The sequence below is a fragment of the Equus quagga genome, unplaced genomic scaffold (assembly GCF_021613505.1).
Source record: "Equus quagga isolate Etosha38 unplaced genomic scaffold, UCLA_HA_Equagga_1.0 146_RagTag, whole genome shotgun sequence".
In the NCBI taxonomy this organism is placed as follows: domain Eukaryota; kingdom Metazoa; phylum Chordata; class Mammalia; order Perissodactyla; family Equidae; genus Equus; species Equus quagga.
The window spans coordinates 3142048-3384036 of record NW_025796728.1 but is presented as its reverse complement, the minus strand read 5'-3'; the positions used below and the strand labels follow the sequence as shown (position 1 = coordinate 3384036).

At 39.8% G+C, this 241989-nt stretch overlaps 2 protein-coding genes across 2 annotated transcripts; both read right to left on the bottom strand.

Moving 5' to 3' along the window:
• Positions 1-6701: 6701 nt before the first annotated feature.
• LOC124232908 (tyrosine-protein kinase TXK-like) lies at positions 6702-50619 on the bottom strand. The gene is made up of 14 exons (XM_046649819.1): positions 50466-50619; positions 49320-49422; positions 48190-48395; positions 45632-45697; positions 40632-40686; positions 32344-32423; positions 31271-31398; positions 26101-26175; positions 23428-23599; positions 17929-18145; positions 15254-15318; positions 13223-13341; positions 10103-10260; positions 6702-7667 (listed from the first exon to the last, which is right to left on the bottom strand). The coding sequence occupies exons 1-14, from the start codon at positions 50534-50536 to the stop codon at positions 7599-7601; spliced, it is 1584 nt and encodes a 527-aa protein (XP_046505775.1). The 5' UTR covers positions 50537-50619; the 3' UTR covers positions 6702-7598.
• Positions 50620-68807: 18188 nt separating this feature from the next.
• Positions 68808-191673, bottom strand: LOC124232998 (tyrosine-protein kinase Tec). The gene is made up of 18 exons (XM_046649997.1): positions 191595-191673; positions 152129-152314; positions 103374-103478; positions 98128-98209; positions 97324-97452; positions 95533-95573; positions 94428-94603; positions 90654-90719; positions 84901-84955; positions 82119-82198; positions 80668-80801; positions 77905-77979; positions 76987-77158; positions 76649-76865; positions 73659-73723; positions 70906-71024; positions 70665-70822; positions 68808-69474 (listed from the first exon to the last, which is right to left on the bottom strand). The coding sequence occupies exons 2-18, from the start codon at positions 152264-152266 to the stop codon at positions 69391-69393; spliced, it is 1896 nt and encodes a 631-aa protein (XP_046505953.1). The 5' UTR covers positions 152267-152314; positions 191595-191673; the 3' UTR covers positions 68808-69390.
• Between the last annotated feature and the right edge of the window lie 50316 nt (positions 191674-241989).

Below are 241989 nucleotides of genomic sequence, written 5' to 3'. Positions count from 1 at the left end.
AGTGAATCTCAGGACTGGTGGAAATGCTGGGTTGAAGATGTTTTCTCCCTTTGGATGGTATGGCATGTCAAGGTGAGGTATGTGGCTACAGCAGCCACTTTTCATCAAGGCGTGAGGAGACGAGGAAGGGGAGGCAGCCTGAGGACCAAGAAATGGAGCCGGAACTATGATAACAGGGTGAATTTCTGCCTCCCTGGACTCCACAGTCATGTGGTCCCTATTCAATCTCAGCACTATTGACATTTTAAACTGGATAATTCTTTGTTGTGGGAGGTGTGCTGTGTACTCTAGGACGCTTAGCAGCATCAATGGTCTCTATCCACTAGATGCCAGTAGCACCCTCCTACCAGTGGTGATGGTCAAAAATGCTAGTCCGAATTGGGTGTTCTCTGTCTTCTTGTTTTGGAAGCGTAATGGAGCCACCCTGGCCTCCGGAGAGGTTTGATTCACCCACTTTCTCTCCCTCCAACGATCCCGGTGTGAGAGCTCTGGAGGAAAAGAAAGGCTGAAATGCTCACCTGGAGCCAGACTCCAGGCAGATTGGAGGGGCTGAATGGCATCCAACCTCTCTCTGCTGCCAAACGTGGGAGCAACTGAGACTCTACTCATCACACCCAGGGTCCCACCACGGGGGCACAAGGCAGATGAAAAAGAGGACCTGCAAACCAGAACAGAGGACCAGCCTTAACAATGTATGGAAAGTGGGGAGGGAGATGGCTCTGAGATGAAAAGGGCCTGGACAGATATGCACAGTGGGGAATCAGCCCACAAGACTGGCCAAAATTAAATCCTCATGACACCTCTTTTAAGGCAGTGATAAGCAGCTGATCGGTTGTGTGTGGCCCAGCAGAGACCTTGCCAGATTCAGAAATTCTGTTTGATACAGAGGTTCTTAATTTTTTCATGCTACAGATCACTTTGGAAATCTGGGGAAGCGGTTACACCCCTTCTTGGAATGTTTTTAAATGCATAAAATAAAAATACATGGAACTAATAGGGTAGTCAATTATACTGCAAGAAAGTTATCAAAATATTTTAAAAACACATTTGCCTTATTAATATGTCTTTTTTATTGAGTTAAATGAGATCCAGTGGCAGTTCAAAAAGCTTTGTGACTTTGAAGTCGTGATGAATGCAAATTCTCTCTTAAGAAAACTGAAACAACTCCCACACGATATGAAAATAACAATTTTTCACATATGACAAAGTCAAAGGAACTGCTAATATAAGGTACTTTTGCCTACATTTAGAATTACAAGAAATGCTAAGTTTTAGTTAAAAGTTAGTAAAAATAAAGGTGTGAATCTTTTTTTTCCGTTCGGGTTAATGGATCTCTTTGATCCCAGGTCAAGAACATTCTGTAACTAGATCAGTGTGTCTTAACCAAGGGCGATTTTGCCCCTTATGGGACATTTGGCAATGTTCTAGAGACACTGTTGCTTGTCACCACTAGAGGGGATGGGCGTGCTACTGGCATCCGGTAAGTAGAGGCCAAGGATTCTGCTAAATATCCTACAAGGCACAGCACATCCCTCCACAACAAAGAATTATCCAGCCCAAAATGTCAATAGCACCAAGACTAAGAAGCCCTGAACTAGAGGAAGAACACTTGGGTCTGGAAAAATGGGAGTCAGGATGAAAAAGATTTTCTGAAGGGAGTTGGAAAGTCTGTCCCTTGCCCAAACCACACCCCTAGTCGTTAGGAAGCCTGATAAGCATATAGCCCCTTTACCCTGAATGCCGTTATGTTTGGAAGATACTTCCAAGGGAACATAGTTCAGGGCAGACACGAGGAAAGAGCAGAAGGACAATATTGACGGGCAAGGGTATAGGGTAAGTTATTAAAAGAAAAGCAATCAACTCGTGAAAAGGCCTTTGTGCTTTGATTTTGTTTTGGTTGGTTTTCTATAGGAACTTCATCGAGAAATCATAAAGTGTCTCCTTCTCCACTGTCATCCCAAAAGAAAGAGGCAGGACTGTGATTCTAAAGGTCTGTGCTCCTTAGGACACCTAAACTTCCAGGATGGAAATAAATAGCATTTGAGGTTTAGATTCAATGAGTGCAATTATGCTGGATGTCACAAAAAGAGAGAAGGTGGAGGTTGGCACTTAGAGAGGAAGTATAGAAATGGGCTGATCTGTGGGCGAGAGGCTGGCTTCCCTGAGACTGGCAGCTGGTGTGATGGGTAGTGACAGAGTCCCTCCTTGACGCAATCTTAGTCAGGTTCCTCTGAGCCCTCTTCTGATGGCTCAGCCTTTGGGCCTGTCCTTGGCCTGCCTTCAGCAAGAATTCCGTCAGGCCAGTTCAGCAAGGACCCTTCTACCCTTGATATCTCCTCTTAGCAGCTGTCCATCTACTGACCCACTCACTCTGGCTATCCACCCCCAGCTATCTTTGCAGCTGAGTTCAGTCTCTCTCCTCTATTGCAATCATCTTGAATAAAGTGTCCCTTACCGTTTTAACAAGTGTCAAATAATTTTTCTCTAAAAGTCAAGGCCCAAGTTCTGCAGTGCTGAGGATGGGGAAATGGCCACAGGATATGCAGGGAGGCTGAGCACTAGTGGAAATGGCCTTGTAGAGAAGAGTGGTGAGGCTTTCTGTGGCTGAGCCCCCTGTCAGCAGGGAGGACTCCTGAGAGGGGAATCTCTGCACCTGACAGAAGCAGAGGACCATGGCCAGCTGCATCCTAAAAGAGAAGGAGTCACAGAACACTTAGGGCCCAGGACAGCCCTCTCTCCACAGTCATCCCTCATCTCAATTTTCCATGGAGCACATAAGTCCAAGATTCTTATACCTCCTTGGGAATTTAGGCCTAGCATCTCCTTGCAAAAGGCATTTCTCACCAACCATAGAAAGGGAGAGACTCAGAACTCGATTTACTTTCATTCAGAAAAAGAGCGTTATTCTTCTTACACTGAGTGTTGGGCAGTGAATTTACACTTGCTGTGTGTGAGTGTGTATCTGTGTTATGTGGTTCTCTGGTTAACGTCCAATTCTTCTCTACAAAACAACTGAGAAACTCTTCTCCACTGTGGCTTGGGGAAGTAGCGCCAGCCTGGTCCTCATCTATGCTTTTCTTATTTCATTGTATCGTTGGCTGATGCTTGTCTGTTACACATTCTCTTCTGCATCTCATATCATTTATGTTTGGATTAAACTCCTTGATTCTCCTGGTTATCCAGGTTGCTGGGAAGTTGAGTATCTGTAACCCAGATGTTAGCTGAGCTTCTTCCTAGCCTCAAAATCAAGTTAAATTGGCTGGAACGACCTTCACCCCAACTTCAGTGTAGCAATTGCACAACTGATATATAACCAACGCTTTATCCCAGATTTAGACAAATTCTCAGGGGTCTTATGTGCTTAGAGCTTCTTCTGCTTCCCAGGCTTCCACACATTTCATATGGCTCTGCCCCATGCCATGTAGAACCAGAAGTGAAATACATACCGTCACTTCCCACACCCTATAAAACCCACTCAACCACGCATTCCTGAGTCTCACTGACCCTACTGAATAGCTGGGGGTAATGGGGATGGGGTGGTTACATCATGGACAACATAAGATAACAGACATTTATGCTCCCCTGGGTCTTTCACTGAATCAGGCAATGTCGTCCCTCCAGCTCTTTTATCTGCTTCTCTCCCCCGCTGCCCTTCTCTGGTTTCTCTACAGGTCAAGCAGTGCATCTGTCTCCAGTGCCAACCCCCAAACTTGTTTTGCCAAACCTATAAAATTTCTCATCAAGTCATGGCCTTCTGATTGATAAGACCCCCCCGTCCATGGAAAGAAATTAGAGATACAAATAGGAGGGGGGTGTGTGTGTGTGTGTGTGCATCTGTCCATCCCACAGATGACGGGAAACCCACATCTTTCATAATATCTCCAGATCCAAGTTCTTGTTTCTGTCAAATTCCCCCCTGCTCTGCATGACATCGCTAATATTTTCCTTTTGTATCACCCCAATCATTCAGTCTTCTCAAATGCTATCTAATTTAGGTTGTGCGTGTAGCATACTGCTATGCTGACAACAGAGTGGGGGACAGAGATTATATGGTAGCACCAGCTCCACAAACAACTTAAAATCAAATACGAGACACCCTTGTCCATAAAAACTCTTTAGTCATTGTAACGGCCAAGACGATTCCAAACGTTGTTGAGGATGTGAAGCAACTGGAACACTCATACTCTGCTGCTCGTTGTGGCCTTCGTTATACCCACTTAGGAAAACTGTTCGGCACTACTTACAAATGCTAAACATACACATAATTTTTGGCACCGCAATTCCACTCCTAAGCATACATGTAACAGAAATATATACATATTTTCGCCAAAAGATATGTAGAAAAATGTGCATGGCAGAGGCTAATAGGCAAAAATTGGTAACGACCCAAATATCCATCAAGAGTAGAAGAGATAAATAATCTGCGGTATAACTATACAGTGGAAGACCACACAGAAATGAGAAATAATGCAACATAGCTACACACAACATGGATGGATCACACAAACATATCAAGTGAAAGAAGCAAGGCACAAAAGAGTACATGCCATAGGATCCTATGTACAGAAAATTCAAAAGTAGCCCATACTAATTCATGGTGTTGGAAATCAGGATGTGGATTACTAATGGGTCAATGAGTTGAATAGGGAATGAGAATGGCTTTTGAAATTCTGAAATGTTCCATTTCTTGATCTGAGTGCTAGTTACACAGATATACTCACTTTGTGAAAATTAAGCTATGTACACATGATTTGTGTACTTCTATTTATGTATATGTGAGTAAAGGGTCAACAGCGGGCCTGTACTCTTTTTCTCTCAGACCTAGACCTGCCTTGGAGGGTTATAGTTTGCTTTCTCCCAGCACCAGTCCCTTGGATATGTCCCAAGTTAAGCTAAATTCGGAATGTTGAGTACCAGGGCCAGACACATGTTTCGTATGCTTTGAAATCTCTGGTCTGTGAGACAGCACATGGGCTGGGAGACCTGTGAACTGTACGCCTACATAACTGATGGGGAACCAAGGGAAAAGCTTCTTTGCATCAAGATCAACCCCATACACTATGGCCTTATCGCCAGCAATCATACACACTCTCCAGGCAGATGAGGAGGGACTCAAGCATCTATGCACATGGAGAATTGGAAGTCTTCCATTGAGACTGAAGGGCTGTGCATGCTTTCTTTCCTGTCCTGTAACCTTACAAAAAGCTAAGCAAACTTAGTGCTGGATTAAATGCTGTTGTGTCTTGTGAGTTTGATTGCCAGCCAAACATGGTGCCAATGCAACGGTGGAACCATGTATTGTACTTCAGTAAAAAGTTTACTAAAGAAAAACAATTCCTTTGGCTATTTTTGCCTTAAATGTTATTTATACTTATTGTATCTTCCCCTTGGCCTCCAAATTCTTCCCTTTTTTCTGAGCTTCCTTTCTCTCCTTTGATCTCCTGTCTTCTCTTTTTTGAGGGCTCTCACCCACAACTAACCCCTAAACTTCGTATTTATTTCTTATGCAGAGCTATTTATTGCAATGCCTCACCCCAGAGTAGTTAAGCTACTCACGGAGAGGTCACATCAATGACTAACATTAAGACTGGTTGCAAAACGTAGTTTCCTTCCGTAAGTTGTGTGGCTACCTCTTAAAGAAATGTTTTCTTTTGTTAGATGAGAGTGTTGAACTGCTGTCCATAATCATTCCACATTCACACATTATCTGGAGTCTTAGTTACTTATATGATAGCTCCAGTTATTCCTGTTCCTAATTTGGTATCTCAAACTTTCTTACATGTTAAAAGGAATAGAGCTCGCCTGCCACTGCCAATATATGCTCTTAGAGTGCCAACTGCTGCCATATAACCCCCAGGAACGACTTACATCTGGTATCACTCTGTGCTCTGTATTCTGTCTCCCTGCATTGCATCTCTAGACATGGGAGATGCTCTATAGTCAGTCCTAGCTTTTCAGTGTTTGGGTTTTGCTTTTTTCTTTTTGGGGGAGAGTAGGGACTTCCAAGCCTAGTAAAACCTGAGAAGGACACCTTACTGCATATATTGGTATTATTTTATTTCCTATGTAATAACATTACCTTCCCTCCCTTTGCTTTTGCTGTTAAATAGTCTCATGCCCTCTTGAGCTAGATTTTCACACATTTTACTTGAACTAAGGTCTCAGTCATAGGATCTCCTGTCTCACCTCCCCATAGCAGGAGTCATGAGGAAAAGGGGTGTCATAGTCTCAGACACAGCACAGTATCTCATACAAACATTTCTGAGACCACCACTTGAATCAGCAAGGTTGATAATTCTTGTGCCTGATGCTCATTATTTTAATGCACATTTATTGAATACCATTGATATCCAAAGATATCATTCTTGGAGTGGGGAAATATGATTTAAAAGTTACAACCACTGATGGCCAGCAACTTAGAATCTAATGAGAATCATAAAACATGTTCCCCCAGGACCATGATGCAGAGTGGGACAATATACAAACAGTAGGCTCCCATTTGTTGTTAAACTCCATGGCGATGACGCTGGTGCTTTCTGCAGCACCCTTCCTCCTGTGGTACTTCTGAAGCACTCAGAATGATAAAGATCAATTTCCAATCATTCCTACAAACAGTGCATGAGAAATTAAGATTTAATTATGATTACTAGTTATTTCACCTTGAATTCAAAACCCTGGACTATGGACATAACAGAGCTTTATGTAACATTTGGACATCTTGTTTTTGCTTCCTCTTGTTCTTGTGGAAAGACCAACTCATCCTCTAGAAATAAACAGGAGGTGCTTTTTATGACAAAATAAGGTTTCTTAAATTGTCCAATTTCACGTGTACAAAGTGTGAAATCTCAGAATTGAGACTCAGGTTCTGAATTGTCCCTGACAATGGATATCACTAGAAATAGAAATGTCACCAGGACCTATTCAAAGAAGAACTTTGATTATGTCCTAAAACAGTGTTTAAAACTGGAATACAAGAAACTGTCTGCAAACTAATGAGATATGTACAAAAACAATTTCTTAAATAACATGGGGAAGACTGTAAAAGACAGTTCCAGAATGCTCACATTCATGTCGTTTGTTAAGGTGCATTTTCTGTAAAGATCTGTACAGTTCAAAGGCATGAAATTCTACAGAGGAGTCTCCTTTATTCCATGAGTTGGCGGAATTCCTTTTCATCTTCTGTGCATGGAACACTCCCCTTCAGGAAATGTCACTCAGAATGTCACTCCCCTTCAGGAAAGAAATGTCCTCAGCCCTGGAAAGGGTCAGGTTGTCACATACCCTCAGGGGCTCTCAGGGCTATTCTCGTGAAGAGAGCCACTATGAAGACTGCTACAGAGCATTTTTTCCTTCTTCACATACGGGACATGAAGAATATCACAGAAAAATAAGAGTTCAGAAGTTCCTCTCAAATATACATGTAGAAAAACTGTCAGAATATTCTTAAATTTTAAAAAGTTTGAAAAGCCTGTGATCTTTGCGCTGTTTCCAAGCGTCAGCAACTCTAAAGGAAGATAGTCACTATCGGTGACCCTACACAGGATTTCCTTTTGTGACAGTTTTGCAAGATGATCCTCTGGGGTGCCATTCCATTCAGGTCACCAGGTTTCTGCAATCTCTGTGAGAACCTGCAGCAGCTCAGTGAACGTAGGGCGGCCTTTGGGTTTCTGGAAAAGGGAAACAGGTGGTCAGCCCAGCTTAAGACTCACTCAGACACCAGCTCTGGGACCTGCTGGGAGGGACTGGATCTAGGCTGGTTCTCCACAAACAGAAGAGAAAGCTATCTTGGCTGACGCACAGGGCGTGATTGGCAGCGGGGCAAGGCACGAGTGTGAAAATGTAAGAGAAGAGAGCCCTGCGAAGTTAAATGGCTAGAGCTGCAGACAGCCATATGTGGCTATTTAAATTTAAATTAGTTAAAATTAAATAAATGTTTAAATTCAGTTCTCTGTCACACCACCCACTTTTCAGGTCTTCAATGACCAGGTGTGGCTACCCAATTTGACAGCACAGACAAAGCACATTTCCATTCTCACAGAAAGTTCTATTGGACCTCACAGCCCTAGTGATTGACTTGGATGACTTGATATGTACAGGGAAAAGGAAGAGCTGGGAGAGACGGAGCATCGAGAGTATCAGACTCCCGGGCTCAGTCCCAGTTATTTACTCTACCTGATCCCCTGTGGGAAGAAGGATTTCAGCCAGAAAGCAAAATGCATGTTTTCATGAGGGACTTTGCAGGTCCTGGAGCACAGGCTGCTCTGTCCTAAGGCTCAGTCAACAAAAAATCTGGCCACGCAGCCAAGGACTGGAGCATTTTTCCTATTTCACTGTGGGATGTGGTTTGGCTTTGGCTCCATGAGGAAGAAGAGATGACCCTGTTGGCATCTTTGAAGTCCATGGGAAATAGAACTCCTCATGGGAGCCATAGTCTCATAAAGATCACTGGCAGCAGGGTTAGTGGGGAGACACCACACTTAGTGGCTTATCAACAAAGGACATCAATAAAAAGGACAGAACAGAAGAATTTGTGAGCACTCGTGAGAGTCCTTCCTGAGACCCCGAGGATCAGTTGTGGAGCTTTCTGCAGGGGCTAGGGTTCCGCAGGTAGCAGGGCCTGTGAAATGTGCGTGTCAATGCTAATATCACGTTTGAATCTAGAGATGCCTAAGCACTTGGGGCTTTTAGATTACATTAAAAATTGTAGGAAACATCAACTTTTGCAAACAAATAAATTAACATACCAAAACGTTTTAATCCACGTTCCCACTGCAGTTTGAGACTGACGTCATATATTTGGTCCTCTTGTCAGCATACTATTTACTCCTTTCTCTGTCTCCTCTTCACAGATATATAAAATCTCAATAGGTATTATATTATATGCACGTGCTTCATATACAATATGTATTCCTGAGCTATTTGTGTAATTATTGCAAAGATGCTCTTAAGACATCTATTTGCCACTGACCGCTTATTTAACCTTTTTTTATGTCTCAAGATTCCTTGCCGATTAGTTAACCATATGTAAAATATTTTCATACATTGGGGATATTTATAAAATTAATATTTGTCTGGAATATGAACAACCATATCGCTCTTAAAATATTGAATTTTCCAGTATTTGTGGGAATGAGAATCAAGTGATTTCATTTTCAGCCAGGAGGAAACTGCTCCCCCAGCTGTGGCTTTTCTGGGCTAAAACTGTCAGCTGGAAAGAGAGAGGAGCTGTCAAAATCACAGGGGCAGCTGCAGAGCCGGCCAGGGGCGGAGCAGTTAAGTTTGTGCACTCCACTTGGGCGGCCCAGGGTTCACCGATTTGGATCCATGCACCACTTATCACGCAATGCTGTGGCAGGCGTCCCACATATAAAATAGAGGAAGATGGGCACAGATGTTAGCTCAGAGCTAATCTTCCTCAAAAAAAAATCACAGGGGAGTCTGCTACGAAGGAGAGAGCTGTGCTGAGTCAGGGCCCAGAAAAGACAGAGGTGGAAGGTGAACCCCTCTGGCTTGGTTTTTAAGCCTGGCATTTCTAGAAAAAGAGAAACGGGGCTCCCAAGAGATAATTTCCCAAGTAGAATTTCCTGGCACACTTTCTGCCTTCATTGCTATTCTGGTTTCATCTCTCTATCAGGAGTCTTGAGTGCCACAAGAAAGATGAAACCCATTACTTTTAGACTTGGAAAAGCAAGACAAATTAGAGTGAAATAAACAAAAACAGCACCCTTCTCTTTCAGTGTGGAAGCTTAATAAACCTAACTCTACCCTTAGTTTCCTCCTACCAGTTCTTAAAAGGAGTAAACCATCTGATCGCTGAGGCTTTCATAACATCAAGAGTTTCTACAAGAACCAGAGAGATAAGACTTGGAAAATGCACTGAATTCCTCAGATGAAAGGCCATTGTTAGAAACAAAATGGATTAATGACTTTGTCATGGGAGTTTCAGACAGAAATGGTACTTCTGCTCGCTCTCAGGGATCATTACCAAAAAACAGACACGTTTTCCTGCCGTGATGGAGTCCTGGGGTAAGATTTGTGATAATCGGGTCTGTTCTCAGATGCCGGGACTACAAACCTTCACAGGAAAGTAAGGGACACTCACCTCATGCCAGCAGCTGTACATGACTTCGTATACGGACATTGGTGCCAGGCGAGGGCGGTATAGTCTGAAGCCATTAGAAATGGCTTCCACAACTTGCAAATTTGACTTATTTTCAAAAGGCATTTTTCCTTCTGTAAAAACTTCCCACATTAAGACTCCTGCAAATAATATGCATGAAAACAAAAGGTTAGAGAGAAATAGTTACTTGGAACTGAAAGAACTATTTCAAAATACAAGGCATTATTTTCCTCTTCCAGCTTTTGAGTTATAACCATCCAGAATCACAGCAGTTCCACCTAGGAAGCAGACCATGTGCAGCTTAGTTTCTGAGCAGGCCTGTAAGCTGAAAAACTTTCGAGGGAAACAATGCCTTTCTTTTTCCATTGGTCTTGACTGTCGCCCTACTGGAATAAAGTGCTGGCAGCATTTTCATTTCTATGTATGCTCATGTCCCCACACCCTGAAATCAACAAACCTTTCCGCCATTCAATAGAGAATGACAGAGGCAAAGCAATCCTGAGGAAAAAACAAAGCTCGAGGCATCACAATCTCTGACTTCAAAATAACTACAAAGCTATAGTAATCAAAACAGCATGGTACTGGCAGGAAAATCAGACACAGAGATCAATGGAACAGAATTGAGAGCCCAGAAATAAACACACACATATATGGACAGCTAATTTTCGACAAAGGAGATAAAAACACACAACGGAGAAATAGTGTTGGGAAAACTGGACAGCCACATGCAAAAGAATGAAAGTAGACCATTATCTTACACCATACACAAAAATTAACTCAAAGTGGATTACAGATTTAAATGTAAGACTGGAAACCATAAAACTCCTATGTCTATAAAACATAGACAGTATGCTCTTTGACATCAGTTCTTGCAGAATCTTTTTGAATATCCTATCTCCTTAAGCAAGAGAAACAAAAGAAAACATAAACAAATGGGACTACATCAAACTTAAAATCTTCTGCAGGGCAAAGGAAACCATCAACAAAATTAAAAGACAACCTACCAACTGGGAGAAAATATTTGCAATTCATATATCCAATAAGGGGTTAATATCCAAAATATATAAACAACTCATACAATTCAACAACAAAAAAACAAACAACCCAATCAATAAATGGGCAGAGGATATGAACAGACATTTTTCCAAAGAAAATATACAGATGGCCAACAGGCACATGAAAAGATGTTCAACATCACTAATTGTTAGGGAAATGCAAATCAAAACTACAATGAGATATCGCCTTACATCCATCAGAATGGCTATTATTGAAAAAACATGAAATAACCAGTATTGGAAAGGATGTGGAGAAAAGGGAACTATCACACACTGATGGTAGGAATGAAAACTGGTGCAGCCACTGTGAAAAATAGTATGGAGATTCCTCAATAAATTAAAAATAGAAATACCATATGATCCAGCTATTTCACTTCTGGATATTTATCCAAAGAACACTAATTCAAAAAGATATATGCACCCCTACGTTCATTGCAGCATTATTTACAATAGCCAACTCAAGTGCCCGTCACCAGAAGAATGGATAAAGAAGACGCAGTGTATATATAATGGAATACTACTCAGCCATAAAAAAGATGAGACCTTGCCATTTGTGACAACACAAATGGACCTTGAGAGTATTACACTAAGTGAAAGAAGTCAGATGAAGAAAGACAATTACTATATGACTTCATTCATATGTGCAAGATAAACAAACATAGATATAGAGAGCAAAGTGGAGGTTACCAGAGAAGAAGGGGGCAGAGGAGGGCGAAAGGAGTAAAGGGGCACATGTGTATGGTGACAGATGGCAACTAAACTTTTGCTGGTGAACACGATGCAGTCTATACAGAAGTAGAATTATAACGATTACACCCGAAATTCATATAATGTTATAAACCAATGGGACCTCAAGAAAATTTTTTAAAAAAAGGAAAATGGCAGAATTGTGTGAGCCTCTGCTGCTTGCCAAGGCCAAGAGTTTACCAGCCGGTAGATGGCATGTGTTCCCTTCCTCCCATTGAAAGATTAGACTGCCGAGTAGAGCCCCAGAATATCTAGCAGGGGCTCTCTACAGAAGTAGGTGTTCAATAATCATTGATTGATTGATTGATGACTGAAACTCTTTCAAGGCTCCCAATTTGAGTTCCTTTAATTATTCACTGATTCTACAAATATGTATTAGGTATTGATTAGAGGCTGGGCCTATGCTAGAGCCAAAGGATCCTTAAGAATGAGACCAGTTCATGTGCTCAAGAAGCTCACTGTCTAGTGGGGAAGCAAGACAAGTGGTCAAGCCAAGCTCAAGGAGTTCTCATTGTTCTGCAACCACTTGATGAGGTTCTTGTGTTGCAATCCACTGGTCTCATAACTCAACAGCTCTCTGGTAGAGCTTAAGATGTCGCTTGCCTAGACTACCACATGTCAGTGGAGAGCTAATGAGGTCAATGATACAAGTTTAACTTTACGTGGACAATAAAATTCACACCCTTCTGAGGGGGCGCAGCTGTCTGTCCAAACCCAAAAAGCCATCCAGGAAGGTCTGGGTGAAAGAAAATAGATTATGACACATTTATTGCCACTTTTTGAAAATCAACTCAAAGAAAAAACCCCAGTGGACATGGGTCTATAGTGTCTCTGTCTCCAAGAAGTACATTACCCAATATAAATGTCAATTGATGGATGCCAAGGATGCCTATGTCTAAATTCCACAAAATTTGAAGGTAATGAAGTGAATGAGGTGGTGCTAGTAGTTAGACAATGAAGTTTATTAATTACACTCAAAATTCAAGATTGTCATGTAATCAGTTTTCCTTGGAAATCTCTGTGGCGTGGAAAAGTTGGCCGAGTTTGTTTTCTAGATCAGTAGGCTCTTTGTTATGGTTTTATAGCAAGTGCTCAATGAGAAAGGAAAAGATCCAAAGGCACAGTTCTGTAAGAAGGTGTTTGACATCAGTTGCCAAAGACAGCCTGGATGTGTTTAGAATACCTAAGACAGAAGCACAGTTATAAGAAGACTTTTTTAAAATGCTACATCATATTAAGAATTCAAAGTTAAAAGAGAATGGCCTGTTTCATTAAATCAAGCTCCATCAAATTCACTCACCGAATGACCAGACGTCAGATTTGCTGCTGTACTTGTTGAAATGGAAAACTTCAGGAGGGGACCACTTGACTGGGAACTTGGCTCCAGAAGAACAGATATATTCATCATCCAAAACATACCTACAGTCATCAGATTCAAAGCACATTGTGTTCATTACCTCCAAGTTTTGTTTACTTCAAATTCCTTTAGTTAACTCCGAGATCGAACAAATTATTTTGGGCCAGAAAGGTTCTGTACACCTTCTCTTCTTGTTATTAAAGTGGGAAAGTATCCATTATAGTGTTTCTTCCCTAAACCAACCTTCAATTGTGTTTATTTTATCTGGGTCTCAGAAAACCATAGCAATTCTTCAGTCGAAAACATACTCTACCGATTACATTAATTATGACAAATTTTGAATTCTGCAAAGAAGCACGCTGAATGTTCTAACAACAAAAGTTATAAAAAGGAAATAAAAGAGAAATATATAATGGAAAAGAGTAAATTCAAAGTTGGATTCCTTATTTTTTTTCTTTATGCATATATTTTTCCGTGGGGCAGAAAGAGAGGGGAAATGAAAGTATTTGAACATAATACATTTTGATGTGAAAAATCTCCAATGCATTAGAATGGTCCTATATGGAAAGAAGTCAATAATAACCACCATCTCCTTTAAAAAATAATTTAAAAAATTAAACCCGCTCTCTTTTTTGAGAATTGTATGCAGGAACATCCAACTGTGGGAATCTGGAGAATAGAGATGATAGCCAACTTGTGCTATGTAGCCCCTTAAGGATGCAGTAGAGTATTTTTTAATTACTGATTAATGCTTCCCCACACTCCCACTTTTTTTTTCACATGCCCTACCTTACCCCATCTTTAAGCCCTTTATTGAGCCAGAGGTCATTCTACTAGGGGAAAGAAGGAGTAATAGAAAACAAAAGGCTTTTCCTTTTCCTCTTTTAGCCATTTTTCATAGCTTTTGAGTTTCAAAAAGCTTTCCAGAGAAGGACTGAGTTATTAACAAAATATTTGGGAGAACAGATCATGAATAAGACTGAGATCTCCCCATCACCACCACTGTCCATCCCTCTGGAAGATCCCGTGAGTTGGGATTGGAGGAAAATTGAAGGGAAAAGGAAGGCATATTAGAAATCAGTGGGTAGCTGAGGTAGGGTCCTGTACCCTGCACCCTACAAGGGTTGCCCAGGCAGAAAGATTCCAGAGAACAAATAGCCTGTGGATGTGCCTAGGTAAACAGGGCCTCAGATAGCTCCACGGAGTTTTCTAATCATGGAGAGTGTCCGATATGAAGGAATCTTGCAGGCAGAAATTTAAGATGAGTCAGCGGCCACCTGTGTGGATGGCCAACCAAGGACAAAACAGGAAAACGGTGGTTGCAAAGAAGCCAGTGTCAATGGATACCAACAAGGACCAGACAGGCCATCTCCCTACCAGTACCATGGCCCCATGATACACACGGAACTTAGATTTTGACCCTGAAGAGAGTCAGGGAGAAACCCCACATTCACTGGGATTAGATTTCTATCAACCTGAAGGAAAAGGGGCTCAAAACAGAAACTGCATCGAGTTCTAGAAAATAAGTTTAGATTTTCCACACTCTTGAGTTGTGGACTTAAAGTCAACCACTACACTTGATAATGGAAATGCATGACGATGACATAGAAAAGTCAGAACTAAGCAAACAAAGTTATACTTTTCTCTTTCAGAAATACACATATATCAGAAAAGCTTTTTTCTTAACCTTCCACATATGATGAATAGACTGAGAAATTCTTTTTAACTTTAAAATATGCCACGGTTTTCTTAATAATGGCCTGAGAGAAGACCAGAGGAAGAGCCCCCAGTACCCATTTACCGCACTGCTGGAACTGGCGCATGTCCTAAAGTTCAAAGTGGGTGAGCAGGCCATGTAATCACATTAACACCTCCCCCAGAGGAAAGAAGAGAGCAACGCGCTTAACATTTCAGTTTGTCAGTAGACAAATGTAAGATTCCCTCTTAGGAGTAAACAACAAAAAAATCATGTACCTTGTCATTCCAAAGTCCGAAATTTTTACTACACTTGTAGAACTGACCAAACAATTCCTTGCTGCCTATAGAAAGAAGAGAAGAGCCCAAGTTTGAACACAGGATTTTCTTTCAAGAGTTTCTACTCTCCTTTTCCTTAGTGTGCTAGGGCTCCTGCACTACTTCTCCGTGTAGGCGGCCAGGCTATTTTTATGGTGATGCCTGTCAATGCTATCCACGATTCAACGTGTCTGCCCTCACATGATGGATTTTCATGATTCTTCAAAGAAATTTAAAAATATAAAGAAATTTTAACGTTTTTTCCTTTTCAAAATTTTTAATCTTTCTCAAGAAATATCCTTGATAAATATGAGGATTAACTCAATCTAAGAGAAGATAAACTATGAATCTTGACATAGAAAAATAATGTGTATTTTAAAATTTATCATCATAAATAAAAAGTGAAAAGCCCACTATGCATGGAAAAGGGATAGTCATTACATATCTTTGGGATTTATAATTGCTAATAAAAATTAAGAAATTATATTTAAAAACTTTAAAAACTATACATTTCATTGAATATATTTATAATGACAATTTCACATTTCTTAAAATTACCACAGTGAACTAAATATGGTACTATACGATGCAGGGACAATCGATTTGATGCCAAAACAATCCATTTCCAGTCAGCTTAGTCAAGAGAATCATTGATTTGGGTACTTAACCTCACGTAGGTCAATGGTTTGATAGATTTTTCTCTTTTCAGCTAATTTATGGTTCAGTTAGTCCAGAAACAAAAGTAAGAAACTTGAAGCAGTAAACCAAAGGAACCAGTTTGGAAGATGTTGACAAGCACCAGCAATGATCCCAAAGCCGAACCACAAGGCAAGCTCTTGACAAGGAAAAGACTCATTGTTAGCTGATATATTTTAAGTAGCATGTAGGTGGATAAAACAGAACACTAAAGAAAGTGATCAAGGAAGAAACCAAGGATAGGAGGTTCTTCAAGAAGCCACCTGGAGCAAATAGAATGACCCAAACTGTCACCCTGTTGAGTTTTTAATTCTAATCCTTATTAAGAAAGACAAACCTGCAGAGCGCAGGAAAGTGAGCTAGGTGGAACAGATGCCATATCCATCCATTCAAAAATTTACTCATAGCTCCTGTGTGCTAGACACTGGAGAATGTGCATGAGGGATGCCAAACAATGGTCTAGCTATGTAATAACAATAGTTAGCATTGCTGAGCTCTTCTACGTGCCAGGCACCGTTTTATGTGCTTACACATATTAATTCATGCAATCCTCCCGACAAGTCCATATGAGGGGGGTGCAATAATTAATACCACTTTCCTAGTTAACTAGCTTGCCCAAAGTCACACAGTTAGTAAGAAACAGAGTCGAGATTTCAACCCAGGCCATCTAGCTCTAAAGTGGTTCTCAATCCTTTACTGCACACTGGGCTCACCAGGGAGATTTAAAAAAATACTGGTGGCTAGATTCCACTCCCAGAGATTCTGATTTAATCGGTCTGGAGTATGGTCTGGGTATTGTGATATTTTAAAAGCTCCCAGGTGATTCTAATGTACAGCTAAGTTTGAGAACCATTGCTCTGTAACCTGTGTTCTCATCACACTGTGCTGCAGCTCAGAAGTCTGGGCCTTGATATCAAGGAGTTTAGCATCGAATATTTATGTAAACAATGTAAACAATTAACTATTACAGGAAGTAGTAAATAACAAATGCCATGAGAACTCTAAGTCATGTGTAGGACAAGCAATGGTGTGTGTAATTACCAGGGGTCAATATAATTATCCTCCTTTCTCTCCCCAAAATATTCCAGCCTGAATCTTGAATAATATGGTCACCCTGGTCATGGGTGATGGAAGTACAGGATTATCTCTAGGTGACAGTCAGTATCAGGGACTTCTAATAGAATTCTCAAATCTCACTGGAGTTAATTTTTGGACTTAGAAATAAGACATGGAAGGACATAGAAGGAATAGTATGAATATCAGAAATAAATGTGGAGTGAATAGAAAATGTTTTTCAAGGGGAGGTAGCGAGGCAAGAAAGCAGAGCGATTAGCATTTGGGGCAAGACAAGCTTCAATCTTTTTTTTTTTTTTTTTTTTTTGGTAAGACTGTTGTGAGCGTTACAGAACAGAATGATTTAGGGTTTCTGATCCTTCTCAATAACGGCAGTAATGCTGCTGTGATACTGTTAGAACCAAACCACCTTCACAGGGGGCAGTTTCACCCTTGGGAGAGAACAAGGGGAGCTTGTTCTTCACTATTGTATCTCCAGAGCCTGGCAGAGTGGTTGGCATATACCAGGCACTCAATACATACACTGGGCACTTAATACATGTATGAGGTACTCAATACATATTTGATTATTGGGTGGAAGGAAGGAAAGAAGAGGAAAGAAGAGAGGGAAAGAAAATTAGTTCTAGTTAGTTGATTAGTGTGATGGTTAACTAGTTCAAGGCATATTTAGAGTAACACCTACCTGGCTACAGCGTCAATGGGCAATTAAAAATAAAGTTATATTTCACAACGAATTTCATGAATAGGAAAATGTTTAAAAATTAAGCCAAAGGATACATTATTCAAAGTATGGAAAGTTCTAAATTTTCATTCTTTCTGAAAGTAAGTATAATACATAAAATAACAGGAATTTGCACCATACTCACTAAATCCCTGTGAATAAAGCAGTTTCTCTCCAGATACTCCATTCCTTCACATATATCCTGGCACACACTCAGTAGCATTTCCTTCCTAAGCTTGCCTTTTCTCTCTCTGAGGTAGTTAAGCAGGCAGCCATTTTCCATAAATTCTGTCACAATGTAAAGAGGCTTCTGCTGTGTACATACGCCATAAAGCTGAACTAGCCTTGAATGAGATAATTTCCTGGTGAAGAAAAACATACAACGGTAAGCAGTATCATTTCTTCATTTTAAAGCATTTGGACCCAACTGGTGATATTTACCATCTCTATGTAATTTTTATCATCCAGATACGATAAAAATTAACCCAACCACAGAGAAATTAGAGAAGTTTCCTTTCCACTTTACGTGCTGAGAAAATGGGGTCAAGAGTTTAGGCAGTACTTCCTAAGTCGTTGTAGATACATGTCCCATGTGCTATTTTTTTCTGCTTCCCATTTGGAAGCCTTTTGCTTCCTCATTACTGCTACTCCTTGCCCAGGTCTTACAGAGTTTCTGTTCCTTGAATTTCAACCTTTCTAACTGCAGCCCCTCAGACAAAAAATTCTGCACAGACAGAAGCAAAGAAAGAGTGATTGATGCATATAAATAAGAAAATTAAATTCTAAAGAATAAAGGCATTTAAAAGGGAATTTTGGGATACAGTTGGAGGCTGAAAAACATTTACCAAAATGAAATCTCTGTATTTACTACACACACACACAGCTCCTTGAATGTTGCCTATTAAAACACACACAGAACTTCTTAGTCATCTAATTTATCATGTTTTATTGTTTCTTCCAGAATATACCATTCACTCCCTAAAGGCCTTTTATGCCAGCTAGATAATTTGAATATGGAAAAAAATTCAAATTAATGTTTGTGATTTTAGAAGATGTTTAACAAGCCAATTCTTTGTTAGTCGAAAGTATCTTGTAATGTTACCTCTTTTCATTCATAAAGATAAAATAAAATCAATGACTCAGGGAAATTATTTACCTTAAAACAATGTGTATGAGGGGTTAATTGACACATTACCATACAATTAGCTTTCAAAAACACTCCACTTAGTGGGGAAGAGAGGCCTTCAGAGAATCTATACACGATTTTAATTTTTAGCTATATATTATATATATATTTTTTGTCTAATTTGCCTTTCTAATTCATAAAGCATACTTTCAGTTAAGGGGTGTGGTTTACATGTATGTAGAATAATGGCAGGAAAGCAACTCCCGAAATGAAATATTAATTTGCCATGAGAAATCCACCAAGTCGATACCCACATGTAAGCATTTGAGAATTGGAACATTACACTGCATTTGCTTAGCAAGATCACTGGCAAAAATCTATCAGAAATAAGACAAAAACAAATAAATAAACCTTCATGTAAGTGGTTCACTTTAACAAACAAGACAAATATTTCCCAGGGGGATAGAAAGATGCAAACAGAAAACGTATCTTCTTGTTTGCTGTAACTTTACTACCTATTCATACAATTTTTTCTCAGTCTAGAAAAGTGTACATGACTCATCGTAGGGTAAATGTCATATTTATTTAAATTTGTTATTTAAATATTGTCACACTCAGCAGGCTTCTCCTCTCCTCCTCTTCTAATTATTCTCTTTCCCTAAGTGATCCCATTGAGTCTTGGGGTTTTAAATGTCATCTCTGGTGACCATACTGACCTCTTTCCTGAACTCCAGATTCATGTAATTACCTGACCTCTTGGTCACACTTGGCTATCTAAGAGGCTTCTCAAATTCAACATGCCCAAAGCAGAATTCTTGATTTTTCCTCCAAACCTGCTCCTCCACCAGTCTTCCTCCAGCTCAGTAAATGGTGCCACCCTCTGCCTAATAGCGCACGCCAAAACCCTGGTTTTGCACCTGTGTTTCCCTAGTTTTCTCCCATGAACTGCCACATCTACTGTATCAGCAAGTCCTGATGATACTGTCTCAAAAACGGATGCTGAAACTATTCTCTTCTGTCTCTCTCCACCCTCCTCCCCCCACCATCATCTTCTACCCAAACCATTGCAATAGTTTCCAACCTATCTGGCCACCCCCACTTTTGATTCCCAAAAATCATTCTCCACTTAGTCGCCAGCATGGCCTATTTAAAATATAAACCAGATCATTTTTCTGCTCAGAACACGTCAAATCTCCCTTGACCATCCAATCTAATTGAGGCTCCAACCCATCCTTGTGTCTCTATCACTTCATTCTGTTTTGTAGTCTTAGCCCTCACCTCTCTTTGAAATTATATTGTTCATGTATTTATTAGTTTGCTGTCTGTTTCCCTTCCCATCCTTCCACTAGAACATATTCGTAACACAAGCCCTTTAAGAATAGGAACCTTACCTGTCTTACTTATCATCGTATTTCTAGTACTTAGAACACTGCTTGGCACATAGCAATAGATAAGTGTTGAATAAATGAATGAATGAATATAAGAAAACTGAATGATGCCGTTGATTTTTAAACATATTTAATATTTGGAGGGCTCAATAATACTTCATTTATTATTAGAATATTAAACAAAAATTATTTAAATGAAATCATATTTAAATAATAACGCCTAGGAATCCAACTAAAAACTTTTATTATCAATATTAATTACCCCTGGAGAAAGACACTTTGAGAGGTGGAGGCGAGATAGGAGTGTTTTCCGTTTTTACTTTATTCATTTTTGTGTAATATGAATTTATAATGTTAAAGCTTTTCTTTCAAAATCTAAGATATTTTGGCATGAAGACATGATGTAGAAATGAATGAAATGAAATGAAATGAGATGCAAGTGAAAAGGTTCTTAGATAAATTAAAATTACTTACATATGTATATTTTTATTGTTATAAATATAATTACCTCACATAGCTCAGACATGCACTGCTGCTAATAAGCTACATCCACGGACAAACTCATAGTTCAACAATTACAATGAAGGATCCTTTAAAGGCAATGCAGTGTTGTAATACTTTAAAGAAAATGTAATACTCCTAGTCAAAAGAGCTGAATGCAAGTTTTTGTTTTATCTCCTATTGACTGCGTGACCAAGGGCAACTCATTCAAGATTTCTAAGCTTCAATCTTTTACATGTGAAATGGGGAGAATAGAACCTGTCCTTCTTCCTTCCAATGAACATTAAATGAGATCATGTACGTGAACATATTACAAAAAGTATACACCAAAGTTAAGATACAAAGATAAAATTTTAAAGTTTAGTAGGATTTTATGGGCTGAAGTTGTCTAAGAGGGAAAAGACTGTTGCCATTTTTTTCCATTCTTCTAAACAACCTTTAGCAGATGTTCTGGAAACCCCATGAGTACAGGTCTCTAATATAGGCAACACCCTTGAAATACAGTGATGAAGAGCACAGGAGAGATTTACAGTTGCTCCTCTACCGCACTGGGAACGCTACACAGAGTGACAACAATTTTGGTTAACAGTTACAGCCACTACTATAAGATCTGGCATATAATAGCTGCCCAAAAAATATGTGTTGATTATGGATGGACATATTACCTAAGACCATGGGCTTTGTGCCCAGACAGTTCACAGTTCTGATTTCCACTAGAAACTCTACCAATATTTTCTTGTGGGACTGTAGGCAAATTAGGTAAGTTTTCAACATTTCCTTTTTCTCATCTATTAAATTGGGATCTTAATAGAACCCATCTCATAGAATTGTGGTGAGGATTCATTAACTCATTCAATAACCCACAAATACTTTTTGAACCCCAACCACATGCTAGTCAACATTTTAGACACTCACCAAGTTTTAAGAGAACCAAATAAGGTCCTATTATTATGTTCTAGTGGGAGAGGAACAAAACAAATACACATGAAGCTTTGGAGTAGTGACAAGGGCTTTGATGGAACTAATACAAGGTGATACATAGAAAGCAATTGGGTTAGGAGTGCCAATTAAACAGGGTAGTTGGGGAAGACCTCCTGGAGGAGGTGACATTTAAACTACACACTTACAAAAAAGAAGGTAATATATACCAAGCTGTATATGTTTGGTAGATAAAGCACAATGTGTGTCAGCTATTTAATTTTTTAAAGATAAATGTATTTGCAACTGGACATTAGAATGCAACTTTTCCTGCCTCACTTTCAAAAGATCAGGAAAAAATTGACTATGTTCAAACCCAAAAACATATTAAGTCCATCTGAATTGACTTAAAAATAAGCCCTTAGCCTCATGCCTGCCTCCGTAAAATGCTAGGAACTCTCTCTTCCATTGTCCTCAAAATATTATCATCAGAGATCCTGACCCAAAATGCCCAATCAGGCTTGAACATTTCAAGAATCCCCTCATCATGATGGTAGACATCTCTAATTCTTTCTTGATAAGGATTCCAATACGACTTCAAATTCCCCTGAATCACGTCTCCCCTTCATTCTTTTCTTATTATGCCTATTTAATCCAACACCCAGGAATATAGATTTTATCTGGACATGAAAACATAGGAAATGAATATCACAGGAGATGAAGACATAGGAAAACCATGGTCTGATATAGGTAGTATCAGGGAGCAAAGGCCACTAGGGTAACCTAAGGAAACAAAAAATGTCTTTGGGAAGTTGATGTCACTAGAAAACTGTATTCACCATAACTTCTCTTGGAATTCATTTTATTATAAGTGGATGGAAAGAACATTTTGATAAGACACTTGGCGTATGGGTTGAAAGCCCCAAGGGACATCATTGCTCTGCCTTCAAAGGAGAATGGGTCCAGTTAGTCACTTCTGGGTTTTTTGTTTTTGTTTTTTCTCAATCGAGGTCCGCAAGTTTGGAAGAGAACCAAATTGCTTTGGTTAATAAAATAGAATCTAGAAAATGCCATCTGGAGTTTTCCTTCTTCACCACATTGCTGATCTCCTAAGTAAATGTTGAACAAATACTTAAAGAATGTTGATATGAATTCTGCCAAATTATTGGCCTGCCCTGGTCCAGCCCTGGTTCCAGACATAAACCAGCCACAGGTCAACTGAGTCAAAATGCTGATCTGGGAAATCACAGAAGTTAAGAGCAGAGTCCAATGGTATGCAAAGAGCAACTTCTGTAAAAGTTCATGATTCTTAAATTCTCTGAAAGCAAATTCTTTATCCTTATATTACTACCTAGACAAAATCAACAGTTTTGCTTCCAGGGAAAAGAAAAAAGTACACTTACTAAGCACTCATCATTAAGCTGAAAAGAACACACATGCTTTTGACTTTCATAGATTATCTCATTAAATTCACACATTGATCCAGAGAGGTAGGTATTGTTATCTCCATTTTTCAGGCGAGGAAACTGAGGCTTAGAAAGGTGAAACAACTCACCCAGGTCACACAGAGGTCAAATAATTTGCCGGAGTCACACAACTAGCTTGGGCAGAGTTGTGATACAAATCCAGGTGTAATGGACCCCCAAACCCAGGATCTTTCCAGGACATCAGTATATTGTATGATACTTATCTGGGTGTTCCTTATACTTACGTCATCACTTTGGCCTCTTCGATGAAATCCTCTTCAGACATGGAGCCTTCATTGATGGCCTTGATGGCCACCTGGATGTGTGATCGCCACTTGCCTAAATGCACCACCCCAAACTGACCACTTCCAATCTCCTCTACAAAAGCCAACTCAGACGGATCGATCTCCCACTTTTCTGCAAAAGTAAAACATCTGTGTTACAAGTAGGGAAAAGGATGTTAAAATTTTAGAGCAAGAAAAGATCTAGGAATTATCTGCACCTATCCTCTTCTTTTACAGAGAGGTTAAAAAATTTACAGATGAGTGGAGACGAGCTGTAACCATTTTTAATACTCTCACTGTGGCTTAAACGTGTAATTCCAGAATTCAAGTTTAAAAAGACAAACTTTACTTACTTGGAGAAGAATTATAGATATCAAAACATGCCTTCTTTTTCTAGAGAGACCGAGGATGAACCACAGTTCTGTACTTTTCTAAACTAAACCTACCAAAGGTAGACCTGTGACCCAACATACTCATGTTTCCAGTTTGTTTATGTCCTGGTGAGTAACTTTGTGAGGCAGGTAAAATTTGGGCTGCCCGGCTCCATTTCAGATCCTTCTGCTGCTCCTACACCCACTCCCAGCACTAAAGGGCTTTTCTGCCCTGGTCTGCTTAGGGAAAAGTCTAATCAATGCGTCTAATGAGTCCAATGTCAGGATTCTAACCCACATATATGTAATTGTATGTTTGAAGTGAACTTTGTGTTACTGTATATTTCTCATTCTATAGAATCAATCAGGAACAAAGAGCTCTTTTTAAAATAACACTCTCGAAAACTCTCACTCAGATCTGTTTTTACTATCTCCTTTTATATAACAATACCGCCCTCTGCTGGAAGTTCAGAATAATGCATTCGAAAGAATTGTAAGGGCTGATGGCCCCTTGTACCAGCTTTGCAAAGTACTCCGCCTCCCAATAGTAGGCGTCTTTTTAAAGTAGCATGGAAAATATATTCATGACCTTGGGATTGGCATAGATTTATTCAATAGAATATAACCATAAAGGAAAATATTGGTAAATTCATTAAAATCCTGCTCATCAAAAACACCTCATTAAGAGAGTGAAAAGGCAAGCACAGACTGGGAGAAGATATTTCTAAAACACAAAACCAACAAAGAATTCCTATTCAGAATATGAACAAGTCAATTAGAAAAAGGTAGATATCCGATTTTTTAAGGGTTAAAAGAACTCGAATAGTGTATTCTCTCACAAAAGAGCATACCCAAATGATCACTAAACCTATGAAAAGTCGACCAACGTAATTAGTCACCAGGGAAATGTGTATTTAATTCATAATGATATACCACTACACATTCACCAGATTGGCTAAAGTGGAAAAAAAAAAAAACCCACACACATACCAAATTTGGCAAGGGCAACTGTGTGGAGCAGCTGGAACACATATACACTGTTGATTGAAATGTAATTTGGTACAAGCTCTTCAGAAAAGTAACTAAATTTTGTTAACTCTTTGGAAAACTGACTAAATCTGTGTGTGTACATACCCCATGACCTGGCAATTTACTCTTCAGTATATATCCAACATTGCTGGAGCATAGATATGTACTAACTTCATTAAAAGACAGGCAAAAATATTCATAACAATATTATTTATAAGAGACAAAAATTCGTTACAACCCAAACGGTCATCTAAAGGATGGGTAAATCAATTGTAATACAGTCATGCAATGGAGCACTATGCCACAATGAAAATGAACCAACCACACCCAACCCCGTGGGTTATTTCACACGTGGAATGATGAGAGAAAGAAGCCAGACACAAAAGAATGCACAGCATCCAATTCCATTTATATAAAGTACTCAAAACTAGGCAAAATTAATAGAGCTATAGATTTTTGAATTGTGCACTGTTCTGGATGTTAAAAAATGGAAACGTTTATATTTTTTTAATTAAAGAGGTCTGTGTTTAACGTAGGTAAATTGTTAAGGGTAGAATTTTTATTATATATAGTACTTATAGGAAAGAGGAATAAGTCAGTCACCCATGCCCCCCGAAATCACCCTTCCATCCCGATTAACATAGAGACCCTGAGTCCTGGTTACTTATTACAAAATATAATTGTGTTATATATTTTTTTCTTTTAGTATATTTTGAATCCCACTAACGAGAGAAATTTAAGGAAATAAATTGTTACCAAATCAGAAAACAGGATTCTTTGACTCTTATTTATTCTCACAGATTTGTAAATACCACATTTGCTGGAAAATAATTCAAATCAAACTCTGTACAAGTTCTATTTGAAAAAGGTGAAGAGGACACTTTTAGCAGCTCATCTGAGCTGGTTCTCGTGGGGAGCAATCATTTCCCAGTCACCCACGTAACGAGAGAGCAACAACCCAAACACTCAAATAGAAAGAATTGTCGTGTGTCAAAGGGCTCCTAATAATGTATAATGAATTTAAAATAAAAGTGCAACATTTTTCCCCAAAGTTTAAATTGCCCCTATGAGATACATTTATTTAAATATCTCAGAAGGTGGATTTAAACTTTGAGAAGAAATATATCTAGATAGACATCTCAAAAGAGCTGAAAACTTGAGGAACGTTGAGGGAAGCTGAGGTGGATTCCTGAGTGGATCTGATACTCCACTTGAGCATGCATGCATACTCTACCATAGCTGAAACCAGCCGTGGCCGGCAAACAATTGCCCATCAGCCCAACTGGGTAGCGGAGACGCGTCATGAGACCTAGGGAGAAAGAGAAATCAGCATTTCAATCCTAGTTACAATATAAAAGAAAAAAAACGAATATACTAGAAGATAGCACCATTCTTTAAATAAATTAGTCAAAAAAGTATGGTACAAAAACCAGTCAAAAAAGTATTCTGTTTGCTTATTCTTCCCATTTGAAAAACATTTTTCATTGAACACAAATTAAAGAATCCAGGGAAATATAAAGATGAAATAAAGGTCTCTCACAAAATCTTAGCATCCAGAGACATATTGTTATCATTTTGGTGAACATCTTTACAAAAATCTCCATACGTGTATTTGAAAGCATGTACACATCCAATGTTTCACAAAAGCGTAAATATTTTGCTATAAGCTTTTTGCACTCAATATGTAATTGATATATGTCAATGACGATAAACAGATACTGAAGTTATTTCCAAGATTGCACTATTGTAAAATATACTGTATGCTCTTGAGCATACATTTGCATGCGCCTCTCAAATGATTGCCTCAGGATAAATTCCTTAAAATGTGATTTCCTGATCAAAGAATGTCTGGAAAGATTGCACTAATTCATTCAACCACCAACAGTTTATAAGCATAGAAATTTTGCCACTCTATTCTTTGAGAGCAGTTTATTTAAAAAAAAAAAAAGCATGATTTTTTTGTTTGGGTCAACATGTAGTATTCTACACAGTCAATTTCAGATTGGTTCAACAAGCATTTATTATTCATTTCTTCAGATAATATTTATTGAGGCCCTGGTATGTGTCAAGCATTATCTAGATGGTGGGAGATAGCAGTGAGTAAGACAGTGATGGCACCTGCTCTCATGGAGCTTACATTCTAGGGGGGGAAGAGAAAATAAACAAGTACATGCACACACAGGAAAAAGCAGGAGATGATGAGTGCAAGGCAGAGTAGATGGAATATAGCTGCTCTAGAGTGGGTGCTCAGGGAAGGCCCTTCTGACAAAATGACAGCAATGCTGGCATTGATGGACAAGGAGCCACCTTACAAAGATCACAAGGAAGAGCATTCCAGGCAGATGGAAGAGCATGTGCAAAGGCTAGAAGACAGAAACAAGCTTGGCCAGTAAAAGAACAGAAAGAAGCATTACTAAGTGCCTATTGTATGCAAGACGCTCTTCTAGGTAGTTCCCAAAGATCCCAGAGGATCCAAATATGAGTAAATGAGGACTCTGCACACAGGACCTCCATCTCGGTGAAGGAAGAGGCAGAGAGAGGCAATTCCAATATAAAAGGAATAAGTTCTGTGCTGGAGATACACAAGGTGCTCTGGGACACAGAGGAAGAGCACCTCACATATTGTTGGATTCAAAGAAGTCTTCTGGGAGGAAACGATACCTGAGATGAATCTGACCAATGGAATTAACCCATGAGGAGAATATATGAAGGACATTCTAGGCACAGGTAACGGCATGAGATGATACTTAGAGGTGTGAGGCAGGCAGGATGGGGGGTACTTGAGCAAAAAGCAAGAGGCAAGGAGGGGCAAGAAATTACTCTTGAGAGGTAGATAGTATTCTGGTTATGATGGGCCTTGTAAGCCATGCTAAGGAGCATTATGTCTTCATGCAGGTGAAAAGAAGCCATTGAAAGCTCCCAAACAAGGGAGTGGCATGACCAGACTTACATTTTCAATAGATCATTCTGGCATTAACATAAAGGATGGATTAACAGGAGGTCAACATCAGAGACAAGATGAGTTAAGAGGCCATTGCAATTGTCAAAGTGAGCAATGATTAAGGCAGCAGTACTGGACAGGGAGAGGCAGGGACATATACAAGACACACTTAGGATATGAAATTAATTGCATTTGATAATTAATCAGAAGTTAGACATTAAGAAGAATGGAAGCATCTATTGTGACTCCTGTATTTCCAGCCCCTGTAATTGGCAGAATGATGATACCATTATCTGAGACAGACAATAGGAAAAGGAGTCGGTGTGGAGGGAGAGCAATGGTATAAGATGAAGAGTTCCATTTTATCGTTGAAGTTCAGGGCCTGTGAGACTGCAAGTCCTGTGTCTATCAGGCAGAAGAATTATGCAAAGGGAAATGTCCAGGGGGAGAAGAGAAGTGATGATGGATGCCTGCAGAACACCAATGTTTAAAGGAAGAGTAGAAGTAGTACTCACTGGAAAGATCCATAAGGAAGGATCTGAGTTAGAGAAGAACAAGAAAGGGTGGTCTCAAAACATCTAGGGAGCAGGGAAGTTCAAGGCAACGCTATCAAATGTAGCAGAGTGGACTTGAAAATATGAGAACTAGAAAGCACCACCATATGGTGGTCACTTTGAAAAACAAATGGACAGTGACCAAATGGAGACAGTGGATGTGGGCACATTTTTCCAAAAGTGTGATTTAAAAGAGCAATACCTAAAGGAAAGAAGGCCCAAGGAGGGTTTTGGTTTTGTTTTTCGAGCGGGAAAGTCTTAAATGTGTTTACAGACTGAAGGGAGGCCAGAAGAAACGGAAAAGATACAAGAGAGAAAGGAAGAGTGGATGGTGGGTGGTCCCGATGGGAGAGGAGTGGTGGGAACAGGAGCACAGGCTTGGCCTTACCACTCCCAGGGGGAATGAGGTGAGGATGAGAGCATGACAGTAGGAGGACAAGATTGAGGTAGCTCATGCCTGGTGGCTTCAATTTTCTTAATGAATAGACAGTGAGGTGATGTGCTGGTAGGGCAGTGGATAATGTTGGGGAAAAGAGGAGAAGGGTAAAAGTTTAAACAGAGAACAGGAAAGGACGTTTACCAGTAACTCTGAAGACCTAGTTGAGGTTAGAGCTCTCATCTAGTTGAGTCTCTACAACACATAATCCAAATAAAGAACAAAAAAAAGAATTTCCTTAAGACCCTAACACTTTCCTCTGACTTCAAAGTTTTTATTTGTCAAATACTTTTAGTCTATGAATTGCTACCAATGGTTTAGTGATTGAAGTGATTTAGCAAAAGAAGTCTGTCACTCTCTTTGCATTATCCTTACTTCTGGTAAGGAGACAGATTGTCATGGGCTAAATTAAGCAAAGGTCAAAAAATATACAGGATAGTCAAAGTTCCAATTCACCGTCTCTTCTAAAACTGTACGCTCCAAAATATCCTCCAGTGACATGATTTGACTCTTTCTGGAGGAGAAAGCAGTAGTTGAATACAAGTAGTTGAATACTAGACTCTGGTTCCAGTATGTTCAACGGCTCCAATGGTTTCAAAGATTTCTGTGAGTTCAAATCTCAGTGCAGATATTTATTAACTGTGTAACCTTGAGCAAGTTACCTCAAAACTCATGCCTCAGTTTCCTCATTTGTACAATGGAGATATCAACAGCGCTTACCTCATAGGATTGCTCTGAAGATTAAACAAATAATATGCATAAAAGCACTCAGAACAGGTCTGGCTCAAAGTAAATCTACAACAAATATCAGCTATTTCTGGTCCCATGACTTTCCTCTTATCATCCTTCTTTCTTGTTGCCGTCTTTCTTTTCTACTTTCTTTCCTCTCTAATAAATAGTAGCCATAGTTATAAATTTTCAACCCCTGTTTTTTATTTCATTTTATTTTTTATTTCTAAATTTTTATTTTTTATTTTTATGTATTTTATTTATACATTTATTGTTTGATCCAATTTTTTATTTTAAAATTTGTCTATATGGTATTTTATACATTATAAGAATAATTTATGTAAGATAAAAAAATCAAAGCTTAAAGCAATCTGTAAAGTGGAAAATAAAAGCTGCCCGTACCCCCAGTTGCATTCCCCACACGTAAACATTAGCAGTTTGTAGTCTGTTATAATCTTATTAGTATTAAATCATTATCTAAAGTTTAACAGAGCTTTTCTATGCACACATATATGTGTGAACGTGTATTTTTTTTTATGAAGTGGGACTATACTCTAAATATACTGCTTTGCACTTCTGGTTTTTTTTTTTTTTACTAAACAACTTATCACTAACATCTTTTCATGTCAGCACATCCTGATCTACTTCGGTATTTTTTTTTAACCTCACCACCATAACAACTCTGTTTCTTAGATTTTTTTCTTTGAAGGAAGGGGAGAGAGGCGTGTGAAGGAGAAAACTCAGAACTCGTCTCCTGATTTGAAAGGTTTCTATCTCTGGCCACAAATTCATCCTGCCTGGCCCCACCTAGACGCATTGCCACTTTCTGTCTAACCAAACTCCCAGTGACCATCTGGAATATCCATGTGGACTCATTCCTTCTGTGGATAAAAATTTCCTTGGATTTATTTCTGATATTTAGAACCAACGTAATGGAAAAGTGGTCACTTTCCCAAAGGGATGTTTTATCAACACACTTTTCATGAGAGAAATCTAAAAAAGCACTGCCTGACAAGAAGTCAAAACAACTTGAAAAGTTACAATGGATTCCAAATTCTATAATGCTGAGGCAAGAAGATTCCCCCATGGGCTCAAAGAGGTCTGGCAGAGGTGGGGTGAGGGCTAAAGGCCAGAGCTGTGATTATAATTGTGGTGGAACTTTCTGGAATCCTACATCTTTCCATGGATGATAGGTTTGCAGAAATAGCAATTATTGCAAACCACTGCTGGGGAAGGGGGTTAAATATGCCTCTGGTATATTTTGGTCAAACTGTAATTGTGAAAGGCTGTATCCTGTGTAACTTTTTCTCTTCTTCAAACAAGAAAGAGCAGAGAATGAGAGATTTAAGAGTAATCTTCTATGGCAATTGTCTAAAGTAGGGAGCAAATTTATGGAGGCGAAGAGGAGGAAGCATCATTGTTTAGGGCATCTGAAGTCCTATTACATTTAGCCCTCTGTAAATTTCAAGAACAAATGCATAACGACTAAGTAGGCTCTTGCTTCCCAGTCATCTATCATTTTTCTAACCTGGCAGAAATGTAAAAAGTCAACCTACTTCTTGCCCCCTGACTAGAAAAACAAAGAAGCATCAACAAAGAGAATTGCTCAGACGACAGGTTTTATTTCAAGCTCGTAAACATTTCTACAGGGATATTTGCTCCTGTTAAGTATCTGAAACCAAAGATGCATTGCCTGTCTGAGGCCTGGCTCTCCAACTCTCCCAGCCTGAAGTTCCTGACTTACCGGCTGCATTGTGCTGGTGATACCAGATCAAATCAGGGATTGATTCAAAGAGGTGCCTTTCAGCCACGTACCACTGTCCAGAGTCATTCCTTTTAATCTGATAATGTTTGATGGTAGCCTCCATACTTCTACAATCAATAAAATGTGAATTCATAAACAAGTAAAAGATCACTTTGGAACTAAGTTAATTCATTAAACAAAAGGATCCCACCTCTAAAACTCTTATGCTAGCAACACGACATTCTGAAGAGTGGACTGGATTAAATTAAACAGATGCCTTACCACCCTGGGAAAATTCCTCAGCTACCTTACCGGGGCCTTAGATTCAACCACAACTTCAGCCTAAGTTGTCTAGGTGACAAGTCTAGTGTCCAAAAAGTAGAGCTCATAATGGACACTTACAGGTATTTATTGAATATCAGGCATCGTTGAATGAATGAACAAATGCACCATGAGGGGTGTGAGCAGATACGAGACAAAGGGAGGAAAACCAATATAAAGTGCATTGATGAGCAGGTTTGCCATGGGCGACTGGTTAATCCCGCTAGGAAGCTATGAGAAACTGTGGAACACACCTCAGAATTGTCTCACTACAGTGCAAAGGAGCTGAGGGACTTACCCTCCATTCCTCGTTAACAGAGGGTTGTGCCTAGGATACTAGCGCTGAGGCACTTCGGGTCTACCCATGGGGTACACGAGTTCCCACAGGGAGAGAACATCCCCAGGCAGAGAGATACCGGAAGGTTTCTGAGTGTGGGAGAACTCTGCAGGTAAACCCCAGGGTAAACCAAGGAATATGAGGAAAGCACCACTAGTATCTGCTATACCTAATCTAACCTCCTCACTTGATAGTTGAGAAAAGGAGATGAGAGACGTTAAGTAACTTATCCATTATCACACTCGGAGCTTGTTAGGGATACAGCTTGAACTGATTAGTTGTCCTAACTTCCAGGCCAGCAATCTGGCCTCTTACATTAGGCTCTTGCTTACATTTTCTATGTGATGGTGTCTCCATTAAAAAGACTGTCCCAGGGATTATTATTTCTAAAGTGATCAAAACCACCATTGCTTACCTTCTAGCTCTTATAAACACAGAAATTGTGTAGGATCCCAAATGCCTTGAATCTCTGACAATAAATGCTCCTTCTTTAGCCTGAAAAATCATTCATTCATTGTATAAGTTTATTCCTTATTAGGGAGAAAGACAAACCTACAGCTCAGTTATGATCACCAAGCTATACTGACTTACTATAAAAGGATGGGATTGTTTTTACACATACATACAATCTTATCTCCCTTACAGGTTTAGAAGTCATACCTGTAAAATAAAATATAATTGGGACAAGAATTTGTAATGTATGAGTATTTTAAAACTTTGCCCCTGATTCTTCTAAGAAAAATTCTGCATTTGACAACCTTGTACCCAACCATTTATTTTTGTTATGTTGATCAAGATAATAGATTAAAGTAGCTCACGAATAGGAAGAAATCTGAGACAGACTGAAAGGACTGTACTTTGGAAGGAAAGAGGGGCCGGCTCCGTGGCCTAGTGGTTAAGTTCGCGCGCTCCACTGCGGCAGCCCAGGGTTCGGATCCTGGCCACAGACATGGCACTGCTCGTCAGGCCACGTTGAGGTGGCATCCCCCATCCCACAACTAGAAGGACATGCAACTAAGATATACAACTGTGTACAGGGGGGGTTGGGGGAGATAAAGCAGAAAAAAAAAAAAGATTGGCAACAGTTGTTAGCCCAGGTGCCAATCTTTAAAAAAAAAAAAGAAAAGAAACAACATGGCAGGTGAGTGTGAGGGAGACAGGGAGAAATGCATCTAGAGAGGCTGGGAGTGGGAAAAGAGACCAGAGTTAGTGATAAAAATGGACAGAGAATAGATTTGGAGGAGTCTGGAGAGAAAAGCAAGAGGAGCCATTTTAGTTGCTGTAGGAGTACGGAAGAGAGGAAAAGAGAAATGGCAGGTAGAAGAATATTCTAAGCTGATGTTAGGTTATGAATTGGATCTTCATTGACATTCTTTGAGAAACTCCAATAAAGCTGTAAATTGCTTTCAAATAATCTTGAATGTTGGACTCTTTTATTTGGTTGGTTTATTCAATACTGCAAAAAGTTTCCGCTTGACTGAGTGTGCTTACACTTGTGAAGAGCCCAAGTGTAAATATCTCAGAATCTTGTCAAACCCATGAAAGTTTACGCTTAGGAATATCTGATGAGTTGCTCGAGAACTGCACAAGCAAAACAGTGTGGTCTGACCCTCAAGGCAAACAGGACACATTAAGCAAAGTCTTCTCCTGCTCCTTCTAGCTCACCAAGAGACAAGCTTCATTTTCTAGTTGAGTTTTTCAACCAAAGAATCTCTTATAGCCATCTAAAATGATAAAAATCTAGCTTTCATTGAATTCCTACTGTGTGCAAGGGTTGCATTACATACCATAGGAGACACAAGATGTAAAAAACAGAGATGTAAAAAGCAAAGAGGTATGTATGTAGTATATATACATATACATATATATAATATGCATATAATAAAGTTGTATATGTAGTGATCTCTTCTAAAGCTTCAGAGTAGAATGAATATAAACAACATTCATGACCACAAGCAATAGAACTAAAAATTAATAACAAACTCCAAAGTAAAAAGCCCCAACAACCTATAAATTTTTAAATTCTCTTTTGTAAAACTCAAGGAAATTCAAGTAAAAGTGCAAAATATCTAGAAAATAATAAGGCAACACTACGTATCAGAAACTTTGCTATATAATTCAAGCAGTACTCAGAAGTAAATTCAGTCTTATTACTTATCTCAATAAAGGAATACAAATAAGTATATCCAACTCAAGAAGTTAGAATAAGAACTATAAAGTAAACTCAAGTAAAGGAGAAGAAATTAATAGAGACAAAAGCAGAAAATAATAAATCTTTTATAATAATTTACATATTTTAATATGTATTACTATATGTATAATACTTTAATATTTTATAATCATTTAAATATTATTTACATAAAAATATAATATACTACAGTTAGTAATTAAACAAAATACAATACAGCTTGTAATTCAAAATCTGTCTAGGGAAAAACAATAAAATAGATAAACTACTAATTAACCTAATCAATAAATAATGAGAAAAATCAATCAAAAATAAGTTACAGGATCCAGAAAAAAATTAAGAATCTTCTTGACTCTATACAATAAATTTTAAAGCTTCGATGAAATGCATAATTAACTAGCAAAACATAACACTTATCAAAATGGATTCCAGAAGAGCTAGAAATCTTAATGGATCTACTGAACTGAAAAATGGATAGTTTTAAAACAGCTACAACATTAAAAAACATTACCGTACACGTTGTGATGTTGCCAAATCTTAAATTTAAGAAATGGTAGACAGGTTAATCAAGAGATTCCAGAGCAAATGAAAAGAAGAAAAACTTCTAAATTTCATACAAAGTGAGCTTAACATCAAGACCAACAATACAGCAAAGATCGTGGACAAAAGGGAAAACTACTAACCAGTCTTCAGTCATATCAATACAAAAATCCTAAATAAATATTAACAAACCACACCCAGTAGCACAATAAAGGAATAATGCACCTATCCCAAGAGGGATTGCACACATGAGGGCAAGAGTAATTCGATATTCGGGATTTCATTAATGTAATGAATCGTATTAATAGATCTGAGGAGAAAAACTCCAAGAACAACTCCATAAATGTTGAAAAGGCATTTGACAAATTTTAACTTCTAGTATCAATTTTTAGAAATTCTTGATAACGTACGAATATATAAGTACTTCCTCAACACAATAGCGCTTATTTACTTTATTCCCAAGTCCAGCATCATGCGTTAGGTGAAAATCGTTCCTTAGTTGGAAAAATCAGAAAGGCCCACTGCCAGTACTGGTATTTAACACTGTTCTGAGATAATAGCCAATGCAATTAAGTGAGAGGCAAAAACTAGAAATACTGTATTAAAATTATAAAACAGTGGGGCCGGCCCCGTGGCGCAGCGGTTAAATTCACACGTTCTGCTTCTCCGAGGCCTGGGGTTTGCCAGTTCGCATCCCGGGTGCAGACATGGCACCACTTGGCACGCCATGCTGTGGTAGGCGTCCCATGTATAAAGTAGAGGAAGATGGGCATGGATGTTAGCTCAGGGCCAGTCTTCCTCAGCAAAAAGAGGAGGATTGGCAGTAGTTAGCTCAGGGCTAATCTTCCTCAAAAAAAAAAATTATAAAAGAGGAGCTGAAATCATCACTATTTGCTGCTGATAAAATTATGTACTTGAAACCCAAGAGGCTCAACTGAAAAACTACTAAAAAAAAAATTGGAATTCCCCAAAATTGTCAGTTACAAAATTAATTCACAGAAATCAAGAGCTTTCATAAGTATAAACAATAAGATCTACCCATTTATAATAGGAACAGAAAGGAAAAAATACCTTAAAATAAACTTTAATATAAATGTGCAAGAGCTGTATGAAGAAAAAATGCTGCTGAAGAATACAAAAGTGTTCATTTTTCTCATTAGGCCTTTAATCCATCTAAAGTTTATTTTTACTTGAGATAGGGGTCTAATTTTAATTTTTTCTAGATGAATAATCAATATATGAGTCCCAAACAAATTAGTCCCAAACCCCACTGATTTGTGATGCCTGACAATTTTCCCTAAATCAATCGGTAAATTCAATGCAACCAACAGGAAGTTTTTTTAAACTAGGAGAAGTAATTCTGAAGTTCATATGGGCAAGAATATTTCTGAAACAGAAGCATGATGAGGAGGCTAGCCACACCAGATGAAGCGTCAGTATTTAAAGCGTCAGAATTTAACGGCAGCAGGTGAATGGACAAGCTGATCGATGAAACTAAGTAGAAAGTGCAGTATAGTTCAGACTATGAACGGTGTTTATGATGAGATTGGCATCTCAAATCAATACAGAAAAGATGGACACTTGGTAACCATCTAGAAAAGAACGAAGTCGGATCCATACTTCTCTCTTTACAGCTGGAAAAATTACAAATGCATCAAACATGCATATGTAAAAAATAAAAAATAAACTAAAGCAATCAAGAAACATAGGAGATTTTTTTTATACCCTTGGAGTGAGCAAGGCAATTCTAACCTGATAAACCCTAAGGCCTCATTTTGTCTGAAAAATTCAAATACATAACATTCAAATACTATTCATGGCAAAAAAAAAAAGTGTAAGATAATTAAAAAACTGGGAAAAGTATTGCCACATATCACAATGACTAATTTCCTTAATCTAGTTACATAGGTCCTAGAAATTGTGAGAAAAGCATCAAAAACCAAATAGTAAAACTTGCAAAGGATATGAACAGACAGCTCATAGAAAAGGAAACCAATATATAAAATTTAATATATAAAAAGATGTTTAACATTCCCAGAATAAGAGAATGCAAATTAAATCCACACTGAGATGGGATGTCAGACAGCAAAGTTCCAGATGTTTCATTAAAACAGATGTGGGAAAATAGGCATTTTTTACACTTCTAGTCAGTATATAAATGCACACAACTCTTAGAGGGCATTTTAACATCTATCAAAGTTAGAAATGTACATTCCCTTTGACCCAGAATTTCTACCTTTGGGGATTTATTCTACAAATGTACTCACATAAATAGGAAAAGAGGTGTGTGTAGGTTACCTACGGCAGCATTGTCTTAATGGCAAAAGAGTGTACACCACTTAACTGTCCATAATGAAAGATTGGTTAAACAAATCGTGACACATCCACACTAAGAAATACTATGCAGGTGTAAAACAAATGAGGACACTTTTTTTGTACTGATGTGAAAAGATTCCCAATATATATCAAGTGAAAAAACTACAGAAGAGTAATGTTACCATTTGTGCAAAAGCGACACGAGAAAATATATTTTACTGCTTGTGTATGTATTAAATATGTCTGAAAGGATGCAAAATAAACTAATAATAGTAGTTTGTCTCTAGAGAGAGGAATTGATGGCTTGGGGACAAGGGTGAAAGAAAACTTTTCAAAATCTTTTGATTTTTGAACCATGTGAACATACTGATTATTGAAATAGGAAATAAAAATTATAAGATACTTCCATGAATAATTTACGCAATAAATTTGAAAATAATATAAAATAGGCAATTCTCTAGGTAAATATAAATTATCAAACATCTCGAGAAAAAAAGAAAATTAAATCAGTAGTCGAATATCCATCTGTTTGAAAAAGCAGCAGGTCCAGACTATTTTACTAGAGATTTACCTAACCTTCAAAGAGCAAATAACTTCTAATATAAACTAGTCCAGAGATTGAAAAAAAGAGACAAAGCCCCACTTCTCGACTCATTTTATGATGCCTAGTATAACCTTTATAATAAAACCAGACAAAGAGGAGAGAACATTAGCAGCCAGGCTTATTTTGAACATAACAGGACAAATGTTAAATAAAATATTAGGAAACCCAAACCAGCAATATATATTTTTAATTCCTCATAACCAAGTAGGATTTAACCCAGGCATATTTTTAAAAATAAAAATTAGAAAATATGTAAATTATTAAAAAAATACTTTAAGATATACAGGAAAAATATGTATATTTTTAAAATAGACACACACTTCAGACAGATTAAAGATCAAAATGTGAAAAGCAAATCTTTAAGACATTTAAAGGAATATATAAAATCCCTTTATTACTTCAGGAGAGAGAAGAATTTCTTATAGTAAACAAACAAACAGAAAAATCGAGATTATAAAGCAAAATATTGAGAAATTTGACATTAACATTTTAAAAAATTCTATATGAGGAAAGAAAATAGCAAGTTTTTTAAAAAGCCAGAAACCAGAAGAATGTAGTAGTAACACATAACTGACAAAAGATTGGTATTCAGAATATATATATATATATATATATATATTTTTTTTTTTTTGCTGAGGAAGATTCACTCTGAGCTAACATCTGCACCAATCTTCCTCTATTTCATATGTGAGTCGCCACCACAGCATGGGCACTGACAGGTGGGGCAGGTCCGTGCCTAGGAACTGAGCCCAGGACACCAAAGCAGAGAGTGCCAAACTTAACCATTAGGCTACAGAGTTGGCCTCCAGAATATATTTTTAAAATATGTAGTAGTTACAAAAGCAAACACACTATAGACAAATGTGCAAAGGATATTAACAGGTATATAACAGCAGAGGAAGCACAACCAGCCCATAGACATATGAAAAGTTACTCAATCAAACTGTTTATCAAGGAAATGCACATTTTAAAATACATATATAGGTGCCAGCCTGGTGGTGTAGTGGTTGGGTTTGCGTGCACGAGTTCAGATCCCAGGTGCAGACCTACACACTGCTCATCAAGCCATGCTGTGGCTGTGTCCCAATATAAAGTGGAGGAAGATTGGCATGTATGTACGCTCAGGGAGCATCTTCCTCAAGCAAAAAAAAAAAAAAAAATGGGGGAGAAGATTGGCAACAGATGTTAGCTCAGGGCCAATCTTCCTCACACACACACACAAAAATATATGTATATATATATATATATAAAATTTCTCACACAATGACTTGAAAAAAGGTGTGAAACTACCAACTGCTGGGAAGAATGTAGGGAACCAGTCTTCTTATTCCCTGTAAGAGTATAAACTAGAACAAATACTTTGAGTCATGATTTGAAAATATCTAGTAATGTTAAATCTGCACATACCCTCTGACCACATCGTTCCATTTCTGGGTATAACCAAAAGAAACCCTTGCTCTTGTGGACAAGATGACATGTACAAGTTTTTAGTAGCACTGTTTGTAATAGTAATAAATTACGAACAATTTGAACATTTATCAGTAGTGAAATGGGTATGTTTTGGTATACTCATATAATGAAATGTTATACAACAGTTAAAGGAATGTGTTTCATCCATATCTACCCATATGAATGAAATCGAAAATATAATGTTTAATTAAAAAATCAATACATATGATCTCCTTTATGTCAAAAACTAAAACACAAAGTAACACCATAGGTTGTTTATCCACATATATACCATAAAAATATAAACACGGGGACAAAATGGGAACACGCCCATCTCTTATTGTGCTTGCCTCTGGGGAGTGGGGGAGGACAGGAAAGATGAGGGGATGGGCTTCACCTGTAACTGTAATGTTTTATTTCCTGAAAAATGTTATGGCCAAATGTCACCATTTGTGCTATCTGGCTTGTGGGTGTGCGGCATTTGTTATGCAAGTCCCTGTTCTAATCTCCGTAGGGAGGTCAGACCCTCGTTCTGTTCTGGCTTCCTCTCAGACGCAGAACCTCTCATGCTGAAGCTCAGAGTCCAGTGATTCTGGCTATGCTACCTGTGACCAACTTGCTTCCTGTGGCCCTACTCCTGGACTTTTCTTCTCTGGTCCTGCCTGCCTGTCATAACGTCATCTTTGTCCATTCTGGACCAACTACTGTCACTTTACAGATGGCCACCTGCTGATATCATACCAAGCAGATATCACGTTTGCTACCACGCTCCATTTCCTCATAGCCAGTGAAGCCAGGCCTGATCTCCAACCTCCATCCCCATGGCCACCTGAGGCTGGCTCTGCGTGCCTCATACTCTGCCCATCCCCGGCTATTAACTGGACCGTCCCTGTGTCCTGAGCCATTCCTGGCATTGAGTTTTCAGTTACAGAACTGATTCTTTCTCACTCTTTTATTTCTAGATTTCCTCAACATCCGACAGCAGCGCATAATGACATACGTACCTCTTACCTAGTTTCTAGTTTTGACTCTGCGTTTACCCACAGTTAATGTTTACCGTCAGTTGGAAAATTAAACTATATGCAGTTTTGTTTTGTTTTGACCTAAATGAGCAGTTTTGATCTGAGTTCGATATTTTGGCTACCCTTCTCTTCCCTGTGTTCTCAAAGAACAAGGAAAGTGCAGCATTGTATATTTTTCTATATTTGTGTTTTTTAATGAGCCTAAGCTAAGCTTATGCGGATAGAGTATATAATTGATTGGCATTGATGCAAAGGTAGATGAGCCATTCAAATACAGACTCCACTGGCAGAAGGCGCTTTGGAGAGAATGAAGAAGTTTTAGTATGTTAGAGTTGAAATCATTTGAGGAGAAACACATTTCTGAAATTATAATGAAAGGCTATGGAAAACAGGATCTGATACAAATACACCTAGTTTATGAGTTAGAAAATGTGTAGTAGAGATGAAACTGTAATAATATTTTAGAACTAAAAAGAACAGGAAATAACAAAACTTATTGGTTGTGTAAAACCTTTCTTTATAATATACGTCTCTCAGAAATTTTGAAAATATTCAGAGATTTATTCATGAATAAACTGAATTACCTCTTGTCTCAAAAGACGTTCTGCCTGATTTCTGGTAATGTTTCTATGGTACCACCTGCGAAAGCAATAAAAATAATTTTGAAATTTTATACTCCATTTTTTTCCAGAAAAAGCCTGCTCTACTTACTTCATTTTTAAGAACTTACTCCAGGACTGATCTTAGAAAATTGAATGTTTTTTAATTTAGCTAAACAATAATGTACTATTACATGTCAATTAATTTAGTTTAATAGCGTTTTATGAGTTGCAAGCCAATATCTAGTTTATTCTGTCATATCTCAATTCGACTTTCTGACGTACACTTAGTATATAATTTTAAACAATTTAACCTCCTGAAAATTTCCATGAAAGGTTTGTGGTTAAGAAGTCATCATCTTCAATAAACACTTTACTGAGATTTGGTAGACAAACTAAAAAATCCCCATTTCTTTGTCTCTTCTCAGGAACTTTCTATTGGCATACTTTTATAAGTGCTATGTTACCTTTCCAAAATCAAAACTCATTCTAACTTCTTTGACTCTCCAAAGTACATTAATGTGTAGTAAAGTCAGTAGTTTAGTAGAATAAATGGAACAACCAGCATGTAACCCCTGCTCCAGCAGCCCCTCCGGCCTCCTCTGTCTCCTCACTCTCTCCTCGCTCACTAAGCTTCAGCCACACTGGGATTCCTTCCTTCCTCACATTCACCAAGCCCTTTTCTGCCTCCAATCTTGCTGTTACTTCTGCGAAATACATGGCATTACACGTCGTGAGACTATCAGAACTACACACAGTAAACATAATTAAATAATATTGTAATATAAACATATAGTTAGCCACGACACTGACCTAGTCAGTAAGCAGACGTTGCACAGGAAAGAGAAAGGAAACAACAGAACAAAGGAGAGAGAAAGAAAAATGGAAAAGCTTTCATTTCAAAACAAGATTTTAAAAAGGAGTTAATCTAATATTACCAGAAACACTATTTTTGTGGACAGTGGAAGGAAGAATGCGTATGTCGCCGGGCATTGAGTCACAGTGGGTGGGCCAGATGGTGGCTAAATGAAACCCATACCTGACTTTGAGGATGGAACCTATCTTACCACGTGGATTTCCCCTAATCTTCAGTAGCAGGAAGCTGCCACTAAATTAGAATGGTCAAGTATTAAAAATACTAATGCCTTCAAACTGAAAATGAGCTTTTAAAAAGGTGAACCATAGAGAATAGGGAATGAGTACAGATGATTTTAGACAAAGTAATATGTCTACTTATCACTAGTGGGAACGAGAGTAACTGTGATGCTAAACTGTGAATATCATTCAGTACTTTTTAATGAATATTCATCTTAGGGAAGGGATTTTCAAGATGAGTCTGAGACTTCTTGTAGAAAGAAGAAATTCTTTCAAAATAAATGAGGCAGAGTTAAAGACACAGGGGACCGGTTAAAGGGGCCCCACTGGCTAACTTGTCAAATGAGGTTACTGAAAGGAGAATAATGATTATGGCTCACTAAAATATGTTGAAACTATGAAAAGCCAAGACTGCATAATGATCCTTCAAAAAAAGAGGTGTTAACCTAAATTGCGTTTTTTCTAAATAATGTTTTTTACCTATCCTATGGGTGTTAATTTTGTTCCTTGGTACCTATTTATTATAGTGACAAATAATATAAGTAAATACATTATTTTCATTTAAATAGAAATTAAAAATCCATCCATGTGTAGATGTTATTAGAACGACTTCAAAGCAGTAACTGAAGAGCCAGATAAAGGAATACGATGAAGTTAGGATCATTCAAAATAATACAGAATTCCATCAGGCGGGAAAGAGACTGGATGAATGCAATTTAGGGGAGGCTGAAGGCATAGGATTTCAGAATTTCATCTATTTAAGATGGTCAAAGTTAAAAGAGTTTAAAAAAAAATAAGTAAGCCTGTAACTCTTATACCTAGACAACACTGATTATAAAAATAATGCTTGATGATGTGGACACAGGACTTGGGGCAGGGCTTCTATTGACATTTTTTAAAAAGTCCAACATGTCCAGCTGTGGTTGAGTACAAACATCTTGTATGTAAATAAGCCTTGGGGCCCAGGGCCCAGTCTTAGATTTCTGATCACTAAGTAACAATACTGTGGTCTTGAGTTTTCAACCTAGAAACCTGAGAAGATTAGATCTGAAAAGGTAAATCTGCTTCTTAGTAAGTGACTTTCTAACCCTGAGAAGATTAAGCATGCAGTGTAAAGATAATGAGATAATCAGACTCATACTTCTGTAAAGTTCACAATAAGCAATATGTTAGATATTTAAAATATCTATCATTTTATGAGAATCTGGCATATTAGATTTTTGCCTCTGATTTAAAATTTATAATTTTAAATTTTAAATTTATTATTTGAAGTTTAAGGGAATTTGACTGATTTTTAAATATTTGTATGGTTAAGGAAACTTGACTTACCACATTTATAAGTTTAATTTATTAGATTTCCAGGGTCTTGAGAGGACTTACAAAGGGCTATTTAAGTTGCAAATTTGCCCTGTCAGGCATGTGAAATACTTAAACAGCAAATTGAATTTATTCAGTTTACTAAGGCAAGTTAAATGTTTCAGGAAATTTAATTAACTGAGCTTATAGATAGGACAGATTGTTTAAGGAGACAGTATGCCAAGTTTGAATTAAGGTGATTGTTCTTATTATTTTAGATTTACAAATGGTATATGAAGATTTACAAGTTAAATTTGAAGGCTTACTGAAAAGTAAGTTTTTACGTTGTAATGTTGATAATTTGGATATTAATTTAAAAACTAAAGTAGCCATAAATATTTCTATGTTTAAAAGTTCCCCTGAGATGTCTCAAGCCCACACTGACATAGCCTTTCTTCCCCCATCCACCCCCTGACTACCTCCCACCACCATTAGGCCTCACGTCACTTCCTCAGAAAGTTCTTCTCCAACTCAACACCCTCGTCCAAATTCTATCCCCATCCCTGTTGTTTTCTCCCAGTGTCTCATACTGTCCTTCATAACTCCACCATTTAAAATTATACATCTATTTGTGAATTTGGAGTTGTTTAATGTCTATTTTCCCGTGAAACTGTAACTTCCATTGAAGACGGGGGCTGCTTTTGTGTGTTCCACGTTGTGTCTCCAGTACCTAGAACAGCTGACATCTGTACATCGTAAGTGTGTAATAAATAAAGATTGAAAAAGGAAAGTGACTCAGGGGCTGAAGTCACCGTGGAATGTAGTAGACCTGTAACACTAGGTGAGGTGGGCCAGACCGTGAATGCCTTTGCTATTAGTTTCACAGTTCAAGGAAATTGCTAGAATTTACTATGTGCTGTATGAGACAGGTATTACTGTCCCCAGTTTTCAGATCATTCAGAGGTTTGGAGACATTAGTGACTTTGTCCAAAGCCAAAGCACTAGTCATTGGGGGTGCCAAGATTTGAACCTAGATTTCTCTGATTTCTAAGCCGACACTACAGTATTTCAACCTAGGGCAGTAATTTCTGTACAGTCATTAGAACAGGGTGTGGTACATACTTAGAAGTCAATAAATTTTAGTGTTTATATTGATAATTATTATATTTATCTTTTAATAAACCTTTTTAAAAAAGAAACAGCAATAAAATTTAAAAACTAGCCACCAGACACTGTGTTAAATTCCTTTCCATATATCTCCTTTAATCTCTTGGAAAATACGATGTGGGAAATAAAGTCTTATTTTTCTAATTTTTCTAGCAGCAGATTTCCAAACCAAACTTCCTCTGACCTGGCCTTCAGAGAGATGTTTGTTTTGGGTGGCTTCAGCTGGGGATAGTGGTGGGCTACCCATGAGGCATGCTTGAGTCACTGTAGACAGTTGTGGATCTGTTTTCTAAGGAAGGAAGGTTCAGCCACCTCGGGACTTTGTTTTACTGAGGGAAGATTGGAATTTCGGGGCAGAGCTAAATTACTTGGGTCAAGACAAGCTGAGAGAAGGGGGAGAGAAGTGAGAAGAGACCCTGTGATGAAGCTGAGGAGAGTGACTTTAGAGAGAGAACAGAAATAGCTAATAGAGAAGTCTGGTAAAGTTCCATAGGTGTCATGAATCCTGTGGCCATCTCCTTCTCCCCTCCAATAAAGTCTGCATTATTCACCAATGCTTTTAGAATGGGAATTGTTTTAGGGGAGGGGTATGCCGAGTCTGGCCTCCAGGTGGGCTTAAATTAGTAGCAAGGCCGACCAAGGTGGGTGCTTTCATTCAATTTATATCTGCTTCCTGGTTCTCAGAGAAGCACTTGTCTTATTGCCTCAACTCTCATCACCTACCGCCACCTGCTGGAAGCCTATGCAAATTGCAAAACCAGGATCTAAGTAGGGGGAGGGCACTGAAGAGCTAAATAGCAAACCCAAATTTACAAAACACTAGGGCCACTCCCAGCTCTGCCACTATCTGTAAATTAATCCCTCGCCCTTAGTTTCTGATCTGCAGAACGTGGGGCTAAGAAAGCAATTGCTGAGATCTCCTCCATCTTCCAAATCTCTAATTGTAACAAGAATAGATTTCTAAGCAGAACTCTAGTGAACATGGCAAAAGTTCTTCCAAACTACAGCATTAGCCAACTTCTCATCTTCAGCTAGTTCTAAAACATTTCAAACCATGAGCCAAAATATAACAATGTGTCTATATTAAGTCCAATTTAGCACTCGTTGAAAGATTAACATCATATTTTTAAAAATTACTTTTCCGTTGAGAACATATAGTAAAACAAGTGCCAGATGAGTGTTCGGTTTCATGCTGTCGCTGTTAAGACAAAAGAAGTGGCCATACAAAACCAAACAAAAATAAGTTTAAGAAAAGGAAGTTTCTGAATCAATCATTATAAAGATCAAAGATCTCCTAAGCTAAAGCTGTCAAGTGTATTACTTTCTTTTCCTTTTAGAGACCAAAAACGGTATCAATACGTACTATCTGCGCAACTGTACCTGATTTTCATAGATTAACCACAGGGAATATTTTGGAGAACACTTACTCATATATTTCTAAATTGGTTAATTTGTTTTCAGTCACGTAGTTGCTTGGGATTAAGCCTTCATTCCTACAACAAAAGACAAAGCAAAATCAAAATGTTTGGCACGTTTGTGACCTTATCGTGGCAACAATCTTTTTAAAACCTCAAGGATGTTGGGAAAAATCAAATTCATTTTACAAAATAAATTATTAAAAGAAGAAAAAAGTTTTTTCATTTTGATGTTCAACTAACATCTCTGAACGATGAATACGAAGATTCTGACTTTTAATGTGAGTTGTTTAAGATGTTTCATGACATCAAAATCTTTGCAAAGAGGAAAAAGGGCAACTTAAATAATCACTGGGATGTCATAGTGACTATATTAAAAACACAGTAATTGCAAAGATAGCAACTTAATTCTTTTTAATTGCTGCAGAGTAGTCCATAGAACATTCTAGTTTACCCATGCCCCTATTGCAGCAACGCTGTAAAGAAATACTTGAACATGACTTCTTGTGCACAAGTAAGAGTATTTCTCTAAGACAGATACTAAGTAGGGAAATTGCTAGGTCGCCAAATATGTGCATCTTTCAGTAGATACAGCAAATTGCCATTGAAGGAAAATATACCAATTTACACACCCCTCAGTAGGGTAGGAGTTTTCCTTTTCCTCTACATTCACTAACAAAATTTGAAATTATGAAAAGATCTCTAAGACACATTATTGAGAAATACAAGCAAGTTGCAGAGCAATGCATAAAGTGTGGTAAGACTTAGGTAAATTAAATCTGCAAACAATACCATATATTTCAATATGTGTATGAAAGGTGCTTTGAAAATGATCTGGAATAGTACTCACTAAATGAATAATGATGCTTGCTTTTGGGAAAGACTGAGTTTGGAGGTGTGGCAAAGCAGAATTTTAGCATGATCATGTTTGCATATTATAAACAAGTATATTAACTTATTAATTCTGAAGTTAAAAATTAATTGGATTTTTTTTAAGTTTGAGTCATGCCAATAGGCCACCTGCAGGAGTGGCTAATTACAGAGCCCCGAACCTAGTAACATCGCTTTTCCCACTGAAAAGTCTCCATTACATGATGAGTCTAAACAAGGACGGGTAGGAGAGCCAAATCATCAGGAAAATATAAAGAAAGAAGTATGTAATTTAGATACTTCTAATACTTAGATACTTATAATCTCCAAATCTTGACAAAGCTCAGAAATGCCAGCATTCTCTCCCAGGGAGCCAGATACTCCTTACAGCTTTCTCTACCCAGGACTCCAGTCAGGTATTAACGATCTATTGGCAACTGACGCCATGAAGTCTGTTTGCATCCCTTTTCTCTTTCCAATTTAATTCAGCAACTATTACAATGTTTACTTCCAAAACTAGTCCTTGTAGAAATACGAAAATGAGTAAGATACTATTTCTGTTCCTACCTTAGAGCTTAACTGGAAAAAAAAGTCAAAGTCCCAAAGAAAGTATAAATCAGAGTAAGAACCTATCTGGTAGGAATTATTATTCCCATTTTACAAATAAACAAATACTCGTTAAAAATAGAACTATCATATGATCCAGCAATTCTACTTCTGGGTATTTATCCAAAGAAAACAAAAAAGATATATGCACCCCATGTTCATTGCAGCACTGTTTACAATAGCCAAGATATGGAAATAAGCTAAGTGTCCATTTATGGATGAAAGGATAAAGAAAATGTGGTATATATATATATATATATATATATATACAATGGAATATTATTCACTTATTAAAAAAGAAAATGAAATCTTGCCATTTTCAACAACATGGATGAAACTTGAGGGCATTATGCCAAGAGAAATAAGTCAGAGAAAGACAAATACACTTACATCTCACTTATATGTGAAACCTAAAAAATAAATATATCAAGTTAAACAAAAGAACAAGCTAATAGATACAGAGAATAGATTAGTGGTTGCCAGAGATGGGGTGGGGAGGGGGAATGGGTGAAAGGGCTCAAAAGACATAAACTTCCAGTTACAAAATAAATAAGTCATGGAGATGCAATGTACAGTGTAGGCACTATAGTTAATAATACTGTATTGCATATTTGAAAGTTGCTACGAGAGTAAACCTTAAAGTTCTCTCACAAAAAAAAGTTCTCATCACAAGTAACTATTTACGGTAATGAATGTTAACTACACACATTGTGGTGGTCATTTTGTAATATATACAAACACCGAATCATTATGTTGTACACCTGAAGCTAATATATGTCAATTATATCTCAATTAAAAAAAAAGAAAGAAATGAAAACTCAGAGTTGGTAGGTGACTTGCCCAAGGACACACAGTAAGTGGCAGCTTCGGGATGTGAAGTCACGTGCATCTAATTCTGAGAGTCTATCTGAAATCACAGTGTTATGATGCTCTTTCATACGGATGAGGAGGTGTGGAGACAGGTGCTATTTCACGCAGAAGGGAGAGTTATAAACCTGGAGAAAATGAGCCACTAAGCCGTCTTCCTTATGCTTCAGACATCTTTAGAGGATAAAAGAGAAGGAAATTGATAAGGACCGGGCCACCAGTCTTACCCCAAACGGTCTCTTGCCTTCCACCAGTGAGGATTGTACTTCTCCAATATCAGGTATTCCTCTGCTCTCTTTAATGCTAAATCACAGGGCTCTCTGGGCAGAAAATCATACAGAGCTTTCACTTGGATCTTCTCTTCAGCAACCTCAGAGAGTGGGAGGGGAGGCAGCGGCTTGCGTTTTGACGGTTGCACGCGGCCCCTGTCGGACTGTGAAAACCAAGGAGTGAGCTGCTGTGCTATTGTTTCAGTAATCTGCACTAACAAAGAATAGGGATATAGCATATTTGCCCGCTGCCTCGCTTCTCCCGTCCAGCTGCACCAAAGCAGAAGCCAGGATGGGATAAACGTGGGAAACCACTAATTATAAAACAACTTTCAGATCCAGCAACATGCTCACCATTTTGTAAATTTTCAAGACCACAAATTCTCTTGCCAGTAACACATTGGATTTTTTTCACATCGCAATTCATTTTTTTTTTAATTTTTTTTTCCTTTTTCTCCCCAAAGCACCCCTGGTACATAGTTGTATATTTTCAGTTGTGGGTCCTTCTAGTTGTGGCATGTGGGATGCCGCCTCAGCATAGCTTGATGAGCAGTGCCATGTCCGTGCCCAGGATCGGAACCAGCGAAACCCTGGGCCGCCAAAGCAGAGCGGGAGAACTTAACCACTCGGCCACGGGGCCGGCCCCACACATCACAATTCTTAAAATTTGATTTCCTCCCCAACAGATTCACTTTAAGGATTTTTCTCTCTTGGAAAAAGAAAACCAGCCCTTCCCTTTCATGTGCTGTTAGCTTGTGTTTGGGTTTACCACACTTCCTAAGAACAGTTTCTCACAACACAGCACTGAAAATTAATCCTGGCCTCAAAATGGCAGTAGCCAGAATAAATTTTTTTCCTACTCACTGTCCAGTTTCCAATTCTGCCAAAACATAGCAGAGCAGACTATTTTAACTGGTCTTTTTTTCTTTTGCTTTCTTCTAGAACATTCATTCACTATATGTTTATTGGGCACTTATGTGCAAGCACGATTCGAGGTTCTGGGCATGGCAGCAAACAGGACCTCATGGAGCATAGAACCTAAAAAGGCAAGCTTCTTCCACCCTCCTCCCCATCAAAATGATACTCACTTGCTTCTTACTTGACAATTCACTGAACCACGGCCTGTGACGCTGAGGACATTTTTCTGAAAGTTCTTCATCTTTGCTTAGGCTTATTTGTGTTCTCACTTGCCTGACATTGAAAAACAATCATGTTATGAATGATTATTTGTATTCAGGTTATTTATAAATCCACCAGATTATCACAAAACTAGTAGAAAAATCCAGGTCTCTGCAAGTGCTTTTTTATTTAGAAGCCTTTCTAACTCCATTTCTTTGGGCAAGTTACTACCTCTTGGAACTTCATTTTTCTTATCTGGGAACTAGAGATGCTGGAACATATGGAGTTGTTATGAAATAAAATTGAGAAGACATATGTCACATGCCCAGTGTAGAGTCTGGTCCATATTAAGTGCATGAAATTATAATCAAGGTAATGAAAAACTCACTCTGTCCAGGCACAGTGTTTATCATTTCACACGCGTTACCTCATTTGCTGGTATCCATTGTTGTAAGTAGACATGGTATAGTATTAAGAACATGAGTTTGAATCCCATCTCTACCATTTCATGATGTGGCCTTGCATAAACAATGGAACCTCGCTAAGCCTCAATTTCCTCATCTGTAAAATGAGAATTATGAAAAACCAGAAGTGGCTTTGAGAGTTACTTGAGCTAATTAATGCAAACCTCTTAGCACAGTCTGACACATAGGACACTCCCATTAAATGTCAGCTCTTACAATCATCATGGTGTCTTGGATTTTATTGTTATACAACTATTTGCTGGGCACCGAAGTGTAAGACACACTGATAGTTTTGGGGAGATATTCAAATAAATAAGACAGAATTCTTGCCCCTAAAAGATAAAAATTACAGAGTGAAACACAGACATACAAACAGCGTACATGAAATAAATATTAAAAAGAGAATCAAGCCGCATGCTGTAGGAACACAATGGAAGGAGCAATTAAAGCCAAGAAGATCCAGGAAGGCTCACAGAAGACCTGATATTTGACCTAGGCCTTGAAATGAATGGGCTTTCAACAGGGAGACCATGGGAGAAGGGTTTCCCAGGCAAAGAGAACAGCAGATACAAAGAGACATGGAGACTCAATAGACAATAAAGAAATGGAATGAGTCAATTTCCGAGAAGTTACCCTCAGAAGTAGACTTACCGCTTCTGCACGGAACAGCAACAGCAGCAACAGAAAATCGACTGGATGGTATTATCTGAAAAGCAGATCATTCTCAACCATTAGAAAGCCATGAGACCATGATAGTGGATAGATGAGGCTGATGGTGCTATTCCAAAGGAGGAAATCCTCAAGGACAGGGGTGATGAGAATTATAAAGCATACGCAAAATCTTGACCATGCCCTCCTTCACTAGTGGAAGATAAAGAATGTCAGTAAAGCAAAAATAAGTTACTGGCACCCTGGCCAATGTGGTTTCCCTTCTCAGGCTCTTCTCCCCGGCTCTGGGTTACGCATTTCCTCCGTCTGCGATGATAAATGACCATTGTAGTCTACTCTATCTCGGGCAGGGCTAATGTCAGCTAACAAAATGTGCGAAAGAACATGATTCCAAAAAGAATGTTCTCCTAGGAAGTCTGTCAGCAGGGATTTTGAATTAGGTCCATCACATTTCTTTAAAAAACATATTTTTAATATATATATGTATATATTTATATAAAATTACATGTTATATTTAATATAATATATTGTATAGCAATATGATTTAATATATTTAGATATAAAATATTTTTCTATATTTATTTTACATGTAAATATATATATAATTTTTTGGTTCTCAATTTTTCTATGGATTAAGTCCAAATATAAGCTGCATGTTTAAAGAAAGAACTAGCTAGCTAGTAAATCTAGGTCATGCTTACCCTTTCATTGTCAAGCTTAATCTTTATTTGATTTAAGTTAGATAATTTGCCTTTTTTAAGACCATAAATAAATTTCAAACTTATCAGAAGGGTGTTTTGTGTTCATATAATCTGCATTTCACAGTCAGCTCTTTCTCATACTGACACCTGAAGATGGAGCAGTATTAAGGAAGCAAAGTACATTAGAGATGAGCATTCACTTTGAGGTTAGACAGACCTGAGTTTGAACGCTAGCTGTGGGACTGACTAGACCTTGGATAAGTGCCTTTACTTCTCCAAGTCTTTGTTTTCTTATCTGTAAAATGAGATAATCATACCTACCCCCTTTGAAAAGCCTTATAGGGCAGAGGTTAGCCTCTAACTTTGTCACTTTGGGCAAGTTACTTAACTATTCTCTGCTTCAGTTTCCTCATCAGTAAAATGGGAATAATAGGATACTTAGCATGTAAGGTTATTGTGAGGATTAATTGAGTTGATTTATGTAAAGCACCTAGAACAACGTCAGGTAAACAGTAAGAGAGTAATCAAGAAGACATTATTATTATAGCGTTGTTGAGCAGATTAAATTAGATACCATCTCTAAAGTCCTTGGAACATAGAAGAGGGGTGCAAACAGCAGACACTCAGTAAAGTCCAGCCCTCAGCGTCCACTCCATGTTCCCAGAACGGGAGACACAACAGAATCCCATCAGCTACCATATTATCACAAGGTGATGTCAATTTGGTCATAATTCCCCCTGAAACCTAGTATATTAACCACAAGCAAGAATCTTTAAGTAAGGTAGAGAAAGAAATGAGGAGAAAAGAAGAGTAACATAACACATGGGTGCTACAATGCCCACCTCTGTAGCTGTCCTGACTCCTAAGTTGATGATCATAGATGCTCTCTGTCACCATCCATTCCATGTTCCCCCCTGCCTCTGCCAACACTTTGGCTGAAGGAGGTGCTTTATCTGGTGGAATAACCCAAATGTTCATTCCTGTGGGATTTGGGTCTTTAGTAGGTCTTGTCTTTTAGGGTGACTACAGTTTTCCACTGACCAAGACTATCAAGAATATTAAGAAAGAAAGCTAGCAAATTTCCTGAGTTTCAAACTCCTTTTTGTCCTCATTGTGAAGCACCAATCTACTGCCTTCCTGGTGATCAGGACACTCATTTCAGCCACATTGACCCCCTTCTGTGCCTATCAATTCAGTGATAGAAAGAATCCCAAAATGTATAGAAGGCAGTCTCAACTTCCAATATTCCTTAAGAAAAGAATTCTTATTTGGGGCACTAGAATCTCCAAACCCATCAAACCCAAGGTCACAGGGAAAGAGAACAACAATATTCCAGTGGGTTGTTAGGTGAAATGGCGAGAGAGGCCACTCCAGTCTTCACTCCTCAGTTCCCAGACTCATGCCTCCTGGCTATGGGGAAACAACACCATATTTGCTGCTGATTTAAGACATTTATTCCATTCTATAGAACACCATTCCAATTTTGCAAGATATTGTCTCCCAGATATCACAGTAGTTGAATCTTCAGCAGGCCATTCATCTGTTATATCAAGCCAGATGCCTCTGAGTTATGGGACACGTGGTAAGAGTATTCAGAGAACCAGTGAGCAAACATCAGTGAAACTAAGAAAAGGCTACCTGACTCCAAAGAATGGATCATCTTATAGATCTCAGTTCTATCTTCCCATTCAGTCCCTTTCCAAGAGTTTCAACCACATTATTCTCCCCCAGATCTCCTTTCCACAAATCTCCCAATCCTGTTCTTTCAATGTTCCCAACTAGCAGGCCAATTTTTTTTCCATTGCCCATGAGTCCATGTAGATCAATGGCTCAGACTATCTCTCCCTAAGGAAGTGAATAACTGGCGTACTGCTTAAAGTTCTGGAAGGATTTTATTTTAATAGAGATTTCGAGACAAGGACTAACATGATCTGACCTAGGTTTTAAATTAATCACTCTGGCTGTTGTGCTGAGAATAAACCATAGGGAGTTAAGGGTAGAAGCAAGAAGTCAGGAGGCTGTTGGTATAATCCAGATGAGATGATGGTGGCTTAGACCAGGGCACTAGCAGAAGAGTGGGGAAAAGCAATAAGATTCAGTGTGTGTGTGTGTGTGTATTTAAGTTGTGGTGAAATACACATAACATAAAATTTACCATTTTAACCACTTGTAAATGTACAGTCCCGGGGCATTAAGTACATTCACATCTTGTACAACCATCATTACTATCCATCTTCAGAACTTTCTCACATCCCAAACTGAAACACTTGGATGTATTTTTAAGGCAGAGTCAGCATGCTTTCCTGACAGATTGGACTGAGGTGTGAGAGAGAGGAGTCGAAGATGACTCCTGGATTATTGACCTGAGCAACTGGAAACATGGAATTGCTACTGACTAGATGGAGAAGGATGGGTAGAGCAAGACTGAGTAGGAAGGAAGAGAAGGAGTTCAGATTTCTTCATTTTAATTTGAGGTGTCCTCTAGATATCCAAGTGGAGAATTCAAGAATGCATTTGAGTATGCAAGTCTGAAATTCATTAGAACTGGGCTAAAGGTGTACATTTGGGTGTCATCAGCAGATAGATGGTTTTTAAGACACAGGAAGGAATGAGATAATCAAGGGAATGGATGAGACAGAGAAAAGAAGAGAAGAGATCAAAAGCTTTGGGGCAGTCTTACGTTAGACCCAGTCGAACAGGTTAGGGAGGTAGAGGAGAGAGCAGAAAAGATGACTGAGAGGAAGGAACACCAGGAGCATGTGGTGTCGAATGCTACTGAGAGGTCAAGTAAGAGGAGGATTTGGAATTGACTGTTGGATATAGTGGTGCGTAAATCACTGGTGCCCCAACAAGAGCAGTTTTGGGGAAGTGGTAGGGACAAAAGCTTGATGGAATGAGTTAAGAGAAAATGGAAGGAGAAGAATTAGAGGCAGCAGGTAAAGACTACTCACTTCTAGATTTTACTTTAAATGGGGAACAAAGCTGATGGAGGAAATAAGATCAAGAGTAGTTTGTTTTGTTTTGTTTTTGATGGGTGAAGTAACAGCGTATCTAAGTGCAGATGAAAATGATCCAGTAGAGAGGGAAAAAAAGGTGATGTAGGAGAGGGAGGAAGTGTTGCAAAAATTTTGAATTTGAAAACCTCTCCGTGGGGCTTTGGCACAGCATTTTGCCACAATCTGCACCATACTCTGCCCCGCTTCAGTAGTTTATGTAACCTACATTTGACTTTGCATCCCTTGGCCTGGATAGATACAGATCTATATGGGGCTCTAAAACAACACTGGAATAAATTGGTAAGCATGTAAATTAGGCCCACTCCTGCCAAAGTAGACAGAGCCCTCAATGCTAATGTATCCTCTTTCTGAGGAAGGTTTTTGGCAATTTGCTCACGTAGACACCACCAGATGAAAATTGACAGTCAGAAGCAGCTGAAATCCAAAAACCTAATAATACGTAATGTAGTGTAGATTTTTGGGACTCATAATTTATTTTATTTAAGTCTCAAGAAATCAACCTTGAGATGGTCCTTAGAAAATGTATGGTTTCTGGGTGCAGGCAAAGGAAGAGAGAAAATTATTAAATCAGGGGTGAGTGGTGAAACACCTGTGGGAGCAAAGATGAGTCCTTGCCTGCGGTGGGACTAGAACTGTATCTCCACGGTAGAAATAAGAAGTTTACCCTGGATCACCAATGCGTCGGTAGCCCGAAGATTGAGCAATGGTAATGTCCCAAATCAGAGAAAGGCAAGTAAATAGTGCAGGAATCTAGGTTCAGAAGGTCAACTTCTGTGAAAGGAAAGGGAACTAATATATATTGATTACTATGCCTGATAACTCTACTCCTCTCCACCCTATTCTGTTCTAGAAGGATGACCTGTAGGGATTAAATGTGATAGCCAGCCTCTAAGACGGTTTAGTGAGCCCAGCCTCTTGGTATTCATTCTTCTCTACCTTGTAGTCTGACCTGGAAAAGTAATCTGTATGGTTTGGTTCAACATGCTTCCAAACATCTGGCTTCTGGCTGGATTATACCCTTGGGGACCCTGGAAGTTGTGGTGAGGTTGCCTTGAGTGAGCATGTCCCTCAAAAGCAGATCATATCTCCCATCCAAGTAGTCTCTGCTCCACTCGACTCTCTCCCTTTCCTGGTCCTTGTGGACCTAGGGATGGTGACAGTTCCACTACTACTGGACTCAGGTTCCTGCACATCCTATGTGGTTCCCATACCCCATCTACACCTTTGTAATTCGTCCCTTTGTAAATAAAACTTGAAAAAAATTATTCTAATTTAAGTATGTTGTGTTTCCTGTTGGAACCCTGAGTGATACAGAAATTCGTATCAGAAATGGCTCTAGGAAACAGAGTCAAAATTAGATCTAGAATTTGTTTAGTCATATATTTAAGGGTCCATGGATAGCTTCATTGCTGGGAGAAATAACAATTATTACTTGAAGTATCATTGATGGGAGCCTGGGATGAAGTGCAAAGGGAGGGCAAGATGCTGGCTGTATGGAGCTTCTGGAAAGTCCCAATATGAGAATCACAGCCTAAAGCCCCAGGAGTTTGGAGTATTGCCTTGACTCTGTGCTGATAACTATTTTCCATTTGAAAAGTAGGTCCTGGCTTGCTTTTGGTGAAGACTGAATGCTAGACCATGGATCACGAAATATTTATGTGATCCAAACTGCCTATCATGAGCTGAGCTATCTGATTCACTGAACCACAAAATTGGGAATGCACAGCAGTAATCCCTCATAATACGGTAGTGGTATATACGAAAGTGAGCCCCAGTAGATCCAGAAGGCTCAAGAAAACTTCATGAACAGATGACTTATATTCACGTAGTACCTATTCTTTCTGCTTCTCCTTCAACTTACACCAGAGGCCTTAAGGGGAGTTCCTCATCAGCTAATGGAGGAGGAAAGAGCTCAGGCTTGATTTACAGATAGATCTGAAAATTGAGCCCACACCAATGGGAAATAAACAGCCATTGTGCTACAGTCCCTTTCAGAGGTGGCCAGAAAGATAGTGTTAAATGGTTCCCCATTTCACTGAGAACTATAGCCAAATTTCTCACAATAGCCTATAAAAACCCCCCAGGATCTGGTCTCCTGTCGCCTCCCATCTTCTCTCCAATGCTTTTGCTCATTTCACCACAGCCACACTGCTCTCATGGCTGCTCCTGGAGCACACCGGGCCTGTTCTCACCATAGCTTCTTTGCTTTCGCTTTGCCTAGACAACTCTTCCCCCAGGTATCAACCTTCTTAACTCTCTCCACTCCTTCAAGTCTGCTGAAATCGCACCTTCTCAATGAAGAGCACCCCAATCGATTATCTTTGCCACCTGCGTCCCCTAATTTTTAGATTCCCTACTTTGCTCTACTTTTCTTTTCTTTTCTTCTTAATGGCATTTATCACCTTCTAGCATACTATGCAATTTGTTTATCTTTTTTTTTTACTGTCTGTCTCCCTACTAGAATGTTAACAGGGATCTTTCTCTATTTTGTTCAGTTATTTCCCAAGAGGCTAGAACAGTTTTTGACACATAATACTTATTCAAACATTTGTTGAGTGAATGAATATATGAATCAATTGGTTTGAAGCAGCCTCAAATTATAACCATTTCAGAACACCCACCTGTCTTGACCCAGTCCTTATGGGAAATAAAAATTGTATTTGGGGACAGAATAAGCAGGTACAATAGGAAGCAGTGAACAATAAGAGTGGGGATGTAGGATTAGATCATGAAAGTCCTTGAATTAAGGGAAAACAGTACTTTGAGTGCTTATGTAGTAGGAAAATTACTATCAGATACTGAAGAAGAAGAACAATTTGGCCACAGGCCAAAACAGAGTAAACTCTGTACTCAGCCTAGAAACCTCTGTAAGTTGGCCCAGCAAGGTGAGCGATGACCATCTACGACCTCATGTTTTAATATAAACTAAAACCATTTAATACCATCAAGGCCAAGATACATCTAATGGTCACATCACTCCTTGAACAGTCACTGGCATGTTATATTATTCTCTACATTTTTCCATATGCTTGAAATATTTCAAAACTAAAATTTGTAGATGAAAACATGAAATCCCCCAGAAAATCAGGTAGGCCTGTGGTTGGATAGTTAAGTGACTATTCTAGGATTGATAACTTTTTACAATATGTGATTTTTAGTGATAGATGCAAAAGGCTTTTATTTTTAACTCAGCCACTGTCTTATCTTTTATTCAACCAGAATTATCATCTTCCTTGCTAGCCCCAATAAGAAAACTATTCTATCAGTTCCCCTTTCCAATTTTCCCATGTCTGGGTATGAGTCCACCAAAGAAACCTTGGATTCTTCCTGAACTCCATCCTTTATATCCAATCTGCCATTAATCTGTTCAAATGGTTTGGTTTTTTACTTCTTATCTCCTCTGCTCCCAACCTAGTCCAAGCCCTCATCAGCCCACACCTGTATTTCTGCATTAATTCATTTAATCCTCACAATGACCCTATGAAGTAGGTGGCACTTTACAGCTGAGGAGTCTGAAACATACAGAGACTCCACCCTGCTGAGAGTCAAAGTGCTAGTGAGTGGACAGCCAGGGCTGGAAACCTGGCAGCTAACTCTAGAGACCCTGCTCTTAACCGTTGTGCAACCAGGGTTTATTCATGGACTGAATGAATTGGCCAAATGTCCTGCCTCTGAGTTCTCTCTCCTTCAATCCATTCTATCTATTCATTTCCCTAAAAGTCTGTCTCAACCAACTGCTCCACATCTTCAGCATCTAAAAAGACTCGACTACATATGATGTCAAAATTATATCTTGGGGGCCAGCTCCGTCGCCTAGTGGTTAAGTTCCACATGCTCCACTTCAGCAGCCCAGATTCAGTTCCCGAGTGCAGACCTACACCACTTGTTGGCAGCCATGTTTTGGTGGCGACCCACATGAAAACTAGAGGGAGATTGACACAGATGTTAGATCAGGGTGAATCTTCCTCAGCCAAAACAAAAAAAAATTATATTTTCCCAAGGCCTTTCATAATCTGGCCAACCTCCCTCCCCTCCCCCCCCAACTCTTAGTGTTCACCAGTTCCTTTTGCACTTGCTTCTTCCACTTGGTCTATCCTCACAGACACCTCACACACTTCTGCCTCTGGTCTGAAAAGGGCCTCCGTTGCAACCCACTCCCATCTAATCTTCTTTTGGGTTCCCAGAGCACATGTGAGCTGCCCTGCCCTGTGGTTCTTAATTCGGTACCACCTGAGATGGTCTTTTAAATTTTTGTGTGTAGGCTTCAGCATTCAGGGGGTTTCTCAGTTGCACCTCTAGTGACATTTTAGATTGAACAATTCTTTGTTGTGAAGGGCTGTCTTGTATTGCAGCATGTTTAGCAGCATCCCTGGCCTCTATGCACTAGGTGCCAGCAGCCACACCCCCTCACCCTTCTAACACCCACCTTCCCCTCCCAGTTGTGAAACCAAAACGTTTTCAGGCATTGTCAGAAGTCCCCTGGGGGCAAAATCACCCCCTAGTTGAGAACCACTGAGCTAGATTGCAAACTTTTCATTTCCAGGGACTGCATCTTCTACTTTTTGTCTTGTCCGTAGTGTCCAGCATCAGTGCCTGGCACACAGCAAGAACTCAATAAGAAGCTGTTAAGGCCGCACCAGTATCACACCATCACATTACATCAGGGCTCTACTTTTCAGTAACTCCTTCTACCACAGCATCTCAGCTCGATGCTGGCCGCAGAGAAAGCTAGGTTGACCACGACCTTTTGACTAAGTGGAAGAGCAAAGCTGAAGAACGCTGAGCTTCCGGAGCTTCAGCTAGCACTTGTAGTGGGTCCTAAGTCTAAACCTTTTGTTCTAGATATATTAAAAAAAAAAAAAACGCTTGTCCAAAATCAAGCATCAAACCATGAGATAACAAATGAGATGGCTAAAATCTCTCTCATTTTTTTCTGTATTAGGACAGCACATGAGTTGGGCAGGCTTTAGGGTCAGACTAACCAGAAGTCAAATCATGGCTCCACTTTCTTGTAGCAACAAGGAGGGGGATTCTGGGCAATTACATAGGAGCCTCATCTGGAAAATGTAGGAAATAAAATCTATCTTCTAGGAAAGGCAGTTCCCCACTCCTACCAACACAGCCCTCACCACACGCAGGCACTACACTACGATTCACCATACTACACTAACTTACTCCCTACACATTGAAATAGGCCCTATCACCATCTCCATTTTACAGATACAGAAACTGAGTAACAGAGAGGATCGATAATTTGTCCAAAGCCACAGAACTAAAAAGTTGTTGAACCAGAATTCAAGCCCAGAGAGTTTGGCTCAGAGTCCATGAGCATAATAACAAGATTATTCTTCTGGATGAGAAGGTTAAATAAGATAGCAGAGGCGAAATGCCTAGAACACAGCAGTTATTCATTTAATTTCCAACCTTTTCCCTCACCCGGTTTCCTAGGAGTCATTCAGCAGTTATTGTTTGGGTACTCGCAGGCTATATTTAAGGTAAACAGATAAAAGCAGATGTGGTTCTCCTTCTGAAGACAAAACAGGGGAAGAAGGCCAAGTAAGCCAAAGCTGATCTTTAGCCCCCAGCTCCTCTGTTTGAGCCCATTCTCTCTACCCCTGACTCAAAGGCAAATATTCCCTTCATTCAGGACTCTAATGGGCTCTCTGTCCACTATCAAAACAGCTTTCAGAAGAGGCTCTGAAAGTTATTCTTGGCAAGGTGTTAATGAAACAGTAAACAGATAGAATAGTAAGCCTGTATTCCAGTGCTTCTTTTAAAGGCATTTTCATGTTTGTAAGCATGACACTTGTATTAGGGTGAACAGAGAGATTTATTTTTAAGGAACTGGCTCACACAATTGTGGGGACTGGCAAGTCCAAACTTTGAGGGGGTGGGCTGGCAGAGTGGAGACTCAGAGAAGAGCTGCAGTTGGAGTCCAAAGGCACTCTATTAGCAGAATTCCTTCTTGCTCAGGGGAAGTCGGTCCTTGGTCTATGAAGACCTTCAACTGATCAGATAAGGCCCACCCACATATTGGAAAGTAATCTGTTTTAACTCAAAGTCCACCAAGTTAAACGTCAATCTTATCCTAAAAAACGCCTTCATAGAGGGGCTGGCCCCATGGCTGTGTGGTTAAGTTCGCGTGCTCCACTGCAGGCAGCCCAGTGTTTTGTTGGTTCAAATCCTGGGCACAGACATGGCATTGCTCATCAAACCACGCTGAGGCAGCGTCCCACATGCCACAACTAGAAGGACCCACAACGAAGAATATACAACTATGTACCGGGGGGATTTGGGGAGAAAAAGGAAAAAAATAAAATCTTTAAAAAAAGAAAAATAAAAAAAACGCCTTCATAGAAACATCCAGATAATGTTTAATCAAATATCTGGGCATCAAGGCCCAGTCAAGTTGAAAATTAACCACCATAGTATCTTAAATTTAAATACACAGAACTTTCTAAGAGAAATTGCTGGTATCAGTCAGCAGGCAGTGGTGATATCTGGGGACTAGGAAATGGCCTTCCCCTGTTCACGGAACTCACAATACAAGACTACACACCAGTAGAGTGGATTTTGAACCCAATGACATTTCCTTCATTACCTTTGCTCTCTTCCGCAGCCTGGAATTTAGGAGAAAGCCTTTTCAAAAGTACACATTTTTCCTGATTCAATAGCAAAGATAATTGCCTTCAAATAAAAGTATACAGATCTATGCCACCACTGCTTTAATTACAGTCAGTTTTTGTTCTCTCTCCCCTGAAGACGAAGAGCAGCTAGGAGCAGGAAAGCCAACTTCTGCCTTGTTTACGGTTCTACCCCTTCTGGCCAGCACAGTTGCTGCCTAATAAATCATTGTTAAGTGAGTGAAAGTAAATTGTGAAAGCTGAACAGCTCCCTGGTGTTCCTTTGTTTGGCATGACTTTCCAAGACACTAGGCATCATTAGTGGTAGACTGAAGAATGCACTTACTCCAAAGCAGGTAGCAATGATCATTAGATTCATGGTCACTTTCCATTCACAGCATCACACGTCTTCCAGGTGAGTGAATAAACGGAGAGTCACTTCCACAGGCATCCTGTCATTACAGAAAACATTCTTGGAATTGTTTTGCTGATTAATCTGCAGAGAGAAAGCTGTTCTGCACCTTCGGAAAATTCCCAGTTCAGGCAGAAACTCATATCAAGGGCCTTTGCCAGAAAAGACTAAAATGCCCCAGAGATGGCCAGTGACTATTTGCCCGCTGGAAGGATGCATTCAGGGTTGAGGATCATCACAGGAAGGAGCCAGAGCTTCCTCTCCCAAGTTCACATCTGCGCTGTTCTTTTCATCTGCTTATTCCCCAGCAAATATCTTTAATTATGTGTCATGTACCAACAAATCAGGAAAAGGGCATCGCATCCCGTCGTAATCTCTGTGACCTTTGGGAAGTCGTACGTCTCTCATTGGTTAGCGGTCGAACATCTCATTGTATTTGGTATTCAGGTTCTTCTGGGAAGGCTTGCCCCCCTTCTCTCATCGGTGCGAGACTCCTGTTAGCATTCCTTCCACCTCCGGACGTGTGTGGGCGGCCACAGCCGCGCTGCGTCTGGGAAGGGGTTTCCACCAGGGGGCACTGGAAGGGAGCGAATGTGAGAAGCGCCACTTCTGAGAACAGCTTCCAAGGCCAGCTTTCAGCACAACAAATAAACGTCAGATGAAAAGCTGGTGGCCGCTGCTGTCTGGAAAGCAAAACTGATGGCGTTCCTTCCGCTTCTAATGTTTTGAGGTTTACATCAGCGTAACCCCGCGTTCATCCCCTGGCATTTCCGATGTCAGAGTTTCGTTCTGAATCAGTGCCTCAAGTGAAATTCATTCCTACTGAATTTGGTCATAATAACTGGCAGATGGCTGGTGATTTTTATTTGAAAACATGAATAACTGGCTCAGTTTCAGGAGCTGCCCTGAACCAAAGACCCGGTTAGTCGCCCAACCCACGCGTTCCAGGTCGTGGGGTTAAGACAGGAATTCTGGGGCCAGCTGCGTTTGCAGCTGAAGGGCGGGGAGAGTGGGACACCCTTGAAAACCTGTGGCTTTGGAAAAATGGCTCTGGGTGATTAGAGCTGAGCCTCTAAGTTCACTACAAGATATGCCTTATTTTTTTTTCCAGAAATTTACAGAAAGGCCAAACTGCCTCATTACTGTCATGAATTCCCACCATTAGATCTGTTTCTTAAGGGCTTTTTGGAAACAGACACATTTTAAAGGACTTACCCCATGTTATCTAGGAGGTGTGACACATAGCTAGCTTTTCTTTAGCATGGATTTTTACCTCTGAAGAGGCATCAGAAAAGGCTTTCCAGATGCCAAAGTAGGAACTCACACCAATAAGGGAAAAGAAAGAGAGAAAACAAGAAGGAAAGAGAGAAAGGCGCTGAGTTTTTCATAGAAATTTTTTCAATTTAGAAAGCTATCTTTCATTCTGAGTTTAGGCTCTTTATATATTTGAGGGGTTAAACTATCCTTGTTTTCTGTGTGTGCCTCCTTTTGATATTAACTGGACACTCATAACAGGAATGCTAAAAGAACACTCCTGTGTATGTTTCCTTTTGATATTAAAATGTACATTCTTCTAAGAAATGATAGTCACCAGAGATGTTATCTTTTTTAATGTATTGACAAAATAAGTTAACAACCCTATGTTAGATCCCAAACTGGTTTTTTGACCTTCTCCTTGTCTGTGAAACCTTAAAGTAAGAGGAATACCTACACTGGGGTATTCATTGGTTACTCACAGACAAGAGATACCTAGCTCACCGGACAGTAAACTAATAGCTTTCGGTAGAAGATAAGAATGGTGCTTGGCCTGAAGAGGCGCTGTGTGTGGGGAAGGGGTGAGGAGATTGGAAGCCTGGATGGGGCACGGGGCACCAGGGGAGATGGTGTTTCAGGGAGTAAAGGGTGCTGAAAGGCAGTCTCCCTAAAGACTGCTCAGTCTGTTCACAGCTTCAGCCAGAGCAAACCCCAAGACACCAAGCATTCCACAGGCAGTCTTTAAGATGGCCCCCCATGATGCCCTTGTCTACACTATGCAGGAATTTTGATTTCTTCCCAGTAACCAGCTGATGTGAGGTGGACTTTGCAGTTATCTTGCACACAATTCCTCTCGGCTCCAAGGCCTCAGAGCAGCGTTTCCTAGAAGATCGTTCTCTGTGAGCTCAGTTCGTGACAAGCTCACAGGGAGCACACCTAAGACATCTGGCCAGCTTGTGATGTAAAGAAGTGTGTGGCCACAAGACCCACTGTTACAGCTGGCACTGTGTCAGAAGCTGTGCTGCCTGACCCTCAGTGGGCAGAAAGTGGACAGACGATTCTGGCCAGGTGGGTTTCACCAAGGAGCAAGAGGGGAACCTGCAGGTTAGCACATGAGAAGGCATGGAAGCCTTATAGACGTAGTTCGAAATGGTTATCATTATTGCTACAGACTTCCGGCAGTTGCAGGGGGATGAAAGTGTACTAATTTGGAAACAAAAGACACATGTACTAGTGTCCACTCAGTTAACACTGAGCCTATTTTTAAAAAAGGAGACCAACTCCCGCCTGAGGCAAAATGGTGGTGATAGCGGCCAAGTTTGTTTCTGGCCCATGGCTCTCCCTGCTTTTGCCACTGAATTAGTTATCTATTGTTGGAAACAAATTATCTCCAAACTTATAGGCTTTAAACATTTATCATCTCACAGTTGGTGTGGGCCAGGAGTCCAGGCACAGCTTAGCCGTGTGCCTCTGGCTCAAGGTTGGGAAGTTCACGAAGCTTACGAACTTATAGTTAAGCGGAGTTGGACTGAGCTGGAGAATTCACTTCGGAGTTCTCTCACACAGCTGTCGGCTGGCCTTGGTGCTGGGTTCCCCCTGATGAGGATTCTCCATAGGCTGCCTGAGACCCCTCACAGCATGGCAGCCGGTTATCCAAGAGACAGCGAGCCCAGGAGCTCTAAGACAGAAGCTCCAGTCTTTTTACAACCTAATGTCTGAGGTAACGCTCCATCCTCCTTACCAGAGTCTTGTCACAAGAAGTGAGTTACTAGGTCCAGCTCCTACTCAAGGAGAGGGATTGCACACGGGTGTGAATACCAAGAGGCGGACACCATGGGGGCCATCTTAGAGACTGCCTGTGCAGCTCCCCTCCTTATCTCCACATGCAGAATAATAATGGAAGGTAGAACTTAGTGGGGGTGGGTGTGGGAATCGAATACAATAAGGAATGAGAGGGCTTTGAAAACAGAGGCCCTAGAAAGGCAGTATGATCAAGGGGTCCTTACCTCACTCTCAGATCGAATTCTGGAGATGAGTCCAGAAACCTGCATTTTCACAGCGTCCCAGGCATGCTTCAGGCACACCAAGACTTAAGAACCGCTCATATAAATTATTATTAGTTTTCCTTCTACTTTATAAATTGGGATGAAAAGAAGGGCAGAGAAATTAAATGAAAATGAGGTGGAGGGGAGGTAAGAGGTGAGCTTTTCAAACCTCCAGCTCTTCTTCCTGGGCCCCGTCCTCTAAAATGACTCTCCTGGGCTGGGTCTGTTCTCAGGGCGACAGTGAGTTGGTAGAATGCTGGCAATACCAGTTACATTTCACCAACTGAACCTCACTGGGGCAGGGCCCTGATTCCTCACTCAGGCTCTCCCCATCCTTCAGAATGATTAATAGGTCAGCCTCCACAGTGATCTCCTCCTGCCCCACAGCAGCCTAGGAGGCCAGACTTCTACAACAGCTCTTCAAATGACAAATGTATTTGGCAAATGACTCTGGCCTGGCAAATACATACAAACATTTTTTGCTTAGCAGTAATACACCTTGAGGCCTCTCTCGACTTTCTCTTGTCAACAGTAAGCACTCACGGTTTTACCCACAAGAAAATGGTGCCACCTCGAGATACGGTTTATGGGAGAAATAAACAGGTGATTCTTACCATCAAGTCAAATGATTAGAAGCTGGAAGGGACAGTGAGAGGTCTGTCAAATCCACGCCTCTCCAGGCCAGACAGAATGATCCTCAAAGTATCTCCACCAATAGGTAGTCTCTTATTTAATCCCTTAGGCAATCTAATCCTTGTCTCAACTCTCACCACTATTTATTTTATATATAACGGAATCTTTCCTGTCATAATTTATAGCCTTTTCTCTAGTTCTGACCTCAGGAGAAATGAAGAACAGATGCTCACATAGCTTTTAATAAAAAAGTTCTTATTAAGTCACTACTCATCTTTGTCCTCCATTGTGGGAGGTGGGGACACAGGTTGCTGCTTCTTTGCTCTTTCTGCTTTGCTCTGCTTGGCCTGTATTTCTGATAACAGGTAGCCCCGTTTTTATCTACCAGTGGATCAAGACTGTACGTTACATTCAGGTCAGTACAACTGGAATAGCCTAGTTTATTTTTTACAGATTCTACCGACAAGCATTAGGTCCTAAGATGTGATTCGGCTTAAAAAGATGACATTTAAAAAGTGCAATCAGCTTCTCCTATTGACAGTTAAAAGTCAGAGATGTAAAAACTTTCTTAGCTGGCCTTTGATTGCTTTTATCTGATATGACTGAGTTCGTTACAGCTGGGTTCCGTAATCAACCAGAATTAAAATCAGATAGTGTTTTTCTTCTTTATTTTTTAATGACTTGCATGGTACGGCCTTTTGAGTGATAGAGCTAAATTATTAAGTACTTCCAAAAAATTGCACATGGGACTGACCAGTCTTCCAGAGCAACTCCAAAATTAAGTTCATGAAGGACCCGTCATTTTTATTTATTGTTTCTTTATGATATCTTGTTGGGAGGTGGGCAAAAAGAGAGTCCCATTTTACAGATGGGGACCTGATCTAAAGAAGTTGACCCCCCCCCCCCCAAAGGCTGCAGCAAATCCAGAACTAGAACTTGGTCTCCTAGCCTTCAGCCCGGAGTTCTTTACACTAAATATTATTCTAAAAAACAAACACTTTCCAAATTGCATTTCTACTCACACATACAGCTTTAAGGACACCATTTTCGTTTTGTTTTCTTTTGCATTCTCAATGCTGACATTTACTAAAATTACATCATCACAATGGTTATTTAAATAACAAACAAAACCCTGTCACGATATCTGGGGAAATCATCCTCAAAATTTCACAGGCCCCACGCCTTAGAGGAAACTTCCTCTCGTGTTCAAGAATAAGTAACATGTCCCAAAGAAGCCCTGAGGAGAAATGACAAAGCCATCTTACTTACAGGTGGAAAGAATCATGGCTACACCTCTGCAGGGAGTGTACAAAACAGTCCTGAGTTCTTCAGCGGTGCACCCGTCACAAAAACACATCTTTCAACTGAAATCATAGCTCACCCAATGCGTTTCTCACGGGCAAAGTTAACCCCACCTATTTTCCTGTTCTGAAAACCTCAGAGAAGTGTGTGAATGACAACCCAATGGCCTATCTAAGAAAGTTCAATAATCTGCATCCAGATCTCTGAGGGTGGTTGCTGTTAGTTCCTCATTCCCAACTGTGTAGGTGACTCCAGCAAACAACATTTTCAAGAAATCACAAGATTTTGGTAAAAGGAACCTTAAAAGTCACTAATTCAAACGACCTCTCTGGACAGAGAAGGAAATGGTGGCACAGATAGGATAAGGGACACAGTTAGTGGTACAGAATTAGATTCTAGGTTTTGAAGTACCAAGCCTAGAATGTTCTGTCTTCCCACTCTAATGACACTTCAGGGATCATTTGAGGAAACTTTATTTTTTGTTTGGGCGGGGAAGTCCATCCAATAACACACCTAAAAGGTGACTGGGGCGTGGCCAAGAAATATAAACACAACATCAACAATCAAAAATACACCTAGGAAAATATAACCAAAAATTCAAACTAAAAGGAACAACTCTAATGAAGACAGCATACTTGTGTTGCCCTTCCTATTTCCTGCCTTATAGATTAAGATCTCTTTGAGCATTCTGGGTGGATTCTTCTCATTTTACTTCACCTTTTGCCTTAGTTTTACATAAAAACTTTTTTTTAAGTTGCAGTGAAATATTTAAAGATTTTTGAAGAAAATGTTTCCCAATGTTGCCAAGTATTATCCATCTCGTTTTCCACATCAACAGTATACGGAACCCTTAGTGAAAGGACTATACTTTCTCCTCACTCTCTTCATTGCCATCTGGCACTTTGAATATAGCTCCTTAAGGTGAAAAGGGAAGGATGGGATGGGACAGGGAGGCAGGAGGAGTCAAGGTGAGGGAGGAAGGAAGGAGAAAAGATGTAGCTCGAGTATGACCAACGCCTTGAACACACTATAATTCAGTTAAAAGGTTTGTACATTTTTGTGATGGGGGTACAGTTAAACAGGAAGATGAGGAGGAAGATGACAAACAGACTATGACCAGACTTAGGATAAGTATTTTATTTTTTCCAGTATAAGGAGGATAAGGAAGAATAAGAGACAGCCTTCAGTGGATGGATGGACCAGAGGGAAAGAGATGATTCTCCAGGGTCACACTGAAGGTGCTGCTCAGAGCAGCTAACAATGCTGTGTGTTCACACAACGCTCTCACGTACAGTGGACACCACAGCAGTCCCAGAGCAGATGAACTCCTGAAGAAGGGCCTCGTGTCTTTCTCTGATTTCTACCCCCAATACCAAGAGCAGTGTGTGGGGCGATACACAGCCTCTGTTATCGATGATGGAGACTGTTTCTGTTACTTGGGCTCATGAGGAAAAAGGAAGGCTCTAACTCAGCTAATGTCTTAGTCAGAGACTGTAAGGGGTAGAAACCCACTCAAACAAACTTGATCGTGAGGTCTACTGTGAGGCTGTAATAGATAATCTTGCTGATCCAAGAACCCAAGTCCAACCAGGCCTCCTGAAAACCATCTGGGAGACAGCTCAATACACTGTGCTCTCCCTATTTCCTGGTCTCTCTGCCAGAATTTGAGCTCGCTCATGAGTCTTGCCGTTGTAGTGAACGTCACCTGATCCTTCTGCTGCAGAGCCTGGCACCTCCACTTACAGCATCTACGTCCTGGAGCATATTCTTAAGACATGGAAAACGACTGATTGCCCCTTGTTCAATTTTCCACCTAACTCTAATTAGCTGTGGATACCATGGGCAGGATCACTTAGCCCAAACACAGGCCCTGTCAGGACTTAAGCTGGACAGACACCCTCAAACAAGTCTACCCAAATGAGGAGGGGGCATTAGCGATAGAAGGGTCCAGCCTTTTCTCTCTTCAGTAAGGAATATTTGATCCCCAGGGGAAAAGGAGTTGACAGCTGTAAGGCACAGTCCCTAGTCGGAAGAAGGTTAGCTTCTATATTATAGAATTAAAAGTTTCGGGGGCTGGCGCCGTGGCCCAGTGGTTAAGTTCGCGCGCTCCGCTGCAGGCGGCCCAGTGTTTCGTTGGTTCGAATCCTGGGCGCGGACATGGCACTGCTCATGAAACCACACTGAGGCAGCATCCCACATGCCACAACTAGAAGGACCCACAACGAAGAATATACAACTATGTACCAGGGAGCTTTGGGGAGAAAAAGGAAAAAATAAAAAATCTTAAAAAAAAAAAAAACTAAAAAAAAAAAGTTTCAGTTAAAACACAATTCATGTTTCTTATAAAATATATAATTTTATATATTATATATATGTACAATATATACAGCATACAAATATTTTTAATGTAATACTAATGGCAGTCTTGAAAACAGATGTTTTCAAAACAGAAGATAGGTAGTTATCCAAGGTGGATTCCTGATTCATCCAGAACCCACATTCTAGACAATACTCCAGGCCCAGAATTCTGTAGAAGTCAAAAGGAAGAGGATGGTTGTTGGAACCTGGCCCTAATACCCTTCCCTTCCCAAATTCCCTGGCCTTCCACTGGCAACTAACATGGCCCTGTGTGCACCCTGAAAATGGGCAAACTCTGGGGCCTGGGCACAGTGCCTGGCACATAGTGGGTACTCAAGTACTTGTGTGAGTACTTTTAATAACCATCTCCAAGGCAACATTTCCATAATCCAGAAGATTCAGTCACAGAGCTAATGCTGGTCTAGAAGCAAACCCTTTAGGTGTTTCCTCTTTATAAGTAAAACAATCTACACGTCCAAGTGCTAAATAAATTAAAAGTTAGCACCAAGTGCCATTTCTTCCTCGTGCTTTGGAATGTGGAAGCCACTGGTCACAACACCACTTATCTTCCAAAAGTTTCTTCACTCTCGACTAGTTCATCTATCGCGCGAAGCAAATCTTCAAAGGAAGGCCTTCCCTCTGGTTTCTACAATTCAAAATCAAAGAGAAGCGGTGGGTTCCAGAATCCATTCCAAACATAATTTCTCACTGCTCAAAGTCAGATAACAGCGCGTACTAGTGCAAGGTGCTCATTGCTTTCGGACGGGAAAATGCAGGCGTCTCAAATGGCTCAGACCTTTCCTGCAGGCACTGCTGCCAGACTAACCTTTCTGCCACACTGCTTTCGTGTCCCTGTTCGAGACCCTAACAGAGCTCCTTACCGCCTGCAACATCCAGTTCTGCTAATCTGCAGTGCCCTCTATGACCTGCCCCCGCCCCGCTACCCAATTTCATTTCCCACAAAACCCTCACATGGCCTCTCTGCTCAATCAAACCAATCTCCAGCCTCACGTACACACACCATGGTCATTACCACCTCCTTACCCTTGCTCACGCTATCCTCTCTCCCCCAGCACCACTTCCTGACCAGAAGGCTCCGCCCATCCCAATGACTGCTCTTGGGAAGCGTTATAGCAAGTGACCGAGAGTATGGGCTTTCGAGTCAGACAGGACTCTGCTTCTCTGTAGCTACATGGCCTTGGGCAAGTATCAACTTCATGAGCCTTGGTACTCTCCTCCAAAGAGGGATCATAGTAGAAGTATCCACACCTCAAAGGGTTATTTTGAGAACTAAATCTAAAGCGCTTAGTATAATGCCAGGCACACAATACACGTTAACTAACATTATTATAATCTTTCAAAAATCATCTTGGTGTCTAATTGCTTCTACGAAGTGACATCTTAATACATAGGGAAGGAAAACTTCCAAAGGCTGTGAGTAAAGAGACCTGAGGAAGTTGAGGTTTGGAGATAAAAACCCTCTTTGGGGAAAGAGTAACACTTCAATAACACAAGAGCTCCACTGAGAGAAGAGCTACTTCTCCGGGTTTATTCCCTGAGTCCCTAACTCAGGCAACTGTGGCAGGATTCCCACTTGGGAGTGGGGTGGCAGTCTGAATTTATTATCTTAATTATCAGCATTTTCCACTTCTTCACATTCTTCTTCCCATTATTCAGAACTGAGTAGAGAGGGTTGGCTCCCCACCTAGAGTTTGAAATCATATAAACCATGCACCGACTCATTAGCCTATAAAGACTACACATTATTAAGCTACCAAGCCCAGATTTCTAAGTGTTTTAGATGATTCAAAAAGAAAGCACAAAAAAATTTTATACCTCCTGCCAACATCTCAGCATCAACTCATACACATATTTGCATGCCAATTTCGGCCGGTAGAGTCGGTGGCCACGAGTAACCATGGTTACCACTTCATAGTTGGTGTTTTTCTCAAAGGGCATTCTGCCTTCAGTGAATACTTCCCACATTAACACACCTGGAAAAGGATAAGGATTAGCAAATGATGTATTCACTTCCTCTTCAGAGCAGATTTGAGGAGAAATGGACCACGGGTCTTACCAAATGACCAGACATCTGATTTGCTGCTAAAGCGGCTGTAATTAAACACCTCAGGCGGACACCACTTCACAGGAAATTTAGCACCGGAAGAACTTGTGTATTGATCATCCAGAACGTACCTAGAGCAAGACACACCATAGGTTTACACCTCTGCATTACAATCTGTATTTTGTACACGTTGTTTCTCTTTTTTTTCCCCTCAGAATCAAAAACACAGTTGACTGAAGTCCAACAAGCATCCGGTTGAAGGTACATGTTTGCCTCAGTGGCCACGCCTGGTGATTTCCCATCTTCCTCTCAGCCTCATTTAAGTGCTGGAGATGGATGCATTGTAACATTAGTATCTGCACTTTGATTTTTCTGATTGTTTTTCTCCTTTATAAGGCAACAGAGGCAGAATAGAATAAAATAGTTGGCAAACTTTTTTTGAAAGCAATTTGTTCTTTAAACAAAATCTTACCCGAAAGCCCCACAAATAAAACATCTAAAGCAGAGCTGCTCTAAAGGAAGTGGTGCAAACTGTTTGGAGACACATGTGCTTTTAGCTCCCACAATTCCTCAGAGCACAATTTTAAACTACAGAAAATGAAAAAAGCAAATTGCAAAATGACATGCATAAATGGTAGAGTATAAATTTATATGCCATGACATCCCTCCCCCCCACACACACACACTCAAACCATATTATATAATTTTTCTATGGGAGCATACTTACGTCCTTCTAGAAGAACACACACAAACTGGTAACACTGGCTACCTCTGGGGAGGATCTTCAATTGGGCTGGTAAATATGGAGACTTCAGCCCTTTCTGTAATGTGTTCAGTGTGTATTTACAACAGGAATGTGTTTATGTATTATATGAACAAAAAAAGTTAATTTCTAAAAGCTGCATGAGAAAATATTCAAAGAACTGCACAAACTTCCTTTGCTGTATAGACAAAGATGGTGACAATACCACCATGGGCTGGGATCAACTTGTTTGTCAGTCAGGGGAGCCTGAATTTAGTGAATGATGAGTATTTTAGAGGGGTGGATGCAAAAGTACAGATTTTTCTGAAAGCCAAACGTGAAATCAGAGGACTGCCTGCCAGATACCAAACATTTTCATATAAAGCAAATACGGAGCAGTGGGTAATTAATGTCCTCACAGTCAGCTTTCTGACAGTAACAGCTCTCTAACCTCCCTGGGCCTGAGTTTCCTTAGGACCTAAACTTAGCCTGTACGACCTGGTCCTCACCTTCCTTTATAACTGTTCCTCGCACTGGCCATGGGCCAGCCACCCTGGCCCTCTTTCCATTCCTTGAACAGGCCAAGCTTGTCCCCGATTTCAAGTTTTTATACATGCCGTTCTTTCTACTTGGAATATTTTATCCTCAGATTTTCACCTACCTGGCTACTTCCTGCCTTTTTCATCTCTGTTCAAATATCCCAGTCTCAAAGGTCCTTCCAGAGCATCAGGTTTAAAGTAGCCACCATCACGCCGCCCCACACCATCACTCAACTCCCCCACAACCCACCTCAAGCTATCTCTATCATAGGGGTGGGCAAACTTTGTTCGTAAAGGGCCAGATAATGAATATTTTAGATTTTCAGGCCAGACTGTCTCTGTCACAAGTACTCAACTCAGTCTTTGTCATGTGAAAACAGCCACAGACAACACATAAGTGAATGAGCAAGGCTATGTCCCAATAATACTTTAAGAATGAATGTCTGGATGAAGGAACAAACAGACAGAAGAAGGAAAAGAACAAACTTAATAGTTTTTAAAGGTCTAACACTCTACTAAAACTACAAAAATTAAGAGAATAAAAACACTACAGGGCACCCGCCAGGTGGCGCAGTGGTTAAGTTCACACGTTCCGCTTCGGCAGCCTGGGGTTCGCCAGTTCGGATCCTGGGTGCGGACATGGCACTGCTTGGCAAATGCCATGCTGTGGTAGGCATCCCACATATAAAGGCGAGGAAGATGGGCACAGATGTTAGCTCAGGGCCAGTCTTCCTCAGCAAAAAGAGGAGAATTGGCAGCAGATGTTAGCTCAGGGCTAATCTTCCTCAAAAACAAACAAAACAAAAAACAAAAAAAAACCACTATAGATTTGGGTATTCTAACAACTTTACCCCCAAACACATTGCTGTGAAAACAAAAGATTCTAGAAACCTAATCCACAGCAGGGGAAAAAAGAAAGTAGCGTATTTAACAGGCTATACTACCACCTAGTGGAGAGAATTATTAACAGTAATTAACACAATGCATACTTGGTTATTTTAACCAATTTATTTATCTCAGAACAGCTAACAACATTCCCTTTTTGCTTCATCAGTGCAGATTGTTCCCATGCTTATTAATTCTACAAACTAATGTGCATATCACCGAAAGCTATATAATAAAGCATTAAGCAATCATAATTTCTCAACAGTTTACCTGAGAAAAAGCCAAAACTAATGGTAAAAAGACAAACTCACAAAGAAATCTTTCAAAATACAAATAATCTAATTTCTTTATGACCTTTTACCAAAAACACTAAGAAGAAGAAAAATCAATTTGTTCCCCTGTAAAAATGATGGGTACTACAAATATTTGCTAAAGGAACAAAAGATGTTTCAAAACAGCTCTTAAATAGGCTTCAGAGGAAGAAGTTGACAAACTGCAAAGAAAAAGTCAGGCTTTCTCTACTGTCCATGTAAAGGTCACGGTCTTACATTAATTTAATCCAAAATTTATAGAAAATGTTCACATATACTCAGCCTTACCTGGCCATTCCAAAATCAGATACTTTCACAATTCCTGCCTCATTTACGAGACAATTTCTGGCAGCCTGGAAAACATTATAATGGCATATTAGTTACAAAGTTCCACAATAAAAATAGAAAAATCTAAGTTCCTTTTATATTAAATTTAGTGTAACCCAGTCAACACTTGCAGAGGTGTCTCTACAAATTTTTTTTACCCCCTATAGAAATGTCTTCAACATATTATTTGAAAGAACAGAGAGAAAGATAGGTGGAAAGTCATATGTGCCATAAGACATTGTTACATAATCTTCACCAACTGCCATAGCTAAATGAGGACTTACAGAAGGGGCAATCAGCTTTTTTCCCTCCCATTTCTATTCTTATTAAACTATCTGATTTTCTTATTGATAGTGACAACATCTCTTGAAGTCCTTAATCCAGGTACTTAGTAGTGAGCTTAGCAACAACCAGCAAAGTGACGGGTGAACAATCTTTTACCCAGTGGCTTTGCTCAGTGATTGTTCGTCCCGATCCCAAGCAGTGACGGCAGCAGCCATGGTAACATAGTCTGCTTTGTCGTTTATCATGTTTCCAGTATATTATAACACGATATACTAAATTGCTCAAATACGATTCTGGATTATTTCATTTACATTTTCTTGCCCATTCCTTAAGGTTACAAGGTTCAAGAAAACAGTTTGGTAAAAAGACATAGTATTTCTCAGAAAGCTGACATGATAATAATCTTTTTAACACCATAACCCATGGACTAAGAAGTATTTTTCTTCCTGACATTTCAGAATTTTATTTTCTGTATGCGGCAATTCCACTGACAGGATGTTATTTCCTACTGAATGCATTTTAAGAGTCTCTTCTAAAATGACAGTTAATATCCATTCCCTGAAATGCCTCCATCTTTCTATGAAGATACCCTACAATGCTTTCACTTGATGGTCACCAGAATTCTTTGCCCAGGACACAGGAGCATCAGAATCTTCCCTTAAGGGGTGACACAAACCTACCAAAATAATGTCAACATCATGGGCACAAACATATCAAAATTGCTTTCACCAAGATATGGTCTGTATGGACAGGGGTAGTCTCCCATATTGATGTAGATATTCCATTTTCATCAGTTTTAAAAGTACAAAAAGAGGAAGGTGCTTAGTTCACAAGTTTCAACACGACAAAGAGATGTTCTTTGTTATCACCGAGCATAACAACAATAACTGAAGTTATACATAACACATCTTCTATTTTACAAAGTCCTTTGCCCCAGTCATATAATGCGAACTTTAAAACGGTCTTATGAAAAAAAAGCCCAGGACCACGTGGCTTCACTGGTGAATTCTACCAAACATTTAAAGAATTAACACCAAACCTGAGATCTCAAACTCTTCCTAAAAATAAAAGGAGGGAACACACTCAATCTCATTTTATTAGGTCAAAATTACCCTGACACCAAAGCCAGACAAGCACACTAACAAGAAAAGAAAATTATAGGCCAATATTCCTGAGGAACATAGATGCAAAAATCCTCAACAAAATATTAGCAAACAGAATTCAACAGCATATTAAAAGGATCAGGGGCTGGCCCCATGGCCAAGCAGTTAAGTTCCTTTGCCCCGCTTTGGCAGCCCAGGGTTTCACCGGTTTGGATTCTGGGTGCAGACATGGCACCACTCATCAAGCCATGCTGAGGCGGCGTCCCACACAGTATAACCAGAGGCACTCACAACTAGAATATATAACAATGTACTGGGGGGCTTTGGGGAGAAGAAGAAGAAGAAGGGGTAAAAAAAGAAGATTGGGAACAGATTTTAGCTCAGGTGCCAGTCTTTAAAAAAAAAAAAGATCATACACCATGATCCAGTCAGATTTATTCCCAGGATGCAAGGATGGTTAAACATATGCAAATCAATCAATGTGATACATCACTTTAACACAATGAAGGATAAAAATCATAAGATCATCTCAAAAGATGCAGAGAAAGCATTTGACAAAATTCAACATCCTTTCATGATTAAATACTCTCAATAAGTTAGGTACAGAAGGAATGTACCTCAACATGATAACAGTCATGTATGACAAGCCCACAGCCAACATCATACTCAATGATGAAAAGCTAAAAGCTTTTACTCTAAGATCATGATAAGAAAGTTAAAATGAAAATATGGAAGAGTCCCAGGTGAGAATCACATTCTTTTTGGTGAAAGAAACATCTTCGAGGTTTAACAGGGACTGATGGTTCTGCAAAAGCTGAAAGTAGACACATTTGGGAAGAACAGGCAGAGAAGAAAACGAGAAAGAAAAGAAGAATGGAGAGAGGGAGAAAAATAGAGTAAAAGAGAGGGAAAATTAAGAAGTGTCTCCATCATAATAATTTAGAACCAATAATAAAAGATTACTTTTTTCTATTTTCAGGAGTTAACAGGGGCCTCCATCTTTTCCCAGTGATTTGAGAGTAAAGAAAATGACCCAAAGGATTTCTGTTCTAGTTTCCGCTTACAGTGTATAAGGTAGAAAAGAGATTAGGATTTAGTCAAAGGATGAATCAACCCTTAACTTTCCCGTTTATCACCAAATGCAAGTCATTTCACTTCTCTGGAGCTAATGTTCTTATCTGTAAAACAATGATGGTCAGAAAAATCTGTTATGACTAGCTATCTCATGGAATTCTTATGGAGATCACACTTGATCTTAGCCAAAAGGCCGAGAAGCAATCTCTTATGGAGATCAAATAATTAATGCACGAAAACTTACTTGGAAATATCACCTATGTAATTATGTATTATTTATGCAGTTGCCTATATAATTATGTATTGATTGTATGCATAAAGATCTTTCTGTTAAAATTATGGGGCAAGTTAATCTTACCAAGTTTGAAAGTAATGGTGAAATATAGTTGAGAACAAAAATTGAGTATGAATATATCACTGCTCATTTCCTGACCCAATGTTACAAAGGAATTCAGCCAATGAATGGGAATATGGGTAGTTTATCATTACCAGATCTCTGTGGATGAAGCTGTTTCTCTCGAGGTATTCCATCCCTTCACACACATCTTGACACATGCTCAGCAGCACATCTCTACTAAAATGACCTTGTCTCTGTCGGAGGAAATTCAGAAGACAGCCCCTTTCCATGAACTCAGTAACAATGTAAATTGGTTTCTGCTGGGTGCATACACCATAAAGCTGCACTAATTTCGGGTGTGTCAGTTTCCTGGGAGGGAAGTCAAGCATACACATAGTCACTAAAGGAAAAGAAACCACGGCGGGTATTAGCTGGGGAGGGGCCACTTTTTAATACAAAAAGAGGAACCAGAAAGAACACAGTAACTTACATCATCACTTTAGCTTCTTCTATAAAGTCCTCCTCACACATGGCGCCTTCCCTAATGGCTTTGATTGCTACTTTGTACTGAGCTCGCCACTTGCCAAGCCTCACTACTCCGAACAGTCCGCTGCCCAATTCCCTCATAAAGGTCAGCTCTGAAGGGTTAATCTCCCATTTTTCTGCAAGACAGAGGGGGAGAGTGATAAAATTTAATAAGGAAAACGCAGCATGAACCAGTGGGAAACAAAGAATCTATAACCAAGGTCAATCTCAAAGTTACAGGATAATACAGTTTCCGCTAAGACACAGAGCAGACTTGCACCCTGCATCTAACCTGAAAAATGCAGCTTCCCACCCTCTGGGGAGGATGCACTCCTTCTAAGCTGTCACAGTACAAGCAAAGTGAACTGAAGAAGGCAAGAAGATGCTGCCTAATAGGCTAATGATAGTATAGCTTGAAAGTTAAAGGTATTTTTTAAAAAATTCCTCCTTTACCACTCTTGGCCCTTGGGGTTTTGTTGGTTTTTTTCAATTCCATCAACTTGGAAAGAATTTAACCTACTATTTAAAAGGCTTTTGCCGGAAGCAACAAAGACAATCAAGTTGGATGCCTTCTTGGTTACCTCCATCCTTATTTTCCTGTGAGTAACCAACAAAGCCGTGAGAACCAGGAAAGGCTTTGATTTATTTTAGATGTAATGTGGTAATGCTTATTTTTCACTGACAGACAGATTTCTGCTGAATTATGAATAATGACGAGAACAGAAAAACCATGGGTTACTACAGCTGTAAGTATAATTATTTAAAAACCCATACTACAGTTAAAAACAATTCCACTATGTGCAATTCTACACATCTAAATTGGTCTTGTGATAATGGATTCTTTTCAAGGAAAACTAGCCAATGTAACTACAAAATGAGTTACCGTAGCTGAATCCTGCAGTGGTTGGTGCATTCTTCTCCTTCGCACTAACTGGGTACCGCAGCCTTGTCACAAGTCCTAGAAATCAAAGTATTGCAGTCAAATTCATCCTTAATCATTCTGAATGGTGAAGCGCTAAACTAGAAACTCACTTATAAAATTCACTCATTTATTCACTTAGCGCTCATCCTCTGTGTGTATATGCAGGACTGTGCTATATGCTTGCAAAAAATAAAAAGAGAGGAAGGCAGGAAGGAAGAAGATGCCCCCACTCTGAGGTGACAATTTCATATTTTTATGAAACATGAAAAATTAAAATATATACAAGCTTTTATTCATTCTACATTTTCTTTTAAATACTACAGTGTTTATCAGGCATCATGCTGGCATATTCTCTTCTCAAACATTTTAAAGGATGTTATAAGGTTTCTAACAGTTACTATCAATCATTATTTCACATTCTTTTCCAATGAGAAAAGTATGAAAGGGAATTACAGGAGTCTACTAAAAATTAAAATGATTCACCAGACACAACTCAGGTTTGTTATGAGTTATAACTCATAGCAATGTTAGTATAAAAATCGGGCTTTAAAATATCAACAACTGGGAATACCAACTATTGGAAATCAGTGAGGTATGCTAAATCTTTTAATCTAAGTTGCTTACAGCACTAAATAGAAAGAAATGGCTGGTATTTCCTCTATAAACACCCACAGCACTCTGTACTTCTTCTATCTCATAGTAACTTAATATTGTTATTTTTTCTGTCTTTCCCGCCAAATGGTAAGATCTGAGAGAGACAAGATCACTGACTGTCTAGTCTACCACAGTCTCCCTAGAACCTGGCACAGTTCCTGGCACGCAGTAGGCACTTAGCACATGTTTGTTAAATGAATGAATTGAAATAATGGTGAAGAAGAAAATTTATGCAAGAACATCAAAGAAAGAAACAGGGGAATGTGAACAGTGAAAAAGAAGATAGACTAAGAGATAAGTAAAAGTTCTTTGGGGGTAAATCAATACGAAATTAGTTCCTCCAATGTTAAACAGAGAGTTACCAGATGACCCAGGAAAACCATTCCCAGGTCAGTACCCAGGAAAAATGAAACATGTTTCCATGCAAAAACTCGTACACAAATACTCATAGCAGCATTATTCATAATAGCCAGAATGTGGAAACAACCCAAATGTCCATCAACTGATGAATGATAACTAAATGGATAAACAAATCCAGACAGTGGATTATTATTCATCAATAAAAAGGAATGGAGTACTTATACATGCTACAACGTGGACGGATGTCAAAAACATTATGCTAAGTTAAAGGATTTAGTCACAACAGACCACATATTGTATGATTCCTTTCACATGAACTGTCCAAGAATAGGCAAATCTGTAGAGACAGAAAGTAGATTAGTGGTTGCCTAGGGCTGGGCTGGCAAAGGGGGTCTGTGTGGCATGACTGCTAATGGGTACAAGATTTTTTCTGAGATGATGAAAATGTTCTTAGATTATGGTAACAGTTGGCACAACTCTAAATATACTAATAACCACTGAATTGTACGCTTTAAATGGGTGAACTTTATGGTATGAAAATTATATGTAACTGTTCCTATCATTATCTGAGAACAGTGAACAGAGTCACAAATAACAACAGACTTTGCAAAACCTTTGATAAAACTTGAAAAATTAATTGTCATTAATTGGGTTAGACACAGCTATCTTCTGCTCAGTGACATCTTTAAGTAAAAAGCTAGAAATCTTTCTGTCTCATCCTGTGGAGTCTCAGTGGGCATAAATGTGGTTTCTGTTTTTGTTTTTGGTGTTTGGTTTGTTCCCCCTCTGCTGGTAAGTGTAGCAGAGACTCAGGAAGACGGAAAATTTGTCTAGGACATCATTATGCTAGTCTTTGCAAGTCTACAGGCCTAAACCCTGAGCTCAGCTGACAGCGTCTGTGATAACTCTGACATTGACAAATATCTTGGCTTTTAATTTAGTATTGTTAAGGGAAAAAAATATGCAATGACACTTTTAAAGATGGCACGGCAGACTATTTATTTAGGCCCATTGTGGTAGGTTTAGGGACCACTGTGATAGGATTCTAGAGTAGGGAAGAGAGATTGGGCTCAACTCTGAAGACAGCGTGGGCAAGTGGGAATTTACAGCCAAAGAGCAGGGTGGGGGTCAGTGGAAGTAAAACTACGAAGGAAACATTAGGGATAATGTAGAGGTGGGTTCTAGCTAAACCAATCTAACAGGATTCTTGCTGAAGATAATTCAGGGTGACCAGACATCAGCTGGGGGATGGTGGAGGATGAGCAAGTTGATCAGATATGGTGGGTGATCAGGTATCAGATTCTGAGGGTAGCAGATTCTGGTTAAACTGATAGCAGGGTTCTTGCTAAAACTGGATTTTACAAGAAAGTATACAGATGGGTCTAGGAGATAGTTCAGGAGCCTGACTAAAGTTTGGTCAAGCAAAGAATCTTTGTCAATGCCAAAGATATAAACCACAGAAATGTCAACATTTACTACATATGATAAGAAGAACTCATGTCCCAAGGTCAAGACAGAGTTTTTTATGAAACTTGGTATTACTTCTGATTTTTTTTTGTATACATCACTTCCTTAACGTACAATAATTTTAAATCAATCACATTCTATAATTACCTACAAAATAAAACTGCTCAAGGAAGAATTTATTACAATGTCTGATGATTTTAATCACTGCCTTATATTTGAAACAGGTTTCAACAGCTCACTTACCTGCCGCATTGTGCTTATGATATTCAATAATCTCAGGAATTGAACCAAATGCATGTTTTTCTGCCAGATAATATTTCTTTGGGGATGTTGTTGTTTCTTTTATATGATAATGCCTGAAACCTGATGAGCCTTCTCTAAAACAAAAATCAAAATGTGTTAGAACCAAGTTGGAACAATGTAACTTTACTCTTAAGATATTTTCTACCAGCTAACCACAGGGTCCCTACATATGGCCCCTTCGATTATCTGCACAAATTTCATTTTTCCCCCAAGTTCTTCTTAGCTTCGCCTTTCACATTAACAGGTGGAGTTTTTAAAGTGGCCGCTGATAACATACTTGGTCCCTTGCAGGAGATAACAAGAGAGAACATTTACAACTCCATTTACCAACAGTTAAGTCTAAAAATAGCTATGAGCTGCCTACTGCTTTGTGCCCCTGCTGTTGGTGTTAACCTGCAAATGTCTAGAGGACTCACATCTCTAAAATAAATGAAGAAACTAGACTTATAAAAAATGTACAAATTATATTTTAGCTATCATTCTACAATACGGATCTTTTCAAATCATCTCTTGCTAAAACCTTTCACGAGCACTCCCGCAGCTCTTAAAATAAAGCTCAGGCTCCTTGGCACTGACATAACCTGACCTCCACTTTCATCTCACAGGCCTCTCTCTCCTCCCTTCACCTCCCATTCTAAAATCCAGCTACAATACACTTTTGTCAGTTGCTCAAAATCACCACATCCTCCCTCATTTCTGAGTCCAGGCAGTTTCCTGGATCAGAAACACTCTTTCTCCTCCATACAACTTCCGCCGGTCTCACCTGTCAGATCTCAGCTTAGATGTCACTAGACAACATTAACGAGTAACCCAGATGTGTCTGGGCTGCGTACCCCGCCTCCCCCACACACACTGCCCTCCGAGCATAGCACTTATTCATATACCACCCTAACTGCCCGTCTGCTTGTCTGAAGCCGTCCCTAAGCTATCGGAGGGCAGGGTCTGGGTCTACTCTGCTCTCTGTGGTATGTTTAGGGCTTAGCGCACTTAGCAGTAATGATCTGTTGAATGTAGCTAAAGCTTCTATAGCCATTCTCAACAAAGATATATATATATGGAGAACTATGAGAAAAATCACTGAAATGTAAATATGAAAAATATTATAAGAATAACTAGCAGAACTTCCAACTAAAATATACAACTACGTACTGGGGCTTTGGGGAGAAAAAAAAGGAAGACTGGCAACAAATGTTAGCTCAGGGCCACTCTTCCTCACCAAAAAGCATACCTTAAAAAAAAGTATTGACTTTAGAAATCAAGTTCAGGGTTTCTTTTCTAATGCTGAAATGCAGCACATTTTTTGAAAATTAGGAATCCATACAAACTATACAGGAACTTTATTTAAAAAATTTAAATAAATTGGAGAAAAAAGAGAGAGTGGGATTACTTACCCTCCAAACTTTGTATACAGGGAGACTGTGTACATGCCTGGTTGACTGGAATCCCGTACCATAAAACCACCTTCTTTATCCTAAAATCCAAATTAAGAACATTTTTTCAGCCCGATAACAAATATCAATGCCATGGAAATGATTCAAGAACGCAGTCTTACAATTTTACGATTATTATGCTTTGCCTAGAGAAGGCTTTGGAGAAGCACAACTTAGCAACGGGGTGCATCCACATGACTTTCCACTTCATGTTACTGGGCAGTGAGATGAGTTAAAGAAAATACACTCACACTGCCTCACAATCACAAATCTTCACACACACCAGCAGGAGATATTTCAACAAAATAATCTCTCAGGGCCCTTCCGGAACGAACGAACAAGATTTTGCAATTCCTTTAAGTGCGGGACACGTGGGGAAACAGTTACTGAAAACCTATTTCTTAATGACTGGGTTTCATTTTATACATTTCTCATATTTGCTATAAGCTTTGAATCCTGACTCAATATCATCTTCTATCCACACAGCACTTTTCCTGTAAATATCTCAGTGCTCTTTATAAGAATCCTTTTGAAAACAAAATCCTTAATTCCCCTGGAAATTGATGTTAAATATCATCTTTTACAGAAGGAGAGATGGAGGCACAAGTAACTTCAGCAGAGAAAGCCAAAAGGCAGAAACAACGCTGAATGACTAAGGCATAAATCCTCATTAGTTTCCAAAACAGAGAGCAAGAAACAGAAGCTAGGGACCACGTCTCCACCAGTAACACCACAATCAGCCTCCAGCACTGAAACTGCTGTAAGACGAAAGTGTTTTTCACAGTTGAAAAATAAAATAAATTTTATTCTTATTCATAGGAAAGACAATGGAATTAAATACAGCCCCCCAAATAAATCTGATAAGAACAGTTAGGGACAATATTATAATAGTTAATCAATCAGTAAAAAGTATAATAGCTATGTTTATTGAGAACTTATTCTGTTTTAATATCTTCTAATACGTGGTTTACTTAATCCTCAAAGCGGTGTTATCCCCACTTTACTTCACAGGTAAGGAAATGGGGCACAGAATGGTTGAATAACTTGCCCTAGGTCACAGAGCTAGTAAGGAGCAGAGCCAGAATTTGGACCCCAGGCCTTCTGGCCACCCACTCCCCAAGAGCTGCCTCTCACCCTGGGGTCACCAAGGAGGCATTTGAGAATCCTGTGGCGGAAGAGGCATGGTTACCTATTACTTGAATCACACAAAGTCACCTGCTAGTCTCCTAAACCACAGAAACAAGTGCCCAAGGAAACCTTGACTGGGGTTAATAAGCAGGAGATAAAGTGAGAAAGCAAGGGTTTCAAAGATTGGGAACAATTACTAAATCGAATAACTAGGTCATAAATGCAGAGAATTGTAGCAATTATCTTCTGATCCAACCTCTTTATCTTACAGATGCGAAAAACACACTAGAAAAGTCACAGCTGGACTTGGGTCTCCTTACTCAGTCCACTGTAGTTTCCTCTACACAGTCATGCGCCGCTTAATGACGGGGCTACGTCTGAGAGAGGCAGCCTTGGGCGATTTTGTTGTGCGAACATCATAGCAATAGCGTATACTCACACAAACCTTGACGGTACGGCCTACTACACACCTAGATTATATGGTACTAATCTTATGGGACCACCATCATAGACGTGGTCTGTCGTTGACCAAAATGTCATTATACAGCACACAACAGGACTACATTTTATCCTGTTATTTCTTTCTAAAGTGTAAGAATTTCAGCACATTTATTTCTAAGGCAACTAAATATTTTATTAAAACTTCATTTATAAAAGATGTCACATATTGGGGGCTGGCCCTATGGCTGAGTGGTTAAAGTTCTGTGTGTTCTGCTTTGGTGGCCCATGTTCATGGGTTCAGATCCTGGGCAGGGACCTACTCCACTCATCAGCCATGCTGTGGAGGCATCCCACATACAAAATAGAGGGAGACTGGCAAAGATGTTAGCTCAGGGCTAATCTTACTCAAGCAAAAAAATAATAAAAAGAGGAAGGTTGGCAACAGATATTAGCTCAGGGCAAATCTTCCTCACTGAAAAAAAAAGATATCACATATTGATATACATTACTTTAAAACAAATAACTTCAAGCAAAAAGGAAAAACACATTTAAGTACTAAGAAGGTAACAAATGATAAATCCATAAGAAAAAGAGTAAAGAAACTGTTACCCATGTATAGCTATTACCTATTGTTATGGGTCTAATTCTTCCCCTCAAAAAAGATATGCTGGAGTCCCAACCCCCAGTGCTTCCAAGGTGACCTTCATTGGAGATTTACAGAAGGAACCAAGTTATAATGTGGTAACTAAGGCAGGCCCTAACCCAATAGGAATGGAGTCCTTAAAAATAGGAAATTTGGACACAGAGACAGACATGCACAGAGGGAAGAAACCCAGGGAGAAATGGAGGGAGGCTGGGAAGAGATCCTTCTCTACAGCCCTCAGAAGGAGCAAGCCTGCCGGCATCTTGATTGCAGACTTCTGACCTCTAGAACCATAAAACAATACATTTCTGCTGTTTAAGCCACTCAGTTTGTGGTCCTTTGTTACAGCAGCCCCAAGAAACTAATACACCAGCATTCACTTTTAAATGACTTAAAAAAACCCAAAACCCATACGTACATCATAGTATTTTTTAGGTTTTAGAAACAAAGGTACATGGAATTACTTATTAGAGATTCATTACAATTAATTGGTGCTGAAACCAAATCCATGAAACAAGTGCAAACACTTACTTCACTTCTGAGGAGTTGCTCTGCTTTGCTTCTGTTCATATTTCTGCAATACCATCTGAACAGAAAAAGATACTTTTAAGGCAGTTTTAAAAATTATTTTTTATTCTTTTTAAGAAAGTAATACTGGGGCCAGCCCCGTGGCATGGTGGTTAAGTTCAGCGTGCTCCACTTCAGCGCCCCAGGTTCACGGGTTCAGATCCCAGGGGTGGACCTACATCACGCGTCAGCCATGCTGTGGCAGCAACCCACATATAAAGTAGAGGAAGACTGGCACAGATGTTGGCTCAGGGCTAATCTTCCTCAAGCAAAACAAGAGGAAGATTGGCAACAGATGTTAGCTCAGGGCAAATCTTCCTCAGCACAAAAAAAAAGGGGAGGTAATATTGCTCATCAGTAACAAATACAATAAATATCACTCATAATTTCAATAATCAATAAGAGATCACTGATAATCTCAACAATATAGACAACCACTGGTAACATTTGGGTGTACATACTTTCATACTTTTTCTACCGATATTTTTATGAAAACATATATATATATGAATTCTTATTTTTTATTAAAGTGGAATAAAACTATACTTGCTATATCATAACCTGAATTTTTCATATAACAGTATATGATAGACATCTTTGCAAAGCAATATAGGCCTATGCATGATGGTATGGATGTGCCATAATTTACTCAAGTGATTCTTCATTATTCAACATAAAGCTCATTTCTAGTTTTTCACTGTTATAATAACAGCAAGAATGAATTTTACTCCACAGACTCAAACATGCAGGAAATGTCACTTTATATTATTGTCTTAATTAAAATTAAATCTTATCCCAAGCCCCCATCTGACCAATAGGCAGTAGATTCCATCTCAAGTCATTACAGAGGCTCCCACATTGAATTTCACAAAGGTCCCAAGAGTCAAAAGAAACAGCAAAACAGAAGAGTAGGCCCTGGGTCTTCCAGACTTACCAGTTCTAGTGCAGCCCCAAGCCCTGGTGGTCACCGAGGCTCTACTGTAGGAATCCCACCGCGGCCAGGCAGCAGCGCCCACCTCCCCATCAGGTCCCACCACCACTCTGTGCCACATCCCCCAGCCCCTGCAGATCTGTGCCCCTTCTTTCCCAAGGAAAGACGGATCCTGCCATCTCCCACCTCATCCTCAGAGGTACTCCCCTCTCCCTGCTTCCCCCAGCCCAGTCTCTCCAGAGATTATAAACCAGAGAATGTGAATTCAGCCTGTTTTCTTGGCCTTCAGTTTTAAACTTGGGTGTTTTTTTTTTGGTTTTTGTTTGTTTGTTTTAGATGCCCTTTAGTGGGTAGAGAGTCCTCCACCACAGTCATCTTTCCTGAGGCTTCCAATAGTATGAAACTAGCTTAGCCCATCTGGACATCTGAATTTTCCACCCCTAGCTCAGCCTCTTATAAAAAAATCCATCACCTGCTTTTGGCCCAGCAAACACCCTGAGACAGACGAACACAAAGGCCTTCTCTGACTGAGGAAGGGAAAAATACAAAGAAAAACTACAATGTAAGATCTTTTTTTGTCTGGATTCTTCTATGCAGTTGTAGTGGCCAAACACCAATTACAATCTCAATACAAGCTGATGAGTGTTATTTTATTTGTGGCCTGAGGTGATTAACCAGGCCTCAGAATTACGGGTACTAAGGTCTCATTGCTGTGGACCTCACTTCCTGAACTGAGACCAAGTCCAACAAAATTGCAGTTCTGATCTGAATCCAATTGAGAAATACAATAAACAAGAAGAACAGAATGGATTCTGTCTCAAAAGGGTTTCCAGTGATACAAGAAACATTTGGCAGGATGCCAAAAACAGTTATAAAAATTAATTAAGGAAAGGTAACTGGAGTTCTCATTATGCATTATAACCAGCAGGATCTGAAAGATTAAAAAAATTCTCTTTGGGGCCAGCCTAGCAGCACAGTGGTTAAGTTTGCACATTCCTTCAGTGGCCTAGGGTTCACGGGTTCAGATCCCAGGCGCGGACCTACACACCGCTCATCCAGCCATGCTGTGGTGGCATCCCACATACAAAAAAATAGAGGAAGACTGGCAACAGATGTTAGCTCAGGGCCAATCTTCCTCACACACACACAAAAATTCTCTTTATTAATAACAGAAGATCCAACCCCACATCTTCACAGTAAGAGTAAGCAACAGAGGTTTAGTCTCACGTTCAGATGCAAGAAATCAGTAGAGCTAAACTGTAGCTCTCAAGAGGAAATTAGGTATGAAATACTCAGAGAAAGAAAGAGGTCTTTTAGTCACCTGGTATACACAAGCTCCCTTGGAAGGGATAAAGGAAATAAGGAAAGAAAAGGAATCCACTGCACAAAGGGCAGGCTCTTCAAAATCCTGTTCCCAGGGGTCATTTTTATGGCATTTGCAGATTCTCCAGACAGAATGTTTTCCCTCCTTAGTATATAAACTCAGACCTTTCAGAGTATGTTGAAGGAAGAAAGGAGGAAGGAGTGATGAACAAATAAACCGATGAATCAACTCGTGGTGAGTATTTCCTAACAGTTCTTTGTGGCTTCTGTCCCTTTTCTATGACGCCCAGCACCAGGCGAGAAGGGAAAGACAGTAGTGGCTCTGCTGAGTTCATCCCGTCAGGAAGGACCACACACATGGGTAAAATGTGAAGGAGCCCACATGGTGGGCAGGGGAGCACCGCCACACAGATGCCAGCCCATGGACATCTCTCACAAGCCCATCACAGAAATGCTCTGTTAGAGGCTGGTTAGCTCCTCTGGATGAAGGAACTACCTATCTAGGAAGAATGCCCAGGATGTGTGAGTAACTTGTCATTCCATTCTTAGATATCAAAACTCTAATGTGAATGAGGTTTTCAGATTGGCTAGTCACTTCAAAACACTCCAGAGGAATAGGACTTCACAGTGGTGTCTGAACAGAGGGTAAAAAAGATTTGGGGACACACAGTCCTGTCTGGAAAGGTTGGATCCTGGCCAAGTTTCCTGGGGAGTGTGGGTTGGACAAATCATAAAAAGAAGACAAGGGGTAAAAATGAAGGAAAAATAGAAACCAACCAACCGAGAAACCAGCTATAAGTCTTTTCAATTCTCTAATTTGGCCCTCGCCTCCTATGCCACCCACTCAAAGCCTTATGCTAGACTTTTTCTGCTCTAAACACCCTTTCATTTCTGTCACCTTCTTCCTTTAACATCTTTCCAGCAAGAACATCTTATTGACCATCACAATGAACACTTTTCTTTCCTGCAGCACTTCCTCTGATCCTCTCCTCCCCAAACTGTTACGTGGGTGCGGAGGTCAGAACTAGGTTACTGATAGCCCCCGGAGCTGCGGGCCTGGCAACCCTGTGTCCGGCCCAGTGCGCCGTCTGTTGCCTGGGACGACTCCTAGGCCCAAACAAACAGAAGAGCTCTTGATTCAACAAAAGGCTTTTTAACTCTTGGGATACTTAAGATGTGTCACAGGATGAGCTGTAGCAAACAACAGCACACACCACGGAGTGGGAAGACAGCAGGAGCCGAGGGGCACTCTGACTGTCCACCCTGAGAACAGGTTTCCCCTTTCTCACCTAGCACAATGCCATCGGGAATCCCTGACTGCTGGGCAGATGGCTGAGGGGACTCCCGGCCCGGAGACTGTACATAGCAGGTGAATTCACTTAGTCACGCAGAGGAGGAGAAAAAATTTCACCTATCCAAAAAACTCATGGCAATGAATCATAAACTTCTTAAGATTCTTATCTGTAATCCCATGAGTCGTAAGGGGAGTTCTCACATTCAGATAAGGATTATCTGGTTTCCAAGAACATCCCTCCCCAAATTATCATCTAGTTCTCAGATCACTTTAAAATCAGGTCCAAGTTTTCACCTTTTAGTATCTTCCCTAATTCTAAGGATTTTGCTATATTTTCCTAAAATTTATTTAAGAACAGAAATACTATTTTATTTACATATTTTTTATACCATCACCTACTTCTAAAACAACTTTGAGGGATCACACCACTGAGTGCTGTGACTTTTGAACCTATTAATCCTTTTCTAGATTTGAAGGTATACTCACATTACAGGGACTGACATGGACAGTTTTTTGGTGTTTTTTTGGCTAGTGGTGGTGGTGGTGTTTTGAAAGAAGTGAATGAAGTATCAACACACCACCTCCGAAGGACTACAAAAGAGTATTTGGTATATATGAGCCTCTCATTAAAACCTGGCCTTGTACTGCTAGTGGGCATATAAATAGTATGCCCATTATGTTCTCTGGAAAGCAATGTGATGGCATGCATTAGGAGTCTTAACAAGTTCATTCCTAGTCTTTAGCCCAGCAGATTCTTAGAGATATAGTATAACCACAGGCTCTCTAGGACCAGTTCAACTGACCCCATCTTTTATCAACAGAGTGATTAAGAATTGTCTTTCAGAAAATGTGCAAAGTCTCGTAGCCAGAGCATGCGCAGAGGAAGAAGTCTTGACCTGAAATGACTGCAGAACCAAAGATGTGGAACCAAAGACAAGGACACGACTGGAATTTAAAAGTAGGACTCTTCTCAGAAGCAAGGGGTCCCTCATTCAGGAAGACTCGGTGTTAAAATTCCTTCCCCACCTCATTGAAAATGTTTAGAACCCTATCATAAAAGTTGAGAACCTCATCATAAGTGTTTAGAACCCTGTCATAAATATTTAAAACTTTACCATAAAGGCTTGAAGCCCACCAATCAAAACCTGTCCCGCCAGCATTTCCACATGCCAGCCTGTTCTCCCTAACCTCTTAAATTTCACCCCAAATCCTGAATCGGGGAGGCAGACCTGAGGGCATGTGCCCCCTGTCTCCCTGTAGGTCAATCTCACAGAGTAAAGCTGATCTCTTTTCCCACAGGCTGATGCCGTAATTAACGGGCCACTTATGCACATCAGGCAAGAGAACTCCAATTTTGTGCAGTAACACTAGTTTAAGACTAGATAAAGCAGGAAGAAGTCCCAGTTATTTTTACATAGCAAAGTTGCCTAAACAACATAATGCCACACAAGTAAGTAAATGATTATATAAATTATTGCACATCCATGTGCCATATGCCTGGTTATACAGTTCCTGATACATGCTAAGACCTCGGTAAATATTTGATGAATTTATGACTGAATGAAATATAATGCACTTATGAAAATGTTTTCAAAGAATACACAATGGTATAAAGAAATACACTCGTAGTACTGTTAAGTGGAACAAATAGGATATAAAACAGCATATACAGCATGACCTTATTTTTTTAAAAAAAGAGTAAAAAGATTGAAAGAAAATATACTAATGTTGACAGAGGCCAACTCTAGTTGACTCATGAGTAATTTTTCTTATTAACATTTTTCATACTTTCAAACAATTTTAAAACAATAATCATATATTATTATAATTAAAAAAAATAAATGTTTTTCTAAAGGCCACACTGGGAAACTGAATTCTGATTTGTTGAATAAATGAACAGTGATCGATATTTCAAAGTCAGCTAAGATGTGATTTGTTTTAAATCAATTGCTTGTGTATCTCCATATATAGTACCCTCGGGTAAAGTGTATTACAGAAACTAATTCTCACAACGTCGTTTACCACCCTAGACAACTGAGTTAAGACTGTGTCAGTGCCACCTTCTAAAGATAATGAAAGATATCCACTAATCTCCAAAATGCCTTACATAATTAGGAAAATGAAAACATTTTCTCATTTTTCAAATTCACAAAATAACCATTTACTTACTCATACTGATCTAAGTTGTTTGATTTCTTTCCCGTTACATAATTACTTGGGATATATCCTTCACTCCTAGAAATAAGAGAAATACTTTAGGTAAGCTGAAATTATCTTAGTGAGAGGTTATTAAAAGAAAAATTATTGCCTTTCTCAAATAATTAGAGCATAATATTTCCTAAATCTTATAAGAAAGACTAGGTGACCCCCAATAATTCAATGTATCTATAGCATTTGATGCTTTACAAAATACTTCCTCATTTGATCCTCACAAAAATTCTGAGGTAGACAGGCATTACTGTACTGACCTTCTTGTGAGGAAACCAAGGCTTAGAAAGATTAACAGACTTTCTCAAGGTCCCAAAGCTAGCCAGCAACAGGGCCAGAAGTGGAACTCTGAACTGGTGACTAGGTTCAGAGCATTCCTGATACCCCAAGATGCTTCTCTTAAATTCACAATTTCTTGGGATGCTTTAAGGAAACCACTACTTCAGAAAAGTTAAAGTCTTGGATAAAAACACCCGTCACTCCAATACCTCATGTAGAGGCTTGTTTCACAGAGGGTAGTCCCTGACGTCTACATCAGTAGCATCTGGGTCGCTTGTTAAAAAGGCAAATTCTTGCATCATATCCCAAAAGACTTGAATTGAGAAGGTCTCTTTGGGGCCAAGCAATCTTCAGTTTTACCCCAGATGACTCTTAGGTACATTGCAGTTTAAGAAGCACTCAGAGCAGGCAGAATTTGGTAGGAGCCAAGATTTTCAGCATAAGATAAAAGAGATACACGTATAAAATTTAAAAATTGAGTTAAAACCTTGTAATCTTAAGTTTGAACTTGAACTATGAGTAAGAACTCACAAAACACAACACACACACATGAGTGTATATAGGTAGCTGTGTTGAACTGAGAAAGGCCTAGAAGCAATGACAATCCGGTAACAATTAGAATCCTAGCACCCCAACTGTTGTCTCTAAATACTATTTGTGACTAAAAGGAGCCAGCACATCTTGGAAAAATGGCAAATTGAAGGTTTGTCCAGGAAAAACACAAGATGAACTTAAGCCATTTTATTTTACCCAGAAAGCAAGGAAGCTAAGACTAAAGGGGTCCCCAACCAAAACAGCTACCACTGACCTAAGATGGGACAATTCAAGCCAAATGAATAATGACTGCAATGATTAAAACCAAATATATAAGCACCCATAATAACACTAAAAAAATTATTGGTTACCATTGCTATCACTAGAGGAAGCTCAGTCATCAACTTATTATTCTGAAAATTGGTAAAAGGAAAAAATCAAAAATTTATCTGGCCTTTCCTGCATGAACTGGTTGATGAGGCAGTTCTTCATTAGAAAATTAATAAATTAAAAAATTAATAAATGCAGATGGAATGACAGAATTAGAAAATCATTTGGCAATCCCTAATGAAATAATGAATGTAAGCAATAATCATTAATGATGCCAAAATCATTAGGTGAAACACTGATGAAGAACTTTATGATGGAGAAACAAGGTTGACACCTGAACCACTGAGCAATCTTCATATCATTAGAAGTGGGAAAACCAGGGATCAACTTCTAAATGTGATCAAGCCTCTTGATTACAGTTGACAGGAAATATAGGACATAAAGACATATTAAATGATGCCACTTGTACGCAATTAGCTTAACCTAGAGTGTGGCTCATTTCATAGGGTAAATTATCTGGTTTCATCAGTAAGTCAAAAATGAAAAAAAGGATGGAGACTGCTGTGGAATAAAAGAGAGACATAAGACACATATCAGCCAAAAGACAATATGTGGACCTTGTTTTAATCTTGATAAAACTGTAAAAATACATATTAGAGCTAATCAGAGGACACTCAAATTACATACAGTCATGGATCGCTTAACAACAGGGATACATTCTGAGAAATGCATCATTGGATGATTTCATCATTGTGCGGACATGATAGTGTCCTTACACAAACCTAGACGGTGTAGCCTACTATCCACTTAGGCTATATGGTACTAATCTTATGGGACCACCATCGTATATGTGGTCCATAACTGAACAAAACATCAGTATGCAGCACATGACCGTAACTGGCACATCCTTAGACCTGTGCCAGAGGGACACCTGCTCTGCCCTCAACTTTCAAGAGCATGCCATGTTCCCTCAGCCCTCTTCTAGACCACCATCTGGGTAACTAGGACCCCAGAATTCTCTGCCAATTGCCAAGGCCTACATGAGCCTTTCCAGTGGGTTCGTCCTCTGAAAAGCCAAGTATGCTACTCATGTGTACCTCCTTCCACCCCAGGTCCAAGAGGTGGTCATGTTGGGGGGTAGCTGTTGCAAGCAATCTAGACAGGGCTTGGATGACAGCTGTGAGATGAAGTGTGGGACAGAACGAAAGAGAGAAGGGAGGCACCCTGGGAGGTCAGCCCTCTGTGCGCTGTCACATTCTGGCACAGAACCCTCAAGCTCTGCCTTGTCATTTTGAAGGTATGTTTGTCAAGTTAGAGGATAAGTTATATTTTATTTACCAGTTTGTTAGCTTGACTTATAACTACTAGATACTAAGATATGTGCTATCTGGGCTTCATTCATACTCTTCTTCCAGTCCCAAAAATGGTAGGGAAAAGTCTATAGTTAACTGTTAAATATGACAATGACACAGAAGTTGTTTAAAAAAAATCTTTAGCAGTTAGACTTTGGCGTGAAATGATATGATAATTTGAGTTTACTTTTAAATATTGTAGGAAAAAACAATTGGGAGGATTGGTAAATCAAGACATTAACTATTGGTAATTTTTGAAGTCAAGTTACAAGAGGCTCCATTATACTATTATGTACTTTTATGGATGTTTGAAGATTTCTAAATAAAAAAATAAAAGTCAATCTTCTACAGTGTTTGGCAAAGAAAAGCAGTGACAACCTCCTTGTAAACATAGAACAAAAGGTTAGGAGCTCTCAAGAAGGTAAAAAGGCACAGCAAACCAGCACTCAGGAGATGTACCGTTGCTGAGAAATGAGCAGACGAGAAGGACCTGCCTAACCCAGGGGCTTCCAGTGCTTCTCCCGAAGTGGACTGAGGAATGGAGAATTGGAATTGGGGGTGGGGCAGGGAGGCGAGAAAGCAGACTTGCAGGGAGGGTGTGCTCTGGACAGGACAAAAAGTCCTCCTCTTCTTATCCATGGGAACTCAGAATATCAACAGGGTTATATTTCAGAGGTAAGCAGAGGATACAGGATTTCTTAATGAAGTCTAAAAGATACTCATCCCCTAAGTTTATCCCTATTTACCCATTTTTTTATCGATAATAAGGGTTGAAAGGACTGTTCCCTTTAAATCCTTAATTACCTTCTATAAATCATGCTTGTTTTTAAATTTCTTGCTTGTACGTGTACACACATACACCTATGTACATACATACAGACATACATGTATTCTCCCTCTCTCTCTCTTAGAAAAATCTAAGATTATTTACTTACCTCAGGGAGGAAAAAAATAAAATCTAATTTCCCCCAAACTCAAAATAATCCAATTAAACATATGATGGACCAGAAAGAGACCAGTGTAATGTATTCTAATTTCTAGAAAGAGGTAGTTGATCCATTTACATTTATTGAATCACCACTAAGAATACACTGTGTTACTGCAAAGTAATAATGTGCACTTTCACTTATGGCTGGCTGAACTAGTCTCATAACATGATAGTTGGAGATTATCCTCTTCTCACTCAGCACTTAACTCCCACGTACCCACTGTGTGTCATGCACAGACTGGGAATACTTACCCATATTTATCTCTCGCTCTCCACCAATGAACATCATTCTTCTCTAATATGATATACTCTTGGCCTCTCTCTAATCTGAGGTCATGTGCTTCTGTCGCTTGGAAATCATACATAGCTACAACTATTTCTTCACTATTATCTTCTTCTTCAATTGGAATTGGTGGGGGAGGCCTTCGCTAAGAAAAGAGCATGACACGTGAAAGTTCAGTCTTCTGTTTCAAAACTGGATGTGAAGTACAACACTAAATGATTCACACATCACCACAGAATAAAGCAGAAATCTCAAGTCTACCCAATACAATCTGGTGAGGCTTCCCAGGAGTTTGATGATGTTGATGCTATCGGACCTCTCATGGGTTTCAGAATACAGGACATGAGCAAAAGTTGTCTCTAAACATCAGAAGGCTGCTGCTCAGTGTCAGGGCGAGCTTTCCAGGGAGAGGTAAGAGTAATACGTGAGGAGCAACCAGGAGGACTAAAGATGGAGCCACCGTTCAAATGCCCTGCGATGGGGAAAAAGCACACTACGGAGTGGAATCTTCTATCAGGTCTCTTCCCACTCAAAGGAATCTGCACTTCTTTGTGCCTACTATGTGCAAGGCTCCTTGGCACCTAACACAGTTTTTCTCTTAATACTGATCCCATGAAGTAGAGTATATAATTCCCATTTTACAATTGAGGAAACAATGATTTAAGTAACCCACCAAAGGTCACTCATATCAGATTCACGTTGGATCAATACCTGTCTGGGTCCAAACTACATGTTTTCCACCATGCCCTACTCTTCAAAGGCATATCATTAAATCACTGAAGTCAGTCACAACACTATGGTCTTAAGACTGAAATATTCCTTTGAAGTCCCACACCTCTGATATAATTCTGGAAGCCAAAATACAGGCAAAATGCCAGATGATAAAAGGGACCCCAATTATATATCATACCATTAAATTAAAATTATTTGACACCAAGAAAAACAACTAAATAAGACATAGCATTTCTGTTTCTGATATGACCTTGGGGGTAGGGGTGGGGAACAGCATCACATGAATGAATGCAAACATACTCAATAAACTGAAAATGCTCCCAAAAGTTGAAGACCACCTACCTTCTTTGTTTCTGGTGCTGGAGGTAGTGCTTTTCTTATACCTGAAAATGACAACAACAAAAATAGGTCAAAACCCCATCTACCAACGATTGATAGTTTTAAGGAAAAGTGAAAACGAACACATAAACAAGAAGTCCACTCTGACTCTCGCTCTGGTGCATGGTGCTTGTATCACTATTTAAGAACAGAATTTTTAAAATGCTATTAAAGCTGGTTTGTATTTCTGCCTTCCTGAACAGAATGTAAATGTCATAGGGGTTGGGGCCATGTCTTGTTCTTTATAAACAAGTGGAAATACATCAAACTAAAAAGCTTCTGCTCAGCAAAGGAAATCATCAACAAAATGAAAAGGCAGCCTACAGAAGGGGAGAAAATATTTGCAAACTACATATCTGATAAGGAGTTAATACCCAAAATATACAAGGAACTCATACAACTCAATAGCAAAAAAATCAAATAAGTCCACTAAAAATGAGCAGAGGATCTGAATAGACATTTTTCCAAAGAAGACATACAAATGGCCAGCAGGTAAATAAAAGGGTGCTCAACATCACTAATCATTAGAGAAATGCAAATCAAAACCACAATGAGATATCACCTCACACCTGTCAGGATGGCTGTTATCAAAAACACAAGAGATAAATGCTGGCGAGGATGCGGAGAAAAGGGAAGCCTTGTACACTGTTGGTGGGGATGCAAATTGTGCAGCCACTATGGAAAACAGTTAGAGGTTCCTCAAGAAATTAAAAATAGAACTACCATATTGACCCAGCAATCCTCCTTCTGGGTATATACACAAAGGAAACGAAATCAGTACCTCAAAGAGATATCTGCACGCCTACGTTCACTGCAGCATTATTCACAATAGCCAAGACATGGAAACAACCCCAGTGTCCATCAACAGATGCATGGATAAGAAAATGTGGTGTGTGTATATATATCATGGAATATTATTCAGTCTTAAAAAAAGGAAGAAAATCCTACCATTTGCAACAACATGGGTGAACTTGGAAGACATTACACTAAATGAAATAGGTCAGACAGAGAAAGACAAATACCTCATGGTATCATTTATATGTGGAATCTTAAAAAAAAAAAAGTCAAACTTATAGAAACAGAAAGTAGAAAAGTGGTTGCCAGCGGCTGGGGAGTGGAGTAGGTGAAATACAGATGTTGATAAAAGGGGACAACTTTCAGTTATAAGATGAATGAGGTCTGAGGATCTGAAGTCTAACATGGTGACTATAGTTGGTAACACTGTACTGTATAATTAAAATTTACTAAGAGTATAGAACTTAAATGTTCTCATACACACACACACACACACACATACACACAAAGGTAAACACATGAGGTGATGGATGTGTTAATTAACTCAGTGGGAGGAATCCTTGCACAATGCACAAGTATATCAAACTATCACGTTGTACACTTAAATATCTTACAATTTTATTTGTCAATTATATCTCAATAAAGCTGAGAAAAAAAGCAAAGAAAAGCTGCTGATGGTACCACATTAGGATCACACTTTTAATAGAGTTATTTTTAGCAGGCTTCCATATTGTGATAAAAGCTCCCCAAAATAGACCTTTTGGTTCCAATGGATAGTCCCACTGCTAACTAAATATAATTATTCTCACAAAATATACCTACCCCACATTTACACTGTACTAGCAAATGTGAAGGCCGTACTTAACCAACATCAAAATCAAAATCATGTCACTTTCTTGCTAGACTAATAATATGTACATCCTGGGCACAATATAATCACAGAATAAAATGAATACTTACTACTCTCAAAAAGATTATATTTTTCACAACCAGGTGCTAGTTTTTCAGTTTGTCTGCAACACTGATAACTTCCATCTGCCCAAAATTTAGGATGATATTTAATCATAATATTATTGTTGTTCTTTATTTCTGTAATTCATAGATACATGAAATGATTAGTGAAATAAAACAAACATAACAAAATGTTTCATAAGTAACACTGTCAATCATTGTTTATTTCTTGGATACCATGTCCATTGTGAGAACACCCTCATAACATCATACAACTCAGAATTCAGAAAATCCATATGGTTCTCTTTCATCTCCTTTTTTGGTGAAGCACCCTTGTTAGCAGAAGTGACCTCTGCTACTCCGTGATGGATAAACACCAAAGTCAGCCCACCACCATTTTGTTCCGCAGAAGAAGCAATGAGAATTGTGCAAGACAAATGCCCCATTTAAACACTTTATGCACAAGTCAATTCATTCACACCAAATGTTGACTACATAGGAAATTTCTTAGAAAATACCAAATCTTATTATGATAAAAGCCCAGCGCTCTATCATCTTCAAATGTATTACACATTAAATGAAAGCATGCTTTTCTCAGAAACTATGTATATGCTACTAGAAGGAATCAGATTTAAAAAAAGGAAATTATCTTCAGTATGTATCACTAACAGTAACAGAATGTCCTTGGAGAAACATTTTTTGTAGATTAAAAGATTACAAATGCAAGATATATTACTGTATTTCTGTTTTAGTGATAACAATGTTATATCCTAAAATTATGTACAGATTAATATTTCAATACATGGGTTTTACCTTCTTTTAACTTCTTCACCCACCGGTCTCTGCTTTGTGCACTAGGTGCAAAAACGTAAAGTGTGTTAGCATCATGAACAACCTAAAACATAACAAAAGATGCAAGAGGTGAGAAATACTTAGACACAGCACTTCTGTCTAGCACAGAGCTCTCGGTACCACCGACACGAATAAATGATTCTGAAATGACTGAATAAAGTCAATTACTTCAGATCCAAAGAACGTAGATTCCTTTCTTATAAAAGCACATCTATTTTTTCCTGTCTACATTGAGTGGAACACACTTCTTACAAAGGACAGTGTCTTCATAGAAAAAAACTATATACAGAGGCCAGGATGCTTCACTTATCTTGTTATTTCTTGCAACTAAGTAACTAAAGTTCCTCAGGTAAACTTGGTGTAATAGGGATTATTCTAATCTAGCATTTTTCTGAATAATATTTTAGATGAATGAACTCGTCTTTCGGCATCATTCCTATAGCTTCCTTTTGAGACTTTAAATAATTGCAGTAGCTAACTTTATTAAGCACCAAGTACTCCAACTCTATGCTGTGCGCTTTACAGACATTAACTCAATTAATCCTACCATCAAGGTTTTAGTAATTCCATTTCACAGAGGAGGAGACTCAGGTCTATCCACTGCCCCGCCACTCCCGTATAACTCCAGGAGGCACCATTCACATACAATGCACTGCAAATGGCGCTCGCTAATGGCATGCTTCTCAACCTGCCCATCACCATTTGGTTGGTAACCCAGAAAGCCAGGATCCTGACTCCAGAGCCCAAACTTTTAACCACAAACTCACTAACTCCCAAGGAGTAATTTAACAGTCTTATTCTTAATATCTTTAATATTAATAATAAAATTAAGCCTGGGAAACTAATCCAAGAATTTTGTCTTTGGTCTATCACTTTCCCTTAATGGTCGGTCGCAAGGCAGAAACACTTTAATTGGCTAAAAAGAAATATATGGCTAGAAACTTCCCTTTACCATGTCAACAGCCACTGGATTGAACACAAATAGCTCTTTCATTGATAAACGGCTGTTCCAGACCATATTCAATAGGTAATTCCTTTCCATTCATCATATAAATGCAGTCTAACAGCAATGTGCACGCCATAGAACAAATGATGTTATATTCCATTCAGTGATTAATTCATTCAACTAGCACTTTGCTGGGACTACATAAGATACAAAAATAAATCAAACATGAAGCCTATTTCCAAGACATGTATAGCAATTTCTTATTACAAAACAGAAAGCAAGACATGATAGAGAGGTAAAGATAAGTGCTAAGAGACTTGGGGATATACGCTGCCCCATTTGGTTCATAATTTTCACATTTGTAATACTGTGATTTTGTACTAAGAAATATATATTTGTTCTTCATCCCAGTTCCAGACACAGAGCTCCTAAAACCCTTGGAATTTCCTGCGCTGAGACTGATAAAGATATATTTTGTTATGCTAATGAGATGGCTTTTGGAAAACACCTACAGATGAGGACTGGCCAGTGAAGCCAACCATGTGATTAGAGGGTTGGAACTTCCAGTTCCACTCACCCACTTCCGGGAGGGGCAAGGGGTTAGAGATTGAGCTCAATCACCCATGGCCAATGATGTAATCAATCATGCCTATGTAATGAAGCTGCCATTAAAACTCAAAAAGGAGAGGGGTCAGAGAGCTTCCAGGTTGGTGAACACATGGAGATCTGGGGAGGGCATGGAAGCTTTGTGTCATTTCCCCATACCTTCTCCTGTGCAGCTCTTCCATCTGGCTATTCCTGAGTTACATCCTTTTATAGCAAACCAGTGATGTAGTAAGTAAAATGTTTCTCTGAGTTCTGTGAGCTGCTCTAGCAAATTAATGGAACCTGAGGCAGCGATTGTGGGAAACTCCGATCTATAGCCAGTAAGTTAGAAGCACAGTCGACAACCTGGACTGGCAATTGGCACCGGAAGTCGGGGCAGTCTTGTGGGGCTGAGCCCTTAATCTGTGGAATCTGATGCTATCTCTGGGTAGAACAGTGTTGGAACTGAGTTGAATTGTAGGACACCAAGCTGGTCAGAGAATTGCTTGGTGGTGTGTTAAAAAAACAAACACATTGGAATTGAGAGTCAGAATCTTAACACCTCACCCAGGTTAGTCCATGCAATCAACTCCATACGGAAGAATTAGGTTAAAATGCACCATAAAACCATCATTCTGAATTGACACGGAGGTATCCAGAAAGAACTGCCAGGGCTTGGAACTTTCCGGAAACCTAGGTGTCTCATAATAAGTTATTACAATAGTTTACTGAGTCTTTACGTTGGGCTAAGCACTTTACACACACGGCCTAGTTTAATCCATCTAGCAGCCCATGTCTCTATTAGCATTAGGATCCTCATTTTCCAAATGAGAAAACCAAAGTGGGTGAGGTGAAGTCATCTGAGCAGGATCTGTTTGATCTCCTAAGGCTCTTCTTATTCATGTTTCCTCTGAACAGCTTCATGGCCCCTTGACTGTTCCCTTCCTAGAATCCGCCTCTTCAGGCTCCAAACAGTCTAACTGCTCCGCGAAACTCCCTCACGTCAGCACTGTGAGCTTGTAATTTTGTTAAAGCTTGTTAAAGACCAGCTAATCAGAAGAAAATTAATCCAAATTCAGAGTTTTGATAACCAAGACTAGATATATTACTGAGCTAACTCAGGGCATTTGTATTTCTATAAGAAATTTTTAGAAATAGCAACGTAAGCTCAAATAATAAACGTCTACATCTGGCGTCTCAGGTAGTTTGGCAGGCTGCCAGGTGAGACATCTGGGGCCCAGGATCCTTCCCTCAGCAAGTCCCGATGGCACCTGTAGGCCACCTCCCATGTCTTCCATACGGACAGCTGACAGTGACAGAGAGAATCTGGGGAGCCTTGTTTCTTGTGTGTCTCGCATCTTCTGTGAGTCAGCCTTTCACAGGAGAGGCTGTCAGGGAAGGAAGAGCTCTGCAGACCTTGAGGCACAGAAGCCATTTCAACAAGGTGGAAATATACTCTCCTTTGGTAACACTGCTAACTTACTAGTTACCCGCCCTGCTATTTATATCTTCATTCACTCATTCATTTATCCAACAGACTTTTAATAACAGTGTGCTGTAGGAAAAACAGCACAGATGTTATATAGACACACAGATCTGGGTTCAAAACCCAAGAAAGAAACGCCGGCTTCTGGGGAACTCCTGGCTGCCACCAGAAACGATTCATCCAAGAAAGCAGTGAAGTGGTACCTCACCAGGCAGCCAGTCCCTCCCTATGCTCTCTGTCCCTTCCTAGGGCTAGAACATGCTGGAAGAGGAAGCAACCTTCTTTTTTCTTTTGGTGTCTTCTGAAAATGTCTTCTACTTGTTTTTTTTGAGCCTGCATCTGAAGGTGATGCAGACTTTCACCGTGAAAGTGGGACTAGAATCCAGACTTTCTTAAGTTAAGTCAGAATAAGAGAGGATATTTTTCATCTTTCAAATCTTGCTGGTTTAAATTACGTAGTTAAAGCTCAAGTTTACCTCTTCTTAACTTTTAAGATTGCTTTTTAACAAACGTCCTCAACCAGAGCAGGGAGTGGCTAGGTGCAGCGAGGGGTCATGTGCTAGCTGCTGCAAGCTCTGGGATGGCGGGGGCCAGCTCTGCACTCCTGAGTCCTCAAGGCTTGTGTGCGGGATGCCACACCTCCCACCGTGGGAGTGACAGGAGCTGAGGACGTGTTCTAGGGAGGCTTTTCATTCACAAAATGACCTTGCACAAGTTGTTTAACATCTGTGAGCCTCAATTTCCCCAGTCATAAATGAGAATAGTATGGTATTCATCTCCCTAGTCTAACACGATCATTGCAAGGAAAAAAATGGAATAAGGTAACCTTTTAAAAAAGTATGGCTTTAGGGCTGGCCTGGTGGCGCAGGAGTTAAGTTCACATGTTTCACATCGGTGGCCCAGGGTTCCCCAGTTCGGATCCCAGGTGCGGACATGGCACCGCTTGGCAAGCCATGCTGTGGCAGGCATCCCATATATAAAATAGAGGAAGATGGGCACAGATGTTAGCTCAGGGCTCATCTTCCTCAAAAGAAAAAAAAGTACGGCTTTATATATAATGCTAATATATTCTGCATCACAAGCAGCCTTTTAATCTCATTTCTGCTCAAGGAGCTCACTCCTGCCCTTTCTCAGTTTCTCAAGTTCACAGAGAACACCTCATCCCACTTTTTTCAGTCTCAATCCCCACTCCTTATCCTGACTTTTCTGTGATAAATCTGAGTAATAGCAAATTAGGTCTGGGGTTTACATACTCTGGGTGTTGGCAGAATCTAACAGACCACAGAAAGAAGAAGCTAATGTTTCCACCAACACTTAAACTGTTCATGAAGAAAAGTAATTATTATTAAAGTACAAATGAACCTAAAAATCAACTACCGCATGATCCAGCAGTCCCATTTCTGGGTCTCTATCCACAGGAAATGAAATCTGGATCTTGAAGAGATATCTGCCTGCCCCTGTTCCTTTCAGCATTATTTGCAATAGCCCAGATATGGAAACAACCTAAATGTTCATCAACAGATGAATGGATAAAGACAATGAGGTGTGTATATATACAATGGAATATTATTCATCTTTAAAAAAAAACAGAAATCTTGCCATTCACAATAACATGGATGAACTCAGAGGACATTATGCTAAGTGAAATAAACCAGACACAGAAAGAGAAATACTGCATTATCTCACTTACATGTGGAATTTAAAATAGCCAAACTCATAGAAGCAGAAAGTAGAATGATGGTTGCCAGGGGCAGACAGGAGGGAGAAATGGGGGAGATGCTGGTCAAAGGGTACAAAGTTTCAGTTATACAAGATAAATGGGTTCTAGAGATCTGACGTACAGCAAGGTGACTGCAGCCAACAATACTGTACTGTATACTGGAAATCTGCTAAGAAGGTAGACCTTCTTAAGTGTTCTCACCACAAAAATAAAAATGGAAGAAAACGGTAACCAGGTGAAGTGATGGATATGTTAACTTGATTGTGGTGATCATTTCACAATGTATACATAGATCAAACCATCAGCTTGTACACCTTAAATATATACAATTCCTGTGTCAATTATACCTCAAGAAAGACGAAAAAAAAATTTAAATCAAACAACAAAGCAATGACAAGAAACTATGATGTCAAATAGTAAGCATGACTAAAAACCCACAGTTATACTGCTGCAAAAATATGCCAGCTCACCTGAAATGGATATTTATTTTGACAGGGAATGACACCGTCATCATTCTTCACTATTTCCACACACTTGATTTTTGAAACATCAATAAATCCCTTTCTGTATTTTTTCTGTTAAAAGAAAAAAGGGGGGGAGGGAGAACCATTACAATCACAAGATATTAAAAAAAAATGTTATTAATAGTAATATTTGTTAATGAAATCCCCGATTCAAAATATTACTATTTCCGTAATAATTATCTAAATCATGGCTCCCTCTACTGTTAAAATTGTTCAAAATACTAACACTGTGAAGACAGTAATCAAACTAATTAAGTCCTTTAATTTCTAAAGATGTTCTGTTCCTTCCCCAAAAAACCTCTAGAACAGAAACGGATTCTCTTTTATTGTCACCTTCCCCATCACACATACGCCTTACCTTCTTCAACTTCTTGATGACAACCCCCCTGAAGAAAACATCAAAGTCCAAACCAAGCAAACTTCCACGTACTCCATCACAGCCACACACTCCAGCCGGTTACATCTTCCCCTCCAGCACACAGAACTCACGGCGTTCACACTGAAGCCTCCATTCACTCTCTCTTATTGAATGCTCTACTTTTCCTCCCTGTCGCCCTCCCTCCCTGCTCTCTGCAAATTCCCCTGCAGGAAGTAACCAATGACACATGAAGACACCCCTCCCCAAATCAGCCACACCCTCCAGCACAGTAATCTTACCTCTGAGAATTTCTCCCAGGGAAAAATCCAAAAGAATGCAAAGCAGTATGTGCAAAGATAATTTGATACACCATATCCATTAAAAAGTATTACAAACACAATGTAGAAATAAAAATGTTTACTGAATAATAGTAACTGATGCGTTCCACTCAAAAAGCTGTATAAAGGCTAAGGTTACATTTTTGAGGTGGGGTAGATATTTATATGATAAAGAGCAGAAGAGAAAGTAGAGAAATGAAGAATGTTCTAGTATTTGGGGTGACCCAGCCATTTCCTGGCCCTGGTCATTCAAAATTGCTTCATCTAATACTTTGAAATTCCCTTCTGGCCACAACCTTTGGGACCCCTACACTGCTCCCAGGAACCTGCTCTGCATCTTCACTGTCACCATAAGACTTTCAGACCTGCCGACTCTCCCAGGCCGTCAGCTCCCACCTGATACCTGACTAGACTACTCTGGCTGTCATTTCACCAGTGCATCCTCTCTCTCTTGCACACACACTCACACTCACACACACATCCCATACTCCCTTGACATGTTTGTGAGTCCCCAGTTCTATCCACACCTTCCCCTATTCCTGCACACCTGGCTGCAGAAGGTCACGAAACAATCCTGTCTATCTTCTCTGTGCTCAGCCAGGCCTTCACTGCTGCTCTCCTTCCTTCTGTGCCTTCATGGAGACCACCAGTCTCATCAGCTCTACAGTCCCTTCCCACTCCCCTGGTCCAGTGGACAAGGTCCTTCACTACTTTATGGAGAAGCAGCAGCCATCTCATGAACACACTCCCAACTTCTTCCTTCTGCAGGTCAAAAGCACCCTAAGTTTTACCCTTTTTCCTTCTCTTTCATCTTGTGTTGAAGAGAAAGTTAAAAGGACACAACAGTTAAGACATGGTAGCTGGCACTTAACAGACGTTATTTCATTTTATGCTCACAAAAGTCTCCCCACTTTACAGATGAGGCACTGCAGCCCAGACAAGTTAAATAATCTCCCCAAGGACCCCAACTGACCCCAAAGCCCACCAGACCCCGGGATGCCTCAGCTGCAAACAGGTGACAGAATTATTGAAGCCAAGTCCCCAAGGGGGCAACAAGGATTCTGAGCATGGACTGAGCTTCAGCCAGGACAGGAAAGGGGACATTCTCCGTAGTGGTGCTCTTCCAAGGCATTTACTTCTCTGCCTGTAGACACATTCAGGCCCCTCCCACCCAAACCAAGAACCCTTCTTGTGGCCCCGCGACTGCCCTAACTCTTCTCTTCCCTTCCTGAAAACGATTACACCTTCAGCCTTCATTTCCTTTCCACCCACTCCTTCTTAACCACTTGCAATCTGCCTCCCACCTCACCACAGCCTGCTAACGCCACTCTCAAAAACATCATCAGTGACCAAACCTGGTGGTCTTTGCTCAGTTTCCACCCGCTCAAACCTTTATGAGGCATTTGAGAGTGCCGACACTCTCTTTTCCCTTAGTGGTCTTGATTTTGGGTCATTCTGGTTTTCCTTGTCTCCCTTCCCCTCAGTTTCCCACTGGACAATACCTATAGTTTCACACAGGACTATATTCCTGAGCATACGGTCCAAATATTGTGCCATTTAATCTTCACAGCCACTCTGTGAGAGAAGTAGTATTAGACACATCTTCCACAAGGAAGAAACTAAAATTAAGTACCTTGCCCAAGTTTACCTGTGGGCGAGACATACACAGTAATTATTTATTATACAATGTAGTAAGTACTGTAATATAAAAAGATAGTAAGAGAACATAGAGGAACTAAGGCTTAAATGACAATTTCAGAAAAGAAATTCTGATACATGATAGGAAATGAACAGCACATGCAAAGAAAAACCTATTCCAGAATGACCTCAGTTGCCTCATCTGTAAACTGGGAATAATTATAGTATCTACTTCATAGATACTATTACCTAGTTATGAGAATTAAAATGAGAGTATTTGCAAAGTGCTTAGAAGAGTATCTGGCCTGTAGCATGATATCTCTAAGTGTTTGCTACATAAATAAATAAGTAACAAAAAAAGATCAGTGTGGCTGAAGCACAAAGTACACGAGGCAGGATGGAAAGACCAGCAGGGACCAGCTTGTGAAGAACCTGGTGCAAAGTGTTAAGAGGTCTGGTTAGACAGGGCCACCCACCCTGGTCCTGGAGCCTGCACCCTTAATGGGCAGACGAAATTGCCAGAGCATCATCCTCCTGTTAACAAGCCACACATGTTCCTTATAGAAACCTTATAAAATACTAACAGCACAAGGAGAATGAAATAACCCTTACTCCCCCAACCCTGAAGAAAATCACTGTTGACCTCACGGAGTTTTCAGACATTGCTCTCAGGGGTCATTTATCACCAGCCAGCTCACTTAGCCCTCAAGCAGCAAGTTATAGTCTGCTTCCAAGATGCCCACCACCTGCCCCTGCTATTAAAAGCAGCTGTTAGATGTACATCAATCTATACAGGAAAATTCGGGATGACTTGTGTACTGGGTTGGCTTATGTCCCCTAAATTCGTGTTCTGTATTATAGTCTATATTCATGTACTGTACTAATATTTGGGCTTATTAATCCAAATATCTTGCTCTGAAGTTTGCAAATAAAGGTTCAAATTGAAGTTGCTCATTCATTATTCTATCTATCCCATCACGGAACACTGATCAAACACCAAGCACAGAGCTACGTGCTAGAGCTTCAAAGTCACAGAAGGGGGTTGACGGTCTCCTCAAGAGGAGTTCCTAACACCAGGGTGGGGAAGGGGAAGAGGGGAATGATTCATAATCAAATAATGACGAAGTCAGTGAGCTCAAGGTGTGCTACGGAGTGGGGCAGTGGTTGGGCCAGGAGTCGGGCAAGTTTCAGGGAAGGAGGTGACATTTTGATTGGGTTTTTACAACATAAGTAGGAATTCTTCTGTAGTGAAAGTGGAGATGAGAGTTCCAGGCAGCAAAAACAACAAAGCTCTGATTTAGGGAACAGAAAGAAATTCACTATGGCCAAAGCTCAGGGTGGTTCAGAGGAAGTGAAGGAAATGACTCAAAAGGTTATTTGAAACCGAATCAAGAAGATGCTTATATGCCAGACTTAGGAGTTTGGATTTATCCTGAGTGGTTTTAAGTGGGGAATGAGGAGGGCTGGGTTGAGGTGTGTTTTTGAAAAAATGATTATTGGGGCCGGCCCGGTGGTGCAGTGGTTAAGTGCGCACGTTCTGCTTCTTGGCGGCCCAGGATTCGCCAGTTCAGATCCCGGATGCGGACATGGCACCGCTTGGCAAGCCATGCTGTGGTAGGCGTCCCATGTATAAAGTAGAGGAAGATGGGCATGGATGTTAGCTCAGGGCCAGTCTTCCTCAGCAAAAAGAGGAGGATTGGCAGTAGTTAGCTCAGGGCTAATCTTCCTCAAAAAATAATTATTATTATTAATGGCAGTGTAACAAATGGGTGGAGACAGAGAGGCTGGCTAGGAGACTGCTGCAGCATTCAGGCGAGGGCTAATGGGGTTGTGAACCCAGTCAATGGCAGTAAGCAGGTGAGGGAAGCAGGGAGGCCAGAGTCTTAGGAGGCAGAGGCCACACAACTTTGGGAGCAGTGAGAAGTGGGGATTAAGAGAGGAGAAGGAGTCAGGGAGCCTGAGGCATTCTGAGTTAGAGCAACCAGTAGACACGGATACCATGAACAATAACGAACACAGAAGAGAATCAGGTTGGAGAAGGCAAGGTTGGGAACTGTTGTTTGAGTTGACCGTTGGACAACCAGGTGAAAATGTATGAAAAGAATTGAAAATATGGGGCTCAAACTCAGAAATGTTTAGCATTTTCTTTATAGATAAAGAGAATCCTTCTTTTCAAGACACATATATGGTATATTCAGTAGAGTCTTTTTCTAGCCACACCTGGGGGTAACCCTGGGAGGCAAAGCAGGGACAAGGAAGAAGAGGTTTGCAATGATTGAGAGACTCGTCAAAGGGAATCCAGAGTCACCGGAAGCACCAGATGCCCTCTTAACACCTGGTCTCTCAACACCTGGTCTGCACACTTTGCTTGTTTTTTCTCCATTTAGACTATTTAGAATTTCTTCAATAAGGAAATTACTTCGTGATTACTGAAGTATGCTATATATTATTGTCAATATTGTGGCCCCAGGAGAAATATCTAAAGTCATTACTTTTTTCATGCAAAGTTTCCCTTCTATTTCTATAGACTTCGCCCTGCCCACTAGACTGAAAAATCACGATTAAGCTGAGACCTCCTCTTACTCATCTTTGAATCCTCCAGGTGGAGAAGACTGCCTGGCACTTAGTAGATGTTTATTAAAAAGTGTGCTGAGCCAGTCTGAAAAGAAGGATGAGTGACACTGTGTGTGTGTGTGTGTGTGTGTGTGTGTAGGATATATACTTCTCTTCTCTTTCACATCCTCTGTATATTTCACAAAGCTTGAAAATGAGGTAATCCTGGCCACTTTACACATTTGTAAACCAGCATAAATGGGGAAACTAGACAGAGGGATGAAATAAAACTTGCTTAAAACCACACATCAACTGAGTGGAGAACTGGGAGTTAGACATAAGAGAGCCTGTCCCACCTGCAACTAGGATATACAACTATCCACTGAGGGGGCTTCGGGGAGAAGAAGAAAACAAAAAAAAGAGATCCCATCCCTCGGCAAGTCTTACAAGGTATGCTGTTTTTCTTTCATTGCCAGAATACTCAGTATTTTTAAAATATCAATATTGATCCTAATTTAATAAAATTATTTTTTTTAATGTATATAAATAACCAGGGTTGGCCCCATGTGAATCTGGGACATTTATCTTCAGGACACCCGCATATCCTCCTTCCACACCCTCCTCCCTAGGCATCCTGAGTCTCCATTATGCACAGTGAGAGACCTAAAAGAACTTCCCGCCAATATTCCAAATGGTCCCTCCCTTTTCCCCCATCACAACTTTTGTGTGATGTGGCTATTCCCAGCTGCCTGCCACAGAAGAATTTCACTGCAATGGGACCTCCGGTAGGTAGCACAAGCCTTGGAGACAGGCAGACCCTGATTCCAGCCTCTGTTTTGCCACTTAGAAGTCGGATGGCCTAGGGTAAGCTCTGTCTCCACTTAGTTCCCTTGTCTGTAGGAACAGGATACCACTACTCACTTTGCTAAGCTTTTAGCAGGAATAAAGATAATGTACATAGGTGCTTAGTACAGTGTCTGGCACATGGAAGTCACTCCCTAAATGGCAGCATTTACTATTAATTAGCTTTCACAGTAATCCTGGGAAGTTGTTAGGAAACTAAGCATCTGAGAAGGTATGAGATTGTCAGAGGCTGGGCCAGAACTGAACCCAGATCTCTCAAAAGATGAAAGCTTTTATCTGACACCAGGCCTCTCAAGCTTGAAATTTCTGACTCTTATTATAGAAAAGAAAATTATCTTACGTCAAAATCTAACAGTTATAGAGCACTCACGATGAGCCAGGCACTATGTTAACGTCTTCAATGGATAACTCAATGAATCCTCACAGCATTATAAAAACTGTTGTCACCCCATTTAACAGATGAAGACATCAAGACTTGGAGAGTATAATTAACCTGCCAAAAGTCACATAACAAAACAGGATTTGAACTCTGTCTGTCTAATTCCAATCCTGAGTGCCACATACGCTTGAATAACTTGATATCATTTAACTAAGTACAAACTAGGTGGAAATCTCTGCTCATAGCTGTTAACAACTATAAGACCAAAGCAGCTCACAAATTAGATCCAAATAAAGTTAGACAACAAATGAGATTTAAATTAACAACATTACTTGACTGTGATGGATGGGGCGTTTGCTGGAACAGAATCCCTCTCCCGAAGCCAGTTGTTTCTATATCCACATGCTCGCATTACTGTGTGCCACGTGACTCCGTCTTCCACCTCTTCTCTCACTTTCAACTATGGGCACCTCTGTTGGCACACACACTGCCATCCTATCATCAGCCTCCATTTGGCACCACTAAATTGTCTAGTGTTCACTCAGCCTCTGTTCTTTCTCAAGAGGCCACAACAATTAAAACAGATCATAAATACAAACCCAAAGATGGGCTCCTGGCATGACATGCTTAATGACAAGAGACCATGCAGAGAATACAGACAAAAAGCAAATATTTTATATGTATACATACAGACACACACATACCCTATATTGCTGGGGGGGGGGGACGGTGCTATGAAATAGTGTCATCAAAGTAAGAACCCAGAATTTACAATTCTTAGAACTTGCAGTCTTCGGCAGACAGACAGCACCAAAACTTGCTGTTAACATTCATTGTTCACTGCGTTCCATCATAACAATTCCTTCATTCAGCCTCATCTGTCAAATGTTGATTCCCGCTTCCTTCCACCATCGACAAGGCACAGACACCGAAGGGCCATGATGGAGATTAGAAAGCACACAATTTCTTGCCCTTAAGGAACTTAAAACCAGACATTCGCTAAAGGTTAGGAGGAACAATAATGTTTTGTTTTGTTTTGTTTTTAAAGATTGGCACCTGGGCTAACAACTGTTGCCAATCTTCCTTTTTTTTTTCCCAAAGATTGGCACTTGTGCTAACAACTGTTGCCAATTTTTTTTTTCTGCTTTATCTCCCCAAACCCCTCCTGTACACAGTTGTATATCTTGGTTGCACATCCTTCTAGTTGTGGGATGTGGGACGCCGCCTCAACGTGGCCTGACGAGCGGTGCCACGTCCGTGCCCAGGATCCGAACCCCGGGCCGCCGCAGCAGAGCGCGCAAACTTAACCACTCGGCCACGGAGCCAGCCCCAACAATAATGTTTACAATGAAAGTTCAGATGGGTCAAAACTGAAAGGCTAAAGAGTTCCAGTCAACTCTCGAAAATGAAAGAAAGAAAATGACACAATTCTACTAAAAATCTCAAACGAGCCAAAAGGCCTATTCTATACACAGGAGCAGCTCTTTTCACCTTCAACTCAGAACAGAGTTAAAAGAATGGGCCTCAAGTGCTGTAGGACATGTTAATCAGGAGAAATAAGGAAACCTCAGGACTGATCTGGCATTTTTCTTGTGGCTACTGGGAATAATTTTGATGTAGATTTTTCTGGCATCAGGAGAAGCAGAATAAACAAAATTTAAAGTCATTTCCAACTTGGTGATTCTATGATAAAATGTTCCCTCTTTACTAAGGACTAAATTCTAGTGAAAAATGAAAGGAAAAAAAAAGAAAAAAAAAAGAAAAACTTGACATGCTAATATTTTTTTCCTCCCTTTTAACCAGCTCATAATAATAACTGACATAGGTGCTGTACATTTTGTAAAGTGCTTTTACACTAAAAAAAAAAAAAAGCACTTTTAAATCAAGAAGCTAGTAGTTACATACATAAGCATGGTTTAATTCTGAAGATTATAGTGTTTAACATAATATCCAGGAAAAAAACAGAATGTTGAAAAAAATCTCTATAAATTATAAGGAATCTGAAAGCAGAAAATTCCAGTCCTGAAATCACAGAATAATTTTCACATAAGATTGTGCTGATGTAGGCAATTACAACGTTTCCGGAGATATTTTTTCACTATATTTAAAGCTAAAGCTTTTTTTTCCTGAGTGGTCATTTCCCCTTTTTCTATGCTTCTATATTTTCCCAGCTCCCTTTTGTGGCCCAACGGCACATCTAGAAACTATTACCAGGTGAATTTTATTACAGTTGAAAGCAAAACTTACTATAACACATGTGCTTTGAAATAAGTCTAAAAGTGATTTACCTAGTTTAACTCAAAATCAGTAAAAATTGGAATGACTTGTATAGAAATAAATGTATAGGGATCCTTTCATAAATTTTACGTAACAGACTTCTGAATTCAAGGAATTTTAGAATTAACAAATTTAATCCAAAGGTTATAAATCCCTTGGAGCAGAGACAATACCAGTGACCATAGATTGCCACATCTTCCTCCTCTTCCTGGGTGCCCAGCTGCACTGCATTTCCCATCTCCATGCATTTAGGTGAGGCCACATGACTGAGCTCTAGTCAAGGGAGTGCATGTGGAAGTGATGTAACACCACTTCCTGTCCTCCAAAACATGGACCAAAAGACAATGGACTGCTAACGGGTACAAGATTTTTTTGGGGGAGGTGATGAATATGCTCTAAAATTGACTGCAGTGATGGCTGCACAACTCTGTGAACATACTAAAAACCAGTGACTTGCACAATTTAAATGGATGAATTGTATGGTATGGGAATTAGATCTCAATAAAGCTGTTTTTAAAAACCAATAAACAAACATAAAAGACAATGAAGCTATTAGATGGAAGGAGCCTGGATCCCTGAGTCACCATGTGGACAGTAGTTATACATAATATGAGCAGGAAATAAACTTTCTATTGTGTTCAGGCATAGGGTTTTTGGGGACTTTATGTTAAAGCAGTTAGCTACCTTGAGTAATACATTCTTGAACAAGAAGACCCCCCATCTTAGCTACTCAATACTTCAGATTCCTTATATATAAAGGGCACACACTGAACTAAATCAGTATTTCCCAAATTATGCTACAGTGGTATCTGAGGTGGTTTTAGGGGGAACTCGGACAAACATTTGTTTTTATTGTATTTAGTTTTATAGTTACCTTGTAGTAATGGTTTTCTATTTACTGATACAGTTTCCTTTCAACATAAGTGTATTTAAGGGAAAAAATGTGAAGTTAAGGGAAAGCACAGTACTTTACAGATGGTACATATATGTGTCACGATCATGTAAGCAGTATACAGAATGGCCAAAGGGTGGACAAGACTGGGTTATATTCTCTCTGTTTATTTCAAATTCTAACACTCCTTGATTTTTGTTATTGTGTACCTGTCACTGTATTCCCCCACCACCTGGCCTGCCTGGCACAGCTCCCACTACGTGAGTCAGGCGTACAGCGGGGTTATTGACTTGTGTGTGTGACAAGATTCCATGCACAGGTATGCATGCAGCTAAAGCCCCATGAATGTGACCCATGAGGATTCTCAGCCACCTCTCCTCAGAGACCAGCATTCCTGCACAAATCCCACAAGCCTACTTGTTCCCACCCCAACGAAGTTTCTGATTCCTTACTGATAAGAAGACACAGAAAATGCAGAAACAGAGAATGGATTTTTGTGGCAACATTTGGCTTCTGGGGCACAGCTTCCACCTGGACATATTTCCTGCCTAGACTGATACACAGGGAAACGTTTTACTGGGAAACAAGAACTTACATAAAACTCAGGGTTGGGCTTGAGCTCTGAAGCTGCAGCATAGGTACAAAACGATTAGATTCCCTGGGGTGAACTTAAATATATTCAATCAGAGTGTCTGAGTTAACCCGTATTTGAATAATAAACATAATACGCAACCTTAATTGGCACTGTGTGCCAGGTACTATCTCATGGAGTTACACAAATTAGCTCATTTAACTCTTCCAATAACCACCCCACCTCTGCAAAAATGCCAAGAGCAAAAACACCTGTGGGAAATCACGGACTGGGTCACAGTGGCAGAGAAGGTTCCCACATGGCAGATCTGTGAGGGAGGACAGCCCCTGACCAGTATCTAGTATGCAAAACGCCCACCATATGCTTACACACTGAGCTAGACATCATGGAAAGTCAGGGTGCTTACCACCATGACATACTTTAATATTTAGGTCTGCAAGCACGACACCATGGAAATACTTCATTCTCTTAGTAACTTCCTGTGATTAAAGTATATATGCAAATATCTGGAGCCTTGTTTCATATGGTCTGAAACGTAGGTGAGTGTTTCATAACCACGAATTGTCCAGTTTTTAAAACATAATTCTGTTAATTGCTACACCGAAACACTAAGCTGTCATGAAGCCAACTTTTAAAGAAATAGAAGCCCACAAAGATGCCTTGTACACTAGATTCTGACTAATTTGTCACCCTCAGATTTAAAAAGCCCACATACTTCCAAATGTTTGTAAAATGTTCTCCCCAGGTTCATGTGGAATCTTACTGAGAGAGAAATTCCTCTGTAACTCCAGGATTTCAGGCTAGTGGGATGTCAGAAGCCTCTTTAGCAAGAACTAAAAAAATAAGGGATATACCCTCCTACCTGCAAAGACCTTATAATCTAGGTGGGACATAAGACATGAACATCATTTTGATGCCTTAACAGGCCTAATGAGGTTTCCCAGCCAAGAGTTATTTAAAATTGCAGGCAAGAAATAGAAGAGAAATCACAGACAACGCATTATCTGTGGGTCTGCTGGATCTGCAGAGGGCCAAACAGCCACAAGTCCAAGAGACAACGGGGTGGTTCCACTGGTAAAGAAAAAAGGGACTGGACATTTCTGTCTACCTGCGAACTCTCCCTGACAGGTGACTGGAAACAGAGTGGCCAATGCAAGTGATGGGAAGAGGACAAAAGTTTGCTTTAAATATAAAGTCAGAGGTTATTAGGAAAGCAACTTGTCAAGTTGATTAACTTTTAGGGAAATTTGTGTGAATAATGTACAGAGCAATTGGCGATACTGCTAGAATCTCTTTGCCTACATGGACTTTTTTTTAAACTTATTGAACATGCCACAGTTATTCTGAGTATTGTTTCAATGTTTGAACATAGCAGAGTCAATGTGTCCTAATGGTTGAGAGAACAGCTTCAGTGTCAGGCAGACCTGCGTTTAAATGCCAACTCTGTGGCCCCATGCAAATTAATTAACCTCTGTTGGTCTCTATTTCCTCCCTCATCTGTAAAATGGGGATATGAAAATAACCTATGCCCTAGATTATTAAGAGGATTAATTGTCATACAATCATAGAGTACTCAGTACATATCTGGCCCATTGGAATCACTAATATAAGTTTTTTAGTGTAACTGTCTTTCTCTTTAAATTTAAGATTTCTAAAATTTTTCAGCATTTAAACTCTTTTTTTCCCATAAATAGATCTTTAATTTTTTTCCACACTATATCCTCTAACTTTGTTACAGAATTCAACAAGAAAAAGGATTTAATAGAGAGATCTTTTAACTATTTTACTGGCTTTTACACTGTTTCTTTAGGTAACAAACCAGTACTTCCTTACTTTCTCCTTAGAGGAATTCAGTAAATACTCCGGGAACTCAAAAAATACAGGAGTAGGCAATTAAGCTTGACTTTAGTGCACAAAATATCATAGAACAAACTAGAGAAAAAGGACAATAGCAGAACCACTCTCTCTTGAAACAAAATAATATTTTCAAGACCTATTTTTAAAAGTAATTTAGTCTTATCTATCAATTACCATAGAAGCAGAGGAAAAGGACCGCAACTTCTTAGGACAATATTTCCTGTGCATCTACTATATGCTAGATAATGTGCTAAGCATAAAAAATGTGAAGATTAAAAAATATGGCCACTGTATTTACCCAAGAGAAATAAAGGCACCTGACCACACAAAGACTTGTACAAGAATTTCCGTTGCAGCTTTATCTGTAATAGCTAAAAACGGGAAACAACCCAAATGTCTATCAACAGGTGAACGTTTAAACAAATTGTGGTATATCCATACAATGAATACCTCACAGTAATAAAAAGAAAGGCAATATTGATAGAACAAAATGGATGTATTTCAAAATAATATGTTGGGTGAAAGAAGCTAGTCTAAAAAGAGAACATGCTGCATGAGTTTGTTTATTCTAGAAATCTAATACAAGCAAACTAATTTCTAACATCGAAAATCAGATCAGTGATTACCTAGGGATGGTGGGAATGAAAGGGGAGGTTATGAATCACAAAAGGGAACGAGGAAATTTAGGGGGTGACGAATATGTTCATTATTTTTATGGTAGTGATGGTTTCACAGGTGTCAAAACTCATCAAATAATAAAATTTAAATATATGCAATTTATTGTGTATTGCTTATACCTCAATAAAGCTGAAAAAAAAATATGGCCTCAGGCATCAGGGATATTGAAGTGTGAGAACACTTGGAAACCAGGAAATTCTTTGCTAATTATTTAGTGTTCTAAATCATAGACTTAAAAAAAGAAAAACCAACAAAAGAGAAAAATAGGTACAAAGATTAAGCAAAATAAGTTCAGTTTTATACTAGGCCAGTTTATAGTAGATAGTCAGTCAACTCTCATTTAAATGAAGGCTCTGCCTTAGTACTTATTCCAGTTTAGAAAGAACTCGTCCATCCATCTGATTCATCAGTACTAAATGAATTTCTAGTTAAGAAATAAATAAATTGAACACCTTCCCCCCAAACGGGTGCCTGGTCCTACCCTCCTCTTTCTTCCTCTCTCCTCACCCGCTTCTTTGACGCAGGTTGATGAAGGTCACCAACTGGAAGCTCAGTGAAGACATTCACACTGCCCCCCCAGCACCTGCAACAGTGCCTGGCATGTGAGAGCCTGGCATCTGGCAGGTGCCCAGTGCCTTGGTTGAATAGGTCAGTGAATGAGCAAGGACATGAATGAATAGGAGGGGCTCCAGATAAGCGGAGTGGAGGCCCTTCTCAGGTTTAATTTCACAATATCCAGTGAGAGCCACCACTGGACTATACTGTTTCAGAGAAGAGTGTCAGCTGTTTTTATTTTTGCCGCTGCTCTCTCAGACGTTTCCCATACCAGGGGGGCACAGGCGTGCCAAGAATCACCAGGACTTAAGAGGCCCTGCCTCTCTGCCCCCCGTTCTATGGAAGTGCACTGCTGCACGTGTGGTACCCAGTTCACAGGGTAACCATCCTGCTATAATCTTTAAAGATGCTCATCACTCCTGTCAAGGGACGCTCTCCTCAACCACAGAGGGGGCAATCAGGGGATATGTCGCTGCGAATCTCTTTGCTTTTTTTTAAGCAGTAAAAGAGAAGGAAGGCCCTTTAACCCAGGTTGCAGTTCTGGGGTTTCTATGGTTAACACTGACTAGTAGCACTTTGCTTCTGCACCAGGGATTCTGTGTGCCTGTGTGTATGGGGGCGGGGGGGTGGGGGTGCAGTGTGTGTGTTCTGAGGCTCTCCAGAGGACACTTCATGGGTTCCTGGTGTGTTTTTTTTAATGACACTTCATATCTTTATGAACGTGGAAATACCTAGAATCACATGAACACGATGTCTTATCAAGAGGAACTTGAGAGAGGTAAGTCTTCTGAGTTTTGGGTGTGTGAGGGTTACAGACAGCAAACAGGGCAAGACAGAAAATGCAATTGCCGGGATAGGAGGTGGGTGGCAGTGGCTACCAGTAAGGCAAACGCACAAGGGCACACTCTGTGGCTTTTGCATGTGGTATGAACCTGCAACCACAGCACAAATAGGGGCACAATTCCCACCCCCACCCCCAATATCCCCACCATGGCCGAATGGATTGATGAAGTGATAATCCAGAGAAGTGACAGCCCTGGGAGTGGTAAGCCACTATGGCAACCACCCCACAGCCTCACCCCATGAGGCTGACTGGTGAGTTACAGGCAGGACTGGGTTTCTGGACAGGCGAAAAGTGGGGAGGCTCCTTACCTCCACACTGCCCACACCAGACCAGTGCCTCCACTAAGAAAGACCACTGTCTCTGCTAATCTGATGTTCATGGAGGGCAAAGATGCAGGCATAAAGTATGAGCTGGAGCCATGGTTGACTTGAAATTGAACCAAACTTTGCTAGGGGACTGCAAAAGCAGAGCATTAACCTGGTCTCTAAATAAGCCTCTCCTGGACCATTTATAATATCGCTCTAGTTCTCCCCAGTGTTAAAGAAATCACACCGCAGTTTGTCTTCTAAATACCTTTAAAATATTAAACTGCATATGATGGCAGCTTCCCTATACTGCTTGCTGCCCCTGAGAGAGCAACATCCCCTCCTTTTTTTTTTCAATAAAGATAATCAGCTGTACTGGGAAAAGTTCCTCCCTTTTTCTTCCAGAGGGGCCAAGGGGGCAGGAGGTGGAGTGAGAGTGAGGGGGAAAGGGCGGAGGTGGACATGGGGAGAAGGAATCCCTATGAGAACACTGGCAAGAGAGAGAAAATGTGTTTCTCAGATCCAGGTCTCTAGTAAAGGAGATGACTGCCCATCAATTCTCCCCCCAGTAAGATATTCACAGAGAAATATACAGACTTGCCCAGTTCCGTAAGTTTCTGTGGGCCTCATGGGTGTCAATCACTGCGTTTACTATGGTTTCTATACGAATATTCACTGTGTGTTACAATTAATCAATTGACAGAAAACTTTTGTAGCACAACTTCTCAACTGAGAACATTCTATAAATAAAATCATTTTTAAAACAATTTCTTCCCCTGGCTGGGTATGCTTGACAACATCAAGGAAGTTCTGCTGACATATTTTGAGGTGTGCTGACAGCAGTAAGGTTCTACTTAAGATGGAGGGACTCCTTGTCTTTTGGAGGTGGACACTGAAGCATCTGTGGAAGAAATGACGTGACTTCTGCAAGATAACGGGAGTGAGGGATTTGCTACAAGTAATGGAGGGGGAGGGAAGTGTGACTCAGGGTTTTTTGGCTGGGTGCTGGGTGTATGGGGGTCACTGAACTACTCTGTCTACTCTTGAGTATGTCTGAAACTTTCCATAATAAGAGTCTAAAAAAATACTTCTGTCCATTACATTTTTTAAAATCCTGATGAAAGTCATAGTTGGATCTACTTACAAAAATTTTTTGTGAGAATATAGAAAGGGTCCATTATAAACTGGTAAAAAGTAGAGATGGGCACATTACTTAATTGCTGCTGATGAAGCATCAGCTATCCTTGTGGTAACGCACACTGGATTCAGAAGAGGAAACAACAATTCCTGATATTTACGCAATCCTTCTTGGAGCTCATGTTTCCACAGCTCCTTGCATCCATCAATCTCAAAGTGCCTGGTAATTCATTACAGAACTACTGACACTGCTGAAGTAATGAGATACTTAGCATCTGCGTTTTACAGTTAGGTAAACAGGGCACTAAGGTTAAACAAATGGACCAAGGGCAAATGAAGAGGACACAGAACTCTGGGCTACACTGCTCTGCTCTTTATTGGCCGTCACAGCGAGGGCCATATTTAAACTAGTCAGCCCCTCTTAGTTTGCTATTGGTATTTAATTAACTCTCAAATACTCTAGGAAAACTTAATCCAAGTTGCAGAATATATGGGCAATCCAAGAGCCGCCCCCAATGCCAAATACAAGACCCCCACAGCCCAACAGCCAGGCCACTCATTGTGAGCCCACCAGCACCCACGATGGGGGCATTATTTGTTTGATTTTCTCTTCCTTACCCCGTCACCTCCCTTCCTGGGGTGCAGAGGTACCACGTCACATCACCTTGACAGCAACCAGCCTCGGAAGACTTTCGAGGAACTTGTAGAAGTTACTGTAGTAACTCCAGTGAGTATATCTGAAACCTCCATACTACCAAGCACGGGCTTTTAAGTGGATTCAGAAAGAGAAGTCGCCTTTCTCCTCAATTCGCTAAGGTAATATTAGGTCAAACTATAAGAAATTGCCATTTTTGTAAATCAAAGATGATCAAATATTGATAATTTCAGATGGTTCAATTTAGTACATTTAAGGTATTTGGTCCTAGTCACACACTTCACACTCGGAATCAGAAGCAGCCTTTTTTCTAACTTCTACAAATCATAAATGCAGTTGTTACTTGCAAGACTCCTGTTGGACAGCTGACACCCATAGTGGACGGAACGACTCACCATCAGTACCCAGCACAGTCAGAACTCAATCGAGATTTGGTGTGGACAAGCCAGGAAAACGCTGGAATCTGAATTAAATTTAACTTAGTCAATTAAAACGTCAGACAGTTAACCCAGAATAATAGCAATTATTTTAAATCATACACTATCTCAGTTGCCGAATTAACAGTCGTTTCACTGTGGCATGTTTCGTGGATATCATGATTGTGAACTTCAGAATTTGTAAACTTTCCATTCCTACTTAGGAAAGGGCGCAGGTCACACTGAATAGTTCATGCCCCCAAATTAAAAAGCCTTACACCCCACAGACAGGATAGTAAACGACATCAGCAGTTAACTCAAATGCCCTCACACCTTTCTCTTATCTCTCCTACTCAGCTCTTCAGTCACAATGTATGGAGCATCTGCTCTTGTCCTCAGGAATTTGCAACTGACTGGGAAGAGGTGATTACCCATAAGGTAGGGTGGAAAGTTCTTTATTGAACAGAATCCAGTGAGACACAAAGGAAGAGGAGGTTATTTCTTCCAGAAGAGTCAAAGAAGGCTACACCAAGGAGGTGCCTCTGAGCTGAGCCTTGAATCACGAATGAGGGATTTCCCAGCAAAGCACAGGGAAAAGAGCATTACAAAGTGACAAATAAAAATGGCAAGTAATAGGATATATTGGAATATATGAGGAAGCCATTTGGTGTAAACCTAATTTGGCCTGACCTTGTCTTTCCAAAAGGGCCTGACCGTGGCCGTTGAGCATGCATTGTATATCTGCTTTAGAGATTCCCTATGGTAAGAGCAAAAGGGCCTTGAGATAAAGGTGCAACTTCCCTCCCCCTCCCAACGTTGGCATCTCCTTAAGGATTAAGTATCTTTCCTTAGGCTAGAAACCGATTGCTGCGACACCTGTGACCACCCAGCCTGAGACAATAGACTTGCCTCCTGCTACGCCCACCAAGATAGCAGACCCACTACCTGCTGTGTCCATCAAGTGCTGTGCAGACAGGGCAATCTTGTGACTATTGCGGGAGGGACATTTCAATCATATGTGAAACACCCTCTTTGAGGGTATATAACCACCCTGTGTACCCTCACTTCTTTGGAGTGCTCTGTTCCTTTGTGGAAAGACTCTCCCGGGTTATAATCCTAAGATTTAAGCTCAGAATAAACTCACCCAAATTTTCATTTATAGATTGGTTATGGATTATTTTCATCGACAAAAGAAAACATTACAAGCAAAGGGCGGCAGAGACAAAAAGCACGGCAAGTCTGGGGACTGCAAGCATGTCAGCGAGCCGGCATGTAGAGAGGCATTCAGATGAACAGATGGAAGAGGCAGGAGAGGAGAACGGGAGGGAGGAAGGACGAGATTACGAAGGGCTCTGCATGTAGTGCTAAGGGGTTGCACCTACTCTTCAAGGCAATGAGGAACCATGGCCTTAAATGATTATATTTTGGCATGCAAGGGCCCAGGCCCTCCTTCTTTGGAGGAAGAAAAAACGGGTAGCTTTTGAAAAATAAAAATAAAAGGACAAACCACTTTATTTTGTTTTACATATCTTATATCTCATTAGACTAAGACCCAGCTGGACTCTAACAAGAGCTTACTGCTGCTTACTTGCTGTGTCTCCTTGGACAAGTTATTTAACCTCTCTGTGCCTCAGTTTCTTTAGCTACACAACGGGATGAATAATAGCAGCACAGCTTCATAAGTCTGTCGTAAGAATTGAGAGAGTGAATTCCCGTTAAGCTCTCAGAACAAAGCTGACAAATGGTAAGTGCTTGATAAATTTAGCTATTAGTATGATTTCTCAAATAGTATTAGCCCTTAGGGAAAATAAAAGCAAAAGCCACTAGCTCTGTTTAAGGAAAATCCCTCACACCCACCTTCTAGACTCCAAGAAAGATCTGAGAAGTGAGGTCAAATGTGACTGTGTCTTATTAAATAAAATGGCATAAATGAGATTCTTCCCTTGGCCACGACAAATAACCAGTGCCCTAAAATTACGAGAGGACATAATAGAAATGACCAGTGTCTACCAATAGCCACACATTTTGGCCAAAAAAGAGATTAACCTTTACTTCATGGGTCTGGCAATTCTTTTTTTAAAAAGGACAGTTGATGTTTCATATGACCGTCCTATTTTTACCCTTTAAGGCTGTTATTTTAGCTCTGTCTTACAGTATGAAACCAATACTGAATCAGCAAGTGATATATTAACACTTCCTTTTTACGTTAGAAACAGTTGATCTCTGGAAACTCACAGCCTTAAAACACGATAGCAGAGAGCACCTTTCGTCAAAAATTTCTCTTCCTTCAAAGTATAACAGTGATATGACAAAGATACACTTTTACCAGTTTGTTAGGCTTTCTTGAGGGCTAATGCATGTTCTGGTGAACATAAAGATTAACATAAGTCTGATCCTTATGTAAATACACAATTTTGCCAGCCAAAAAGTATCACGAAATTACCCAGAAGCAGTGCAGTGTAATGGTTCAGAGGTCGAGAATCAGACAGCGCAGGCTGGCTTCCTGGCACTGCCACGCACTGGCTAGATAACCTCGGGCGAGGGACTCAACCTCTCTGGCCTCCGGTTTCCGTATCTGTAAAATGGGAATGATAACCACAGCTACCTTATAAAGTTAAGAAGATTAAAGTTAATACTTACAAAGCACATAGACCATGAATAACACAGGGTAGCACTACAGAGTATTTGGTAAATTAAAAAATAAATAAAAGCCTACAGAAGGCTCCAAAACCCTTCTGTTCCCAAGCCCAGGAGACCCTCTCGATTTTCACTGGGCAAGAGGATGTGTATTCAGGATGACCAGGAAATGATAAAAAGAACATTTTCCATTGTCTCTGTTTTTAAAGTAGAAAAATCTCCCTTCTTAAAGTGTTTTTTGAACCAACGGACAGAATAGCTTGTAATATTCTTTCTGCATACAAATGGCCTTACTGGGTAGGTATTTTCTCCACTTACAGAGAAAGAAACTGAGGCTCAGAGAGTTCTATCAACTGCCCAATGTCGCAGCTGGTAGATGACAGATCCAGGATTCAGGGCAGGTCTGTCTGGCTCCAAAGCCCACTGCATGCCCCTTCCTTTTAGGATAAACAGCACTAAATGGACAAGATCTGGTGATTTCAAATTTACTTCTCTAATCCCAACTTCTCATATGTGCCTGACGGTATCTCTGACTACCTAGCAAGACATCGCTCCTTACATCTTTCATTTATATCTCTTCAACATGATTCAAAATAAATCCATCCTATCCATCCTTGAACCTGGAGCCTGCTCAATCATTCAACAATCATCTATTATTTCCCACAGGTCAAGTGCTGCGCTAAGCACTGCCTTCAACTTGTGAAGCTTACAGATGAGGGAGGGAGAGAGAGACTGAAAAAATAATTGTACAAACAATTTATTAAACAGAGATAGGTGGCACAAAGTAAAAGCACAGGATGCTATGATACAGGGAAAACTAATGTATCCTGGAAGATCAGAGAGGCTGTACTGAGGGACAACCTGAAACCTGAAGGAGGAGAAGCATGCCGGTCAAGCGAGGGGAGACAGGGATTCCAGACAGAGGATATAGCTAAAGTACATGCTCCAAGGTGGAAAGGAGCTGGCGGCCTTCAAAGAACAGAAAGACTGATGAGCTGGAAGGGTGGAAGAAAGGAAGAGAAGGCAGTGCAGATTAATGCAGACAGGTGGGGAGGCTGCTGGACCACAGGCTATGTTGAGGACTCTTGAGATCTAAACTGGGGATAATGGGAAGCTCTTGAAGGGTTTTAAGCAGGGGAGGGACATGATCATATTGATGTTCTTAAAAGATCACTGTGGCCATTGTGTGCAACAGACAGGAGAGGACAAGAGTGGAAAGAGGAGCCTATTCAGATGTGACAGAGATCCCTAGTTGTCTACCCACAATATCCACTCCTCATCAGTAACGGAACTCTGACTTTTAGTTGGGTACATTGATACTTAGAATAAGAGTCAATTTCTCAATACCTTTGCAGCTAAGTATGGCCATGCACTAAGTTCTAGTCAATGAGATCTAGGCAGAAACCTCATGTGGAACATAAGGGAAGGCTGTTGACTAGAGCGACCCAGGTGGGAGATGTCCTTTCTTGCTTTTCTGTCTTTCTTTCTTCTTCCAGCCTGCAATTCAGACAAGATGGCTGGAGCTCCAGCAGCCATCTTGGGCCAATATAAAAGATAAAAGCTAGCATGATGGAAGGGAAAGACAGGATCCAGGATCCAGGATCCCTGAGTTGGATCCACCATACTAGTTCAGGTCAACCTGACTCCAGCCTTTTTTTCCCACATGAAAGGAGAAAAAATAATCTTATTTTGTTTAAGCTACTATCAATTAGGAGTTTTCTATGATACACAACCCAACTCAACCCTAACTGATACAGAGGCTACTATATCCACCCAAAAAGAGGCACAGGTGGCTTGGTGGTTGAGACAGGGAAAAGTGGCAGGACTGAGATATATTTAGAAGGCAGAATCAACAAGATCTATTGAGAGTCCAGATGTGAGAGAGGAGAGGGGTAAGTTTAGACCAACTCCCAAGTTTCTGGCACAAGCAACTGGGTAGACCGTGGTACAATTACTGAGCTACAGATAGACATTTTGAGTTTCTTTTCAGACATTTCGAATTTCAGATGCCTCTAGAAACCCAGATCTCAGAACAGATAGCAGGCTGGGAAATAAAGATTGGAAAGTCATCAGCACATAGATGCTAACCCAAAGCCATCGGAATGGATGCCTCCTAAGGCGAGTGCAGAGTGAGAAAAGAGGCTCTACAACAGAACGTTGAGAAACACCAATTCTTTATTTTATTTTATTTTACTGAGGTCATATTGACTTATAACACTGTATAAATTTCAAGTATACATTATTATATTTCAGATTCTGTATAGACTGCATCATGGTCACCATGAATAGTGTAGTTTTTATCCATCACCACACATATGTGCCCCTTATCTCCCCTGCACCCTCTCCCCATTCCCTTCTTCTCTGGTAACCACTAATCTGTTCTCCTTATCTATGGAAACCCCGTTTCTTGAGGGAGACCAGAAGGAGCACCAGAAAGGAAGCTGGGAAACCATGGAGTTCACATTAGGAGATAAATACATGAACAAGAAGGACTAGGGGCCATCCAAGAGGCAGGGAGATTGCTGCCAGCTGGTGCTGGAAGAACAAGGAGGCAGGATCTAAGAGACACAGACGGCAGGAGGAGGATGAAGAAAGAGGAGAGAGGAACAGGGGAACAGGGCAGGCAGAATGTTCTGAGAGTCTGGCATGGTGGGAGGAGGCTCTGAGACTTGGGGGAGACTTTAGGGGCCTACATTCCAGGGGAGGGGGAGGAGAAATCATCCCCCCCTCACCCCAGGAAACCAACAGCCCAGTCAGTGGCTTCTCAGCTCACAAAGTCAGAGAGAGTCACAGGTGGAGCCGCAGGCACATGGTGGCTTATTTTAAGGTGGACAGGCTTTCATCAACACACTGGAACTTCTTTCAAACAATTATCTTAAATTTTCCATTGTCAATTAAATAAACTTTTAAAGGAGTGCAAGGTAGAGGGTAAGGATTTTTATTTAATCAAATCAGCATGAGCAGTCAAAAAGAAAGAGCAGAGTTTTCTATACCAAGGATTAACAATAACGGCAATATTACTAATGTTTCTTCAAGGCTCCCTATATGGCAGATGTTGCTTTAAATTCATTTAGTGCATGTTTTAGATGTATTATCTCAACTTATTCCCACAACAACCCTACAAGGCAGTAACTATTTACTGTCCCCATTCCACAGATGAGTAAACTGAGGCACAAAGTGGTTAAGTTCACTTGTCCAGCATCATATAAGCTAGTGAGTGACAAAGCCTGGGATTTGAACACTGGCCATCTGACATCAGAACCAACAATACTTATCTGAGTCAGAAAATTTGCTTTTCTTGACTCTGAAAAAGAACATTTCCAGCCATTACATGAAAGTAATTGGTAGAAAAATAATTATGCAAAGCCATAAGCAGGAAAATAATTTCTACTTCCCAAGAGAACTGAGAGAACTGGCGAAAGAGAAGGTACATTGTTTTTCTTTTCTTTAAGTGGTCTGTCTGGTAACTCAGAAGAAAAAGAACCCGGTTTTAGTCAGCTCGTGGTAGCCTGGTCGGCTCTTTCCCAGAACTGTTCTCTACGGCAGAGCCCCCTTGAATGTGCTGTGACAACTCGATGCAGCGCAGACACGGTCAGCCTCTGCCCACGAGAACAAAGGAAGGTGTGACCCCAACATGTGACCCAGACACGGAGGAGGCCAGGTGGAGGAAGCTGTTCCTCTTTCAGTCAAAGCTCACCAAGGTAAAAGTGAGTCTGAGGCAGTGTGTCTGGGGCACTGGAACAAAAGAACCAATATTTCCACTGGAGACACAAATAGCAGACGTCAGTGTTTCAAATGAAGGCTTTTCGAGAGAGAAAAGACACTAAGAATTCAGAGACGGGGTTGCAAAGCTACACGGAGAGATGCCCGGGCTAAGCAGTTATAATGCACCATGATCTGGAGGTTCCGGGTTAACCCAGAGAACCTTTCTAGCAAAGAGGCTTTAGCAGCGGCACAGACACGCACAGGAGCTGAGGATCAGCAAGCATCCGCACAACTCAGGGAGCCATTATTAGCAACCCACCATGTATCAAGCTCTCTGCAGGCACTGGGAGGGGAAGGGAGATATGAGGATAAGCAGACATGATCTCTGCCCATTCTCAATTTTCTTTCCTATTTTTGCCTTTGGTGAGTGTGCAGAAAACAGTTAACCCAGCAGGCTCAAGACTGCTCTTCTCAGAAACGCCTACTTGTGGGGCTGGCCCAGTGGTGTAGTGGTTAAGTTCGTGCGCTCCACTTCAGCAGTCTGGGGTTCGCAGGCTGGGATCCTGGGTGCGGACCTAGCACCGCTTGTCAGGCCACATAGTGGTGGCGTCCCACATAAAATAGAGGAAGACTGGCACAGAAGTTAGCTCAGGGACAACCTTCCTCCACAAAAAAGAAAAGAAAAGAAAAGAAAGGCCTATTTGCCTCTCTTCCATTGGCCCTTGGCTGGCATCTGGGAACTCGGACTGTGGGAAGGTCCCAGCATACCCAGCACTGGTAAGAATAGCTCATTGTGCCTAAACTGTTTGTACAAACAATATGGTTTATGCTGAACACCTGCATTCCTTCTGGAGCCTGGAATTTGGGTACTTGCAAGGCAGGAGGTGAATATATAGCCAACGAGTCCCCAATAAAAAACGGTGGGCACTGAGTCTCTATGAACTTCCTATTTTTGGTTGTTAGTGCTGTTGAGTTGATTTGGACTCCTAGCGACCCTGTGTAGAGCGAAGCAGAACCCTGCCTGGTCTTTTGCATCATCCTCTCATCTTCCAGTGCTATAACAGACAATGATCTGCTGCTACTCATAGGGTTTTCATGGTCAATTTTTTCACAAGTGGGTGTGCAGGTCCTTCTCCCTAGTCTGTCTTAGTCTGGAAGCTCTGCTGAAACCTGTCCACCACGGGTGACCCGGCTGGTATTTGAAATACCGGCGGTATAACTTTCAGCAACACGCAACCACAACAGGATGACCACTGACAGACAGGTAGTGTGGTTCCCTGACTGGGAAATGAACCCAGTGCAGTGAAAGCACCAAATCATAACCACCAGACCATCAGCCCAGGCTAACGAGCTTCCCAATAGGCAATATTTCACAGGTGTTGCCACAACTCATTGCTGGAGTTGTTTTAAGCACGTCCTATGTGACTTCACTAAGAAAGGACTCTTGCAAGCTTGTGCCTGGTTTCCTCCAGACTTCGCCCCATGTGCCTTTTCCCTTTGCTGATTTTGCTTTGTATCCTTTTGCTGTAATAGATGATAGTCATAATTACAACAACATGCTGAGTCCTGTGAGTACCCCCAGCAATTAAGTGAACCTGGAGGTGGTCTTGGAGAGCCCTTCATCCCTCCTAAACAGTTGGTAAACTGGAATGAGCTTCCGAGTAAGAAAGACCTTATTAAAATCCCAACTTTGACATTTATTAACTGTGAATCACTGAATAAGTTCCCTAAGCCTTGGATTTCTCTGAAAGTAAGTCAGTAAAACCTGACTCAGAATGTTGTGGTGAAGATTAAATATGTGGTAGACACTCAATAGATATTATATCCTTTTCCCTTTAGACTAACATGTGAATGGCACCCCTACGGTTGTGCAGTGCCCAGCCTGCACAATACCAGGCAGCCCTAATGAGGCTCACTTCACCCCTGCCTCCTTTCCACTGATGTGTTGGTCAGCTCGTGCCAGTTCATGTAAGCCTATTGTGAGCATCATTTCCCTGCTCCACTCTCAATGTCATCTTGGTGGCCAGCAATCTGCCATGGTGAGAGTACTTACACCATGGAAATTGGCAAATGTTAAAAATCAGAGCTTCTTCGCGACTCCCACGTACTAAACATTTGCTAGCACACCATCATAAGTCCCCACGATAAAAAAATCAAACAAAGATGAAGCTCCTGCCAGACAGGTTTTATTGCCTAACCAAAGACAGCTACCATATATGCATTTTACAAAGAAACAGGCTACATGAAAAGATGCCCAACATTATTGGCCATAAGGGAAATGCTAAGCAAAACCACAATGAAATACCACTTCACACCAGCTAGGATGGCTAGTCTCAACCCCTTTGGAAACAGTCTAGCAGTTCCTGAAAATGTTAAACATAGTTACTCAATGACCCAGCAAGAGAAACGAAAACATATGTCCACACATAAACTTGTATATGAATATTCATAGCAGCTCTATTCACAATAGCCAAAAAGTGGAAACCACCCAAATATCCATCAACGGATGAGTGAATAAACAAAATGTAGTATACCACATTTGTTGTAAGCGCTGTCAAGTCGATTCCGACTCCTAGCAATGCTGCGTGCAGCAGAGCAGAGCCCTGCCCAGTCTTTTCGCACCATCTTCTCACCTTCAGGTGCCGTATCAGACAGTGCTCTGCAGCTATTTATGGGCCAATTTTTTCAGAAGTAGGTGGCCAGGTCCTCCTTCCTAGTCTGTCTTAGTCTGGAAGACATAGATTTTTGTATCTATATAATGGAATATTATTTAGTTATAAAAAGGAATGAGGTACTGACACATGCTACAACATGAATGAACCTTGAAAACATTATGTGAAGTGAAAGAACCCTGACACAAAACGTAACGTATTGTATGATTCTCTTTATATGAAATATTCCGAACAGGCAAATCCATAGAAACAGGACGCAGATGAGTGGTTGGGAGGAAGCGGGAACAGGGACTGACTACTTAATGAGTATGAGGTTTCTTTTCTTTTTTTCCCTAAAGATCCATTGCTTTCCTTTCTTGGTTTTCCTCGTACCAGTCCTTAGGAGTCTATGACGTTTAGTCTATTCCTTTACACTGGCAGCCCTTCCCTTTGAACACTTCAGTGACCCTTCTTGATAGTTTCCAGCTGCTTTATTTTTTGGCTTGAGGAATGACCAAAGCTAGATGTAGTTTTTCAGGTGTTAATAATATAATTTTGTGCCACCTGGATTTATATGATCTAATATTTTCTGACTTTTCAGATGATTTATAGATAATGGCAATCAAATCAGCATTAAGTGATAATGATTAATTTTTTTAAATGCAAAATGTGTTTTCATTACGATTTTTTAATTAGATTTTCACAACTGTGTGAAATAGGTGAGGAAGATGCTATTCTCCCCTTTTTATGCACAAGATTATTGAAGTTCAGAGTAATTATGTGACTCTCTGGTCCCACAGAACAAACAAGCACTAGATGTCTCATTCTTTTTTTTTTTAAAGATTTTATTTTTTCCTTTTTCTCCCCAAAGCCCCCTGGTACATAGTTGCATATTCTTCGCTGTGGGTCCTTCTAGTTGTGGCATGTGGGACGCTGCCTCAGCGTGGTTTGATGAGCAGTGCCATGTCCGCACCCAGGATTCGAACCAACGAAACACTGGGCCGCCTGCAGCGGAGCACGCGAACTTAACCACTCGGCCACGGGGCCAGCCCCTAGATGTCCCATTCTTATATTTGATAGTCTTAGAAACTATCAAAAGATAGAGGTACAAGCACGGGATGTTAAATGTGGAGGTTAGTAATTTAAATTCATGGACTACAAACTATTATTAGCATAGAATCTAATTAAACTTCTTTCTAAATAAAAATAAACAAAACAAAAAATATTTCTAGTGGTGTGCCAGTGTCCCTATGGAGGAAATGAAAGCTACATGTTGACATGCTAAGTAAGCTTCATTTAGGTTTCTTTTGTGTAGTATTTGTGACTCTTAGTGCTGAGAAAATTTTATTGCAATTTAGGAATCAACCGATTACCTCAGAAAGTATGGAAAAGCAGCTCACTTTTCCTTTCAAAAGACACTTTAATGAATTTCTTTATGTAAAATAAAGGAAACTATGAATTCTAAGTTTTACCGTGATTTCTTTTTTCTTTGCCCCTATCACTTTTTAAATTTATTTTTTACTTTTTTTAATATCTAATACCCCCCTTCACCCATTTCTCCCACCCCTCCCCACCTCCCACCTCTGGCGACCACCAATCTGTTCTCCACATCTATAAGCTTGGTTTATTTTTTTAAGATTCCACATATAAAAGAGATCACATGGTATTTGTCTTTCTCTGACTGACATTTCACTTTAGCATAATGCCCTCAAGGATCATCCATGTTGTCAAAAACGGCAAGATTTTATTCCTTTTTATAGCTGAATAATATTCCATTCCATATATATATTCCACAATTCTCTATCCATTCATCCATCGATGGACTCACAGGTTGTTTCCATATCTTGGCTATTGTAAATAACACTGCAATGAACACAGGGGTACATATATCTTTTTGAGTTAGTATTTTTGTTTCCTTCAGATAAAAACCCAGAAGTAAAACTGCTGGATTAGGGGCCGGCCTCGTGGCAAAATGGTTAAGTTTGCGTGCTCTGCTTCGGCGGCCCAGGTTTTCCCCAGTTCGGATCCTGGGCCCGGACATGGCACCACTCATCAGGCCATGCTGAGGCGGCATCCCACGTGCTACAACTAGGACTCACAATTAAAAATATACAACTATCTACCAGGGGACTTTGGGGAGAAAAAGGAAAAAAAATAAAATCTTAAAAAAAAAGAAACTGCTGGATTATATAGTAGTTCTATTTCTAATTTTTTGATAAACTGCTATACAGTTTTCCATAATAGCGGCATCAATTTACATTCCCACCAGCAGCATACAAGGGTTCCCTTTTTGCCACATCCTTGCCAATACTTGTTATTTCTTGTTTTTTTAATAAAAGCCATTCTAACAGGTGAGAAGTGATATCTTACTGTGGTTTTGATTTGCATTTCCCTGATGATTAGTGATGTTGAGCAGCCTTTCATGTACCTGTTGGCCATGTGTATGTCTTCTTTGGAAAAATGTCTACTGGGATCTTCTGCCCATTTTTTTTCTCCCCAAAGACCCCCAGTACATAGCTGTATATCCTAGTTGCAGGTTCTTCTAGTTCTATGTGGGACGGCGCCTCAGCATGGCTTGACAAGCGGTGCCAGGTCCACACCCAGGATCCGAACCAGCGAACCCCAGAACCGCCGAAGCAGAGCGTGCAAACCTAACCACTCAGCCATGGGGACTGCCCCACCTTTTTCAATTGGACTGTTTGGTTTTGGGCTGTTGAGTTGAACGCATTCTTTACATATTTTTGATATTAACTCCTTATCAGATATATGATGTACAAATGTTTTCTCACATTCAGTAGGTTGCCTTTTCGTTTTGTTGATGGTTTCCTTGGCTGTGCACAAGATTTTTAGTTTGATGGAGTCCCACTTGTTTATTTTTGCTTTTACTATCTTTACTTTGGGTGTCAGATTCAAAAAGTCATCACCAAGACCCATGTCAAGGAGCTTACCGCCTATGTTTTCTTCTAGGGGTGTTATGTCTTCAGGTCTCACATTCAAGTTTTTAACCCATTTTGAGTTAATTTTTAAGTATGGTGTAAGATAGTGGTCCAGTTTCATTCTTTTGCATGTGGCTGTCTAGTTTAACCAACCCCATTTACCGAAGAGAATGTCCTTGCCCCATTGTATATTCTTGGCTTTGTCATAAATTAATCAACCACTACATGCGTAGGTTTATGTCTGGGCTCTCTATTCTGTTCCATTGATCTATGTGTCTGTTTTTATGTCAGTACCACACTGTTTTAATTACTACAGCTTTGTAATATAGTTTGAAATCAAGGAAGCATGACGCCTCCAGCTTTGTTCTTCTTTCTCAAGAATGCTTTGGCTATTTGGGTTCTTTTGTGGTTCCATTCAAATTTTAGGACTGTTTGTTCTAGTTCTGTGAAGAGTACCATTGGAATTTTGATAGAGATTACACTGAATCTTTAAATTGTTTTGGATAGCATGGACGTTTTAACAATATTAATTCTTCCAATCTGAGAGCACAGAATATCTTTCCGTTTCTTTGTGTCTGCTTTCATTTCTTTCATTAATGTCTTGTAGTTTTCAGTAAACAGGGCTTCCACTTTCTTGGTTAAATTTACTTCTAGATATTTTACTCTTTTTGATGCAATTGTAAATAGGATTGTTTTCTTAATTTCTCTTTCTGATAGTGCATTATTAATGCATACAAACGCAACAGATCTTTGTGTACTAATTTTGTATCCTGCAACTTTACTGAGTTTGTTTCTTACTTCCAACAGTTTTTTGATAGGGTCTTTAGGGTTTTCTATATATAATATCATGTCCTTTGCAAATAGTGACAGTTTTACTTCTTCCTTTCCAATTTGGATGCCCTTTACTTCTTTTTCTTGCCTAATTGCTCTGGCTAGGACTTCCAATACTATGTTGAATACCAGTGGCAAGAATGGACATCCTTATCTTGTTCCTGATCTTAAAGGAAAAGCTTTCAGTTTTTACCATTGAGTATGATGTTAGCTGTGGGCTTGTCACATATGGTCTTTATTATGTTGAGGTACATTCCCTTTATACCCACTTCGTTGAGAGTTTTTACCATAAAAGGATGCTGAATTTTGTCAAATTTTTTTTCTGCATCTATTAAGATGATCATACAATTTTTATCCTTCATTTTGTTAACACGGTGTATCACACTGACTGATTTGCAGATGTTGATCCATCCCTGCAATAAATCCCACTTGATCATGGCAGATGATTTTTTAATGTATTGTTGAATCCAATTTGCTAATATTTTGTTGAGAATTTTTGCATCTATGTTCATCAATCCCTGATGGCCTGTAATTTTCTTTTCTTTTGGCATCTTTGGTTTTGCTATCAGGGTAATGCTTGCCTCATAAAATGAGTTTGGAAGAGTTCTTTCCTCTTCTTTTTTTAGAATCATTTGAGAAGGATTAGTACTAATTCTTCTTTGAATGTTTGGTAGAATTCCCCAGTCAAGCCATCTGGTTCTGCACTTTTGTTTGTTGGGAGGTTTTTGGTTAATGATTCAATCTCCTTACTAGTAATCACTCTGGTCATATGTTGTATTTTTTCATGATTCAGTCTTGGTAGGCTGTATGTTTCTAGAAATGTATCCATTTCTTCTAGGTTGCCCAATTTGTTGGCATATAATTGTTCATAGTAGTCTCTTGGGATCCTTGTATTTCTGTGGTATCAGTTTTAACATCTCTTCTTTTGTTTCTGATTTTATTTGAGTCCTCATTCTTGTTTTCTTGGTAAGTCTAGCTAAAGGTTTCATCAATTATTAATTATGTTCTCAAAAATCAGCTCTTAATTTCATTGATCTTTTCTATTGTCTTCTTAGTCTCTAATTCATTTATTTCTGCTCTAATCACTTTTATTTCCTTTCTTCTACTAACTTTGGGCTCATTTGTTCTTTTTCTAGTTTGTTGAGGTATAAAGCTAGGTTGTTTATTTCAGACTTTTATTGTTTCTTCAGACAGGCATTTATTGCTATGAACTTCTCTCTTAGAACTGCTTTTGCTATACCCCACAAAATTTGGTATATTCTATTTCCATTTTGTTTGTCTCAAGGTATTTTTCCTCCTGGGTATTTTTTCTCTTTTTATTTATTCTTTGAACCATTTGTTATTCAGTAGCATGCTGTTTAATCTCCATATATTTGTGAATTTTCCAGTTCTCTTCATGTAACTGATTTCTAGTTTCATACCACTATAATAGGAAAAGATGCTTGATATGATTTAAATCCTCATAAATTTATGAAAGGTTGTTTTGTGGCCTAACATATGATCTATCCCAGAAAAGAGCTTATCCCAGAAAATACGTTATACATTCATCTGGGGCCTAGAGTTTTGTGACTGCCATCCAAGGACACCTCCAGATTGCTTGGCTCTGGTAGCTAACAGGGCTTATACTTGCAGTCCCATACGACTATATACATTTACATACTTTTTAAAGCTGCTGCCTGTGGGTTTGGCTTCCAATCAGAGTGAATCTAGGTGCTGACATCCTCCCTTTTGGGACACGGACAGGTCTTGGAACATCCTCAACTACTAGGAGCTATTAAAAATATAACAGGCTACTTGGACAAGCACAAAGTTTGAGAGACAACCAAGAGCTGGGGCAAGATTGAATGACAAGTACCTCTGACACAAGGCCTCTCCTTCAAGACTGGGAGAGGTGGTTATTTCATCTACTGCATAGAAACCATCACAGAGAATCAAGAAAAATAAAGAAACAGAGAATATGTTACAAATGAATGAACAAGATAAAACCTCAAAAAAGAAAAAACTTTAATGAAATGGAGACAAGTAATTTACCTGATAAAGAGTTCAAAGTAATGGTCATAAAGATGCTCACCAAACTGGGGAGAAGAATGGAAGCACACCATGAGAACTTCAACAAAGAGACGGAAAATATAAGAAAATACCAAACAGAAGTCACAGAGGTGAGGAATACAACAACTGAACTAAAAGAATACTCTAGAGAAGTTCAAAAACAGACTAGATGAAGCAGAAGAAAGGATCAGTGAACTCGAAGACAAGGCAGTAGAACTCACATAATTAGAGCAGCGGAAAGAAAACAGAATGAAAAAAAGTAAAGATAGCTTAAAGGAATTATGGGACAATATCAAATGAACTAACATTCACATTATAGGGCTCCCAGAAGCAGAAGAAAGAGAGAAAGGGGCAGAAACCTTGCTTGAAGAAACAATAACTGACACTTCCATAACCTGGAGAAGGAAACAGACATCCAGATCCAGTAAACTCAGAGAGGACCAAATAAGATGAATGAAAAAGACCTTCACCAAGATACATTATAATTAAAATGTCAAAAGTTGAAGACAAAAAAAAAATCTTAAAAGCAGCAAGAGAAAAATAACTTGTTACATACAAGGGAACCCCCATGAGACTATCAGCAGATTTTTCAGCAGAAACTTCACAGGCCAGAAGGGAGTGGCAGGATATATTCAAAGTGCTGAAAGAAAAAACTTCCAACCAAGAATATTCTACTTAGCAAAACTATCATTCAGAATTGAAGAAGCAATAAAGAGTTTTCCAGACAGGCAAAAGCTAAAGAAGTTCATCACCACTAAACTGGCCTTACAAGAAATGTTAAAGGGACTTCTTTAAGCTGAAAAGAAAGGTTGCTAATTAGCAACAAGAAAACGTATGAAAGAATAAATCTCTATAAAAGTAAACATATAGCAAAGATAGTGGATTAATCACTTATAAAGCTAGCATGAAGATTAAAAGACAAAAGTAGCAAAAATAACAATAATTAAAATTATTAGTTAAGGGATACACAAGATAAAAACATGCAAAAAGTGACAGAAAAAAACATTAAGCATGGGGGGCAGCAAAAATCTTCAGCTTTATAATGTTATCAAACCTATCGACTTAAATTAGACTGTTATAGATTTAAGTTGTTATATGTATGCCTCATGATAACCACAAAGCAAAAATCTACAGTAAATACATAAAAGATAAAGTAATATAAGCATACCACTAAAGAAAGTCATCAAATCACAAAGGAGGAGAGCAAGAAAGGAAGAAAGGAGTAGAGTGGACAGGAATTACAGAAACAGCCAGAAAACAATTAACAAATGGCAGTAAGTATCAATAATTACTTTAAATGTAAATGGACTAAATTCTCTAATCAAAAAACATAGAGTGGCCGAATGAATAAAAAAACAAGACTCATCTATATGCTGCCTATAAGAGACTCACTTTAGATGTAAGGACAAACACAGACTAAAAGTGAAGAGACAGAAAAAGGTATTCCACATAAATGGAAACCAAAAGAAAGCTGGGGTAGCTACACTTATATCAGACAAAATGGACTTTAAAACAAAGACTGTAGTAAGAGACAAAGACGAGTGTTACATAATGAGAAAGGGGTCAATCCAACAAGAGGATATAACATTTATAAGTATTTATGCACCCAATAGGAGCACCTAAATATATAAAGCAAATATTAACAGAAGAACTAGCAATACACTAGCAGTAAGGGACTATAATACCGCCTTTACATCAATGGATAGATCATCCAGACAGAAAATCAGTAAGGAAACATCAGCCTTAAATGACACATAAGACAAGATGGACTTAACAGATATATACAGAAATTCCATCCAAATGCAACAGAATACATATTCTTCTTAAAAGCACATGGAACATCATTGAGGTTTCTGTTTGGAGTGATGAAAAAGTTCTGGAACTAGACAGTGGTGATTGCTGCACAACATTATGAATGTACTTAATGCCACCAAACAATACACTTTAAAATGGTTACAACATTAAATTTTATATTATGCGTATTTTACCACAATAAGAGAAAAGATATCATTAAGAAAGTTAAAAGACAAGCCACAAAATATAAACAAGTATTTACAAAGTACATATGGATAGTGGGTTTGATTCAAAATACATATTTTAGGACTGGCCCAGTGACATAGGGGTTAAGTTCGCATGCTCCACTTTGGCGGCCTGGGGTTCGTGGGTTCGGATCCCAGGCACAGACTTACACCCTGCTCGTCAAACCACGCTGTGGTGGCAGCCCACATACAAAATAGAGGAAGACTGGGAAAGATGTGAGCTCAGGGACAATCTTCCTCAAGCAAAAAGGAGGAAGATTGGCAACAGATGTTAGCTCAGCGCCAATCTTCCTTACCCCCCCAAAAAAAAAAAAAAGTAGCTCTCAAAATACATATTTTATATCTTTTAAAAATAAATAACGGGGCCAGCCCCATGGCCAAGTGGTTAAGTTCGCACACTCTGCTTCAGTGGCCCAGGGTTTTGCTGGTTCAGATCCTGGGCACGGACATGGCACGACTCATCAGGCCATGCTGAGGTGGCATCCCACATAGCACAACCAGAAGGACCTACAACTAGAATACACAACTACGTATTGGGAGGCTTTGCGGAGAAGAAGAAGGAAAAAAAAAAAAAAGCAGCTAGGCAACAGATGTTAGCTCAGGCGCCAATCTTTAAAAAAATTTTTTAAATAATAAATAAATAAGAAAAGGCAGAAAACTGAATAGAAAAAAGAGGAAAAATACGTAAATGGGCACTTCAATAGAGAGTAAATGCCAACAGACACGAAAACATGCAGACTTGCTCACCCTCTTTAGTATTCAGAGAAATGCAGGCTGAAAAGACAGTGAAACACCACTACACAGACACCAGACACCAGAACTCGGCCACCCAGAGGCAGGGGTGAGAGAGCGGTGAGGCTCAGGGCTGAGAACAGGGAAGGTCCAAGTCTGAGCAGAGGGTGGGGAGGGCCAAGTCTCCTCTTCCATCCCACATAGCCACAACCACTGCCAATATATGTGAGTGTTTAATAACTACTTTATGATCTGAGAGTCATATTTGGCCATGAAAGGGATTCTTGTGATCACATAATCCAATTTCCTCATTTTGGGGTGGAAACTGAGGCACTGACTGCGTAAATGACCTCCCCAAGGTCACACTGGCTAACAGAGCCATAACTAAACCTCAGACCTTCTAACCGCTGTGGAAATTAATAAACAGAAACCTCATTAAATTGGAGACAGGAGGCCAAAAAGGGGAGCTCCCATGTCCTATGGTCTTAGCGGACCCCAACAGGAAGAAGAGGGACTTCCTCTTCTTGACTGGCAAGAAGCTCAGCCAATGAGAGACTGTCACAACTCAGCCAATGAAAAGCCACTACACCTCAAACTCTTTGTTTACAATAGCTCTCCCAACTTCCTTTTCCTCTCCATAAAAGAGTTTCTCTTCCCCTTGTTACTCAGGACTTGCACATGGTTCACCATTGTTGCAGACCCACCCCAAATTGCAATTCTTTGCTGATTCCAAATAAACCCAATTTTGCTGGAGAAATAACTGGCTGGCTGTTTAAGGTCAACACTGCCAATTCATGGTCCACTGTGCCCCAGTGTCTTGATGTGCAGGAATATAAGGGCCAAACTTCATCAGTCCCCACTCATAACCCTCCCAAACCTTCCTTTCACATTATAAAAGAAAAAATCCAGTGTCTGTTCCATGGCCCACAAAGCCATCCATGCATGACCTTGCTCAGGTCTCCACCTCCTCACCTACGACGCCCCACCCATTCCACTTCAGCCCCTTGGCCTCTCCGCGCTGTTCCTTGATCAAAGAAACACCTCCTGCCTCCCTCGGGCCTTGCATTCCTGGCTTCCCCTGCTGGAGTGCCCTCTCCCAGGCTTCCACTTGGCCTGCCTTGCTCTTTTAAGGTCTCCGTTACCTGACCACCTAGAAACGCAAAACACAAGCACACCAGGCCCCAGCCCTCCCATCCTGCTTCACTTTCTCCACAGCAGGTGGCTATTTACTGGTGTATCTGTATGCTGTCTGTCTTTCTCCTCGAGAAGGTAAAGTCCATGAAAGCAGGACATTTGCTTTATATACTCGTGTCCCCAGAGCCTAGAACAGTATCTGCCACAAAGTAGGCACTTAAAATATTCTTGTTAAATTAAGTGATAAAGTAAAAAAGAATTTTGGGGGTCAGGAAATTAGGGTAGAGATGTCTGAGGGAGCCTTCCAAGTCACATGGCCTGGGTTTGAATCTTATTATTCCACCAATTGGTAGGGGTTATGAATTATAAATCTAGGTTTCTCTACTTCTAAATTTTATATTTAAGTTGATTCAGAAAGTTTAATGTTATGGTTATGTACGGTCTTCCACCATCCCCCATCAACACCTCAGTACACATAGTCTATAACTTTCTCAGCAAAAAAAACATTTAATCCCACTCTTTCAGGTTTTCCTGTTTAGGATTTTAAATGCTTTTATTTTCCTTAATATTTTTAAAAAATTGTTTTCTGCTCATAATTTGAATTAAATTTAATAGAAAATAACTCTTTTATAGCAAAATTGATGACAGAAAACTATAGCTTTTTCTAAAATTTAGAAATAGCATAGTATAGTGGTTGGTTACAATATAGATTTATAAAAATCAGGAGCTTGATTATCTAACAGCAATATCTAATTACAATAAACGTATCGTGAAAAGTAACCTATTCACAAAAATAATTACAACCATAAAATATTCAGGAAGACATTTAACAAGAAAAGCATGGGCCTTTAAAACACAACTCTGACGCTATTAAAGGGAAATAAATTTAATGGATTAAAGCAGACATATACCACTTTGTTCCTGAAAGGAAGACTTTTAAGAATATACACCAAGTATAAATGTGCTTGTTTTTAGCTGTTTTACAGCAGAGATGCTTGGTGGCATTTCACTGGCAGAATCTGTAGATACTGTCAGAGATTAGAACAAATGAAGTCTTCCGGGCTCTGCAGATGCAGACCCAGGTTTTGAGTGACCTGAAGCTTACACACTTTTGGGAGAAGCTTCTCTTTTCTTGAGTGCAAAATTATGAATCCGAAACTGCTAGGGCCCTTCCAGGGGCCTCAGAAAGGGCTAGGGAATTGAAAAGCTTTAACGTTTATTCTTTAACTTCACAATAGATCCACATCTTGTGTTACGAAATGTAAAACTGAAGCAACGCCACATTTATCACAACCGGCAGCCCGTCTTGTGCCCCACGCACAAACATCCAGACAAAAACATCCAAAGCAGACAGCTCCCAACCTGGCAACCAAAGTTCCACCAACGCAGGCTCAGGGATGCTGAGAATTCCAAACAGCCCTACCCTGAGGCATGCATTTCCACCAGTTACCAGAACTCCACAAAGTAACCAGACTCAAGCGACAGAGAGCAATTTAAAGAGTGAACCACCTGTGACTAGTGACTTAATGAAACCAGTAATGCTTATTGCAAAAATGTCTCTATCTGGGAAAAGCCAGATCCAAGAGCAGAAGCTGAAATACATTATACAAAAAAAGACAAAAGTGGGTGACGATGCAATCTACCTATAACAATAACAGCTGCTGATACTTACAATGGCACTTACTATATGCCAGGAACCATCCTAACTATTTCATACATAGTGATTCATTCGCTCCTCACAAAAACCTATGAGGGAAATACTATTATTTGCCCCAGTTTAGAGATGAGGAAAATGAGGCACAGAGAGATTAAGTAAATTGTCCAAGGTCATACCACTAACAAGTAACAAATTTAGGAAGTGCAACCAGGTAATCCGGCTCCAGAGCCCACAGTCCACTCTCTAACGCACAGAACTTCTGTTAAGTCAGAGATGGACCTCAGGTCACAACTGAAGTTTCCTACAAAAGGAGAAGGAACAGAAAACTGCTGATAAACTGGTTCTAGAACCTCAAGAAACACATTATCTCATCCAGTGGATGTTGGTCTCGTTTCCTACAGATACTGTAGTCCTAACATCCATCGTTAAGACGTGACGGTGTGTCATCTGAAAATAAAGGAATGATCCTGTTCAGAAAAAAAATCTGAATTTCATATTTGATCTTTAGCATCAAGGTACTCAACTTTTTCCAACAAAATTCAAATTTCAACCATTTATTTTGATATTGTACTATCATCAATCCTAGTCAAGACTGAATTAACCTAAAAATCAGCTTACTTTATTATTCAAAAAAGTGTTAAACTAACTTACTAATATATTGCAGTAGATTTATAGGGGTCCTTTTCAACTGTGACATTGGTCTCTACTGCTGGGATAGACTATGAACATGAATAAATTTGCCTTTGTTACTCACGAATTTTCTCTGTGAAGAATCATTTAAAGTAATTATGAAATCAATTATTTAAGCAAACCCACTTTAAAGTCCTTAAGGGTTACAACCTGATTATAACCCCTTTGAGCTTCTTTCATATAAGCGTTCACAGAAATGTTTTCTTTCTGTGGGACTCTTTTCTGCATAACTAATTTACTGAAATGCATAGGGTTCCCACCACCTCAGAGGGGTGCAGCGAGGAAAAAACAAACAAGGATCAACAACTGTTAAAAGAACACCCTTGTGAAAGTCTGACATATAAAGTCAAAGGGGAAGGAAGAAGGAAATGTATGTATAAGGGTGGTCAGTGAAGTCACTGTTTAAAGAAGTGCCCCTTTGTAGGAAGTAGCACAATGTGGTTTAACAGACAGCACACCAGCCAGAAAGATAAGACATCTTGGTTCACCTAGTTAAATGGAATGTCCCTTCAGAGAAGGTGCCTAGCTTAACTGTCCCCCAGTTTCTTCATTTGTAAATTGAGGGTGGAAAAATGTGTTGGTTATCTACATACACGCTCTTTGCAGATGCTAATGAGAACAGAGCATTGCAAGTATGCATGCAAAACCCCTGTACTTTTGTGAAATCTATGCTATGTAAAATTCAAGAACAGCAGAAAACCTTGAAATCCTGTAGATGCAAGTGCCGCATATTACACTTGGAAACCCAAGGGCCAGTGAAGTTGAGAGTCCCAGGTAATCCAGAAATGCATGGGAAAGTGTAAATAGCATTGGCACACAAGGGTAAGAACACCAGGTCTCAAGAGGCCCCCTTCACAACAGAGTGGATGCAGCATAAGGAAGCCTGCCATTACGAACCCATAGAAGTAGAACCATAGCTTTCTCAGACCGTCAGCGCGGCGAAGCCAGAATCACTCATCTTTTAATTCCTCCATCCCCAGCATATTGTATATACTCGCTAAATCTTTGCAGTACAGATGATAAAGAAACTAAAACAAATGAGCTGAGTCCCATATAACAGATAAAATTGTGTGGACTCTCTTTAGCCAGGAAATATAAATATATAGATTTATATATAGATATACATATATATAAACATATATTAATATATAAAATATAACATTCCTCTAAAAGGAGCGAAATTCACATACAATCTCATGAGTAGGGAATGACACCTATCCATGCTGCTTTTTGCAGTGGCAAATAAAATGAAGAAACAGCTATACCTATGTGATTACTTGGAATACAGACAGAACTTTTTCCAAAAGTTTTCTTATACAATTAGGAAAAGGGCGGAGGGTGCTTTTCCCACACTCTATTAAAAACCACTAGAGATTTCATTTAAGTGTCTTACTCATTTAATTTTCTTTAACAATTATATTGCACATATTTTGTGCAATTTTTCATTTCAGGTGTTTACCAATGTGGAATCATGCAAATATTATATCCAGTTGTCTAACATTAAAAATAAAAAAGGTAAATGAAGAGCTCTGGTAAGAAGACTGTAACAACGTTCTTAATTATCTGAAGTAACAATCATCACACTTTAATACCATATTCACAAAACCCAAAGGCTAATAATGTCAGGACTTCTAAAACAGTCATAGAATTAACTGCCGAATCACAGAGGGGTTTCTAGGCGCCCTTCTGCGGATACTCCTCCACATGCACCTGACCAGCAGCCACAACCAGTGGCTAAGAGCACGTCCTAAATAGTTCTAGAACAACTCAAAATGTAGTTTCACTTTCTCAAATTTGCAGTGTGATTTCTTCTGGCAGTTCATACTCTCCTGTTTCTAATAATGCCCACACTTTAGTATGGGGGAGAGACTGATACTAATAAATACTAAATAAAAACTTAGTTTTGTTTCTAAATTTAAATAATGCATCTCCTCAAAAAAATAAAATGGAACAAAATTGCATGGGAAACAACTATCACAATATCTCTAAAGATCTTTTTGCTTACTTGAAATACTAACTAATCATCACCATTGTAATTATTACCAACAAAGACTTCTTTGAGGGCCTAATGGGTGCAAGATATTGCATAATGTTTAAATTATGGGACAACAACTTCTGCCCTCAAAAAGATTATTATTTAGTTGGTAAGAAAAAAAGCAATAATAATAATAATAACATATAAATTTAACAGTAATTAAGAAAGGGCAAGGTATTTACAACCAGATGGGGGTGGACAAGGTCTCCCGCTTAAGAGGACTTGAGATGGGACTCAGATAAATAGAAGGAGAACTGTTAGGCACAGCAAGAGCAAAGTTTCAAACACAGAAAAGTGACAAGTATTTTTAAACAAAGGGGTCTGAACAGTCACTAGATGGTCTCCATTCTGTGGACAACCATATTATTTAAGCTGTATAAGTACCCTCACCTACTTGGACAACCCAGACACATCCTTTCCAAAACTAAGGCAGTGAAATCAGAGGCTGATCCAGGAACACTCAGATCTGAGTTTTGGTCCAGGGTTATAAGATGGCCTCAAACGAATCATCTCCTTATCCTCAGTTTCCACAAGCGAAAAATCTGGAGGCCTTCTTTTAAGTTCCTTCAAGCTCTAAAATTGTATGATTCTTCTTTATTACTAACAAATCAATTATCCCCCTGTATGGGTAATTATCAATTATACAAATCTAGATAGGTCTAGAGCAGAACAGTTCCAGAAACACACCAAGCTTACCCCTCACCCCAGGACCTTTGCCCATGACGTTCCCTCTGTATGGAACGGGCTCTCTGCTCAACATTGCTGAAACTCCAACCCTTGGCCAAATGGAAGCCTTCCCCAATCCCTCCGCAACCTCTACCCCACCCCCAAAAAAGCTATAGTCTATATATATATAGTCTATATTTTTGCCACCAAATCTTCCTCTACTCATATAATGTGGTCTCTTTTTTAACTGTCCCTCAGGATAAGTGTGATCATACCTATCCCCATCAACAAATATGTAACAGAAACTACTAATTACAGAAGTAGTTTCAAAGATTTCTAAGAATCCCCAGCCCAGCAGTTCATGATGCAACAGAGAAGTAAAACTCAGGTTACAAAAATCAATATGTCAAATGTAGTTCTTTTTTTAAAAATTGCAACAAGTTACTCACATTTTTGATTAAGGCAAGTTTCTTTCAAGATAGGCAGGTGGGAAAAGAGGGGTGTGGAGAAACACTATGTTTATTTCGACTATAATGCCATTTCCCAAACATTCTGGGAGCTGTTCTTGTCATAATTGCCTTCAGTGCCTACAGCACAGTCTTTTGAATATATTCAGTGGAAAAATAGCTAAATAAAACTTTGATGGAAATTTGACTTTTTGATATCGCTGAAAATTTCTGAGAGCTAAGTCTTATGAATAAAATAAACTAGGTAATACCATTTCTGAACAAAAACACTGATTTTTCTTTCAGCCTTTTGTCTCTCTCATCATAATACAAATAATCAATGAATAAATCACAACTACCATAGCCATATCCAAGAGGGTTTTTCAAGATCTAGAAACTTTTTATTATTTCTACTTTTGGGGGGGGTTTGAAAAGACTGGCCCTGAACCAACATCTGTTGCCAATCCTCCTCTTTTTTGCTTTGAGAAAGATTGTCCCTGAGCTAAGATCTGTGCCAATTTTCCTCTGTTTTGTATGTAGGACACTGCCACAGCATGGCTTGATGAGCAGTGTGTAGGTCCATACCCAGGATCCAAACCCACCAGAACCCCAGGCCACTGAAGTAGAGTGCACGAACTCAACCACTACATAGCACAAGGACCAAACCTTTGATTAAATTCCCTCTTCATTTACTAGTAATTACTAATCCTGTTCTCTTCTCCATAAAATACTTTACATGCCTAACAAGTGTTTAACACAGAATAAAAAGTTAAAACTAAAGGGGGGAGAGAGAGATGAAAACACGTGTAACGATTTTTTATTCATCCTAGTAGACCAGGCTAAAATAATTTCTTTAGGAACAAGGGGGTCTTCAGCTCCTAATGATGACCATGAGTATGAGAGTAGAAGAAAAGACTATGATGATTTTTAAGTCCAATTTCATGTTTGCGGACTCTCATATACAACCACTGAGTATTCATGAAATAGTTGGCATCTTATAGTATGTAACAATGGACAGCATTTCTTCTATACATTTCTCTTTCTCTCACCATGAACATTTAACAACTTTACGTCTTGACCAACTAAATGCAATGTGTGATCAGAGATTAGATCCTGGACTTGGGCAAGCGGAGGAGGTTGAGAAATAGCTATGAAGACATGAGTGGAATGATTCATGAGATTTGACTGTAGATTCTGAATTCGATAATAGTATCACATCAGTGTTAAATGTCCTGATTTTGATCATCGTACTGTGGTTCTAAAAGAGAATGTTCTTGTTCCTAGACAATACACAACAACCTATTTAGTGGTAAAAAGGGCAATGTCTACAACTTACTCTCAAATGGTTCATAAAATAACGTGCATATAAACAGAAAGAGAGAGAGACCAAGAGAATGATAGAGCAAACGGGGCAAAATCATAGGCAATTTGTGAATCTGAGTAAAGGTTATTCGAGAGTTCCTTGTACTATTCTTACAACTCTTCTGTAAGCTTGAAACTAAAACAAAATAAGAAGTTACCAAAAATTTTTAAGAGTGTGCATGGAGGAAATGGTATTCTCCTCCTGTTCCATCTTACATAGGTTTCAGTTTCCTAGAGAAAAAAAAGTAAGAATTATTAAATGAAAATAGATAATTTGGCAAAGTAATGGGGTGAGTCAGATTCTAGGACTTCAGACTGGCATCTTGGCACTTTGAAGCGATTAATGACGAGAAAGTTCAGATCCAGGAGAGCAGAATAAGACGACAGACATGAATCACAAGTAGGAGGAGAGACATAAGAAAGGAAAGTGAGACACAAGACAGGAAGTTGTTGATACTGCCTCACTTCAGAAACAAGGAAACTCAACTGTCAATGAGAAAATGAGTTGTCACGAGATAATATAGTTGAGAATTTTCAGAGCCAACAAAACCCCCTAATACTAATCACTGTACTGTCTATGGACTATTTAGAGCTGTACCACATTTTACAAGCTGGTGAACTATCTGGGAATCTCTAAAGTCAGATGCAAATGCTTCCAATTACCGTGTAGTAAAAGAAACTATTTTTTCTACCCCACAATCCTAGAATTGTGGCTTCTAGGTTTCCCGCCGAGGTTCCATCGTCTACGGGTACAACCAAGAGAGAAACATCAGATCATCTCAGAGCTTTAATAGGTGTTTCTCCCCATATCACTAAGAGTCTCCAGGTTCCCAGGGCTGGTCTAGAAAACAACCCTCTACGATCCAGAAGACCCTATAGAAATACGAGCACTTGTCCAGGCTGTTTAAGAGACTCATGTCATCATACTTGTAACTGGTTGCCTCAACCATCCTGTCAGATAACCTGGGTAAAAAATTAAAATTTCAAGCATCTCATTACAAAGAATGTTCGATTTCAATACAATCGGAGAAAATGATAAGGGAGGCACCTGTGGCATTATGGGAAGAGCACTGAACTTAGAGTCAGACTATGAAGGTTCAAATGCTGATGTCTACTTATTAGCAGTGTGAAAACTTTCTGCTTGTCATGGTTCACGACGTAAATTTAAGATAAACCTGCCCTGCCTGCTTCTAAGGATTGAGGTCTCCTCATCTCTCCTTCAATCCATCCAGCCATCCAATGTGTACCATGTACCCCTCTACACTGGGACCTTGGAAATACAAAGATGGATAAGCTATAAACACTGCCCTCAAAGAGCTTAACGCCCAATGGGGGACACAGATACGTAAATAAAGTCAGGCAATCAAGATGCCATGATAAAAATATGTACGCGGCACAGAGGGCTGAGGTGGGGTAGGGATTCGACCTTTGGAAGAATGGTAGGAAGGATGAATGGTGGGAAGGATGCAGGAAAGGCTTCAGAGAAGGTGGGGATCCAGCTGAGTCAGAGAAGATGAGTGTTCAGGAGGCACTCAACAAATTTTTGATGAATAAAAGGTAGTGGATGGATAGACAGATCCTGGCAGGAAGGGAGAAAAGTACATCACTCCAAGAAGACTAAACAACATTAGCAAAGGCACGCTGTGAAAGAGCAACTGCAGGAAGAAGACATGGCCGGGGGTGGAGGAAGGAGGGGCAGAAGATAAGGAAATTACATCAAATACCTTGTATTCCAAGCTAAGGAGTTTTAATTTGATCCTAGAGAAGATATGAAGCTACAGGCTTTTAATATCCCTCTGGTGGCTCTAGAGATGAAAGGGCAGTAACGCACCTAAGAGAACGGGCCTGGGAGCTGCAATAAGATTGTAACAAAGGGAAGGAGAACTCGCAGGACTTGGTAACAGATCAGATGTGTGTTGGTGATGAAACAGTGATGACAAAGGAGGAGTTAAGAGGGTAAAGGGACAGACAATGTAAGTGAAAGTTATTTTTAAACTATATACAGAGTGAAGAACACCAACTAGACAGTGGCAGAGCCAGGACAAAAACCTTGTCTCGAGTTAATTTTCTTCTACCACAAAGAAAAATCATAACTGAAAATACTAAATAAAAATATCCTCAGAAGCTTTAAAATAAAACTTTATTGTACTATAGAGAAATTTAATAGATTTTTTTTCTAATTTTCTGTGGAGTATCAAGGTTGTTTCAAAGATGGGCTTTGAAGAAATAGCCCTACAATTCATTAGATGTATGATTTTGTGCAAGTTTTTAAACTTTCTAAGCCTCATGTCACTGATGTTTGAAATGGACAATAACACTTAATATAGCACTGTTTTGAGCAATAAAAGAAATAATGCATGGAAAGCACAGTGCCTGGCATGTATTTGGTGCTCAACAATTTGTATCATTATTACTACTAATGTGTGGAAAAGAGTTAACATATCAGGCCTTTGAGACCACTCTCCTGGGAAAGGCCTGCCTACAAGGTTGGCCCTTGGCTGGCATCTGGGAACTCAGACTTTGGGAAAATCCCACCATTCCCAGCACTGATAAGAATAGCTCATTGTTCCTAAATCATTTGTGCGAACAATATGGTTTATGCTGAACACCTTCTTTCCTTCTGGAGTCTGGAATTGGGGCATATGTTAGACAGTGGGTGTTTATGTGACCAGCCTCCAACAAAAACCTTGAGCACTGAGTCTCTAAGGAGCTTCCCTGGTAGACAACATTTCACAATTCAATGCTGGAGGAATTATACGCACCCTTTGTGACTCCACTGAGAAAGGACTCTTGCAAGCTTGTGCCCGGGCTCCTCCAGAGTGGCCCTATGCACCTTGTCTCTTTGCTAATTTTGCTTTGTCTCCTTTCATGTAATAAATCACAGCTGTGAGTATCACTATATGCTGAGTCCTGTGAGGCCTAGTGGATCAGTGAGCCTGGGGGTGGCCTTGGGGATCCCTGACACAACTGGTCTCCCTATTCCTCAACTTCATAAACCATTTCCCACTTTCCACACTGCAGCAGTATTACAGACAACAAACCAGCCACCTTGGTCATATCAAAATCCAATTGTAAAAGGTTCCTGATTTCTTAGTTAAGGATAGTTGCAGATAACTATTAGTTATCTTGCAGTTGCAGGTAACTATTACTTGAAATTTTTTTATTCAACATCTCAACATACAGGAATCTCTCTACTCCCTGTTTTCTCACCATTATTTAATAAGCCTTTTTCCTGACTAAACTTCAGGCCTGCTCTTCCCTGGATTCCATCTTAAATACCAGATGGGTCCTCCACTGAACTATCAGGTAGTCTAACCCATGTGTCCTTGTGCTCCCTGACCAGAAAGCAAGACCACTTACAAAACCCCCAGTGTCCTTTGCTCTGTATTATTATAGGTAAGAGCAAATAATATAAATTGCCAGGAAGACTCTTTACCAGTTGACTAGAACATGCAGAAACATGAGTTAATTTTGACACATGAGTAATACATGAGTTAATTGTGAGCCATAAGAGCAAGGTGGACAAACCAAAGAACAGCCCACGGTGGAAAGCGAAACACAAGTTTTCCCATATCAGACTTGGAAGAAAGGCTTAACTGAATTTCTCGTCAACTGGAAGAGAATTCCTCAGCATACTTTGAAAAATGTAATAAACTGTACTTAATAGGAAGAATTTCAATAAAAGCTTGTTGCCGTCATGTTGAAGGAGCTGGGGTCCCAAGAACCAGGAGAGGATGGATGTCTGTCTCACATTATGATTAACTGAGAGTTTTCATAAAGCATCAGTGGCAATTAATTGTTAAGAACAAACTAGGGGGGGCCAGCCTGGGGGCACAGCGGTTAAGTGTGCACGTTCCACTTTGGTGGCCCAGGGTTCGCCGATTCAGATCCCAGGTGTGGACATGGCACTGCTTGGCAAGCCATGCTATGGTAGGTGTCCCACATATAAAACAGAGGAGGATGGGCACGGATGTTAGCTCAGGGCCAGTCTTCCTCAGCAAAAAGAGGAGGATTGGCAGCAGTCAGTTCAGGGCTAATCTTTCTCAAAAAAAAAAAAAAAGAAGAAACTAGGAATCAGAGCTGCTAGATCAATCAATAGCCTACTCATTGTTTTTCTTTTAAAAACAGAACTGTGAACAACTAAAATAAGTATCTCCAGGACTATTTATTTTAACCCCTGAAGAGCCCCCATGGTTCTTCTAATCCACCTCTAGTGACTGATATTTTTTAAATATTTTTTAAATACCTGTTGATTCTCATGGGTTGCCCACATCACAGCCCTTCTTAGATCTCAGCCTCCAGGGCTAGGGAGATGAAAACTAGAACATTCATCCACGGAAAACAAAGAACTGAGCATAGTACCCAAACAGGGAAGAGATACACAGTGAGGTGCTACTGGGCTTACCCAGAAGGTAGGCAGAGAGTTGTCACACAAGAATTCAGCCCAATATTTTCAGAACTTGGGTTTTTCAAGAATTCAGATTCTTAGAATTCCCAACTTTTTAACATTGACAACTGTTTATTCTTAACTGTGAGAGACAAACAAATCTGTGATTATATTTCAAGCTGAAGGTCATAAGTATGCTAATAACTGTCAGAAACCAGGAGGGATCAAAATGCCCAGCACATCAGGAGTGGGGGTGAAGGCAGGAATTAAGCTAATAGGACTATGCTCCCTGGGCCGGTCATCAGTGGCCAGGAAGGTGACAGATTCTGATGTTAAGTATCAGAGGCTGCGTTTTTACATGTTGTAACAACCTACTCATTCTGTCCTTTCTGGTTCTCACAGCGACTGAGGCTGCTCCCAGGCAAGACAGCAGGCCAGATTCTGAAATGACAGGTTCCACTATTCTCTTTATTCTGTTTAAGCTAAAGCAATTAGGGCTCATTAACTTTGTGCACTTAGTATCTTCAAAGTAACTTAATTCCAACATATTTCAGTTGTATCAGTTCATATTTCAAAGCAGATAATGCAGGTTTCTGAGGGGTTTTTGGTTAGTAAAACCACATTTTACCACTTTCAGTGTTATATTTCTATATTCTTTTCTTAGACTTACTATATTAAATTCAAATTATAACATATCATTACCAAACAGCAAAAATTTATTAATGTTTCCCCTTAAAATCTATTTTAGGTTTTAAAATAATTCTTATTTCTGGTCCTATCTGAAACCCTTTTGGAACTCTGAATTTTTCAGATTTAACAAATGAAATATGGCACATATACCATATATTACATACCACTCACAGCAGGGCCTGGGATAGCCCCACATAATTAAACACGTTGATATTTATGCATATATATACACAAAAGATTCATACTGAGTAGGATAAACAAAGACTAAACATAGCCTCATCTCCAGTCCAGTTTTGCAACTAAAAGATCTTCTGAAGTTTTGGTCTTCAGCATTTTGGGGATTTAGGAAGGTGGATAAAGGACTATAGTCGTAAATTACATGAACCTGCAGAATTCCACAGGTTGCAATGACAAGCTACAGCAGAAATTAACAGAGTTGAGGACCACCAGTGAGAAGCAATGCCGTTCTGTCTGAATTGGGGGAACCAAAACACAGAGAAATCAGTGGGATTAAAAACAACAAAATGAAAACAAGTAAATCAATTTCTGAGGAAGGCGCTCTAGGAAAAATGTAGAATTAAATTAAGTAAAACCAAACATCAAGATTACCAACAACCTGGGGGCCAGCCCTGTAGCTGAGTGGTTAAGTTTACTGGCTCCGCTTCGGCAGCCCAGGGCTTCACTGGTCAGGATCCTGGGCACGTACCTAGTACCACTCATCAAGCCATGCTGAGGCAGCATCCCACATAGCACAACCAGAAGGACCTACAGCTAGAATATACAACTATGTACTGGGGGGCTTTGGGGAGGAGAAGAAAAAAAAGATTGGCAACCTATTAGCTCAGGTGACAATCTTTAAAAAAAAAAAAGATTACCAACAACCCACTGTAACCAACAAGACAATAATAGCATGTGGTCAACAAGAACAAATTAGTCTCCAGCCACTGCCTGGAACCCAAGAATATTTCTCATACGGAGGAGCATAGCTGGACCTGCAGTACCAGACAATGCATTCCCACCATGCCAGGAGAAAAAAGGTGGGCCAGAGGTGATGACATTTATGCACCTCACCTAGTGGTAGAACGAGAGGCTAAAGCAACTGGAGAATCAGGAGGAGCTCGCTGACAACATGCTTTCCCTGTGCAACATGCTCACTGACCAGGTTTTTAGTGAGCTGCTTTTCCCTGCTCCCATCAAAGGAACTTTGCAGTAGCTGTTGACCACAAAAAAGGTAAACAGTTCTGCCTTGGGTAAACTTGAGTAATGTGTTAGGTCCACTAAATCACTAACCTGTTTTAAGTAACTTTCACTTAATAATGAAGACATATTCGTATAAAGCAATGGGCATAGACACAGTTTCTACATGTTAAAGAAAACTTCCACATAATATGATAGTTTATGGGAAGGAACCATGTATACAATATACTTAATGAATTCCATAAGAATCTAAAACTGATGTAGGAATCTGTTTTCTCTAACAATTTAATTCAGTAAACCCATATAAAATGTACACTCATAGTTACTAAACCCATAATTAACAGACTTGTGAATAATTTCCATCCATACTCAAAACTTATCTTTCAAATCCAAATGATAACAAATCAATACCTTAATTTCATTAACCTAAAGCTTACTCCATAAGATGTGGGGGAGGAGGGTTATTATAAAATAGTATCAACACAGAAAGCAGCAAAGTAAATTTTGATTGTCTCCTACCTCTGCTCGACCCTCATAGTAGGTTAACATGGACTTTGTTAGTACAAAAAGTCTCTCTTTGTAGTTTAAGGGCGATGTCTTCTTTTTCTGCTGTGACCTTTTAATAAGAATCTCTTCTAGAATAGTGTTAAAATTCATCTCGGTCTTCTGATCACTCCTTCTCCTGCCATTGAAGATCCCAGTATTCTAAAGTGAGAAAATAAACAGTTGACATAAAATGTGACAATTTAGTTTTCCAAAGATGTTGTCATTTCAAATTACCAAAATAGACTTCACCCTCCCCACAGCTGGAGCCAATGAATGTTACTCGATGCACCTGGATTGAGAATACCAGAGCGCAAAAGCTCAGCCTCCCCCCCTTCCCCAGTCTCCATCTTGCTCCTCATATACCAGCATTTCATAAGAAAAGCTAAGCAAGGCTTGCCACGACGATGGTTCCCTCCTTTGTCCTCCCCAGCATCCTTCAGCTTTCTGGTACGCTCTTCTGCTATTTGATTTCAGGGAAACAAATATCTTAGATGGAAAAGTATATTTCATCACCTGCATGGCTGGTTTGGGCTGGGATTGAAGTTGCCTCAGAATCTTGGTACACAAAATGGATGAGCACGTAGACATGGTAGACTTACGAACAAGTGAATCACCACAGTGGTGGATATAATTCAGTCTCCAGCTCTGATAAGGATGTGATCCTGATCAAGTGTCCTAGTCACCTGGGCCATGAGGATGTTCTCTGCTATCTACACTACCCCGGCTCCACAGTTCCCTTCCCTATGGCTTCTATCTCAATGACAAGAGAAAAGGAAACCCACTCAGTCACAGTTAACCCTACTCAGCTAACTTACCCTACACAGCTAACCCTCAGCCAACCCTGTATCACCCTGCCTACTCAGGGCAGATCTCGGCTGTATAAGGTCCTCAGCCCTATATTTGGAGCCCCCAAATCCAGACCATCCATACCTAGACTAAGCCTTCCAAAATTCAACAAAATTTAACTATCCAAAAACCCAAAGATACTCAGAAGATTCTTATTTGAGACAAATTAATTGACAACAGCCTCTTCTCTTCCATTCGCCACACGCTTATGAGAAGTCATTGTAAATCAAACCATAGAGGCAACAGGAGTCATGTGAAGAGCATAAGTGGTTATCTGAGAACATAGCCAGAAACTTGACACTGAGTTTGCTACTGAGGAAATTCTACCATCTTCATACCTAAGCTGATACCTCAGAAGCACCCTTGCAACTCCGTACTGCTGATCTGTCGTCATCTAATCAGGCCCCTCCATTTTCTGTAAGGTTACTTTCCAACAGCTTAACCTCTGAACAGCAGTTCGTTCATTTATAAAATATGGAGGTAAATACCACAAGGTTATTGTAAGGTTTAATGAGATGTGAGAAAGAACTTACTTATGAAAACACTAGACAAATGTTTATCATCATTATTTTTAAAATTCTATTGCTATTTTCCTAGCTCAGAGCATTATGATCTGGACCATGATAGTAGCTTTCAAACCAGTCTTCCTTTCCCCAGGCTTTTGCTTCATTTTATTCAAACTACATACCCCTCATTCCCATTGGATCAATCTTCAAAGAAACCACTTTCATGGAGCCATTTCATTCATCAGAAATCCCCAATAATGCCTCCTCAAAGCCTCCTCACCATCTGCGGGATAAAGTCGAAACTCCTTAGTTTGACCCTGGAGATGGTCCACAATCTGGCTGCAACCTAACATCCAATCTGTACTCCCACCGCTCCCCAAACACTCCACACCCCAGTGAAAATAGCCGGCATTCATTTCCTGACCTACAGTCCCCTCTCTCCAGCTATGAAAACTCTACTAGCTCAACACTCACTCCTTGATGAAGCCTTTCCTGATTATTCCAGTTAGTTAAAAACCTTTCAATTCCTGAATCCAAGATCTCTGTATCACCCATCATAGAGCTCATCATTGTCTTTCATGTTCTATAGCAATTGATGTAAATATTCTAACTTCTCTACCTAATTTTAAACTCCTAAAAGAAATAGTTTGCAACCTTAAGTGCACCTTAGAATCACGTAGGGAGATTCTTTTTTAATACAATGTCCAGAACTCGCACCCAGATACTTTGATTCAATTGGTCTGAGGTACGGCCAGGGCACCATGATTTAATGTGCAGGTAGAATTGAGAGCCACTATCTTAAAGGAGGAGATTGGACTCTTAGACTAACTCTTTATACCACTCTTATTTACCATAGCCTCTCAATAAGCAAGTGGATAACAAACCCAATTAACCCATTAGCTATCCTAAGCTGGTAAATCAGAGAAAAGCTCTTGTTCCTTTGCATCTTAATTTGTCCTCCTTATTCTAAATCAGAATTTCCCAAGAAACTGTCGATGTGTAAATACCACTTATTTGGAAGTCATCTTTTCATGTTTGTGCAACATATTTTCAATGCAAGGTAAAAATGATGACTTACAAGAATGATGTATAAGGGGAAAAAAGTAAGCTTCATCCTGGAAACAGGCCATAGGCAAATGTGTAGTTCCCAACCCACTGAGCAATACCTTAGTTACCAAATGGAAGGTAGACTTTTGGAAGGCCCAGGAGGGTAAGTGGGGTGTGGCTCACTTGCAGTTCTAGAAGCAAAAGGTCTCAACATCAGGGATGGGAAAATATTTCATGCTGAATGCATTGAAAAGAATAATAACCTTATCTAATTTACATGAGATTAATAGTCTTATAAAGAATCATACCATTTGAGTGGAAAGGAATCCTAGTCATTACCTCATCTATCTCATCCATTTCACAAATTAACAAGCTGAGGGTTAGAAAGTTTAGCGACTTGCCCACGGTCCAGGAAAAAAAGCCTCCTGGTTCCAAGCGAAGGGGTCTCTCCACCATTCTGTACCATACAGTAGAAAGTTCACTGTTGTTTTAAGAATTCATTGGTCAAGGGAAATCTTGGCCAAAGAAATCAGTTAAAGTTCACAGAGATAAAAATGAAGGAAAATTCTCCTCATACAGACTTCTAGCGAAAGGTGGAGGGTTGAATGCACACATTAGCAATGGCTCCTCTCTGAAATCCTATTAAAATCAGTTCTTTCCTTTTATTGCTGTTGCCGTTATTAAGGAATTAACTCTCAAAGAAATAGAAAACAGGACAGGAGATAACAACAAACTTTTGGAAACTGGAAAGCAAATAAACGTGGTGGGTTCAGCTGGGAGGAAGTCTTGAAACGACCCAATTTATGCTGCAAAACCTCCAAATAGCTCAAGGATCAGGAGAACCTGTTATGTCTAAGAGAGGTGGTAAAGAACGACTTACTGCAAAAGAATTGTGCGCAGGTCTGTTTAAGAAATAGACTCCCTTAATCCCCTCTCCTATGCTATATAGCTAGATGACTAACCCTCCCCAACCTTGGCAGAGAAAAAGAAGTTTATTTTCTAAAGGCTATAAAACAGAGCGTCTCTATACTAGGTGAGACTATGAACAGCTGAGGCTCGAGTACCATACTGCAAACAGAGGCTTAAGAGAACCCGTACAAGGGGATATACTCAATGTTGACATCACTCAGCTCTCTTCTCCCACCTGGTTCCAGGACACTGGATAAGAGGAAAGATCTAAACATACAGACACAAGAAAGTTTTCAAACAGAAATGGCCCAGCCAGATCACCCTATAACGTTCACAGTCAGCAAGATCCACCCACAAGCACAAAGCTTGCAATTGACTTTGTGGAGCCTCTTTCTTATAAATGAGAGAAAGCCAAGGATCACCAGACAACTAAGGAAAGATTCTAACATGAATTCCAGGTCAGACAACAAGTGGAGAAGAAAGCAACTTGGACGAAACAAATCCTATGCAGAGAAAAGAAAATGCTTAAAAAAAGAAGACTCGATAAAATCAGAGAGTTAAGAGAAGACACTGTAACACATGAAACAAGGTCAGGATGTAGCCAAAATAAAAAACACAGAACCAAAAAAGAGATGCATTGGAAAAAATAAGATAGCAGAAATGAAAAACTCAACAGAAGAGTTAGAATATAAAGGTAGGAAATCTCTCAAGAAATAAAACCAAAAGTAAAAACAAAAAACAAAAATTGGAGTGGAAATATAACAAAATGAGAGGACCCACCCAGAAAGTTCAGCATCTCAAAAATAGGAGTTCTAAAAGGAGAAGCAAAGAAGACAGTGAGAAAAAAATCAAAGAAGCGATTTAGGAAAATTTCCTCAAACTGAAGGTTATTTCCAACTTGAAACAGAACCAAATCAAGGCTCATCTCGTAAAATTTCAAAACTATGGGGACAAGCAGAAGATTCAGCAAGCTTAAAAGGAGGTTTCATAGAAAAGATCAAGATTCAGAGTGGCAATCATCAATAGCAATAGTGGAAGCTAGATTCCAAAGGAAATTGATTTCTAATCTAAAATTTTACACTCAGCCCAACTATCAATGAGTACAGTGCCAGGAGAATAAAGATATTTTTCAAATATGCAAGGCTTTAGAAATTTTACCTCCTACTCACCCTTCTCAAAAAGCTACTTGAGGATGTACTCTACCAAAATAAAGCAGTAGACCACAAAATACATGGAATCCAAGAAACAAGAGTTCCAACACAAAAGAGAGGTAAAGAGAATATCCCTGATGACGGTGAAGGGAAATCCTAAGATGACATTGAGTAGTGGGCCAAGAGAGCAATGGGGCCAAATTAGATCTAGTTAGAAGGTTCTTGGGAAGAATTCTTCCAGGAGATGAAATTGAAGGTACTGGGAGGAGATCTACAATAAACTAGTAAAACTGAGCCAAATTAGAAAAATAAATCAATCAATTCCAGGGAAAACAAAAAATGACGCAGGAAAAATAATCACAGTATACTACAGAGTTCGGCCAAAAATAAGATCTACAACATTATAATAAGGTAAACAATAAATAATAATCTTACTACTAACGTAAATAGATTGGGGGCGAGTGCAGGAAATGTGCTTGTGTGTGGGTGGGAAGTGTGTTGAGAAAGAGAACTACCTCCTCCGCAGTGGTAGTGGGAAGTCAGTAGATCAGACCTAAAATCAAAAAAGCAAGAAGTGGCAACATAAGCGTGTTACTTAGAGATTGACCATACCACAACGGTTTAGAAAAATAAAAGTAGTTGCCTCTGAGAGTCAGAAAATTCTTGGAAGATGGCAGTGTAAAGGTGTGTGTTCTCTACTCTCCTCCCCTAAAACTCTGCTAAATCAACAGAACATGAAAACCAGAGGAAGATAACCCCATCTTCAATGAAACAAAAAGATGACCTTCAACCCCAAACTACAAACTATGAAACACATACATCTGCCAAATATTGTGAAAACTGGAGCAACATAGAGGAGGAGGCTGAGAGCAGATTGCCCTAAAAGCAAACATCATCATCCCGAAAGGTCATACCAACGAGCTTCTGACAAGACCAACGAAATCCAGAGGTATAAGTAGACCATATGAGAACCAGGGAAGATCCCTATAGAATTATTATTTATACAGAAAAATAATAAAAATTATAATTAGCATTATCAAGCTTTTACTATTTTGCTATATGTTAGCACTGTTCTAAGCACTGAGCACTTCAGATGTAGCAAATAACTTAATTCAACAAACCATCTGAAGTAGGTACTATTACTGTCTATATTTTACAAGTCACACAGTAAGAATAAGAGCCAGGTGTGAATACAGGCAGTCTAACCGCAGAGCCCACGCTATTAACCACTATGCTACACAGACTGTCTCGGGGAAGGAAAGGGAGATCTGAAGGGAAAGCATAAAGACAGGCCACTTTCAGCCTCTTAATTTAAGGAGACTGCTAAAAGCAAGTGGATTCAATCTCCAGATTTCAACAGAGATCATCTATGACTTCCAAGGCATCACGAAGAGCCATACCAACCTCTCACTACAAAAAACTGAAGGGAGATGCTCTCTTGGAATGAAGGAAATAATAGGCTTGATGTTCTAAAGTAGAAAACAAAGATGCACAAAATTTTAGAGTACCCCAGCTTATCGTCCCTGCCATTCTCCACGCTACATATGGCTGACCCATTCAGAAAGAAGAATCACAAAGAAACCAACTCTGGGTTACAAATTTCTTCTTTAAATAAAACTCAAAGCTGCAGCTTAATTCCCTTTTCTCCATGCCTCAGTGGAGTCGAACATAAGCACACTATTGTCTTTACTCTGGCTGCTAATTGTTACAACTTGGGAAAATAACGCATTAGTCTCTGAACACTCATATTCTGAAGTAGATCACAGAAACTGTCACTGTTTCACCTATGAGAAATCCAAACCACCACCAAGTCATATTCTCTGTCCACTGTTAGAAGTCTGAGTAGCAGACCAATGGTTCTCGGTTTCATGGTCTGGCAATGTTAGCCAAAAGATGTCAGAACCTTTTTCATCATGAAAGGTTCTGCCTGGGGAAAAAAAAATTTTTTTTGTAAGTGGCTACCAGGGCTGTCCATCCTAGTCTATACAAGCTTTCACAACATTTTTAATCAAGGGAACAGAGGGGCTAACCAGGAAATGCAGTCAGAGACAGATGAAAACAAGGTAACTGTGAGCTACCCAATGATATGCTGGTGAGAGATGTAGTAAATAAGAAACAAACAGCCCAGTTATCAGGGTACAGAATGAATGAGCTCCTTAGGGGAAGGAGCAAAGTGTGATTTGAGGTTGCTGAAATTCTCATGTCAACTAGGTTAAGCTATATGAAATTGCCGATATCCAACAATATTTAACTACAAAATCAGTAATATTGTATAATTCAATCTAATGCTTGGTAATGCCCTTAAGATTAGTAGAGTTAAGTTAAAGCCCTTGGTTTCAGAACTTCTATATCAGAACACATTGCCTGTTACACATCTTATAGGTTTATGACAAAGTTAGTGTCTGTTTGCAATTTTAAGAAATCTAGCATGGATAAACATTAGACTGACATTTATCTGAGAAATCAAACGCTGTGTGCCTGTCAAAAGTATCTGTAGGTTATATTTCAATTCAAAAGTTCTTAAAACTGGTGGCTATCATATAAGAACAAATCTTACCATGCTCTCTTCCGCAATGAACACTCCCAGCTTAAGCCCTAATTTCCTTTTGTAAAAGGGGAATTAAGTAGCAGAAATAGAAGCAAAAGAAAAATTGCTAGGCTGACTTCTCAGAATAAAGGACACATTCTAGGCTTCCCATTTAACATCATGATTGGAGCTATTCCAGGATTAGGCAACATTTTAGCTCTCAGAAGAAAGTAACACTGTACCCCTCTATCTTCCTCATCTATTAAACAGTGATAATCTCTAGTTTCTCTTTTTTTTTTTTTTTAAAGATTTTATTTGCCTTTTTCTCCCAAAGCCGCCCGGTACATAGTTGTGTGTTTTTAGTTGTGGGTCTTTCCAGTTGTGGCATGTGGGATGCCGCCTCAGCATGGCCTGATGAGCAGTGCCATGTCCACGCCCATGATTCAAACTGGCGAAACCCTGGGCCACCGCAGCGGAGCGCTCGAATTTAAACACTTGGTCACGGGGCCAGCCCCCAATAATCTCTAGTTTCTTAAAGTCTTAACTATTCCTTCTTTCCGCCAGTTGCTACGTAGTAGGTACAAAGTTTAGAGTACTTGTCTGATGACCTACTGAAGCTGGACTGGTGAGGAATTCAAGCATCAAGATATCTTACCATTGAGTACCAACATCATCTAAACAGAAAATAGAAGACTTGTGGAACAAAAGGTAAAAGTTATAGAGGCCAGCTGACTTATCTCATCTCTCCTGAGAATGTACCCCCACCTCAGCCCACTGCCATATGGTGAGCGATTGGGTTGGGAGGCTAGTGAACCTGGAAACAGACTGGCCAGTGTTGCACTAAAGACACTTGTTTCTTATGGTCCATATAATACAGGTCTATGCATTGATTTAACAAGTACTCTTTAAGACAGTTTTAGGTCTCACACTGCAGGTCTCCCCTCCGTGGTCTTTGGCTGCAATTGGGGTTGGGGCCAACCCAGTGGTAAAAAGGAAGGAAAAAAAAAGAAAAAAAAAGAGTGATAGAGAAAGAAGTTTTAGAAAAGAAACCACATGTAATACTTCCAAGAATCAACAAACATATTTACCATACAGGAGATTCATAGTTAAGTGGTTCTAGAGAGAAGCAAAATTTGTCATAACATAAAAATATTCATTAATCAACTGACCACGCAGACCCCAGTCAAACATCCCTTCCACATTCCTAGGTTCTGCTTCTCTGCTGGTTATTCCCTCTCACTGAATGAGGGAATGCGATAGTCAACAATGCAGTTGAAAATGAAATACCAAATATTCGAAAGATGAGAGTTTTCAAGAAGTCAAAGAGTGATGTTGGAGAATTGCTCCAGTCACACTCAATGCTACTGGTAAATAAGGATCTTGTAGTTAGTTAGCTAGTAAAAATAAATAAAATAAAATAACACAATAGAAGTGTCAAAACAGAATATAGATTCACAATTAAAATATTAAGATACACTGTGGCAGACTGCTTTTTGCTCCCTTCTCCAACCATCCCCCCTTCCCACACCAATCCATTCCACCCTTCTTCCTGGACACATGGGCTAGAGATGATATTTCCCAGCCTTCTTTGCAGTTAGGTGTGGTCATCTAAGTTAAAGCCAAAGGGATGTGTGCAGAAGCGTATGTGGGCCATCTTCAACTTAAAGACAAGCTACTTTCCCTGGATTTAGGGCATTTTCCACCTTCCCACCAGCTAGAAAATGCACATGGCAGAGTCAACTCTCCTTATGCATTCAAGGCATCACCCTAGGGAATGAGGAGGAACAAGGCAGAACTAGAACCTGGTCCTTGAATGACTTCATGGAGTAGAGCTGCCCCACCAGCCTACACTGGCTAATCTACTTTGTGGGAGAGAAATACACTTCTATCTTATTTTAGAAATTACATACAAAATGGTTTCTTTGCTATAGTGGCTTAACCTTTATTCTACCTAATAGTTATACCCTTGCAAAAACTGGTAAAGCTTTCTGATGCTTTTGGAAAAAATGGTCCTCTTTAGAACTGTGCTGACAAATTCAAATGTAAAGTGAAGCCAAATTTTTTATCATGTATTTTCATCAGAAAAATTATCTCAAGAAAACAATTAATACTTGATTCACTCTTTGTTCTAAGAGTTAGCTATTATAATCTAAATGGTGCCAAATATGAGATAAATTTAACATCTTCACTTTAGTTTTCAGGATAAAGTCTGAATCATATCGCATTGTTTTTTTTTTCTTTTACTACTTACTATGAAATTTACGTCGATTCACTTTGTGACAATATTCTGGCACTACTCCTCAGATGAGGGAATTTCTGATATAAAACAAATATTTCTCTTTCTGCTTCTTGCCACTTCAGAAGAAACAATCACCAGTGAAAGCAAGGCATGAATAACAACTTTCTCAAGTGGATAAAATGATTTTCAGCACCTTTTAATAGGAGAAAACATGAGAATAAAGAAAAGTAATTTGGAAATTATATATAAAATAATCAAATATCAATATGCATTCCTTGGCTACAGTAGTCTAAATTATTTTTAGTGAGAAACATTCATCTATGGCAATATATTCTTCTCTTGTTTTTAAAGTAGGAATAAAGAATCCAAGTCATTGTTACATTCAATTCTTTTACAGGAGAAACTCTAACAAAAATTTCAAGAACAAAAATGGAAAGAGATTGAAGAGGATCCAATAGATTTTAAAAGTCTTAGGAGACATCTCACCCAGTTGAAATGGACGAGACAACTGTGACAACTAGATAATGATGATATTACGTCTGTTGATAAGATTCGTTTGATGATATTAAGAGACTGTTAAGTTGTTTTGGAGTTTTTTGGGGTGTGATAATGGAATTTTGACTGTATTTTTAAGAGTTCTTATCTTTTAGATAGGCACACTGAAAAACTTACAGATAAAATAATGTCTGTGATTTGCTTCATAATCTGGTAAGGGGTATGTGGGAGTACAGATGAAATAAAATTGTTCTTGAGTTGATAACTATTGAAATTGAGTAATGGATACAAGGGGTTCACTATTCTATCCTATTTTTGTTTATGTTTGAAATTTTCCATAATAAAAAGTTTTTAAAATATGTTTAAGTGACGAGCATGGTTTTCCATGTCCCTGTCATCTGAACCTTTTGGAACTGGTAAGAAAGAGACTAGAAAAAGGTGAAAGAAGGAAGAGAAGGGAGGAGGGGTGAGGAAGAGCCAAGGCAAACAAATAAAAGTAGAAAAAAGTGAGTGGACTCTCTTCCTCTTATTACAACCCTACCTAGCTCTTCACGAAAGCTCTTCCAGTGACACGAAGGATTCCTGAGTCAGCTGAGCTTCACGATAATGCACTGTAGCCTCATGATAATGTAACGTGACACTATCTCTTCTCTGACAAACAGGAATATGTGGTTTCTAGCAGCCAAAAATAAAACCGCAGTCTAGGCAACATCTGTCCTCGTTATAACTCCCCTCTTCCCTCTATTTCCTTTCCTTTCCCCTATTCAAATGTTATGGAAACAGAAGCTTGCTGTCAAGTCTACAGCATAATAAAAGGAAAATTCTGTACAAATTAACAAATCACCAAAGCACAGTAGGTAGTCATGCAAAGGGCATATATATTCAAATTGTAGGGTTTTTTTTTTTATTTTCCTTTCCTTCCCCCCAAAGCCCCAGTACATAGTTGTATATCCTAGTTGTAAGTCATTCTAGTTCTATATAGGACGCCACCACAGCATGGCTTGATAAACAGTGTGTAGGTCCGTGCCCAGGGTACCAACCAGTGAACCCTGGGCTGCCAAAGCAGAGTGCACAAACCTAATCGCTACACCACTGGGCCGGCCCCTGCAGTTTTTCAATAAAAGAATCATAAAAAGATCACCAAAGTTGGACATCACAACTGAAACTACAGGGCATACTAAAACAAGAAGGCAAATTTGACTAGAAAACTGGTTACCCTTACTTCTAAGGTTTGTGGGGCTCAGTTAATGAAGAATTTACAAAACTGAAATGCCAGCTGTATATACCCGATCTCTAAGAGGAAAAAAGTAAACTGATAAAAGTACTAATTCCTTAGAAAACATTTTCATATATCACTTGTAACAAATAAAAATTATCAACTACATTCAAAAAGTATCATAGGTATAAGCTGTTCAGAAAATGTCCAGTGACCTTTTTCATATGTCCTATCTCTAATGAAGTAATTGATAATATACTTTCCTGTTCTTTGCTCTACCCATCAGTGTCATTATCTGACATAGTTATGATATGTAATACTGCTGTTTTTAAAAATAGATGCAAATTTATTGACACTCCTCCCATTAAGAGTCAAGGTCTACATCTCGTTCTCTTGAATTTGAGTGGGCTTTTTACTCCTTCGACTAATACTGTACAGCCGAAGGGATACTATGTAATCTCTAAGGCTAGGCCAGAAAAGGTTAAGTAGCTCCTGCCTGGTTCTTTTAGACTTCTCAACTCTTTGCACAGTCCCTCTTGGAACCTAGCCACCATACTGAGAGAAGCTCCCATGGAGAAGCCACATATAGATGTTCTAGAACAGAATTCCAGCAGAGCCCGGACTTCAAATCATCCCAGCCCAGGAGCCAGACGTACGTGTGAGAGAACTTTCAGATGATTCCAGCCTCAAGTCATCCGAGTCACTCCCACTTGATAACTTAATAAGTTTTCCAAGAAAAGAGCAAGTTTCCAAGAAATGAGCAACAACACTGTAGAGTAGACATAAGACATTCCCACTGTGCTGTCCAATTCTTGACCTACGCAATCCATGAGTGTGATAAAACGGTAGTTGTTGTGTGCCTTTAAGCTTTGGGTGGTTTGTTACATAGCAATAGAGAGCTGAGACAAATAATATATTATCACATTCTTGACCACTCCATTCTCATTTCATTCATCTCTAATCCTTCTCAACCTTCTTCCTTCCCTTAAATGTTTCCTCTTCTTTACTCATCCATCTTTTCAGCATTATCAGTTCATGAGCCAATTTGTCCACAGGAATAGTTCCAGGCATTCATGTAATCATTCATTCTGATGTTTATTGCATAGCCATGATGTATAAAGAACTATGCATGAGGCACTGAGGTGGTTACAAAAGGAACAAGACGTCGTCTTTGCTCTAGGGAGGCATGGGAAAAAATGACTTAAAAACAAAGAGCTACAATACAATCTGTTAGGAGCTATAAAAGTGGTATGGGCCAAGTGTTTTGGAACATGAATAGCCCCTAGAAATCACTAATATGTAATCACTAAAGAGGAAACAATTCATACTCTTTAAAGTATTGTGGACCACTTCAAGGAGAAAATGACATATGACAGAATTTTGAGAGATGACTAGAGATACATCAACATGTGAATAAAAGTAGATGTTAATGTTCTGGTCTTTACAATCACTTCCTCACATAATGCACATGAAAATTCTTTCTCAAAAGTTGTCTGATTTTAATCAGAATTGTAAACAGGAAATAAAAGTAAAAAATGGCATGTGTACATTATGTCATTTTCTAAAGTTTTACACTGGCTCTGCACCAGGAGTTTTAATTTTGAGTGTTTTGTTAGTATAAAACAGAAGTTAGGGGCCGGCCCCATGGCCGAGTGGTTAAGTTCGCACGCTCCCCTTCAGCGGCCCAGGGTTTCACTGGTTTGAATCCTGGGCACGGACATGGCACCACTCATCGGGCCATGCTGAAGCGGCGTCCCACATGCCACAACTAGGGGACCCACAACTAAAAATACACAACTATGTACCGGGCGGCTTTGGGGAGAAAAAGGAAAAATAAAATCTTTTAAAAAATAAAGAAGTTAAACTGAAAAGCAACAACCTTAGTTATAGAAGAATGACTTTTTTAATTACCCATATTCTTCACTTTACAGACCAGATGCAATCCAAGTGTATGGCGGAAATTAAAATAAATTTTAACTAGAATGATTTTTCCATTTGGGTTAAATTATAGAATCAAAACTATATTCCCACAGAGAAAAACATTTACTCAGTGCACATGGTACAAAACTTTAGAAAGAAACAAGTAAACGATATTGGGATACAGGCCATCTGAACTGAGGAATGGTTTCACAGAACTTCCAGAATTTTTCAAAAGTTTGAACAAAAATCTAGTATTTTACAAAACTCTCCCTTCATCATCGCTCTACTGCCTTTTAGTAACTTCTCCAAAACACACCCCCTGACCCTCCAAAGATCTTCAAACTAGACGCTTCTCTTTTTGAGGTGACACCTGAGCATTCACCCTCAATATCAAGTTTTGCCAACAGATGATCACATATTTCAGTGAGCCCGAAAATTCCATGATTTGAGAAATCATATTCTATAAAATAAATCAATGCCTAATTTTTTCAGTGCTGTGTGAAATTCTAAAAATCAAATCTACTTACATAAATGATACTGATATTTAGATAACCACAAAAGAAAAATTAGTTAATATGTGTGTGTGTGTGTGTGTAGGTGTGCGTACACATACATTATACATACATATAAATCTCCATTCTGTTTCATAGCAATTTCTCAAAAGCGTATTTCCGAATATTTCTTTTCCCTCTGAATACTCCACCTTACACAAATCAAGCAAAAGAAAGTATAACATTTGGTGTGCTCTAACAACCAGTACACTGTCTGAAACACAAGAGGTATTCAATAAGTAGTATTGGGTGACTTCATGATTTCACTTTACTTAAGCCTTGATGGCATTTACCTCACAAACTAGACCTCAAGGGTAACAGAAGCATCTACTTCAGATCCTTTACCATTTTTAGTTTCTCTCATTGTCACTGGACAGACTTGAAAAAAAAAGTCCTATTTCAAAAGTATCTGCATATGAAATCAGCAGGGTCTTAGAATCATTAACAAACAACTAACAGGATCCCTTTTTCCTCTGAGATGCTCCTGAGGATGAATCTTGTCCTATGCAAGAGATTCTTATTTCTGAAAGGGCTGGCAGCTCAGGGTTTACTCATCCCAGAGGCCCAGGCCAGAGTTTCACACATCTCTTGATGTGTGAAATGAAGGTGTTTCCACCACTCTCCTACTCTCATCTCTTTAATGTGACAGGTCTTTGTCCACCAGGATTCTGAATCCCCTGCTGACATACCCAAGTGAGCCTCATGGTGCAGAGGAAGCTTCTCTGCCCTTAACTGACAACGCAACTGAGAGCAGAACTCACAAACTCTGAGGGCCCTGTGATGACATCTCTAAGATTCATGAACCAAAGCTGATGTCTCCAATGTAGTCTTCAGCCCTAAAATTCTACATAGCTTGACATTCTAGAAACCCACTTGTTCCCCATATTACTACTGTCTTAAACATAGAAAATTCAACCATCTAGAACACAGGCCTGTACCTTTTGATATATTAGAATACCCAAAATTTTAATTTGTCTCCTGACAGTGCGGGAGAAGATATAAACAATGGTTCTTTAAACATTATCCTACAGATTTCTTTCCCTATGTCACCCTCCATTGTCTTATTTCATCAATTATTTACACGGGAACTTCTGGCTAAGCAGCATGCTTTGGGGGAAGGAGTCTGAACTTTGGAGTCTAATTGACTTGGCTCTAAATCTCAGCTTTGCCATTTATTAGCTGTATTTATGCATGTTACTTAACCCCTTTAAGATTATTCCCTTATCCACAAAATAAGGATAATGATATCAACCTTAAAAGAGTATCAAGAGGTATAAACCAGAAAACGCACATCAAGCTTCTTACACACAGCAAACAGGAAAGCAACTGGTCAGGTGGTTGTTGCCACACCTTTGTTCTGAAGTGACAGACATTTACATATTCAACAACTGTTCATGGAGCATCTGCTAAGTGCCAGGTATGTCATCAGGCTCTGGGACACGAAATAAAGCACAAGACACAGCCAATAAGGTGCCCACAGCCTGGGAGAGCAGACAGATATAAGAGAGGCTAACAATTTCATCACTACGTGGTAAGTACTATATCATAGATGGATACAAGCTTCAACTCTGCCTGGAGGTGGAAAATGGCAAGATAATTAGAGAAAATGATATCTGAGCTGGGCTAAAGGCTGAGTTAGTTGTCACCCATGGAAGACGACAGAGCAGGGGCACATCTCAGACCAAGGGTTCAGCATCACAAAAGGGGGGTGTGAAGAAAAACAAACACTAAAAACAGCTTCCATTAATTTAAACATAGCCTGTTTCAATAATCCTTCCCTTCCCCCACTGTCACCCAAATACACACACAAACTCCCAAAGGAGAAAATGCTATTTCCACTATTAAAAAGAAATCAAAACTGAAAATGATTCATTTCCAGCCTTCTGTTTATTTGTTCCTTCATTTTTCAACCAAACAATATTTAAAATCTACTCTACATCAGGCACTGTAACACGATACAACAGTGCCTCGGAAAACACAGGCTCTGCCTTCATGGAGCCTACACTCCAGCAGGGTTTTGACCTGATGCCTTAAAGAGTCTTCTCCTGCAACATCCCTCTTCTCAACTGCCACACAGAGGACATGGACAGATTGTACCCAGAATATTACATTTAATTACAGAAAATGAGAGACAGACACTCTAATAATTAGAGATCATTGGGTCCAAATCTCTCAATTGAGAGATGAAAAAATTCAAGTCCAAAAAAGCTGAGTTGACAAATACTACCTCCTCCTCTTTCTTCATTAATGCCATTATTAACACCTTAATTTTTGAAAATTAACTACTCACCATAGCTATTTTTTGAGAACTCTAGGTTAAAACTATGGGAGTTTTTTCAAATGTCTCTCAAAAGGTAAGGTTTCACACACACATGCAATCACACAATCCTTTAACTTTTTTTTTCAAGGAAGATTATCCATGAGCTAACATCTGCTGCCAATCCTCCTCTTTTTGCTGAGGCAGACCGGCCCTGAGCTAACATCCGTGCCCATCCTCCTCTACTCTATATGTGGGACGCCTGCCACAGCACGGCTTGATAAGTGGTATGTAGGTCCATGCCCAGGATCTGAACCAGCGAACCCCAGGCCGTCGAAGCTGAGCATGTGAACTTAACTAGTGCACCACTGGGCCGGCCTCAGTCCTTTAACATTTAAAACTTCACCCCACTTAGTATTTAATTTCATTAAATAAGTTAATACACATAAAACATTCAGAACAGTACCTGCACATAAGTGCCATGTAAGTGTTTGCTATCAGCATTGTCATTTTAATTTAATTTTCATAGTGTTACTATTAATCACTAAGAAATTAAAATGTGCAGGAGTATATGGTACCTTGGCAGGTGTCATTTTATAAATAAATAAATAAAAGCAAAGAGAATGTAACAGAAATAGTAATAGTTTTGAGACTAGAAATCTAATTTGCGTCCTTACTCCCAGACTTCTAGAGTAAAAGTCTGGCTGCATTAAATAGCTGAAGAGCTATATTAAACACATTTATCTTTTATTGATTTATAATTTATCCCATGTGTACATCCAGATAGAAATTGAGAAACCTAAAAATAAAAATACGTGAACAAATTTAACCAAGAAAGTGCAAGACTTATGCAGTGAAAACCACAAAATGTTGTTGAAAGAAATTAATGAAGACCTAAACAAATGGAAAGATATCTGTATTCATGGACTCAAAGACTTAATAGTTTCAAAACAGCAATACTTTCCAAACGGATCTACAGATTCAAAGCAATCTCTATCAAAGTTCCAACTGCCTTTATTTTTTTTTTACAAAAATGGACAAGCTGATCCTTAAATTCATACAGTCATGCTGAATAGCCAAATCAATCTCGAAAAAAAGGAACAAAGTCAGAGGATTCACACTCCCAATTTCAAAACTTACTACAATATTATAGTAACCTAAACAGTGTAGCACTACATAAGGACAGGTATATAGACAACGATAAAGAATTAAGAGTCCAGAAATAAATCCATACATCCATGGTGAGTTGATTTTTGATGGGGCTGCCAAGATCACTCAAAGAGGAAAAATAGCCTTTTCAACAAATGGTGCTAGGACAGCTGTATACGAATGAATTTGGACCCCTACTTCACATCATACACAAAAATGACCTCAAATGGATCAAAGGCTTATTAATGTAAGAACTGAAACTATAAAACTCTTAGAAGGAAACAAAGCTGTAAATTTTTGTGACTTTAGATTAGTCAATAGTTTCTTAAAAATGACACCAAGAGCATAAGCAACAAAAATAAATGTATAAATTGGACTTTATCAACTTAAAAACTTTTGTATGTCAAGACACTACCAAAAGAATGAAACGACAATCCACAGAAAGGGAGAAAATATTTGCAGAAGATATATCTGATAAGTGTCTAGTATCTGGAATATATAAAGAACATTTACCATTGAACAATAAAAGAAAAACAATCTAAAAATGGGTAAAGGACTTAAACGGACATTTCTCCAAAGAACATGTACAAATGGCCAATAAACACATGAAAAGATTCTCGACATCATTAGTCATAAGGAAAATGTAAATCAAAACCACAGTGACATACTACTTCACACGCACTAGAATAGCTATAATGTAAAAAAAATTGAAAAATAAGAAGTATGGGCAAGAATGTGGAGAAATCAGAACCCTCACATATTGCCGGCAGGAATGTAAAATGGTGTGGCCACTGTGAAAAACAGTTTGGTAGTTCCTCAAAAGTTAAACATAGAGTTACCATATGATTCAGCATTTCCACTCCTGAGTATATACCCAACAGAACTGAAAACATAAAAACTTGTACACAAATGCTCATAGTGGTATTACTCATAATAGCCAAAAAGTAGAAACAACCCAAATGTCCATCAACTGATGAATGGATATGTATATCCATACAATGGAATGTTACTCCACCATAATAGGGACTGAAGTATGGATAGATGGTACAACATGGATGAACTTTGAAACCATTATGCTAAGCAAAGAAGCTAGACACAAAAGGCCACATGTCCTGTTGATTCCATTTATACGAAATGTCCGGTAGAGGCAAATCCACACAGACAGAAAGTAGAATTCTATTTGGATGGGATGAGGGAAGAACTGAGGGGTATGGGTTTCTCTTTGGAGTGACAGAAATCTTTTGGAATTAGATAGTGGTGATGGTTGCACAACATTGTAAATATATTAAAAACCACTGGATTGTACTCTTAACACGGTTCAAATGATGAATTTTATGTTATCTGAATTTATTCTCAATAAAAGAAATTTAAGAAATATACATATTAAAGAATACATGTACAATAGGCAAATAATACACAGATGAAAATTAAAAATAAAAGGAGAAATCAGAAACCAAAAGGCGGAAAAAATTAGGGTGAAACCAAAGCTTATGTAGGGCTTGGTTTTCATGTCAGCACATATGGCAAAAATGGAATATAGTCAAAATCAGCCTTCAATATTCCACAGAAACACAGCCACAGTGGAGACTGACATACTGTCTCTGGGTGAGTCCAACACACATCAGCAGAAACGTCCACTAGTGCTGAAACATATATGTTAGCATTTGATGAAAACAACAACAACCAAAAAACTCCACCCCATAATTAGGAGCATAAAACAATATAAATGTATTCTTTCTCAGGATTCCATAGATTGGGTGGGCAATTCTGGTCTCAATGTCTAGGATGGCCTTACTCACATTTCTGGCACTTGCAGGCTATCGGCCAAGGCACCTCAGTTCCCTCCCATGTGGCCTCCTCAGCAGCACAACTTGGGTTTATGCATATAGTTCTCAGGGCTCCAAGAGCAGCAAAAGAGAGCAAGCCCCAATACATAACACATTCACGTCTTTGAATACTTTACCTTGCTATTGTCTCACAGGCCAAACCAAGTCACATGGCCCAGGCCAGGTCAGTATGGGAGGTGACTACTCAAGGTGGAGTAAATATGGGGAGGTGAATGAGGAGGCCTTTTTGCAAACAACCTAGCACAGAAAAAAAAATCGATTTTTGGTATTTTGGCATAGCCTTAGATAAAGTAATTGGCCTGGACTTAGAGGACAGTTGTGTGAAAAAGTACTTATTTTTAACCACTAAAATCATATTCAGCACTGAGATGCTCATGCAAAAACCTTTGCAAACTAAGACAGATGAGGGAGCAGCAGGTTCCCACATGCCCCAGCCCTCCCCCTGCTCTGGGGCATATGCTCATCGAATGGAATGGAGAATAGAATCACCCACGCTCTTTAAAACTGTTGTTTCTTTTTCTCTTTTCTTTGTTGACCCATAGAGAACTCTGAGACGTTTATTGCCATTGTGCAATAAATTTGGAGCTTCTCAGAATCCAGGGAACAAAGGAAACATAAAGCCTCATAGAATAATAATTTTTTATGATACACACCAATTTACCAAAAGAAAAACTTTGCCTGTCATTAAATTCTAAGGAGAAACTAGTTTATGGGGTCATAAAGGATAATGAAAGAGAGTAGATGATACATCTTCAATAGAAGTTTAGGCAGAAATTATACAAATAATCCTCATCTGGCTGCTTCTCATATTAACACTCGATAATGGCTTAGTAAATAAAGCCTTGGGAAAAGCATTTCTATGTGGTTACGTTCTTATTAACTCAAGAAATAGGAATAAAGTATAGAAATAGTTAGGTAATATGATCCTTGGTCTATATCTGTTAAATATTATCTTAAGATCATTTTTGGCAAAAGTTGAACAAAATTCAGTTTAAGATTTACTCTTCAGTATGTGACACAAATGTAAATATTATACTAATATAATATAAACAACATATTTGTTGTAAAAAACTTTTAAAGGCTAATATGATAGGCCAAGCATTTTCAGCTGTACCCTCCTGAATGACCCAATGCATCAGAGAACCAACAGTCACAGAGATCTACAGCGTCACACCGGAAGCATTTACATTTTGAGATTCCGACTTCATCTGACTTAAGCCCTGCTTCTTGACTTGGTGTTATTTCTGCTATCACTGAGCTAACATTCCTCAGATTGCTGTAGAGAAGAATAACTAAGACCCTGGCAGGTGTCCTTTTCAGTATTATTTCTGCCAAACGAGAAAGCTCTAAAAGGCAGAGTGGCGACAGGTGTGGTTCTCAGTTTACGGCATGAATTACACAAGTAGACACAATAATATTTTAAATGAGTGAAACAGCAAAGCAAATTCAAAGCACTTAACAAAAATCCTCCAAGGCTGTTAGGACACTCCTAGATAGGGTACTGCATCTTTTCACACCACCACCCTCTCTCACACACAGAGAACATACCGCAAGAGGGCTGATGAAAATAGATGCTTAAATACCACCAAATGTATACTTGAACTTAAACAAAATTCATTTTAAATCACCATTTATTTAATACATTTGCATTACATTACACTTTAAAATTGGAGTTACACTCCTTAAAAAGCATACGAAGCAAAACTTCTATCGCTCAGCTGGAATTCCAGAATGTGTGCCTTGTCTAGGATCAACTGCACTAGGCAATCACCCTAAAGTCTGCTAGTCTATGCATACATGGTAATACCTGCATGCTGGGTGCAACTGGTTCTTTATATTGATCAAAACATCAAGTCAAACTGGTATAAGAACCTGGACTAGGAAGTAGCACATTCATTCACATTCCCTTCTTAGCTCTGCCCAGGACCTGCCCAACGATGTTACCCATATCAAAATCTAAGAAATTGCATGTATCAGTTTCATTATAAGAAACACCGAGCACCACCTACCAAGACAGAATAATTCCAAAGAGGTCTCTCCTCTACAACAGTAGAGTGAGCCTAATACTCAGGGATTCCACCTGCGCAGTGTGACAAGAGAACTCATATATACTTTCCTATTCCGGATGATGGCTGAAACTGTTCCAATAGCGGATATACCCTTTCATTCCAAAATTAGAAAGAAAATGTAGAGCCCAAATACCCCTGAAGAAAGTAATTCACAATGACTAAAGTTTATTCTGAATACTCAATCCCATCCTCTCTTGCTATCGCAAACGTTTCTGGCCTGCAGTTTCCCCCTCTCTTTGGGGCACTGTACCCTCTCTACTGGATCATTCCCTTTGGCACAGTAGCATCACTTACATTCCCAAACATAAACCATTCCCTTTACCCACATTCACCTCCAACTACCAGGTCACTTCTGAGTCCCTTTAGGAGGGATTAAGGTTACTGTCCCTCTTTCTCACCTCATGTGCTTTCCTCAAACCACTCCAGCTGGGCTTCCAACATTCTCCTAAGACTGCATTTGTCGAGGTCACCAAGGACCTCTTTGTTGCCGAACCCAGTGGTCACTTATCTTACTTGACCTCCCAGCAATGTTCAACACAGCTGACCATTCTCTCCTTGAAATGGTTAGTTTCTCTTGGTTCTCTGTGACACCAAAGTTTCCTGGATTTTTCTCCAATCTTAGATATTGCATCTTCTCAGTCTCCTTTGCTGGCTTCTATTTTTCTGCTTCACCTCTAAACACTGGTGTGCGCCAGGGCTCTGTCCTGGGCTTGCTTTGCTTCTTCATCTATATATTCTCCTCAGAGGTGGCCTCACCCAGTTCCATGGCTTGAAATACCATCGATATGTTGATAACTCCGAAATCTATATCTTCAGCCCTGTCCCCAAGAACCTCAGATTTATATATCCAGTTGCAAACCTAACATCTTAGATATTTGAATATCTAACAGGTATCTCAAATATAACACGGCTAAAACAGAACTCTAGATATCTCCTAAAACTTGCTCTTTGCCTAGTCTTTGCCATCTGAGCCTCATCATCTCCCCAGATGCTCAGCCAAAAATGTAAGAGATATCTTTGATTCATTCCTCTCTCTCATACCTCAAATCTAATCCATCAGCATGTTCTTTGGACTATACTTCCAAAATATTCTAAACCTGAATATTCAAGTCTCTACTTCACTCTTCTCCCATTAGTGCAACTGATTGCACTAATGGCCCTGATTTTTCAAACCTCCCTGTATCTTTTCACACCTCTCTGTGTCCCTGCCCTTTGGTGATGCCCTCCCACACTAAGTGTAGGTGTACCCATGTAACCTTGACCCTTGCCCTGACCAAGTGGGACAGTAGCAAAATGACACAATCTAAAGCTTAAAAATCTGCTTGCTTGTTTCTTCTTCTCTCTTGCTTCTTTGCAATCACCATGAGAATATGACTGGGCTAGCCTGAGAATAAGTCCAGGCTAACAGAGAGATGGAACATAAACACAGAGGAGAGCAGAGCTGTCCCAGCCATCTCCTCTGAGGCCATCCTAGACAGCTGACAGTCAGCTGGCCCTCCCAAACACATCAGAGAACCCAGGCAACATCGCAGAGCTGCCTGCCTGACCCGCAGCTGATCACAGACACATGGACAAGCCTAGCCAAGATCAGCTGAGCCTGGCGCTGATCAGCAGAACTACCCAATCATGCCATCACCTCATGAGCAAAAATAAATCCTTATTCTCGTATGCCACTGAGTTTATGGGGATGTTTGTTACATGGCATTACTGCAGCAATAACTGATAGAGCCGCCATCATCCCTTGTCAGGACTATTGCAATATCTTCCTAATAGGTCTCCTACTTGCTTATCTTCTTATAATTCTTTCTCCATTCATCGATCAACAAAAACTTTTAAAAACATAAAGCAGTTCATGTCCTCAGTTCTGCTTAAACTCTCCAATGGCTTCCCTGCACTTAGACTAAAACCCAGTCTCCTTAACCTAGCATACCACCTACTTGCCCAACTGCATCTAGTATCACTCTCCCCCCGGCCGACTTTGAGTCAACCACACCAGCCTTCTTCCTGTTCTTCAAACACAGCAAACTCATGGCATAGTGGGCTCTTTGCACATCATGTTCCCTCCACCTAGAAAATCATCCCACCTGCTCTCTCTCGCTCGCTCTCTAGCCAACAACTTCTTGTAACTCAAATCTCCGCTTAAATGTCACTTTGGCAAAAGGCCTTCCCTTGACTACTCAATCTAAAGTAGACAACCAGTCACTCTCAGATCCCTATTTTATTTCTTAGCACGATACTTATCACTACATGACATTTTTCTTTATTATTTTTGTATGTGTGTGTTCTCCCCACTGACTGCAAGTTTCACACAAGCAGGAACCTAATCTGTATATTCACCGCTGGATCCTCGGCTCCTAAAACAGTCCCTTCACATAGTAGGTTCTCATTTTGATGACTGCTTACCTGCCTTACAGAATAAAGGAATGATCAGATCCTTTCCGAGATGAGGTTTTTACAGAGAAGGAGGAGCTAAGCAAGCAATTCCATTCCAGAGCACAAACAGGAATATCTAAACATGTTAACTCAAGGCTTCCCAAACTGCATTTCTCAGAACACTAGGACCTGTCAGATCATACCAGACCATGATCTCATAAAGGCAGGGACATCAGCTGATTTTATTCTCTACTGTAGACCAGCACAGTGCCCAAAACACACTCTCATAGTATGTGCTTACTGCATGCTTGTTGAATGAGTGAATGAACAAACATATTTGGGAAAAGCTGGGTTAAATAACGTCAAACTGGCTTCTTGTATGGATTTCTCAGAGCCTTTAATACGTGAACAGGCTCTATGAATCATATAGAATGCAATGTTTCCTAACCTTATTTGATCATAGAACTCATTCCATTTCCCTTGAACCATCATAACATTTCCCAGTTGTAGTAGCCCATAAAATAGCTTGAGAAAAGTCTTAAGCTTATATAATTTAAGTCATTTTTACCATCATGAAATAAGTTACCTTATACATAAAGTAATTAAAAGGCCAACTAATTCGATTCATATCTAGTATGCAGCTGTTTCCTCCCAACAGCCTACATCTTCAATCTCCCATCACCAGGCAGGGCCTCGATCGCGCCTACCTCCGAAGCAGCAGGCATCTTTCTTGGTTTCTCTGCCCTGCTCCCTGCTCCTCATAAGCAATCTGCTCTGCAAATCCTTCCATCTTTTCTTCCACTATCCCTTCTCTCTACATCCCTAGTCTTACTATGAACTTTCTTAAACTGCTTTAATTATTCCTCTTCTCCTTTAACAATCAACCCAATCAAGTTTCAATCCTGTAATTTATTATATCATCCCACATCTGAAAACTTTTCAAAGTTCAGTAGTCGCCCCTAATCTGTGGGAGATACATTCCAAGACCCCCCAGTGGGTGCCTGAAAACACAAATAGTATGGAACCCCATATATACTACGTTTTTTTCTTATACATATATATCCATTATAAAGTTTAATTTCTAAATTAGGCACAGTAAGAGATTAACAACAATAACTAACAATAAAATAAAACAATTATAGTAATATGCTGCAATGAAAGTTACTGTAGATCTTAGCAACCTCAGCATATAATTTTTTTCTTTCCTTATTAAGTCAAGAACTTTCACCTTTTCACTTAAAGGAAGCACTTTACGGCCTCTCTTTGGCATATATGAATTGCCAGCATCACTACTCTTGCACTTTGGGGCCATTATTAAATAAAAATAAGGGTTACTTGAACACGAGCACTGTGATACTGCAACAGTCCATCTAATAACCTAGATGGCTACTAAGTGACTAACGTATGGGTAGCGCATACAGCGTGGGTACACTGGACAAAGGGATGATTCATGATGCGGGGTCGGTGAGCCAAGGAGTCAAAAGAAAGATTTCTTGGAGTCTCAAGATCTGGCAGTAGTGCTCTTTTATTTAGAGAATAGTGTGGAATAGCATGGGAACAGGACCTATGGGCAGGCAGGGCTGCTGCGTGGGGACAGGACCCACGGGCAGGAGGAGCTGCTGCTGCCCACTGCTGCTGCTGCAAACATGGGTGGAGAGTAAGGCTAAATTTAAGGCATAGGTATGTGAGTTATCTCTTTACAAGACAAAGGAGAGAATATGGAAAAAGAGTTGTTAAAATGGTATCAGTGCCAGTAGGGTCTGGTTATTGGGTGGTCCTATAACTTTTAGATAAGAATCAAACCAGATTGAGTAAATGGCAGAAGCCACCCATTTAAATATTATCTTCAGCTAAAGACAAAGGAGGATTTTGGGGGGGGGGGGGGGGGTCAGTTACATGAAGTTGCCAGACAGTAAACAACTTAAGTTCTTGCCTTTGGCATTGATTAAGAGTTTCGAGAGACAAGGTCATCCCCCTTCTTCCTGGCACAGAGAGGAGGCATCTTTACAGATGGAGGTTTCCCTTACAAATGTAAATGTTTCCCAACAAAGGGCAAGCAAACTCCGCTCCTCAGAGTTGCTTTTATTAAAGGTAACCAGCCCCCTCCTCATCTGCAGTTTTAAAAGTAACCAGCCTAAAATAATCCTCATCAATTCACATCCCAGATGGGATGGAGCAAGACTGCGCAAGATTTTACCACGCTACTCAGAATGGCACACAATTTAAAACTCATGAATTATTTATTTCTGGAATTTTCCATTTAATATTTTCAGACCATGGTTGACCATGGGTAACTGAACCCACGCAACGCAAAACCAAGGACAAGGAGGGACTACTATACTACTTCTCCCTTTTATAATAAAGGCTGTTCCTCCTCATGCATTCTCCAAATTGGACCTCGTTAGAGTCATTCCTTAATCTTAACTAAATATAATCATGTCAAATCCAACCTGGGTTCCCTGTTCACTTACTACCACTTTTTTCCAAGGGCTCAAGCGGGTAAATACATCAGGCCTTTTCATATCCCCATGCCCTGCTTCTGTTGTTCTCTCTGCCTGGAAGAGCACTTGTTGAAATCCTACTCATTTTTTAAGGTCCTGATCACAGGTAATCCCTTTTATGAAGTCTCCCTTATTTTCCACTCCTGCCACAATTAACTACTAACTTTACCTATGCCAAGGCAATTGCACAACTTATATAGACATACAAAGTTAGTTGCACATAGGAATGTAGAGATGGCAGAGCTGGGAGAGAAGACCGTGAACCAGATGAGTCTATCAGGGAGAATGACGGAGAGGTTGGTGACAAAAGGAGAGACCAGGAGGGCATTTGCATGAAAGGCTTGAACTCTAAAGGAGAAAGGGTTTCAGCATGACCTGGAAACCAGAAGAATGTTACAGCAGAGAGAGCTGCAGAGTAGGGAGTGTTCGCAGTCTCTGAGGCGGCTGGGGTGTGGGAGAGTTGATTCACAATGGAACAATGCCCTCAGAGGGCCGGAAAGATTTGGAAGGAAGCCAGCAGAAGGATGGAAGTTCAGAATCACCGGGGAACTGAGAGTACATAAGAAGACAGCTGATCAGAGAGACTGGGAGCCAAGGAAACTGGGAATAAGAGGCAAAGCCTTGGCCTAAGCTGGCTGAGATCCCAGATGGGGTCAGAGGCCAGAGGAGTTAAGCGTTGACAGTCTTTGATCAGCATTCAAAAGTAAGTTGATGAGTAATTTTTCTAATGTCTATGAAGAACAGACTTCTCTAATGCTCCACTCCAGACACAATCCTCATCCCTGCGTGTGGGCTGCGCCATGGGGGTAGAGGGTGAGGGCAGTGGTGAGGAGGGGTTGGGTGTGGCATCTCCTTTCACTGGGGCAGGGGTCATGGACCTAAATGGGATGAAGCAAACTGACCATATACAGAGTCTACAGGGATCAAAAGCCTCCAGGCAAAGAGCAGGCAATAGTAGGCACCAAGGCCCAAGAGATCATCAGCTCATCCAAAGGGTACACAGACAATGGCAATGGGAAATCCAAGACAAAAATATTCATCTTGTGAAAAGTCTGCATATCAGGCAGGGCTCGTTTGATTGCAAATAACTAGATTTAAGCAAACAACAACAAAGGGAATATGTCTGCTCACATAACCAAGAAGTCCTGGGACGCTGGCACATCTGAATCCTGAGGTTCAAATGACACTATCTGTGTTCTCACCACCTCTCAGTGCTACTTCACATGGCATGCCAGCCTTGTTCATTCTCTCCTACTTCAAACAGCTTCCCCCACGTAGCAGGGAAAGATGGCCCCCAGGAGCTCCAAGTTACATCACTCTAGCAGCAAAAAGTCCCAGAGGAAAAGAATGCCTCCTGCCTTAAACTGGAGCAGAAAAGCAGCCTGATTGGGCAAGCCTAGGTCATGTGGTAACCTCTGAACCAATCACTAGGTCAGGTGGAGGCACTTCTCAGATTGGCCAAAGCTAAGTCACATGACCACCCCTCCCACCCCGGAGTTAGTGTCCACCCCACCCAAACCACATGAATTGGAGACAGAGAAGTTCCCCAAAGGGGAACTTGGGAAGGAACAAAGGAAGGAAATCTGGGCAGACAAATAATAAGTCCACTACAGTGTGGTCACTTGTCAGTTAGGCCCCAGGTTCCAAAAGAGAAGCCCAGTCCTGCTACTTAGGGCACAGAAGGGCTTTGAAGTCAGACAGAACTGGTTTTAAATTTCAGCTTTGACACTTACGAACTGTGTGACCTTAATTTCTCAGTGCCTCAGTTTCCTCATTATAAAATGGGAATAATAATAGTACCCACCTCCTAGAGATGTCTGGAAAGATTACATGAAATAATGCACACAAACTGCTAAGCACAATGCTTGACACAAAGTGATCAATAAACGGTAGCTGTTATTAGTAATAATAACAATCATGACAATTATTAGTTAGAACAAGGATACCACACGAAGGCTGAGCTGTGACTGGGTGAAAGAGAGAGCCAAGTCAGTGCTCGGATAAATCAGCCCTGGGTCAAGTTTTGCGGTTTTTTTTTGAGCAAGATTAACCCTGAGCTAACTACTGCCAATCCTCCTCTTTTTGCTGAGGAAGACTGGCCCTGAGCTAACATCCTTGCCCACCTTCCTCTACTTTATATGTGGGACGCCTACCACAGCATGGTGTGCCAAGCGGTGTCATGTCCGCACCCGGGATCCGAACCAGCAAACCCCGGGCTGCTGAGAAGCAGAATGTGCGAACTTAACTGCTACACCACCGGGCCGGCTCCTCAAGTTTCATCAAAGGCAACTTAGGACACAGTACAGAGGCCCCAGTGAACATTAAGATAACAATTCAAATCAATAAATGTGTTGTATACCTACTGTGTGCCAGACACTGGGACTACAATTACAAATAAGACACACGGCTCCCAGGTAAACTACCATGAAAAGTGACTATGGCTTCGTGACAATATTTTTGGAGGAGGAGAGGTTGTCTGAAGCTGCTTTGTTACTTCCAGCCACAGGCTGTGGACACTGGGAAAGTACCGGGCATACAAGAGAACAATGCCTGGGCCCAAATGTTGTAACGCTAGGAAGGAACAGAATGGCTATAATCACCTCCCAAAAAAATGTGTTGGCGTGAATAAGGAAAAAGTGTCTCCTCCTTTAAAAACTTTACTTCCATCTTCCAAAAAACTGTCACAGTAAATAAACAAATCTACCAGATCTACAATGCGAATGACATCCCAGAGTTTTGCAGTGTAATAACCTGTACAGCTGTACATGGCAGCCTTGAGCATAGGCAGGGAAGATGAGCTGGGGGCTGAGAGGGTTCAGGAGATAGGGGTGGGGATGGGGAATCTGGGAGTCCCTGGGTCTTTGGAGACAGAGAATAACTTTTGCTACAGAGCTGGACTGATCAATATGGTAGCCACTCACCACAAATAGCTCCTGAGCCCTTGAAATGTGGCTAGTGCAAATGAGGAACTAAATGTTTTATTTTTATTTAATTTTAATTCATTTTAAAATTTAGAACTAAAGCAGTATAAATATGTTTCCATTAATCACAACTTTCCTGTTTGGTCAGACTACTTTTCACTCTATCTACTGCACTGCGTAAGACATTGTGTTGCATTGCATTGTACTACATGGCTCATATCAAGCTCCTCAGCTTTTTCTGGTTCCTCATTAATAATTTTTACATGATAATATGGCGAAATTGTAATATTTTTATATCCTGGGTTACACAAACTATATTATTACAATTAATTTCACCTGTTGCATTTTGCTTTTTTCAATGTGGCTCCTAGAAACTTTTAAATTACATATCTGGCTCACAGAATATTTCTATTGGACCGTGCTGCTATGAAGACGTTTTAGGATCTACAGGGTCAAGGGGCGTGGAGTGATACCCAGAGGAACTGATTGCTTCCGTTCTGTTTGAAGCAGACATTTATGTTTTCTTCTAGGTGTCCTCTGTTTACCAGGAGGGAAATTAAGAGAGGGGGAGGGAAGGAGGATACCCCAGTGCATATAGGTCAGTAGAGCTCGGACGGCTTGCTCTGGAGTCAGACTGTTCTGTTCTGAACTCTGGCTCCACCACTTCAGCAAATCTCCCTGAATCTCCCTGAGCTTCAGGCTCTTCATCAGGAAAATGTTGAAAATGATCTTGCCATACTTCACAGAGCTGTTGGGAGGATTACATGAGATAATCTATGCAAAGAGTTTAGCATGGAGCCTGGCACATCTTACGCACCCAATACACATTAACTACTGGGAGCAGGCGGGCATTATTTGAGAATAAAGAAGGTGCGGATGAATGGTCTCCGGGTGTCACTGAGCTCGGTTTGACGTGGCACAAGACGGCGCACCCTGTCCGCGTGTCTCCTCAGGAAAGACCAAGCAACTGGTCTTTCTAGACCAAAGAGTTGGATGGGAGTATTTCATTCAATCTTCTATGCCACTGATAAATATATTTGCTTTTCTCTAAGTCCATTATGTCTAAGTATATTGACAAAACTCAGATGCTGAAGCACCATGAAAACGAGTAAAATAGCATTTATGAATTATCTGTAACAACAGCTAAGATTTACTTAGCTTTTTCATTCCAAGTCATATACTTAGTGAATGTCTTAAGAGTTTACAATAATACCTGAATCTCTTTCTTGAGTAAAAAACTAGAATGTCCATCTGCATGTACAGATAGATTCACTTTACCTAAATGCACTCTTTACCAAACTCCCCTGCCAATGTGCAGAGACTTGAGACCAACAGTTTGGCTTTTTAGTGTCCCAGCAGTTTGTTGACTGTAAACTTGGAGTTTCCGCTGTGTACTCCCTGTTCTACATCGTCTATTTCAAAAAATAATAATGAGACTAATTTACTCCCATTTGTATCCTGAGAAATGTCCACCTACGCCTAAGCTTTGTTGCGTCTTTCCCCCCTGTTCCTGATTTGTAAAAACGTTTCTCCCAGCCTCCCACTGACTCAATTGATTTAATTGCCTTTGTGCAGTCTTTTCAAAATCACTTCGAAAATCACAGTTTATCCCTAGCTTCCACAATTATTTAATGCTCTTTAAGAACTCTAGTGAACTTGCCAAACATGATTCCCCCTTACAAAGAAGAAGCCTATCCCCCTGAAAGGTTCTATTTGCTTAAAAACTGGAAAATCCACTTTCCTGACACATACACACTCATGCAGAATTTACTTTAGATTCCACTTGTTCCACAAAGTCCAAGAAAAACTCCACAGGTACTACATTAAATTTACCCTTGGATTCTCAGCAAGCCACTAGGCTCCATGAGGCTCACTTTTCTCATCTATAAAATGGGCATAATATAGACGCCCTTTGCCAAAGAGAGTGAGCCAACCCATTATTCATGAATGTGCATAAAACACTCTGAGTATAAAACACTTAAAGTCCTTTACAAGCATTAGGCCATGAATCTTTCTGAAGTGGACTGTTAATTATGCATCATTATGCTTTGTTTAATAGATGGAAAACCTGAGGCGGGGTAACATAATACCAGTTAATAGCTAACTTAGAAATCCAGCCCAGGCTTTAAACATTAGACAGAAAGGTGTCAGGGGGAAAATCTGAATAGGAATTCACTCTGCTCTGGTTCTTTATCAAGAAACTACATCAACGCGCAAACTCCCTAACGTTGCTGGCTGTCCTGCCACCTACTTCCTCATGCAGTCCAGGAATGGGAAAATGGGTGGGAAGGTTGGAGCTCCCTATGCAAGAATTTATAATGCCTTCCTCTGCTTACTGGAAGGTTTGTGAACCCTAGACCAGGTACTGAGGTCAAATGTAGTTTCACAGGTGTCATAACAACCTCTGCACCTTTTATTACTGATCCCTGGGAACTCTTCCTACCAGACATCCACCAACTGAAATGAGGCTATAGACATTACCAACAAAAGCACGGCCTCTGCAAATGGAGAACCCTCTGTCAGGTTACTCTGGCTTTATTATCTGACCTACAACTGAGTACATAACATGCCTCAATAGCTCCAGCTAAACCTTGGTCTTCACACAAAGGTGATACAGTTGATCTGAAAGGTCAAGAAAGAAGATAATGGAAACTTTGTATAACTTTATGCAGCTAGTGAGCTTTTTCAAATTATTATTTTATGTCCTTCTGACAATGATTAACAGAAGTTAGAAATCCTTAATCCCAGAGTGATATTTTGAGAAATAGTCCCCAAGGAAATAATCTCCAAAAGGGAAAAAGTATACCAACACTACTTAAAAATAAATAACATAACCCCAAATGTTCAGCAATTGGGGAGTGTTTCAAAATAGCATTGCATAGTAACAAGACAGACTATCACCCAGCTGTTAAAAATGATAATCAGGGGCTGGCCCGGTGGCCCAGCGGTTAAGTGCACACATTCCGCTTCGGTGGCCCGAGGTTTGCCGTTTTGGATCCCGGGTGTGGATATGGCACGACTTGGCACACCACGCTGTGGCAGGCGTCCCACATATAACGTAGAGGAAGATGGACACAGATGTTAGCTCAGGGCCAGTCTTCCTCAGCAAAAAGAGGAGGATTGGCAGCAGACGTTAGCTCAGGGCTAATCTTCCTCCAAAAAATATAAATAAATAAAAAACTTTTTAAAAAAATGATAATCATTCCTACAAGAAAATGCCTATACAAAATAATGTTACCCAAAGAACATTATGTCTAAACTAATTATAACCTTATAAAGTAATTGCATATATATATATATATATATCTCAACATTATAGAATTTTGAGTTACATAAACAGTTGCACGCAATGCTCCTTAGGTTAATTACTACATAGATAGTTGCTAAAGACTTTTAAAAAGTCAAATGATGACAGAGATGACTGAGAGGGAGTTCACCAAGATTCTCTCAGGAATGGTTTTGGCATCATTTTTAATTTCTTCTTTGTAAGCTTCAGTATTGTTTACATTTTTTATCAATGAATATATAAAACAACAATTTTCTTTTTTCTTAATGACGGCAGGGAGAATCCAAAGAGCACACTGAGAATCGGAGAATCTCAGTGGCATCTCGAGATCTACCATTGTCTGGGGGAGGCGGGAAGTTGCACCACCAGCTCTGAGTCCAAAAAACCTCTTTCAGCTACAACTCCAGAACCTATGAACAAGAATTCTTTCAGGCAATGCTTCTATATCTGGTTTAAATATGTAACAAATAAGTTGACAATCCTTAAAAAAAATTTTTAGTATTCATACCTAAATTTACATATCTAACAGCATTCATTACTCAGTTAAATTGTATTTCTGTTTCAATGCATGGTTAAAGGATCAAGCACTTTTATCACTCAAAGCAGGAAAATAAAAAAGAAAACCCACTGCCTTCTATGAAACAAAAATAACCCCAATGGTAAAAACTAACTTCACTGCATGCTTAAATTATATTTGCAGAAAAATAAACCTTAAAATCACTCCTTTGTAGGGGGAAAAAAAAAAGCCACAGCTTCATTTTCAGGGCAGTCACGTGGAGATCTCACAAGTTGTGGCTGAAACATAATATTGGGGAATCCATGAGGATGTGAGAGTTTCTAAGGAAAGAGTAACAAAAAGACAGTGGGGGAACGCTATTAGAGACAAAGAGAAGACGTTAAAATGTTCTCTTGTTAAATTAGGCTAGAACTTCACAAAAATCAAAGATAAAGGGAGTAGGATATTTGACAAGGAGTTCTACATTATAAGTATCTCATACAGTATACGACAGTTTAAAGTCTGTCGCTTTGATACACTGTAGCTAAACTTCTCAAGAGCTTTTAACCTTAAAAAATAAATGACGTGTTGTTACAAAAGGACAAATATGTATATTGCTGAAATCCAAAGAGGTCTTCCTCCTCCAGAAACATAAAACTCAGAGAACAGGACAACCTCATCAGCACATACTTCCCTCCCTCCTCCAAAGCCACTCTTCTTAGCCACAAAATCCAAGACAATCACAACGCTATGCTAAGAAAAAAACATATGGATGGAAAATAATAATAATAAATAATATGAGAAATAATACACTTAGGAAAACTTACATTGAATGCCCTAAGCTTCAGTCTATATAGCCAAAGTGAAGCGAAACTTTAATCAAGAATTTAATAACTTTAGGCTATTGGGTACAACTTAGATAATTATGATCAAGTATCTTTTTTTTCCTTAACTGTCAAGTAGCCACAAATATGTGGAAAGTTCATTTGGTACATTGATCAAGTATTTATTAGGCGCTGTGCTCTTCCCTAGGAGAGTTTACAACCCAGCTGAGAAGACAAAAAGGACTTATGTAAAGCACTCAGTACATTAGAGAAACACTATACTGCATGGAAACAGAGGCTGCGACGGCTTCAAAGGTTCTATTTAGAAAAGGGAAGGATGCCTGTGGAAGGAAGCACAGAGGGAGAGACGAACCCTGCAGGGATTCCCATTTGCCAAGCTTTCGTTCATAGTGGAACCCAGTAAGTTCCAGCTGAGTAAGTGTTTTCTAACCATCTTATCCTTCGCTGTCATCCTCCAGAGAGCAAGTCACTACTGCACACGCTCCACTATAGCAATTGCCACCACCGATGTTTTCTGGATTTCCAATACATAGCCAACATCCCGGCAGTATAGAGCTTTGCATTTTCTGCGCAGATAAGAGGGTTTGGGAACAATGCTCTTCCTACTTCAGTGGAAGCTGACTCTTGCGGTCATGACTCTGTATGTAAGCATAAATTCATGTTGATGTTATCAAGCTACTGCGATAGAATGCTGGAAGGTTACACTGCATTAAGGGAGCCTAAGGAATGACTCAACTGGTTAAAACAGGGTTGGGAAAATTGTGATCATCCATGAGGAGCAGGATAGGTCAGTCATCTCTGCTCAGCCCAGCCAGAAACAGGAACTTGGTGCATTCCAAGAAGGGCATGAGTTTTGAAACAGGAAGAGAGGAAGCTGCTGCTGGTAAGGCAATCGTGTGATAAACTGGCCTCCAGAAGGAAATAATGATAACCTCATTGAGACCACATGGCCACCAATGACACCAGACCCACCTTTCAGATTAAAATATTAGACTTACAGAAGCTGAGCTTCACTGAAGGGTAAGACAGTCAGAGGCCAAGGGGACAGAATGAGTCCTCCAAGACAAAGTGAATTTGAGAAATAGAAACAAGGGCTCTACAAGCAACAAGCTATATACTACCCAAGCTAGGGCTAGAGAGAGGTTTTGCCTCCTGTGACAACTGTGACCAATTGGTAGTGGATGCTTAGAGTGGTATAAGGAACCTGAGGTCCAAACTGGGCTCAGTGAAAGAATATGCTCAGACTGGTCAGAAAATGTTTACTGTTGGTAAAGGTAGGGGAAATGGCAGCACCGTGCCAGGGCTGAACCATGCTAGTCTCTCAGTCGAGGTTGGTTAAGAAATCTATATTCCAGGGGCCAGCCCAGTGGTGTAGTGGTTAAGTTCACATGCTCCGCTTTGGCAGCCTGGGGGTCACAGGTTCAGATCCCAGGTGCAGACCTACACACAGCTGATCAAGCCATGCTGTGGCGGCAGCCCACATACAAAATAAAGGAAGATTGGCACAGATGCTAGCTCAGTGACAATCTTCCTCAAACAAAAAGAGGAAGATTGGCAATAGATATTAGCTCAGGGCCAATCCTCCTCACAAAATAAGAAAGAATGAAAGAAATCTATACTCCAGGCACCAATGGCAGATTGAATGAAACCCTCTACTTTCTCTCCCTCCTGAAAGTCCAACAAAGGAATTTTTTTTTCCTTAATGTATAAATCCACAAGGATGGGGAGAATGAGAGAAGAGACAACAGTAGAAACATTTTGGTGGGTGAGGTGAAGCCAAGAAATAACCTGATCTATACCACAGAATCTCCAAAATGCTCAATAATCAAAGGCATTGGGACCCTCTACAGTGAGAGGGGTAGGCTAAAATAAAGTGGATTGAAAGCCTCTTTAAAAAGCAGCTGGACCTCCCAGATCCCTTCAGCCACTCTGAGCAGATAGCTGATTGCCCCCTCACTACCCCAGCAAGAACCCCTGGAGTTTCTTCCCCACCTTCTCCCCGAGAGAGGGTAAAAATGAGAGGGTTTCTGGATTGGGATACATCAGGCACAGCTCCGGTGTTTTCCTGGGAACGCCGTGGAGGGGAATATGAAGATGCGGGAGCTAAGACTTCCAGCCCTCTTCTCCACCTCATTGCCATCACTGGCAGCCAGGTTCTCCCCTGCCGTCCAGGAAATGACTGGAAGAGCCTTTCTGAGGGCTCTCACCAGCTCAAGATGGAATGACATCAGAGGTTCCCCAAATAAAGACAGCCAGGTCACCCTAAAGCCCAGTTCCCAGTCGACAAGCACATCATCTCTTCAGCTTTTGAATCGCCCACTCAAGCATGGGCAGACAACCAAGGTATTAGAAAAATGAGAAAAGCCTCTAACATGAAAGGTAGAGACCTAAACAATTGAACAGATAGAGGCAACCTGGGGAAGCTGAGTCTGTGCAGGAAGGAACAAACTTCCATACAGAAAATCATTAAGCTCTGCAGGGAGATAAGAGCAGACAGTGAAAACATAAAACAAAAGCAAGAAAGAAATAGATACACACACACCACACACACAGATACATGTGAATAAAAAAAGGAGCTTTTGACTTAAAATACTAAGTCATGAAAAACTCAGTGGAAGGATGATAAAATTGAGAAAATCTCCCCCAAAAGTAGAACCAAGAAATAAAAAGATAGATATTAGGAAAGAAAAGTTAAGAAAAGTAGAGGCTCAGTCAAAAATACTTAATATCTGAACAATAAGAGTTTCTTAAAGAGACGTCACAGAAAATAAAGGAGGAAATTACCAATGAGATAATTTAAGAAAATTTCCCAAACTGGAGGATGTAAGTTTCTGGATTCAAAGAGCCTAGCACAATGGATGAAAGCAGACCCATACCAAGACACGGCATCAGGAAATTTCAGGATTTTTGTAACCTATACATTTGTTACAGGCAAAAATTGAGGAATCAGAACAGTTCTGAACTTCTCACGGGTTGGGAGAAGTTTAACAGCCACAAGCTAGGAGGTGATGGAACAATGCTTTCAAAATTTCCATCCTAGAGTCTAAACTATCAATTTTCAGTGGAAAAAAGATAGTTTCAGGCATTTATTGTCTCAAAAAATAGACATCCCTTGCATCTTTGCCATGGAGCTCCTTGAGAATGTGCTCTACCAAAACAAAGGAGCCTACCAAGATGGAGGAAGATGGGCCACAGGCAACAGAGATCAAACACAGAAGACAGATGATGGGGATCCTCAGGATGATGCCGAAGGGAAGTCCTCAGGGTGACAACTGTGCCCCATGTGTAGAGGGCAACCAGGCCACATTAGAGCAAGCCAGTAGGCTCAGGGACAGGTTCTTCTCGAAAATGAAACTGATAGACTATCCGATGCATCTGAGGGAAGATTTAGAAAACTAGCCAGGAGTTTAGGATTGAATTAATGATGAGTACATAAAAAACTAAGCAAATGAACAAACAAAGCAATTATTAAGTCCAAGGAAAACAAAACATTGTACTTGGCTTAGCTACGAATATTGATCTAACCAAAATTACTGTTTAACTAACGCAAGGATGGGAAAAGAAGGACGCTGTGGTTGTGTTGTGGGTTAGAGGAAAAAAGAGAGCCAACTCATCATCTTCCACAATGGGAAGTCAACAGGTAACGCTTCAAACGGAAACACTCAACCACAAGCAATAAGTATCAAAATGACCAGCTCAAAGAATCATGAGTGGCTGTTGCTGGAGAGGGAGAAATGTAACTTGGATAAAAGTTTAAAACTAAAAATTAAAACAAAACACTGGCTTCAACCCACACACACACACATTTTCCCATTATTTGCTTTTTCTTTGTTTTCCTAATAACAATTTGTTTGGAAAAATTCCATCCTTGTTTAGCCTAAACAAAAGAAAATGTAATTTTCTACATGCAGACCACAGTAGCTGTGGTCATCTGAGCTCTGAGCAGTCAAACATGGTGGGAAAGTTAACAGAATCCAGTCCAAGGAAGGACTAGTTGAGCTAAGGCAGAGAATAAAAGCAAGCCCAGGTGGAGGCGAGCTGGGAGGTGCAGGTGAGCTGGGAGGTGGAGGCAACTACTAAGGCCCTCTCCTCTGGGGATCTTTTCAACAAAGCTATTCTCACGGCATAATCACAAGGTGCAGGGTAATTTTAGAATTGCCAGTGACCATGGGCCAATTTCACTCCTTTCTAACAGGTTCCCATGCCCAGTTTATGACCCTAATCCAACCAAGGCAGCTGGCCCCAAAGCAGTTGATCTGGGTTCAACCTCAGTCACTCCACTTTGCCTGTGTAGCCTGGATAAGAGAGCACAGTATCTGAAACAGATGATACTGTCATCAACAGATATTTGATGATACTGAGCATCCAATGCTGTGATACTGAGCATCCACAGGGGACCCAGCACCAGGCTGAGGGTCCACACCCCTGTCAACTATGTGGACCAAATCTCCCTGCCCTAAACAATAATTCTCCCTAGGGGTGGGAATCCAGAGAGAGGTGGAGTAGGGTGGAGGCTAAGGAGCTGGAAAAGCTGGGGCGGGGATGGGAGGCACCAGCCTGATCAACCCGGAGGAACCTGTAGGCAGAGGTGTGCTTGGAGGTCCAAGGCCCAGGCTCCCAAAACTCCAGACACCCAGAGGAAGACAAGGAGACCAACAATTCTTCCCCAAGCAAAAAAGTGGCCAGACACTGCCCACAACCCTTCCAAACACCCCAGTCAAGGGTCAACCTCAGGGAGCAAAGGTCTCCATTCTCTGACCTTTACCATGATTTGATAAAACATAGTCGCTGCCCTTGAGCAACAAGCTGCTGAGAAAACATGATGACTATCTTGATCTCGATACAGAATAAGCACATAAACAGGTTGAAAGTGACAGAACAGACATTAATATTCTAGATTCCTTCCTATTTGGGAAGATGTCAAAATTTTAGTTCAAGGAACTATGTGGGGCAAAGGTATTGACAACTAGAGCACAGCACTGATTTGCATGATTTACGTTACAACACTTGCCCTATACAGTTCCCCAAGCCAAAATGTACACATCCTTGTGGGAAGGATCAAGATCGTTAACATAAACACACTGAAGGAAGCAAGATGAGTTGGCAAGAGTAGTAACATATTGATCAGACGAATTGGGCTATGGGGAAATTATAGGTCTTTCCTAAACACTGAAAATGTAACTACACCCCAAAATACTTTAAAGATATATTGAGAAAATTACACACTTTTCTCCATATAAATCATGACATTCTATAACACGTGACTCTTGCCAACTAAGGAGCTACCAGTGTCACAAACCAACCTGTTAAAGCCTAAGCTTATTTGGGAAACCCATTGGTTTGTTGGGGTTGTTTTTTTTCTCCCCACCTCCTTAGGGCAGAATCATGCAAAAGAGAATAAATGCTCAGAATTTCCTAAGAGGAAAATGGGCACTCACTGGAAAAATACACAGTATATGCTCAAAACGCTTAACTATTTTGGATAACCTTCAAACCACTTAGCCACCAGCCATCCTGTTGTTCCAAGTTAACACTGAGATCAACCCTTCTAATCAAATATTCCAGTTTCCAAAGAATGGCAACAGATGAGCCTGTTTCCGTACCCGGTGCACAGCAACATGTTATTCTTCCATGAAAAGTAAAAATCAAATCAAAAGGACACTTAGGAACCGAGGAAAAGTGCACACTCCCGGGTCAAGGCTCTAGTTTTTGCAATACATGCATTCAGCAAATCGCTGTTTTCAAGATTCAAACACAATTTCCCAGATTAAAAAAAAAAAAATGTGAGGTTGGTGGGGTGAGGCGCTCGGACACGCGCAATTGTGGAATGTTTCCGTCCACTCTGCCAACTTGCAATCAAGACTGCGCTACTGCCCAAGCAAAGAGGAGGAATCAACCTTGCCTCGCAGCTGGAAAGTGAACCCAACGCTGAACTTGCTGCAGGGCGGCTTCGGCCCAGGGACCCAAGGGGAAAAGAGGCGGGTTCCTCGGCAAAGCCCAGCGCCGGAGCCCGGGAGGCGGAGAGCCAGCGGCCGCCCGGAAGGCACGGCTCCGCTGGGACGCGCACCTGTCTGTTCTTCCTGGACCGAAGGGGACGGGATCCCTCAACTGGCGCGACGCCCCGCGCTCACGGTGGTGCGAAGGGTAAAAAAATCCTTCCTCGTTCCACGAGGGTCAGTTTGTGAGCTTGCGGGACGCACGTCTGGCCGTGCGCATCCCAGTCCTGACCCTTCCCCGCCCGGATCCCGCCGTCTCGGGGCCGCCCCTGCCGGCCCGCGGCGTCCTTACCTGGCTGGAGCACGCCGGCTGCGCGGAGCCCGGGACAGTGTGCCCCGCCGCCGGCGCCGCGGAGTCCCGAGCCTGACGCCCGCCGGCCCCGCCCCCTCTCGCTCCGGCCCGCCCCCCCGGCCCCCCCCCCCCGGGTCCCGCCCCCGCGGGTCCCGCCCCCGCAGGTCCCGCCCCCGCTCGCCCCGCCCCGCCCCGCCGCGGCCCCGCTCGCCCTGCCCCGCCCCGACCGGTTCCCACGGCCCTGGCCTGGGCTCAGAGACCAGAAGCCGGGCGGTGGGTGGTGCGTCCCCGCTCCCGCGACCCACCCGGAGTTTCGGGGAAGTCGCAGGAGCGTCCCTTGTATTCCAGGACGTGGCGCTGGACCTCCCTAGGCTCGGCCTTCCTACGCCAGGAGCACCGCCCCTGGAGGGCTCGGACGTCCTGGGCGCCGCAGAACCCCGAGCAGTGCCGCCTGTGGGTGACTGGGGACTTTGTCGGAATTAGGGGCCGCACCTCCCCTTCCGCTAAGTGGTGGCAGGCCAGGCAGGTGACGCGGTGCCATGGAGCGAAGCAATGAGTTTTACCAAAAGAATAAGTGTTTACTGTCCAACCTGAGGCAGTGGAGCAAATCGGATACACTTATAGGGTCACGTGTCCTCACTCTTAATATAGTAACGCCTGCTTATTCATTGAAGAACTGAAAACTGCACTTATATAAGTCTATGTGCCAGGCACTGTTCTAGGAACTTGATATGTGTTAACATTTCTAGGAGGTATATTTTATCACAATCCCCCATTTTATATGTGGTGAAAGTGAGCCATGGAGAAGTTAAATAACCTGCCTAATGTCACCTAACCAGTAGGTTGAAAGACTAGGGTTCAAATCCAGGTAGTCCTCTTCCAGAATCTGGGCTCTAAACCACTGCTATCTTGACTCACCAAACTTTGGGAGTCCGTCATGTCCCATGAACTGCTGCAGGCCTGGGGAATACAAGACTAGGGCTCTGCCCTCAACAGCTTTTAGTCTAGTGGGGGGAGAAGGACAATAAGTAATCGATAGGAAAGTAAAAAGTGAAGCCATGCGTGCGGCCGGCCAGGTGGCCCGGCGGTTAAGTTCACATGTTCTGCTTCGGTGGTGGCCGGGGGTTTGCCGGTTGGGATCCCCGGTGTGGACATGGCACGCTTGGAAAGCCATGCTGTGGTAGGCATCCCACGATTGGCATCGGATGTTAGCTCAGGGCTAATCTCAAAAAAAAAAAAAAATGAAGCCATGCACGTGTGAGAAGTGTCTTGACTGAAATAAAGCAGAGTGATGGAATTGGGAGTGATGGGGAGGGAGAGGCCATTTTAGATGTAGTGGTTCTGGAGGCTTCTCTGAGAAAGTGACAGTGGAGCTGAAGGCTGAAGAACAGCAGAGGCAGTCAAGCTGAAGATGAAGCTGAAGGAATGACAAGTGCATTAATAATTATCATGCTTCATGCTTCTTTAGGACTTAAAAATATGCCTTCCTATATTGTCTGTCCTTTGATCATGCAATAACACTGAGAAGAAGCTGGACAAGATTCCATTTTACAGGGAAAAAAAAAATCTAATGATCATAATGGTTTACTGACTTGCCTAATGTCATACAATTAACTAGGAAAAGGGCACGTGGTGGGGATGGGAAGAAGGCATGGATTTGAGTCAAGATGAATGAATCTAGTAAAATTTCTCTTTTGTGACCTACTGTCCCCTCCCAGCTCCAGTCTCTTCTGTCTGTTATCCAGTTCAGATCCTTGTGTGGACTAATTAACATAGTTTCCCCCAGGGCAGGTGTTTTTGAGGGAGCAGAGGCCAGGAAACTTCTGAAATTCTATGCCAAAAGAAAATGTGTGTGAAGGAGAGGGAGAGTTGTAGTTATGTAATTATGGTAAAAAAAAAAAAAGTTGGTTTTCTCCCCAAAAAAATGCTCAAGTATGTGTACATGTAAGTGAGAGGACCTGAAACCTTCATCAAATGGACTGATCCCAAAAAAGTAAGAGCCTCTGTCCTAGGGGATTAACTGATATTGTGGTGATTAAAAGAAATGGTTTCCAACTCCCTCGGTCTGTTCCAGCTGGGTGACTCTGGTGGCTCATATTTCTGACTTAGTGGAAAGGAGGCTCTCAAAGTTTATGAAGTTTGATTGAAAGGGCAGCAAACCCACACCCTCTCTAATCCCTTCACAAAGTTTAAGGTTAAAAGAGGAAAATGGTCTCAAGAAAACCAGAGGACTGACCTGTAAACAGAACAGCTAGATCAATAGAAGTCCTTATCGTTGATAATGGGGGTGGTTTCCATAACATTATACTACTTTCTGAAGAAAGCTTGTATTATATTATCACATAAGTTAAGTAGGTGGTGGCCACAGATGTGTCATCCCAAAGCATGAGGTAAAGAATACTGATAATTGTTTTCATGAGGGTGTTGAGAAGAGAGAAAGAGAGTGAGACTATCAGAGAACTTCAACTACATCAATGAAAAAGTGTCAAACTGAACTCAGGATGTGGTAGGCTAAAAAAAAGTTAAATCTCATTATTTCTTTTTTTTTTTAAAGATTGGCACCTGAGCTAACAACTGTTGCCAATTTTTTTTCTGCTTTTTCTCCCCAAATCCCCCCAGTACATAGTTGTATATTTTAGTTGTGGGTCCTTGTAGTTGTGGCATGTGGGATGCCGCCTCAGCATGGCTTGATGAGCGGTGCCATGTCCGTGCCCAGGATCCGAACCAGCAAAACCCTGGGCTGCTGAAGTGGAGCACACGAACTTAAGCACTCGGCCACGGGGCCAGCCCCTCATTATTATTATTTTTTTTTTTTGAGGAAGATTATCCCTGAGTTAATTGCTGCCAATCCTCCTCTTTTTGCTGAGGAAGACTGGCCCTGAGCTAACATCTGTGCCCATCTTCCTCTACTTTATACATGGGACGCCTACCACAGAATGGCTTGCCAAGCAGTGCCACGTCTGCACCCAGGATCCGAACTGGCAAACCCTGGGCCACCGAAGTGGATTGTGGGCACTTAACCACTGCACCACCAGGCTAGCCCCCCCTCATTATTTCTTATGTGAAAAGTTCAAAAGCTTTAATAGAAAAGAGCATACAAAGTTTAGGCCTATATAACTCAAAACTTTTACATTGAGCCCTCATCAAAAAAAGGAATCTGTTGGTGGACTTAGAAAGATTTCTCCTGGGACCAGCCAGGTGGCGCAGCAGTTAAATGTGCACGTTCTGCTTTGGCAGGCTGGGGTTCCCTGGTTCAGACCACGGGTGCAGACATGGCACCACTTGGCAAGCCGTGCTGTGGTAGGCATCCCACATACAAAGTAGAGGAAGATGGGCACAGATGTTAGCTCAGGCCCAGTCTTCCTCAGCAAAAAGAGGAGAATTGGCAGCAGACGTTAGCTCAGGGCTAATCTTCCTCAAAAAAAAAAAGAAAAAAAAAAAGAGATTTCTCGCTTCACCTCTAAGGAGAAGATTCAAACAATATGATGACTGCCTTCATTATTTTAATAAAATTGAGATACAGAATAAAAGGCATTTATATATTCTTCTTGGGAACATGGACTCCCTTCTTACAAGATATCCCCATGGCTTCTATAAAATTGGTGTGTTTAGATGAGCAATATCAGATTGACATAATTTTAGTTCCTTGAGAGAAGAAACTGCCTCTCTCTTTTTTTTTTTTTTTTTTGAGGAAGATTAGCCCTGAGCTAACATCCACTGCCAATCGTCCTCTTTTTGCTGAGGAATATTGGCCCTGAGCTAAGATCTATGCCCATCTTCCTCTATTTTCTATGTGGGACGCCTGCCACAGCATGGCTTGATGAGCGGTGCGTAGGTCCACACCCGGATCTGAACCGGCAGGGTGCCAAAGTGGAGCAGGCAAACTTAGCCACTATGCCACCGGCCGGCCCCATGCCTCTTTTTAACTTGCATACAGATTCCACATTGTGCATAAGAAGACACACAGGATCAATCTGAAAGGTTTGTAAATAAAGTGGTGTTTGTATTTGGAGCTTCTCACACTCTAGGGGACCTAGCCCATTATAGGTGAATAATACATGTTTGTTGAATGAATGAATGATGACAACAATGATGATAATAACGCAGACCTTGTCAGTCTTGTATCAAGAGTCTGTTCCTATGTGAAGATGACATCATTGTGATGGTGTAATGTCTGCCTCTCTTTCCATCATGTACTGAAAGTAGTTACTTCTTTGGAACTATATAGAAGGAAGGAGAGAGTTTTAATTGTTGGACACAAAATCAAAAATTACACTCCCGGGAACAGTTGCTGAACGAATAATTCAAAAGAAAGAAAAAGCACCATATGCAAAGTATGTTTATAAGATTATCACTTAGAATAATAAAATAATTAAATGTCCAATAATAGAGAAATGTTTAAGTAAGATATCTCAGTGGCATGGAATGTTAGGTTATCATTAAAAATGCTATCTATATTAATAAAATAGAAATGTGGAGGAAAGCTTATGACCATTAAATGAAAAAAGTAGAACACTTTCGGTTTTGTTTTTTGGTTTTTTTTAAGATTTTATTTTTTTCCTTTTTCTCCCCAAAGCCCCCCAGTACATAGCTGTATATTCTCCGCTGTGGGTCCCTCCAGTTGTGGCACGTGGGACACCGCCTCAGCGTGGCTCGATGAGCAGTGCCATGTCCACGCCCAGGACTCGAACCAACGAAACACTGGGCCGCCTGCAGCGGAGCGCGCGAACCCAACCACTCGGCCACGGGGCCAGCCCCAACACTTTCGTTTTTTAATGCATCCTATGATTACAACTAAATAAAAATTATGTGGGAAAAAAATATTGGATTGAAAATTAGAACTATGATGAACAGTTATTGAGGGGATGGGTTCCTAGGTGCCAGGCTCTGTTTTAAGTGGATTAGATTGATTCGTCTAATTCGCACAATAACTGCATGAAGTAGGTACAGTTGTTATCTTACTTTTACAGATGAAGAAACTGAGGCAGAGAAGGTCTAAGCAATTTGCCCAAAGTCGCACAGTTAGTGAGTGGCAGAGCCAGGATGTGAACACGCAGACATACAGTCCAGAGTTTACACTCTTAACCGTGTAAAGCTGCCAGAGAAAATAACGTTTGAATCGTGGATCACGGTTTTTAAAAAATATTTCCTTGTATAATGTTTTTATGTTGATTTGATAGTAAGCAAAAACTTTTTAAATTATAGAGTCAGAGAAGGTATCATAGAGGTGAAACCAGATTATGCTCCGAAGAAGAAACAGATTCAAAGGTAAGGATGAGAAAGACGTTGAGGGAAACCATCTGGGTCTGGCCAATTTATGTTTTGGATTGGGATCTAAATAGTGTTTCGAATGAGTCCATTATATAAGTGACTTGATAGTTCATGAAGATTGAAATAAAATGAGCTATGTTACAATAAATTGATATATTCAGTATTATGAGTATGACTAAAATTTGTGTTCTGGCCTGATGGCTTGCACTTGCTCTTTCTTCTGCCTAGAATACTTTACCCCCAGATCTTTTTGAATCTGCCTTCTTCTCCGCGGTGGCAGTTGTGAAAATGTGACCATCACTGCATTAGCAGGAAGCTGAGAAAACACTGGTGAGCGATCACAACAAAACTCTCTGCTGGGGAGGCCGGCTCCATGGCCAGTGGTTAAGTTCGCACACTCTACTTCGGTGGCCGGGGTTTCATCAGTTCAAATCCTGGGCACGGACATGGCACTGCTCATCAAGTCATACTGAGGTGGCATCCCACATGCCACAACTAGAAGGACCCACAACTAAGATATACAACTATGTACCCGGGGGGCTTTGGGGAGAAAAAGGAAAAAAAACCTCTCTGCTGGGGCCAGTCCCGTGGCCAAGTGGTTAAGTTCGCACGCTCCATTTCAGCAGCCCGGGGTTTCACAGGTTTGCATCCTGGGTGCAGACATGGCACCGCTCGTCAGGCCACACTGAGGCGGCGTCCCACAAAGCACAACTGGAAGGACCTACAACTAGAATGTACAACTATGTACTGGGGGGTTTGGGGAGAAAAAGAAAAAGAAAACTCTCTGCTATGGTGGAACTTGCATTCTGGCAAGATTGTCAGTCATTTAAAATTTGATTTAGCTGTGAGTAAGGAACATGCCCTTGGGGGACGCTAAATAAAGGCCCGTCAAACATATCCACATCTTAAATCCCCAGAAGTCATGAAGATGTTGACTTACCTGGCAAAAGGGACTTTGTAGATGTGAGTAAGTGGAGGATCTTGATATGGGGAGACTACCGTGCACTATCCAGGTGAGCCAATGTCATCACAAGGGTCTTATGAGAGGGAGGCAGGAAGGTCAGAGTCAGAGTCTGTCCTCATCAGATGTGATGAGAGAAGCAGAGGACAGACAGAGAGCAAGAGGGAGATTTGAAGAAACACACTGCTGGCTTTGAAGTTGAAGGAAGGGACAACAAGTCAAGGAATGCAGGCAGCTTCTAGAAGGTGACAATGGCAAGAAAACAAATTCTTCCCTAGAGCCTCCAGTGGGAGCCAGCTCTGCCAACATCTGGGTCTCAGCCCAGTGAAACTGCTTTTGGACTCCTGACATCCAGAACTGTAAGAGAACACATTTGTGTTGTTGGAAGCCAACAAGTTTGTGGTAATATGTTACTGCAGCCATTGGAAAATAATGGAGTCCTTAATAGGAGTTTATTTTCCTCTGATGTGGAGGGAGTCAGTGTCAGGCTGGCATGATGTTCCCTAGCGTGAGGGCCCCAGCTTCTGTCTATCTTTTCATGTAGGTGAGAGAACCTAGAGGGAAGCATGAATATCTCCAGGGACTCACTATATAGCATCAAGCCATGTAGTCACCCGTGTCAGTGTTTCTCAAACTTGAGTAAAGAATGAAGCCCTTTTAAACAGAACATTTTTATCATAATTCACTTAAATATATATAAATACAAAACTAGTTATGCTTTATTTGTGTTTAGGGCATTTCATACATATTTAAAACCAAAATAAATTTACAAAATAAATTCAAACAGGACTACACAACCAATTACTGAGGCCACACACATCCCCACCCCATGGTGTTACTGGAGGCCATGTGGGGAGTTGGAACTCCCAACCCCACCCAGCAGTAACAAGGAGCATCTCCCCTTGATTGTCAATGGAGGAAGAGTGGGAAACCTGACTTTCCAACCCTAACTGGTAGTAGATTGTGGAGACAGTGTCCCCCTCCTTCCTGAGCCAAAGCAGCATCACAAGAAGGCCTTTAAAACAAATGGCTTAGGGGCCAGGCCCGTGGCCGCATGGTTAAGTTCGTGTACTCTGCTTCGGTGGCCCAGGGTTTCGCTGGTCCAGATCCTGGCAGACATGGCACTGCTTGTCAGGCCATGCTGAGGCGGCATCACGCATGCCACAACTAGAAGGACCCACAACTAAAAACAATATACAACTATATACTAGAGGAATTTGGAGAGTAAAAGCAGGAAAAAAAATTAGCAACAGTTATTAGCTCAGGTGCCAATCTTTAAAACAAATAGCTTAAATAAAATCCAGAATTTCACAACATAATACCCCAAAAGTCCTGGTTTTAACTGAAAATAATTCACTACACCAAGAAACAAGAAGGTCTCAAACTGAATGAAAAAAAATCAATAGATGCCAACACCAAGATGACAAAGATGTTAGAATTAGGTGACAAAGATTTTAAAGTAGCATCATAAGCAATTACAAACACGTTTGAAACAAATTTTTTTAAAAATAGGAAGTCTCAGCCAAAAAATAAAAAGTCTCAGTAAAGTAATGGAAGATATAAAAATGAACCAAATGGAAATTCCAAACCTGAAAATGCAATAGCCAAGTTTTTAAAACTCCATGGATAGGCTTCAGGAGAATAGATAGGGTAGAGGAAAGAATCAGTGAACTGGGTAGAGCACTAGAAGTTACTCAACTTGAACAACAGAAACAAAAGCAAAACAAAAAAATAGTTACAGTTATAAGACTATAATAAAAGATCTACTATTTATGTCACTAGAGTCTCAGGAGAGGAGAAAGAGGGAAGGACCAAAAAAATACTCAGAGAAATAATAGCTAAAAATTGTCCATATTTGGCAAAATCTGTAAACCTACAGATCAAGAAGTTAAGCAAACTTCATAGGATAAAGGCAAAGAAATCCATGCTAAGATCCATCATAGTCAAACTTCGTAAAACTAAAGACAAAAAAAATCTTAAAAGCAGCAAAAGACTGATGACACCTTACCTATAGGGAGGAAAGCAATTCGAATGACAGCAGATTTCTCATCAGAAACCAGGCAGAAGACAGTAGAATGACAGTCTTTGAGTGCTGAAATAAAAGAACTGTCAGCCAGCTCACAAGCCTATACCCAGCAAAAATATCCTTCAAAAATGAGGGGGAAATCAAGACATTCTTAGATAAAGGAAAATTAAGATAATTTTATCCACCAACCTACTCTAAGAGAATGACTAAAGGAAATTCGCTAAATAGAAAGGAATCAGTAAAACAAAGAATCTTGGAAGATCAGGAAAGAAGAAAGAACACAGTAAACAAAAATATTAGTAAAGACAGACTTTCCTTCTCTTCTTGCTTCTTCTAAATTATGATGGATTGTTGAAGCAAAGATTATAACACCGTCCAAGTGGTTCTAAAAGTATATGAAGGGAATATTTAAGACAATTATAAATGGGGAGGGTAAAAGTATGTAAAGGAAGCTAAAGTTTCTATGCTTCCCTGAAACTGGTAAAATGATGACACCAGTAGAAGTTATATATACATAATTTAAAACCTAGAGAACCCACTAAAAAAGCTATCCAAAGAGATATACTCAAAAACAGTAGGGGCCGGCCCGGTGGCACAGCAGTTAAGTTCGCATGTTCTGCTTCTTGGTGGCCCAGGGTTTGCTGGTTCAGATCCTGGGTGTGGACATGGCACCGCTTGGCATGCCATGCTGTGGTAGGCATCCCACATATAAAGTGGAGGAAGATGGGCACGGATGTTAGCTCAGGGCCAGTCTTCCTCAGCAAAAAGAGGAGGATTGGCAGCAGGGCTAATCTTCCTCGGAAAAAAAAAAGTTAAAAAAAAAAGGACATTTAAATTGAAATGGAATTCTAAAAATAACTCTCTCAACAGTTGATAGAACAAGTAGACAGAAGACTATAAGAATATAGAAGAGCCCAACAGCATCATCAACCCACAGGATGTAATTGACACTTGCAGAACACGCCACTCAATAGCTGAATACACGTTCTTTTCAAGTGTCCACAGAACACATATCAAGATAGACTCTATTCTGGGCCATGAAACAAACCACAACAAATTTAAAATAACTGAAATCATGCAGAGAATGTTTTCTAATCAAAATGAAATCAAGCCAGTAATCAGTAACAGAAAGATACCAGGAAAGTCATCAAACAAACACTTGGAAACTAAACAAGTTACTTGTAAATAATCCACGGATCAAAGAGGAAGTCATAAGGGAAAACAAAAATGTAATATGAATGGAATAAAAATGAAAATACGACATATCAAAATTTGTGGGGCACAGCTAACTAGTGCTGAGAGAGAAATTTATAGCAGTAAATGCATATGCATACATCAGAAAAGAGAAAAAGTCTCAAATCAATAATCTAAGCTCCTACTGCAGGAACCTAGAAAAAGAAAAGCAACATAAATCCAAAGCAAACAGAAAGAAGGAAATAATAAAGATAAAAGCAGAAATCAATGCAATTGAAAGCAGAAAAACAATAGAGAAAATCAGTGAAAGAGCTAGTTACTTGAAAAGATCAATAAGACTGACAAATACCTAGCAAGACTGTCAAAGACAAAAGGAAGACCCAAGTTATTAATATCAGGAATAAAACAGTGGAGCATCATTATAGACCGCTGAGACATCAAAAATATAATTAAGGCATACTGCAAACAACTCTGCATACATAAACTTGACAATTTAGATGAAATAGACCAATTCACCAAAAAGTACAAATTACCACAATGCAACCAATATGAAATAATTAAGTGGAAAATCCCTATAACTATTAAGGAATTAAAGATGTAATTTAAAAAGTCCTCAAATAGAAATCTTCAGACTCGGATGGTTTCACTGGGGAATTCTAACAAATGTTTAAAGAAGAATTAACACTATTTCTTCACAATCTCTACCAGAAAATGGAAGAGGAAGGGACCCTTCCCAATTTATTTTACAAAGCTAGTGTTACCCTGATGCCAAAACCAGAAAAAGATAGTACCAAAAAAAGAGAATTACAGACCAATATCCCTCATGAATATAGACACAAAAATCCTTTATGAAATATTAACAAACAGACCTTGGTAATAGATAAAAAGAATTATACACTGTGGCCAAGTGGAGGTTATTCCAGGAATGCAAGACTGGTTCAATATTTGAAAAACAAAAGCTGTTGCACTGTAGAAAACAGTTTTGCAGTCCCTCAAAAAGTTAAACATAGAATTAACATATGACCCAGCAATTTCACTCCTAGGTATATACCCCAAAGAATTGAGAACAGGTACTTGTCCGTGAACAAATACTTGTCCATGTTTGTTCATGGCAGCATTATTTGAATAGCCAAGAAGTGGAAACCATCCAAATGTCCATCAGCTGATGAATGGATAAACAAAATGTAGCGTATCTATACAACAGAATATTTTCCCACCATTAAAAGAAATGAAGTGCTGACGCATGCTGCAACATGGATGAATCTTGAAAAAATTATGCTAAGTGAAATAAGCCAGACATGAAAGACTATATGTTGTATTGGTTCCATTTACATGAAATGTCCAGCATAGGAAAATCCATAAAGACAGAGAGTAGATTACTGGTTGCCAAGGGATGGAGGAAGGGAGGGGATTTAGGACTAACTGCTAATAGGTATGGGGTGATGGAAATGTTGTGGAATTAGATAGTGGGGATGTTTACACAGCATAGTGAATATACTAAACACCTACAGAAGTGTACACTTTAAAATGGTGAATTTTGTGTCATGTGAATTATGTCTCACTTAAATAAAACTTTTGCTTTGTGAAAGACTCTGTTAACAGGATGAAAAGACAAACTAGAGACTGGAAGAAAATATATGCAAAATGCATATCTGACAAAGACTAGTATCTAGACCATATAAGGAGATTTCAAAACTCAATAGTAGGAAAACAAACATCCAATTAAAAAATGGGGAAAAGACATGAAGAGACATTTCACCAAAGAATATACTCAGATAGCAAATAAGCACATGAAAAGATCTTCAACATGATTAAATACTTGGTAAATGCAAATTAAAATGACAATGAGAAATCACTACACAACTATCAGAATGGCTAAAATAAAACATAGTGGCAACATCAAATGCAGGTGAGGATGTGAAGAAATTTGATCACATACATTTCTGGAGGGAATAAAAAAATAAACATTTAACTATCCTATAACCAGGCAATTGCATTAGGCATTTCTCCTGGAGAAATGAAAACAAGTTCACACAAAGACCTGTACCCAAAGATTGTAGTAGCTTTCTTCATAATAGCCAAAACCTGGGAAACCCATATGTCCTTCAATGGTTATAGAATAGTTAAATTGTAGTATAGCACACCAAGGAATACTACTCAGTAATAAAAAGGAACAAACTATTGATACATACAACATTCTGGATAAATCTCCAGAGAATTATGCCGAGAGAAAAGAGCCAACAAAAATAGCTATGATATGATTCTGCTTATATAACATTCTTGAAATAACATTATTGAAATGAAGAACAGATTAGTGGTTACTAACAAGTGGATGGGGGCAGGACAAAGTGGGCATGGCTATAAAGGGGCAATATGAGACATTCTTATGGTGATGGAAATGTTCTGTGCCTTGACTGTATCAATATCCATAACCTGGCTGTGATATTGTACTATAGTTTTGCAAGATGTTATCACTGGGGAAAACTTGGAAATATGAGACCTTTCTATATTTTTTCTTACAATTGCATGTGAATCTATAATTATCTCAAAATTAAGTTTAATTAAAATTTTAATTAACAGCTGTTAATGACATTAGTCAACAATTATTGAGTACTTAATGCTAAGTACAGTTCTAAGCACTTGATCCACTTAATCCTCCCAACAACCCTATGATGTAGGTACAATCATTAGTTCCATTCTAGAGATGAGAAAACTGGAGTCAGAGAATATTTGAGTAACTTGCCCAAGGTTACATAGTTAATACGTTATTGATAGAGCTATGATTCAAATTCAGGCCACCTGGCTCCAGAGCCTATGCACTTAACCACCATGCTAATAACCAGGAACTTCACATATACTCAGGCTTCTCAGCTTTCCTTGAAATCTGCATTGACATCCTACTATGCCACAGTTGCCTGAAGATCAGTAGCTGCTGCCCACTTTAGGCAGGGCGTTGTTACACGTTTATCACAATGCCACTACTCTCTATTCAGTAGAGTCTATTTTATTACTCCCAGTTCACTTCACCCATTGACGTTAACCACCAGGTCCTGTAGACATTGAAGTTTTCAGACCCTGTCATACAAGTTTACCTTGTGCCTACAAGATGAAAAAGCCATGGAGAGGGAAAAAAAATATTAAAAGAACATTGATTTAAACCTAATAAAGACGAACCACTAGAATTAATATAAAGTGTGAATTGTAGAATATTTTTACAGTAACTATAATAAAACACATGCAAATAATACTGCTATTATTGCAGCATATTTATTGATTTTTAAAAAATAAAATAAAATCTTCCATGGGCCAGTTCTGCTCTTACTATTAATTGCTTAGTTCCTCCCTCTTCCAAACTAACTGCTGTTACTCTCCTTTCCCTACTTCACCCCCCTGTAGTAGCTGTCAGCGTCCCTTATATGTCCCCTTGGCATTCACCTTTCCCTTAGATGTGCTAGGTCATCCTTGGGCAACTTCTGCCTGAGAGCTTTCTCTTGGCTCTCCTGTAGGGAAGAGGTCAGAAATGCCAGAACAGTTAACACTCCCAGAGAGCTGCCACCAGTCAATGATGGATGAGGACTGGAAGATAAATACCCTAGTTTCTCTGCCTTTGGGTGAGACAATTCTGAGGCATGTTCCCAGTGGTACCCAGCAGGACTGAGGCCCAGTTGCCCTCAGCGATATTCTGCTCACTACCCGATAGTCACTTCTTTCCCTTCTACATCTCTTTCCTTATGAGTTCCTTCTGCAGTCCCCTCCCAGATAAACCATTTGCATTAAAATCCTTGTCTTAGGTCTGATGAGCATCCACCCTAGATTAAGACACCCATCCCAGGAAAGAAAGCTCAGCATGGTATCTTTAAAAACACAGCCTCATCCAGGAGGAAAGTAGTTTGGCTGTTTCTAATCCATTGAAAAGGATTAACCTAGATGGTGTTAGATGAAGAGATAATAAGGTCTGGATGGGGAGGTCCAGGGAGAAGATGAAAGCAGAAGCAAATGAAATCCCAACTCATACCCTTTTCTCCTCACCTCTGAATTCATCCATGAATGAATTCCCAGTCACTTACACTCACGAGTTTGTTCTCGAGTCTGGGACTCCAGTTAACTCCTCCAAGGGCAACTTTTATGGACTGAATTGTGTCGTGTCCCCTTCCCCACCCCCAAAATTCATAGTTTGAAGCCCTAAACCCCAATGTGACTGTACTAGGAGACTGGGCCTTTAAGGAGGTAGTTAAGTTTCAATGAGGTCATAGGGTGGGGCCTAATCCAAAAGGACTGATGTCCTTACAAGAAGGGGAAGAAACACCAGGAGTGTGTGCACAGATAAAAGGCTGGGTGAGGACACAGCAAGAAGGTGGCCATGTATAAGCCAAGAAGAGAGGGCTCAGGAGAAACCAAACCAGTTGACACCTTGATTTTAGACTTCTAGCCTCCAGAACCGTGAGAAAATATATCTCTATTGTTTAAGTCACCCAGTCTGGGTATTATTTATGGCAGTCCAAGCAGACTAGCACAGCAACCCCTGACAAGTGGGGATGATATCTGATATATATATGAATTTTTCTACCTCCAGTCCTTTGAGCAGATAATTCTGGAAGGTACTTTGTATGCTGCTCAGGAAGTTTCAGTTGAATCAAAGCCTTGTTGCCCAAAGTATTGACCTCTATAGCACACCTCATGTTGGCTTTTCCTCTTCATATTGTCTCACTCTCGCCACCAGCTCACTCCTGTGTCCTACGATCACCCTAAGTACACTGCTTGCATAAAAGTCCTTATCACAAGCTCTGCTTTTGGGGGAACCCAAGCTAAGGCAGGGCCTGCCTCTAGGCTCAAAGTAGGATCTGGTTCTAGGAATGGCAACCATCAGGGTCCCATTCATGTCCAGCACCCAGAATGGGTGTTGGTAGCTCCTCCAAGTGTATTCAGGGATGCACCAAGCAAAGGTCTACTTCATTCACCTCAGTCTTGCCCACCAGAGTACCGGCAATCAGCAGCCACTTCAGGGAGAAGAATCTGCGGGAATGAAGTCAATGTGCGAGGTCTAGAATGGGCCCCTTCCCAAAGTTCCTGGGACAATGTAGGCCTGTCATTCTTGTACGATTCCTTGGAGGGGAGGAAAGGGTTTGAATAATAGCTGACATTTGATTTCCCGCTAGGTAAACAGATAAAGGACTCAAAGCTGATAACATTCAGTTTAGAAAAAGAAGGACTATGATATATCCTACAGCCTGGTGTTGTGGGCTCAATAAAAGCTGCAACTGGTTGTGTAAGAAACTGAGATCGAGGCATGTTCCACGCCATCTCCCAGAGGTCACCATCCAGAGATGCGCAGCCAAATTAATTCCGAATTAAGGACACTTTGTATTATGTGTATTTATAAAACAGAAGACACATTTTTGCCTCATATGTTCCCTCTTCCCCCAGGACTCATTTAAATACAGAATAAATAAAGACGTTATGAAGAGCTCTCTTTTGCCGTGCTTGTTTTTCTAACATCACGTTATTTTATAACATTGACAACACAATATGATGACCAAAAACAGAGAGGCTTCTTTAATTCAACTTAATTCTTGGCTTCTAAACAATAGTGGGAACAAAGCCCATAGGAAAATTTTGCCTGCCAGACACACTGTTGATAGGGAGTCCGCTAGAATTGATGGCAGGCCTCTTGGTCTTTTTTAAGAGGTAAAAATTAACATCTTTCTCTTCTAAAAGGAATTTCTTCCCCTATATGCTAATTTTGAGTTTCTCCGTTTTGAAGTTTTCAGATATGTGCTAGAAATTGCCTTCTGTGAGATTTCTTCTTAACTGCCTACAAGATGTCAAGAAGTTAGCACCTACTGTATACATTCACCTGGCACCTAGCTGGGAGACTCTCATCAAATGGACAAGTGAGTGAATAAGTAAATAAATATCTCTTTGTCGAAGAAGATGGTTAGTGAACTCAATTCTATCTTCAAAATTGCCTTCTTTCTAAGGCTGTTTTTCTGCTCTCTATCATTTCCTGCATTGTTAACTTTAACAGGAAAAATGTCCTCAGTAGAACTCTTGTACACTATTTAAGCAGACGGTTCTTGAACATCATTCCATAATAATTCAGCTTGTGTCCTCAGGGGCTGATAGAAACATTCAAAAGAACAGCTTAGCCTATACCAACTCCTCTATGGCTTGCAAGTGTAGGGACTTTGATTAAGTGTCAATAGCAATGTAGTATGAGGACATGACAGCTGCAGTGTAGACAGGAAAGAAAGAGTGTGGGCAGAGAAGTTAGCTTCTCTCCTTCCTTGAATGGTCCAAAGCCAGCTATCTACTGACATGATGGAGAAAATGAACCCTGGGCTGTATTTAGTATGAAACAGAAAAGTTAAGGATTCACAATAAAGAACAGTGAATAATACAGTATTTATATCAACGATTTTATTCAAAGAATCTTAAGTAAACAGTCACCATGACATAAAAAACAAACTTCAGTTGTCGTATTGATGTATCCACAGACCTGCCTGTACTAATATATTTTTTAATTTGCTCGTTTTTTTTCACTTAAATAAATCTGCTTAAGGAAACTGAAAGTGCAAAGATCTGTTATTTCCTTCCACTACCTCACCTGCTTTCAACCCCAGACTCAGCCCAGCCCTCAGCACTGAGCTCCCAACACAGCCCCCTGCTGTTGCCCGTCAGATAAATCCTCACTCTGAGCTACAGTCTTCTTTTGTGGTCCCGGGTTTAACTCCCAGCATGCTGTGGGAGGGGAGTGTTGGGATGGACAGGAGCTCTTCCAAGTGGTGTCTGTCCAGAGCAGCACTACCCGATAGAAACATAATGTGTACCACAAACGCAGCCACATATGTAATCAACGTGTTCTAATACCCACCTTGAAAAAAGTAAAAAGAAATAGGCGAAATTAATGTTAATAATGTGTGATTTAACGCAATTTATCCAAAATATGATCTTTTCAACATGTGATGAATACAAAAAATTACTAGTGAGACAATTTTACATTCTTTTGTTTTGTTTTGTTTTTGTACTAACCTTTCAAACTTTGGTGTATATTTTACATTTATAGCACATATCAATTTGTATTAGCCACTGTCAAGTATTCAACAGCCGTATGTGCCAAGTGGCCCCATACCGGACAGCATGGGTCCAGAGCATACCATGGTAAAACATTCACAGAGGTGCAGGCAGGGAAAATGGCATTGCCTTAAAGACCCCTGGCATCACACTTTGGGAAACACTGCCACTGGAGTTTCCTTAGCCTGAGTTCATGATATTAAGGGACCCCTAGTCATCTCTTAGGCTGAATGAGATTCCATAATTGACCCTAGAACTGCTGGCAAGCTTCTGGGAGGTGTTTCAGGGACCTCCAGACTAGGGTTTGATTATCCCATCTTAGAACAGATCCTTCAACTGGAACAGACTCATTGGGATTCACTTTGGTCTGAACTGCAACTCCTTTGGTCTGTTGCTGAAACTAGACAAGATTCTGGACTAGATGCCGAAGAGCACTTTGTTAGATAACGGATTTTGGTTTTTTCCTCTTTCTCCTGGCAATTGCTGTGATTTTACAAGCCAAACTTTCAAAGCTGTTGATTGTCAACGAGCTACCCCTGTAGTATTTCTCCTGTACTCTAATTCTATTTCAGGCCATGTGCATAGTCAACATGGAGTGTGAAAAAGACTGTTTAAAACAGAGTGTTTTTGAAAAATTATCCTCACTACATGTAAAAATAGCCTACCTTCTGTCATCTTGAGCAAGGGTTGTTTAGTCACACAGCTCTGCTGTCTGAATCCATTAGACTAGATAACTACTCAACTCTGTTTGCCTTTTAGAATATAGGTCTGGCCTAAATGTGCCAGTTCCATTTTATTTTAAGTTTTTCTTGAAATAAAGGAATCAATATTTAAATATGAAAAATAACTAGTTTTGAATTTTTTGGCATTTGTGGGCCGAGTCATAAAATCGTAAAATTACATACCTTTAAAGATAGTGAAAAGGTTAGAGGCCCTCCAAGCAAAACCTCTCATGTTGTGGATCAGGTCAATTTCCTTTAAAAGCATCTAAAAGTCTTGATCTGGGTTTTAATCCAAAGATTTTTCAAAAATCGGGATATTTCAAATTATTCATATTCTTAAGAAATGATCACTATTCTAAAATCTTAAACTTTAATTCACTTATTTAATAAGTGAACTATTTCTATTATAGTTTCAGCCTATATGCTTTTTGGGGATGACTTCCAAATGTTTGTATTGTAATATAAATTTAAATTTGTTGGCCTTACTCTATAGATCATACATGTCAAGCTTGATAATGTTTTTCAATACCCAATGGAATGTTGATCTGTTAGCATCCATTTAGCACAGTGCTATCCAATAGATAACCATTAATCTGACTAAATTTAAATTTTTATCTATAAGAAAGTAAAAAATGAGTTAAAATGCTTTTACATGCATAAATTACAGAGGCTTCATCAATGTTGAAATTCATAACATAAAAAATAGAAATGATTAGATATACTTATGTATATTGTGGCCTAACCCTGTGATAGAATATATAAATGTAAGGACATTTTAGATATAATGATGTTTTAGAAGAATATTTAGTGATATAGTGAAATGTTATACCAAAAAAGATATAGTAAAAAATAAATTTATAAAACAAATGGACTTTATGATTTCATCTTTGGTTAAAATGTGTGGATGTATGCATAGAAAAAAGACTGAAATTATATTCTAAAATATTAATAGTTGTTGCTTCTGAGTGATTTGCTTATAGATTTTTTTTTGACGAAGATTGGCCCTGAGCTAACATCCGTACCCATCTTCCTCTACTTTATATGTGGGACACCCACTACAGTGTGGCTTGCCAAGTGGTGCCAAGTCCACACCCAGGATCCGAACCAGTGAACCCCGGGCCGCTGAATCGGAACCTGCGCACTTAACCCCTGGCGCCACCGGGCCAGCCCCTGCTTATAGATTTTTATATTCTTTATTTTTTTGTATTTTTTAAATATTTTCTACAATCAGTATATATTCTTTCTATGATCAGATTTTCAGTTACTATTTTTTAAAAACTCTTTAACAGTTTCACTAAATTTAAACTAAGGATTTTATATAAGAAATAAAAATTCAATCGCTTAAGAATAAAAACAGTCCTTAATACAGGCTAGTGAAATTATCGTGAAAAATAAAGCAAGCCTCACATACAAACATGAAAGAAAGCACTAAAAGGAAGTGATCGCTTGAAACAGGTTTCTCTTTGCCCCACCTCTCTGGAAGTTCAGCGTCTATGAGAATCAGTATGTAGGGGTATAATTTTTATTATTAGCAATGATTAGTAGGTTGTTCTTTAAAGCAGTTTACATAAAGGAAAATTTACTGAGGATTTTAAAGCTTGGGTTGATTCAGCCAGATAGTCTTAGGGAGAAAGTAACTTTTCTAGTTCTCACAGTCATTATAAAGGAAACAATGTCACCTTTTTCTTTCTTGTGAAAGCAAATTAGTACATACATCAACTTTGCATCCATCCTACCATTCAAGCATTCCTCAAGGCAGTTGGCTGTGAGCTGTTTCGTGTGGATATGAAAAGTAGCCACCCATCTAATCCTTCCAGGAAAGAAATTTCTTAACATATGGCAAAGTGTGAGGCATCAGGTGTTACAAAACGCCAGCTGTCACCCACGGAATTAGCAAGATGTTATGAGAACTATCCTGGCAATTCCTATCTGGTAATGTGACTCAAGACAATATTTCTTTGTTAAATTTTTTCTCCTTTTTAAAGAGTAGCATATTTCAGGTTACTAATACTCCTCATTTGCATCAAAAGCATACTTTTTAGGAATGACATGAATGGTGATAACTGTTAAGCAACAAAAGCCCGTCTACCTGGTTCAACCCCTGCCCTCCCCAGAACAAAACAAAGCAAAAAAGGACACTCAAGCTCTGAGTCGGTGAGACCCTCCTCCATTTACCCCAGGGAAAACGTTTGCCTAAAGTGCAGCTGCTTATGGCCAGTCTTGAGATTTCCCTCTATGTTCAATCTCTAAGAATTCGTCTCAATTTCTTCTGCTTCCATAGGCACTGACAGAGACATAGACCAGGGAATGTGCAGCACAGACAAATAGGTCTCAACCAGGTATACTCGCTAAGTAATGCCGATTGTCTGGTCTTCAAGACACAGAACAAATGACATTATATGGTTAATAATTTTAGCTACATTACATTCAAAACTTCTGTTTATCCAAAGCACTATAAATGAGGTGACCAATTTACAGGTGGGAGAAAGTGTTTGCAAGGCACAGAACAAAGGATTAAAGTCCATAATAAATAAAGAACTCTTACAAAGAAAATGACAAACAACCAAATAATAATGGGCAAAGGATATAAACAGGTATATTACAGAGAAAGAAAATCCATTGGCAAAAACATAATAAAAGAACCTCTGCCAATTTAAGAAAAACAATTTAAACAGTAACGAGATAATAATTCACATCCTTCCAATCAGAAACAAAGTATGTAGAAAGTCCTATAACTCCAAGTATAGGAGAGGATGTGAGTTGCCGATAGGAATATAAACCATTGGAACAACCACCTGGAAAACAATTTGGCAATACCTAGTAAAACTGAGGATGTGATTACACCATGACTCAGGGGTTTTCTTTATTCCAGAGAAGCTTGCCCAACCTATATACAAGGAAGAATGTACAAGGATATTTTTTAAACCCTTTGAAGCAGCAATAAGTAAATAAAAATAAAAACAGTCTAATTCTCCATCAATTGGGAAACGAATAAACAATATGTAATTATTCCCATATATGATTATTCTCATATTTTTCTCTATGTGAATTTACATATAGTAGTTAAAAGCAGTAAATCATATGTACCAAGGTGGGTAAATTTCAAAAATATTACACTAAGTAAAAGTTAAATAGTAATAGGATACATTCAATATGATACAATTTGTGTATAATTTTACATGCATAAAACAGTTATATGTCTATATGTATATATACTACATATATTATATGTATTATCTATTATACATTATATTATTATATATTCTATTAATATATTATATATTTATTATACATATATTATATATTATACAGATTATATATATTATACATATATATTATTTATTTATTTATTTAGAGAAAAAACATTCTGAAGCAAAGATGGCAAAGTATAAACATCATTTAAATTCAGGTGGTGAGTAAACAGTTGTCTGTAATATTATTTTCCATATGTTTGAAATATTTAATAATTAAATAATTTTTATTTGAGTTATTATTAATGAAAACACTCAAATTTACTTGGATGAATACAAAAGCAAAGCATATAGAAGCAATCTTACAAGGCTAGAATTTATTAATAGAGTTCATTTCATCCCTATAAGTTCTTGATGTGACAGTCAGCTCCAATTAAACCCTCAAGAACATCCTTTTTCGAGCTTACATTGGGTAGGGGATCCTTTTTATTATCCCCCAAGACAAATGTGACAAATAAAATTTAAAGGGTTTCTCAAGCTTTCTTCACCTTACATTTACTGGTCGAAAGACAGGTTTAGGCAACGAGAGACTTGCTCATTCATACTTCTAATTAGTTTTATTATTTATGCAAATTGCTTATTTGCCACTTAGCCTTTTGGGGTTGCTGATTTGAGCTGTTTGATCTTCTCTGGCATTGTATACATTTTATGAAAATGCAAACAAATATATTTGAAGAAAATCCAAACTAAAGAATCACTTTGTCCCGCCACTTGGTAACCATCACAGTAAGTATTGGTTCAGTCAAAAATCATGAATGGATGCTAAAACCAGTGAGTGAAAGTTTGATGAGAAAGAGGATGTAATCTGAAAGCATTTCCCCACAAATTACTTTTTAATTACAAAGGGAAAAGCTAGTAACTTTGCAGTGGTGAGCCCAGTCAGACATCACTTTAACACAAATAATGAAAGTTAATATCATGACTACCAGGACACATCAATATAGTGTGAACTGATGTGTGTATGACACAATGCACTGAGAACACAGCATCACGTCAGACAAACCCAAATTGAGGGACGTTCTACAAAGTAACTGGCCTGATGCTTCAAAAATGTCAAAGTCTGGGACCAGCCTGATGGCACAGCAGTTAAGTGCTCACATTCTGCCTCTGGTGGCCCCGGATTCGCTGGTTTGGATCCTGGGTGCAGACATGGCACTGCTTGGCAAGCCATGCTGGGGTAGGCATCCCACATATAAAGTAGAGGAAGATGGGCACAGATGTTAGCTCAGGGCCAGTCTTCCTCAGCAAAAGAAGAGGAGGATTGGCAGCAGTTAGCTCAGGGCTAATCTTCCTAAAAAAAAAAAATGTCAAAGTCTATATGAAGACAAAGAAAACCTGAGGAATTATTCCAGATGAAAGAATACCAAAGTGACATGACAACAAAATGCAATACGTGATATGGGATTGCATTGGATCTGGGACCAAAAATTATTTTTCTTTTGCTATGAATGACATCAATGGATAATTAGTGATTTTGAATAATTTTTTCCAACTTCTTGCTTTTAAGAAGCCTCAGAATGCAAATTTAATATAAAATACTTTGAATATCTGCATCATATAATGAGAATAAAGCATGAAAACTTTTCAGTCTCATCTTGATACTCCACAAAAATGTAGCAATTTAAAAAGAGAGTTCTCCATACTCTGCTCTCAAGAATTACCAACAACTCTGTCATGGTAAGATTGACAGAGAATTTCTAGTATATATTTAGGCCTGGTCTGCAGATTCCATATCACAAATTTGGGAACTAATGGCAGAACTGATTAGCTGATCTATTCTACTGTAAAGCTGAAAAAAGAGAAAGATGATTAATAAAGCTGTTGGGGCCAAATGACATTGGATTTCACATCTTACATCAGCTTCCAGAATTGCACGTAGACATACAGCAGTGGTCAGTCCAGCACTTTGGCTTTGATGCAATGCATCCTACTTCCTGTATCATTTTAACTTAGTGGAATTGTTTTAGAGATGAGTGTTATATATCTCAGTTTCTTGGATAGTGTTCTCCATAATTTTAATATATTAACTGCAACTGTTTTTAGCTTTAGTTAAAAGTGAGCTTGTTTCTCATTAACCATCTGACTTGAAGTTAATTACTTGGCTTCGTTGAGCCCAAGAGCTTTAACTTGCTAACTGACAGGATCAGACTCTTGTCTCAGATTCTTTTCCATTTTAGTTGAGGGTTGTTCTAGTTCTTTAGCCAATAGTTAGAGTATCAGTAAAAGAAAACCTGTCTTCTTTAAAAGCCATTCCTTATGTTAGTTTGTTTTATGCAGTATTTTAGATGCATAAAAATGTGTAATTAAGAATAGAACAAACTTCCATATACCCACTATGCAGCTGAAATATAGAACATTACAGTTTTTAATCAATCATGATGAAATTCTTAAGTTTGACAAAATACTTTATTGGCAAGTCTGCAGGGAAACAGGCACTTCCATACATTGCTTGTGGGAACGCAGAAATGGCATAAGGGGAATTTGGCGATATCTAGCAAAATTGTACATGCATTTAACCTTGGATACCTAATCGCCCTTCTATAAAGCTATCTAAAAAATATATAGGCAGAAATATGAAATGATGTATGCACAAGGTTATTTATTGTAGCATTATCTGTAATAGCAAAAGACTGGAAACCATCCAAATGTTCATCAATAAAGGGACTGGTTTAAGAAGCAGTGGCACATCCATATGATGAAGTGCTATGCCATTGTAAAAAATGCTGCACAAAATGCTATGGGATATGTACATTACAATACCTTTTGTGTAAGAAAGGGGGACTATAAATATGTTGTTTGTGTGTACTACATTTTTTTAAAGTAACAATAGAAGGATAACCCAAAAGCCAATTAAAAGTTGGTTAACTATAGTGAAAGGAAAAAACAGAAGGCAAGGGATGGCAAATGACACACATGAAAAGGTGCTCAACATCATACGTCATTAAGGAATTGCAAATTAAAATAACAATGAGGTGACACCATACACATATTAGAATGGCTAAAATCCAAAGCACTGACAACACCAAATTTTGGCGAGGGAGTGGAGTAACAGGAACTCTCACTCATTTCTGGTGGGAATGCAAAATGGTACAGCCAGTCTGGAAAACAGTTTGGCAGTTTCTTACAAAACTAAGCATACTCTTAGCATATGATCCAGCAATTGCACCCCTTGGTATTTACCCAAATGACTTGAAAACTTATGTTCACACAAAATCCTGCACACAAATGTTTACAGCAGCTTTATTCATAATTGCTAAAACTTGGTAGCAACCAAGATGTCTTTCAGTAGGTGAATGGATAAACAAATTGTGGTACATCCAGACAATGGAATATTATTCAGCAATAAAGAGAAATGAGTTATCAGCCACAAAAATACATGAAGGAATCTTAAATGCATATTGCTAACTTAAAAAAGCAAATATTAAAGACTACATACTGTAATCATTCCAATTATATGACATTCTGGAAAAGGCAAAACTATGGAGACAGTAAAAAGATCAATGGTTGCTAGGAGTTCTGGGGGAAGAGTGTAGGAAGGAGAGAAGGATGCAAAAGCACAGCACAGGGGATTTTTAGGACCATGAAACTATTCTGTATCACATTTTAATGGTGGACACGTCTCATTATACATGTGTCAAACCCCATAAAAATGTACATCACAAAGAATGAACAGCGTAAACCATGGTCTTTACTTAATAATAATGTATCAGTATTGGCTCCTCAATTGTAACAAATGTACCACACAAACATAAGATGTTAATAATAGGGGAAAAGGGTTGGGTGGCAGAGCAAGGGGAAGGGAGTATAGGGGAACTCTGCTCTTCCTGTCCATTTTATTGTAAACCTAAAATTGCTTTCAAAAAATAAAATCTATTAATTAAAAACAAAACAAAACAGGAGGCAGGGGGCAGGGATGGAAATAACCCCTTCTGAATGAAATTTGTCATATGGTTTTGACTTTGAAAGCATGTAAACATGGTTATTAAATTACTTAAAAAACAAAATTAGGGGCCAGCCCCGTGGTGTAGTGGCTAAGTCCAGTGTGTTCTGCTTCAGTAGCCCAGATTTGTGGGTTCAGATCCCAGGTACAGACCTACACCACTTGCCAGCCATGCTGTGGAGGCATCCCACATACAAAATAGAGGAAGACTGGCACAGATGTTAGCTCAGGGCAAATCTTCCTCAGCAAAAAAGAGGAAGATTGGTAACAGGTGTTAGCTCAGAGCGAACTTTCCTCACACACACACACACACAAAAATTAATTTAAAAAGAACAATGGAACCCCTAAAAATCTAAACAAAATTGAAACAAGTGAACCTAACTTTACATCAAGTTGATGCCATGACCAGAGAAGAGCTATTTCAAGCATCTGTGAAAGCAGCATTTTGACTTTACACTTTCTGTGGGAAATCTTAACCTGTATTTCGTTGTTTTATTGATAATTACAATATTGGGATTTCTATTTTCAAACTGTCATTTTTAACAGTACATATGTACATACATCCTAATATAAATATTAATAATTAATAACTATGTATTTGCTTTTTCCTACCTTATATATTTCAATCCTTTATGAAAACAAATAATTATGTTAATTTTATAAAAACCAAAAATTTTAGGGGCCGGCTCCATGGCCAAGTGGTTAAGTTCACGTGCTCCGCTGTGGCAGCCCAGGGTTCGGATCCTGGGTGTGGACATGGCACTGCTCGTCAGGCCACGTTGAGGTGGCGTCCCACATCCCACAACTAGAAGAACCTGCAGCTAGGATATGCAACTGTGCACAGGGGGGTTTGGGGAGATAAAGCAGAAAAAGAAAAAAAAAAAAAAAGGATTGGCAGAACTTTTTAGCCCAGGTGCCAATCCTTAAAAAAAAAAAAGCCTGAGAACAGAGATAAAATATAAAATAAAAAATTAAGTGAAATTTCTAATCTTTAATTTAAATAGAAAATATCAGTATGAACTCATTATTTATTTTTCTCTTCCTAAAAAACAGTTATTTCCTAGTTTTGCCAACTGGAAAGGTATAATAACTTAGTACCAACAAGCACCTCTAGTGCCCAGATTGTAGTCTCAAAATAGCAAGGAAACAAAGTGTTTAGAGAAATGGCTCTTGCATAGGAAATATACACAGTGAGCCTGGGGTATCTTGTTGTGCCTGAGAGCCAAGAAGCTATCAGGTACTACTAGGGTTATGTCAAAATGACAAAAGAGCCGAACTGAAGAGGCTCTGCTGGCTAAAACTGGCAACACTGTGAGCCTCAAAAAGAATAACAAAACCATATAATCTAGTTGAGTAAAAGGATGCAGAGAAATGATTCCATTTTTAGAAATTTCTAGAAAAATCGAATCTAATCTATACACAGAAAGCTAAGCAGTGGTTGCATAGGGCCAGGGATGGAGTGGGAGTAAGACTGACTGCAAAGGGGCACAAAGGAACTTTTTGAAGCGATGGAAATGTTCTATATCCTGACTGTGGTGGTAGTTACATAGGTGTAAACAGTTTTCAAAATTCATTCAGTGGTATATTTTTTAAATGGGTGTATTTTATTGCATGCAAATTACACCTCAAGACCTTTTTTTAAAAAGAATAATGACTGCAATGGATAGAAATCAGATATGCAAAAATCTTGGAGTTCTTAGGAATTCTTTAAAAAAGTATAAAAACCTCTTTGGTCACCAAATTGCTAGGATACCAATTCATTATTCTAAAAATTAATAAATTGATGTTATCATACACTCTGCTTTTGTTATATGGGCGCTAACTCAAAGGACTTAGTGACTGATGAGGGAAAGTTCTTTACAGAAGAATTGCAGTTAATTAGTTCAGAAGAAATGGTAAAATTAGAAGATTACTATTTTTCAATCTTTGATGAAATGATGGATCTAAGCAAAAATCTCGATGGTTGCAAAAACCATTAGTTGAAAGATCAATGAGGAATCTTATTATTATATATATTGATGGATCAGGTCGAACACTCTGAACCTATGGATCGACAACCAGCATTATGTGCTTCTTGATGTAATACAATAGAAATATATAGCATCGTGCATGAAGTATCCATGCCTAAATAAATAAACTTGAATCTAAATCAAACCTCTAAATCTAACCATAGGTTGATAGGAAATACTGTAAACTTTGTTTCCATTCCACACTATTGAAATGATAAAACTTGATATGTCTAGCCTTGGCAAGCGTGGTGAAGATGTGGATGGAACTTTGGAAACTATCTCACCCTGCTGGTAGGTATACTAATTGGCCCAAGGAATTCAAATTCGACGATCCTTAAACGATGGGGAAAATCTTCTTGCCACTAGATGGTGCTTATTGGCTTTTGAGTAGTTTACTGCGTTGTCTTCTACTACATTGTTGTATTTCTCTTATTACTCCTTGTGCGTAATTGGAGGAAGGGATTGGGCACTGGCACTTGAGCCTCACCAAGAAGTTGAAATCCGGATCCAGGCAGCTGTATCTGCTTTCTGGCCATCGCACCATGTTGGCACTGGGGGACACATCTCTGAAGCTTGCTGTCTCCCCAAGACACTTATTTTATTTAGTTCCTTAGCAATATCTATCTCTAGTACTGTATCAAGGGTATTTTTTCTGAGGAATATGTTTTTCAATATTTAATAGCTACATTCTCTATTTAAAATTTTTTTTTTAGTTTGAGATCAAAGTTATAGAAAATGGTACAAAGAAATTTTGTATATGCTTCGCTCAGGACCCAGGTTCCCTGCTTATTAATATTTTACCGTTCTCTCCCTTTCTCTCTTTCCCTGTCTTTCTCATTATCTCACATATATGAATATGTAAGACACTATTAGTTAAGTATAATTTTTTAAACCATTTAAGAGTAAGTTGCAGACATATTGCCTCATTGACCTTATCAACAAGGGCATTATTCTACAAAACTACAGCATACCTATCAAAATCAAAACAGTTCCTCAGGCTGTCCTTGTCTTTTTATAATTGTACTGTTTTTGAAGACCGGGTACTTTGTATGACCTTTAATTTGGGTTTCTCATGGTACTTCCTCATGATTAGATTCAAATTATGATTTGAGAGGCAGGAATAACACGAATGGAATGCTATGTTCTCAGTGCATGATATCAGGAGGCACACTGTTAATTCGTACTCCTACTCGCAATATTAACCTTTCTCATTTTGTTTCCCCACAGAAGAACTAATAAAAAATATTTTGTAGTTATTAATTAACATAATTTGCAAGTGTTTTGTGGGGAGATACTTTGGGACTATGTAAATATCCTTTTTCTCATCAAACTTTCACTCAGTATTTTTCCTGAATCAATTCTTACTGTGGTTGTTACCAAATAGTGATTTTCTAATTCTATTATTCCTTCTATTAATTAGCTGCCATTCTACTGTAAGGTAGAATTTTATTTATTCTATTTATTTATTTATTCAATTCTTTATATCAGTATAGACTCATGGATTCCTATTTTATTTAATGGTTTATAATCCATTACTAATATTATTTATTTTGATGCTCAAATTGTCTCATATTTGGCCAGTGGGAGCCCCTGCTGGTTGAGTCCTGTATTCTTTAACATATTCCCAACATACTTTGAGAGCTTCCTTATTTTCTGGAGCAAGAAGATGTTTCAGACTCATCTTGCACTTTCCTTGGCACAGCCCTGAAACTGGCAACTTATCCAATGAACCATGGTTCCTTTTAATAAAGGATTTAGAAAACAAGATCCGGGTGCTAAGTTTGCTCTTTGCTACAAAGGTATCATTGCTTCCAGGCCTCTAACCAAAAAGAGCCAGGAAAAGCATCTATATCTACGCCTATGTCTACATCTATATATTAAAACAACCCTGAGTTCACAGCAATACCTATAATTCTAATCCAATACCACGTAATTTATTCTAGCCTTCTCCCTTTCCATAATTCTACTCCCTTCTCTGACAGTAAGAAAATTGCCTCCCACAAATGACTGGATAAAGAAGATATGATACACACACACACACACACACACACACACACACACACACACACGGCAATATTATTCAGCCATTAAAAGGGAGGAGATCCTGCCATTAACAACAACAGGAATGGACCTTGAGGGCATTATGCTAAGTGAAATACATCAGACAGAGAAAGACAAATACTGTATGATCTCACTTAAATGTGGAATCTTAAAAAACAAACAAACAAACAAAACTCTTAGAAAAAGAGATAAGATTTGTAGTTACCAGAGGCAGGAAATGGGAAGAGGGGAAATTGGATGAAGATGGTCAAAAGGTGCAAACTTTCGGTTATAAGATAAATAAGTACTAGGAATGTAATGTACAACACAATGACTATAGTTAACATTACTATATGGTATATATGAAAGTTAAGAGAGTAAATCCTAAGAGTTCTCATCACAAGGAAAAATATGTATATACATATTTTAAAATTTATATCAGATGATGAATTTTAACTAAACTTATTGTGGTAATAATTTTGCCATATAAGTAAAATCATTATGCTGTACACCTTAAATTTAAACTTATACACTGCTGTATGTCAATTATATCTCAGTAAAACTGGAACAAAAACCATTTTGGAGCAGAAAGAAAGAAGGAAGGAAGGAAGGAAGGAAAGAAAGAGAGAGATAGAGAGAGAGAGAGAAAGAAAGAAAGAAGGAAGGAAGGAAGGCAGGAAGGAAGGAAGAAAGAAAGGAAGGAAGGAAGAAAAGGAAGGAAGGAAGGGAAGGAAGGAAGGAAGAAAAGAAAGAGAAAGAAAGAAAGAAAAAGAAAGAGAAAAAGAAAGAAGGAAAGAAGAAAGAAGGAAGGAAAGAAAATTGTCTCACATTATCAAGATATTTATTTTCCCTTTAGGTACCCAATATCCAGGTCAAGTGAGACATCTCCTACATTTCTTTGGCTGACTCCACCAGACCAAATTCACAGGTTACCTCCTCAGCCCCAGCTCTGCCATAGCTGCTAGGTACACTACTTTAGTCCCTCTGATCCCAAACAGTCCCTAGTCATTCATGATTCCTCCCTCCCCCTCACTGTGCACATATGATCAACCACCAAGCCCTGCCTCCTAAATGTTTCCTGAATCTGTCTCCTTCCCTATGTTCTTTCTACATGATTGTATGACTGGGAAAACTGTATCAAATGCCTAGAAATTGTTGATGTAGTTGAGGGAGCTAGTATATTTTTTCTCCCTCTCCCTCTAATGTTTTTTGGCTAATGACCAATTATTAAGAGCCTTATTAACCATGGTTAAAGAGCAACATTTTCCCCAGGCCATACTTGTTCTCTTTCTAATAATTATTTGGAGCACCCAAAAACTGGACCGGAGAAGTTAAGCCCTGGTCTTAGCCCACAAAGTAGAGTGATGCTCAGATGCTAGAACTGTTCTGATTGAAGGATGAAGTGGCAGATGAGAGGCCCATCTCTTTCAATTCAGCCTCACTGATGGTGCAACATCTTCTAGCTTCCAGTCCTAACCTGTAAAGGGCAAAACTGAAAGCTCAGCTCTTCTCTGCTATGCTGACAGGTATTAAATTCAGCATTGATGGCTACAAACTAATTGCTGAATTACTACGGGTAGGTGGGTGCAGCTCAGGTTGAGGCTGTGCCCACCTTTCTGGTAGTTTGCTCGAGTCCAGTTAACTGTATCTGTCTTTTAGCTACTTTGGATTGTCAATGACCCTGCCTTATCACCTCATAGTTGATCTAAGAGGTGGAGGTAGGATAGGATTGGGAAAAGCGTCTTTTCTCCTCATTATGAAAGAAATCATTACATTCTGGGAATTTTGGAAAAATGAAAATAAAATGAAGAAAACAAAAATTATGCCAAATACTACAACTCTCTGATGTAATTTCTTGAAGTTTTTTCTGTGCTGTTATAAAACAAACTTGAGATTATAATGTGTTTATTTTTGTATCTTATTCTTTCTTAATATTATCAGATAATCATTCTTTCATTTCATTCAAAATTGCTTGAAACATCATTAATAAAAACATAGATGTGTCCTAATTTAACAATGTCCTAATTTTTTACATTGAAGTTGTTTCTATTTTTTTACAATTAGAAATATTACTGGAATAAACATTTGTGTACTTTAATCTTTGTCCACATTGATAAATATTTTCTGTGGTTAGATTACCAGATGCAGAATATCTGGCCCAAAGTCTATGAGCACAGTTAAGCTTCTGGAGCATATTGTCAAATTGTTTTCCAAAAAGCTTGCTGTAATTTACACTTTCATCAGCCATGTATGAACGTGAGTGCCTTTCTCACTCCGACAAAACTGCGTCTTGGAGGACAGGATAAGAAGTAAGAATAGGATGATAAAAAGGAAGATAAATGGAAACGAGAACTCAAGTAGTTGCTTGAGGAAGAACATTCATTTCTAACTTCTATCTTTCTACACAAGGATACAATGGTGATATTTAACCATTCTTATCTTCTCGAGAGCTATTAGTCTTGTCCTACGTATACATCTAGGCAAAGAGAAGATCCTAAATGGTAAGATGCTCTGGAGAGGTTGGACATTCAGCTTTATCATTTGGTAGGAAGATGAAGGAAATTGATTGCCCAAGCTGGACACTTTAGAGCATCCTCCTTCCCTCCTCCTCTCTCACATTTGATCAATCAACAAACCCAGCCACTCTGCCTCCTCTCTATCTCTCACTACCTCTTCACCTCTCTTAGTTTCTCCAGTTCAGACTGTCATCCTTCACCTGAATAAATGCAATAGCCCCCTAACAGATCTCTCTCAAATCATCCTTCACATACAGTAATCTGTCCAAAGCACAACTCCAGCCATCTCATCCCCCCTGTTTAAACACCCTCAAGGATACCTCATTGCTCACAGAATAATGATCAAGCTCTTTATCCTGAAGACAAAGGTCTACTGACCTATTCCCCACCTGTCACTACTGCTTCATCTCTCACTTTCTCCTGCCTTGAGCCTTATACTTCATCGATAGCAAGCTATTTATAGTTACTGCCCAAATACCATTCTATTTCTTGCCTCTAATTTGCTCATCCCCACTACCCAACATACATTCTCCCCACCCCACCCCAAGTAATGGCCAGGATACATCTTATTCTTCTTCAAAAATAGTAATTGCCCCTCCTCGGGGAAATATCCTACTTCCCTGCCCGACAGATCAGATTTGCCACCTGATTTTTTTTCAGCTGGGAATGTCTGAGCACAGTTATGTTTGCCACTTCCAAGTATAAGCTTTAAGAGTCAGGGTGTGGCTTGCTACACTCTTTTTTTTTCCCCCTTGAAATGAGATCAGTAATGTTCCAGGTGGAGGCTGCTTCATCAGCCTGGATCCTAAAGTGAGGACAATATGGACTATCTGCAATGGATGTGAGTGAGAAACAAACCTTTGTTGCTGCAAACCACTAAGATTTTGGAGTTAGTTGTTATTGTGCATAAAGAATCCTATCCTAACCGATATACTTGCCATCTCCTGATTATCCTTTCCTACAAGGTACTACTTTTAGTGAGGTTCTATGGTAGGAGTATGGCTGCCCATTACTTGATGATATAAATAAACTTCCTGTTTGGGGAAGCCACCATTGCATGAGTTTTGGCAGGTGGCAGTTTCTGCCTCCCACTAAGGAAGGTGAAAAGAACCAATACTTCTCCTCCCAGATTCCTCACAGCTGGGGAATAAGCATGTGACCTAAGTTCCAAATGACCTAAGTCATTTGGAAGCTCCCTACTCAGAAATTTGAGTCTTGATACAAAGAAGCAACAACAGTATATTAAGCATTATTTCTGTTGCTGGTGGCAGCAGCTAGTGTCCAGTGGAGTGAGAGCAGTGAGAGCAGAGTCAAGGGGTGTAACAGTGAGTGTCTCGTTGTGGCAAGATAAGCAAACTGTTGTGGTGCTGAGGTCTGGCTGTCTTCCAGGCTGCCTAGTGCCCTCATTCCTGCTCATTTTCTGATCCTGCTTTTCCAGTGTTCCTAACAATTTTTTGATGTACCTCATATTCTTCCATTCAACCCATTTTTGTCTTAAATTACCAGAGTTGTTTTCTGCTGTCTGCAACCAAAAATCTTATTCCTACTAATTCCCAGGGCTCCAAGTGACCTGGTTCCACATGGAGTCACATTTTAAAAGCCCAATCCTGCATTCTGAAAGAATTTTAAAAAGAGTCCCAATCTTTATCTAATGTCTCTAAAGAACCTTAAAAGGGATCCTACTTTTGACCTGTATTCACCCACACTTATTCATACTTTTGCCTCATCTACCTCCACCTGGGAAGGTTTCTCACACTTGGAGCTTCCCTGGAGACACCCACTTGCAACCTGCCCACTCTGCCCACCTGGACTGCCCAGCTCTGGGACTTCTTTTCCTCTTCCTCTCTTTCTCTCCCAGCTCTTTGTTATCTAGATCATCTTACCCTGTCTAGTTAGGGCCTTATATATTTTATTTCACCTCCCAGACCTTGCTTCTCTCTGCTTATTTTTTCAATTCTGCATCACCAATTCTGCAAAAGGTCTGGGAATCAAGCTGGCCAAGACAAACTCCCGTTAAAGTACAGGTGGCAAAATGGCAGCCCACTAACCACATCCAGCCCTGCAACTTAATTTCTGTTGTAAAGTGTTGTTTAAGCTGTAGAATGTTGTGCTTATCTTTATTTAGTTACTTGCCAAGAGTTAACAGTGTGAGAATTTCACCTAAAAATCTGGATTTCCAGATCTTCTGAAAAGTCGAAAGACCTGGCAATATTGGGATTCTCCATGGTAAGAATCAACTGGAGTTTGGGAGCAGCCGCCCCCTTTTGTGAGGCATCACTCCAGTTCTCCATCATCCCATCCCAGTTTTCCTCACTCAAATTACCCTTCTGGCTCCTGTGGGCATTTGAATTTGCAACCCCTGCTCTCCAGGGTACGCCAGGAAGGATAGCAAGCATCTGTGAGTTGAAAGAGCATATCTTCTTTAGAGATGGGGGCATAGAGTGGAAGGAAAGATACAGGAGGGGAACACTTACACATTGTAAATCCTGTGTTGCTACAATAGGAGAAAAGGGGGAGAGACTGATGAAAGAAGAAATGTACAGGAGAAAGTAAGGCAGCTTCAGAGTGCGTAGTGGGTGGGGGGCAAGACAAATGGATTAAGGTGCCTAGCTGGTGAGAAGAATAAAAGTACAATGTTAAAATTCTTCCAGGAGCTTGTATTTTGGAGAATGTCTCTCTCCTCTTACCCTCCACCCCTGCCAACCTGACTCCCTTCTCTGTACTTGAAAGCTGTCATCCTTGATGTCTCTCTGAGCTGCAGAGGAAGAGGTATAGCACTCATAAGCGAGAAGCAAACTGCATTTGATTCCACTTTAAATGTATGGGGGAGAAAGCTTTTGAAAGGAATCATAAGGCAAAATATTTTGAAAAGCATATTTACCTTCCAAAGCTTGCTTGTATTTCTTTTAATCCCAATTTTCATATGCAGTGTTAGATTTGTTTAAAGTTAGAGGCATCTAAATTATCAAACAATTGAACTAAAATTTTTTACACCAAACTCACTGTTTTATCACAACTTTACAAGTTCTTCACTGAGAAAACTTACTTGAGGTCTATATCTCTACAGTATTACCTACATCTGTACATGAAACAAGGTTTCAACTTTTTAATACTTCACAGGTTGTGAGTGAAAACAAAATAGCAGATTTCAGGCTGGTAGAAAAAAATGCACGGTAATGTTTAAGGAAGGGAAGGGTCAATGAAACACTGGACTGTGAAGGAACTCCACTTTAACATGTCACTCTCTGAAAAAAATTCAGGGATTTTACTATTTGTAGTAATATAATCACATTCATGCTTTTCAGGGGCTATCTAAGTGTTGAACATAGCTTAGATGGAAAAGAAGGAGAGGAAAGTTGAGAGTGAAGAAATGCTGTGTTTCATGTCTGTTGCATGTACTTAAAACAAAGAATTTATAAATGGCAAACTTGGGTTACTTTAGTATTGTTTCCATTTCTTCTCTTGTCATTTTATTCTCCTTTCTTGTATTGTTTATTTTGTATATTGTAATCATAGACAGTAGAATTTTTTTAGAAACTGATTTCTTGAAAGTACAATGATATAACTGTTTTGGAGAATAACTGGGAACAGCTAGTTAGTTTGAAGATACACATACCATGTGACCCAGAATTTCCTCCTATAGGTAAATACCCTAGAGAAACTGTTGCACATGTACATATGGAAACCTGTCCAAGTGTGTACCTGCAGTATCGTTCGTTATAGCCTCTATTAATAGTAGAATGGATAAATGAATTATGGCCTATTCACTGAACAGAACACCATACACTAATGAAAAGGAATGAACTAGGGCTACAAGTCTCTTTATGGGGAAATCTCACAAATATAATGTTGAAGGGAAAAACAGATTGCAAAAAAACCCGCAGTGTAACAGTATAGCAGCATTTGAAACAGTGTAGCATAGTCATGCAGATGCTCTGGAGTCAGACTGCTGAATTCAAACCCATCTCTACTATTTACTAACTATGTGACCTCGGCAAGTCACTTAACCACTTAAGGCCTCCATTTCCTTATCTGTAAAGTGGGGATAATAATTGCTTCTACTTCATATGGTCATTGTGAAAATGAAAATGAGTTAGTACTAAAGTACTAAGAAGAATACATGGTATCACTATTTTTCATACAGTGTATATTCAGCCTAAAATTATACACAAAATACTGTATATTATGTAAGAATGTATATATGTTAGGAAAAGCACATATACATCAATGGGAATGAAAATACAAAATCATGGCAGCAGTTGTCTCCTGGACAGAAGGATATTTCTTGAGCTGTGGTGGATACATGATTGTTTGTTGGTATACTTCTTATGCCTTTGTGTATGGCTGAATTATTTCATGATAAATTTTAAATCAAATGATTGAAATGTACTTTTTAAACTATACATACAGTGTAACCAAATTTCTGAAAAATTGGAAAGTAGAGGAAAAATCACCCCAAATTACACCATTTTAACCCACAATTTAAAAAATTAACTGACTCTTTCAACATCTGAGTGAGGTTGATGAATAAGAATGCTGTTTCTATAGCATTATTCATAATAGCCAAAATCAACTCAAATGGCCATCTTAAGCAAATGGCTAAACAAAATATGGTATATCCATACAATGGAAGGAAATTCAGCAATAAAAAAGGAATGAAAGACTGATGATATATGTTACAACTTGGATGAAATTCAAAAACATTACTCTCAGTAAAAGGAACCAGACACAAAAGACCACATATTGTATAATTCCATTTATATGAAATGTCTGGAAAGGCCAAAAACGTGCCAAAATACATTAGTGGTTGCCTGAGGCTGTGGCGGAGGGAACAGGGAGAGACTGCAAATGAGTACCAAAGATTTTTAGGGGGTGATGGAAATATTCAATGATTGGATGGTGGTGATGGTTGCACGACTTAGTGTATTTACTGAAACTCCTTGAATTGTACACCTAAAATGAGTGAATGTTATGATATGTAACTTAAATGTCAAAAACTCCTTTAAAAAACAGTGTTTATAGAAGAAATACTTATGCTTGGGAGAGAGGGGAAGGAATGTTATTTCAGTTTATAGACATGAACATGGAAATCTATAAATCTGAAAAAGGACCCAGCACCGTATCCCGTTAAACGATGTCAGTAGAAACCTTCCAGGTAGGTTGAGGTGGAGGCTGAAAGCAAAGGTTCCTTTCTGTCAGGGTCTCAGGGAGGATGCCACCCTGTAGGAAGACCCTTAACAGCATGGAACAGCCATAGTAGAAAAAAAAAATAGTAATGGTTTCTCTTGTTAGGCAGAGAGAAATCTGAAGATGGTGCTCCCTGTTTTTCATGTTCTGTGGGTGACTTACAGGAGACTCAAAAGTTCCTGCATGCCCTGATTTGGGGAGGGTGGGCACCAAGGCCTGAGAAAAAGAGTAAACTGAAAGAAGCCTGGAGATTAGGATTCTGGGACCAAATATCATGTATATGTTTGTGATCCCCAAATTTACATCTCTAACTTAGATCTCGAATTAACTCTAGGCTCCCATCTCCAGTGGCCAACTTGATATCTACCCTGGGGTTATTGCACAGAAATATCAAACTAAACATAGCCTCAAATGGCGATCTTGATTTCTAGAGCCCCAAACCCCCATCCTACCACTCTCCCAGGTTGCTACCTACCCCCCTCCCCCCATACACATCCACTGTCCCAGTCTCCTCAGTACATGGAATTCACTTTCGCTGTCTCCAGTGCCACCACCTGTTCTTGGCCACCATCATTTTTCTCCTGGACAAAGCAACAATCTCTTAACTGGCCTCTCTGCTTCCACTTTTGCTTTCTTCCAACTCATCCTCCATACAACAGTGAAACTTGTTTTCTTAAATGTAAATTGGGTCCTGTCACTCAAATTCTTAAAACTCTTCAATAGCCTCCCATTGTGTGTGGAATAAATGCAAACTCCTTAGCTTGCCTGGTGAGGCCCTGAATAACCTGGCTCCTGCCCAAGTCCCCATTGCACTACCTGGCATTCTTCCCCTAACTGCATTTATTCACATTTGTTCTTTAGATTTTCACATTTCCTGAGCTCTTCTCATCTCGAGGATTTGGCACTTACTGTTCCTTTGATTTGTATGGCTCTTCTGCCTTCTCATCCTTCGCATTTCAGCTTAAATATGCCTCTCTCAAAGTCACCTTCTCCGCTCACTCTGTGAAAGGTAGCCTCCCTTTTTATTCTCCGCCTTCATCCCTTTTTTGTTGTCTTCATAGCACTTCTCACAATTTGCAACTATTATGGGTTGGTTTACTTATATTTTAGGCTGCTTTTCTTATGAGAATGGAAACGCTATGAACCATATGCTGTTTATTATTGTAGCCCCGGCATCCAGCATAATACCTGGAATGTCGTAGAGGCTCCACAAAGATTTGTTGAAAGAAAGCACTTAGAAAAACACTTGAATATTTCCCCCTATTGTTCAATTTTCAGAAAGAAACAGATTTTCTTGGCTGTTTCAGGACTATTTTGATTACAAGTAACGGAAGCCCATTTAAGCCTAAATAAAAGGGAGATTTATTATGCAGACACGGGGTTCTTTCAGGAAGCTGAAGGGCAAAAGAACAGGTGTGTGTTAGGAAAGAACCCAAAACAGGAACTGGGGTAATTTAAGGGACCCAAGGATTTTACCCTACCTGCAAGCTAGCTAGTTAGCCTACCATGATTTCATGCATTCTGACAGAAGACACAAGCTTCCTGCATTAGAGACAAAAAACAATGTATCATTCATACCAATGGTAGTAGCCAGTGTATCAGCATTTGCACTGGTTCCAACCTCCAATTCCCACAGGATGACATGAAGAGAGCCAGGTGGTGCTTACACATCCAGTGGGCTGTGTTACAGGTGAGAAATTCCTAATTTAGGAAACCCAAATCTTTTTAAAATGGGCAGTATGCATGCCTGACCTTGGCCCTGGAGAAAAGACATTATCTTTATCACATCGGATAGTAAACAAACCTGCTCTTTGCTCTAGGGAGAGACAATATCTCTATATTTCAAGGCTGTTTACTATATAAACATCCTTGAAAAAATAATCCAGAACAAGGGCAGTTAGTGCCTTACTCACAAGATATGCAGAAATGCAAGAGATCCAGGGAGAAATGTCTCCCACCAAGAGGTGGGGGAGGGGGAGAGGAGGAGCTAAGCAGAAAAAACTACAGACATCCACCATCTGTACGTCTCTAGACTGTAGTAGCTTTTAGAATGGTTAAGGGAATAAGTTTAGCACTTTTCACAAATGAATTCACAGAATATTTACTAACTTGTATGTTATAAAACCTTTACCATTAGATCTGTTTTTCTTAAGAAAAACACTGCTATCTCTTTCTAAAAGGTATAGAATATTTTGAAAACAATATTAACATGTTTTCACAACTACTGGTATGGAGAAGAACAATTTAAATTCCTGGCAACGATACATTTGAAATAATTCTTTAAAAATAGTTTCTCTCTTTTTCTCTGTTTCTGTTTTTTAAAGAGAAGATTGTGGCAAAGGGTCAAGTGGGGTATTGTTTTATATTTTTCCTGCGTAAGGGAATCTGAACTATTCTGGTTCTGTATGAATAAAAACAAACCTTGGAACATTTACTGCTATCTTTAAAAGAAATTCGAGGCAGTACTAAGGGAGTTAAATGCCCCTATTTAATTCCCCATAACCATTTCAAATATTTTTAAACTATATTTGTACATGAATTTGAAATTCTGATTACCCAGAATTCTGTGGATGAAGAAAGTCATACAGTCTTAGGAAATAAACCAGAAGTCAAGGCTTACTGCTACCAGAGTAACCTTATTCCACAATTTTGCTCTGATCAATGACTGTAGAATAGTAGTTATAAACAAATCAATGATTGATTCATTGTTTCTTCAGTTATACTTGTTGATACATTTGTCTTGGATGATGAGACCATAAAATATTGGGCTTAAATCAGTTTAATTCATTTTATGGAGAACTTAGCATAGCAACTAAGCACTATAAATGCTTGCTAAATTAAAAAAAGTTCTTCAAATCAATTACAGAAACACAATTTCATTTTATTTTAGCAATTAATTAATTAATTTTTGCTGAAGAAGATTTGCCCTGAGCTGACACGTGTGCCAGTCTTACTCTATTTTGTAGGTGGGTGACCACCACAGCTTTGCTGTCAGCAAGTGGTGTAAGTCCGCACCCAGGGACCACACCTGGGCCACCAAAGCAGAGTGCATTGAAGTTAGCCGGTAGGCCACGTGGCCAGCCCTGAAACCATGATTTTAGGTCTTAATGAAAAGTAAATATTTAGAAGCACCCTTCCCTCTAATTCAGCATTAATACTTTTTTATTGTCTTCCTGTCTCTGAAATTTAAGAAAAGTAATTCCTTTTTCCCCATGTTTCTCCCATTTCTAACCCAAGAGAAAATCAAACCTATTTCAGCCATATTTAAGCAGTAGAGCTAATCTGTAATAGCAAATCTAAATAGAACAAATTACGTATTATTTTTCATGTGATGAAATATGTTCTTAAACTAGAGAATTATTTCAATCAACAAAGGCTTATTAGAAACTGCATGTAGGGGCTGGCCCAGTGGTGCACTGGTTAAGTTCGCAAGTTCTGCTTCAGTAGCTCGGGGTTCGCCCATTTGGATCCCGGGTGCGGACATGGCACTGCTTGGCAAGCCATGCTGTGGTAGAATCCCAGATATAAAGTAGAGGAATATGGCATGGATGTTAGTTCAGGGCCAGTCTTCCTCAGCAAAAAGAGGAGGATTGGCCCAGATGTTAGCTCAGGGTTAATCGTCCTCAAAAAAAAAAAGAAAAAAAGAAAGAAACTACATGCAGGACCCTAAGCTTGTTTAATGAGAAGAGTGAGAAAAGTAAAAACAACAAAAACATAACTTCATATTCTTTAATATTTCAGAATATGAAATGCCATTAATCTGCTATCATTACTATAAAATTTAGCTACTATTTATTTAGATAAGTGAGTTTTTGTACAGCGCTATTTAAAGCGTGGAACTGTTTGTTACTGCTGCGTGATAAGTACAGAAATTGAGACTAAGCATTTAGAAACTTTTATAGCAGTTTGACAGAGTAATTTTCTGTATGTTGAACCTATTAATAAAAAATTTAGGCTTCAATTTTGTTTATCATTTTAAATTTAATTTTTCTAGGAATTCATTTTTACTGTATTTTACAAAAGTATCATTTTCCTACAGCTTGGAAATAAAAATTAGAAAACTGGTCCTTACCACAGATAGTTTTCGAAGCTCCGTTTTAGCGTAAAGCATTATAAAGTCATCTAATATTAGGGTTGCTCTTAATCTTAGGGTTGCCACAATCTTCTCTTTAAAAAACAGAAACAGAGAAAAAGAGAGAAACTATTTTTAAAGAATTATTTCAGGGGCTGGCCCCGTGGCCGAGTGGTTAAGTTCGCGCGCTCCGCTGCAGGCGGCCCAGTGTTTCGTTGGTTCGAATCCTGGGCGCGGACATGGCACTGCTCATCAGACCACGCTGAGGCAGCGTCCCACATGCCACAACTAGAAGAACCCACAACGAAGAATACACAACTATGTACCGGGGGGCTTTGGGAAGAAAAAGGAAAAAATAAAATCTTTAAAAAACAAACAAAAAAGAATTATTTCAAATGCATCGTTGCCAGGAATTTAAATTGTTCTTCTCCATACCAGTAGTTGTGAAAACATGTTAATATTGTTTTCAAAATATTCTATACCTTTTAGAAAGAGAAAGCAGTGTTTTTCTTAGGTTACTGGGCACTCCAGCAGTATGATAGGATTAGAGGTTTCTTTTACCAAACATGCTAGATTTATTGACTGTTACGTGTGTGTTGAGAACCCAAAATATTTGAGGCGTCCGATGAAGTTGTGCTCTAGGATCCTGTTCGCCTCCGCCCCCGGGCTCAGCTTGCTCTACCCCAGTGGACTAACATTAGTCAGCCTAATAATACGTGAGTCTACTGTTACCTCCCCCGAGAATCTGGAATTGGGATGCTGAGAGACTGAGTGATTAGGTCACAGTGGGCACATGAACTCAAATGTCAACAGTTGTTACAACACCAAACCACATGGAAGCTGATGCTGTGAGGGGAACACAGAAGCCATGAGTAAGCAGAAGTTTTGAGAGAGACTAAGCAGGATGGAGCAACTGACAAACATGCAAGAGGCAGAGGAGAGGAATCTTCTTCAACTGTAATTCAAATCACGTCACTCTTTGGTTCAAAATGCTCCCTTTTCTTCTCTCTTACTCAGAGCAAAAAGTCAAAGTTTTTACAACTGCCTGCTAGGCCCTATAGAATAGTTGCTCACCTCTCTGACTTCGTCTCTCGTGACTCCTCTCCTCACTCACTCCAGTTGAGCCACACAGATCTTGTTCTTCCTTGAAACCAGGCACATTGTGGCCTCAGGGCCTCTGTACGCGCTATTCTGCTTGGCATGCTCTTCCCTAGTTATCTGCATACCTTGCTCTCTCACCTCCTTCAGACCTTTGCTCAAATGCCTTCTCTGCCACGCCCTCCCTGACCACTCTATTTAAAATTGCAACCCCACCCCCACCCCTCTCCTTATCTTCTTCCCTGATTTATTTTTCCCCACGGCACTATCATCATGTGGCATATTATACATTTTACTTACGTATTTATTGTCTGCTGCCCATCACTAACATGTAAGCTCCATGAGGTCAGGTCTTTTTACTCTCTTTTAGCCTTTGCAATATGCCCAATGCCTAGAACAGCTCCTGGTACATAGTAAGTACTCAATAAATATGTTGGCTAAATGAATGAATGAATGACTCAAGGAAATGGAGGACCTTGCCATTGTTTCTTACTTTGTAGTGCTAGTCCTGAAGTGGCCTGGTTACTCTATCACCTATCATGAGATATTATAATACCACTTCTTCTTTTTTTTACTGAGGAAGATTCACCCTGAGCTAACATCTGTCACCAGTTTTCCTCTTTTTGCTTGAGGAAGATTGGCCCAAAGCTAACAACTGTTGCCAGTCATCCTCTATGTTGTATATGGGTCATCGTCACAGCATGGCCACTGATGAGTGGTGTAAGTCCATGCCTGGGAACCGAACCCAGGCTGCCAAAGCAGAGCATACTGAACTTAAAAACTAGGCCACCAGGCTGGCCCCATAATACTACTTTTTCGTAGCTCCTCCTTTTTTCTTTTTGATTTTTGTTTTTTAATCATGTAAATATTTACATGGTTCCAAAGTCAAAACCAAGTTATAAGATAAACTCAAGATGAATTCTATTTCTATGCCCTCCACTCTGTTTCCTTCTTCCCCATTTGGTCACCATCTTTATTGATTTTTTTTTTTTTTTTGAGAAAGATTAGCCCTGAGCTAATATCTGCTGCCAATCCTCCTCTTTGCTGAGGAAGATTGTCCCTGAGCTAACATCCATGCCCATCTTCCTCTACTTTATATGTGGGATGCCTGCCACAGCATGGCTTGGTAAGCAGCGCATAGGTCCACATCTGGGATCCAAACTGGTGAACCCTGGCCCGCCACAGCAGAGAGTGCAAACTTAACCACTGCGCCACTGGGCCAGCCCCAGATTTTTGGTTTATTCTTCTATTGTTTCTTTTTGCAAATATAAGCATATATGTATATATTTTATATCCCTCACCACTTCTTACAATGAATGCAGCATGCCATCAGCACCATTCGGAACCAGTTATCCTGGAGACATATGGAGATCTGCTTCTTTCCTTTTTACTGAGCCATAGTCCTCTGTTGTGTGGATGTATCATACTTTTGCCAACTAGTCCCATATTTATAACATTTGGATTACTCTTAGTCTTTTACTATTGCAAATAATGGCATAATAAATAGCCTTGAGCATAGGTCTGTTTATATTTTTGCCAGTTTACTTTTGCAATAGATTCTCAGAAGTGAGATGAGTGAAAAACCTCCTTTTTTAATGGAGATAATTCGAGTGGTTTTCTGTTCATTACAACCCAGAAGTCAATATTAAGATAGCTACCTAACCGTGAAGTCTCAAATTATACTGCTTCTGGGAATTCTTATTATCCTAGACAGAAGGAATCTACATCTATTCCCCTAATACTCTCTCAAAAAAAAAAAAAAAAAAAACCTGAAAAGAAAAATTAAAGGAAAAAACCCCCACAGAAACCCCTCGTATTCTCTCTTGTCCACATTGCTCACATGATACTTTTCACATGTGGCTAGGTATATGTAGTTATCTGTGTATATCTCATCTCTTCAAGTGGATAATAAGCTGCTGCAGAGCAAGAAGCACATTCCTTATGACCTTTATCATCTCTGGCCCCTGACAGTGTATCTTGAACTAGTAACAATGACTGAATGAATAAATACAGTAGGTCAATCCAGCACATGATGGTGCCCCATATAAAAGTGTCCATTTAGAGTTATGCCTCACATAACACACCAGAATAAATCTCAGGTGAGCTAAAAAGTTGAATGTAAAGATCATAAGAAACTATAAGAGAGCCAGGCCCAGTGGCCTGGTGGTTAAAGTTTGGTGCGCTCTGCTTGGGCAGCCTGGGTTTGGTTCCTGGGTGTGGAACCATACCACTTGTCTGTCAGTAGCCATCCTGTGGCAGCAGCTCACATAGCAGAACCAGAAAGACTAACAACTATACACAACTATGTACTGGGGCTTTGAGGGAGGGAAAGGAAGAGAAAAGTTGGAAGATTGGCAACAGACGTTATCTTAGGGCGAATCTTCTCCTGCAAAAAAGACCAAAAAAACCTCCAGAAACTATAAGGGAAAAAGAAGTGACATTTATCATTCGTGTGGAGGTCAGGGAAAGGACTCTCTGAACTTTGTGCCTTTAAACTAGACTGATCCAATAAAGCTGAGCTTGGAGCCCTCCAGGACAACTTTTTGGATCGTCTCACATAGCTCCTCACCATGTTCTCTGCTCATAGTACCAATTCCAGCTGATGCCACTGCTGGGCTGGTCCTTCAAGGGATTATTGAATATTCTTGCCCAAATCTAAGGCTCCAGAGTCAAGCCATTGCTACAGTCATGTGGAAGGTCTGCCAACTACATTATTGTGTGCAGGGAGCACATCGGCTTCTGTGTGGAGGTGGTGACCTTTGTTAGCCTTTTGGCTGAGTGTAGGAGGAGTTGTTTTTCCTACTTGGACTCTAATAGGCTACGCCCACTCTTGGAGGGGACCTTGTGCAACATTATGATGTAGCTCTGAATGCATCTGAGGTGGAGAGGTAGAAACGCATCTCTTTTATCCTGCCTGTCAGAGAGGTGGGAGAAATTCATTTCCTTCCACGCAGTCTGCAATCCCGTCTTTGAAAGACATACACACTCCCCCACTATCCCATAGTATACATAACCCTCTCCCTGCCAGGATGAGCACAGTCAGCACCATGATCTGTCCTGCTGTCAATGCACAGTGAAATTTTAGTGGTTTTCTCAAGAGCTGTCTATAAATAATACCACATCATAACTTGGGTCCAATATTCAAGGACTCAGAGGATGCTTAAGCAGAACTCCTAAGTGATAGCTGTGCATGACTTAAGGTTGCTTAAATACCTGGCCACACCTCCTGATCAACTGACCTGGGCCTCAAAAACAGGCAATAGTAAAAGCTCAAACATTTAGGAGAATGGTGGTAATAGAAAACAGGAAACAAGACTTCCATTAATGTGAGTAGACAACCATGCCAACAGATAGAGCAGCTCTGTTTGAACTGTGAGCCACCACTCCATGTGCAGGTGCCCTATCTGAGGTAAACCATACCCACTGATAACAGGGGAACCACCTGTGCCATGCCCTATTCCTCATCTCTTTCCTGCCCTGCCCAACACCCTACCCTCATTTCTCTAGACTGGAGTGCAGATGTGAGATGAGGGCTATCTGGTTTCCAGGGACTTTGGGGAGACGGAATTTGTTTACACATCTACACAATGGCGGACTCTTGCGTATCAGAGAGCTTTGCAGATTGGGCCCTGGTCCAGCATATCTGGTTACCAACTTGTCCCAAGGCTAGAAACTCACAACCCTGCCAGGCAACAGCATCACTGGCCCTTTAAATGCAACTGTTCCTCCTACTCAACGTGCTACAGAGGGCATGGAAAGGCAACTGCCTACAATCACTTAGTTTTTAGCACATGCCAAGAATCACCCTCTCATCTACTATTGAACCCACTGCTCCTTGCTCTCTTCTGTTTCCCTGGCTCAATACTTTGTCTTTTGATATCCGCTTCCAGGCTTCCTTATTTCAGGACTGGATCAAATTTTCCTTCTCTCGTGTATAGACCTAGGACTCTTGCCACTGAACTTTTACTCTTAACTTCATGTTTTGTTGATTTGGGTGGTACTACTGCCCTGGGTAAGAGACTCTCTCCACTAACTTCTGTCCCATAAAACCCCTACAGGCGGGACTAGTTGACCAGCCTTTCCAATGAGCAGCTCAGATGCTGAAGCTTCATCTTAGCAAACTGCTGACTGGGGGGTCTTCAGGCCTCCCCCACTCACCTCTCCAGCACCTGAAGTACTGTTTAAGCAAACGGCCTTCCAAAAATGGAAGTCTTTTGAGCAGGAGATAAAGGAATTACCTCCTTCTCTAAGAAACAGATTGTTTCAATATGTTGGGTCCCAGAGGTGCTGAGACTTCAAAACTGGCAAACTTGCTCTTAGCATGAGATGACTGACTTGTTGGGTATCATAAAGGCAGTAACCCTTGCCCTCAATTGTCCCCCAAGCCTCATCCCAGATGGTAGCTGACTGAGGTACCAATACTCTTTTAGGAAATCAACAGAGAACACATTTTGGTCATGGACTATCGGGGATTGTGAGTGCAGATTCTGAAGTCAGCCCACCTGTGTTCAAATCCAGTTCTACTACTTCCTGGCTATGGGATATTGGGAAATTATTTACCTTCTCTGCCTGAGTTTCCTCATTTGTATAATAGAGATGATGATACAAATAGCAGCAACCTCAAAGTACTATAGTGAGTTTTAAATGAATTATTACATATCATAAAAGTGGTCAATAATTGTTACCTACTATAATTATTGGGCCAATTCAGAAAGACCTGGATATATACAGAGTTAAATTTCCAGGGTACACATAACTTTGTTTACATAAAGATGATGACAGCTAAGAAAGAAAATTTCTAGACATGCTTCAGCAAATTGAATAGTTGATGATGTCTTTCAATCTGTGTAATATTCCAGGAGTATCCCAAAGACTCGGGAATGAAATTTTCTACAACTTCCTAGATAGAAGAGTAATTATAAAAATATCTCAATGACAGTTTAATTTACTTTAGCTTAATATGAGCCTATATTCATAGTCTACCATCTCTATAGCATCTCTAAGTCAATTCTTGGAATAAGATATTATAAATCTTAGATCAAGATTATTGGGATTTGTTTTATCAGCTTGGAGATTCGGGTGATTCTTAATACTTTTTCTGCTATCTTTGAATAGTAGGTTCTCTAGAACATCATGGATATTCAGAAGTGGTTCATATTCCACTTTTCCAACTTCATTGTCCTGCTTGTATACTACTTAAAGAAAAGAGGAAGTAATAAATGTTATTTAACAATCTTATCTTCCCACTTGCTACCACAAAAAGGGTGGGAGATAAGGTATTGTTTCCTTTGACACAGCAGCCTTGTAAGAGTTCAAAAACCTGTTCACCTCTGCCCTGATCATTGACCTCCCCGCCCCTACAGCAATATAACACATGCCCCCAACAGTGTGATAGGGGGCACCCTCTGGCCAGAGGTCCTCCCTAGGGAAGTGATGCATGCCATTGTGGCCACTTTTGAGGCATCTCATAACTGTAAGCTCTGATGGATGCTGACTGGAAAGACTCTAGGTCCAAATCCCGGGCCTCTCTTCTTTTTTGCCCCAAAGATTTCAATTCACAATCTCTTATATACTTATCCTTTAAAGATCCTAGGATTCCTTCTTAAAATTGCACGTGTCAGGACAGTGAACAAGAGGTCCCTTGATAGACCAGAGGGAGGTACATCCTGGGGAAGGATGCTGGTGAGGAATAAGTGAGAGAGGACACATAGGAAATGACCAGCCAAGTGTGTGCTTGTGAAGATAAAACAGATATTGGGTAGTAAAGGTTTCTTTGAAGAATTTGAGCATTTTTTAAACAAATGCAAATATTTCTGTAAGTGCCTAGCAATTTCTGTACTACTTTTGGGCAGGTGCTCATTCAAACACACACACATGCATACAAAAAACACACACACATCTTGACTTAGGATTTTAGGACTGCTAAATATCTTTAAGCCATTGGGTAATAGTTTTTCACTCTAAATACTTTTAGTGGTTTGTAATATTTTCCACTTGGTCAGGAGTTTCACCAAGAGCTAACATGCAAGTAGGAGCAAGTTATGGAAAGGGCCACACCTACTTAGAAAAGAAGCGACTCCTTCATCAGCAACAAAGCAAGCTTATGGTAAAAGACACCTGAAAAACTAGTTGGGATAACTGTGACACATACCACAGACACCTATCTATCTACATAAGACAGTCCCTTTCAGAGTGACTTTTTATAAAACACGCTCTAACACTTCTGAGTCACCAGAGAAAACAATATCATAGTTAACCTGAAAGAGAAGGACCCTCGCAAAGTTTAAGATAGGATGGAAACATTCTTGTCCTCATTCTTCTCAGTGAGAACCTAAGACTTCCTCTCCTCAGCAATTCTTAAGGGCTGTTGGCACTCAGGAAGTGGAGAATGACCTAGTTTTGAGGCTGACATATATAGTGTAACATGTTGCTCTTTTGGAAGAGGAAAATGTAATTAAAAAAATCAACCATTCAATATTATTAGGAATTTCTATTTTCATGATTTGAGATACAACAAACACATTTATCTGAAATTCTCTGTTAGGAGGCTTCACTTGACCTAAATCTACTCATTCACTCAACATGTACTGAGCACCTACCATACAGTAGGCACTGGCGATACAGCCATAAACCCTGGTCTCACACAGTTCACATTCCACTGGGGAGAGAGAGACAATAAACAAAGAAAGAAAGAGATGGTGTATCTGAGGAAAAATGAAATAATCTAAGAGGACGGGGAATGATAGGGATGCTATTTTACAAGGGTCATAATAATGACGATGGTGAACTTAGGTAGTGATATTTGAGCTCAGACCTGAATGAAGGGAAAGAACCAGTAATGTGACAATGTGGAGGAAGATTACATCTTAGACAGAGGGAATAGCAAGTGCAAAGTTCCTAAAGTAAAAACTTGCTTGGCATGTTTGAAGAACATCAAAAAGGCCAGTGTGGCTGGAGGAGAGGGATGGAGGGGAAGAGTGGTAGTCAATGAGATACTTGCAGAAGTTGCCAAGTATCCCGTCTTATTGGCTAGGGAAAGGACTTGGGATTTTAAGCACGTTGGGAAGCACACAGAGGATTCCTAGCAGGGGAGCGGTAATCTGACTTACACAAAGGATCATCTGGTTGCTGTGTGCATCACAGACTGTAAGCAGCAAAGTGGAAGAGCCCATTAAGAGGGTACCGCAGTAAGCTAGACAAGAAAAGACAGCAAGTTGAACTAGAGTTGTACTAGTGGAGTGCTAAGAAGTACTCATACATATTTTGAGTACAGAGTTAGCATGATCTGCTCAAGGTTCAGAGATTAAGACAAGCACCACATTTGTGGTATAGCTGGAATCTGCCATCAGGCCTTCTGATTCTTCATTCATTGCTCCACATTACACCAACCTCTCCTTGCCCTGTGGAATATTAGCATTTAACTTTATAATGTCATATGAACTATTCTTTTCAAGGAATATATTTGAAGTGTTCTCGTTACAGAACCTGGCTAATGAGAATTTACTTCACAAACCACTAAATGCAAGTGAAAAGTGCTATATGTGAAGCAGTCATGATGTTTAACCCTCTAGCAACTAGTTCAGACATGTCAAGAGACAGCAATGATATTTAGATGTGCATTATATAGATAATACATATTACTTCACAATTATTGTGTATTAGCCAACAAAGACATCCTTTGACTAGGTTTGCATAGCTAGGAAAATAGTCAGCAAATTTGAAAATACTCAATGTTTTTTTTTTCACTATGAATAAACATCTATCTGGTCCTTGACCTGTCAGAATTTACATTCTTTTGTTTTTCCTTTTCAGGAAAATTAGCCCTGAGCTAACTTCTGCCAGTCCTCCTCTTTTTGCTGAGGAAGACTGACCCTGAGCTAACATCCGTGTCCATCTTCCTCTACTTTATACGTGGAATGCCTACCACAGCATGGCTTGCCAAGGGGTGCCACGTCCACACCCAGGATCCCAACTGGCGAACCCCAGGCGGTGGAAGCGGAACCTGCGCACTTAACCCCTGCGCTACCAATGGCCCCCACATTCTTCTCAACTTTCAACAAACCAGGTATTGAATGTCCACTGTGTCAGATACTATACTAGACATGGGAAACAAAATGAATGATCCCTTTTCATCACGTATACAGACAAAAACAAACAAAAAACTTAGAAGACAGAAAAAGAAGCAATTTTTTAAAAGTGCAAACGTCTGTTGAAAATTATTGATCAGGTGATGCTAAAGTAAACCGAACAACTAGATCTTTGTTGAATTGTCAGGGAAAGGTTTCCTGGATGGCTGAGTACAAGTTTTAAGAGAAGGAATCAGATTTGGCAGGCAGAACATTCTAGGCAAGGAAAATGCAGCACAGAAAGGATAAAGGGTGGAAGCAAGTAAGCCATGACATATAAGCCCACACCCAAGTGTAATAGGACTGGATCATTACTGGCTAAGGGTGGAGGAGGCAATTAGAGGAAAGCTGGAAACACAAGTAGCTCACCACTGACATCTGAAGAACAACAAATGTGGTCAAAACAAAGCATCTGAGTATTTTTTGCTTTGTTGTGCCATCAGTAGTACACATACCTGGTGCCACTGAAGGCAGATCTTTACATTCATACATCTTTCAGCATTCATCCGTATATGTCATGTTAAGTACTTTTGTATACAACTTTATATACTTTTAATATACAACTTTTTAAAAGTCAAGACACACTACAAAAAAGTTTTTCCGAAGAAAACGACCCAAAGAGTAGATGATGCATCAATGAACAGACAAAGGCGAGGGGAGAGGAGCAGTTTTCCACCCTCCGCTTCCATGCCAGTGCGCAGCAAACTTTAAGTCGGGAAAACTGTTTTAATCGATAAGATAATACCTTTAAAGTGCTTAGCACAGTGTTTAGCCTGTAGTAAGTACTCAACAATTTATGGTTATTTTGACCTTAGACCTCGCTTCACCATTTGGGATTCTGTTTTCTCATTTTCAGAGGAAGAAACGGGTGACAGAAAATCTCTGAGGCTCCTGCCAGCTCTGACACTCTC

Coding starts and splice junctions, on each gene's coding strand:
- LOC124232908 (XM_046649819.1), bottom strand. CDS start 50,536: ATGATCTGCTTTTCAGATAATACCATCCAGTCGATTTTCTGTTGCTGC. Junction 18,146..23,427: donor GAAGAGGCCAAAGTGATGAC/GTAAGTATAAGG, acceptor TTTCTTCACCAG/GAAATTATCTCATTCAAGGC. Junction 10,261..13,222: donor ATCTGACGTCTGGTCATTCG/GTGAGTGAATTT, acceptor TATTATTTGCAG/GAGTCTTAATGTGGGAAGTT.
- LOC124232998 (XM_046649997.1), bottom strand. CDS start 152,266: ATGAATTTTAACACTATTCTAGAAGAGATTCTTATTAAAAGGTCACAG. Junction 77,980..80,667: donor TCATAAGCACAATGCGGCAG/GTAAGTGAGCTG, acceptor TTTGATTTCTAG/GACTTGTGACAAGGCTGCGG. Junction 69,475..70,664: donor TGCTGAGATGTTGGCAGGAG/GTATAAAATTTT, acceptor TTTGAATTGTAG/AAACCAGAGGGAAGGCCTTC.